Here is a 284,736-nt window from a genome sequence, read left to right on the forward strand (position 1 = left end):
AATGAAAGCTCAATGCTCACAATAAATATGAGTTTGCTCTGTGCGGTTTCTGACTCCAAAGTGTTTATTGATTCTTCAAGATGAAAGACACTATATAAAGTAAGATACTGTTATTGATCTCTGGTGGGGGATCACATTTTATTTTCAAAACACTAGCCTCCAGTAAATCCAATTATCCCCTCTTAAGACTCAGTAGCCTCAAGGCTTTCTTTAAAGCCTAATAGTGGATGATGCTTATCAGTAATGTTATTTTCAATTATTTCAGTTGTTCTATTTTTAAACAATGTATTCTCTTGTATTAATACACCTTAGATTGCTGTCATGCTCCTGTTCTAGTTTGTGATACAATATGTTTAGAACTTAACAGTTTGAAGATTATCTTATTCAGGGTGCTCTCTAATGTAAAGATCCTTGTGTCAAGATTTTTTACTCCTGATTTTCCTCTGTTGTTTGATGGCCAACAAAACCATTCACAGAGGCCTGTTCTTGTGTATCAACACCAAAATGAGAGAGACACTGGTGCCCTGAAGTGCCAGGTCTGTATGCATCTGTTACCTTCCTTTCTGTGCAAGCTTTCAGCCAATTGAAGAGGGTGCTCTAGGTCTGCCCCACAGAATATTGCTGAGTCTTTAGCAAAGGCCCTTTCTTATGTGTCCTCCTTATGTGTCTGCAGTATAGACATAAGTGCCCCAGGTCAAGAAAACACATAAGCATCTGCTTCAGCATCTTGCTGAATTTGGTCCGTATTCCCAAAGCACCCATGTTGAGAAAGGTTAAGGCACATTTCCCCAGGCTGCTGAGTTACTCTAGAGATCTACTGCACCCCTGCAGTTCCTAAATGTCTTCTGTCTGCCAGTGAGATGACAGAAGGATTCATATGAAAGTTCTGGTCTCATGTCCCATTCATGAGTGATGCTCCCAACCAGACAGTGGTCCTGCAGCATTCAGCGCTCACTCCTTGGCAGAAGTGCACCATCTCGGCAGCTTGAGGTCTTCCCCGCAGATGCAGTCATGAGGGCTGCATCTGCCATTAGCGTTGGGAACCTAAAAGCCAAAATACACTTTCTGGAAAATAAAATTATAGAGCTTGGGATGTAGATTGGTTCCTGATTCTTTATAGCACCATCTAGCATAAGCAATGTGCATTATGATCTGATTTCTCACACAGACTGAAACAGTTAAGTAGCATGACAACTGTAAGATTAAGATTGTGTCCATCACAGATTAACATAATACATTTGTTCATAATTTATCCATTAATTGATTCTTGGAACCAAAGTCCTGAAGTTACTATTGGTATCACAAATCTCTCTGGAGCCCCTAAAGAATTGCTACATTCAGATCCCTTAACTAGATTAAAGATATTTAAAATCTCATGCAGACAGACTTCTAGCTGCTGTTTATGGTTACACATTTTGAAGTTTAAATGTAAATTATTCCAACAAAACTCAATCATTTCAGCCAGGGAAGAACAGCTTAATTATTTTGCTGACTGTATCCACCCTTGGTTTTCACATAACCCATGAGAAATTTACCCGTGTAAATACAGACAATGTAAAAACACGGAGATTTGAAGCAGCTCGTTGGAAGACTGAAAAATAAAAAAGATGCATGGATGATGTTCTCAGCCACGAAAATTGTTATTTATTTCCTTGTTCCCGGGTTTGTTAGGCCAGATCTAAAAGTAGGATTTTCCCCAAAGGCTTCTATTGTCTTCCAACATATATTCGATGTACTATTGATGAAAGAGGATTATAGAATTCAAAGAAGCAGATCTGGATTCACACACAAGCTTCCCCAAAGTTTGCGAGTGTTCAGAAATGGAATTTTACCTCAGGCCCATGGTGTGGGCTATAAACCAATTTCTATTCACAAACTTGGCTCTAGTTAATGTCGATAATCAATCTGTATGCAGATGATACGGCTCTATAAGAGAGGTTCATTATGTGAATTTCTCTCTGGACAGTCTAACAAATACAGTATTGTATTCCATTTGTATGACTTGCTGCGGATACACCCTGTAGTATAATACAGTACATGGCTAACAAGCATACAAATTGTATGCAGTGCTGTTGTAGCTGTACTGGCCCCAGGATATGAGAGTGGAAAGGTGGGGGATGTAATAACTTCTGTTTGTAAAGCAGACACGCTTTCACATTCCACAGACCCTAAAGAAGAGCTCTGTGGAGACTGAGAGCTTTTTTTTTTCATCATCATACATTAATCCAGTAGTATATATTCCTTCACCCTGCATGTGTCAAGTATATAGTTACATTTATGCATTTCATTAATTACTCCCATATTTAGAGGAAAAAGCAGGGCGGGTTCTGTTTTTGTTTTTTTAAACATTAGCAGAAATCCACTCCTTAGTTCTTTTTCTTTCTTTTGGCCTGTCTTATATGCTTTTGGGGGTTTTTTTCTATATTCATGTGTTGTGGTCAGATTTTATTATATGCAGGTCATGAGGCAGCTTGATAAAACATTAAAAAATGGGAACTTTTGCAGGAAAAATCCATTCTGAACTCTTCTTAGGCAGCTCTGCAAAAATGTAATCAGACCATTAGTTTTGTTTTCATTAAAAGGGTCCACAGTACTCCATGGCTGCTTCTCTGTTATCAATGTGGTATTAGATTCCTCAGAAAAATGGTCTCCTTTTCGCTTCACAAAATGGCACTTTGCATTTTTTTATTCAGACTGAATCCTTGTTCATTTATTTTTTATATACAACTTGGTACTTTTATATAAACAAGGTCAAAACTCACCTCTGTTGCATAGCAAAGGGAGTAGCAGTAGGCATCCTTCGGTCTGCATAGACTATGGATCGCGCCCTTTAAAGTTTCAATTGAGGACTTCATTTACAGCGTCTATTGTGACTATGAAGACCCACACGAGAGTGACAGTCCTTGCTGCATCTCTTGCAGATGTAGTGGGTGTCTGGCAAGTCCTTAGTGTGCTTTCTGTGTGCTCGCTTCTCCTCTGCTAGCTGTCTGATCTTCAACTCGCCCTTCTGAAGGCCCTTTTGTAACCCCTGCCTCCATCTGCTGCAGTCGTCTGCTAGATCTTCCCAGTTGTCCAGCTCGATGTCTACCTCTCTGAGGTCTCTCTTGCAGACATCTTTGTAACGCAACTGGGGGCGTCCAGGAGGTCTTTTGCCAGAGGCTAGCTCACCATACAGGATGTCTTTTAGAATCCTTCCATCGTTCATCCTGTGGATGTGGCCAAGCCAGCGGAGTCGACGCTGCCTGAGGAGGGTGTGCATGGTTGGGATTCCAGCTTGCTCGAGGACAGCAGTGTTGGTCACTCTGTCCTTCCATGATATTCCAAGGATGCGCCTGAGGCAGCGCAAGTGGAAGACGTTCAGCCTCTTTTCCTGGCGGGCATACAGGGTCCAAGTCTCGCTGCCATAAAGGAGGGTGCTGAGGATGCAGGCTCTGTAGACTTGCATTTTGGTGTGAGCGTACAGCTTGTTGTTATTCCACACTCTCTTGCTGAGTCTGGACAGAGTTGTGGCCGCTTTTCCGATCCTCCTGTTTAGCTCAGTGTCCAACGACAGGGTGTCAGTGATGGTGGACCCTAGGTAAACGAACTCGTGGACAACCTCTAACATATAGTTGTCAATGCTGATTGATGGGGATTCAGCAACATCCTGACCGAGTACGTTCGTTGTCTTTAGGCTGATGGTAAGCCCAAAGTCCTTGCACGCTTTGGAGAACCGATCCAGCAGTTTTTGAAGCTGGTCTTCTGTGTGAGACACTACAGCAGCATTGTCTGCGAACAGCATGTCTCTGATGAGGACTTCTCGCACCTTAGACTTAGCTTTCAGCCTTGCAAGGTTAAACAGTTTCCCATCAGATCTTGTGTGCAGCAAGATGCCCTCTGTTGAAGATCCAAAGGCATGCTTCAGGAGGAGTGCGAAGAAGATCCCAAACAATGTCGGAGCAAGCACACATCCTTGTTTGATGCCGCTCCTGATTCTGAAAGCATCCGATAATGCGCCGTCATATTGGATGGTTCCTCTCATGTTTTCGTGGAATGACTGGATCATCTTGAGTAACTGTGGAGGACAGCCTATCTTGTGGAGTAGATTGAACAGACCATCCCTGCTGACCAAGTCAAAAGCCTTGGTCAAGTCGATGAAGGCTATGTAGAGTGGCTTTCTCTGCTCCCTGCACTTCTCCTGCAGCTGCCTTAGAGAGAAGACCATATCAACGGTAGACCTCTCTGTGCGGAATCCGCACTGCGATTCGGGATACACCCTCTCAGCAATCTTCTGGAGTCTGCCAAGGATGTCGCGAGCGAACAGTTTACCAGTGACGCTTAGGAGGGAGATTCCACGGTAGTTGTTGCAGTTGCCTCTGTCTCCTTTGTTCTTCTACAACATTACAATGTTAGCGTCACGCATATCCTGTGGAACCTCACCCTCTTTCCAGCACAGGCACAGTAGCTCATGCAGGGGTTCCAGGAGTGTGTCTGCGGCACATTTGATTACCTCTGGTGGTATACCATCCTGAGCAGGGGCTTTTCCAGCTGCAATGCTGTCGATGGCTGTGTTCAGTTCATCCACAGTCGGCTCTTGGTCCAGTTCGTCCATTACTGGTAGGAGCTTGATGGCATCGAGGGCTGTGTCAACCACAACATTCTCGCGTGAGTACAGCTCGGAGTAGTGCTCAACCCAGCGCTCCATCTGTTTGGCTTTGTCAGCGATGACTTCACCAGATTTGGATTTCAGAGGTGCCATCTTGTTCTGGGTGGGTCCTAATACCTTCTTCATACCCTCGTACATTCCTCTGAGATTACCAAAGTCGGCACAGGTCTGGATGCTGCTGCATAGCTGGAGCCAGTGGTTGTTGGCACAGCGCCTGGTTGTCTGCTGTGCAGTTCTTCTGGCCTCTCTAAGTGCTTGCTGGGTACTCTGGCTCGGTGAGCGTTTGTACTCCAGGAGTGCAGCGCGCTTCTTTTCAATGACTGGAATCATCTCATCAGAGTTAGCTTCGAACCAGTTGTTCGTGTTTCTAGCTCTTCTTCCAAACACCGACAAGGCTGCGTTGTAAACTCTGTCCCTCAGATGTTGCCATTTGGATGTCGCATCGACGCCCCCAGGGGGCGCAGATTTTCCTGGAGGGTGTCTCTGAACTTTTCAGCTTTCTCCAAGTTTGCAGTCTTTCTGGCGTCAATGCGGGACCTTCCAGCAGGTTTAGAGCGGTACAGCTTCTTGAGTCTCAGCTTGAGTTTGGAGCAAACTAGAGAGTGATCTGTATCACAGTCAGCACTATGATAGCTGCGTGTCAGAAGGACATTTTTTAGGTTATTACGCCTAGTGACGACCACGTCTAGTTGATGCCAGTGCTTCGAGCGTGGGTGTCTCCACGACACTCTGTGCTGTGGCTTTGTTCGGAAGAATGTGTTTGTGATGCACAGATTGTGGTACGTGCACAGTTCAAGGAGACGCTGTCCATTGTCATTCATTTTTCCCACACCGAAGTGTCCTAAGCAGGAAGGCCATGAGGCCCAATCAGCTCCAACTCTTGCATTGAAGTCACCCAAGATGTACAGTTGTTCACGAGCAGGTATTTGCGCTACAGCAGCACTAAGCACGTCGTAGAACTTGTCTTTTGCTTCTGGTGTGGCGTATAGGGTTGGGGCATAAGCACTGATCAGGTGGACAGGACCAGCGCAAGGGGAGTTCCCTGCCAGGTGAGCCTTCAAGGGCTGAATAGACTGGAGGCAAGGCTTTGAGCCAGGCCTGACCAGCCAGCAGCTCTCCCTATAAGAAGGGAGCTACCAGCGAACAAGGGGTGAGCAGCGAACAGGGAAGGGACTTTGCCTCTGGGAGTTCGCCGAGGGAGGAGCCCCGTGTTTGTTTGTCCTTTTCAGGTATGGTGTTCCACCTGTGCCCTACAAGGCAGCACTACCAGGAAAAGAAGTCTCTGAAGAAAAGAGCCTGAAGAGTGATGGGGGAAGGTGGACCTGGGAGCACTGAGAGCAGCTGGGGGGAGAGGGACCAGTGCAGTGAGGAGGGCGGACATGGGAGCAGATGGGGGGTAGTGGGTTGGGGAGGGTCCTATGGTGATAGTAGCTGGGGCGGGGCAAAAGGTAGGGAGGAGGGTCCCGGGGATATGAGGTCATGGCTCCGCAGGGAGCTATGGTGACGTGGTGACAGGGAGGTATGAAGTAGTAGGATCCTTAACCACATTCTCCACACCCCACTGCCTTGTGGGTTATCCTGGGAAGGAGAGAGTCTAAGGGAGTAAACCCTGACAGAAAATCCAGAGTGGAGTCCGAAGGCGGTTCGGTGTCAACTTCTGGCACTGTCCCGGCAACTCCTGCAGCTGAGCTGGTACCAGACGTAGAGGTTATCCTCTCCTTTGGACTATATCAGTAAAGCCGAGAGGGGGACACTGGTGTCTGGGCAGCCCAGAGTCTCCATAACAAATGCCCAGGCTCGCGCCTGGAGAGGTACTCCGGCATCGCTGAACAGCGTTGCATCAACACGGGAGGCAACAGTTACCGGTTATAAGTTCTTGCTCGATTGGCGTAGAGAACAAGCGCCAGGGGTTGCCTTCGACGGTGGGAGGGATCCTCGCATCTCACTGGACAGTCACTGCCCGCCTCAAGCTGGGCAGCCCCCAGCCAATAGGGTACTGTCCCGCCACAGTTCACCTGCCTCGCTGGGTGCGTGAGGCTTAAGGTTCCTGAACCTGACAAGTGACTGAAATTTGGACGCCAGGCAAACCAATAAGAAAATCAACAAGAAATGAGAAACATCAACAATTCAAGCTTGCTTGCTGGAATGTGCGGACCATGCTGACCGGCTTGACTGAAGATCTTCAGGCCATCAGTGATGCCCACAAGACCGCTGTCATCAACGAGGCACTGAAGAGGCTCAGAGTTGATATCGCTGCACTGCAAGAGACGCGACTTGCAGATTCGGGATCTCTAAAGGAAAAGGACTACACCTTTTTCTGGCAGGGTAAAGCCCAAGAAGAACCCAGAGAGCATGGTGTTGGCTTTGCTGTCAGAAACACCCTTCTACAAATGGTGGATTTAGTGATGGGCGGATCAGAAAGACTTCTTCGGATCACACTTCAAAGGGAGTAGCAAACATATGGAAATACAAGCCAAATGTGACAGACAAGTTCAGAAGTATGCAGCAGCCGTACCATATACTTGCCTTGCTCCCAAAGATTTCCTATGGGGCTTAGTATTGTAGTACCTAAGCATTTTAAACTCGTTAATAAGTATCTTCATGTCACCACTGTGAAGTGGGATAAGCATTATCCACATTATATAAAAAGGGAAGCCAAGGCATAGAAAGAAAAGTGACTTGCCACAGGAAGTCTGTGTTAAAACTCCAAATCAAAGTCAGACCTCTTGAGGCCCAATCCATTGCCTTAATCACAATACCATAATTTTGATATTAAAACGTTCAGCAGCAGAAAGGGACCATGAAAAAGGGGACGTGCTAAGAATGGCAATACCACACAATCTCAGTGGAAACTAGTTGTGTTCCTTAAGGCAACAGCTACGCTGCAGCTGGATCTCAAAATAAGTTGCACAATTTGTGTTGTGAAAATTGCGCAAGCTATTTTGACGTAATTTGAAATAAGTGCCTATTTTGAACTTCCTGCTAATGATCTTGCAATGAGGGGTAGTGGGAATGAAATACTGCACTTGAAATAGCCCTGCTATACAAATGTATCCCAAAATAGAAACCACACTGTAGCCATAGTGTTTGGGTATGTCTACACTATAGAGTTATTCTGGATCTATTCTTCCAAAATAAACTATTCTGAAATAACTTGTCCACACTACAGGAATGCCCCAAAATAAGCTAAACTTATTCCAAAATAGCATGTCCACACATAATAGAGCCTATTTCAGATTAGAGCCCCCAGAAAGACTCTACTGCTACATCTACACGGCAATGTTATTTTGGAATAAGCTATTACAGAATAGCTTATTTCAAAATAACCCCTACTCCCTACTTATATAGCCCCTATTCTGAAATATCTATTTCTCTTGAATGAGAAAGACTCTCAGCTAAAATCTAGAGTAACAGGGTCGGGGAAGGAAGCAATTTCCAGCCTCTTCATAACCCAAACCTGGAGGATCCACAGCAGCTCCCTAGGCAGAGGCTTAGAACCCTCTCTTCACCCATTCCTATCCCTCCCTGCCCTGGGTCCTACCCCAAGTAACCATGGGGCTGTCCCCTCAGCACTGCCCACTGCTGTGCCTCTACGCTGGCTGGATTCACTGAAAGCCCCTGCAGAGAAAATCTCTAGGCCTGGTGCACAATACATGCTGATGGTCTCAGAGGAGTAGCTGTGGTAGTCTGTATCTTTGCAACACAAATCAAGCAGTCCTGTGGCACCTTAATGATTAACAGTTTTATTTATTAGGTAATGAGCTTTCATGGGTAAGACCTACTTCATCAGATTTGGAGCAAAACTGATAATACAAGGCATACTGTTATCTCTTTTAATGGGTGCTCAATCAACTTGATGTTAATGTGAATATCTGTACTACATAGTTCAGATTTGTTGCCATTGAACTCACTTGAATATTGGTAATTTTATCAGGTATCCGGACAGGGAAATATAGTCACCCTAGATTTAACGTACCTGTGCTAGCTGGGATTGGTCGCCTTGTATATGTAGGAGGTCAGAGCAGATGACCTGGTGGAGTTTCCCTATGGCTTTAATCTCTATGACATGTCTTATGAAAACATCACAGGCCTGCACATATTACCTCCATGCTTGTCATTTCTAATATTTGCACAAGACCTTTTGATTCATATTTGAAGTGCGAGCCCAAAAGTCATCATTATGCTTAATTAGATTAATATAACATGACATGTAATTACCTTTTTTGTACTTGTTCATACATACATATATTCTCATCGGCAGAAAGTCCATTACTGGGCTTCTAAATGTGGAGTTTTCTAATTAGCAATTAAAATGCTTTATTCCACTTCTTTCTTGAGCATTTTACTATCCCTCTTTGACTTTGGCTTCTCATACCTCCGTCTTTTCTATTTTTGTAGGCCTGTGATTTGCATGGTGATTTTGTTAGAAAGGGTACTCATCAGAAAAAGGACAAAATCATGGAAACACAAGAGTAAAAATGTCCAAAAGTCAAGGAATTTATTTTGTATCTGAAATGACTTTTATCTTTTTCATGTTTAGTGTGAATAATAAAAAATTGCACATTTGTTACAATAACAGCAAGTAATCTAGAATACAGGAATCCCAGACCATAGCCTACCTTTTGCAAATTCAACCAAAGACCCCACATTTAAACAGAGGGGATTTATTCAACCCTTAGAATGTGTCTTGATTGCCAAGAAATGTTGGCAAAAGATATGCAATTTGCACAACGCTTTCCCATCTACATGGGGCGAAATGTGGGAAAAATGCCCTCTGCCAAGACATCCCTTCTTCCTCGTGGAACGAGAAAGATCAGGATGTTGAAAGAATGCTTCCAACACGGCAGACTTCTGTTGACAGACATCCAGTCTCCTGGCAGAAGCCTGCAGTTTAGACACAACCTTAGGGATGTAAAGTTTTCAGAAAGAGGTCTAATGCTATATGTTGTCCCCTGTTGTTACTGACCATTCTTGTAGCCTCCCAAAAAACCTAAGATTAAAATATGAAACCTTTGATGAAAGTTTATTGCCCTGTCATTCACCCACTCGACAATGTCAAGAGTTCAAAGAAGCATGGCAATCAATTGAATCCATGACCTTCTATGGCAGCTGTGAGAACATTTCAGATTATCCCTAAGATATTTAAAACAAGCCAGAAGATTTATTCATTACCTCCACTCCGTTCCCTGGCTAACTAGGGACTTAACCTGGATAACCTAGCCATGCAGGCCCACTGACAAGAGGGGGAGAGGCAGAGGTGGAGGGGGCAGTTGCTTCACGGCCTAGCAATTCAAGAGGGCCCAGGGCTCCCAGCCACTGCAACTTATACTGGGGCTGCAGCAGCACCTGGAGTCTTTGGGCCCTTTAAATTGTTGCCAGAGCACCACACTCCAGGCAGCTCTGAGGGTGGAGGGGCCATGGCATGGGCAGACACACCTCAGACAGCGCTGAGGGCTGGCTGCTCACAGCCCTGCCCCTTCTAACCAAGGCCACACTCTTTCCGGGAACACAGAGCCAAGTCCCCCAACACACACTTTGCCCAGGAGCCCAGCAAGTCAGACACATGACCTGATTTTGGCTCTATTTTCCAACATGGCATTTTAATCAGCATGAACCTGAGTGGAATCAAGGAAGAGACATGACTCTGATTTCTGGCTCTGTGGTATAGTCGTCTTCACCACTTGTGAGATTCACAACCCTGTATTTGTCTAGCCTGGTGTTATTTGTTCTGTTTTGTTACAGACTCTTCGTGGCTTGCAAATGACTTAATTTAACAATGTCTTTAACTTTTTTGTATTTGCTTTTCATTATGATGTGACTGGTCACCAAAATCAGCTTGTGGTATTTCTGTTAACTGAGTGGATAACAAACTTCATACACAGGCAAATGATGAATAGTGAATAATAAATAGCAAATAATGTATTTTCAGAGTATATTTTCAAGACTACCCATCATTGGCATGAATAAAATGACAATCATCTGAACAGTCCTGAACACCGAATGATATCAGCCCACAAATTAGAACATTCTTGCTGAATTATAGCCAAAAATATTCATGGTCCACATTTAGTTTACTATTTGAGAAGAGCTGCTTTCCACACTTCTACTTTCCCATTTCTATTTATATTCATGTTTTTCTCTCCATATGATGCATCCAGATTCCTCTGTGATGGATGCTGGCTTTCATCACATAACTATTTTTGTGATATGAGAATCTATCCATCTGATTAAGTCCCAGTTCACTCACTGGCCTTCTTTATAACTCTTTTCCAGGGGGAGTCCAATCTGCCAGTTAGTGAACCACTTTGTCTTGTAGTACAGATATCCCTCTTTCTCCAATAATATCAGTCACAGATGCTAGCCAGCTTTTCTGGCATGCCCCCTTTTTAATATATTGGTACCATCTCACATTAACTATGCATGCCATGCCTGTGTAGTTGAACATATCAAGGTATTTAATACAGAGAAATTTTGAATTATTTTCTCTTGGCAACTTCTAAGACATAGATCATCTGTATTATATGTCCAAAAGCATAAAATCTTCCCCTACCATTAATGCTTCATTGCCGTTAATTCACTCTCTATCTTAGTTTTCTTTGTATGTCAAACATTGCCTTATATCTCTTGGGATTCTGTAAAGTTTTATTTGTTTTGTGACAGTATACGAAGTCTATAGGACAAATTCTAGTTGATTATGTATAGGGATGTATATCTGCAAACTTATGGCTGATGGTAGAACTATGATCCAGAAAGTAGCTCTGCCAGTGTTGATTTGTTAAATATGGTGCTGACGATCTCCAGTTCTCTGAGACAGGAGTGAAGAAGGTTGTGATAGGGAATACCCAAGGGACCAGGGCATGATCCACATATTCATTTGCTCATATTTGCTGACCTACCAATGTCTGCTGTGCACATCCATCCATGTGAATAATTTCTGTTGTTTAAGAGCTGCACTGATGTAGGTGGTATCAAGTCTTTGGGAGCAGGGATTGGGTACTGGACTGCTCGTACAGATGGACATGTGTTAGGACTGAATGAATTGACAGAATTCATCTATAAGGTCCAAACAATAAAACAAAGGTTTTTTCATCAAGATTTCAACTTTCAAAATCTTTATTATCCAGCTCATAGCATTAAATTTAAAAACAAACATAAAGGGATTATAACAAGCAGAAAAACTAGAGTCCTTAGGCATGTTATAGATAAACCAACCACTTCTCCATCTCATGCAGTACTCAGCCTCCTCATATTGCCAACCCAAAAATTCTTTTCATGGTGCCTCCTGGATTACCCCGATTTCTTTAACTCCAAGGATGAAGGCCCCGCTATCGTTTCTCCTGCCAATACCGTAGCAGGGACACTGCACTCTATTGCACACTGCTTTTGCAGCATCCGTGTGTACTGGTTTGGGAGCACATTATACCACTTTCCCTCATGCTCATTAGAGTTTGACATTATGACCACTATATAGAGCAGGCTGAAAATATTCAGTTTCAATGGAATTTTTTTTAAATCAAATTGTTCACAAAGATGTCTTTCTAGAGAAAATTTCAGCCAAAACATGACTTCCCAAGGCTGAAAATATTTTTTTCCTCAAAGCCAAAATATTTCAATTACTATGCTGACACAGGATGTCACTTGAGAGCTGTAATCCAATTACCTTGTGTTCCCATTCTTCTCCAGGGGCTGGGCTTCCCAGCCAGACTACATCCCCCATGATCTGCTATGGCCAGGCATTCCACTTATGGATGCTGCCATTTCTCACCAATAAGGAAATGCTAGCATGTCATGGGAGATGTAGTTTTATTGGGGAATCCAGTCTTTAGAGGAAAATGGGAGCATGTGACACCACTGGGACATTTCCAAATCAAAATTACAAAATTATTTCAAAGTTTTCTGCCGAAATATGTTTGGGTTTGATATTTCTCCTGAAAGTCAAAATTTTCCCTATCATGGGAAGAGAATAATTCTGATCAGTTCTACAAAAGTGTTCAAATGTAGGGGGCTAATTTTAATCATTTAAATCATCATACAGGCACATAACTAATTGGCCTGAGTTTTGTTTCAGAAATGTTATCGAAAATGAAGTCTATGAAAGCTGCAGGTGCAGTATTTGGCCTCAACTTATTTGAAAATCAGGCCAAATACTTTGGTGTCTACATGTGGATTTAGCTGACCTAGCCACTAGCTAAAGGTTCATTCCCACCTCTACTTAAAAATCTGGAAAAGCTCCTAAGCTATGGCTGCACTGTTGCTGTAACTTGAAATAACTTACACAATTTGCGCAATGCAAATTGCATAATTTATTTCAAGTTAACTTATTTTGAGTTTGTTGCTGTCCACGTGGCACCGAAGTTTGAAGTCAGCAGCTATTTTGAAGTTTCCAGTACTCCTCACACAATGAGGGGTACCAGAACCAGAATACCATGCTCAAGATAGTGCTAGTATTTCAAGCATGTTGTTGCTGTTTTGGTATACACTTGTACCCTGAAATAGCAACTATAGTGTAGCCCTAGCCCTAATTAGGTCAGTAGGGCTTGCATGTGTGCGTATGTAACTACCCACAAGCAGACTTGAACCTGGTAACCTCTGGTGCTTAGGGTAAGTGCCTCTACAGCTTGAGCTAAAGGTCAGCTGGCTTTTATCTGAGGCTGCAGAGGACACTTATTCTTTCTCTGTGCGGTGGTCTAGGCACCACTACAAGGGACAGTTAGCCCCACATAGGTGTGTGGGTTACGTGTACATGGAATCAAATTTCTTTAGTTAAAAAAAAACAAAGCACATGAAGAATGACTGATGCAACTTATTCAAATTGTTTAAAAAAACTTACACAGAACAAAGGAAGACAACATTGAGTCTTTCAGTCACATTTTTATATCTAATAACTCAAAGCTTGGAAGAGCTACAAAATAATAATAATTAAAATAATACAAATCAACAAAAAGAATCCCTCAACAGGGAAGACATGAACATAGTCAGAAATATGAATAGTCACTTGCTGGGAAGTAAATGCTTGTAAGTAAAAACAAAATTATGGTAGAGAGCTGAATGAGCCATGCTGCAAAACATGTATATTGACAGCTCTGCCATGACAGAGGAATCCCACAGAGAAAATGGAAACACTTGTTTCTAAAAAGCAAAATTAGTTCTAGTACTTCCTAGTAGAAATGATAATATTCTGTTATAAGTATTAGGGTTACCATATCCGACCTTTCAAAAGAGAGGAAAGCCTTGAGAGTGTATCTGTACCGGTATCTACCAACTCATGTTGTATTAATGTACTATATATGCTATAACACATCAATATAATGTTAGTTGGTAGATACAGTTTACACTTGCTCCCAACATTGAAGGGGGCATGTCAATCAGGGCGATGGGAGATTACTAGTGAAGTGCTGTGGTGAATATGCAGCACTTCATTAGGCTAATTCTCCCCCACGACAACTCCGAAGTGTCAAATTTTGAGGAGTAAAAGCACTTTGAAATAGTGCGGGCACTTTGGCTACACGCATGCCAGCACTTTGAAGTATGACACCTCAAAGTTGCCGTGGGGGCGAATTAGCCTGATGAAGTGCTATGTATTCACTGCAGCACTTCATCAGCTATCTCCCACCGCCCTGATTACCAAACCCCCTTTGAAATTAGGGGCAAGTGTAGACCTATAAGCGAATGGAAAGGAGATTCTGAAATGTGTGGAGTCCCTTTGGAAACGACCTCGTGTAGATGAGCCACACGTGATCAAAAACAGTACTTTTGAAGTGCCGCAGCCGCCATTATGCTAATGGAGTGCTGCATATTCATTGCAGTGCCTCATTAGCATATCCCAAAGTGTCTCATTAGCTTCCCCGTTTTGAAAGGCGGGGGGTGTAGTGCAGACATAGCCCCATTGGGCTATAGCCAGCCCTATTTGTGCAAAGAGAAACAGATTACACCGGCCATCCCTGTTCTAGACTGCACCAGTTAGTAAGGGGCAGCTTTAATCTCTCCTGAGGGTTCAAGTGCCTCCTTGGGAGTTTGCTGAGGAGATGCATAATGCAACATTGCTTCCAGCTGCCCTGCACATGCCTCCAGCTTGACTGTCCAATTTCTGGGCTACACTGACTGGCTGCAAGACCTTGAGGGAAAAATACCATTTACAGGCAGCCTTCCAAAGCTGGCACAGACTCCGTGAATGTGGCCCATTGACTTCACTGGGAGCAAGGTCAGGGAAGAGGCGACTAGATCTTAAATATAAAGAAGAGTACTTTATTTTCACGCAAATAGTTGGTTATTACAAACCCAACATTTCTGCAAATTGCTGCATTCCTAAATTTTCTCAATAGAATAACATTTCATTATGTGCAGGAAATACTTTACAAATACAACATCCAAAGGGTTCTCTCCTTTTTATTTTCCTCCTCTTGCCAATTTAAATAGCTTTCCCATCCCAGCTGAATTCTTTCTAATTTCACTTTCTCTGTCTTCTTCGGGTTTGCTCTTGTCACATTTACTATTCTTACTTCTTTACATGCACACTGTCTCCTCAAAATTGTCTCATTTTCCAAAGCTTGTCACAAATATGTGAGGAAAACAACACAAGAAAAGAGTAAAATATATAATATCTGCTTTTGCATACAGTGTCATTTTTTAAATATTAAGATATGAAGAGTGATAATATAGGGAATAGGTATTTTTTAATTTGTTGACTTTATAATTAATTAAAAATAACACAAAACATCAGAAGAAACCCCTAACAGTTAATACTTTTTTCAGGGTTTATAATAAAAGTCTCAGAGGATTGTTAAGGACTTAATAATCTCCTATCTTTAGATCACTCCTAAACTTCGATCTTGATTAAAATGGCAATGGCCAAAAGTCATTACTAATAGACTACAGTGTTGTTGAAGCAGTGTTGGTCCCAGGATAGATGTGGGACAAGGGGGGTGAGCTATTATCTTTTACTGGACCAACTTCTGTTAATGAAAGAGATAAGCATACAAGCTACAGAGAACTCTTTTGAAGATGGCATGAGGGCATAGGCACAAAAGTGCTCTGAATGGTTGTGTAAGTCATGTGTAATTGCATATCAATAGTGGAAGTCTTGTCAGCTGTAACTTTTATCAGTTATTTCACTGAACCATTTCAAATGAATAAATAAATTTATCCCTCATGCAATCTACTGATGTCACCAGATAGAGACCGATGTGCAAATCCATTGACATCTGTCTCTCTCTAGTGAGGTCAATAGATTTACACCAGGGTTGAATTTGATCCCTTCTTTAAAATATTCAGTATGTGTCACTGTCCTATATCATGAATTTCCAAACTGTTCAATAAATTATTACATTTTTGAGAATTATGTAAATCTATCCCTGGTTATACACAAAGTGTAATGATTACATGATTGTCATGCCTTTATGTTCAGAGGGAAAAAGCAGTGACTATGCCATTCCTGAAAGCCAAAAAAGCTCTTGAGCTAATATTATAGTCTATATCAATAGCAGCTTTAGAAGACAGATGGTAATGTACAAAAGTAGCATAAAAATACAGATGCACAAAAAATATTGCAGGCCTGATCCTCCACTGCCTTAAACTGTGTGTAGGCTTTTATCTCTGCGTAAAGAGACTGTTAAATAAAGGTCATATCCATTCTGTCTGGTTACATTTTACACCCATGTAGCATCAACTCTACACGTGGTGCATGACTATGGGAGGCAAACAGGTGATGGGGAAGAAGGAGCCTAGTTTTACAGGTGTGGAAGCAGAAGAACTTAGTAGCACAATTGGTGACTTAGTTGTGTCCCTGTCAAGTGAGTAAGGACCTCAGTGCTGTTGAAACAGCTAACTGAGCAGGCACACTTTCAATCACACTCATGCACTGCCCACTTGAAGATGTCTAAGCTCAGATGACTCAAGAGATTTGGGTACAAGCAGTTCAGAAAATCACATGAAGCGATTTTGAAGTGTTTTCTTTTTTCTTTTTTTTTTTTCCTGGTGCAAGCATGTGCCATCTCCTGGGCATGATGGCCAACAGCAGTACGCCACGGGTGAAAGCATCTAGCAGGAAAGATGCCCTATGAGGCTCAGGAGTACACGCCCACACCTGATATTGACAACTAGTTCTCAGCTCATGTACCTCTGCCTACACAACACTCTTGACATTCACACTCGTTTTTTTGCCAGTGCATCTCCACTGACTTGTTATTTTTTGCATATACCAATGTGCACAAGATAAGCATCAGGCCCTCAGTAGTTGATCTTATTGCCACTGAAATCAACAGCAAACTTTTCATTCATTTCAATAGGAGCAGTATTTAAGTGGGCTTTAAATGACTTTAGTGGGTATTTTGCGTGAGTGTGTAATGCATGATCAATCCTAATATCTTCTATGTTTCATTATAGACAAGGGGTAAGGGCCCATCAGCAAAGGAACTTGGGTGTTGTGATGCTGAGCATCACAATACGATCTCTGAGTCACTTAGAAAATTGCTGGGACAACACTGAGATCACATAGGCACATAGGCTCCCTATACAATGAATGGGAAGAGATAGGCATCTAGGCATGGATCAACAAAACACAGCATGGTATTTGGGGAAAAGTTCCCTAAGGTGAGACAGTGGGAGAAAGTCATGGAGGTGTGTGTCTGTCCTTAGTCCCTCCCACTTCAGACAGAAGAATCTAAATTTGTACTCCAAGAGGGCACCTATCTCTGCTTGTCATCCACAGCCAGAACCTCTTCTGCTGGAGTCAAGCAGTTTAGGGTCCTAAACAGCTCCCCAAATAAAACACTAGCAGCGGAACACCAGCCTCCCTTACAATAATTAGTCTAGTGTTTAGAGACATTGCTTAGTACGTAGGAGACAGGAATTTAAAGTGCCTCATTTAAGCTCCGGCCTCTTCATGCCATATGAAAGGGCCAGAGTAGTATAAAGGATCGGTAAAATCTTTGTATGCATCTGAGGGACTCCTTCAGTGCAGGTTCTGCTGAAGATAATCATAAGGCTACCTTCTGAGGGCTTCCTCACAAGCTCTGCCAGAGATTCCAGGGAGCACTGTGTCCCTTAGACAGTTCAAGGAAGCTACTGTAATTTAGACAGGCTTCTGGGACTGCTTAAATGATTCTGGGGCCCTCTCCCAGTTCCAGAGCCCCTGGGAGGTCAGTTCTGTAATTAACTTCTTAGAAGCACACCGCGGGACCTCTATTAAGAGCCTTCAAAAACAACTAGAAGTTTTCTGGCACTTTATAGACTATCCAATATTTTGGAGCATAAGCTTTCATGGGCAAAAACCTGCTTTGTTCGAGGCTCTTTGCCCATGAAAGCTTATGCTCCAAAGTACCTTTTAGTTTATAAGGTGCCACAGGAGTTCTTGTTGTTTTTGAAGATGCAGACTAACTCGGCTACCCCTCTGTTATTAAGAGGCTCTAATTCTTGAGCTGAGTTCACCCTTTAGGCGAAGCTGATAAAACCCAAGCTGTGGGCTGTGTCAGCAGTAACTTCTATTTTATGCTACATGGGATAGAGGAAAAGCCTGTGGCTGGCTAGTATTGACCTAGAGTTAGGCAGAATCAGGATGATTGTAAGTTTTATTCATTCAGTACACCTCTGGGGCATGGCTTTATGAAGCCACCTCACCCATTAAAACCAAAACCGTAGCTGAAATCCTGGGCATGACAGACAACAGCAATTCATGGGATGAAAGCATCTGGCAACACAGATGTCCTATGGTGCTCAGAGGTTGCAATTTATACACCCATGCCATGGAGGGAGAGGTAAGGCAAGGATTCAGTTTGACTAATAACTGAGAGAAAAAATGACCTCTAAAAGTAAGCAGCAAAATAGACTGGCGGTGATTCATCTAAGGGCTGATCCTCTTGCTGAAGTCAATGGGAAATTTGCCATTGACTACATTGAGATCATGGTCATGCTCTACGGTTGTTGTATGCATAAACCTGCTGCAAAACACATTCCATAATCTGTCTTCCATTAGTGGGGTCACATAAACATTGGTTATGAGCCTGTTTACTAGAGTCCTTCTTTCCCCCAGTGCTTTAAAAGAGATTATTTATCTATGTCATAAATCTCAAAATGTCCAGCTCAAAGCCACAGACAGTTTTAGAATGTAGCAGAGTATTTGCTCACCCAAGAGCTGGTCAAAAGAACACAAAAATGAAAGGTAAGTATTATGCAGTCTTTTTAGGGCTTTGCAGAATTAGAGTTAGCTTGCTGGAGAAATATATTTTCTAATAATCAAAGTGTACATATACTTGCCAGCCGCAGGCTTCTTAAAATAAGTGTGGCAATGTGTGCCATTGCAGCCACTGTAAAAGCGATCATTGGCATAGTTGTGTTCTTTTATTTGAAGAACTGTAGGTCCAAAAGTAAATATCAACATTTAAAACAGATTGCCCGATAATAGTTGCTAGAACATAAGCCTGATTCAAAATACACTGCACAATCTGCCTTGCATTAGTGAGGTCATTAGCAGGCAGATGTTTTAAACCCCAATTCTAAGCTTATTTACTGAAATTATCCCCCCCCCCACCATTGCTAAAATAAACATATTATTATCTGTGCAAAGTTGTTTTTTAAAGTCTGTGAAACATGTCTTGTTCAAAAGAAAAGATGCAGCTTATAAATCTTTACTTATGTTAGGGTAAAATATAACTAATTTCCTTCCTTTTGATTAGAATTAAACTGTCTTTGGTCTTTCCCATTTCTAGCATTTTGTACTCTGCAAAATGGAGTGAGGAATATAAACCACCATAGATAAACTAGTATGCTGAACTTGCTAGCTTGTATATTTTATACATTTGTTTGAATTAACTGCTTTGAAATAGATGATGTGATTTATGTTGAATTGCTTTCTAGAAAATGGTCTTTGTGAAGTGATTCCAAAGTAGGAAGCATTTTTTCTTTGATAGATTCACCCCATTAGTTTATATTTCTCCCTTCTTAGCATTCTCTGGGGTTGAGGGTGTTTTGTATTTTTGAAATAGTAACAGAAGCATATAGAAACAGACCCTCTGAAGCCCAGAGTTTCCACAGAGTGTATATTGAATGAAAGAACTTTTACACTAACAGATATTATACATCCCTTATTGTTCTCCCTTTCTTCCTTCCTATCCATTTTATTTACTTCATTGTTTCCCTCTGAGATCCCTACATTAAGATACAAGGTCAAAATGAACTAATTGGTAGCCAATCCTCTCCTAACAGTTTTATATATGGAACAATCAGTTCTTATCCCTTGTTAATTCTGGAGCTTGGGCAGCTGGTCAGTCCCACATAAAGGGCCAGATCTTCAGTGTAATTTATTCTTACTCCACTGATGTCAGTGAACCAGTGCGGATTTTACATCAACTAAGGCTCTGTCTCAGTGCTCATTTTAAATTCCTGACGAAGCTAGCAAAGTACAAGCCTCAGTTCTGAAATCCCAAAGCAATTTAAGCAACCCATTAAGCTATTGGTTAGTTTTGATTTTTTTCTTTTTTTTTTATTAAAAAAATAAAGATAAATGTGTTAACATGTATCTTCTTGGTCTAAGAAAATGTTATATGCTTGTATAGACAATTTGATGCTGTTTTCAGAGGCAGTAATAAGAAAGTGTTGCCTGCAAGTTATATTTTATATTCTCAGTTTCATGGTTTTAGCATTTTTCTAATAGCTAGAGGAATTAAAATTGCGGGTATATCAAAATTAAAAATTCTCCACATTTTGCACAGTTTTTTATTATGCACGCTATAGGCAAGCTAATAAATTTAGATATGCCAATGATTAGGAATGAATACATTATTGCTGAATTACAATGCACAAACAGGTTTTATGTTCTTCTGCATAATATTAGAAGTTCAAATTTATTGAGTCACAGCATCTTTATCATCCAGCTTTTAAATTAAGGCAGCAATCCTTGATTTATATCAGACATAAAGAAGTTCACTTGTCAAGGTGCTTGCTGATCCATAGTGTTTAATTCTGATAAATTGTAGGTGTCTGTGACTGGGTCATTAAGAATTACTTGGATGTGTGCTTGACAGTAAAATGAACTTTTTTAAAAAAATCTCTTTAAAGTGGCATCATCCTATTACCTGGTATTATCTGCTATGAAATTGTAAACATTCACCAAATCCACATCAACAGTCCTTCACTTCATAGAGTTTAAAGATAAGATGTAACTGCGAGATAGACCATAAAAGGGAGATATATATCTGTGACAATGGTCTCTAATGCACTTTGAATGGGTAAATATTATGAGATAGATGATTTAGCTGTAGAGACTGTTCTGATAGCTAAATAAGCATTCACTCATCCAGTTAGCAATGATTAAGGACCTCATCCTGGCTGCTGTCTTTGAACTCAGCAGTAAAACTCCCACAGACTTCAATTGGATAAGCTAAAGAAATGGGTGGAAGTGGCTGTGACGCATCTTTTGATTTATTTTTTTTTCATGGGCCTGATCTTGGAACCTATACAAATGTAAGTTGTCCCTTTGCCTTAAATTGGACGATTTTCATGATCTGAGCCTGCAGAACTATGTCCCATGTTTATATGTGCATTTTTGACGTTGTTTACATACGTTTCTCTAAGAGAGTTTGTGATAGCCTCGCTCCCATGACTAGTGCCTGAAACCATCAGTAGTCCCACTGTATTCAATTGAATTATTACTACCTGCGGAATACTGTACTATTCGGTAGGAGTAAGATCTTGTCTGCATGGTGGGGTAATGCTCTCTATGCGGATGTGATTTCTCAAGCATAGTAACATGTAGGCTATGTCTACATATGCATCATAGCACTTCTTTAGGCAAATTATCCCACACAGCAACGTCAAAGTGTCAAACTTCAAAGTGCCGGCATGACGTGTAGCTGCAGGCACTTTGAAGTGCCCACACCAGCTCGAAGTGCCTTTTACTCCTCAAAATTTTGGGCAGTGAAGGCACTTTGAAGTGGCACGGGCACTTCGAGGTGCCTGCAGCTACATGGCATGCTGGCGCTTCGAAGTTTGACGCTTCGAAGTTGTGGCAGGGGAGAATTTGTCTAATGAAGTGCTGCATATGTATCACAGCACTTCATCAGTAAACTCCCATCACCCTGATTACCATGCCCCCTTCAAAGAAGGGGGCAAGTGTAGGCATAGCTATAGTGTATTTATTGAACCACATGAATTTTTCTGGTGCACACAAAAGATTCTCTGGTGTATCTTAATGCACTGTAAAAGCACACGAGCAAGGGCTAGCCAGACTAGGCTACACAACAGGTTAATGTACATCAGAAATCACACCCCATATTCTACCTTGCAGACGATCCCTCTGTGTATCACAGTGTGGTCTTCTAATGCGAAAAGAAGATCTAAGGAAGGCACTTCAAATGGGTGGCTTTGCCCAGCTTTGCCCATTTTGAACTAGATTCTGCCAACAAAACTGATCTACTCTTTGTTTTTATTTTAGATTCCTCGAAAATGATGGGCCAAGCTCTGCAAAACATTCCTAACATGAATAGTCTTGTTGGACTCAGGCAAAAAGACTGCGTATGCAGGTGTTGATATTGGAGTTATTTCAAATTTGAACAAATAGCTTCACTGAAAATAATCAAACTTCAATAGTGAAGGACAACCAAAACTTCATAAAAACTAAAGAGGGCTAATATATGCTATAAGATATGTGGCCAAATTACGCCTACTTGATTTACTCAAGTAGCCCCCCATTAATATATATGCAATAACTCATGGGAGTGAAGCGAGGAAGATTTGCCCCTAAATGTGAAGCTCATGAGAGTCAGCTGTTACAACTGAGGAGCAGATAAAAAAAGTAGAAGTATGGAATGAAAAAATTGAAAAGGGAAAAAAAAATATTTATATTGCCTTAAGCCATTTTCGGTGTGTAATGAGTACAGAAGATGATCGCAATACATGAAACGTTGTTGTGTTAACTTTTGCCTGTGCAAATGATCACTTGATTATACACTTTATAGAATATCAATTTCATGGTATTACAGTGTTTCCTAGAAAGGTGAAACAGAAAATCTATGCACTCCAGGTCATCAACAGAATATAATAACAAAATATATGGGGCTTTTAGACACTATAGTAACACAAATAAAATAATAACAGACTGACTAACTAAATAAATAAAACATAAAACAAGGAATAAAATAAGGGACTTTAATTACAAAACTCTGTTACGGAGACTTTATTGGTAGATTTCCTAATCTTCATTCTTTCTAAACTTTAACTTACACCTTTGCTTGCTTTTTTAATGTCTCAACAGTTAGTACAATGTCTCCACTATGCAAAAGACTAGCTATATGTGCGGCTCTAGGACCAGATTCTTTTCTCACTCACCCCAATGTATGCCAGAAATAACTGCTGAAGTCAGTGAAATGACACAATGTAAAATTATCAGAAGTGTGATGCGAATCAGTCCCAGTCTTATTCTCTTTTAAGGCCTACAAACAATGCAGCAGTACATGTTGACATGTGCTAGTCCAGCACTCTCTTGTCTGGAAACATCTGTAATGTGGCATGATTTTAGTTAGCCAAACAGCCACTTATCATGGGCATGGCCAAGTTTCCTGTGGTCTCATAAAGTTTCTTTACAGCCACCAGTCCTGGCTCTCAGGGTTCTGTGCTGTTATTTAGCTGTAATTTATCCCTAAATGTCTTCTAATAGCCAGTAAGCAGTGGAGGTGTTGGTAATGCTGCTAGACAATATTGACCTCCTGTCATCCAGCAAATTTTCTCATTTGCCACCGGTCAGGTCACTAGGGCACCAGACTGGAGAGGTTCAGCCTGCAGTATAATTTACGCCTTCTGAGCAGCAGACAAAAAGCAGCCAGGCCTGGTTAGCTGAAGATAAGTGGTCTTAAAGAGGAAATAAAGGATCTTTTGTGGAAGATCCTTTGAAAAATTAAAAACTGCCTCTACTGACATATCACAACTGCTGGCACAGAACTTAGCTGAGCAGTGAGTTTTATGTCTTTTGTTCCCCAGCGCCAGATTTTGCTACCTTCCCTTTGATAGTTCCAAAATGTTTCAGAGGAATTAACAATATTATGCCATAAAGTTTTAGGATCCTACATCCAATTCAAAATGAGATTATCTTCAGTATAATACAGGAGTTCCAATATGACACAAAAAATACCTTCACACAAAAAAATAACCAAACAAACAAATAAAGAAAGCTTTCACAAGGGGGATAAATCTAATGCTTGTAACCAATAACATGCCACTCATCTGCAACTGTGCACTTTAATTTATAGGGCTTGGAAAATGTAGGCTCCATCAGAGAAATTTGGGTATTGGGCCCGATTCAGTCTTCACTCACAGTGGGTTACCCAGGCATGAATCCTCTGAGTCCAGTGAAGTTATTGCTTCTGATTTATGATGATGTAAATCAATCTCCATTTTTAGTCAGATACCTGTCCATTCACTAACGCTTTTCTAATAACAGTTTCCATTACTTTCCATTTACAGCACATATATTTTAAGAACACTGACGGATAGGATGTCATTTGTGTCATTTGCACATTTCTGCTATTAAGAGAGAAATTACAGAACAAGAGAAAATGATTTACGCCATTAACTTGCCTAATGTAAATCAAGCACTTTCCTTGCTATTGAAAGCAATACCCTTCACAACAACATCCTTTATAAATTGTTATTGGAAGCTTTCACAATCATTCCTTAACATCCTATGGAAGCAAGAAGTTATATAGTCCTAAAAACTGAAGAAAACTAAAATGTGGAAGAGGTAGATGTTATGTGTCCAATTATGATTCTAATACAGTCTGAATGCATTTATACTGGAATAGCTGCAGAATCTCAGCCTCAGAAGTGATTTTTACCTGATCTAGACTTGCTTTCTACCAGTATGGATGAAATTCATAGCATTCAGAAATGTAAGTAAAATTCCTGGCTTAAAATCTAATTTAACTTTCTAAAATACATAGAATACTGATGTACAATTTCAAGAAATGATAGCAAATGTATAAAGTTTATGGTAAGCAGAGGTTAAGGGTGAGTTATTTTACTATACTTTGGATAGAGGTTATGAAAACCAAATTGGTATAAATATCTTTGTATTTTTGACAGGTTTTGTCATGGATGGTTAGGAAAATGTGTAGGAAGCATGCTGAAAGTGTAGAAAATAATTGCATAAATGACTCCAGTTTGCTGCAGTTCTGCTTAATGCAAATACTGAAAATTGTGGGTTATATTAATATGTAATAACCTGCAATCTAAGGTGTTTATGGTTACTGAAGAAGTCACTTGTAATTACCATTGATGTGGCACGTCCATGCTTCTGAGAGACTTGTTCCTTCAAGATTTGTATTTGATTGAACGCAAATAAGTAGTAGGAGATCATATAATATCTTAAGGTGATATTACATAGACCCATATCATACAATACGCATATTTGAAAAATGACAGCATTTAAAAGGACTGCCATGCTTTGCCCTTTCGAAAAACTTATTAGACATTTGCCTGAAATACAGAGGTTAATGAAGTATATTTTAATTACCTTCCATTGATTTCACTTTTGTGGATAATATAGTATATATGTTATAATGAAGCAAGAAATAACTCTAGCTATCTTCATGTACTTCATCTCACTTTAAATTTTGGGTCTAGAGCCATAAAAATATAACACCCTGCAGGTGAAAGATCCTCTGATGATGGATGTAGCTTCCTTAAAGAGTGGACAAGATGTAAAAACATGAATTATTGAGCCTGGCTTTTTTCACATTCCTAACAGGTTAGGTCAACAAAGAATATTTAGGAAAGAATGAACATTTTTCCCTTCCTTCCAGATATAATTCCAGCATATAGTGAACCATGGTTTCCTTTTAAAGCCAATCTTTCAACTGTGTTCGTCTGTGTCAATACACATAATGCCTAAAGCAATGAAGGAATTAAAAAAAATGAAACCCATTAACAAAATGAGTCTGGAAAGCTGTTATTTTTGGTTAAGGTTGTTATAGTTTATAAGAAAGCTACCAGAAAAGAACTAAATGTTTATATGCACAATCTTTGCAGATGAAAGTCATTTAACAATGGCTCAGTGGTAAAGCCCTATAAATGTGAATGTATTGAAGCTGATAATAAAGACAATTTTATATTATTATAATCCCTAGGAAACATTTATTTCAAATGTATTTGTTATACATGCATGGAAGAAGAAGTGACTTGAGCCTTATCTTGCTCCCACTGAGTTCAGTAAGAATTTTACCACTTACTTTAGCAGGAGCAAAATCATGGTCTATAATTCTATATTAAACAGAGTAGTCCGTTTATATCCCTCCAATCCAATATTAACATTTATGGCATGCACTCAGCAAGAACATATGTTTAAAAAAAAAACACCTCCTTCAGAAAATAGAAATTCCATTCATTTTAAAGATCTTATGTCATACATGTGGCAAAGAGATTTTGGTAAATGTGAGGTTATTTGGCCATTTTGCCACAGCGTAATAAACAACTTTAGTTGGCGTAGATAAAATCAGAAACATATGGTGTGTTAACTAATAATAACAATAATTGTCACTTAAATAGTAGATCTCATACCATTTTATAAAGCGCTATTATTCACTCCCATTTTGTAAATGGATTAAGTGAAGCATATAGAGTTGAAATGATGCAGTAGTTAAACAACAGAACCAGGAATAGATCCACCAATACCCTAGTTGCCTTTCTGACTATAGACACTTCTCACTACTGTGGTTATGATGACTAACATGGCATGGACATCGCAAATGACTATATGTTGTTAACGCACCTTTTTTCTTATGAGGCATCTGTTCAACCAGTTTCTATGGTTAATTATGATCGAGCAACTCATAAATCTATTACTGGCATCAAACTGCTTTTCCATGGTTGAAAATGAAGACAACCAATGTTGCATCTTGGGAAATCTTTATGTAATATATTATATATGATTGGACAATTAAATATGATAAAGGTTTGGATCTTTGCACTGAGGTGAAGAATCATTTCAAAACCAGATGCAGAAAGAGTTAATAGCCATTTAAGGAATAATTCTGTGAGAACAAATTTATTTTCCTTTGGCATTCCACTTCCAGTGCTGGCTGAAACTCAGAATGATACAATAAACAATTGCCTAAATTAACCTGAAAATTAAGATATGAAAATAAGAATTATAGGTAGGATGGAAAAATAGAAAAGCTTGTTAGCAGCCATGTCAAAACTCTGTGTGATATTAAACAAGTTATACATTGAAATTTAAGAAAAAAACACAAATTTGCAGTTAGATAAGAGAATAATGAAAGACTTTAACCACCAGTAGCAACTGACAAGATAGAAGAGTAGAAACACATCAGCCACAATATCACAATATTGAAGACAGTGACTAGTAGCAGGCCTTGCCATCACAGCTTCAGGGGCTTCCATAGGTCGTCAGCTTACAAATATGTAGCTAGCTGTGTACATTCTAAGTTTATATCTGTTTAAACTGAAATTAAGTTGTGTGAGATTTCTATTCTGATGTGTTGATAAAAATAGAATAAGAGAAAATGAAATAGGAAGAATTAAAATGAGTATTTTCAAATCTCTAAATGGGTTAATTTTGTTTTCAGTTCATGCAATGATTGCTTTCAGTTCAGTTCCCCTACAAACTCTGATTTTACTCCCCCGCACCACCACTCACTGCTAAATCTAACATCTTTCAGCCAAATTGAAGGAAAACCTGTCTGTAAATGGTGACCAAAGGAATCATCAATACAACACTCACAAATTACTGTTTGAGGACAAAATTCAGTTCTTCTATTGTACCAAATTGTATATCGACTTGTAGTTAGTGCAGTCTAATTGAAGAAAGTGGAGTTGCCCACAGTGTAAATCAGCGCAGAAACAGATATGGTCCATTGTCTCTAGTGAGATTGTGCACATAAATCCAAGAACAAAATTCATCTCTACATACAAATGTGCAAGCCTTGTTGCACTGAGTTCCAGTTTATGGTGGATTTTCTTTATAAATCATTTTTTTTTCACTCCTGGCTTCCGCAGGCTCCATATTATCCATAGGAATGCAGGCACTCTTCCAACAAAGAGTTAGTGGAATGTTTTAACAAGTTTTTTTATACTCATAGTTCATAATAAGAATTTTCTTCCCATCCTGTAAAATGAAATATTGTGGGCTTTTAGACATATTATATGGTATCAAATCTCTTACAGTCATAACTGTACAGATACAACCATAAAAGAGATGAAGATTAATATCACTTACTGTTTAATTAACCACAGTGCATTTTGTTTGGTTAGCTGATAGGTTTGTCATATTGTTCATTGTGTTTATTATTCTTGGTTGGAACAATGTTGCTGTACGAGAGTTTAGATTTATTACTTGGAGAAGGGCAGAAAGCTCTAGCATTCATTTTTCAAGCCTATTTCTTCAGTGTAGAAATCTCTGAGCTTCTTCTTCTAGAACAATATTATAAGTAGATGATGCCAAGCCTATGGTTTAATGAAATAATGATAGTATTTAATAATAATAAACAATAGGCATTTATCAGTAAACAATGCTTTACATTCATTAAGTAAGTAATCACCATGATGCACTTGTGTGGTAAGTATTACTATCCCCATTTTACAGATAGGGAAAAAACATAACTAGGTTAACTGATTTTTTTCAAGGTTACATTGTGAATCAGTGACACAACTGGGACTGCATGGTACTGCTTTGATGTTTCTTCTCCCCTCCCTATGCCCAAGTCTCTAATCTTGATTAAATGCTAATAGGCTTTAAAGGCAAAGAAGCAGATACATGAAGTTTAATCTCTTCTTATGCCTTAAGGACAATAAAGGCCAATTTTTTAAAAAGATATTTATATTAGGCATGTAAAAATGTAAGAGAAGAAGCAGTTAACTTCTCAATGAAAATAAGAAGTTCCACACTAAAAATCCATGACGTACACAAGTTAGCATTTGCAACCACTCTGTTGTGTTCCCAAAGCCACATATGTTTCAGGGACAACTTAGGAGTCCAGTTTTGAACACTTGGACTCAGTCACCCAGAACAGAGACACTCAAATGGCTTTAAGCAGAAATCACACACGTATCCAACTCTTGAAAGTCTGTTGTCCAGCACTGTCTCATCCAGCAACATCCATGGACTATGGTTGTTACTGGACCAGAGAGCCCGAGCTGCCCAAACCCTGGCCTGCAGCCCCACTGCTGGGAGCCCCACTGCAGGTAGGCAGGCTGGGCAGCCCAGCTGCTGGGAGCTCAGCCAGGGAGCTCAGCTACACTGAGGGGATCTCCACTGGAAGGAACCCAACTGGGGCCTGGGAGTCTGGAAACGGATCTCCGCTGCCAGCCCTGTGGTGGCAGGAAACTGGGCCAGGGTGAGGAGCTGGCTGGGGCTGAGGAATCCTACCGACAGGCCTGTCAGGGGAGCCTGGCAAGGGCTGGGGAGTCCAGAGGGAAGCCTGGCCTGGAATCTTCACTGGCAGCCCTGCAGTGGCAGCAGATTGGGCTAGAGGTGGGGTGCCAACTGACAGCCCGAGTGGAGCCCCCGGGCAGCATGGGGGAAGGGAGGTGGGTGGCCAGGAAGCATACCCTTCCCCCGGTGACTCAGAGCTCTTCCCTTAGCACATATTGAAGTATTGTAATATGTAAGGTAACATTTTAATTAGATTCATAAGAACAGTAGAGGTTAGGCACCTTACCTGTTCAGGCACTTTTGGAAACTGTACCAGGATCCTATTTCTCACATTAGTACCCAACTGCCTTTCAAAATCTGTCCCCTAGGCACTTGTGAAGATCCTTTGTGGTAACTATCTGAATCGTTAGGCATATCAACTCCTGGAAAAAGCTACCCTCAAAATTACACTTGAGCTAGCCCCGCTAGGAGACTTAGGCACCTAACAGCCACTTTAGGCATCAAACAAAGCTTAGATCTTCAGAATACCTGTTCAGTTGATGCATACATTTCCATCAGTAAAGTAAGTCCCTGGGTGCTGACACTTCTGTCAGTGCTCATACACAAAGGTGTGTAAGGCCTGATATCTCCAAACTACATAGCACCTAGCTCATGCCTAAACCCAGAAGGATTCTCACAGTAGATGCTTCCCTACTTATCTTGCCTGAGCTTGTGGGCATTCCCATAGCATACCTAAACCGCACAAAAGACAGGTCAGGAGAAGTTAGTGTACAATACCTACCTTTTACATTCAAAAGTCGGAGCATACGCCTTGAATGTAGCGGGGCCAGGTTCAAATCCCTCTCTTCCTGATTTTCAGTTGGGGCTTGAATCCAGGGAGAAGTAAGGTATTCAGAAATGGTATCAGATGCTTCTATTGAAGCTGTGCCACTTTTATTAAATACTTTAAATAGTCAGTAGGCCACAGACAGCGTGAAAATGCAGCTACAGCCTAGGGTTTAGTATATTCACTTGGGCGCCTAAGTTCCAGTTCCTGCTGCAAGGAATATTTGTACACAGCAGAATAGCTTTGACAAAGATGATTAAGAAAACCCATAGTAGGCAATGGCTAGATCATTCATCTAGGATGCCTGGGTTCAAGCTCTTGTTCTGAGTCAGACGTGTGGGAATGTGAACCCAGGTACATCCTACGTGAGAATATTAACCTCCACCATTAGTCATTGTGAAAAAGGTTTTAGACACCTAAATCTAGGAGCAGGTTTGAAGCTGTGACTCCTGAGTGGAAAGAGACATCTCCCACCAGCCTGGTCATGACAGGTCTAAGTTCCCATGTTAAACATAAAGGTGGACCTACCCCTCTCCTAAACATTTTCCACTGACTGTCTTTAGCAGTTCCCTGCTAGGCTTGCTGGCTTCTTTGAATCTTAGGTCTAGTCTACACTAGAAAAATTGCACAGCTAGAGTCAACCTACCTCTGGTCTAATTTCTAGAACAGCCCCACTGCCAGGGGTTGACAAGGGAAACTCTCCCACCACTTTCCCTTACTCCTCGCTGTCATGGTCAACAGGGGCACCCTCAGGGTTCAATTTAGTACAGTCCTACTAGGTGTACTAAAGCAAACTCTGGAAGTTTGACTGTGGCAGCATCGATGTTCACCTTAGTGTAGACATACCCTTATTCCAAGGCACCTCAGTCTGCCTATGTATTGCACAGGGAGTGTGGATACCTCACTCTAAGCTATGAATTCTACTCTGAGGCAGGGTGCCTAAGTTTAGGGTGGTGACTTGAGAAGAAGCCCCTTCATGGAGCTTGTCCTTAGGAGCTTTGGAAGATGATTCTCTCAATGTTTTGAACCATTACTAAAGAATGCCACCATACATTTTGTAACAGTGAGTACAATTATCTCATGGAAAAGATTAAAGTAGAATAAGTTAATTTAAGTTAATAGGTCATGCATTTTTAATCAAATACTACTAAAATGATGTTTAACTTTTCTGCAAACCATGTTAATTGTCACTGGGACAGATGCTCAGGTGGTGCAACTGGACTTCAGTGGCATTACCCTGATTTGTACAACCTATCTATCTATTAGTATCTATTCCGCAATTGTTATGGTCCTTTCCTGTTCTTTTTCCTTGATCTTTCTTGTTCAGACCATTTGTGTCTGTCCATCGGTCTAGCTAGTTGTTGACTGTTATATAACATTGCAACTGGGCAATTAAATTAAAAATTTAAATATCAGGAGATGAAAACTCCATTATATGAGACACTACTTAGGTCTCATCACGAATCATCAGGAGCTGATGTTAAATTGGAATAAAGACTTAACATTGCAAGGTGGCTTAATAAAGATATACAAGTATATGTGTGGGTGAGGTTTTGAGTAGAGGAAAGATATGAAGCAGAAATGCACTTGCTTCTACTGCAGTATTATAATAAAATTCAGGGAATAAACTAAAATGATAAAACAGATATTTAGCCTGGGTCATAAAAAAGAAACATTTCATCCAAAGTGGTGTTCAACTATAGAAGAGCCTGCCAAGAGATGTAGCTAAAGCTTAAAAGCATCAGAGAATTTTAAAATGATATAGATGAGTATTGAGGGCTCATCCCATTTTATGATTTATGAGCTGATAGCTAAGGTGAATTACTTATAGCCAAGAGACAGATCATGAAATCCAAGAGATTTTCCATAAATACAGGCAACATCCTTGAGCACTTGGCCCTAATTTCACAGGTGAACTTGATATGCAGCTGTATCAGTGTTGGATATGACCAGATATCCTCATTCACCTGTTGAAGTGCTGCATATTTTAGCACTAAATCAATTCTGGGGTTTTCTAAATCCTGTGTGATGCCTGACTGCATGACAGCAGGCCCTGTATACAGGTTGAAACTCTCTTGTCTGGCATTTTCTTGTCTGGCAACATCCCTCATCCATCAGAACCATGAATGTTGCTGAACCAGAGAACAACTGGGAGCCCCACAGCCTGTGGAGGGGAGCTGGCTCAGGTATAGCAGCCCCAGAGCCCCAGCAGCTGGGGGATTCTGGCAGCCCTGTGGATGGGAGCCAGCTGGGGCACAGAACCCCACCAACAGCTCAGCAGCAGCAGGGAACCTGGCCGGGGCAGGAAAGCCCAGCAGCCCCACATGGAAGCCTCGCAGGAAAGCCCCCAGCTTTGTGGGCCTGACCACTCAGGTCCCAAGGGTGCTAGACAAGGGAGGTACAGTCTGTGTCCCAGATTCTTGTGTGATCTGCGACACAGCAACACTTCAACCATGAAGTGGTTCCTCAGGGCCCTGTAGATATGCATGGTCCTCAAGATCACCTGTGTAGGTAATGAGGGACCACCGAAGATCACTACAAGGAAAAATGTAATGCACCTCATGAGGTTTGTTTGTAGAGGGTGTGATCCAGATCATTGCCTCCATCTCTATCATGTAAATGCTCTCAAAATTTTCAGTCAAATAAGTGCTATTTATCTTTAAAAGAACAGCTCACTAGAACTCCATTATTTTGCATCTGTTCAATATTATTCTTGTTTCTGACCTTTCAGATCATTAAATCACTCCCATACCACCACCCATTAAACAGCATTAATTTTTGGAGCTAAGATGAACCAGATACAAAATGCATGTTCAGGCCACAGTATCAAAAGCATCCCTTATTTACATGGTGCTGCTACTCCAAAAGCAGAGAAAATGTTTTCAGGCACTTTCCCAGCTTCTAAAGGCCTTTAACATTGTTATTGCCACCCGAGACCTTATGTTTTTTTCTTGCTAACTGGAAAATACAACTTTATAACTGCATTAAAAAGCTACTGTGAGACAATGATCCAGAGTTGTGCCTAGAAGCATTTGTCCAGTCATTATTTCAATGTGTGGCATTACATGCTTGGGGCGCCTTTCAAGACAGGGACAAATGAAAGATTGCATTTGGACGGTCAAGGATACCTACAAAAATAACAACAAGAAAACTTGAAGTGCCTTTTCTTTCAGGCTTTTGCTGTCATTAGGATAGGAAGAAAAGGGCTTTAAAGGAGGAGAGTAGAATTAGGTGGTATAGATCTGATGACCCAACCTTTTTTTGAATGAATTTCAAGTTTAGGTAGCAGGAGAAATAGGGAAACAGTAGGATCAAGTTAAAACAGGAGCATATAATCTTTCAGTCTCATGACAAGTAATTTGAAAACCTGAATTCAAAATTAACTAATTAAAATGAGGAAGTAGCTTTTTACCCTGTGGGCAAAATGCAGAACAAATACCATGTTTAACATTGGCATCTGATATGTTAAGGCCTGTGCAGACACCAGCTCTGAATCTTCACAGCACTGCGGACCCAATTCTTCATTCCATGCTTTCACTAAACTTCTTTTGAAGTTGGGGCATCATAATAATACAGGATCAGACCTTCTGATTGGTTGGTATCATTCTCGTGGTATATTTATGTTACGTTTAATAAAAGGCTAATACAAAAGCTTTGTGCTATCAGGTAATTTAAAAGAACAAGACTTACCTTTTTCTGGTTTGCTTTGTAGGTAAAAGGAATGTCGCTAATGTAATTCATTTCCTGTCGTGTACACCGCTGGCCTTCCCACATTAAACACTTCAGCTCACATCTTTAACAAAAAAAATTAAAGACATGTAGAAACACAACCGTCTCTTAACAATTGAACTTCAGTCAGGGGAAAGGGAGGCATGACCTAGCACAGCAGAGCAGATAGTATGCTGCTTCTTTCTTGATGAGAAATAAACTGGTTTGATTGTTACTGAATTAGATAGTGGAACTGTGGTGAAAGGTACGGAAGAGACTAGACAAAAGTATGACTGACCTCAGTGTTTTTAACATAGCAGGAGATTGTGCTCAGGCATCCAAACAGCTGTGTTATTGTGCTGCTTCTGAGAGATCCTGGGGCTGACAAGCAAGCCCCTTCAGGATCTTACAGGCTTTCACATGTGAATCAAGGGAGGAAAAACTTGAGAAAATCACACAAGACTAAATTGTGCTTCTCCTCCCCTATAAGGAGGAGCTGTTCTGTGTGGGCTGTCAGTGGGAGAGGTATGAAGAAAGGAGTTTCTTCTCATGTCGAAAAGAGGCCCAGAACTGTAACTCTAAGTATGACCAAATAGCACCTCTCTGGGAGAAAAGAGAGGCAAGGAGCCAGCAGAGTTATGGTGCGCCAGTGACCAAAGCCAGCCAGCTGAGGGCCAAGAGAAGAGATGGTTTAGAACAGGGGTCAGCAATCCCTGGCACAGATGCCAAGAGTGGCACATGAGCCAATTTTCACCAGTATGCGAGGCAGGAGCTCAGCTCCGCCACTTCTCCCGCATGCAGCTGGGAGCTTGCTCAAAGCCATGCCGTCCGTGGATTAACAAAAGACCAGCTAATGCTACCAACCACCACCTAAACAGTACATCTCTGCATCTATATTTATTAATGAAACTGTTGAAAGTAGGACTATTAGTGACTTGAAAAAGTATCATTGGCACTTGGACTATACATAGGGGTCAAAAGGTCAGATTTTGGCACTGCACCTCAGAAAGTTTGCTGATCCCTGGTGTAGACAGAATTCCCTCCCAAACTCCTGGTGCTGTCCCTGACTATAGTGCAGCTACAGGCCCCATGCTAGTATAATCCAACCCAGACTGTCACATGTGTGGCAACTTGAATAGATAAGATTGAGAGCATGCATTGGGCCTCTAAGGCTGGAGTTGTCTCTATATAAATTTTGAATAAAGTATCCATACAGAAAGGAAAATACAGGAGAAGTCATTCCCTGCATAAAGCAAGACTGTGCCTCCCTGTGTCCGAGCACCTGAGTTTAATGATAGAAGTCAAGGGAACTGAAACTAGAAAAAAGAGTCAAATGAACCCACTGCAAACTAAAACAAGCAAGTTTGGCATTGGCACTGCTCTGCTTCAGATGTATGTACTCAAATGATAGGGCCAAATTGTGACCCTTATATTGGTGATCTGCTACTCGCAGGATTATGAGAAAGAGGCGACCTAGTTTTAAATACTTAGGAAGAAATCCAGGCCCTGATGGGTGATTTTTTTCACCATTAACTTCAACAGGAAGCAGTTCATTTTTTGTTTTCAGTTTGCATAACATGATAGTGTGTTTAAATAACCCCTTGGGCCAAATTCATCTCTTGTAACTCCAGCAGTTCCATGAAATAAGATCATTTCCCTTTAGTGAACCAATCCTAGGAATTGTCTTGTAACATCTGAACTACGATATTTTAAGAACCAGAGAGGGCAATGCTGCTCCCTGCAGCTAAGGCTCCCCAAGTTTAAATAAAGGCATAACAAACAGACAATTTGGGATTCCTACATGCCATTTTTTAAAAAATGGAGTCATAGTTTGCTTGTATTTGAATAAATTAGATAGGCTACATCTACATGAGAGGCTTTTCCCAGCAAAACTAGGCTTTTACATCTCCACACAAAATGTGCTTTGTCAACAGCTTATCGACAAAACCTGGCACATCTTCCAGCAGCGTTGTACCTCTCCCCATTCAGGTATAATGCCTCTCTTGACAGTGTTCCATCAACAAAACAGCTGTGTAGACACTCTGGGGCCCTTTTGTTGACAGATAACACTTCAGGTTCACCAAGCAGCACAGTTTGCAGAGATTCCGGTCAGCTGTTCTGTCAAGAGAGGGCCGGGCAGTCTGGCTGCTTTCTGTCAACAGAGTGGATTGCTCTTTCTATCTGTTTTTATGTGTAGACTCAATCTGTTGACAGAAGTTTGGCTGGGAAATCCCTTCTGACAATGACTTCTGTTGACAGAAGCTTCTTGTGTAGACATAGCCATAATATGTAGCCCTTTTGTACCAAAAGGTATCCTTCAAATAAATAGAGAGGCTTAATATAAGGGGTGGTCAGAAGGCTTCTAAGACTATCAGAGATAAAAAAACCATCATAATTTGGGTTGAATTGTTTTATTTTCAGCATATACCTCCACCTTTGCAATCAGTGCATTTGGTCCTGAGCAGATGTAGTTTCACTATGCCAACCCTCTACAACACTTGTCCTCCATATCTGGGAATTTCTCAGCAGATAGAAGCACCTCATTATCATCTCTAAGACTCTTCCTTAAAATGTCCTCCTTCACTTTGGGGAACAGCTGGGCATCTGAGGGAGCCAAATCTGGTGAATACACTGGATGAGAAAGCAGCTGAAAGCCACTGTTAGTGCAACCTGGGACATGTGGGGTAATGCAAAGCACTAGGGAAGCAAAAAAATTGCAGAAGTCCCCTGAAAAGGTCAAGTAATGCCATTGCCAGCTCAGCCCTCACCATTCTGGGTGCCCATCTTGCTGAAATCTTTCTCATGCCCAGATCTTCACTGAGGAGGGCATGCACCGACCCAGTGCTGATACTCACTGTTTCATCTATTTACTTGACTTGTCGATCTTCTCTCATTTGTTCCCATCTGATGAACTGCATTAACTTTTTCAGACGTGACCGTCTTTCTGAGATGTCCTGATCTTGACTCTTTTCTCCATGCTTATTCTCCATCACGTAAATTGCCTAGTGAAACAGCCCAGTTTTTCACTGTGGCATGTGAGGGGACATTATCCCCCTGGGTTGCCACCATGTCTTCATGAATTTCCTGTGAGGAAACCTTTCTTACAGAGATGTTTAATTACCACTCTGATTTCATTCTCCATTTTTCAAATATTCAGTGACTGACTTGCTGGAATGCATCCAGGCACGATTTCTGAACAGATGGAAAATGTTATTTCTAACAAAGAAACATCAAAATATCAGTATTTTGACCTGTGAAAATGTGCTTGGCCCTAGGATATCATTAAATATATCAGATTAGGTGCTTTCTGAATGACCCTCGTACTAACCTCTGTATTAATTTTGTTAAGCTATTTTGCTTTCCTGTCTGGCTATAGTTTTTACTTTATAGGTATATGTCTCAGCTTCAGAATTAAAAAGCAATTAAAAGCACACTAAACAATTTAATGTCATCAGAGATGATGGTTACTCTGGATAGGCCCCGAAATGTATCCCTTTACTGGAACATAAGCCCTATGCTTCATTCGTGGAGGATAAGAATAGCAAGAATATAAGAGTAATATTTAGCAATTATATAGCATCCTTCTACATCTTGAAAGCACTGTGCGTACATTATTTAATTAATAGAGCTGGTCAAATTATCCATTGTAAATAAAATATACAGTTAGTTCACCCCTTTTTTTCTGCTTCTGTGGTGAAGGCAGTATTATGCATTTAATAGTTTATGTGAAAAAATGTCAGCCTATGGAGTGTCTGCAAACTATTTACTTTAACCATTTCCTGTTCATCATTCCTGGTGGTCACTTTAGTCACATGGTACTGATTTTGCTTCCTTATAGGAAGACTGAACTTTTTAAAAGAGAAGCATAATGAATAACAAATGGCTGGGGAATAATTAATAGCAAGTACTGTTGTCCGTGTGCCAACACCATTTTGTCTTCTGCATGTGAAAAAAATATATATATGTAGTATGTGTGTGAGTGTATACCTTTGAACTGACTAAATCTGAAGTAGCTTAGTAAATTAATAAGTCATGCACAGTATTTTTATAGGCTTTTGTCAGACCTTTGATTCAGCGCCTTGAGAGAACTTGTGGGATCTGATGAAGCGACTTGGCATCCCTTGCAGGGGAATTGTTAGTCCACTGAGCAATGTTGGGAGCGGGGGGCGGGGGGGGGTTGATTCCCTGCTCCCAGAAAGGGTGTGGCCTTGGGCACGAGGAATGGAGCTGGGGACAGCCAGCCCTCAGGGCTGCCCCAACCACACTGCATCTACCTTCTAACAGCCCTTAGCACCACCTGGGGCATGCTGCCCAGGGGCCTGGCAGGAATTTCAAGCATCCAGAGAGAGTGAAAGGGTCTGAGAGAGTGAAAACCTTGGGAGGCAGGCCTGTCCTCGCCTATAGACAGCCTGCCAACCTTAAAAGTATCTTCACCAACCACTACAAATCACAAATCGGTGACTCTAGGCCTGGAACCAGCCCCTGCAACAGTCCTCGCTGCCAGCTCTGCTCGCATATCTACACCAGTGACATCTTCACAGGACCTAACACCAACTATACCATCAGAGGCTCCCTTACCTGCACATCTACTAATATAATATATGCCATCATGTGCCAGCAATGCCCCACTGCAATTTACATTGGCCAAACTGGACAGTCTCTACATAAAAGAATAAATGGACATAAATCAGACATCAGGAACGGTAACGTACAGAAGCCTGTGGGGGAACACTTCAATCTCCCTGGACGCTCAGTGGCAGATCTAAGGGTGACAGTCCTGAAACAAAAGAATTTTAAAAATCAAATGGACAGAGAAATCTCTGAGCTGCAATTTATTTGCAAATTTGACTCCATTAACAGTGGATTAAACAGAGACTGGGAGTGGCTCACAGCTTACAAAGGCAGTTTCTCTGCTCTGGGTGCTAATATTTCCCCATTAGACTCTGACAAAGGCTCACATCACCCTGTCTGATCTGACTTGTTTTTTCCTCTTTTGATAAGTACTGTTGATACTGGGCCATTTCCACCTTGCTGAATAAACCTTGTCAGCTCTGGCCGTCCCTCTTACTGGGACCCCACTCTCTCTGAAACCACCCGCCACTCATGCATCTGACATATTGTTATCACTCTGTAACCTTTAGAATCCCTCAGTGCCAACTGGCAATGATGCTGCAAGAGTACCCTGTTCCTGATACGTGCATTCTGGTTTTCCAAAGAACATCATGTTGTAAATGAAAGTCAAGGTTACACTGGCTATTAATATTGTTACAAAATGTATGTGTATGGATACTATTGGAGGAGTTGTGTCAATACTGAAAATATGTTTCTAAAGTCTGTAACAAGGCAAAGTTGACAAACAGGTTTTTTGTAAGGCCAAGATATTCATTCCCCTTTATCTCTAGTGTAAAAATTATGCATTGTGAATTAAACCAATGGGACGTGTCTACACATGCCCCAAACTTCGAAATGGCCACACAAATGGCCATTTTGAAGTTTACAATGAAGCGCTGAAATGCATATTCAGCGCTTCATTAGCATGCGGGCGGCCGTGGCACTTCGAAATTGACGCGCCTTGCCGCCGCGCGTCTCGTCCAGGCGGGGCTCCTTTTCGAAAGGACCCCGCCTACTTTGAGTCCCCTTATGAGCTCATGGGAATAAGGGGACTTCGAAGTAGGCAGGGTCCTTTCGAAAAAGAGCCCCACCTGGACGAGACGCGCAGCGGCGAGGCACATCAATTTCAAAGTGCCGCGGCCGCCCGCATGCTAATGAAGCGCTGAATATGCATTTCAGCGCTTCATTAGTAAACTTCGAAATGGCCATTTGTGTGGTCATTTCGAAGTTTGGGGCACGTGGAGACGTAGCCATGGAGAGTTATCTACATGCATTCTTAACAGGGAGATGTGAAATCAACAAAGAAGCAGCACACTAGAGAATAAGTTATGGGAGTCATTCTGATTCTGAAGTATAGGAAAGGAATATGAGAAATTCTTGGGAATACAAGAAAAAGACAAGGAATCCTGAGCTGGATCACTAACACTGTTTCATTGTGGACAGCTCACCCAGTATAACTGTGAGTGTTTGGTAGAGAAAAAGCTGGACTTTACAGGTGAAATGTTTCCAAAGGGCTCCATGGTGGGGTACTCCTATTGTTAATATGCAAGACAAAGGAAGGACTGGCATATTCCAGTGGAGAGCTCTTGTATGGCTGACAAGCCAGAGCTGATATTCAAGGACAAGCAGGTCTCCTCTCACTGGAGGCTGCAGGTTAACAAGGTGACTCAAAGTCCTGGCTACTCAGCAGACATCACAAGCTCTCCTTTCTTTTGTGATGTGAACAATTGTAGGTAGTTCACAATTATTTACAAGTTCTTGTTTCAAGCTGTCGGAAGACTCAGACAAACTTCATTGAATTAGTTTACAGCTGGCTCACATTTTGAAGATTGTTTTTGAAAAGATACAGAGAAAAGACCACAAAGGGATTTAGGCACTTACAAATGTAGATAGAAATGTAATAAGATTTATAAACACAGAGTTAGGTCTGTAACTCCCATTAAATGCCTAGTGGAAATTTCAAAAGCATCTAAGAAGGCTAGGAACACATCTGCATCTTTAGGCACCTGAATAATGTTCATAATCTGTCCCAACACTTTTAGATTATGGAACATCAGATGGTAGCCCCCAAAACAAACAAACAGATAAAGTTTTGCTTGTTACACCAAAAATGAGCAGGCCCATTTCCCGCCCCTGCCATCAGACATCTGAATGGTTCTTTCCTTCTAAATTAAACAATAGCTTTCCATAGTCTGGGTTGCACCCCAGAACATGACATAATCCTTCACAGAGATGAAGAAACTTTTCTTCATCTTCTGGACATTCTGGCATATTATTTACAGACAAATCTTTGTTTGTTTCAGTCAGTCCTTAGATGTCTATCACTGGCACTCGAGCTGTCATATTTCATGAGTCAGCTCTGCACTGTGGTGACAGAGCCAGGGATGAAGGCATTTAGGGGCTGATGGCTCAGGACAAAAGATCACTCTGAAATTCTACCCAGGGTGTTATGGTTTTGGTTTTTTTAGATAAGCAGTATTTTTCTTCATTGCTATCTGGAAGTGTATAGCCCAACAGTTGGCAATATACTAAAAATTCTTTCTGGGGAATAATTTATCAAGTATGCTGGGTATGTGAGAACACAAAAGGCCACCATTGAAGTGTCTTGTGGACATTTTGATTAATTTCAACACTTATGTGCCAGTGTTTTATAATCCTAAACTAATTAGTCATCACAACAGCTCTGAAGGGTAGAAGTATTATCTCAGTTTTACATGTGAGGAAATAATAATATAAATGTTGAGTGATCTAAGTCCCAAAAGCCTGTGTTTAAAAAGAAAGAGAGGACTGCCCTGTGCCTATGCAGGAGTGCAAGGGGAGAAGACTCCTTTCACTCTCTCCAGAATGCCTATTGTTAAGGGGACCAGATACAACAAAGCCCATTGAGTACTGGTGTAAAAGAACATGTTAATGTATGTCTAACTCATATGTCTGAAACAGGATATATAGTAACTAGTGAGAAGGTTACCACTGTAAAACCTATTCATTCAATAACAGAGCAAATAGGAGCATCATTAAACTATGTCAGTTTATCTTAGACTAGGATAATTTACACGTGCTTGTTTCCAAACATATTTCAAGATTTTAAACCTAAATGGATGAAAAAGTTTAAACCATCATTTCTTGGATAATTGTATTCCTGTTTGATGACTACATACCCCACAAATGAAAAATTGAAAGGCGTCCACCTATAGAATAAATAATCACAACAATTTACATTGAGAATATTAATTTTTTTTCCTGAATTCACTTCCATCAAACAGATTGAGTTCATATACAATTTAAGACTTTGAACAATTTTCCTTTTAATCCAACTTTATTTCTTAGGAGCCCGATTCTGCAATCTTTATTTGCATTGGTAGCACTCTTGCAGGAAGTTCCATTCAGTGAGAATGACAGAACTGGGCCTTAATTCTTATTGGAACAACTTTTAAAATAAACCATTTAAAGTGAATTTATTGCCTGCATGAATTTACTGCATTAACTGACTTAGAAACTTAATCCCTCAAGCCACTGAACAAGTACACCCCAGAGACTGAGAGTGCAAGTTTCCCTGTATTGCCTACCAATCAATGTGTGCACCAAGCTGGACAGTTGTCTACACTGAAGTTGGAAGAAGTATACTCAAGCTTGAGCAGACACAGTCATGCACACTGTGATGACCCTGGCATGCTAATAAAAAAAATGTAGCATTTCTGTAAGGAGGAGCTAGCTGCTCTGAATACATACCTGTGATCCTGGATGGACCACACTAGAGGTACCTAATCCCTCGTGGTGCTTGAGCCACTGTAACTACACTTGACTGAAGTGAGGAAAATCAATACTTCATCTGATTTGGGATATAGACACATGAGTCCAGAAGGAAAGTTGATGCAATCCTTATTGATCTGAGAGCAGCCTTCAACACAGGGTAGCATACCAGGCTGACTGCCCAATTTTTGCCAGTTATTCTTTGTAGGCTGACAATGTGGTTCATGCAATGAAGTATTAGCAAGTGAAGCTTCACGCTGTAGGTTGGAGAGAAAATCAGTCACCTTGAATGTCCCCACAATGTCCTTATACAGGGTCAGTTTTGACTTTTGTTCAATATGTACACACCTGACCTTCCTGAAATGCAAGCCAAGAAATATATGCAATCTGCTAACACCTGTATTGCTGACAGTGGAAACAATTTCAGTGGATTGAAAGAAATCTCAGCCCAGACATGGATACTTTGACCATATACTTCCAGGAAAGGAGACTAAATTTCAATAAAATCAAGAACATGGCAACTACTTTCCATCTAAACAATTGTCTTGTAATTCTACTCATCAAAGGAGAGCTACTGCCATTCCATCCAGTTGCCACACATTTGGGAGTGACTCTTCCATATAGTGTGACTCACCCAGCTCACTTTGTATGTATAAAAGGAAAACTTCTTTCCATGCTGCCTCAGTATAAAAACTATTGGAAACCTTCTGGGAAGCGGAGCCTTCATGCATCTGTATTGGCTCTGGCATCTGCTCCAGCTGAATCTTTTATGTTGTCTTGGGATGCAGCCGTCACATAAGCTTGTCATCCTGGTGCTAAATTTGGTCACTTATATTGTTAGTGACAGTTTGAACCATATATCAGCCTCCAGTCTCTACATGCTAGAGTGCTTATAGCTTCACCAGAAATGCCATTACTGATAAGTTTGCGTGGAGAGGTGCCACAGATGAAACCAACCAATTACATCTCAGGTTGACTGATGCCCCTTCTTCAAACAGGGAACAACATATTACCAACTTAAAGGTCTCCCCTTATTTGGGATGGGTGCCATTCCTATGGACTGGCGTGTGACACCACAACTCATCTTGTCACCCCATTCATTAAGAAAGCTCACATACTCATGGATATGATTGGCACTGGCTCTTTGCCATGAAGGAACAATCAGAACCTCCAAGAAGCCAAAAAAATATGTCCTTACAGAGTGGATGAAGAGGAGGGAAACAGTCTAATACACTAATTACATTCAGGAGTGCATAGTTGCACCTGCCTTCTTGTCCACTTGATCATAGATCTTGGATCACGTTCGATAGGCTACTCACTGGCTCAACCAGAATTGCTGTAACCATGCAACAGATTGGACTGTACTTTTGGAGAAGCATCCCAGACATGAGGTGGAAGAGTGCCGTGTATGACCACCCAGGGGACAGCTTACAAGGGATCAGATTCAAACCAAGGACCTGGCAGTGAAAAGCCCATTGTTAGTCTTGATGATCCAGTCATCTTAGATGGCCTTTTATAAATAAAAAAATAAAGAATAAAAGTATAATTCTTGGTAGAACACAGGCTATTTGAATTTTTGTATTTGATATTCCATCAAAATGGGGAAGATTGTTTTATGACTCAAGTTTTTATTCTTCAGTACAGTGATCATTAATGAGAACACAGCTGGTGAATTAAAAAGAATAAGGAAGTCCAATTTGAGAGAAGACACCATGAAAAAGCATTCAATCAGCACTGATGATACAAGAAAATGTTGCTAAAGATCAGGGAAGGACAAAATTTTTTTTGATCTTTTAAAAGTACTAGACAGTAAATATTTGCGTAGTTTCATAATCTCTTGAGTAGTCATTACAGTTTCATCTTGTAGGACCTTTTGTGAATTTTTTTAATTTGAAATTGACTATTTTAAGAAAGAAAATAAATCAAGCTCAATCACAATAATTTCAGTTGCTAATTCTGTTTACTTTTCTAGGTGCTAGTAGAGTCCCTGCAATCATAGTTTCTGAGCTTCTAGTTCAGTAGCATCTTGGAACATCTAAATTTGCCGAAGGAGCAAAGATAAAGAAATTGGTATAAGAGAAGACATGGCGTGATCTGGGAAAGTTACACAGAATCTCTCAAAAAAAAAAAAAACACAACAACAAATAAGTTTAATTGGGGAAGGGAAGAACTGGACTTTATTTATTTGGTTTATTTATTCAAATTTTAACCTATAACTATAGTTGCCCATCCCGTACTCTTTGTACCTATCCTAAAGAGAAATGACAACCTAAGAGGAGGACTGTACATAGCTAAATTCACCTCAGGCCACTTCCTTCTCAACACCCTTATGGAAGAAAAACAGATGGTCTGGTAGCATGCTTGGAAAGTTAACAAAACTAGGGACTGATGCACCAATAGGAGACCATGTTTCAAAACTGAGGTCTGTCTCCTGTTTATATTGAAGGAGTTCCTGATCAAGTGTTTTTGCCAAGCTCAGCTGTGGCAATATGTCATAGAGGTGAAGGGGGTGAATATTCAGTAAAGGAATTTGGATGATACACAAAAGAAGACCTTGTTAAATATCCCGATCAGAGATCACTATAGTTTTACTTGCTGGACTCTCACAGCAGTTAGGATAATTAATAAAAATTAACTTCCGAATCCCACTGAAGTTAGGTGGGACTCTTACCATTGACTTAAATGGGAGTTGCATGATAGTAATCAACATTTATTGTTGTGTTTTTAAATTGTCAAAGTACTTTGTAAGCATTATCTTTGCCTTAGCAAGACTTTTACAATATATACATGATATCTGCTTTCCAGAGCTGGCTAAATAACTTGGATAAGAGACAACCCCAGAGAGGGTGTTAGTGTCAGGTTTAGAACTCAGGAGAGGCATTCCTGACTTATTTTGACCATAATGCCTATTGTAAGCACAAGACTACAGCTACTTGTCAGAAAGAAAGCTTTAGTGCTTATATTCTGGGGGCGGGGGGGATCACAAAGACAAATAAACCAAAGAAAATGTTGTTTAAAAATGAATGTTTTGCAAACTGACTTCTTACTGTTATAATTTCTTAGTAATGGCAAGTACAAAATATTAATTAACTATGCACACTATTTCTTGTTAGTTGGTTTTCTCCCTTCACAAATCACCTGCAATATTTTTTCCTTTGGATACCCTGTATTCAGAGCTTGGCAACAGCATGGCAAGAATTTTGTCTCAACACCCTGAAGCAATTTCTATGGAATTCCTTCTATAAACCCGCACAATTCCATATGTAAAAGACAGTATCAGAACAAATGTCTTTGAACATCAATAGTAAGGGCTCAATTGTAGTTTTAAGACACAGCCAGATCTAACGAAACTGGATCATTGAAAATCTGCATAGAATCTGCATAAATTTGTATGGTATGGAATTACAAGAAAACCCATAATATTACACATGTGCTCATCTTTAATAGGACAAATCGTAGGTCTGTTCTTCTGTGGCATCTTTATTCGAGGAGAAGATTCCTCCTTTCTTTCTTCATGCAACATTTCTCACCTTCTACCCACCCTAGTTCATCTTAATATTGATTCCTCTGCTAACTCTTTCAGATTTTACTGCAGATGTTTTTTAAGATACTAGCCACATAGGTACTGTTAATGTAAAAATAATATAACAGATTTTTATTTGTAGGGCACCTCATGCCTGAAGGTTTGTTGTATAAATAAAAATAGGTAAATATAAATGATGTTATAATGGCAATCAGAAAAGGACATATATGCTTTTGTTTTACAACCATTGACCTTTATGTAATCCCATTTAGGTGACGAAAATCTTCAGTACATGCACGTACTGCAATATTGGTTTAAATGAACAATTCTACAGTGTTCATTATCTAATTTACATAGTAATAGTCCTATCTGAGGCACCGTAATAGTACTAAGGGTAGTATAGAGACCAAACAAGACACATTATAGCTTTGTTATAGGGGAAGGTGCATTGATTTGACCTTAGACCTTCTAAGTGGCCTTTAGTGATTTAATGATTCATAATATAAAATGCTGCAAGGGAAAAAAAGATGTGGGGAGAAAATGTCTATAATATTAAAACAAAAGATTGATGGAGAAATTTGAATAGTCTGAAGCTGTTGGGAGGAAAGCTAGTTTTCAATGTAGATGTTTAAAATGAAGGCAGGAAAAATCAAGTTTACATGTTGTATATTAAATCCTTTAGCTCAATCTTCATTTTAACGTACATATTAGTTTTGTTGACAGAATCTCTTGAACATACTAAAAATGAGGAATTCGTTCCATTAATATATTACAACTTCATACATTTTCCTACCAAAAAGTGCTTTTCACTGTGCTGCTACAAGCTATGTAATAATAATGTATCCATCTTATAGTAAGGCAAAGTTTTTTCAAAGTTGGGCATCTGAATTAAAATATTTGAAACTAGATTTAGACACCTATATAAAACTGCTTGACTTTCAGAGGTAAAGAGCAGCCAGTACTCCCACTGAAGATACTAGGTTCTGCAGTGCTCAGCTGTTTTGAAAACCATAAGGGACTATTTTTAATAGTCTTAACATAGATTTGGATGCCCAAAATTGAGGTATCTGTGTTTGAAATATTTGGCTACAGCTCTGAAAAATTTAAATTAAATTTTCATTAACAGTGGTGAAGATATTTTACTTTGTATGGGTATTTATTTATGGACTAATTATGAAATCCCAACAACAGAGTGATCCTTGCTACCATCCTCTGTATTATTTCTACTCAAAGTTAGAGGATGCTGATTAATGGCATAGCAAATATATTCCTCCCAAGGAGGCTACATTGACTTTCTTGCACCAATTACTCCATTAGTTATTCCTTACCAACTCTCTCCCTACCCTTTTATGGGTCCTACTTCAGAGACCTCCAATCTTCCCCATTCCCTGCTTGCTGTACCAGAGGTCCCAGGTGAAGAGGGCTCCTTTCTACTCTAAACATCTATCTGATTGGCTATATAGTTAGGGCTTTTCTACATGGACAGTCGGTACATAAAAAACCCAGCTGTGAATCTGTGGCACACTAGCCTACCACAAACTGAGTCACTGTGCGGATCCTGCTATCACAAATTAAAAGTTCCATAGTGCACTTTGTGCCTAGCAAGGTCTTCACAGCCATTAATGAATAGCAAGCTGGCACCCTGTAGATTTACACTTTCATTTGCAACACACTGTCTCTCTGTGTGGATAGACCCTTGGACTATTACCATGAGGCCTGATTTCAAAGCCTGCAAAAGTCAATAGGACTCTTTCCATTTACTTTAGTGGGACTTGAATTAGGACCATATTGTAGAGCAGTAGGTAATGAAAGAGCCGGCTAGAATATTCTTAATGAGGAAGGGAAGCTAAATAGAGGAGCTTGCTGTGTAAGTCTATGCCTTCTGCCTGTGGCTCCGCTGAGTAGGGAGCTGCAAGAATACAGAAGGATGAAATAAAATAAAGTAAACCGTATTCATTGGCCAACAAAATCTAATCAGCCTGGATTTAAACACAATTTAATTACACTTAGATATATTTTTGTAAGGCTGGTTTTAACGTTTTGTATATATAGATATCCATGTACCTGTGGGCTGTACCTTGGTGTGAGGGAATCACTGTTTAAGATGTATGTGTAAAAACTCTACATTATATTAAAGAATGGTCAGTGTTGTTGGTTGCCAAATATTTTATGTCTTTCTCTACATTTATGAAACTAATATTTCAAAAGTGTTTAGTAAAACATTTGCCCGAAATGATGCAAATGTAAATCTTTGTTACGACAGAATGTTAAAAATTGATAAGAACTGTTTGAGACACTGACATGTAAAAAACTCCTAAATTAGATCATAAACATTTTAAGTTTACTACATGAAAACTATTCAGTGAATTGAAATACTCTTAACTGGATAATATAAACCCACATTGAAAGGAGCACTGTCAAGGAGTCTAGATGCAGCTTTTATTGTTGGAAGAAAATAAATAGACTTTTCCCTCCGTAATCTTAAAAATTGATTCCATGAAAATAGGTCTCTTTTATTTTAATTTACAAATTCCTTTTCAATATTGAAACTGAAGACACAGCAACATTGTGCTAGGGCATGAACACCTGGAAAATAAATGGCTATATCAAGCTCTGCTAGATCCATTACAGGAATTATCACCTAAATCACTTTGAGTGAAAGTATGCTAATTCAACTCCTGAACCACACAGTAGGTCCATTTTACCATTTCAGTCCCCTCTCTCTCATGCAGTTTCTGAGCCCATTGGCTCCACCTCTTATATACCTGTATCCCAAGGCAAGACTTTTTCTTCTGAACTGTCTTATGTACTACACCACTTTAGTTATAGGGCCCAGATCCTCCAAGGGTATTTAGGCACCTAATTCCCACTTATTTCAAATAAGTCAAAGGCTCAGTGTTGCAAGGCCCTCTCATTTTTATAAAGTCTAAATCTTAATGTTAAATGTCACTTAGACAGTTAGGGAAAGATCTACAAAGTTACTTTGTCAACTACCTGCCCCTTTAGGCACCTATAGCCAACATGTGACACTGACATTCTCAAAACTACTGCTGAGCTGCTATACAATCCTGTAGCCATTTGACATCTCCTAGGAGCCTATGTATCCCCAGGTAGGTATTCCCCAAGCTAGCTGGGTTTTTAGCAAGTATCATTGAAAATCTGTGCCTACATGTCAAGTGTTCACAATACAAAACTAGCTACAGTCCAATACAGATTGACTGAGATGTAGATAACCAACACTTGGTTATGTCACTGAAGCACACAAGGGATTGTGTAGTTTTGTTTACTGTTCTCTGAGCTCCTCAGATACAAACTAATGCTCACTGAAGAGCCGTTAGCTAGCTTCCCTGATGGCACTGATGCTGTCAAGTTTGCCTAACACTTACCAGCAGACTACTGTGAAGGATCACAGGCCTCCAAACTGGGCTGCTAAGTAATAGTTAGACCATGACTGCCGCCCAGCAGTTCACTGAATAACTAGGGAAGGGTCCAGGATAGGGCTAGCTTGCAGAGGGCCCACAGAGCTGCCAGTTGAAAGAAACATCCTGTGGATTGACTAAGGAGTGCTGTATAAACCAAGAAGTCACACCAGGAAGTTGTCTGAGCAAACAGAGGAATCTTTATCTGGCCCTCGTAATTCCAGCTAGCTCCCAGTTCCTGCTTCTCCACCCACTGCTGGTTCCCATTTTTGTATACCAGACTCCTCCTTACTCCCAGTCCTTCCCCTGACATGGTCTCTGGCTTTGGCATTGTACTTGGTAACTGATACTGTCTTTGCTTTCGTTCCTCTTTTCTGATCACTAGGTGGGAAAGCCCATGCCCCAGTCATTGCTGGTACACATTGGTTTGCCATCCCCAGAACACAATGAACAGTAAGATAAATGGGTTTATAAAGACCCAGTGGGTCTACCAGAATTTCAGTTTGTTCTCTCTATAATGAAGTTAGTTCTCTCTATAATGAACAGCACATCTGTGGGCCCAAGCTTATGTGTGAAGAAGGGTGGTGGGGATGAGTATTATGTTCTTAAGTGGATTCGTGTTTCCAAAGCGAAGAGCAGTTGTTCCCCAAAGGTTGGCTGATACCTCGGAACAATCTGTACCCTTGAAATACAGTGAATAAAAGGTTGTCTGGTTTGCTCCAGACCAGGTGGCATTTGAGTGGGAGATACATTGTAGACTTCCCCAACTGGCTGTTCTGGGAAATGAACAGCTGGCTTTTCAGATCAGTTAGCTGTCCCAGTTAATAAACCCAAAGATTTTGGTTGTCCTAAGTCATTTAGGTATTCAGAGTTCAACCAAAAAGAAAATATCAAATGGTTGGGAAATTATACCTTTTCTTGTAACCCTACCAAAGAGATCATTATCACTAAACATGGGTAGGCTTAGTAGGAAACAGCCAAGGGCTAGAGTTGAGTGGACCTAATGTTTGAGTTGCTTCCAGTACTTCTATGTGGGCTCCAAGTACGTATGACACACGAAACAGCCTTGAGGGCTTTTGCATTTCATATTCTTCATGGTAATATGATTAGTTGACAGTGTCTCCTTGAAAGGCCTTCATGAGCGCAATAAAATACTAACTATATCTAATGATCATGTTATTTTTACATTGTGTAAATTCCTTGTGTACAATTTCAGCAAAAAGGTACTTTATAAAAAATAAAATACTCCTACTTGCATGGTCAGCTAATGGAGTGTGTCCAGTGCCAGTCCTACAGATGTGTATTGGCTTTGCTCAAGGAGGGGAAGTGCCTATTTGTCCATGAATGTGTGGTTCTCCAAATCACACCTTTCTCAGAGCGGTGAGTGAAGGTGAAGGATTATTCCATTCTACTAGGTCTGTGGAGAATTGGACCCAAGAATCACAAAAGAACTGAAACCTTCTGCCTCCCTATCCTTAACCTGTAAGGAAAGGAAACCAGAAGCCAGAACACAGAAGCTGTGTCTACACTGGCCTGCTTCTTCGAAAGAGAAGGCACCATTTTGAAGTAGTGCACTTCGTGTCTACACACGCCCTGCAGTACTTTGAAGTTGAAATTGACGTTAGGCACCACAGACATCAAAACCACTATCCCAACCAGGAAATAGGAAGAGGGCACTACTCTGACGTTTAACATTGAAAAAGGATGTGTGTAGACTCTCTAGCTGCGTCTACACGTGCACGCTACTTCGAAGTAGCGGCACCAACTTCGACGTTAGGCGGCGAGACGTCGAAGTCGCTAACCTCATGAGGAGATAGGAATAGCGCCCTACTTCGACGTTCAACGTCGAAGTAGGGACCGTGTAGACGATCCGCGTCCCGCAACGTCGAAATTGCTGGGTCCTCCATGGCGGCCATCAGCTGGGGGGTTGAGAGATGCTCTCTCTCCAGCCCCTGCGGGGCTCTATGGTCACCGTGGGCAGCAGCCCTTAGCCCAGGGCTTCTGGCTGCTTCTGCGGCAGCTGGGGATCTATGCTGCAGGCACAGGGTCTGCAACCAGTTGTCAGCTCTGTGTATCTTGTGTTGTTTAGTGCAACTGTGTCTGGGAGGGGCCCTTTAAGGGAGCGGCTGGCTGTTGAGTCCGCCCTGTGACCCTGTCTGCAGCTGTGCCTGGCATCCCTATTTCGATGTGTGCTACTTTGACGTGTAGACGTTCCCTCGCTGCGCCTATTTCGATGTTGGGCTGAGCAACGTCGAAGTTGAACATCGACGTTGCCGGCCCTGGAGGACGTGTAGACATTATTCATCGAAATAGACTATTTTGATGTTGCAACATCGAAATAAGCTATTTCGATGTTGGCTGCATGTGTAGACGTAGCCTCTGTGTCCTGCTACATCAAAAGAGTGGGGTCTGCCATGGCGGCAATCAGCTGCGATGTGGAGACATGCTGCCCAGCCTCTGTGGGGCACTTTGATCTGTGCACGCATTGGCTCTTAAAGCCACACTGACCAGGAAACCCTGTGGCGGGAACATGAGAGATTTTGCAGGCAGCAGCCATCACATCTGGTGCCCCTTCATGCCTCAGAGCGACCCCCTGCAGCCCCTCAGTTGTGATGGAGAGCAGCCAGGCAACAGAGCGGTCCCAGGGCTCCCCCTCTTCCTGACCCCCAGGGCTCACAAGGGTCCAGTGAGGCAGGGAAGAAGTTTGGCCCCTCCTGGCATGAGGCCGAGCTACGGAACCTGCTGGGGCTCTGGAGTGAGGAGGAGGTGCTCCAGATTATGGGGAGCAAGTGGCAGAACATGGCTGTATTTGCCCAGCTGGCCAAGGGCCTGACTGCCCTGGGTCACCCTGCCCACACTCCTGACCATGTCAGGAATAACATCAAACAGCCAAGCATTGAGGCCACTGAGTGGTCCAGCAAAGAGGGGGAGCTGGTCATCGACCTCCCCTCCCACGCCTCCAGCTGGACAGCCACCCAACGGGCATCCCCTGACGTCGACAGTGGACCCTCAGGTACATACCACATAGGGTACACACACCCAGGTTCTGGGGTGGGGGCACCATAAATGACCAGGGTCTTCCACACCCCCAGCAGATCCTAGCCCACCCAGGCCCAGATGGATCATGGCCCCAGGATGGTACCATGGCCGCCAGTGCCCGTCAGCACCCTCTCCCACAGACAGCGCCATGCCCTGCCCCCTGGGGAAGAGTGGGGGAGCAGACCACACAAAGGGGTCACCCACGGGGCCACCGAACCCATGGATGGGGAACAGGGGATGGTGGCATGGGCCACGGAGCAGGGGTTGGTACTCATGACCTTTTTCTCCCTTCCCCAGTTTTCGCAGCCACACCATCCAAGGACCAGGAGAGTCTCACTGGGTCCATGGTCCTGAACAGCCCCACAGAGGCGAGGGACAGTTGTCACCTGGAGGCACCACCAGCACCAGGATGGGCCTGGTCTCATCAGAGCCAGTGGCAGCCAGCCGAGGACCCCCACATCACTGCCTCCATCCAGTGCCAGGTGGAACTGGCAGAGTGGTGTCTCTGTTTCAGGGAGGGGGAGGCCACCTGGCACCAGGCAGACTGGGCATCTTTATGGCCACCTTCCGGGACATTGCAGGCACATACTGGGAGCTCCTGGCCTGGCTGCCCCTGTCCATTACCCTGCTGCTGCCCTTCCTGCTGCCTCTCATGCTGCGGCCCCACCTGCCAGCTCTCCAGAAGTGGAGCCCACTTGGCCTGACCACTGGTCCAAGGCCAGTCCCTGACCATACCTCCTCATACTCCCCAGTGGGGACCATGGACAAGTGGGGGGCATGAGACCTGTAGCCAGCAGGGGTCATGGCCCTCGACCCCTGCCCTGGAGGGATGGCCCAACGCCCAGTCCACCTAGGTCCCCTTCGCTCTGTACATAGTTACCCCCCCTCCTGTATACAGTTATAGTTATCCCCCCCAGATAGTTATCCCCCCACACCTGTGTATCATTATCCCCACTGTTCCATTGACAAATACGTTCTAGTCACAGTTTTAGTAGTTTGTAATACACTGTTTTATTTTTCCCAGACCCCAGTGTGCCATGTGGGAGGTGGGGGAAGAGTGTGTGAGGCCTGCCAGGGATAGCTGGGGCGGTGCTAACTGGGGTCCCTGGTCAAAGTGCCAGTGCAGGGCCTCCTGGACGTGGATCCGGTCCCAGTGGGCCTGGTCAGTAGAGGCAGTGGCTGACTGAGGCTGACAAAGGTTTCAACACATTTACTCATCAGGTTTGTGATTACCTAGTGCAGAATATTTTTTGCTTCAAAAAGCACTGTGCTAAATGTCTTTTAAAGTAACGTCCAAGTATTCGCTCCCAAACTTATCAATGTTGTGTCCAGTAACAGTAGGTCCATTCACATGATTAAGTTTTATCTTTTTGGAGATACTCTTTCTTGTTTTGCAATGAAACAATATTCTCACCATGCATGGGTGTTTGTTTTCTTTTAGGACTTCTACTTTTAAATCTGTTCCAATGGTATGGTTGATGTTCAGTCCTGTGATGATATCACTGGTGTAGATATGTGAGCAGAGTTGGCAACGATGTTTGTTGCAGGGAGTGGTTCCAGGTTTAGAGTTACTATGTTCTGTTACATCAACCATACCATCAGGGGCTCCTTTACCTGCACATCTACTAATATAGTATATGCCATCTTGTGCCAGCAATACCCCACTGCAATTTACATTGGCCAAACTGGACAGTCTCTACCTAAAAGAATGGACGTAAATCAGATATCAGGAACAGTAATGTACAGAAACCTGTGGGAGAGCACTTCAATCTCCTTGGACACTCCGTAACAAATTTAAAAGTAGCAGTCCTAAAACAAAGAAATTTCAAAAATCAAATGGAGAGAGAAATCGCTGAGCTGCAATTTCTTTCCAAATTTGACTCCATCAACCAAGGATTAAACAGAGACTGGGAGTGGCTGGCCCCTTACAAAAACAGCTTCTCTGCCATGGGTGTTAACACCTCCACATTAGACTCTGACAATGGGCCACATCCGCATCTGTGATCTGACTTGTTTTTTCCTCTTTTGATACATACCACTGATAATGGGCCATTTCCACCTTGACTGAATAGACCTTGTCAGCTCTGGCCCTCTGTTTTACTGGGACCCCACTCTTTAAATACCCCTCTGAACTTCCCCCCACACACACACTCATGCATCTGATGAAGTTGGTCTTTGCCCACAAAAGCTTATACTCCAGAATATCTGTTTGTCTTTAAAGTGCCACAGGACTTGTTGTTCTCTTTCAAAAGACACTCTTTCAAAGTAGTGCTCTAGTGTGGATGTAGCCAGAGAGGAACTGCTAACCCCTTCCTGCTGTCCAAAGACCCGACCACTTTGGAGCATCTTTTCCCACACTGAGGGGAACAAAGTGATGGTTCAGCTACTGATGTTAAAACGAGGAGAAGAGCAAGTCAAGTGCACAGTTTGTACCAACTAGCATTCATGGTTTTTCTGCTCCCCTTTTGAGGGCATAAATGGGATTTATGTGATATGCAGGCTCCGTGCAGGAGTGAATTTCACCCTTATCATAACGCTTCATATATCACTGACAGAGAACTTGCTGGAAAGTGTGCCTGACCCCATTACTGAAAAGGTATATTAGCCCCTTGCCGTGGAGACTCACAGTTCCACAAATGGTTATTGATCCTTGATTACTGCTAGAGGCTCAAGCAGTTTTGATAATCAGAAGTACCTTTTATCATCTGCACTTCATGTGACAATCACTACTTTTTCTCTCTGAGACCTTACCACAATTATTCTTGTCTTTGTCACCTTCCAACTGGATGCAATTCAAAGTGCTGATTTTGATCTTTAAATCTTCATGTAGTTTAGGTCACTGTCACCTGAGAGACTGCAGCTCTCCCTGGATACAATCACAACAGTTGAAAGATGCATGAGAGCAGTACCTGGATGTAAATGTCTCGCGGAATGGTGACAAGGTAACTCTGCAGAGGACCCTTGACATTACTCTTTACTTTCACTTCTGTAGGCGATCCATCAGAACTCTAGTTTGTTAACTACAGAGTAAAAAGCTCATTTATGTGCCCAGGCTCTTGCCTGAGGTAGCTTGTCAAAGAAGAATGTTAGGACCTTAAAGGAGGTCTTTTGAATATTGTGTTTAGAGATATGACAAGTCCTTTTTTGTACAGGACCTGACCTGTGCCGAACCAGAGTATTTGCCAAACTACTGGAGGTCAACACTATCTAGCACATTTCCAATACTTCCCCTGCTTTCTGGGATCTTAGAAGATGTTTAGGGGTAAATTAGAGCTAACTCACAGCACAGAACACTGAGAGCCAGGACTAGTGGCTGTAAATAACTTTATGGGACTGCAGGAAAGTTGGCCACACCCATCATAAAAGAACGTCCTGCTAACCAAAATCATGCTGGACCACCGATGCTGTCAGACCAGAGAGTGCAGAACTACAGAGGTTCAACCTGGAGTCTGTTGCTCGCAATATGATGTTGAAAATGTTATTAGCTATATCTTAGCTGCTGTAAATAGGCCCAGAATTTTAGAAAACTGGTGTGTGTTTTCTTTAAAAAATGTGTGTCTAAAATGCTAAGTATTATTAGCAATAGACAGTAGAACTATATTTCAGAGCTAAATTTTAATCCATTCACAGCACCTTTACAAAGGTTTCAACACATTTACTCATCAGGTTTGTGATTACCTAGTGCAGAATATTTTTTGCTTCAAAAAGCACTGTGCTAAATGTCTTTTAAAGTAATGTCCAAGTATTCGCTCCCAAACTTATCAATGTTGTGTCCAGTAACAGTAGGTCCATTCACATAATTAAGTTTTATCTTTTTAGAGATACTCTTTCTTGTTTTGCATTGAAACAATATTCTCACCATGCATGGGTGTTTGTTTTTGAATATCCTCCTATCTGTGTTGCTAGCGGGTTAGGATACCATGTTAAGAAATCATCCTACAAAGAGTACGTCTTTAAGTATGATGCAGTCAAATATAAATGTTTTATATACATTATTTGTAAGATCAAAAAATCAAAGGGGAGAAAAAAACATAAAATGAAAATGGAATATTGAATAAGCACCTTGCAAAATTTCCCGGTCGGTATGCTTCATTATTTTAAAAACCTATTACAGAAGACAATAAAAATTATACACAATAAAACTCACAAACACCAATGACTCAAGATGTGAGCTTGACCTTTTTCTTTAGCTCACGAATACCAGCACCAGTGTGAAAGTGACAGTGTGTCCTTTCCTCTCTATTTTAATGCCCTGTGAATCACACAGCATAATGTGGAATTGGGAATGGAGTAGGATAGGTTGTTCTACGAGGAATAGTAGTAATGCTCACCTAAATCTCAATCTTCTAAGTTCTGAATTGCTAGACATATGTACACCTTTATAGCTTCCCCTAAGAGATATTCACTAGCCTACTTTGGATGGTCATTGTTTAATCAATCAGACATTAAATGATCCAGGAGTTGGGTGTTAGAGCCTGAAACCAAGCCTACAAGTCAGTATCATACTCATGAAAATGAGCTGACAAGGTATGTAATAGTTAGTTTTGAATTACTGGGCTACAAAAAGACTTGAAAAGATTAGATTTTTATTAATAATTCTTGGTAAACTTTCATTATATTGGACACACAAAAATTGATGGAACATTGTTTCCATCAATAAATCAAATCAGTTTCAGATAGACAAAATAAGAAAAATGCTGCTTAATAACTTATTAGCATTTGATTTAAGAATATTTACTGCATACACTGTAATTTGCAATGTTCACAGTTGGTGTTTTAAGAATTTACAAGGTTTTATCTTTTTGAATTCAATGTCTGTGGCTATTAAAATAATTTGTGTCTGACTCCCTCCATAAGTTCCTGTAACTGGGAAAATTTTGATAGATAAAAACATAAACACTTAAGACACATCATTTTGCCCAACTGTGAAAATTTAAATGGATAAAAATCAGAACAAAATGCTTAAAACTAAACATGGATATTATTCATTAAACTATAAAAAAAGCAAAAATAAAATTCTTCCAAGCCTAGCTATTATTCAGTTTTGACATTCCTGGTGACCACACAAACCACTCAAGTTGGAAAGGCCTATATAGAAGTCAGAGCCCCAAAATTGAATTATAGTCTTGTAATTCAAAATGTGGTTGTATTTATTCTGTATAATACATAAATGTGACAATTTAATCCAATTGAGGAAGTAAGCAATTTGTGTGAAGAAGAAACCAAGTGCTTAGTCTTGGAAAAATATTAAATGAGGAGTGAGGTGATGAATTATCTAGATTTGAAAAACCACTCCCACTTAATCACTGAGGAGTCTTCAGCTTTATTTCACCAGAGAGGCTTGTAGCTCTGTCCCAGTATTTCCTCCTTCAGTGCCCAGCTTTTCCTCAGGCCACTGAAGAAAGAATGATCACTGTCATTGAGGTTTATCTCAGGAACAGTCAGGTACAGTTGCAAGGTCTGACGTGGATTTATTTTTATATTCATCCAGTGAATTTGACCTACCGCGAGTGCATGATACTCTACTTCTTAGGCTCCAGTTAGGAGCTGTGCTGGGGGTCTACTGCAGAGACAACCCATAACTCTTGATGCTAAAGTAAAAGGTTTGGGGGTATGTGAACATCCCAAACATTGCCTCTTGCTCCTTTCTTACTTCCCTTGCACCTCGTGCACCCACTCCAAGCCAGCACCATCTTCTTGCCCTCTGCCACTCCATTTAAAGCTCTGTCCCCACTTCTCCATTGCCGTTCTGTTGCAGGCAAGGCACAGTCTGGAGCAAGCTCCAGACATCCCAAGTAACTGTGGTTGCAGATGAGGAAGGGATGAGACTCAGCAGGCTTCCCTGTGACCCCTCTAGTGGAACTGCATTGCTAGCCCTGTCTCTCTTCCCTGCTCCAGGCACCTCCTAGTGGGACTCAACAAGAATGCTAAGTGTTGATGCCTTTTCCAACCACTTCCCCAGAGCTGCACTCAGTCCAGTTCTCACCCTGGTAAAAATCTGAGGGGCATGTGATCTCACGTGCCCCTATTGCCTCTGGTCTGTTGGCACACTACCCAATAGCTTGAATGTACTCCGAGTGTCCTAGTCCCCATATAGTTTGTTATTGACAGGTAAATTGTGGGACACCTGGGGTGACTTACAGCATGGGGTAGCACTCCATTTTTACAGTAACCCAAGTGCCTTGAGTGTCTGACAAAAAAGAGGATAGATATAGTATCCTGGAACTCCCTCCATTGACTTCAACTGGCTTTGGATCGAGGCCATAGTTTGTAACATGACTGAAGATCCTTAGGGATGAAGGGTGCTACACAGTGCACTTTGCACTTCAGCACCATCATCCACCTGAGAATCTTAGAGCCCTTTACAAATTTAATCTCACAACACCCCTGTGAGGCTAATAAGTAAGCATGACCCAGCAGCCATGACTGCTCTTGTCAAAGTTTCGTAGGCAATGCCATTCTGTTTCTTAGGTCCTGCAATGGAGACCCTTCTTCACCCACCTGTTTACAGTGACTTGCAACTTTCAGAAACATTAACCTTTGGGGCTGACATTTTCCAGTCTGGTTTCTGCGGGACGGTGAGTTTTGACTGGGTGAGTAAACCAGTGTATGTATTTGATTCTGAACCGACTGGAAGAAAAGTGTTAGAAACAAAACCACCCCTCCTCCTTTTATTTGACGTGAACCCTCCATTTAATGAACTAATGGGGGGAAGGGTGTCTGTTAATGCCGAAAGTGCGTTATATCCTAATCGTTATACTATATGACGATGCGCTGACCTTCCGAGCCCATCACTCACTCCTGTTCTCTGCCTGCCTCTTCCCTTCCCCCCCCCTCCTGCCCCATTCTTCCCCTCACACCTCCATCTCCCTCTCCCGATTACCAGGAGAGGAGCTGAGTGTTGGCCTGGCTCCTTCCACTCCTGCAGCTCTCAGTGCTGCAGCTCCTCCAGTCCCTGGTTCCAAGCTGCCCTCCAGCCTGCCAGAGGGCAGCAGCCTCTGACACCATGGCTGCTGCTCAGTGCCATTGCATACAGAGGCAGCTAGGCACCGACATGCCCCATGCACACAGAGCTGGGGGAAGAAAGCTTCTGTGTCCTGCTGCAGCCTTCCTCTGGCCCTGGTGCCCCCAGTTGCTGGGGTGGCCCCTCCAGCCTTGGCAGCCGCAGCTGCTCAGGCAGCTCCTCCAGCCCCAGCTGTGGCTCTGGTGACTCTCTGGCATTTATTTGGTGGGGAATGGGGGGTTAGCAAACAGCGTCCATTATTTCTGAGGTCGGTTATATCAGGGTCCATTAAACCCAGGGTTTACTTTACGCAGCTCCAGCACCAAGCCAGCTGTGGGGGGCCGCGGAGGGAGCCGGAATTTATTTCTCCCGCTAGCCCTTTTTGACTGTCCTGTTGACAAACGTCCTGGCGTTGGTCCAGGTATGACCTGCTGGAAACTGCGCCCAGTGTCTGGGCAGTGGTTGGGGTGAGGGGGATGGGCGCGGGGTTGGGGAAGTTAAAGGGGAGAGCGGAGTCGCAGCTCAGCGGTTTATAAGGGGGAATCTGCTGCTCCCGCCCGTGCTGCTGTCGTGCCGAGGCTGCGGGAGGGGGCGACGCAGGCGGAAAAGGGAAGGGCAACAGCCCAAACTTCTCCAGCCGCCAGGGGCTCACGCGGACACAGCGGAGCCCGACTCCCAGGCCGGGCGCTGAGACCCGGGAAGCCTGGCTCCGGAGCGCTCCGGGCAAGGCAGCGGGGCGCAGCACCTTCGCTCAGCCACAGCCTCCGGAAGCCGCCGGGGGAGGGAGGCTCCGGCTCGGGTGCCGGAGAGCCTCTGCTGCGCCGAGCCAGCGGCCGGGATCCGCCCCCAGGGACCCGCTGGGGCCAGGGCTGGAGGCCGGGCTGCCGCCGCTGGAGAATCCCTTCAATCCAAGGCTGGGAAGCGGGAGGGGAGGGCGCTCCAGCGAGGGGGGGAGTCAGTGATCCGCGGCAGCTCGCTCGCTCTCCAGCTCCGCGGCTCTCCCCAGTCGTTGCCTGGACATGTCCTGAGAAACTTGGCTCCTTCCCCCCGCCTCTCCTTTCTCCCACCCCCTTGCCCGTAGAATCGTCGAATGGGCACCAGCCGAAAGGCGGCCGCCGGGCGATGGGCACGGGCGCCGGATTTGCTGCGCCGCGGGCACGTGTGAGGAACGGAAGGGAGGCAAAAGTTACCACCGCCGGAGCCTGACTTTGTGTTTTCATCCAGCGAGGAGCGCCGGGATCCCCTCCGCCGGAGCGGGCTCTGCAGAGGAGTTAGTTATCCCTCCCGCTGGGCCGGTGAGTTCTCGCGTGGTTGTGTCCCCGGCTCACAGACAGACAGGCAGACGGGTATTGCTGCTCTCCAGCAGCGGGCGTGGGGCTCTTCGGGCTGTCCGCCTTTAATGACCTCCAAAGGCCCCCGCCAGCCCTAGGGTTCTCTGGTAATGAAACAGACCCTGCAGCGTGTGCGCGGCTAGTGCGGGTGGGTAACCCCCTGCCCCCCAACGCATGCCCGGGTGTTGATCCCTCTGAACATACAGGTCTGTTTCCCCCCCCCCCCACCACCGCATGCTACAGACAGAGACAGCTCAGTCAAAACCTGTCCCGTGCAGCGCCCGGCGACGACGGCTGGTTGGTGTTCGCGTGGGGCTCGCCTAGAACTTGCTTTGGACACGGGGCTTTCGGAAGGAGAGGGCGGGCTCCGGGGCGATGTCTTGTGGCGCAGCGCCCTCTAATTTGCTTGCTGGGTACAGCGGCTCCTTTCCCCCTCCCCTGGCTGCCGAGTTCGGCATTGTCCGGAGCCACGAGGGACCGGGAGAAGCCCCCACTTGCCCTCTTCGCCGGCCCCAGAGGTGCCCCTGTTCTGTCCAGAACCAGCCAGGAGGCTGCGGGGGCTTTGTCAGGGCGACTCCTGCCCCTCCCTGTCCGGTCACGGCCGGCAGCCCCCGAAAAGGCGAGCGCGAGAGATTTCTAGGGGAGTCGGTTTCTTCCGATCGGCGCTGAGCGCGCAGAGATCGACTTCTCCGGGCTCCCAGGGGCGCCGCACCGGCTCGTTCATTCGGGCCGGAAAGCCCGTGTACGGCGAATGCGTAATAAATGTGCTGCACTAAGCGTCTTTCCCCCTTGGCTTGCGCCCTGTGGCGGTGAACGCCGGCTCCTTCCAGGCAATTAGGTCCCTCCTTAGTGAGGCTGCGGGCTCCGAAGTCCCCAGACAAGTGTTTGATCGGTCTTAAGCGTTTATTATTTATTAATGAATGGAGGGCGCTCCCAGGAACCCCTATTTCGCTGTATTACTCGTCAACGTTAGTTACATCATACCATACCATTGCGGGTCTGCCCCAAAGGGCCACTGCTTTAGTGGTAGACTCTCTCTCTCTCTCTGTCTGTGTGTGTGTGTGTGTTATTTTAACAACATTGCCCCGTATAGCTAATGTGCAGTACCATTTCGCGTACGTTGTAAAAGACAAGGGGGGCTCTCTCTCTGGCTCTCTCTCTCTCTCTGTGTTCTTTTTAACAACATTGCCCTGGATAGCTAATGTGCAATACCATTTCTTACACCTTGTAAAAGATAAGGGGGAGGTGTGTGTGTGTGTCCTTTTTACAACATTGTCCTGGATAGCAAATGTGCAGTACCATTTCGCACCCCTGGTAAAAGATAAGGGGGACTTTGTGTGGTGTGTGCGTGAGTTCTTTTTAACAACATTGCCCGGTGGAGCTGATATGCAGTCCCATTTCGCACAAGTTGTAAAAGGGAGACGTGTGTGTGTGTGTTCTTTTTAACCACAGTGGGCTGTATAACTACCGTGCTGTTCCATGTCGCACACGTTGTACAAGATAAGGGGGACTCCAGTATCCCACTCAGGTAGCTGTATTTTACACCGTTCATATAAATAATCTGGCCAGTCCCAGCCATAGCTGCGGTTAAAATTTTCCGTCTCAGAGAACGGGGATACGTCTGTGTGCATTGCACGCTGCTGTTGACCAAACCACAAACTGTACACAGTCACTCCAGTTCAAAGGACCGGCCAGCCCAGCTTACAATGCTGCAGCAGCCCGCTCTTTACGCGGAGATGCAGTATTTAGTCTCGATGTCCATCATTCCCCCACGCCACCCATTCCATAACCTGTTAGAGTCTTTCCAGTACACAGCTCCCGTGAATGATAACACTAGAATTCAGCTGGGATACAGCCCTGAAATACCCGGTCTCAGTTGTTCCTCCCTCCCTGTCCTGAGTGGAGAGCTCCATGTCGAGAACAATCTCGTCAATTAAGGCGCCCGGGATGCAGGTTTCCACTCCTGCTTTTAAACACGCGTCCTCATGGGGAGCAGAAAGCGAGGGGCTGAGAGATTCTTCGCGCTGTCTTCAACGGGATTGTCCTGGTGATTACTCGCGTGAGTCGGTGTCGCTTTGGACTCGCTACTCTTTCTGCGCGGGGCTTTGGGTTGGTTTTGGTGGTATCCTGTGACCTCCGCCTGGATGTTTACTGGTGCCTAGACCGCTGTCTGCAGCGTCCTGCTTCTCTCCAGTTTTAAACAGGCCGTCCAGTAAAATAGCTGCCTGTACACAATGGAATGCAAAGCTGTCCTTGGCTTCCCAGTTGGTATTTTGGTCTTCTCCGCCTTTCATTTCTGGCCGGATAATGAGGGGGTTAGTGGTATTTGGGCTCCTGGGCGTAGCATGCATCTTCCCAGAAGCGGAGTTTTGCAGAGCTTAGCTTTTCTTACCCAGCGGTGCATGCAAATCGGGGGAAACACTCCCACGCGTTGCGCTGGGCACTTTGGACTGCATGTTATCGCTGGGGTTGACTCAGTTCTAGCCGGCTTCCTTTTAAGGGCTCCTCCCAGCAGCAGGAAACTAAAAAGCAGTTATAGTCCTGCACATGAGAGGAGATCATTGAAGTGCCGATTTCAAGCCAGCCGGCATGATTGCAACAGCAAACTTCCAAAGTTCCCTTGCAGGAGGAGGAAGGATCAGGGAGCAGCAGATTTCCCATCTCATGCATTGGCCTAAACTTGCAAGCAGCCGCGAAGCACGTGTCCCAATCCGGCCAGACGTTGGCAGGCAGAGGTGGAAGTTTGCACGGCCCCCGCTTTGGTACAGAAAGCTTTAAACCCCCAAGCCAAAAGCAGCGGGCTTGGCCCGGCTCTCGAGCAGCGATAGTGGCTCGTTTGATGTGAAGGGTATAATAATTTAGGAGCCAGATGGTTGGGAGCCCGGGAGTCTCTGAAAGTGTGGTTTAGGTTTTCATGCCAGAGAAACGAGTTCCGGAGGGGGGTTGCGGTGCAGGCCGGGCCTGCGGAGGAATATTGCCGGGCCGAGTGCAGCGGCCGGGGAGAGGAGGGGGGGAGGCGGCCGGAGTCTGCCCGGCCAGCATGCGGCCCTGGGACCCCCCCCACCGAGCTCCGCCCGGCCGGCCGTGAGGTGAGGGGCGCGCGCGCCGGGCTGGGGCGGCCTCCTGGGGGAAACTTTGCTGCGAGGGGCAGAAGTTTGCAGCCAGGAGAAGGGAGCTCGGGCTGCTGCCCCCTACTGTGGGCTGCGCTCCCCCCCAGCCTAGGCTGCAGCCCCGCTGAGTGCGCTGCGGGGAGGGGGGAGGTGCCGCAGGACCTAGCCCCCCACACGCCGCCTCCGTGCTGCGGGGTTGTTTGCAGCCGCCGGCTCTCCTGCCTCCCGGGCGAGCGTGGTGGGGGCGGGGGAGGGCAGACGTGAGCGGAATGGTAAGTCTAGGAGGGAGCTTGGAAACGGGGGGCTAGCGCGGCGGGATTGTCCTGCAGCCATTTGCTACCCGGTCTAACCAAAGCCGGGCAGGGGGCGGGCGCAGATCTGGACAAGTTGAACCTGCGCTCACGCCTCTCCTTGTCCTGCCCGGCTCCAGCCGCCCTCTGAAGCACCGGCACGATCGGGCGAGGCTCACCCCTTCCGGCCCCCAGAGGGAGATCTTTTTTGGAGGCGGGGTGGCTACGTCCGGCCGGTGCGTTCAGCCGCCGCTTCTCTCGGTTGAATGCTTGGAAGAGGTTCTTGCTCTTACGAGTTTAGCGAGGGGACATCAGGGGTCAGAAACTTGGTCGGAATTTCGTCTGCGGGATTCTGTTGCCTTCCTCCTAAGAAGAGAGGAGGTACTTCTGCACCCTGGAGGAAAGGTGTCTGTACGCCTTGTGCATTTAATGGTTCATTGTAAACTTAATATCCATGATAATCCCGCGCAGATTTGCAATGAATAAACATCTCCGGCTTCTTTTCCCCTTTGTTTGCGCTTTTGCAGTGTATCTTTTATTATCAAAACAAAAAAAGCAGTCAAGTAGCACTTTAAAGACTCCAAAATAATTTATTAGGTGAGCTTTGGTGGGACGGACCCACTTCTTGAGACCATCTTTTATTGTTTGTCCCTTGGCTTCATTTGAAAGTTAAAGAGAGCAAAGCGTACACAGAGACCTCAAGGTTCCTGATTGTTTCACCCTCAATATTTCTGGTTCTAAAAAAGCTCTGTCTGAAATACTTCTCAAAGCGTTTACATGTTTTGTAGGAACCCTAATAAATTTTGAAGTTTCACTCCAGGAAGTGACCTTTTTAAAAAACAAAGAACCACAAATCCATCGTTTCACTTTCCATGTATTTATTGTAAATTTGACACAATAGTAAACAGAAATAATAACAATGCCATGTATTTTTAGGGGAATTTCTTAAAAGCTATTATTGTGTTCTTTATCTTTGAATATTTAACTTTATGTGCTTTATGGTTTAAAATTAGTTTATTAATATATGTATGGAATGGACACCTACATTCAATTTTTGCAGTTACTATATTTGAGAGCTTTATGCTTAATATACAGATAGATCTGGATATTTCTTGATTGAAACATCATCTGTGACTACTGTACTGTTCTTTAACTTCTCATCTGTTTGAGATTTTTAAAATCAAAGCAATAATGGGTGTCAGTTATCCATCCCGTTGTCTAATAACTTCACTTGAAGGAAAGCATTTTAGGGCTTGCTTCTGCTCCCATTGAGGGTCAGTGGCTAAACTCCCAGTGACTTCTGTGAAAGAACAAAGTGTAATAGTGCAAGAAAAATCTTTAAAAATAACAAACTTGCAATAACTTGCAATAACACCCTTTAGATGAGCTGCTTTGGTCACAAAAAGTTTCAGGATAATCACTTGCTCCCTTGAGATGTAATACTTTCACATACTGTTTGATACTTTTCTGTGCATTGTAATAAAAACATTGTGTATTGCACAAGAGATAATATGGTATCTCGTTGTAATTTTGCCTTGTGAAACTCATTGATGATAATTGCTGGTTAGTTTATCTTTAAAACATTCTTATCATTCGTTTTCCATGGTTACATATAAATATAAGAAAATTACAGAGCTGTTTTGGCAAAGTAAGCAGTTTGAGACACAAAGATTAAAGTCTCCTTTTACTGGAGTAAGTCCTTCATTCTTTACTCATGCAAATACCCACCACTCATGTAGAAGTTTTAAATTCTCATTCTAAGTTTTCTTTTTTCCTGTTGTGGGATTCAGACTATTTGTGCACTACATGGAGTAGTTAGGAAATAGATCTCTTTCAGGGACTTAGTAAACCAAAATGTTTATTGCATATAGGGCTTGCTTTTATCAATCAGTTCAAATTATTAGGTTAATCTTCCCAACAACATGCATTTTCCAAATATCTTTGTGGTTTAAATAAACTAATTGAACTATAAGCTTTCGTCATGTGTTGATTTTTCACTGAACCCATACTGACAAACTACCCCTAGTATTTTGACCTAAAATTTGACCCATCTTTAAAAAGTCAGTCTAATATGTGATTTTAAATATTTAATGCATAATTGCTGAGAAATGAAAGTATAAGAATCATTATATTGGTAGGACTTACAAACTCATTGTCTTTGTCTCCCTCTTCAGGATCTGCAGCTAAGGCCTGGTTATGCAAGTTAGGTAGCATCTTTTTTAATGAGGGACTGTTTTCTGGTTCATATCCCAGAAGTTTACCAATATTAGTCACTAGAGCTGTTCTGATGTTAATTTGTGATGTTGGTGCATGAAGTATATAAATTAACGAAGTTGTTTATTAGTGTGTGTTTAGGCAAGTATGTTTAAAGGTATGCACACACATATTCAAAATATTAATTTCCACTCTATTGAAAAGTTCTGGGGAAAATCTCAGAATAAAACTCTAGTAACTACTGTAAAGCCCAATTTTGCAATGGCAGAAGGATGTGCATGGAGTCATTCCTGGAGTACCCCTAACTTCTGTTGATGTTTCCCTGTAGCCATAGAACAAACTGTGCAAATAAGAAATGACCTAATCCTGGGGTTTTGTATGCATACTATACTTTTATCCTGTGTGTAATCCCACTGAACTCAGCTGGATAGTCTTGTGAGTACATGGTGGATAGTATTATTGTTAAGACACTGGATGAGTGCTAAGGAAATCTGTGTTTTAATTCCTGGTTCTTTCACAGTCTTTATGTGTGATTTTCAGGTATATCTCTCTGGCTTAATTCTTCCCAGAAATGGTGGGGAAGAGGGCATATAATCATAATAAATCGCATGCCTTTGTAAAGAGTTGGTGCCCAGTTTAATTCAGTGATTTGTAAATAAAAGTGGTGGAGCACACTAACTCTGACTTTTGGCCTAAGTTTAGAAATTCATTTTATCTACTGCTGTACTCATTCCACATAGTCTGTCAGTATTATTTCTTATTTTTTGTCTTTGCATTTGAGTCTGTTCTCCCACTGTGGGAGGCCACTTAAATCATAATTTAAAACTGAAAAGTTGAAGAAAAATATGAACTTAATCATTTGTTCCAAGTGTGAAACAAAACAATGTTTGCTTATGGCATTTGAGACGTGCATACTATGCACTTGTATTAACATGTGGCTATAATATTTAGGTAAATATACAGTTTTGCTGTATTTTGAAAATGCATAGAAATTCACAGATTTGATAATAAACACGTGTGTTTAAAATGTACCTTTGGCAAAAATATTTCTGAAATGTTGTCATTTTGGTTCACTAAGAATGAGCTAAAGGTGATAAAAGTCTTATTTTTTTAAAAGTATTGTATACATCATCGGACATCTTTACACGCTTAGCTTTCCCTCACCCCGTTATTCTTTTGTCTATAGGATTAACGTTATTTCATACCTTTGTCTCTTAATCATGCATATTACATAGTAGTCTTCAGATCATCACAGATCAGTTGTTATTTAAAATTTTCAATATGTGTTTAAATTAGTCATAAACTGACAGTACTACATTTAAAACTTCATGTTTTGAAGTACAGAAATATCAGTTAGTAGTTTTATCAAACTGGATTATTATTCTGTGTAATTGATGGACAAATTATTCTAAACTGCTGTTCAGGGCTAGATTCCTTACAGGCGCCCAGGCTACAATGATTCAGATATTTGTGTACTGATTGGAAGTGGCACATGATTTTTGTAGTTCTGGCAGAAAATAAGAAATAGGCATTTCAAAGTATGTGTTTACAGTTGAATGTTTAGCCCTTTATGAAGAGAGTATGATCTTTCAAATTTTGGTACCCTATTAACAGCTGCTCGCAAGCTTAAGGTTGGCAGGAGTTTTGAGTCAGCACTGTTAGTAATGGAGAAACAATTACCTTTCAAAAAAAATTCCATAATATTGAAGGAGGAAAAGATAAATTTGCATTGTGACACATAACGTAAGAGTGTTTTCTGAAAACTTGCTTTTAGATGTGTATATTAAAAAAAAAAAACCCTCAGAAACTGAAAATGTAATCTTAAATGCAAAGACAAAATCAAATGCAGGCTTGTTCTTCATCCTTTAATTTTCACAAATTGGCCAGTCTGTGTCTCAGTATGAAAAGGGCCACAGGAGGGCCCAAGAAATTCCATAAGGGTGAATGTGTTGAGTTTCCATTAGATCATACTGTCTATGGGGAAAGTTTAGGGAGGCTACAGAGGGTGGGAATTATCAGTGACATGCATAGATAAGGTGCCACTCTGTACTGCTGTTATATGGAGACTCTCTGCTTCATTGTTTAGATATTAAGATGATCAGTGCTCCATAAATACTTTTAGAGGGATGGAAAAGGCATATATATATTGGCTGGGTCTACACATGCCCCTTACTTTTGAAAGGAGCGTGGTAATGAGTGCGTTTGAAAGATGCTAATAAGGTGCTGCAATATGGTGATCAGAAGAAGGGCTTTCGAAACCTGGGGCAGGGGCGTTCCTTTGGGAAGGTCCCGTCTCCATGGGCGGCGCACGATTCGAAAAGCCGCACTTTTGAATCTCTGCGGCTGCCATCATGCTAATGAGGTGCTGCATATTCATTTCAGCGCCTCATTAGCATCTTTCGACCCCACTCCTTTTGAAAGGAAGGGCATGTGTAGACACATGGATGATGAATAACTGATACACTCCTGTCTCTGCCCAGGAAAAGAATAGCTTCAGTAACGGGTCCTTCACTGTAGGGGTGACAACCTTTGTGTTTTTCTGTACCACCAAAAGTAGTGTCTGCTAGAGCAGAGTTCTCTCTGGCTGTGTCAAGATTCAGGAGCTCCGTAGGCAAAAAATACGCAAACACTTTGCACAATTTGCATATCTCCTATCGATAAGTCTGTTGGGAGAGGCTTTTCCCACATTTGGCCCGTCTACAGAAGCCTGTAATCTAGACCTAGTGTCTATTTGCAAAACAGAGACAGGTGAGATCCTCATATAGGCAAAGATATTGAGATATGTTTGTCTCTTGTTTATTGTGTTTTTAAAATGGTTTAGTCATTTTGTAACATGCCCTTTAGCATAATCTAATGGCTTCATATAAGCTGTGTCTACACTTGCATTCCTCTTTCAAAAGAGGTATGCAAATAAGCGAAATTGAAAATGCAAATGAGGTGCAGTTTTGCATATCTGGCATCTCATTTGCATATACTTATTTCAAAATAGCTTCTTTGGAAAGAAGAAAACTAGTGTAGAAACAGGCTTTACTTTCGAAAAACAATCTTCGAAAGAATCCTTCTTCCCTTTTTTATGGAATCCTTCTTCCCTTTTTGAAAAAGCAGTGTCTGCACTGGTTTTCTTCTTTAGAAGCTCTTTCTAAATAAGAATATGCAAATTAGGGGTCAGATATGCAAATCTGCACCTCATTTGCATTTTCAATTTCCTTCATTTGCATATCTCTTTCGAAAGAGGATTGCAAGTGTAGACACAGCCATAGTGTTCTGAGTTTTAAAAATATTGACCTACTCACATATTTACTGGAATAATTTTAGAGTGAAGCAGTTCATTTATTTATGTTGTTTAAGAGAATTTATTGCTAATAAAGCCCTGGGGATCCAAGTCTCTCTTATTCCCAGAACAGGTGAAAAGCACAAGTAGCATGTGCAAGGTTCTGGACAAAGCTGTTAGTTGATGCCCACAAAATCATACCTCCCTACCAAATTTTAAGAGAGTTTAAGTACCAATCCTAACCTCAGATTTGATTTTTTTTTTTTTTTTTTTTTTTTTTGAAATAAGGTGTCTTGTCTCTTTTTCGTTGGGAAGATGGCTTTGCTCATGTAAATGTATTACTTGCTTTGGAAGATGATCACAGTAATTCTCTCCCCACCTCCTATCCCACACCCCCAGATGGTCAGGTCATTAGTAGTTTCCTCTGCGCCTTCATACGTCCATAGGCTACATGGACCCAAGCCTTAAATCCCCTGGTTTTCAGGGAGCCTTGACTAATTGATTCATGGTTGTGGGTGAGCCATTCTGGCTGCCTGAATGAGCTATTTCTCTGAGTTGTCAATGTGACATCTAGCCATGAAATGGACCAGCTTAGTTCTTGAACTAACTCAGGTCCTATAACAGGTAGGGGAAAGATATAATGGGGGTTTGTCGTTTTTCAGAAGCTTGCTTGAGGGAGTGTGAACTAAAGGAATGTGAATTCTCAAGAGGGGAGCAGGAGAAGGAAGGCACCATTGGGAGGGCTTTGGAAAGAGACGACAGGAGGGACATGAAATTGGGATAGAAGCGAGGGTGGAGCGAGTGAGGGAAGGAGAGGTGGGAGAAGAGAGAGATGGAGGGAAGATTCTGGAAAGACAGGGAGTAGAGGGTCATAGGAGGGAAAATAAAGGAAAATGGGTGAAAGGGGCAAAATATGGTAGGTCAGAGAATCATGAAGTGAGATAGAATAGTCATATAGGCGAGAAAAATGGGTTAAAGGAATGGAAGAAGGTTTGGATTAATGAATTTTTAATATATGTATTTCCATATTTTTGGTGTTTTCTTGGCAGATGCCCCGTGTAATAGGCTGGGTGTGAGCAAACTTTGTACACTGGGCATAACTTTTTGTCCCTGCGACTAGAAGGCCCCACTCCCGCCACCCCAAACCTGTCTAATGTAATCCAAACTGATATGTTGGTTATATTCATATGAAAACAAAACCTCTTTTTGCAAGTGTAAGAAAATAAGTGTGTAGAATGTAAAAACTTTATTAACTGATACATAAATGTGACTACACATACATAAAAACAGTACCATATTTCAGTGTTTTTAATGAGATGAGCTGAAGGGCCGGCCGCTGATTGTGCTGTGTCCCCCTTACGAAATTTCATGCTTCCCTCCCCCCATTTTGAGTATCCGTGTAATAGCCTATATATTAGGGGATGGAAATAGGAAGGCTATTTTGGGCATTTGCCAGACAAAAACAATCCTGTTTTCCTCTCCTTCACCCTCAGTTTTACCAGAATGTCCATCTTTGATTAGAAGGCAAGCGTAGCAGCCCCCAGAGCCTCAAGTTATCTGGAGCATTGTCTACTGCAAATGTCTCCAAACTACTTGTTGACGTTGTTTAAGGTATTCAGATGCTACAGTGCTGAATATGATATGTGTAATCTAACTTGCCACACAAGGATTTCTGTCCATGTCATCTCCTGTTAGAAGAAATTTGTTTATATTTGCTAGCAGCTGTTACTTAGGGTTATCGAAGTAGAGAGTTTTAACATTTTGATCTGATAGGTTTGAGTTTTGTGTTGATTCTGATGTGTTGGGAGTAAGTTTCATATTCATGGGCCAATTGCAGACAAGATTCTGTCCCCGAGCATAAGAGTCTTGCTGTTGTGGTTGATGGTCCTGTTCTTTCAGTGTAAACTTGTTTTAGAAGGTCATAACCATGTTATATGAGGAAGAATCTCTGTTAACTTGGGCCAGACCCTTAAATTTGACTCTGTGTTCAGTAGGGAGATGGAGTAGGGAACAGAGGGCAGGAGTGATGTGCTCTTAACATTCTTTTTTGCTAGTTAAACAGGGCTGTTACTTTTTGTAAGATTAGTGGTTTAATTCCTACCTACAGTGCGTTGCAGTGATGAAGGCATCAAGGCCATGAATGTGCAGATCACTGTGGTCAGCTTAGAATATATGGGGATGGTGTATTGTTTCTGGCCCTGCTGCAGGTGGCAGAGTAGATTCCTTAGATCTGTTGGTATTTGGGTACTGATACCATTATGGAGTTCAGAACACCTCCAGGAAGACTATCATAGTGGTCTGAAGGTAAACACCTCATAATGAAAGATCACACTATGGACAGTGCTCCTTGTAAGATGAACCTCTCCTGGGTGGCTGTGAAGTATACAAATGCTGTGCAGCTGATTGGCAGAGTACCCATAGCCAGCAGCATGTTTCTCTTGTGTCTTGGTGCACATAATAAAAAAAATATTCTTCACATAGATGGGGGAAAAAAAAGCTCAGGGAACATTGGTTGCAATGTCCTCAAATTCCTTCCCTCTCACCACAATTTATCCTGTATTGAAATGTTGGCAGCTGTGTATTGATGTGTGCAGAGAGGTGAGCTCTCCTACTGGTATAGAAAAGAAAACTAATGGTGACTTGGAGTTTGTATCCCTATCAGTTAAATGTTTTTTGTTTTTGTTTTTTTGTTTTTAATTAGAGAGACGTTTTGAGCAAGGTCATTTTAATGGCCTCCCAAATCTTTTTTGGGCCAGCACTTCTTTCTAACTTTCATAATAATTATTTGCCTCAATTCTATCCTGACAGGCATAGGTGAGAAAGTAGTCCATTCTCTCCCCATGTTGCATCCTTATCCTCCGTGCTGATAGGATGCCAAATTGTTGTTAATTGAGAAAGTATTTATTGTGATGTGCACTGCCACCTGCTGAAGATGCAATATACAGGCAGTCCTTATCCCAGACAGCTTATAAAATAACTAAAACAGACAGAATAGAGTGATTGCACAGAAGTCCAGGGGCATGAATGATTAAATTATTCATATATTCTAAGAATTGGAGTGAGACTTTTATCCATTGGACAGCCCTAAATTCAAAGGCATGAAAATGATTTTCTGTCACTATTGTTCTGGTGCCATACATGACTCACTAACTTCAAAGGAAAAGCTCAGTAGTTCATTATGAAGCACTGGAGTCAGCCAGACCCTACTGTTTTTTATTTATAAAATAAGTCAATAACAAATGCCCTGTAGTGGTGACATCTTGGGGGCCTATTTTTATTGTGGTGTAATCTTAGTAATGTTTTCAACAGCAAATCCTTATCTGCATTTTATTGGGCTTGAATGAGACATGTTTATTACATATGGAGGGAGTTTATTCATATGTAAAGAGAAAGTGTCCAACTGAAGCCATTAGTAGGCCCACTAGTTGTTAAGGTCAGGATGTGAGAAATACAGCATTAATAAGCTATAATAGCAGCAGTGCCTTTTTTGTATTTAAAAAGAAAAAGGTGCTCAGTCAGCTCCCTGCCTTCTCCCCTAGTCAGTCCCAAGGCTGGGGCTGTTCAGGTTGCAGTACTCAGTATTAGCAAGTACTGGCACAAAAAAGGCACTGAATGACAGAGTGTATTAATTTTGGCTAACTATGGGTATAGTTATATTCAATGAATGATGTCGAAATTTATTTGGAAATTAGAATAAGCCTTAAATTTTATGTAGTCAAACTGAATATTTGCAAGAAAATTCAAACTTGATGGCATTAGATTTCTTCACTAGTTGTTTTCAAACATTGCCCTCAGGACTGAGTAAAAAAAAAAAATGTAACAAACTTTGGCATTTAATTTATTAATACCTCTCTCCTTAGCAGTATTTCCTATTTTTTCCAGGGTAATAGACTTATGTAGTTATGTAGTTACATTTCATGATATTTTTATTTTATTTATTAACCACCTTTAATTAGTTTGAAATATATGAAAACTTTACGCACGACTCATACTCATGTTACTTTGACATATTAGAGATGTAAGATTTTAATGAAATCCTTTTTATATATGGAAACATATAATTGATCAAAATTAAAATAATAGTTAATGATTCTTTATTTCATTTCAGGGATTTTGATAATTGCCACCATGGGGAGAAAGTTGACCATGCTGCTTTTGCTGCTGGTGCAGCATTTTGGAAACTGTGAAGGAAATCAAAGACAACATCATATTTCACCATTGCAGTTTACAGACGTTCAGTACAATGCCACTGTGTATGAAAATTCTGCAGCCAAGACCTATGTTGAGCAGCCAGTAAAAATGGGCATTTACCTTGCAAATCCACTATGGGATGTAAGATACAAAATTATTTCTGGTGACAATGAAAACTTGTTTAAAGCTGAAGAGTATATTCTTGGCAATTTTTGCTTTTTGAGAATACGGACCAAGGGAGGAAATACAGCTATTCTTAACAGAGAGGTGAAAGACCATTACATGTTAACTATAAAAGCAGTTGAAAAGAATACTAATGTTGAAGCACGCACAAAGGTCTGGGTGCAGATACTGGATACAAATGACTTAAGGCCCTTGTTTTCTCCAACATCATACAGTGTTTCTTTGCCAGAAAATACAGCAATAAGGACCAGCATTGCTAAAGTAAGTGCAACAGATGCAGATATTGGAACCAACGGTGAGTTCTATTACAGTTTTAAAGAAAGAACTGATACGTTTGCTATCCACCCAACTAGTGGTGCAGTGGTTCTAACTGGAAGACTTGACTACACAGAAACTAAGCTTTATGAGATGGAGATCCTTGCAGTGGATCGAGGAATGAAATTGTACGGTAGCAGTGGTATAAGCAGCATGGCAAGACTAACTGTTCATGTAGAGCAAGCAAATGAATATGCTCCTGTGATTACAGCTGTTGTACTAACGCCTTCGGAATTGGACAAGGATCCAACATATGCAATTGTAACTGTTGAGGATGGTGATCAGGGTTCAAATGGAGAAATAGCATCATTAAGTATTGTGGCTGGTGACCCACTTCAGCAGTTCAAAACGGTGAGGTCTGTTCCAGGAGGCAAAGAGTATAAAATCAAAGCTGTCAGCCACATTGATTGGGAGAGCCAACCTTTTGGGTATAATCTTACTCTTCAGGCTAAAGACAAAGGAAATCCTTCACAATTTTCTTCTGTCAAAGTTATTCACATCATATCCCCACTCTTTAAGTCTGGACCAGTGCGGTTTGAAAAAGATATGTATAGAGCAGAGATAAGTGAATTTGCCCCTCCAGACACTCCTGTGATAATAGTAAAAGCTTTACCTAGTTATTCACAATTAAAATATGTTCTAAAAAATGCACCAGGCAAAGTCAGATTCAACTTAAACACACACACAGGTCTTATTTCCACTTTAGAACCAATAAAAGCACAATATGCACCCCATTTTGAACTTGAAGTCATGACGAGTGACAGAAAAGCCTCTGCAAAAGTGCTGATCAAAGTAAAAGCCATGAACAGTAATCCACCTGAATTTATTCAGACATCATATAAAGCTTCCTTCGATGAGAATATGCCAGTTGGTACTAGTGTCATCAGTGTGAGTGCAGTAGATCTTGATGAGGGTGAGAATGGTTATGTGACCTATAGCATTGCGAACTTAAATCCTTTGCCATTTGTGATTAATCACTTCAATGGCATTATCAGTACCTCAGAAGAAATGGATTATGAATTGATGCCAAGGGTTTACAATTTAAGGATTCGAGCATCTGATTGGGGCACACCATATCGCCGAGAAGTTGAAGTTCCTGTTACTATTATTTTAAATAATTTGAATGATAACATACCACTATTTGAGAAAATAAATTGTGAGGGAACAATCCCTAGGGATCTTGGCGTTGGAGAACAAATTACTACTGTATCTGCTATTGATGCTGATGAACTTCAGTTGGTGAGATACCAGATTGAAACTGGGAATGAATTAGAGTTATTTACCTTAAACCCAAACTCTGGAGTGCTTTCCCTGAAGCAACCTTTAGTAAGTGGTATAGGTGCTAAAGTATCTTTTCATAGTCTGAGAATTACAGCTACAGATGGTGAGAACTTTGCCGTACCATTATATATCAACTTAACCGTAGCTGCCAGTCGTAAACCAGTAAATTTGCAGTGTGAAGAGACTGGTGTAGCCAAAATGCTGGCAGAGACATTACTTCAGGCAAATAAGCTGCACAATCATGGTGAGGTTGAGGATGCTTTCTTTGACACTCACTCTATGAATCTGCATGCACCTCAGTTTAGAAGTACTCTTTCTACTAGTATTGAAGTAAAGGAGGACCTACCTGTGGGTTCCAGCATAATACTTATGAATGCCACAGACCTTGACTTTGGCTTCAATGGAAAACTAGTTTATGCTATTTCTGGAGGTAACAATGATAGTAGTTTTATGGTGGATTTGGAAACAGGAATGTTAAAGATTTTATCTCCCCTTGATCGAGAAGTAAAAGATAAATACACTCTGAATATTACTGTGTATGATTTGGGAATACCACAGAAGTCTGACTGGCACCTTTTAGATATCAACATTTTGGATGCTAATGATAACAGACCGGAATTTTTACAAGACAGCTATTTTGTTGAAGTGAGTGAAAACAAGGAGTTAAACAGTGAAATCATTCAGATTGAAGCCACAGATAAAGATTTGGGGCCCAATGGGGAAGTGAAATATTCTCTTCTTACTGATACAGACATGTTCACTATTGACAGTGAGACAGGTGTTGTGAAAGTTGTAGGGGTTTTGGATCGTGAAATCCAACACGTGCATTTCCTGAAAATAGAGGCCAGGGACCAGCCGAAAGAAGAACCTCAACTGTTTTCCACTGTACTTTTGAAAGTATCTTTAGAAGATGTCAATGACAATCCTCCTAAATTTATTCCATCAAATTATTATGTGAAAGTTCGAGAAGACCTTCCAGAAGGAACTATTGTCACATGGCTGGAAGCATATGACCCTGATGTAGGCCAGTCAAGTCAAGTGCGATATAGCCTTTTAGATACTGGAGATGGAACCTTTGATGTTGATAAATTGAGTGGAGCAGTACGTATTGTACAAAGACTGGATTTTGAAAGGAGACAAATTTATAATCTGACTGTGCGGGCAAAGGACAAAGGAAGGCCCATTTCATTATCTTCTACTTGTTATGTTGAAGTTGAGGTAGTAGATGTAAATGAAAATTTGCACCCGCCACGATTTTCCAGCTTTGTGGATAAAGGCTTTGTAAAAGAAGATGTCCCCATTGGTTCATCTGTGATGACCGTAACTGCCTACGATGAGGATAAGGGAAGAGATGGAGAGATTAGGTATTCCATCAGAGATGGCTCTGGTATTGGTATCTTCAGAATAGATGAAGAAAAAGGTAAGAATTTTGTAAGCATCTTAATTCATTTATTTTGTTTCCAGTATTTTAAAAAAAAATTCAAAGCACTAACATTGGTAAGAATAGATTTCTTTTTACATCATTTTCTTAAACATTTCTCACCTCTATTTCTCAAGTTTTCATGTATGCATACTCTTAAGTGAAACAAAGTGAAAATGCTTACTAAAGTTGTATTAAATTTGTGCAGTACATACACATTGGGCCTCTAAATCTCTCCTATATGGGATCCAGACTTTGGAGACATTACATTGGTGAGAATTTAGTCCTGTGAGTAATTTCATAAATAACGACTCACCAGGATGCCACAGTCTAGCCTTAGGTTAAGCATGGAATCTTCTAACTCTTAATTTTTTTCTTGCATTTTTAACTTCTTAGATCATTGTTTTCTTTTCAGTATAGCTTCTGTGTATGATTATATTTGCTGCTTTTGTTAAATTTATTGATAACTTTCTCTGTCCATCCTAAAAATAGCAATGATGTTGGCCAACAAACAGAAATAAACTCATTTAAAACAAAATATAAATACCTTTGAATACCTAAATAATAATGTATGGTGGTAAAAGATCCAGACATGCACTGGTATAACAGATTAAGAACTCAGTTTGTTGTGTTGGTGATTCATAAGTTAAGAACTGCTATAGGCATTTTATTCAACTGTAATTAATTCAAAAGTGCTATCATTATAACCACAGTAAAAGACTGAAATTCCATTAATTATTTCTTGAATAAGTGTCTCTGGCACAATTTAAATGAGAATTGCTATTCATTCAACCTCCCTCCATACAATTTTTCTTTCTTTACAAATAAAATATTTGTTAAATTTCACCAAAGTAAGGAAGCTGCCTTCTTGTACTTTCGTACTTTTATGCCATTGTATTTGGATACTTTGTCTGTCATAACTTTATGGATTTTCACAAACCTTTGATGCTAGATTACCTAAGCACAAACAACAAAGTTAAGAAGCAATCAAGGGCAAAGTTGTGTGCTATGTTACACCATTGGTAATCTGTCATAATTTAGATTCACTGGTATCTAAATATTTTGCCTAACAGGGTTTGTTTACCCTGCAATTAGACACCCGTGGCTACCCAGTTCCCCCGGCTCAAGCTCACATTTCTTAGGTCATGGGGTTGTTTATTTCCTTATACACTTCCGGGCTTAAGCTTCAGACAAAGGTCTGAGATGCTCATACCTCTCAGTCTTAGAGCCTGGACCCAGACCCAAGCCAGGAAGTCCAGTAGAGCAGTGTAACAAACTGTGTCCTTTGGACCTGTGTGAGCTGGTATGGGACGACTGTGGGTTTGATTTCGAGTGTAGACTTACCCACAGACAGGAGGTAATGCTTCTTACAAATTACCACTCATAGATATTTGTGCTTACGAAAAACATGTTAAGGACTTTTACCCTACAGTACAGAGTAAACATATACACAGTTACCCAAGTTTCTCAGACTGGGGGTGGGTTAACAACCCAAAAGGGGGGGCTCAAGCCTGTGGCAGGAGGGTGGGGGGTTTCAGTATTGCCACCCTTTTGCATTGCCTACAGATGTGAGTACCTGGAGAGTGGTAGCTGCTGAGCAGGCACTGAGTTCTAGAGGCAGCACCACTAGTTACCACAGAAGCTAAGGTGTCATGAAATATATGACTGAAAGTATCTGTGAAATTTTGTTATCTGTGCCCTAACCAGCTTGTGAAAACTGGTGACTTTGCTGCAGTTTAGGTAGTTCCTTACTCATGCATGTCTGGCAGTGTCCCATGAGTACTGATGAACTATGCCTATAAGATTGCTCAGCTGTTTGTGATTTAGAGTATCAAAATATGACCTGAAACATTTATTTAGAAAGTCCGCTATTAATCAGATAATATTGGGGTTTGTTTAAGTGCCAGTCTCACCTCCTTTACTTTATTTTTCTTACAAAGTAGGTTTAAAAATATTTAATGAAATAATTTCAAAGCTTTAATAATTTTGCATTTGGTTTAAGGAACACTTGAAAGTTTACTTAAGCTTTGCAGTATTCTGCAAATGTATTTTGCAGTATTCAGTGCAAATGTATTTAAATTTTGCTGTATTCTGAGTTTCAAAGTTACATAGAAAAGAGCTTTGCTAGTCACACGTGTGATCTGTAGAGTTAATTCAGTTTTGAAGTTTTCCTACCTAGGTATGATTCTTTCTTCTTCAGCACCAGTTCCTTCATGCGTGGGCTTTCAGTCTGTCACTAGTAAATACACAAATGACTCTGCCATCTAATGTTTCCTTTTGGTCCTTCATATACATAAGTGATTTTATTTTAAATGTAGGGCCTAATTTTATTTGTCTTGCTTTTTTGAATGTAATAGGACTGCTAATGTAAGGCAAGCAAGATTTTAGTCCCAAGGCTTCCATTTAATAATTTTGACATGGACAGTGTTGTAGTGGATGTCTGTAAACTCAATTTTAGAAGTTGTTAGGTAACATTTTCACAATTGATCATGCAGTGTTTTGAGTTTAACAGTGAAAGCCCTACTACCCGTATTGTTGAAGTTCAGCTTCTTTTTCAGTCCTTTTTGGGGAAAAGGGAAATTGCTCCCCGTGCCCCGCCAAAAAAAATCTGAAAAGAAACTGGGAAAAGAGGCTTAAAATTATTAACATTTTAATTATGCTTATTTGCAGTCCATATATGGACTCTGTTGCATTTATACGTATAAATATTAATGCTGCATTCATCACCATGGCATTCTGCCTGTGCTGTTGATAATGGGCTGATGGATCAGGAATTGGGAAGTAGAGTAGAGAAGCAACAGATCAGACTTCTGACAAACAGTTGGGTAACTGATTTTCTAGATTCACTGAGAAGGAGGGGAAGAACCTTTTATTCTTGAGCCAATTGTCTCTGGCAGCATCATACTCCTTTCATTCATGTTACTCCCAGTCCAAAGTTTCATGTTTTAGGAAGGTTTTTTGACTCATAGTGAAGATATATACAGTTTAGTATATAAAGATAACCATTTTTCTTATAGCTAAGAAAGCTGGGAAACTACCTTCCAAACCCACATTACAAGAACATCAAGTCTGCACACCAGCTTCAAAAGTTAGGTAGTAACACTTCAGTTTTTTAACAGCTCATCTCTTATGAATAATAGGGATGTAAAATTCCATTTAATTGGTTAACCAGCTGGGCAGAGCAGCCCTGGTCCTGGGCACATTGCAGGCTGGGGTGCTTCAGCCCAGACTGAGCCACTCCTGTCCCGGTCTGCTGCAAGTGGGGAGCTGTTCCAGCACCTACCAGTTAGCTGGTTAAACACTGACCTCCCTAATGAATAGTCACTTATATAAATCTCTATTTTCCTCAGTGGGGATGGAGAAAGGGAGGGAGGATAACGAAGCAGGCTGTGAAGTGTAAGTCCCCATTTTTTCATATTCCAGTGACTTCAGGAGATTGGAAATCACTTTGCAGGATTTGGCAGTATAAGAAGAAAGTGATGCAGTGGGCTTACTAATACTTATGTACCTTATCGACTGAAACTTTTGAAATGTTCAGTTTTGTGAACTCTTGATTTTTATGAACTACTTAGTTCTCAATTAGCTAATAAAATAGCATTCTAGTGTACTAGAATTAAGATTTGCTGTGTAACCACCTTCTGAGTCCTTGCACTGCCTTGTTAGCCATTTCCTGTGTTTTTAAATGCTTGATTTTTGCCACCTTGATATTCTTCTAATGCATTCAGGCCACTTGCCATCCTCTAGAACCTGATTTTTGTCAGCCGACTACAGGTTGACCCTCTCTAGTCCGGCACCCTTGGGATCTGACTGGTGCTGAATGAGAGAATTTGCCAAACCGTGGGTGGTCAATATTGTCTAATGGCATTGAAGACACTCCCATTGCTTACTGGCCTCTTAGACATTTGGGGTAAATTAGAGCTAGGTAACAGCACAGATCACCTCAGAGCCAGGACTAATGGGACCATGGGGAAACTTGGCCACACCCATGATAAGTCGTCATCCACCTAACTATGAACATGCCAGATTACGAATGTTGCTAGAGGAGAGAGTGCCAGATTAGAGAGGTTCAACCTGTAGTATGTGCTTTTTCATAGGATATACTTGTCCTTGTGCTCCCCAACTCTCCACCTCAGCAGCCATAGAACAGGGAAATGATTCTTCCCCACCCCCAGTGTGCTTCTGTTGCTTTAAATAGCCTTTTTGTTTTGAAGCTGGTGTACTCTAAAATGCCTGTGTTGAGACAGAAAGGAAGAAGTATTTCCTAGTCTTGCTGCTATAGAAGGGAGATGAGGAAGTTGAGCACCTCTTGCACTCCACTATCGATAGATATAACATTTATTTTTTTTGATCTGTATGTAGGGCAGGTTTGTAATCCCCTCGTGCATTTTAGAACAGGACTTTTGGCTGTTGTAAGGAGGGAGTAACACTGGGTAAAACATATTCATATCTTTATGAAACAGCTGTTTTATTGGGGTTGGCTCAAGATTTGCTAAGAAACCGAAACTTCAATCAAGCCTCAGGGGACACAACTGGGACCAACCAGTTTAGGTTCACCACAAACGTGTGTACCCAAATACATATTCATGCTACTCCAGGGGCTGATACCATAGCTAGTTCTATGGGTTGAGAATCTGCTCTGTACTAGTTCCTAGAGGTATATTATGAAATATTTAACATGTAGCAGGTACATGTGCTACAGACAAAAATATTGTCTAAATTGTACACATGCACATGGGGGAGCTGGAGCCACAATAGTTTATCCTTCAATGTCCAAAAAAATCATCTGTCATTTGTGACTAAGAGGAGTTTCCTGCATTAGAGAGAGAGACTCATGCAAATTGTTTCATTCAGTATTTACTCTAAACTCTGATAGGGTTTTAGAAATATTTGAAACTATACTAGTGCTGCCAGAACTTATATTTTGGATGCTTTGCAATTGTTTACTCCCCATAGTCTTACGAATCTGGAGTAGTTTTAGAAGCTTTCAGAAATAGCCAGCTACCAGTTGCTTAATAACATTGTCCTTGTGTTGTTATGGCAGTTAGGATTGTTATAATACGAAATGGTTTGTCAGACAAACATCAAGAATTCCAGCAGGATAGCTAACTCTGTCCACAACTTCAGCTGTTGTGATTTACTTATTAGGAACTCAAGATGCAGGGGATTAGTAATAATAGTAAAAAAGCTTTTGTAGTTTTTTGGTTAATCTGTTCTAAAGTGTTTCACATCATTTTTTGAGTGTGTCACTAATTACTTTTTATTTGAATATTGATTACAGACACCCACTAAACCAACTGAATAAACAGAAACAAATATTACAGAATATATATAGTGTTTAGATTTTTGTGGTCACTTGTCCTTTACTGTATGCATTGATTTTTATTTTTAATTAGCTGAAGCATATTGACAAATTTTGCATAATAGGTAATATATAAAGCTTAAAATGTATATTTTTCTTGGGGAGAACAAATACAGTATAACTTTGCTATTCCTTGCTTCGGTAACTGTGAATTTTCACAGATACAGATTGTTTTTACTTTACTGGATCCCAAAATGGGGAAACATTGCTGCCATGTCCAACAAAGGCTAAATGGACGAGTGTGTGAATGAACTTATCTGCTTCCCCTCACTCTGTTCGAGATGGTGATGCTCTTACAATAGGGCTATTGTATAAGGGAAGGTCAAGATCAGACTGCTCCCATAATAGCTTTTCTGTGATTTCTACTCAAACTAATGGCTGGTTTGCACAAGAAAAGTAATTTGACCTAACATACTCAACTCTAGCTACAAAAATTGTGTTGTTGAAGTTATGTGCCTTAGGATCAATTTCGGGCACAGCCCCACTGGGGAGGGTCGATGGGAGAAACTCTCTCCAACTTCCCTTACTCCTCAGAGTACCACAGTTGACAGGAGCACCCTCAGGGTTCCTACTAGATGCACTGAATCGAACCTGGAAGGCTGACCATGGCAGTGTTGATCTTCCCATTAGAGTAGGCATACCTGAAGAGTAACCTAAGATCATTATGTGGAGGGACTCCAGTGAGGCAGTTGCCCACCTCTGTTGCCCTTCCGCAGTGCTGTTGGCTGGTAAATACATCAACTCTGATCTCTGTGGGGTTGAGTGAAGCGGTGGAAAGAGACTGAAGATGGAACAGAAGCCACTAAAATCAATATTAACTGATCTGTTGTGTGACACAAATATTATATTTTTGTAACCCTAACCCAGGTTGCATGTCTGAGGGTAGGAAATAATGATCAGGCTTTTCCTAATGTTCCTCTTGTAACCCTGTTGCAAGTATGTCACTGCTAGCTCTACTTACAAATTAATACAGGCACAAAATATGCTAATGAACATACAACTGGGGAACAAAGGTATGGATAATGATGTGGAAAGAACCACAGCAGCCTGGAGTGTGACGTGAAGTAAGTAAACCGAAATTTGCATTTCAAAATGTGTGACGTGAAGTAAGTAAACCGAAATTTGCATTTCAAAATAAATAATGCAGCTGAATGCAGAATAGTTGAGCGTACTCAAGAGATTAGTGTGCACTCAGTGTTAAAATTAAAAACTAAGATTGTTTCATGAATCAAACTTATTCTGCAAAATCATGCTAGCGTGCCTGGAAAGAAAAGATACCATCCACTAAACCTTGAAAGAAAATAAAGTCCTACATATGTGGTTGTAGAGCAGTTTGCAAATTCAGGTGATCGGATGGATATCTACCTTGTTTACTAAACTAGAGATATATATGTTCTTAAAGAATTTGATGAAAAATTAAACAGAGTGGGATACATTAATGGCAGAGTACATCACATTGCTATAGAGTCTAGAGTGCTATTAAAATACATGTGCTAAGCAGTGACGCTGAGATAAATAATGTCATTTCTGTGCAGCTGCTGCCGTTTGAGAAGCTTTTAGGGAGATCAGAGGCAGACATGAGAAATAATCTTAGGTGAGCAGGGTGTGAAGCTGTACAGGCCCACAGAAACCGTGAAACCCTTTCCATCCCTGTCCCTATCTCCAGTCCCATCATGGCCCTATGATGATGCCCTGCAGAGGGAAGGGAATAAAAGGAAGAATGTTCTTTTCCCTTTTCCAGCAGACAGACACATGAGCCCAAGACAGAAATGAATGATGGAGCCCCCAAACACCTTTCAGTAGTAGTGTCTTGATTATCATACTAGCTCTCATTCCAGCTCTTGGTGGGAATCTGTATTTCTTAAGAAGGCCATCTGTGGTTTCTGTTAAACTCTGCGTCAAAGTTTGGTATTCTGGCTAGCAGGTGCCATGGATGTGTTCCTTAGCCAGAGCCAGGTAGGGTTATTAGTTAGCTGGCACCGTTTGAGTTGCTCACAATAACCTCACAAGCAATATTCAGTCTATATGCCGACTGTCTCTTCCTGTCCTCCCTTCTTATCCCCACAGACATATTAATGAAGTTCTAGCATCTTCATCTGAACAGTGCAAATTAAAGTGGTTTTTTTTGTGTATTACAGAACAAGAATAATTTTGTTCTGACACTAACAAGCTTTCAAGAGATTCAGTGCATCTTACGTTCCTGAGATGAGTTGAACTTTAGAATGTTAATATGCTTGCCAAACTCATAGGCTATGGTTACACTACAGCGCTCTGTCAACAGAAGTCAGTGTCAGGAGAGTTTTCCCAACAAAACTCATGCTGACAGAGTGCGGCCACACACAAAAGCCAATCAGGAGAGCACTCAGCTCTGTCGACAGAGCAGCTGGACTGCCCAGCTGCTCTCTCGACATAACAGGACTGGGAAGCACAGCAGACAGGGAGGGCTGCCCATTGTTGTGGATGCCCTGGCTGTTGAGAGAAGCCTCCCCACTCCCCTGCCCCCCGAGCAGCCACACAGCTTTTTTTGTCAACAGAAAGTGTTGACAACAATGTTGTGCCCCAAAGCTGGGTTTTGCCGGCAAAACTTGCCAGTGTAACTGTAGTCATAAGGTTAGGTAAGTTGAGAGAGAAGGTTTTTGCATGTTTACTGAAAAGTGTAAAATAAGTAAAGATTTATTGAAGAGTAACAATTCTGCTTTGCAGAGCTGTCTGTGTGCCATAGAATATCATCACTATGATTTTACTGGGCATCAGACGTTCTGTTACCATCACAATGCCAAATCTATTTCCAAGAAGGAAAGGAGGTAGTTGATTAGAATAGTGAATAAGATATATAGAATAAAATATTAAACTAGCATATAATTAACTGACCGTGTTAAAGTGCACTTACAACTCATTTGTAAACATATCCTTTTTAAAGGAATGTTATTTACGTTTATGGTTAAATACCTAATTATGTCAAGGTATGCCTTTTCATTGTCTTCCATTTGGCTTTTATATATCTTATTACATCATTCATTACTGTTGAGTTTTAATAATAAGTATGGATGTTTACAAAAATTAAAAATGTTGATCATGAAGTGAGCATGTTACCAAATTCACGTTACCATTTTGAGAGGCTTTTTCAATCCACATATGCGATACAGTATAGGGAACTGTACGACCTCTTGTTATTTCCTTCAAGCAAATATTTTGTAACTCAGCAATCCTGTAACAGATCTTTTCAGATTTTCCTCAGATTCATAGAGTTACACTAATTGGATTACTTTGCCCTAAAACTATATCTTGAGAGGATTTTTCAAAATTCATTGTAATAATAAGGAAATTTGAGAGCTTCTTAAGTTTAAAGAAGACCATAATTTCCAGAGTTTTCCCCTAAATTTTGTTAATGGCCAACTTTTACTACTTTGAGCTAAGTGGAGCATGCTTAGATCTTTCCTGTCACAGCCATCTGTTGTGTATTTTGTATGTATTTGTAATCATGCTAAATTTGCTAGCTGTTCTCAATATTTGAGTTCTATTTAAATGAGTCTCCATGTTTACACTTGCCGAAAATTGTAGTGGAAACAATGGTGACTAGACCATCTTTTTTTATAGAAGGCATGAAGTGTGAGATTTAGGCATTGTTGATTAGGAAAGTGTGTTTTATATATCACATTATTCGCATGTATGAGAGACTGGAAAACTTAGTGATACATTTTGCTTTACTGTGGGGAAGTGTGTGTGTGTGTGTGTGTGTGTGCGTTTCACGATTCAGACAGGCTAGATGCTATTCCCTAGTTCCCCAAGAATACAGTCCTGGTAAGTAACCGTAGATGAGCACATTTTCCCTGATTTCTTCTTCCATGTGATGATTTTAAGAAAGGCAGAAAAGGAGGCTGCTAGTGGAATCAAAATTGAATTAATGCACTGCCGTGTTGAGGGAATAGAGTTCAGCAGGCTAGTAATGATTAAATGATAGGTGGGGGTAAAAAGAAAGTGGCATATGAATGACTGTCGTCATCATCATCATCATCATCAATAACCGTGGGCTCAGCGCCCGTTGGTGTCTGATGCCTCTCTCACTATTTCCTTCCATCTTTCCCTATCTAGTGCAGAGTGGCTTAGTTTCTGTAGACTAGCTCCGCACCAATCTACTACATCATCTATCCATTCTCTGTGCGGTCTGCCTCTCCTATTCGAGCCATCCATTGTGCTGAATACTAGGGTCTTGATTTTACGTTTGTTGTTCGTTCTGCAAATATGTCCAAATAGTTGTAGCTTCCATTTTATAACCTTCTGCAGCAGGTTCTCTTTCAGCTGCTATCTTCCTACATAATTCCTCATTGGTGAACTTCTGCATCTGTCCTAGTCTCAGAATCTTTCTATAACAACTCCTTTTGAATGCCAATATTCTTCTTTTCGAATCTTTTGTTATCACCCACCTCTCACATCCGTACAACATGCTGCTGAATACACACGTTTTCGAGATGCCCAGCTTCATTCTTAAGCTAATTGCTTTGCTTTTCCAGATCTTATCCATCGACTTCAACTCGCTCTTGCTTTTGCTATTCTATTCTAGTATTTCCTTCTTACAGTCTAGATCATACATTATGTTGCTCCCCAGATATGTGAACTTCTCTACATTTTCTAGCTCAATACCATCCACACGGATCTTCCTTCCTATTTCCTTATCTCCAAATACCATTGTTTTTGTTTTATCGATGTTCATAATCAGTCCATACCGCTTCCCTTCTTCGTTTAACACCCTCACTGTTTTCACTAGTTTCTCCTCATCTTCCTCAATGATAACTGTATCATCCGTGAACCTCAAGTTGTTAGTTCTTTTCCCGTGCACAGGTATCCCTTCCACCTCTTCCTTGATCTTGTCCATCGCTCTCTCCAGATGTGCGATGAAGATACTTGGTGGTATTGGATCTCCTTGTCTCGTACCTCTACTTGTTTTAAACCAACTTCCCAACTCCCCGCATGTTCTCACCGCTGCCTTCACATTATCACTGATACCTTTTAACAACCGTATTAGTCTGCTATCCACTCTGTATGACTCCAACACCGCCCAAGTCACTTTCTGATCTATACTGTCAAATGCCTTTTGAAAATTGACAAAGCAAGCATATACATTTTGTTCTTTCGTCGAGCTTTCTCTGCTATCAGTCTTAGTGCCAATATCTGCTGTATGGTACTTCTTTCTTTTCTGAACCCTGCTTGCTTGTCTGCTATATGTTCTTCTATCTATGATCTTAATCTCTCAGTTAGTATCATTATCATCAGTACTTTATGTAGATTACTTGTTTGGGCAATCGTTCTGTAGTGTTAAGCCCCAAAGAAGAATAACGTGGGACTAGTGTGAGGGGAAAGAACTGTAGCTGGTCAGAAAGTTTGGTGGAATTCTGTCTGTTTTCCTGTCTCTCCCTCCTCTCAGCTACTTCTGTGGAATACTGTGCCAGGATCATACACACACTAACAGATCCCCACAGAAGGAAGGCAATGTCAAAGATCAGGACCAGTTGGAGAACTGAGCAACTACATCTAATAACTTCTCAAGAAGTCAACAACAGATATTAGAGCTTAGCCGGATAATGGGATCACTTGGAACCAAGTGGTAGCATTAATTAAATCCTAACACAACCAGTGATTCTGAATTGTCTGGTCAGATCAAGAATGGCAAAATACAGAGTGTGTGTATGTGTGTTGGTTCCTCATCTTGTGGAGAAGGTTTGTTGAGGAAAGTGGAGGCAGTGTGCATAATGACCAAAATTATTTTTTTAGTCATGCTGTTGCAGGGGTCTGCAGCCAGAATACAGAGAAGAACCATGTTTTCAAGTTCAGTTAGAAACTCAGTACTTCAAGAGCCACAATGCATGCGAATATGAGGCGGTCCTTAATAGATAACATCAAACCATCCTTTTTGTAGCTCCTATTTCAAGAACAGTGCACACAGAGTGATTTGTACCAGTTAGTTAAAAAGCTTAAGTTACTTTCACCCCTCGATTGGAGAGCAAGTTGAGGAGAAGAAAACTCTGTGCCTTGGAATAGGCTCTTAAGCAGGAGGGAGCAATGTTTGTCTTAACCCTCCATGTTTCCCCTCTGCCCCCAATCCCAGGCTCTACCCCCTCAGCCCACAAATACGCCCCTCCACCCATGCCCAGGTTTAACCCCTCTCAGCCCCAAACTGAGGAGTCACCATCAAGAGCTGCAAATGACTCCTTAAAAAGGTGCAGGTTGCTCCCCCCTGTGCTGGTGCAAATCCTGTGTAACTCCATTTGGACCAGGATAAATCTGGTTTAAATGGGATTAGAATCTGGATTAATGAAAGGGTTTTGTATTGGGGGAATAACATTTGCGGTTACCCAACATAGTCAGTAAATGTGTTAAATGCATTGAGGAAATTAATCCTTTGAATGGTTGTTAGGTAATCTCGACAGTTTGGCATCCATTAAGAGAACTATTTGTCTAAGCTGAATGTGTGATGAAGATGTACTTTTGGCGGAAGGCAAAAAAAAAAAAAGCTAGCAAGCAGAGAGACATTTTTACTAGCAGTATTGCTTATTAGAAGGATTCCTTGGAATGTGAACTGGATAACATGCTGACAGGTTGATATCTGAAAACAACTGATAGGAAATATTCAGATTTCATGTGTTGAATCAGTGGCATCTTTTATGTTCTCTCATTATGCAATGGTACCTAAGCTCTCTACGTGATTGAGTTTCCATAATTTCCTCTAAGTTTTGGTGATAGGAGTTATATGTACAAGAATGTAAAAGAAAATTTTTGCATTTGTGAGCAACTGTAAACAGTGCATGTAATGTTTGTTTCTGTTTGACAGTTTTTGTTACTAAAAGAAGAAAATAATTTCTCAAAATATTTTTTTATGCGTCCTTGTAGTTAGAGTATATTTCACTTCATTGTAGGAATGAGAGATTTTGTAAGGGGAAAGTTAGGCCACAGATGTGGAACTACATTATCTTACATGCATTCATAGTCCAAGAATTTATAATGATTACAATTAAACTTTTCCTTGCCAAAAAGTAAGCATAGTGATAATTCTGTGTAAATTGTGTGTTTGTAGTGTTCTGACAATAACAATGAACTTGAGTTTTTGTTGTGGTGTGGGTTTTTTTTTTTTTTTTGTGATTTTTTGCGGTATCTATATGCATTGGCCTCTTAGTTAAATTGGGGAAGCAGAACTGCATAAACTGCATTGAGGGTTGGAAAAGCAACTTGAATTGACTTGGGTATGTAGGGGCCAGGAAGTTTCTGTGCACTTCCCCACACTACGTACCAGCGCTACAGCTTCCACTGGTTGCAAACTGCAACCAGTGGGGAGTTGCCGGGGGGCCGGGGTGGTACATGCAGGCTTGGGTAGATAGTGTAGCCTCCCTGGCCCCTCTACCTATGATCTGGAAGCCATCTTAGGTAAGTGCTACCTGGACCAGTCACCCCCTCCCATGCTCCAACCCCTGTCCCAACTCTGAGCCCCTTTCTGCACCCCAAACCCTACATCCTCTTCCCCATCCCAGAGCCAACCAGGGTCCTCAGGCTGCCCTGCTTCACCCAACCTTCCCTAGACTGATGATGCTGAAGGGGGGATGGAATGAGAGAGCAGGGCCTCATGGAAGGGGTGGGGTAGATGACGGGACCAGGGTCATCTCTGGGGGGTGTCAGGCCCCCCCCCCACAGGCCGTGTCCCTACCCTGCTTTTGTTCCTCCCCTGTTCTGCCCCGCTCCCACGCCTTCCCCCAAGCCTTTGCCTCTGCTTGGTCCCTGCTCTTTCCTGCCCCCATTGCATCCCTTCCATCAAGTCCCTCCCTGTGCAACAAGAGCTGGGGATTACTGGGGGTGACAGCAAGGGTCCTCTCCCCTGCACTCACTAGGATGGCATAAGTAGGAGCTACCCAGTAGCCTGCTCTGCTGTGCTACCCTCCTCCAGCACTTTCTGCTCTGCTTCACTGTAGAAGTGTGAAGTGGAGCACCTCAGGACTGGCCCTATTATGGAAGCAGGGACAACTTTTAAGATTGCAGAGCCACAAAGACATTGTAATGTCCAGTGGTAGAAAGTAATACTCAAATAGTCCAGAAACTGTTTTCTGCTCTGTATGTAATGATCCCCTGTGGTGCATGTATAGGGCATGATATGAAAAAAAAACTAGGAGAAATGTGTGGCCAGGAAGCCATGGTTTTTTGCAGTCCTTGCAGTTCTTTGCACCTGCTAGTAGAGTTGGCAAGATTGCCTGTCCTTGCTGTTGCACAGGATGTTAGTTCAGGGCAGAGTTTGGCCTATAGTATGTAAAGTCAGCCATTGTTCAGAAGCTTTTATAGATGGTTGCCATACCTAGGTTAGGCAAAAAGTCAAGTTTAAAGCAGCTTAGCTTAAAATTTTCATAGCTTCTTAATTTGTTTCACCAAACTCTTGAACTTGTTTGAGTGAGGCATTCAGTGTGTGTTGGCATTCTTTGATCAGCTAGAACAATAACAGTTGGATGGCTGTGGTTATTGGACAACTTTCTAAATCCCTTTTAGCATTAGTGGAAATTATGAATTACTTTTAAAAACTCTTTCAGATACACAAAACAGGTAGTGTGATTGTATAACTTCTCCAGCCATGATGCCCTGCTTTAGCTTCCTGGCTAGTGCCTGTGTTAAATCAGAACTGTGGTCAAGGATTTGATCTTGTGTGCAGCAGAGCAAAAACTCAGCTTAGATATTTCTGAAAATAAAATTGATGCAGCGCATCAGTTTAAAAATAGTAGGATGGACAGAGCTCTAAATGTAGACTACAAAATGGAAGCCACTTTCAATTTTTGAGATTTAAGAATAATATGAAGGCAGATTGTTAGTTTGGATTTTGAAATTTATCACTTGGAAGAATCTGTATTAGTTTTAAGCAAACATGTTTATTTTATGTTTTGCTACTGGCAAAGGCAGATAGTAGGATAGTTTCTGCAATTTTTTAAATATCCTGCTGGGGGAATCATCACCATGACTGGTAAATGGAGGCTCCATACAAAGGCTTGGGCTTGCTTCATCCATCACTAATGCATAGCTGTCGAAAGGAAGGATTGTTTTTCTGTGAACCCTATTGATTAGGTCACAATCTGGTCTGATGAAAACAGGGCTGCCTAGGGGCTGTCTCACTGTAGGAGATTTACTGACACTGTGTGTGAAACAGCCACATGTGGTCTCAAGATTACCTTAAAAACAGGAATCAATTCAGGCAGCAAAGTACGCATTATGGGCCCATTAATTTGTTCAGTCCACTTTGACTTGAAAAGCACTTATGATCAAAATAATAATAAAAATAAAGGAATGATTGCCAAAAGCTGTGAAAGATGCGTCTTGCCATATCACTGCGGTACATCTGTTGTGTTGTGGCTTTATTTCCTAGTATTACATCTGCTTAGCTTTTTGAGTACATTTTAAGGTCAAGTGAGGAGAATTTGAAAATTATCATGTAATATTTACTCTTTGAAGATTTAAAACTTTAATCATACTCCATTTGCACAAGTTTAACAAAGGCAATCCTACGTAAGTATTTGGCAAGCTCCCATATTTTTACAGCAAGAAGCAGTTGTAACTTGGTAATTCTGAATTCTTGGTCCTCCTGAAACTCTGGTTTGCATGTCAGTTTCTTAATTTTTTATAATACTCATTGCATCCATAATTTAAACAAAGTTGTCTGAATATGACTGAAGATTAATTTTCAGCTGAGTGGGCTCCAAAATAATATGCTAAAATATTAGCTATTTTTAGGGGGCTTGTGGGAAATTCTAAAGTACCCTGAATTCAGAAAAAATGGTTGCAAAAATATTTCATCATTTAGAAAGGAATCATTTCTAATAGCACTTCATCTTGCATGCCACTTGATGAATTCACATTTAATAATTGCCCATTTTTCAGTTTCACTTAGTATATTTGGCCAACACTCAAATAGTGAATTATTTTTCTCTTACAGAACTGCATATTTTGGTTGGTATTAATGATGATGAAGGAGGTGTGGGCTTGGGAACCCTTGTGACGTAACTTTTGGATTTCTAGGGCCTGGAGGAAACACAGAGCTATCCATACCTCCTGAGTTGACAGTTTGTTTGCACACACTATGGCTATGGTCTGAAGAAGTGGGTCTGTCCAAGAAAGCTCACGTAATAATAAATTATTTTGCTAGTCTTTAAAGTGCTACTTGACTGCTTTTTGTATTGATTCAAGGGGAGCAGTGTTTCTTCACCAACGTTTTTTATGGGCCATCCGGAACTCAGACAGGGGAAGAAGTTCTCCTTCCCTGCTGTTGTTTTAGGTATCAGTTTCTTAGCTACCTGCTGTGTCAGCAGGTGAGTGTTTCCCACAGACACAGTGCTGTCTGCACTGGTATGTTTGTCTGTGTAGGTAATGGCAGGCAGACAGCTGTATTTTCACACTCCTGAGAGATATAAGTTACACCGAAAGACGTGCTAATGCAGACATAACCCTTATCTGCCTTTGGGGGTGAAAAAGCTGAATTTGATATGAAAGCCCCCAAATACCATGTCAAAAGTGACATTCCCACAGAGTTCCAGAACTTTCTATAGTGGCCCTATTAACTCAGGCTACAGGCAGAGCTCCCGAGAATTCATATCAAAATCCACCAGCTCTTGAGTAGGCATGCCCCCTTCCAACCGCCTGTATTTTCTCTGGATCCTCTGGGCATGACTTGACCTTCTTTTCTTTGAGCCAGTGATATTGTCATGAAGCTTCTGTCATTCCAGATCTATCGCCAGCTCCATCCAGCTGTCTTGGTCCAGGAGCCATTTTGGCTCCAGCCTCCATGTCTCCTCTTACTATTTCCACTACCTCTGCCGGACCATCTGTAGCACCATCTTCTTGTTCCCCAGCCTGCCCTATAGGAACAAAAGGGAGATCTCCAATCTGCCACCAATCCTGGGTGCATAGCTTGGCTAAAGTCACTTCCAGCCTCTTCAGATACGCAGCAAACAAATGTTACTGCTTATACAAGGTCAATACCTGCCGTTTTTTCACTGGTTCCTAATTTTCTGCTTTTTTTGGAGGGGGCGGCAGAAGGGCTGGCTATTCTTTTCTTGAAGAGATGGAGACCTCTTTTTTTTTTTTTTTTGCCCCCTGTGCTCTGGAGTTTTTTGTAATCCCCTACAGTTGTTAGCTCTCGGGAGAGCTGTTGTGACCCTTCCCATGGAGTGGAACTCAAGCACACATGAGCCATTCATAAATTAAATGCAACTGCTCCTAAAAATATTGCATGGAGATACAGTATATATCACAGTGTGCTTGTAGGTTTTACCATAGAAAGATACATTCCGTCCTCACGAAAGTTAGTTTCCTGAGCGATAGGAACTTAGTTTGTTATGTACCATGCATGTGAAAACTTCGTCTATAACATTTTTCTTTCATGCAAAAATAATGCCCTTGTTTTGCCCTTCTTGTAATGAAGACAGGGTACAGCGGTGAGTCAAAGTGATGCTAGATAAGGCTTGAATTTGTGTGCTGTTTCATGGCTATAATTTTTGGTGTTAAACTCTGTTCATATACTTTTTGTCCAAGAAATTAGCTGTAGTCATAGTTCATACCTTTTTTGTTTCTTTAAATATACCATTTTAGTCACGTGGTGAGCTTATTGTTAAATTCATGACTCAGATTAAGACCTAAAAAGAGTTGCTAAAATATTAGATATGGGCATTCACAGTAAGTAAAAACTGCACTTCAAGAGGAAGCTGGAACTGTTACTGCAGTATTTCTTTGGTGTAAATTTGTTGCCCTGTTATACTACTGAGTTCTTTATTTTAAAATTATTTCTCTGTACTTCCATTATGAGGTTGGGGCATAGCGATGTGTGGTTTCTCTCCCTCCTTTCTTTATTACCTGAACAGCTAATGATTAACAAATGTTCCTCTACTTGTGTGAGGAATGTTGATTGCTTTGGGGAAAAGTAAGGTAGTTATATGTAGTTTCTTAAAGAAGTTTGCGCTATGGTTCGTGCCTTGAAACTAGGGTGTTGATAAGTTATAAGCTAACTAATTCTCTGTTTAGGTGTGGAAAAGGGAACCTAATTGATATTTTTGAAAATCATTGTATATGCATGTGACTTTCTTATAACTTTTTAAGGAATATAGTTTGGACTTGTTGGTTTTATGTTTAAAACATTGAATGGTAAAAACTTGCTAAGAGAAAATATGTACTTGTCGGGAAGTGCTGATTTTTAGTAGGTATGTGAGGAGGCATGGGTGTTGTAAAAGACGTATGTCATACAGTTTATAGTCCTCACATTGTCAGCTGTCAGCTTCATACCACTTCGAATCAGTTTCATAATGAGGAGTCACATAGGCTAAAGGACAAAGGTTCACAAATTGGGAACTATGCTCATAAATATTTTCAACTGCATGTTTATTTGCCAGATATAGCCCTATGTTTTCTGAGATGCAAGTGCTAACACTGAATGGAATAGTCATCTGTAGTGTGGGCTAGTGGTGGAATTTCAAATGGAGTTAAATCTACCCAAAGGAAGGTAATAATGACAGACGGACTTAATCTAACGTGTTGACATTGAATAGTGCTTCATTGCAAAGAGGCACAGCTGCTTTAGATGTGGTAAGAGAAAGTCAGCTTAAGGAGTTTGGAAAAAGGATAATGGAAAAAATATGTTGTGAAGTAAGTGACAGTAGAGTCAATTTACAAATGTGTGCTGGCTAATGAGGAGCTGAAAGTTGAGAGAACATCATGGTAACGGTGAGGGCAAAATTACTGCAAATTATTAAAGGTGAGGTTTAAAGTGTGTATATTGATCCAACTTGTGACCTTTAGGCTGACCAAAAGTGGGAATGTATGCTGTACTATGTGTATAATTTAGGGAGTATGAAGTCCTTTGAAAATTCAGTTGCTTTTGCTATTCTAGTATGAAAATACAAAGCACTTGAGAATATACTGTTGGGAACAGTCCTGCACTGGCAGGATAGACAAGGTCACCTACTGACTTCCTCTTTATAAAAATTGGAGGCAAAGTGGAGTTTGGGGTGAAGGCTGACCACTAACAATCCACCAAGTCAGGGGTCAGCAACCAAAGTAGCAAGAGACTTTTCTTTTTTAAAATATTTGCTAAAAACTCAGTAATTCATGAGCTTCAGTGCATGTGAATATGAGACAGACTTTAATAAAAAAGTCAAACCATACTTTTTGTTACCCCTGTTTTAAGAACAGTGCACACACAGTGATTTGTAATGTGATACATGTTTACTGCAGGATGTTCGCAAACTTTTTACATATTCTATTTCCTCACACTTTGTGTGTGTGTTTGTACCACTATCTTCCTGACTTTCACTCAAGAACCCACTTTAGTTATGCCAATTTTACTTAATTTAATTTCAGTTTTCTTTCTGAAAACGCGTGTTGCCCTTCACAGCAGGAATGCTGCAAGCATCCTTTTCCTTTTGAAAATCAAGACTTTATTAGCAACACAGTCAAAACAGAGTTACAGTATCATATCCCACAATGCGCTGCTCATATTCAAGGGGGAGTAATCCAATGTTTTGCGATCACGTATCGTTTGGTGTTTAGATATGAGTTCATTATTAGGCTTTTAGATGTTCTCCCTTTATGGAAAAAATCAGATTTTTTTTTTTAACTTTGCAATGATAGTGTTGAGAGACACAAATAAGTCCTTAAAGAGATGCAGTTTGCAGACCCCTGCCCCAAAGAATATCCTTGCAAACCCCTGAGGATCATGACTCCCAGTTTGAGAAGCTCTGTTCCAAATGGTCTAATAGAAAACTCAGTTTTGTCAGTGGTTCACAGTCCTTCAGTAACTCAGTGGTTCTTCACTTGCAGTGTACAAAGAACCAGTATTTAGATTTAGCACAGCTTGGTGAAATGTAGGCTTGTTTACTGCTGGGCAGTAGTTGTCCCCTGATGGCATTGTTGTGGCAGGTACAGGCTTATCTGCAGTGAAAAGTGCTCTTGGAAGAAATAACAAAAGGGTAGTTCAGCAGAAAAATTTAAGAGGCTACAGTAATCTGCTTATCAGAATGTCTGCAAGTCCCATTTCAAGGAAGGTGAAGCAGTAAATTCTGAGAGAGTTTAGCTGTTGACAACCCAGGTATATGGATTTAGCCACTAAACACAGATAAAACTTGCTTTTTTTTTTTAAGGGAAAAATAATACATCTGCATTTTATCCAAATATACTGAAAAAACACTGAAAATGGCTATTTGTGTCTAAGGACTTGTCTATCCTGTACACTAGAGCAATATGGCCAACAGGTGTGATTTTTAAAGCTCATTAACATATTGCATATTATCAAAACAAAAAGCAGTCAAGTAGCACTTTAAAGACTAGCAAAATAGTTTATTAGGTGAGCTTTCGTGGGACAGACCCACTTCTTCAGACCATAGTCAGACCAAGTGGGTCTGTCCCACGAAAGCTCACCTAATAAACTATTTTGCTAGTCTTTAAAGTGCTACTTGACTGCTTTTTGTTTTGCTAGTGTATAGACTAGCACGGCTTACTCTCTGTTCATATTGCATATTAATTTTTCAATATAGATGCTGCTGGTGTGCACTAAATATGCCATGGTGTACTTTAGGATAGGGCTAATTAAAATAGTTCTACATTAACCTCATACATCACAGAGAGATTACTCATTACCATACATAGCAAGGCTGGCCAAACCCCTGTCTCGTGAGCCTTACACAGCTCTTTTAGTGTTAAAAGTTTAACTCATGAAGTGCCCCATGCTCCTTCTCCTGCAGTTCTCCACTGACCTTACTGTTTGGGAGAGGTCTGGGCTTCTGCCCTGAAGCAGAGTGATAAGGCTTGGGATTTTTGTCCAGCAGGGAGGGAGGTCTTGGGGATTCAGACCCCTAGGGAGTGCCTGCCAGAGCTTCAGGCTTCAGTGGGCATGAGCGTGAGCCCTAGGCCCCAGCAGGCGTGCGTTGCAGTACAGAAGCCCCTCGCCCCACTGAACCTTAAGTCTCAGCAGGCACACACCAGCTCTCGAACTTCTGTAGATCATTATATGCAGTGTAGAGGGTCAGTAGGTTTGGCCATCCCTGGTATACTGTACTATAATGAATATACATTTTTCAATAATGTACGCACAGAGACAAAACCCTGAGAAATACGGATCTTTGGCCCTCTACCTCAAACTTAATTTCATTTTGCTGAATTATTTTTAGCATTTTTAAGACACAAAAGCCTTAAGTGTATTGAACAACACACTGAAAACTTATCTGCTGTGTCTACTTTAAAAGCACTTGTAGAGAAGCAAATAATACAAATTAGGGTAATAGATATTAATTGAAGAGTAAAATGCACATTATAAAAATATGCCTATGCATAGCTTTTAAGTAAAAGCCAGAGTAAATAAATGGATTCCTTTCAAGTTTACTATATTTGGACTCTGTCAAAATATTAATGCAAGTGGCTCACAGGGTCACTGGACCCCATATGTTTCAATCTAGGACATTTAGCCCTTGGATACACAAAAGAAACTGACTGTACGAAAAACTACTTGATCCTCCTAGTTCCTGTGTCCGAAACCTTCCCATCCAGACACACTGGTGCCACAAATTCTGTTCTGTTCTGTTTTAGTGCCATTGTGAATGTAGGCATCATGTAATCGCTGCTGTTTCTGAGAGCCTGGCTAGGAACTGTGTGAAATTAGCTAAAGGATTCTGCAGCTAAAAATGTTGAAGGGGGCAGAACAGTAGTAGTCCAAAGTCAGTCTAGCTGATGTAAACACACTGAACATTTGATTTGCACCCGGAAACCATTATGAAGCCCAAGCAACCTAAGGATCATTGCTGTAACAGCCTTTGTGTTACCAGCTCCACTGTGCAGTTGGGCCACCACTTGCTGAATCAGCTGAATCTGCTGAATGGCCTTTGTGGAAGTTCCATGTAAAATATATTACAGTAATGCAGTCAGTAGCACTGACAGGAGTAACTATGGCAAGGCCCAGATGTGAGAGCAATCGCTGTGAACATTGTGGTAAGCTCGTATGGGAAAAAAGTAGTTTGGCCACTGAAATCACTTGAGACTTCCTTATCTAAAAGGACTACTAAATTCTGAGACATCTTGACATAAGTGAACATCGGGAATCCTAGAACTCCATCTGCCATCGGGGGGCGGAGGGGGGGACAACCCAGTTTGCGTTTTCACAGAGAATCCTTACTTTTCACATATTTGTGAAAAAATAAAAACATTTGCTCTGTGTGTGTGTGTGTGTGTGTGTGTGTGTGTGTGTGTGTGTGGAGACACACACACAAAGATCATAGCCTCCCCTATCTTGCTTCCCACTAACAAACCAGGGCAGAGAGTCATAGCCTGAGCCTTGCCATCCACAGCTACCAGTATTTGATACATGAGAAATACGAATGGCAATTTTATTAATTTTATTTTACAGCAATTGACCACATTGGTAGCCTTTGAATTTCCTTAAAAACAGCAAATATATCAATAAAACAGTATTCAATTTATAACTATGTATGTAGTGTCTGGGAAAAGTAAAGTTGAGTATTTAATTTTAATTGTGGAAAAATGCTGATTTCTCCCCCCCCAGTTTGAGAATTTGGGGGGTTTATCATGGAAATCTAAGGTCCCTGATGAGTGTCCGTCCTGAGCAATTGTCCTACCACGCACGCTCCAAGCTGGTTCTCTACAGGGTGAGGACTGAAAGCAGTGCATACCCACATGGATTCTTCAGTAGCTTTTGTTGCTCAGCCGGAGAGTGTTCACACAGATGAGATTTTGGTGTCCATTTCTTTTTTAGTTGGTTTCCCATTTGTTTCCTGCCTCTGGCTGAGCTAGCAGATGTCTCTAGCTTTTTCCTTGCATCTTAGTATACATCTCGCAATGTGTGCTGAGACTGCTGGAAAGCAAAGGCGTTGCTTTCCCATTTGTAACTCTGTAGCTGCTCATTGTGTAAAGAGAGGGTCTTTCTATAGAGTATTCTTTCTCTTTTCTTATTTGTCTATGACCAGACTTTTATAGGAGAGTCACAGTAATCTCCCTTCTCTGCAGCCGGTCATTATGGGTATCATCATCTCAGATGATAATGCTCCAAAAATTGTAGGATATGAGGCCAGTTCTAGATTTAAAATAGCTGAACCAGTTTGACAGATATTAAAAGCTCAAAATAGAATCCCCCTAAGTCACTATATCTGTGAGTAACAAAGAAAGCTTTCTGGCCTCAGTTGATTTCAAAAGTACGTAGTTTCCCCATCGGCTGTCTCCACTAGCCCAAATCTTCAAAATGGCCATGCAAATGAGGCACTGATAGGTATAAGGGAATTTCGAACTTGGCGGGGTCCTTTTGAAAAGGAGCCCTGTCTAGACGAGCCATGCGGCAGTGAGCCTTGGCAATTTCGAAGTGCCGTGGCCTCTGGCATGCTAACGAGACCCTGAATATGTATTTCAGCACCTCATTAGTAATTTGCATGGTAATTTCGAAGATTTGGGCTAGCATAGACCTGGCCATCCTGTAAATTCCTCAGATTTGCCACAGACCCATATATATATAATATATATTTATTGTAGGCTCCTGACCTTTAGTTTCTCTCTTGCAAGGACATTGATAAAAAAGATGGTGACAATTGCAGCATCTCTGGAAAGTCTGTATATCTAGATGTAGATACCAGTTTTGGTCTGTGTCTGAAGACAAGCATGTGTCCTGAATGCCAGTGAGGATAATTAGAGCAAATATTGTGCCAAATCATGAGAACATATGTTCAAAATAGCCCCATTAACGTTAGCTGGTCTTCTTTAGTAAGTCAGATGAGCAGTATTTGGCCCAGAGTCTTCTGTCAATGATTTTTCCCCCAATAATATTATCACTATAGTGATTCGTTGTTACAGTAGCATTACCATAGCTTTGAGTGCTCTCTTGCTCTCTGTTTTTTAGTCATGGCTGATTGACTATGACATAACAAAAGGGGTTGTTTTTCCTTTCCCTTCTGCAAAGAAATGAGAGAGCACATTTTTGTGCTTCACTACATTTTTCTAGCAATATAATAGTTAATATTTTACTTGCTTAATATACATTAATAAGTTTTTTATGCCTCTCTAGTTCATCAAGGTGTCAGCAGTGTATACTGTTTCTGGGTAAAGCAATTACATTGCTTGTCCAAAAATCTGACATGAGTAGCTTAGTTTACAGAAATAAGCTGGAGCTTTTAAAATAACCATAAACTAGAAAGACAATAGGAACTGTCTGCCTTTGTCCCAAAAGATTTCCTGAGCTGGAAGTAATAGGCTGAATTCTAAGGCAGCCGCATCAGAAATCTTCTGATTGACTGCATCAACTTTTTCCTCCATTCCACAGAATACATGCTCACTTTATACACTAACAACTTTTTTTCTTTTAACCCAGATATGGTTCCGATGAACCCTAATTTTTTTTGAACAACTTTAAAAGCTATTTAAAAAAACATAATTTTATAAGATTTTCTCGTTTTTCCCAATGTGCTATGCGTAAATTTTTTAATTTGACTTTTTGTATAAATATGAAAGTGACATAATCACACCTTTTCATTGAGGTTTAGTTTCACTTTTTATCGTCCTAACCACCATTTGTAACATCTCTCAATGTTTAGAAGTGTAGTTTTAGCTTAGTGTTCAGTTTTGACCAATGTTAGCCTTTAAAACTTTGTATCATCTTTGAGCTCAACAGAAGTATAGTTTTCATTGGCCTTTGCTGACTCCAGAATTGCTCATCCATAACACCGTGTCTGACTTTTTCTGGACTTTACTGCTGATCCATACTGACTGTTCTTTTCTCTCCTCCATTTTTGAACACAATTTATCTTGCTACCATCTGTTCGTAGCAGAAAAGTGACGTTGTCACAAACAATTCTGCTTCTTAGGTTTTATGTCAGGGTTTGGGTTCAGCCATACACTGGAGCATTCTGGGTTGGTTACTTTTGTTTGAAATAAACATATTACTGTTCATGCTTTACTGCGCATTTTTAATTTCTTTACTTTATGGTATTGAGGTTATTGTGCTTTGAAGCCGGTTGCTTTACCTAGGTTCTTTGAATATTAGCTGGATCCTGTACTAGTAATGTAAAATGTAATATTTTCATGTTTCATGGTATCTCCCTTAATAAAAAGTTTCAGAACACATTCTAATATACAGAAATCTTCTACTTGAGGGAGTCTTCTTTTTATTTTGTAACACTATCCAGAAATAGATTTTTTTCTTTCATGAAGTGTGAAGGAATGATGGAGAGAAGATGTGCCCCCCTCCATGCTCTCTTACCAGCAGCAGACAGCTCCCAGCCCCAGACTGGTTCTGCTCTTGGCTATGGCTCTAAACCACAGTTCTTGCTGGGAGAATGGGGGAGTAGGGGAAGAGGTGGTAGAGGTGGGTATGGTCAGATTCTGTTACTGGTAGAGGATTGTGTGAGATTAAAACAAACTGTTGCTGGGTGTAACAGTTTACAGCATTTAACAGCTTTGAAAAATTATATACTCACTTTGCAGTTACTTACTTTCAACTAAGTTCAGTGGAGGTCTTTTGAGGACTGAATGGGAAACATTTTATTTTATTAATATTGGGTTCTACTTTGTTCAATTAGTTTTAAAATCTAGCATTAGATATGATCATACTAATGCTGTTTATATTCTGTACAGGTCACAATTTTGTAGAGGAAATATGCAATAGTTAGCAAGAATTGGGTTACAGAAGAACCATTTTAAGAAATGAGTGTGCATGTGAGTGTACCCCACTCTGCCAACAGCTAAGGCATAATGTATATCCCAAGCACCTCATTCTCTTTGGGATAATGTTCTGCTACCTCAACATACAGACATGCACATGTTCCTGTTCCTATTTAGAAGAGAATGTCCAGTCATTTTGTGAAGTCCTTTCAGCTGCATAGTGGCTTTGTCATCTACATCTTAATGAATTTACAGTAGTACTCCATCAGATTACAGATCATTACTATCAGAGGGGTAGCCATTACTAGTGATTACTTACTAGAAAGTTTGGAACAAAAGTGATGCATATTAGACAATGAACAGTTTGGTATTCACAAGGACAATCAAAACAGTAGCTGGTTCCTCCTTTTGTATATTAAACCTTTCTAAGGATAGTTGAAGAATTAGCTTAGGTAGACTGTAGCATGAATATATACAGCTATATATTCTAGAGAACTGTAGCTAAAAGACTTTTTGACTTCATTTGATTTTCTTTATGTGTTTGTCTTTTTCAAGGCTGAAAATGAAATAAAATTATACTAAAATTACAATTTCTAAGTAAATTATTTACTTTGCCATTGCACTGATTGTTCCTAGCTGTACCACTGAGAATTTTTTGAAACAGAAATTGGAAAGTCTAGGAAAGAACTCTTGAACATCTGCACTCTTCTCTTGGCTAATTGAGGGAGGAATATTTAATCAGCAATTCTGCATAAGATTAGGTTATAAAAATCTTATTACATTAAATAGGGTATATTTTATGTATTTGTAACATTTAAACACAAATGTTACCTATCTGTATTAAAGTAAAAAAAAAAAAAAGATGCTGAAAGATGGTGAGGTAATGTCATATAAGCCTGCTGTGGTAGAGAAGAAATATGATGGACTCCACCCCATACTTTATGAAAAAATGAGTTATGAATATATATATATATGCATAACTCAGAAATGCTTTAGTAAGAGAGAGTAAGCCGTGCTAGTCTATACACTATCAAAACAAAAAGCAGTCAAGTAGCACTTTAAAGACTAGCAAAATAGTTTATTAGGTGAGCTTTCGTGGGACAGACCCACTTCTTCAGACCATAGCCAGACCAGAACAGACTCAATATTTAAGACACAGGTTCTCTGTGTCTTAAATATTGAGTCTGTTCTGGTCTGGCTATGGTCTGAAGAAGTGGGTCTGTCCCACGAAAGCTCACCTAATAAACTATTTTGCTAGTCTTTAAAGTGCTACTTGACTGCTTTTTGTTTTCAGAAATGCTTTGGATGAGATGTGACTTTTGAGTGTCATTTTTATGTTATAACCTGCTGGATCTGTAAATCCTATTTTTGTGCATGCATCATTTTTGTAGGTGTAAGCATTGTCTACCCATTTGTGTTCCTAATGTTTGTTTCTGTGAGGACCTGTGAGATGTGGCTATCCTACTGTGAGGGTGTGGCTTGTGAGGGGATAGCCCTACTTAGGCAACAAAGAGCCTTTAATGGGTAGCAATTCACATCTGAGGGTCTTGGCTGTTAACATGCAATCCAGCAGACTGGTAATAGCTGATTGGCTAAAAAGGACTTGGACAGGTGACCTGCTCATGTGAGAGTCTCCATTTTGGAGTATACTGTTACAGAAAAAGAACAATGGAATCTTGTCCACAGAGGAAAGATATAAAGAGGACCCTGGGGTTCCTCCATCTTTGGTCTTCAGCTTGCCTTGGAAATTGCCTAACACACCCTGAGAAAGACCCAGAACTTTACTGGAGACCTGAGTCAGGATAAGATCATTTCTGACCTGAAGATTTCACCTGATATATAGCTGTTTAGGATAAGAACTCACAAGTAACTAGATTTTTTTAGGAGAACAGAATTAGCTCTGTGGTTTTTCTCTTTCATTTGATATGCTAACTAATTAGATCTGTTTCTCCTTATCTATAACCCTTTAAATCCTATTGTACTGCTTAATAATTCTTTTGTTTATAAACCAAGTGTAAATTGTTGTTATCTTGAGAGAGGTACCACTGTGCACATCTCCCTTGCTTTTATAAAGGGGGCTCACCTAATGAGCCCTCCCTGTGAAAATCTTTTGCACACACAGAGATGAATTTATCTGGAGTTCTGATCCTTTCTGGGATTGATTCTCTAGGTGCTGTGCCCTGGAACTACATCCACTCAGAGCTGTGATTAAATAGTGTCTGTCCACAAGAGGGTGTTACTCCAACTCTGTACCTTGACTGGGGGAGACCAGGGGATCTGGCTCAGCAGGAGAGGTGGTTGGGGAGCCCCAGTGAGCAAGAAGGCAGGTGTCAGGGGCATGATCAGCACAGCAGAGAACATCCCTTTGGGTCTTCTGTGACCTTCCCCGCACCCACCATCACAAGAGAAGCCCTACATAAGCAGCTCATTGTGTTATTAGGCTGCATCCTTTTATGAGGCTTTTAAATTGATTTTGAAAGCATTACAATACAAACAACTTCAATGCATTTACAGTGATAAAGCAGTTGAGTTCTTTAACAAATTACCGATGTTTATATTATTTTAAGGTTCATCTTTGCTCAGACATAAAATAAATGAGCGATTGAAATGTCAAGAAGCAACAAATCAGTGAAAATATATTAAATTGATTTCTTAATTATGCACATTTATGCTTTACGTGTAAGTTTTGTAAACAAGTAATTTACATGAGTTATGCAGGATGCAGTACATTGGTTGGCTGTTGCTAAGTTACCAGGCTTCCTATTTATGACCAGTTAGAAGCTTCCAGATCAGAGGAAACCACATGTACAAATGTAATACAAAAAATGCATATAAATATTACGTTGAACATGGGCAATTTCAAATCAGATGTAAGAAATCAGATAGATAATTCAGCTTTATTCATGATAAACCTTAAACTGCATTCAAGAGCAAATATTTTGTGGATGGCTATCACTCCATATTTTTCAGGGAAGAAAATTCTTCCTAGTTGAAGTACATATGTGATATACGTTTTTTGGCTTGGTTATGCTGTAAAAACATTAGTTAGCTTATGTATCATTTTTAAAAACTCAGATTGCTCACCACAGATCTGTGGCATTTTAGGAGTTAGACTGTAGAGGCCTCTTTTGGGACTGTGTCTGTTTATACAATAGACCAGCTGACGTTTTACTTTAGAGAAAGGAATCACATTCCGTTCCTTCTTTGGCAGTTGATCACTTCAAGGAGTTCATAGGATGGAGATTTTGGTCTTTTTAACTAATATTTTAAGTGCTGAATAGTTCCTTGTCTCCGTGACAAGCCATTAAAGCTTAAGGGCTTAGGGGCAATAGTTTTGCCTAGTTTAGTGGTCCAGTAAGACCATGTAATGGTGTCCTTTATGTGTTTGGGCAAATAATACACAGTTTTGCTGACATTAGTGTTTGCTAATGTTTTAGAAAAACTGCAGCCGACGGTCTCAATTGTACCTTATAAAGAGTGTCTCACACTGGGGTGGTGGAATGTGGAGGGTTGCACCACACTAAGTTCAGAGCACAAAATAATTTTATCTTTGGGAATTCTGTAGGTTAAATGGGTTGATTACCATCCAAAGGTAGAACTCCTCCTGGCTTACAAGGCTGTGTCTATCCTTGGGTGTGGCTCAGGGGTATTGCCATTCTCTTACCCAGCTGTGGTGCCTTCAGGAAAACCTAGTCTAAAATAATCTCCTAAAGGATTTGTGCATTTTCAAAGGATCAGAGGCTTTGGATTGATTGTAACTTTATAGTGGCAATCATTTTACATTTTTACACACTGTAAAGAACAGAATGTACTGAACTAAAATGTTTTCTCTGAGTTAGATGTATAGATAAATAGATTAAGCATTTTGCTTTTCTCTTAATCCGTTTTGACTTCCTTTGCTTGTCGTGACTGGAAATGTGAGGCTCAAAGAACGCGCAATACATAGAGTGGCTCTGGCCAACTCTCCTGATTTTGCTTTTTATTCTTTAGGGCAGAGGTCAGGAACATTTTTTCAGTTAAGGGGCCGTTGAGCAGTGTTCCCTGTAAGCTGAGCACTTGGGCAGCCACCCAGGAGAGATTCAGATGCTATCCAGCTGATTAGCAGAGCACCTGCAGGTAGCAGCATATGTTTCTGTTGGTGGAGCACATCTTCACAAGCCTCTGTGCACAACAAAATGTATTCAACACAAAAGGATGAAAAAACTTAGATGGAACACTTCCACTGACCCACAGAAAAATCACTTGGGGTGGAAGGGGGACAGCACACAAGCGAGAAGCTAAAAAACCCCAAATCAACCCCTCACTGACCTAGCTTACAAGCGAGAAGCAAAACAAAACTAAAAACCTCTCACTGACCTGGCCCCTGGACTAAGAAGCAAAATGGGGAAAAAATGCAGACAAAAATACTCTCAAAACTTGGGGCACCACCAGAGCTCCCCTCACTCTCCAGTCCTGCAGGGGGATGTGTGCCAAGGCTTGCGGCTTCCTCCAGCAGCAGGGTGAGCCATGCACACACTCCAGCCTTTCGGCAAGTCTCTGTGAGATTTGGTATCAGATATATGTGTGGGAATCTGTCTCTAAGTGAGTCATACATTTAAAAGCAACAAAACAACTGTCCAAAAAAAAGGGGGATAGCTCAGTGGTTTCAGCATTGACTGTGTAAACCCAGGGTGGTGAGCACAGTCCTTGAGGAGGTCATTCAGGGGTCTGGGGCAAATAGATTAAAAAAAAAAATCTGTCAGGGAGGGTGCTTGGTCCTCCCAAGAAGTCAAGGGACTGGACAGGTATGCATATATTTGCATAGCAAGGAGGGACTGGATGAGAGAGTTAATTTAAATAAACATTAATTTAAAGCCTTCTCTGGATTTTTTTTCTTTTGCTATTTGAAAATGGTAGTATTGATCTTATGTTTTCTACTTTAAAGTCTCACTAAGGAGTTGAATTATTGGAAAAGATGGTAGAGAGGTTTTAAAATTGTTTTTTAATAGATTTAATCTGATTAATTTTTAATCTTTCATTTGGATTTACTGTCTCTGGAAGGTCATATTTGATCAAAATATGTTCACATAGTTTTCAGAACAGTTTCTGTTGTTACTCCACATAGCAGTGACAGCTTTAAAAGTGGCTGAGGAAGGTTTTGATTTACCAATCTTATTAAAACTTAGATTAATTAAGTTTGTAATCAGATTTCAAGCATCATGTCCAGACCAGGGATTTCTCTTGGTTTGTTTCAGATGTCATTCCCAGGGCAAGCTCTGCTAAACTGCATTTTCATGCTTTGCCAAGAAATGATTGCAGGTTTTGATTTTCATTGCAGAATCATTAATATTGTTAATGAGCATTCTCATGGATAAGCACACTTAAAGAGGATCATCCCTGCGAATTGGGAGTATTATAGTTTGAGCATTTGATAATTGGTTAAAATTGGTGTATGTAGGGCTGTTTGACTTTTTGGTTAGATTTATACATTTATTGGTGTTTTAATAGTGACTTCGGTCATAATGGTTTGTGTTACTTACATTAATGTAGACGTCCTAGTCAGACTCTGAAAAATTCATATTTTGGTCACTAGTTTTTGTTGTTGTTTGTTTTTAGAATGAGAAATGTACTAGATTTTAAATACATCCATTTTGGCTTTTTTATCTTGTATCATTCCTGATATTCCCCAAGGTGTGAAGTAGCTGAAACATGTGATACAGGGCAGGTAAAGGAGAGAGATGTTGTATCCCTCAGTTTGCAATCCTAAATGCTCAGAGATTGTACTCTGGTGGCAGTTTATTCTTCCAGATATGCTGCTATCCAATTGAACTCATTTAGGATCTTCTCTTGCTGAGTGCCTGTTACTGAAGTCATTGGCCCCAGTGGAAGGAAGATCTGACCCCAGATTTGCAACTGTGTTTAAATGGGGGAAGAATTTAACCTCATGCTCAACTCTAATCAAAAAACACTTCTGAAATTACTTAACTCTCTACATTAGTGATTTTTTTCCCGACCCCCAAAGTGTTGATACCATGTTACAAATTATATTCGAGAACAAGACCTATCACATAAAAATCTATTTTCTTCTCACTGGTCTAGAAGTAAAATCCTAACTTTTTGTCCTGATCTGTTCAAGAACTTCTACATCTACCTGAGTGTCAAAGGGGTTTGAAGAGGCAGATTTTACCCCCCCCCCCCATATTTGATGGACAACAGTTCTTCAACTTTAGCACATCCTGAAATCCTAAATAAACTTCTAATGGCAATTTTCCTTCTTTGGAGAATGCAAGTTAAGTATAGGGGCAAGGCAGGGAAGGGAGCATATCATAAGCAAAAAGCAAGGTTACCAGCCTACCTGGGCAAAAATGGATGAAGAATTCACTGACAGAAAGGAAATTTATGGAAGGAAGGTCACAAGAAGTAGTAGTGCCTATTCCCAAAGTGTTTAAAATGTTGGGGAGGCCACTCAGCCACCTTCCATAAAAATTGTGTAACACTGAAAAATATTACTCATGCTTATAAAGAGCCAGCTTCTTGTTTCCAATACATTTTCTTTACACCACTGTGGCAGTGTAAAAACACCCTTCAGCAGAGGTAAATGCAACTTGGGCCCACTTTTAAGACTTTTTTCCACTGCCAGATTGACGTAAAAGTGCTTTACGTAATATTCTCATTTATATTATTTTTGATATTCTGCCTTCCCTCTTCATTCACATAACATGCAGTTTGAATGACTGGCTGAAGTATGATAAGAAAAATCATCCTTCAGCATCTTCATGCTTTCTCGTGACAACATGTCAACTGGAGGGGCGTTAAGGGGAAAAATCAGAAATATATACCCAAAACTCTGTGTGTTGATGAATGTTTTATATTCATGTGAATTAAGCACTTGTTAAAGTGATGGATTTAGAGCATGGATTAGAGCCAAGATTGCACAATCAGGGACTGAAATTTACATTTGTATAAAGTGGAGCACTGGCTATATTGTTCTTGGACCCATTGCAAAAAAGCAATGGAGGATGGAAGAATAAATGTAGATCACATGTAGCTTAAGACTTGATACTTTTATAAACCACCAGAACTAGAAACTAATTTTTTTTTTCATACCGCTGAAAAGAGATGGAAACTCTACTCACAGCTATCCTAGTGGAAAGAATATTTATTTATTGGCATTGGTTGGTCACAAGGTTCCAGAAATTACACTTTTCTGATTCTTCTTTTTCTTCCTTCCTTTATTCTGCTTAGTATTTGAAGTCAAACATAATTTTTGAGGTTGCCTCTTGAAAACCATTAGAGCTATAATCCATTGATTTACTCTCTTGAAGCTTGGAATGCTAGCTTTCAAATGGCAACATTAGTCTACCTACCATAAAGTGTTTTTCTGCTGTGATTCTTGTGTAAGATGGGCTACTAGAATAATAGTGCAAAGAAGGTTAGTCAGCAGACCAACGCAAGGCCTTAAAGGACCAAGACTCTTTGGAGATCATGGGCCCTGGACCGGTGGTAAGGAAAAAAGTATTGTTATCCCTGTGGGGAAAAAAAAATCTTCCTTCTTGTTTAGCTGATCTGCTCTAGGCTTGTCACTTTTATGAGGAGAGCTTCCAAATTGCATTGACTTTTATTTGTTTTTGTGTGGTCCAGTATCCTCAAGATTTAAAATGGGACTGTTAGTCTCTTTTTTTTTTATTGATGACATAAGTATACATAAAGGTAAAGCTGAAGAAGATGAGCTGATGAGAGATTTTAAGGTGTGGTTTTGTTTATCGTGTCTAGTACAGACTGGACAGTGATTTTTGAAACTATTGAATGTGTTACAGGTATGTATTTGTGTGCGGGAAGGCCTAGAAAAATTCTACCTTCAGGATTCCTTCAGAGGAGTGAGTATTGGATTTGCAGCTCTGCCCCATTTTGAAAGAGGTATTCCTCAGAGCTGGCCTGCTGTGAAGGGAAACAGTGAGAGTCATGCCCACACACTCACCCCTCTCCTATCCCTTTCAGCAGTTTAGCTCTACTCATAGTAACCAGCAATGTGGTCTGTCTCCACAAGAAATTATTGCTGTACTGTATGCAAAAGGTGAGGGAAAGTTGCTTGTCTTCATGTCTTCCAGCCCTCTTTTGCATTTGCTGCATACTGAAGTAGTGGCTTTTTGTACCTTCATTTTAATAGTCAGACTTAGAATGTATGTTTCATTTTTAATAGGGTGTCTATCTTCTGTAAATTGCCTTTCACTGATACCTGTTCTAAAGTTAGGGAGGTGAAGAAATGTGTATTTCTACCACAGTTTGTTTGCAAATTTGAGGAGACTTTGCAAAAGGTAATGTTTTAATTTTTGACACTACATTCCAGTCACGATACAGATATCAATGTTACTGTTTCCTCAGCTGTTCCACGGAATACACTTCTTTCACACTTTGTTTAAGCTGATTCAGACTTTTAAGCAACAGCCCTACTGAAGAAATATTTGTTCAACAGTTTGGGATTTGTTCCAACAAGAGAAAAAATGGAAGAATGATTGATTCATTTCACTCTCACTGTCGTCTTAGGCAGCTCAGGTTTCTGGATGGTAATCACTAATGCAGATTTACAGTGCAGGTGACCCTGTAGCAGGTTAAAATTACAAGAGTTCTGAAAGTTCTGAAAGCCCGTGCCATCCTGTTGGGTTGACTTCTGTGCTAGACGAGTTGTTCAGTGTTTAAATAGTCAGTAGCGCTATAGATCTGTCACTGTAAATTTTTGCAAAAGTCACGAATTTGTTGTAATGAAGCATTTGTAGAAATCCTGTTATGGACCCAGATTTTATTTGGAATGAAACTAAAAATAAATTTACAAACATTTTCTGGTTGTTACCATGCTAATCCTTTTGTATTAGAGTTGTCAGGTGTCTGTTTTTTACTGGTGCACCCAGTCGAAGAGAGACACAGGTGACTCCAGTCAGCAACACTGACTGGGCTGTTAAAAGTCCACTTGGCAGCACTGTTGGCATGGTGAGGCTGGCAGGCTCCCTGTGCAGCTCCTGGCAGGCTTCTTATGTGAAGGGCCTGTCACCGGAGCACCACATGCTGTCTAAGCCCTGACAACTGACTCAGCAGCTTCCACTGGTGGGAACCACAGAATGCCGAACACCATGGTTGCTGCTTTGCATAGGAGACAGAGGGACGTATCTCTGTTCCCAGGGAGCTATCTGAAGTAACGCTACATCTACACTTACTGGGAATGTTGATGGCTGCTACTGAGTTTTAGGTAGGCTAAATCTATTTTGTAGCCATTGCCATTCGTCCCTGCCCTCGCTGCAGAATGTTAATGGGAGCACTGCTCCCACCAACATTCCATAATCCTTGCGGCTTGCAAGGAGTTAAGGGATCAACACTGACCCCAGAATATGCTGTTTCGTGCATGCATGAAATGGCATCCCAGAAGATCAAACCTAAGCATTCCATCTTCCCCAGTAAGTGTAGATGTAGCCTAAGTGCAGTCCAGAGTCCACACCCCAACTCACTCCTTTGTCCCACCCTAGACTGCCCTACCACATGTCAAACCCCTCTGCTCCAACCTGCAGCCTCCTCCTATGCTTTCCCCCGAGAACTGGTCCCACCACAGAACTCTGGCCTTCACCCCAATTCACTGCCCCACCCCAGTGAGGGTGGAGGAGGGCTAACAAAGGAGGGAGGGGAGTGGAGTGAGTGGGAGTGAGGCCTTAGGAAGGGGTGGGACCGAGGGAGTTTTAGTTTTGTGCGATCAGAAAACTGGTTCCTTTCTGAAACTGTTTTTGGTTTTGTGCATTAATGTTTTTCTTGTTTAAAAAGTCAATTTAAAGTGTTCAGGTGTTGGAAAGAAATATTAAGGGAGCAAGACTTTGACACCCTCTGTTTGTAGCTCCAGGAATCACTAAAACGAGGATGATGGACTTTGTAAAAGGGGGGGACGGGTGAGTGCCTTGGTCAGGGTTGGTTTAGACTTCATCTACCCTTCTGAGAGCTTCAGAAACAAACAGAGCCATTCTAAAATTATTTTGCCATTTATTTTGAGAGAGCCTGTGTTTAAGAATGCAGAGGAGGCATATTATGGTGATCGTTTCAGTGGCATGCGTGTGTATTAGGTTGATCATTCTACAAAAGCTTCAAGTGACGGAAGAGCCCTGTTGAAAGCCCAGCTAGGAGGGAATTAATGTAATCTAGCCTTATGGTCAATAGGGCATGGAGCCTTTGCAAAGATGCCATAGGATAAATAAGGGCACAGACTGTACAACTGAAATGCTTGCATGCCACATTCAACACATTGAGTTTCTATGGAAATGCTGTGGTTAAAAGTGAAGTCGGGATTCTTAACCTGGCTCATTAACTCTGAAATAAATCTTCTTAATAAATAAAAAAAAAAAGACTTCAAACTACAACAGAAGTAAATAATAGAGATAGAGCCTAGAAATTCAGGGGAATAGTGATTGGAGACAGATAAAGAGCCTGTTGGTTCCCTGCCATATTCAGAAATAATGTGCAGGATGAAGATCACAGCTAATTAGTAACAGCTTAATAGAGATACAGTGATTCTGTGTGATTATTATTTGTCATTTTTTGAAAGAAAATTCTTGAACAAATTCAAAGTTGAAAACATAAAATACCAACTTAAAGTAATACCTTGTTATTTTCATACTTTTCTGATATGAGTAATCCTCTTCAAACAAAAGCAAAACAAAACAAAAAGTAACTAGACAGCCACTATTATCTGTTATGTTTTGAAAAGCATCCTATGCAGAGTATCAGCTTCTGTTTTAATATACAGAACTCTTATTTGTTGTTGTCTTTATCTTCTGTCCTCCACTTTCTACATTTTACACAACCAGTTTCCATAGTGACATCTGGTGGTGATTCTGAAATGTTCAACACAGTATTTGAAATTGTGCATTTCTTGAAAGTAAAATGTTACTTGAATTTTATTTCTTAAATTAAAAACTAGCTTTTCTAGAAAATAACTATAATTTTGGATTCAGGGTTTGCATCATCAAATTCTCATGCCCTTTCTGTAATGACAAAGATATAATTGTTTGAGAAACTGTTAATCCTATCTCTTCTTCCTGGACCAAATTCTGCTCTGTGATCTATTCAGAATCATACTACTCCTAATGGGGCCTCAGTGACAGTTTAGTTTGAATCATAATTTGTCCTCCAATGCACACTATGAAGATATAAACATAATGTTTCAACCATTTACAGTAGTGTTCTTTGTTTTGGTGAGGGACAATATGCCTCGTCCCGTCTATGAAAAACAAACATGTATTACATTTAATTATGGGAGAGGGATTACCAGTCATCTAAAGCTAGGGAAATACAGCAGTATTATCTTTACCAATATCATGCTTCAGAAAGTACACTCATAAATGTGTATTCACCTAGATCTCTCTGCAGCTTGTTTGAGAAGAACAGATAGGCACAGGATAGAAGAAAATACTACACGTGTCATATAAATGTGTCCACAGGCCCAAATCTAGCTGGCATGTTAGTGGTTTGGCTCATTTAGGTGCCAGTCAAAATTAGGTCTCTATACATTACTGTAAGGCAAATAATGATAATCATTAATAGTGACCAGCCTTCACAATGGCCCTTTATGATTATCACATACTGTTGCTTTTTTGGTCCCTCTCTTTGTAGATATGAAGGTATTTCTGGTGTCAGGTACCCTTTGGGTCTGTCTAGAAAATAATGCTTGGGAGAGGAGAGTCTGAACAGTACAAGAGAGATTGCCTCAAAGGCAGGCCCATCTTTAGGGCAAGGCAAGCAGAACAGCTGCCTTGGGTCCCATGCCTTCAGTGTCCCACAATTCCAGTTAACAATAGCAGCCACTGCCCACTGGCTGGGCCCTGCTGTCAGCATGCAGCCTTGAGCTTGGACCACTGGTCATGCCCCTCTGGGCAGGTTCTGCTCAAAATGGAGTGGAATGATTTTATCACATCCTACTCTTTTTGAAATCTTTCGATGCTGTCCCACTTGTTAAATAAATTGCATCATATGCCACATTGTTGGCATAGAAACATATACATTATGATTTTGTCTTGAGCAGTAAGATGCTTGTACAATAACACTGTATTTATTTGCTCCTCATTGGGAAATAAGTTTGTATTAATAAAGTTTATGTACTTTGTCGCTGCTCCTCTGTTTTCTTAGAAATAATGAATTTTAGTTCATTTGAAGGGTGCATAATAAAGGTAAGAGGAGCTCCTGCATTTGCCACAGTACAAGGAGACACGTAACTAAGGGTGAGAAGGGCAACAACCCTCTTCATTTTCATTTTTTTTTCTCAACAAGGTTGTGTATGTGGATACAAGTATTTGTACACAGTGGCTACGTATACACTAGCCCAAAACTTAGAAATGGCCATGCAAGTGGCTGTTTCGAAGTTTACTAATGAAGTGCTGAAATATATATTCAGCGCCTCATTAGAATGCCAGCAGCTGTGGCACTTCGAAATTGCTGCGGCTCGTCCAGAAGGGGCTCCTTTTTGCGAGGACCCCAGGAACTTCAAAATCCTCTTATTCCTATCTGCTGTTAGAAATAAGGGTGTTTCGAAGTTGCCGGGATCCTTTCGAAAAGAAGCCCTGTCTGGATGAGCCGAGCTGCGGCAATTTCGAAGTGCCACAGCTACCAGCATTCTAATGAGGCGCTGAATATGTATTTCAGTGCTTCATTAGTAAACTTGGAAATGGCCATTTGCGTGTGGGCTAGTTTTGGGCTAGTGTAGACACGGCCATTAAGAAATATTCATTTACATAATTTAAACAGATACATAGGTACGTATGAATGTCTGTCACCAAATTTAAATAGGTTCTCGGCAATTTAAATGGTGCTAAATAGTTCCAAACCCTGGTACAAAATCATTTAGATAACTTAATACAGTTTTGAACTATTTTAAGGAGAGTGTAAATCAAGTCCCAAAGTATGCAAGTATCTCATAATTAATATTGTCTGGACAGAAATACTTTTAGGAATGATGTGAAATGATCAGATAAGTCTCAAGGCAGGTTAGGAAAAAAAACAGATTTACAAATAATGAAACAATGTATAAAAATTCATGCTCATTTAATACTATTGAGGCTTTGTCCTTGAAAACATTCAGGTTAGCCTATGCATGCATAGGTTGTAGATTGTCATTCATTTGTGAGTTTTGCAATGGGTTTGATGGTCTTGCTTTCTTTTTTTTTTTGTTTTTCTGACTTAATTCTTTATATTTATGGGGCATTTAATATTGTTGCTCTTTCCCTTCCTATTGAATAGGTGTAATAGAAACAGCTGATCGGCTGGACCGTGAGACTGCTTCCCATTATTGGTTAACTGTTTATGCAACGGACCAGGGTGTTGTGCCTCTATCTTCCTTCATTGAAATCTACATAGAAGTTGGAGATGTTAATGATAATGCTCCACAGACAACAGAACCTGTTTATTACCCAGAAATCATGGAGAATTCACCCAAGGATGTATCTGTCGTTCAGATTGAGGCATTTGATCCTGATTCCAGCTCCAGTGAAAAGTTGACCTACAAGATTACAAGTGGAAATCCACAGGGATTCTTTTCAATAAACATCAAAACTGGTATGTATCTATCCTCCATCACTTAATTTATGGTCATGTGTAAATCTAGCAGAATGGACGTAATTAATAAAGTATTTTTTAAGCTACTGATTATTTTTGATTTTAACATTATTGTCGTACTTTGACATAACACAGTTACAGAGAAAACCAATTACTTCAGTGATTTTTAAACTGATTTGGCATGACGTGAACCTCATGTAGTTTTCCTCCAAGCTGTTTTGTTAATATTTTTAACTTTTGCAATTTATGTTGATAGGCAGATAGCATAGGGCAATTATCAGCCGTTTGCTCATACAAGTAAGTAGTCCCACTGGAATCAGTATGGACTACTGTACTTTTGTAACTGTTCATTACTGCAAAGAGTTCATAATCAAGCACATGCTTTGAAAATGGTAAACTGGAGAATATTTTTTATTCTCAAAATATTCCAGATACAATTGTGTTGAAGTGTTATGCTTAAAATTTGTGGGAGACATAGAAATGTGGTTTAACCAAGAAGCATACGTAGACGGAATGATGCTGAAATTAGAAGTACTGAAATATATATAAGGATGGAGAGATGTAAAGCTAAATACTGAAACAGTACAATGAACTTAGAACAAAGTGAATGCAACTTACACGAGGTAAAGGTTATCCGCTAATATCTGGCTGTAAATGATTGTGGACAACATTCAAGACATATGTGCTTTTTTATTAGTCTTTATTACAGGTACAGGAAGTGGTGCAATGCCAAGACTTGTCAAGGAGTCTCAGTTTAATTGTATATCTGTGCTTAGGGCACAGCTCAGCTTTGCATGTGGGGGATATGTGCAGGTGCTGTATTACAGTGGGAGTCTCAGGAAACACTTCTGACTGAGTCAAGCAGAAGTGCCTCCTGGGGATTCAGGGAGGTATATGCAACAGCTGGACTTTGAATTTACCCACACGCTGCCAAACTCTCTGGGCAAGTTAGTATTTCTTGCTTTGCTAGTACAAGCAGTGGCTTTGTTCTCCAGTCACAGGAAGCCTAGGGAACAAAGGAAATAATTCTGCATTTCCTGTTCTTACACCTCTCCCCTCCCCACCAGGAATTCAAAGGACCAAAACTTAAAATTAAAATCTTATTTATAAATCTAAATAATATGATTGGAAAAATAGTGATTTTAGACTAACACTTTGCTCCTGCACTTGCATAAATGGATGACATCTGACAGGAAGTACAATAGCATAAAAATAATAAACTAAATGCCCTTACCAAAATTTGTGTGTCTTTTGTTGTTTATTCCCTGTTTCTATCTTATGGTAAGGGCAAAAGACGTAAGGATTTGTAGTGCAGTCAAAATCTCTTTTATATCTGGAAACAAGGTTCTCTGTTACTTTGAAAATGAGTCACAAAGATCCATTTTTTTCATGTAAGATATTGGCAGACACAATGTTCTAAACAAATTTGATTCATACCCTTATTCATGTTGCTTTATTGACCATTTACTACAGCTAAACGACAGATATTATGGTTTTGTCATAGTGCTGTCTCTTTAAGGGGGTCAGAAGTCTAGCTTACCTGTGCCAAAGAGATAGTTAACTGTGAAAGTTCCTAGAAGGCAGTTGATTTAATTAAAGAGCATATGTACCCAATAAAAGGCTGAGAACTCATCTGAAAAGATGTCCTGGTAAGAAAGGACGCTCCAGAGGAAGGGAGCTCCTGGGAAATCTGAATCAGGCAGAAGCTCTCCCTTGATGGGTGCATGAGGGAGACCCTGAACAACCAGGATACAGATGATGCATATAGAGGCAGTGGAGAATCTGGAGGCCATCCAGCTGCAGGAGTTTCTCCTGGAACATAGGGATATTTTGTTTTGAAAATTAAAGTTTTGTGCACACTCTGAGGTAAAAGCCTTTAAATCCTTGAAGAGAGGCTTCTTTTAGCAACTTTATTTACAGCTGTAGCATGTTTGATTTCTCCTTTGGTCTAGATGTTTGTGATCTCAGAGGTACCTTATTAAGGAGAGAAGCTGAGGCTGGCTACAGCAGTGCTAGATCTAGTAATAAGGGGGCGCTTGGAGGCAATATGACCCTGCTAGAGGTACAAATTGTTATACAGGAGAAATATACATTAAAAAAAACTTCACAAAATTATAAGTAGTGCTAATCTGTTACAAATGCTGCTAGTTCACAGAGAGCATTTAAACACAAGCATACTGCAACAGCTGAGTAGGGGGAAGATGGAATTTTTCCAGTGGTACATTTCAGCTGAGTAAGAAAATCTAAGAACAGGATGAGTCTTGATGTTTCCACATATTCATGCCTTCCTCAGTATACTGGAACTCTATTGGATTTGAGACTGTGTACTTGAGATTCAGAGAAAAATGTGTATTTGAGATGCTACAGTGCAGTGATCTCCAAACTTTTTATGCCCAAGATCACTTTTTAAATTTAAGAGCAACTCAAGATCTACCGCACTGCTTCTCCAATGGCTTGGACCGTTTACTCCATTCTGCTCCCCACCCTCATTTACTTTCATTGTGCTGGGGCAAGGTATTGGTTGCTGGCCCAGTGTATGTCAGGGCTGCAACAGGTGCTTGGGATACAGGATGGCGTTCTGGGTGCATGAACGGGTATGGGGTGCTAGCGCCGAGACAGGGTTCAAGAGTGAAGCAAGAGGTTGGTGTGTAGGAGCTGATTCACGGTGCAAGAAGGGGTGCATGTGCTTACCCTGGGAGGGGGTTCAGGGCTGGGGCTTACAGTACAGGATTGAGTGTAAGGTGCAGGCTCTGGGGCAGGGGTCAGGGCAGGGCCTTGGGCGTATGAGGTGCTGGTTCTGGGAGAGGATTTGGGGCTTGGATATGGAGTGCAGGACAGGGTGTAGGGTGCTGACTATGGGAGGGAGATAGGGGATGGTGTGACTGGTGGCACCAGCTCCTCTTTGGAGGCACAGTGAGGCTGAGGCAGGCTGCTTGCATGCCCCAACCCCACACTGCTCCCAGAAGAGGCCAGTGCCCTGTGGTCCTGGGTGGAGGTGCACCTGGCTCCATGTGCTTGCCCCTCTACTAGCCAAGCTCCCATTGGCCACAGTTCCCCATTCCTGGCAAATGGGAAGTGTGGGGGCAGTGCTTGCAGAGCACCAAGATTCCTTCCCTCTCACCCTCCCCATACACAGAAGGGCTGTGCTGGCCACTCCCAGGAATGTGGGGCCAGAGCAGCCAGTGAGCCTGCCATAGCAGCAGCCCTATTCCACCACCGGAAATTGTGATTGGTTGGGAGGCTCCCCAAGATCAATCAGTGGATTGTAATCAACTTGTGATCACTGCTATTAATTGTTTTGCTGCTGGGTGTTGTATTCTCTAATTGCGAACCTCCAGTTTACTGTAAGATAGCTAAATAAGAATATAGGATGGGGAGTCAGGACATGTGACTCACCATTTCACTTGATCTTTGACAAGTTGCTTAATCTTCATTTTTACTGAGACGTTACATTTACTTATTCTACAGGGGTTTGTTGAGTTGTGTTCATGAATTCTTTCCCAAAGCAGTGTGTATTTTGCTTGATTTATTTAAGTAATACAATTACTTTAAAATATATGTTTCCTTAAGTGAAATCCTTTGTGTCAGGATGCTATTTTTCTGTTATTAGTTCCTGTAATTTTGTACTGTTTCTACCATTGTGGTTAGCCTGAAAGGGTTGAGCTTTAACTGACAAAGTAATAATGGCTCAGCAAGTTAAAGGCTTGAATTCAAGTCGTTAAAAGGAGTTTTGTTGATTTACCTTTGGACTAGAGCCATTAAATTGTGGCCCACAAACAAAGGGGGCTGATTTACTTACAGCTGGTATTTCACATATATATGTTTGGTCTGCTCTAAGGTGAGTCTTTGTTAAAGACTTTAAGATGTTTCCTAACACAGGGTAGCTATGTCTACACTAGCCCCCACCTTTCGAAAGTGGGATACTAACGAGACGCTTTGGCAGATGCTAATGAGGTGCTGCCGTGAATATGCAGTGCCTCATTAGCATAATGCCAGCTATGGCAATTCGAAAGTGACACTTTCGAATCGTGCACCACCTGTGGGGACAGAGGCCTTTAGAAAGGACCCCCCAGTCTTCAAAAGCCCCTTATTCCTATTTGGCTTTTGAAAGGCCCCATCTACACCCATGCGGGTGGTGTGCGATTCGAAAGTGGCACTTTCGAATTGCCATGGCCAGTATTATGCTAATGAGACACTGCATATTCATGGAAGCACCTCATTAGCATTCTCGAAGCGTCTATTAGCATCCACCTTTTGGAAGGTGGGGGGCTGGTGTAGACATAGCTGCTGTGTCTATACTGTGAGTGCTACAAGGGCACAGCTGCAGTTGAGGCTGCCATAGGGAATGGGGGGAGGCGACAGCTGCCGCAGGGTCTGATGATTTAAAAGGGCTTGGGCCTCTCAGCTACCACAGCAGTGGCTAGAGCCTTGGGCTTTTTAGATTGCTGCCAAAGCCTAGGGTGGCACTGCCCAGGCAACACTAACGGGTTGCCTGGGGGACGCTAGCCCCAGCCCTGCCCCTTCCTGTGTTCCAGAACCACTCTCACACACACCTTGCCCAGCAGTTCATTCAGCAGCTCCGGCTGCAGTGCTCCAGCTATGGCATTGTAGTGTTTGTAGTATAGACTCTACAGTACCAGAAGGGGCTTTTCAGTCGCTTGTAGCTAGAGGGTCTGTCTAGTAGTGTCTCTATTGGGGCATGTGTCATCTTAACTGTTTCTCTCAGAGGGTGAATTTTTGCACCCGAGGTGAGGTTGACCTATGTTTTAGGTGTAAACCAGTTTTAAGAGTGAGATCTGAAAGGATGATGTTTTAAGGCACCTGTAAATTGGAGAGTATGCCTTGAGCAGGTGGGAACAACACTGATGATCAATCTCAGAGGTACCTCAGGGTAAGAGGGGTACCAGTTACCTTGGTGTCTGATTTTTTTCACCACGTCTGCCATTGATCATGAGGATAGAATCCAGTTCAGCTGCCAGAGAGAGGAAAAGGTTCCATATACTCTTCCTTCGTTGAGGTTTATGTATTTAGGCTGGAATTTGCACATTCGAATGTAGAAAAAAATGATTTCTTTGGCTAGTTGGGTGTGTCCAGTTTTTTCGCAAAGAACTCCTTCCTCGTATAATGCACAGAATGGCCTGCATTCTGAACGAATTGAGTAGGGATCCTTGCCACATTTTTCTGCAGAAATCAGGTGGTGAGTAGGGCATGAGGTGTGGGATTACAGGAAGAGGAAAAAATGGTCTTCTGTTTGAGGAAGTTGAATGCCACCCTGGAGAACTGGATTTCTTCTTCTGCCACTAAACTCACATGTGATTCTCGTCAGTTTACTTAAACTCATATTATCGCAGGTAGTTGCTAAGTATGTGTTACTTGCTTCCTGTGTGCCCAGTATGAGACATTTGGGATCAGATTTGCAAAGGTGTTGAGTGGTTCCAACTGCAACTGAAGTCAATTTGAGCTTTCTTTTGTGAACATATAAAATGTTATGAAAATGCCAAGAATGCTGGAAAATTGGGTTGTAGGTATCTTAAATGAGCAGCCAAAATTTAAGGACACTTTTGACAGTTTTTGCCTCAATCTCTGTACACTTTCATCCTGTATCTGTGAAATACTGTGGCGCTGTAATAAAAACACCATAGACATAACCATAAAGAAACTAGAAATTTTGAATTCCGTACCAGATTTGGATGGCCGGCAGCATATACGGGTGGGAGATGCGTATTAAATATGGAGGGCAAAGGGAGTACTGAATAGCTATCCACAACGCATAATCCATCCTGTACACCGAATGAGGCAGGGAGCCATGGAAAATTTACTATGTGATCATGTAATTGAAGATGACAGGGTGGACTGATTTAAATCAACAACCAGGAGATCTTGATTTAAATAATTTAAATTAATCATGTTTCACATTGATGTCTTTTAGCTAGTAGGTTTTATCCTCACATCTGTTTTTTATTCATAGGCTTGAAGAGCAAAATATTTTCTTCTGCTTTTTGAACTCCCGATTAGTTTCTTAACTTTGAGTGAACTAGTTATTGAACTGAACTATTTGATTATATTAAATTAATGAAGAAAACCTCTCAGTACGTCAGAAGAAGCTAGTGCAGTCAAAATCTGATTTAGCTCTTCATATTCTAGCTCTTGTTGCTCAGTCAACTCAGTCATTTAACTTTCTTTAAGACTTTGACAGCAAATATGTGCCACTTAATATATTTTGTTTAAAAATAATTTTAATTGGTTATAAATAGTTTAGGCCTTAAGGCAAGTTATAGTTTCAAATTTTACTTTTATATGGCTTTTGAAATAAATCTATATTTACTTTAATTTACTATTATATATACATTTTAAAAACCTGCTTCATTTATTTATTTGAAATAATCTATTTTCTTATTCTCCCTTTAAAGTTATACCATAACATGTACCCATGAGGGGAGCAAATTAGTGTTTCAGAGGCAGTGTTAATAATCCTGGTATTTCCTAACATGTGAGTGCTTGATTTTGCAAACTTAATGTTCTTTTAAGGTAACATTTTTGGTATAAAATTAATAGTTTTGCTGCACTTTTAAAAGAAGTTCTTAAATGCTTTAATAAAAAAAGTCTGATGGGAATTTTGCTCGTATGTGGCAGCTTCTGTAGTTCAAACCATAATCTTTGGGCCTTAAAATGTACATAATACCAGACCTTGATCACAGAATTTTTATTTATTTCTTTTAAAGAAAATGCCACCTTAATTTTCAAACATAAAGCCCTACTGTATAATGTGGATTTAAGTTTAACCGTAGACAATGATATTAACATTTTGGTCATGCTTAGGGCTGTCAATTTACAGGTCTTTGCTCAGCTTAGAGCATTGTGAAGTCCTAAAAAGTTAACAGTCACTAGGTATAATGGCCGTTTGTCCACATTGCATTCTCATATCCATTTGCAGCTGTCCCTAACCTTCAAATCAATGTCAGTTTGCTGAGCTGATCAGGAGACTGAGTAAGGTATAATAGGAAATAGTTACGGCTGCAAACAACTTCCAAGGGTTTCCGATATTGCAGAGTTAATTAATGAGGAAAAGAAAGACTCGTGACATGCTGCCTTTTAACAAAGGAAATCTCCATTGTTTAACATTTTGTGTGCGATTCTTCATCCTGGTTGAGCTAATGTTTTCAAAACTGTGATCAAACACACTTTAAGTCAAAGTCTGCTGATAAACCAAAATATCATTTAGCTAAGATTTTTAACTGTTCAAATTGTGCATATTTATTCTCTATCCATTTCTGCTACAGACTTTGGAAGGTATGTAGTAATTATATGATTAGCTGTTGCTTATTTGAGCTATTTTGAGGAGAGGAATAAATAAATGAAAATTTGTAGTCTTTCTGTGTTCAAGCCAGATTTTGGCTTTACTGAAATTAATAGGACTGGGAATTTGGTCCTGGCCTGCAAAAGAACAGTTGCAATCATTGCGGATTGCACGTAACAGACTGAGCTCAGAATAGAGCCCTACATTTGGAGACAGAATTTAGCACAAGACTACTATATTTTGTAAAAAATACTACATCAACAGCTTGAATATATGTCACTATACTATTAACAGATTTATTTCACATAAGCTGTTTCTACACATGCCACTTTCTCCGAAAGTGGCATGCTAATAAGCAGCCCAAAATATGCTAATGAGGTGCAGATGCAAATTCCCCGTGCCTCATTAGCATAAGGTCACGTGATTTTGGAGTCCAAAAGGAAGTCCTCCTTTCAGAGGCCCCTTCTTCCCGAGAACAAGAGCGTCTTACGGACTCCAAATCACGTCAACTTATGCTAATGAGACATGGGGAATTTGCATCCATGGCTTATTAGCATATTTCGGGCTGTTTATTAAAAACAGCCACATTGTCTGCAGTCTTTTAAATACATTTTTAATAATTTTTTTTCTTTTTAAGTGTAGTTCTACTATATTCTTTTTTAAAAAGATAGTGATATGAAGCCAGAAGAATAAAAGAAAAGAACTCCACTGACCCATAACTGTTCTCTCTCTAAATTTTAACAGTATAGGGTCATCTTGTGGCATGACTTAAATATCGCTGCAGAGGCATAAAGTAAAAGAAAGATTTCCTTTCCATGCTTCTGTGCCAACCACTTTACATCCCTGGTGCAGGCATAATACCGTGTGTCTGGTGCCCTCCGTGTATGGAGGGGGATTGTGTGCCATCACAGGTGAGTTCTGCCAGAATGTGTAAATTTTAAGTGTAAAACCTTGGAAAGGTAGAAAGCACATCACAGTCTCTCTAATCTGAGTACTGAGTTGGCAGCATAATTGGAAGTTTGGTTCCTTCCCTGTTGGATGCTAATGCTGTTACTTGCACAGAGCTGATTTTTGTAAGTGCTGTGTATAGGTCTGGATGGAAATCACTTCCCACTTAAAGTCCACTCAGTGTAAAGCGGTTGTCCAAAAATCAAACAGAATATTAGCGATCGTTAAGAAAGATATAGAGAATAACACATTATATCTTATTGCTGCTATGGAAACCCATGGTACACCTGTACCTTGAATATTACATGCAGGTGTGGTTGCCTCATCTTAAAAAAGACATTGGTATTGGAAACCGTTCAAAAAAGGGCAACAAAAATGATTAGGGTGTGAAACAGCTGTTTTGTGAGGAAAGATGAACAAGACTGGGACGTTCAGCTTGGAAAAGCAACGACTGAGGGAGTGGTATGATAGAGGTCTATAAAATGGTGACTGATGTGAAGAATAGAATGTTAGCGCCCGGTGGTTTCCCCCCGCAACAGATGGCCAATTAGAGTGCGGGCGAGCCAGGGCCAAAAACCCAGGGTCCTCAGAGGGGAAGTCCCACAGTGAGGGGAGGAACGCAGTCACCAGCGGGAAGCAATGTAATCACACCTAAGGTTACCCTTATGTCCCTGGCACGTGGAAGCCCGGTCAGAAAGGGAAAGAGCCAACACAGATTTAAAAGTGCAACTAACAGCTAATTTATTAACACAAATAACAACAAGCAAATATACAACAACAACAGTAAAACACACACATAAACCAGTTCATAATAACTATTAACTTAACTTAACTTACTAATGTACTTTTGTAGTCCATTCTAGAGTCCTGTAATAGTATTATTTTATTATTCCGCAAAGGAAAAATATGGTTATTAGGAAAAGGGAAAAAGGGAGAGGGTGTCTGGGCAGGGGTGCTAATCCCGGCCCAAATGGCTGGTGGTAGAGGCCACTGGGTTTCTGTCCACAGTCGACTTCCTTACCCCAGCCCTTTCCCGGGGCGTTTTGCCCACTCGGGTGAAAAATTAGGAGGGAGGAAAGGGGATATAGGAAGAGCTATTAGTGCCTATTTGGCACTAGATTACTTATTACTTACTTATACTAAACTTAAACACTATAATATTAAATCTACAATGAACAATTTTAACCAAGTGTGGCTTTTATATTATGTAGGCTATATAGGCCCGGCCGTGTGGGGTCAGGCCCCCAGGCGCTACCCTCCCCCTGTCAGAGGACGGCACAGCGAGAGCTACGATCTCCCACTCCCCTGTAAGGGGTCCTGGTGCCTGCTTAGATGTCCTTAAATAACATCTATACTTATCCTCTGTTCTAATGTACGAGGCCTGGGCTTTTGCCTCAGGCCTAGCAAAGTTTTACGTGTCAACGACGATGGCATTGTCCTGTCTGAGGTTAAGGTCCAATCCAGTTGAAGTGTCTAGTCCAATGAACAGCAGCCTTAGCACACACGCAGCTTGTGGGCGATGATATGGCCAGAGGAGCAAGGAGGGCTGGATGACGTTGGTGGGCCTCCGGTTTCCTCACCGGGTACGCAGTACCCGTGGCCGGAGCCATGGGCTAGTTCGCCACCCAGTGAGTACGCCTGGAGACCCACTTGCCGCTCCTCAATGCAAGCGCGGGGCTAGGGTACGGAGGGGTGCTTGAATGGTGGCGCCGCTTTACAGCTGCTTAAGCCTTTTCCCTGAGGGAAGCAGCAGCTGTAGTGTCGTCTGAAGACAGACACTGTAGTGATTCTTTCAGCTCACAAACAGCTCCCCCTGAGGGAGACTGCAGGTATAGTGATTTGCTCTGAAGCAGCTCCTTTTAAAGGAGGCTGCAGCTTTAGTGATTTGCTCTGAGATGGCGCCTCCCAAGGGAGGGACACCACAGTGATTTTCAGCCCAGCAATTGTCAGCTCTCTTCGCTTCGCTTCTTGAAGCTGGCCTCAGGGATTAGCGGACACTTGATAGCCATGCTACCCTGTGTAGGGTCAGCATGGTCCTTGCCTGCAGTACCCTAGGGCCCGGACTGAGCTGAGGGCTCAGAATTTATAGAGGGTTCTCATGATTATGTATGAGGTGATTTTAGTATTCATGATTCTGTGTTGCAGTTTTCAATTACGTCCTCCTTTCGGCTGAAGGTTCTAGAAACGCTCTCCCTTCGGCCAATCGGAGGACTCCACTTGAATCCTGGCTAAATGAGTTCAGGTTACTGGGGAAACCAACTGCCTCAAAATGGCCCTTGGTGCTGCAGCAAAATGGCAGCCTGTGACACTTTAGGTTCTCCATGTACCCGCATTGATTTTACCTCAGCCAGCGGCTTGTTTCCCCTGACACATGGGGGCAATTATGTCCTAAGGATCAAAAATCCCCGACATAGAGAAGAGTTATTTGCTCCTTCCCATGTCACAAGAACTAGAGGTCATCAAATGAAATTAATAGGCAAGAGGTTAAAAAGAAACAAAAGCAAGTACCTCTTTTCACAATGCACAGTCAACCTGTAGAACTCTTTGCCAGAAAGCCAGGACTATAAGAGGGTTCATAAAAGAGCTAGATAAATTCGTAGAGGATAGGTCCATCAATGGCTATTATCCAGGATGGGCAGGGAAGGTGTCCCTAGCCTCTGTCAGAAACTGGGAATGGGCAACAGGGGATGGTTCACTTGATGATTACCATTTTTATTCCTTCTGTCTGGAGCACTTGGCATTGGCCACTGTCAGATGACAAAAGGCTGGGCTTGATGGGACCTCTGCTGTGACCCCCATATGGCTGTTCTTATGTTGTTGTGCTTTTGAAAAATATGAGATAAAGGTCAAAACCATGTTTAGGTTTTGTTTTTGTTTTCATTCTTTCAGAAGTGTTTTGTTTTTTGTTTTTTTTTTAAAGGTTTCATTCTATTTTGGATCTTCACAAGTAAAGTTGACATGAATGTTCCAGCCTAGCCGCTGGAGAGTCAGGACTCACATTTCTAGGACTAGAAGTCTTGTGGCACCTTATAGACCAACAGATATTTTGGAGCATAAGCTTTCGTGGGCAAACACCCGGTTCATCAGATGCAGGTCTTTGCCCATGAAAGCTTATGCTCCAAAATATCTGTTAGTCTATAAGGTGCCACAAGACTTTTTGTAGTTCTCAAAGCTACAGACTAACACGGTTACCTCTCCAATTTCTAGGACTGGAGAGGGAGAGCAGCCAGGCTGCTTCTCCTGGAAGGCCGATTGCATTCCTATGCTCTCTGCTGCCCCAGTTCCATAGTTGGGGCTCGGCACAGTGGGGCAGTCCTCAAGGACAGCGTTTTTGTCGGTTTCACTGACGGAAAGTGAAAATGACAACAGTCCTCTAGCAGGGCAGCATCATTTTGGTTTTCCTGATAGAAAAATGAAAATTTTTAGATAAAACTGAAGTTGTCGCAAAAAGCTTTGGTGAGAAAATAATTATGACTATCTTCAAGAATGTGTCTGTGTTTTTAATATGGCAAAAATGGTTCCTACTCAGAAATAATTAGGTAACCAGCTAGTTAGCACTGGCTTGGCTGTTTAGTTTTTATTTGTGGAAATCCAAAGATAAACCTAGCAAGAAAGGGTGATCAGGACTTTTCAGTGTTAGATTAAGAAGATTTCCTTTAAGTCAGATCTTCTCTTATCATTTTACCTTTTTCAGTTTTTTGTCTTACTCACAAGTATTATATATTGGTCTGTATCATTGGTTCAAGTGGGGTTTTTACCTCTGAAATGTTGCAGGATCTAGCAATACTGCATATTGTCGGTAAGGGAACATCTCTTACATACAGGGAATAAAAAGGTAAATGAAACCTTTTTAATTCTGTAACCTTTAACAACAAAACATAAAACACACTTGAAAAAAAATAGGATAGATTTCTGTTAGTTGCACTTATTTATTGCGTGTTTGCATATAGATAAGAATGCAGCGCTTGTTTTGGATTGCCTTTATTTAAGTAAACACAGTCAAGTTGCAGGGCTTGCACTGAGAATTAAGGATTAACTGGAAGAAGCTAGTGGTCTCACATGTAGTCCTCCCCCTTGCTGCTTTTCAGAATGTGCTCACTAAAGCATACATGGAATACATCCTTGTCCTTGCTAATGGAGGGGAAGTGTTCTTTCTCTTGCTCCATTTAAGTTTTTTTCCTATTTCTCCCATGCCCCCCCCCGCACAATGGATAGTAGAGGAGGAAGCATCTGGGCCTGCTCAGGGGAGCACACAGTCCTTTAGTCTGAGCAGGAGACCCAGACTGTGGGTGTGGGTGGGAGGGTGAGTTGGCATCTGGTGTAGTGGTACAGGAGAGTTGGGTTATAATGTCGCAACTTCATAAGTAAAAGTTGTAGCAGATGTTCAGTGCAGGCTCTTGTAACAGAAGGGAAATGTTTGTCAGACAGTATGAATTTGAGAAGGTTTTGAAGTAAAGCATCCCTTAAGGAGCTGAGAAGGTAGCACGTGGGGCTCCTGCACTGGTACAGCAAAGAGCTTAACCTTTTCCTCAGAGAGAAGTGTGGCAAGGTCCCAGCCACAGCATACAGAAGCCAGGTTGGGGATTATGTGTGAATAGTTAAAGAAATGATAACCTGCACTGTACAATTTATTACTTAGTATTCCCAGATATTTTCGATGAATTAAAGTTGCAACCTCATTAAGGCGCACACTTTCCCTCTAGTGTTTCTTTTGGCATGGCTGGCCAAGTCATTTTGGTGAACGATTTCTACACCCAAATATTATTGTCTGGCATTATTCTTTGTCCTCCTTTCTCCTTTCTAGCAGCACAGGAGCACTATCTGGGGGACAGGATGTGTTTTAGGGCTGTACTGTTGGGAAATCGTTTAAGAATGGTTTGAAATTCCATTACTGAAATAGAGGAAGAGGAATTAATTAAATTTGTTCATGAAAAAGAAGTAGGAGGCTTGGGAGGAGAAGGGGGAAACTTCAAGTTCCATTTTAAAGTAGTGGCAGTGTGTTGTACTTATTTTTATTTGATTGAGCCCAATTACCAGCAGAAATGTAGGATGTTACATAACAACTGTTGGCTTTTTGAGTTTTAATTCTTAATATGAAATTTACTTTATTTATTTTAGCAACATGCGTAAGGAACTAGTAGCCAACAGCGATGCATGCACTCAAACCACATAAAGAAGTCTTAAATTAATCTGTAAAACTGTCAGGAGGGGTGTATTCCTGAAACCACTTTGAACGCCTACTTCCTCTGGATTTCTGTAAACCTGTGCCCAACCTAAGCCATTCATAATATCAAAGGACAAAAAGATAGTGGAGAAGAATCCAGTCCCAAGAGGAGTTGTACTTTCAGGTGAACTTTTCTTTCATGTTGAGAAGATTTAGAGATGTAGTCTAGGGAAATTCCAAATCTGTTTTTAAGCTCAGGGCAGCACAGCCAATAAAAAATCAAAATAGGAATCCCATGTTTTCCTTTCAAAGATAGGAGACTACAGCTGAGTATAACTAAATCCATTGTGAAGCTGGCTAATTAATACCCAAAAGAATAAAAAGAGAGATAAAAATTTGGTTACGTGCTGTTTCAGTTTTGTGAGAAATGTGCAGGCACAATCCCTTCCAAATCTGTTTGTTTGTTTGTTTTTTAATATGCATATTTTGAATCTGCTGAAAAGCTCTCCACTTTTTTCTTGGTAGAAAAGAGAGAGTTAGGTATATTACAAGTTTTCAGTGTGTGAAGCCATCGAGCATTTCTCAAATTGACAGCCTTCCTCTGCTGTAGGAGACCTGATTCTCAACTACTTAGCCTGAGGGAATTCTGCACCAAAAATAAATAAATAACTCTGCACACAATGCTTAAAAATTCATCAAAATTATATATTACTTGTCAAAATACACAATCACACCAATTTAATTATTTTAATAATTCATTTCAGAATACCTGTCAGGAAGTATGTCTTCAACAATACAGAAAACAAAAAAAGATTCAGGAAAGGTTTTTTTGATTAATAGATTCCTTACTAAGCATATGAATCTAGAACTCTGAGCAGGTAGATAAAAATCAATGATTTTAAAAAATAAAATTTTTTAAATTAGATTAGACTTTTTTAAAAAAATCAAAATACTAAATTTCTCATTTAAAAATAACAATTACAGTTAAATCTCATTATAAATATGATACAGGTACACTTCATCTAGTCTGTCCAGTCTAATTAATAGCTTTTGCTTTTTCAAAGTTGTGGGCTTACGATTTCTGATTCCCAGTGGACTAAAAAGTAACAGGCAAAAAAAGACACAACCTGGATAGGATTGTTTTTGTTCTTTGCTTGTGTGATAGTGGACCTTGTCCAAGTTCAACAGAGGAGTTACTTAAGACATAGTCTTAAGATAGAAAGACAGTATGTGGGAAAGAACAGAGGCAGCATAGAAAGGAACTGTGGAGTGAACAAGGAGAAGGAGGGAAGACACCACTCAGCAAACACACAGCTTCCTATGTCTCCCCAGGCTTTTTTCTACACAAAAACTGTCATGGCTTCTGGGCATAAGAGATGCTAGGTGGGAATATTTTGAAGAAATTCATTCCCTGGGTGAAAAAGGAAAATGTGTCAAGTGTAAGCAGTGCAAGAAGATGATGCAGGGCCTAGCTGAAAGAATGAAACATTGTAAGAAGAACGGCTAATTGGGAGAAAATTATGTAGATGAAGTTGTGGATATGTCTGAGTGGATGATCCGGTTAGTAACTTAAATAATTCACTTGCAATGCCTCGTTCTTCAAGACGCTCTATACCTTTTAGAGTAAGTGTGGTTTGACAAGTAAATTCCCAAGCTGTTTGCTGTGTTGGATGTTGTTAGAAAAAAAAAGTTTAGTTTAGCTAAACCATATGGATTGTTTAATTAGCTAACTAGATTTAGAATCTATCACCCAAGTACAGAATACAGGAAACAGCAGTAAGAGAAATCAAGAGTTGCTAGTTCCAAATGAGTTATTTTGTACATAATACTTGCCTCTTATTTTGGCTCATCAAGGCCACAGATCATAATGATGCTGCTGTAGGTCTATTCCTTATTTTGTTTAATATAACCCAGGTTTTCCAAGGGAACCCCATCCTATATTTGTTTTCTCAAGAAAACAGAAGTGCCAGTGAGTTCAATGGCGCTTACCCCAAAATTAAGCACACTTTAAGCACTTTTAGCCTTTTTGGTAACTTGATTTAAATTAATGATTTTATTTTTTGGTGAACTGACTTGGAATCAAGGCGATTTAAATCACGCGCTGCTCCTCCCTGCCTCCCCTTCCCCCCTAAATCTGAAGCCGTGATGTTCCAATGGAAGGGGAAAGCTTCTATGGCATCACTGGATTTGATGGGAGGACTACAACAGAATTATTGCCCTCATCTACATTCTTTGTGATTTGACATACAGTACAGTTTGTTTTGGTCTTGTTTAGGCCAGTGTGGCTCATACCAGTTGGCAAAGAATCCATTGGAGGGCCAATTTGAATATAGTACAGATTCTGGTATTGATCATTCTGTGTAAAGCTAGAGTGACTCCGTTGACTTCATTGGAGGGTATGCTGCGGTAATCGAGATGGAAAAAAAATCTGTCATTTAATGTAGCTCTCTTCTTGGAAAGCCAGCACTGTTATAAGACAGACTAACTTAACCTATCAAACCCACATGCTATTGCCTTATCTGACATGTATAGGGTATGCGGCATGTATAATCCTGTTTAATTGGTTAACCAATTAAACGGGTGTGGGGTAGATGCTGCAGACACAGTTTGCTGTGACTGGGCTGGAGTCCCCCTGCTCACAGCAAGCTGAGAACTGCGGCTGCTCCAGCTTGGCTGGAGCATCCCTGCCTGAAGCGCTGCTGTGGGTGAGGGGTCCAGTGCGGTTGGAACAATACCTGTTCTCTCCCGCTGGTGGTCCTGTGGGCAGAAGTGCGCCCCTCATTCTCAGCAGCCTTTTGTGCTCTGCAAAGCAGGGATGCTCCAGCCCCGCTGAAGCCACCTACATCCACAGTGGCCTCAGGTATGTCACAGGCAGGATGTAAGTACCACGATGTTGGAGAGCAAAATTTGGCCTCATCTGGATTTGTCAGACTTAATGAGAGAGTTTCTGTTCTACTTTTGTAGGTGGCAAAACATGGATTTTTTTCAAGAAATATATTTTTCTTATTGTGTTCCATGGTGTACAGAAAACCCTCAAGATGCACAACTTGATTGCATGTGTCTCTCAGGTTCATGCAACTGCCACTACTGACAGGAGCAGTAGCAGCTCCTGTCAAGGGTGACGGCTGCGTGTCATGCTGCCATCCCTGACAGGAGTAGGGAAAAACTGTGGCAGCAAGCAGCTGTGTGCCCCCCAGGTGGGAGAAGCTGCGGACTGCATGGCTGCCCCCCCCCCCACGTCCCCTAGCTGCCCATTCCCCCCTCCCAATTTACGGGAAATACGATTTACGCACAGGTTGCCCAGTATGCAACCTCCATGTAAATCGAGGAATTGCTGTACTTCAATGTCTGTAGAAATGTCGTGTCCAAAAAGAGTTTCAGTAGGTGAGATTTTTATTTTGTTGTTGTCTTCAAAATTTTCAACCATTATTTTTTTCCTGTGCTATAATTGAAAATAAAAAGACAGGGAAAAACTCCCATGATGTTTATTCATCTAGGTAAAAACAGTTTTAATTGAATAAAAACAAGTTTTCTGACGATTGTAACAGTTTGGAAAAACTGCTCACTGTATTTGAAAATGTTTGGGATGTCTCTCTCTGACGCTAAGATTGCTGATTACCAAATAACATTAAAATGGCAGAGTTAAATTCATAAATAGTTTGCACAGCAGAGTGAAGTCACCATAAATACCGAGCCCAAATTTCTGGTGGTTGATAGCTGGCTCCATTTGTGCAAATGTTTAGGGCTGAATGCATGTCTTTAATAAGTACAAGGTTTTAAGTTGAATATTCATGTTTGTTTACCTACAGTAAATGTCAGATCCAGTATCCACCAACCAAAGTTTACAATGACCAATAGAGCCAAAAGAGTTTCACATGGTCTTTTTTCTGATGCCGAAAAATTCATCACAAGCTTCTGCAGTTCATCCTAATGGTGCAGATATTTTATGGCAGAATAATTGTGATGTATAAAAACATTTGGCTCAGATGAAAACCTTAAAACTAACCTTACTCCTTTAATCATTACCCTTTTATGTTTCTGCTCTCAGCTGATCATGACTTTGTTATGCATTAAGGGGTAAAATATTATCTTCATTGAGATATTGCGATTTGAGTGGAGTAGTATCTATTTGCATTAACAGAAACAAACCTTAAGGTTTTTATAGCAGAGACACTTTTTGGTAGCTATTTAAACAATACAGTTATGACAGATTGAAACTGTCTTGCGAGGTTCCATGAGACTGGGCAAATAGCTGTGAACTTACTACTAAAGAGCTTGTGGCTCAGAGAAGAGAGAAAAATTGGAGAGCAATGAACATGAAGTAACCTCTCTCATATTGATTTCTGAATGGAAGTGGACTGTTCTTTTGGGAGATTTAATGAAACCAAGGTTTGTTCCAATGAAACAAAGGTTTGTTCCAAAGGGAATTGTGTATTGTTAGCAAAATAGCAGCACAAACAAAGATGAGTATTTAAAAGGAACTTGACTATGCGCAAGTGCATTTAATAAGCAAAGTGGGGAAAAAAATTAGACAATTTTTTTCTCACATCATCTAACATTTTGCTGGTGAAAATTACTTTGGTTTGTTGCGGAGAAAGGAGACCCCGTCCGTGGTTCCACCCCCCCTCCTTTTTTAACCAAAATAGTTACACCAGTTTAAAAGAAAAAGTAACATAAAATGGACAAACAGAGGAACTGCAGAGGCTATCTTTTTTTTAAAAAGGCACAAAAAGAATATTATGGGATGGAACAGGGAATTATAGGGAGTATCATCCTAAATGCCCACAATTCCCTGAGAGCCACACCAATATTGTACAAATGTACTGCAGACTTTTTCCATGACACAGTGCACCAGACTCTGGTGTGGAAGATACTGGGATACCCATCCACACTGCAGTGCACCTTCCTGATGTAAACTGTTACCATGAGGATGAGCTGCACCAGCAAAGATGGACAAGTAAAACTGCACTGTCATCAGCGTTACACCGGCACTAATGCTACCGGTCAGACTTTTAATGGAGACGTGGCCCTAACGTAGACGCGGTTGCACCACTTACATATGTAATAAACCAGTATGATTGTGTCCCTTCCTGTATGGGGGTAGCTTCATTAATGTAAAGCATTTTTATACGACTGCATAACTGCATCCACAGGGATGGGTGTCCTGCTTTAACTATACTAATGGCTTGCTTTAAAGTGGCACTGCTTTCTAGTGAAGACAAGGCCTTAGTGATGATAGTTTAAAACCAGAAGGAAGTATGATTTTTGTTTTTATTTTTTTTTAAGTCACTGAAGTAAAATCATTGATATGTAGGTCTGGAAGAGACTTGAAGAGATCATTTGGTTCAACCTTCTGCATTGTGGTGGGCTCAAGTGTATCTGCATCCCTGACAAGTGTTTGTCTAATATGTGCTTAAAAACCTCCAGTCACGGGGATTCCTGATGTTTCCCTTTGAGTCTTTTTCCAGTGGTTAGCTAACCTTATGGTTCCAAATATTTCTTTCTAATGTCTAACTTACATCTCACTTGCAAATGAAGCTGATTATTCCATTTACTTTCCTGAGCAGATGCTGAACAGTTGATGACAGTCCCCTTTATAAGAACCTTTAAAGAAAGTTAATTAATCCCTTGTAGGACTGTATATTGTGCACTCTTACTAAGATATGTTGCATTCTTGCCTCATGTGGAGGTGGTATGTGAACCAGCAGAAGAAATCAAGGCAGCTGAACAAAACATCTAAATGCCATTAAAAATTGCTGAGGCTTAGGCACTTCTGAAAATTTTAACCTCAGTCTGATGGTTGTGGGATCATCTTTCTGGGGGAAGTTTTTATTTATTTAAATAAATAGTCTTGGTGGAAACAAAATGATTGTGATGATATTTTGTTTTTCAGTAATCTCTGGATAAAGTAACACCAAATAATTATTGCTCCAGCTCCTACCAGTTAAATGTAAGTGTGAAGCCTCATTCGTTCAGGGTAAGGCTTACTGGTTGACTGGTTAGTTGTTAACATCCCTAGTAACCACCAGGCTAAAGATTATAAGGAGCAACTACTACTCCAGCATTGTGTTACGTGGGGCCTGATCCTGTTGGTAACTTCTGAGTATGCATAATGGATTTGAGAACAAGGCCAGTTTAGGTGGGAGAACATATTTTGCAGCTTCCGGTGAGACTTAGGATTGAGAGAAGTGCTCAGGCATGTAGACTGAGATGTGCCTTTGCTCACTTTCATACTATTAGCTGCTTTGGCGAATTTGCTAGTGGAAATTTAAGTCCCTAGAGAGTACTGTGGGTGTTTTGAGTACCTGAGTTTTGGATTTAGCCACACAAAATAGTTGAAACTAAACACCTTAAATCCCTCTGATTTGATCCCTAAAATAGGCCAGTGTGAAAATAGGTACTTTCTCATGGAGTTATGCCTTCATAAACAAAGTCTGTATGGCTTGAAAATAGCTGTGCTCAAATTTGGTATGGTTACTGCTTCTTGATTCATATAAGCAATTTACTGTAATAAAGTCACTAAACTAGTTGTCAGTGTTCTAATACACAAAGTTAAAGGCTCAAAAGGTTGGTTTGTTTGACTGACTTTCATATGTTTGTTCATATGACTGACTTTCATATGTTTTTTCCTCTGTCTAGCCCATATATTATTTATCTCTGGGAGAATGCAGGTCCTGTCTATACTCCCTGCATGAAATCACTAAAATGATTAATGCCTTCTGTGATCAGCAAATTCCAAATCTTTGTCGTTGACAACTGTAGAAATAGCATGGGGAGGAGAGAAACTTGTGGAGTTATGTACTAGACTGAGTAAAGTTCTTTGTCTACTGCTAACATGAGTGACTCTATGATACCAGATAAGAAATGAAGTAATGACCTTTGATCCAAGATATAAAGTCCTGGTGGCTGTCATGGCAACACATCCAACATTCATAAACATTGATATCATTGTACTTTTTGGAATTTCAACATTTAATATAAGCTGTTCAGTAAGGTTCTGGCTGCTGCCTTTTTATTCTCATTAGGTGAAATCCGGTTACTACTGAATTCAATAACAAATTCCTGTTAATTCAGTAGGACCAGGATTTCACAAGTTATTTTTACCTTCTTGTATAGGTCCATGGGACTGTTCGGAATAAGGGCAAATTTGAGAGAACTGAGTGTTGGAAACTATGTGTGTAAAAAACGAAAGCACGTCAGCAAGTACGGTAGAACCTCAGAGTTACAAACTGACCGGTTAACCATGTACCTTATTTGGAACAATTAGTATGCACTCAGATATCAGCGGAGAGGAAAATAAAATTAAAATGAAGTCAAATACAGCATGTTACTGTTTTAACTGTAAGCTAATAAAAAAAGGAGAGTTTTAAAAATTTTTGAGACAGTAAGGAAACTGTTTCTTTGGTTGTTTAGGAAGTAAATTAGGTGTAAATCTGGAATAACTTACTGAAATTAATTGAGTTACAGGAGAAGAAGAAGCGAGGTAGTATTCTTTTTCATATAACACTGGTGAGATGATTATGTTAACTAATGTGTTCAGTTAATGAGTCCACACTTTAAAAGTTTGCTGAAAAATTGTAGTGTTTTCAGAAAGGAGCAATAGGGAGCCTGTGTGATGCTGAAAAAGATAGGAAGCTCAGCGTATTTAGCTTACCAAAAGGTAGGTTAGGAAGAGGTGACCGCATCAGTATCTGAAGGTCAGCAGATGTGATATACTACGGGGCTCTTTAGTCTGGAAGACAAAAAGTATAACAAATTCCAATGGCTGGAAGTCAAAGCTAAACAAACTTGAACTGGAAATAAGGTACAAATTTTTATGTGAGGGTAAACAACTCTGGTTCTAATTTACCTAGGGATGTGATCGATTCTCTGTCACGTCAGGTCTTTAAATCAAGATTGGATGGCTTTGTAATTCAACCAGAATTATGGTCTGTGTTATGCAGGAGGACAGACTAGAATATCACAGTGGAACTTTCAGAACATTAAATCTGTGCCACTGTAAACTGATTTAAAGATTTAGGTCCTAGAACTATAAAACCAGGGTATCCATTTTCAACACTATGGCTACGTCTACACGTGCACGCTACATCGAAGTAGCTAATTTCGAAGTAGCGACATCGAAATAGCCTATTTCGATGAATAGCGTCTACACGTCCTCCAGGGCCGGCAACGTCGATGTTCAACTTCGACATTGCGCAGCCCAACATCGAAATAGGCGCAGCGAGGGAACGTCTACACACCAAAGTAGCACACATCGAAATAGGGATGCCAGGCACAGCTGCAGACAGGGTCACTGGGCGGACTAGCGCTTCCGGGGCAACAGCTAGCCACTCCCTTAAAGGGCCCCTCCCAGACACACTCAGCCTGCACAGCACATGGTCTGAGGAGCCATAGGCACACAGACCCTGGGCGCCGCAGTCATGGACCCCCAGCAGCAGCAGCAGCAGCAGCCAGAGGTCCACCCAGCCCTCCCGCCCTGCTCCATGCCATGCGGGAGGCAGCTGAGCACCTCCTTGCCACAGAGGAGGAGCTGCCCCCAGGGCAGCAGGGCTCAACCCCTAACCCTGCAGCACCCCGCCCCCGCCTCACACGCCGGCGGCTGTGGAGCTACCCCACCAGCACCGACTGGTGGGAGCGGCTAGTGCTTGGGGAGTGGGACGACAACCGCTGGCTCAGGAACTTCAGGGTGAGCTGGCAGACATTTCTGGAGCTGTGCCAGTGGCTCACCCCGCACTCAGGCACCAGGACACCGCCATGCGGCGTGCCCTCACAGTGCAGAAACAGGTCGGCATCGCTGTCTGGAAGCTGGCCACTCCCGACAGCTACCGATCCGTGGGCCAGCAGTTTGGTGTCGGCAAGGCCACCGTCGGGGCTGTCTTCATGGAGGTAAGAGAACCCACGGGGGGAGGGCAGGGCAGGGGAGGGGGGCCCGGGCAGAGGAGGGGAGGGGAGGGGAGGGGAGGCCAGGGGAGGGCAGAGGAGGGCAGGGCAGGGCCACGCACACCTTGCTCATCCCTCATTGGTGCTGTCCCATGTGCTTTCTCTGCAGGTTGTGCGTGCCATCAACGCCATGCTCCTGCACAGGCTCGTGAGGCTGGGGGACCCACATGCCACCATCGCGGCCTTTGGCACCCTGGGCTTCCCCAACTGCTTCGGGGCTCTGGATGGGACTCACATCCCCATCCGCGCCCCGCATCACAGTGGATGACGATACCTGAATCGAAAGGGCTACCATTCTGTCGTCCTCCAGGCCTTGGTGGACAGCCGGGGACGTTTCCAGGACATTTATGTGGGCTGGCCTGGCAGCACCCACGACGCCCAGGTTTTCCGGAACTCGGGCCTGTGCCGCCGGCTGGAGGCAGGGACCTACATCCCCCAGCGGGAGATCCCTCTGGGGGACACCACCATGCCCTTCTGCGTCATCACAGATGCGGCGTACCCCCTCCGGCCGTGGCTCATGCACCCCTACACGGGCCATCTCTCCGCTAGCCAGGAGCACTTCAACGAGCGCCTGAACCATGCGCGCCAGGTGGTGGAGCGCTCATTTGGCCGCCTGAAGGGACGCTGGAGATGTCTCTTGACCCGCCTGGATGCCGGCCCCAACAACATCCCCCAGACTGTGGGTGCCTGCTGCGCCCTGCACAATTTGGTAGAGAGCAAGGGGGGCACCTTTTTCCAGGGCTGGGCTGCAGAGTCTGGCAGGGTAGACGTCCAGCCACCTGCTGCCCCCAGTCGGCAGGTGGACCCCGAGGTGACCCGGGTCCGGGAGGCCCTGCAGGCCCACTTTGATGAAGAGGCCGCGGGGTGAACTCTGCCCAGGCCCCCTACTGCCCGCCCCTTCCTCCACCACACTCCTGCCCCAATGCCTACACCATGGAGCACCCCACCGCACCCCCCTCCCACTTTTCCTGGACAAATGACAGCACGCACTTGTGGCTGAACTTAAACTTCTTTTTGTTTCAGAACCTTTTTTTTGTAACTGTAAATATTTGAACCAAAAACAAACTATGTACAAACATGTGGAAAAAAACTAATATGTACAAAAATAAAACAATACAAAGAAACAAGTGTCCTCAATAATAAAAAGAAAACCAGGGAGGATAAAGGGGAGAACTATTTACATGGGGGGGACGGGGCAAACGGGGGGCAACAAATAATAACTTTAAACTATATACAAGGGGGGGGGCCACGTCCCGGGCCCCTTGCCCCTATAGCCCGGCACTGGGCATTGGCGGCTGGGAGCCCCGCCGCGGTCGCAGCCCTGTCCGGGGCTGGGTGGGGGCCAGCCGGACCGGAAGGTAGGATGGCCGGCGAGTCTCAGGTGGCTCCAGGGGTCCCTCGGCGCTCCAGCCCTCGGCAGTGGGTGGCGGGGCGACGGTGGACGGGACGGCAACGGGCGGAGCAGCTGGTGGTGGGGCTGGTGGAGCAGGCAGGGCGGGCGATGCGGCGGCCGGCGCAGCATGGGGGGCCAGGTAGTCCACCAAGCGGTTAAAAGTCTCCATGTAGGCCCCCCATGCCTCCTGGCGCCAGGCCAGTGCCCGCTCCTGCAGCTGCAGGTGCTGCTGCGCGACCTCCAGCTGCCGACGGTGGATGGCCAGCAGCTGGGGGTCCGTCGCCGTCAGCTGGTGGTGGCGCGGGGTCCACTGTCTAGCCCGCCGTGGGGCCGGTCGGTCTTCGGCCGAGGGGCTGGCCTGGAGCGATGGTCCCGGAGGGCTCTCCGGGATGACTGAGGCCTCGCCGGCGCTCTCTTCCGGTCCTTCTGATGGTGCAGGTGCGGGACACAGGAGAGGAGGGGGGGAAGAAGAATGGAGACAGGCGTTAGTATGGGCCCCGAGCCGTGGCCTTTGTCCCCCCCAGCCCTGTGCTGCAGGTTCCCCATCCCCGTCCCCAGGAGATGCTGCTGTGATGGATGGGGTTCAGGGGTCCCCCTGCCCTGCACCCCGTCCCCTGGTGGGAGCGACTCTCACTTCACCCCGCAGGGTCTGAGAGCAGGAGAGGTTTCTTAGGCCACAGATGCCCAGTTTCTGCCAGGAGTGACAGCACCAGCTGTCGGAAGAGACAGTCCTTCCAACCCGTCGTAGGGAGAAGACCCCAAGGGGTGCCCCTCTGGGATGCAGCTTTCCCCCTCCTCAGGCTGGCTGCCTTCCAGCTCTCCCTTCCCCTAGCCTCTACCTGTGGCCCCCGCCCTCGCCCCCCGATTCCAAGCCAGCTCAGCTCCTCCCTCCTCTTTGCTCAGGGCAGAGGTGTCACCTGCCAGCTGTAGCCCCAGGATCCTCCTTTGCCCCTGGGAGCTATTCGGCTCTTGTTGCTCCATATGTAGCCTGAGTCTCCCTTTTGCACTCCCCCCACTCCATCACATGCTGCTGCTGCGGGGTGTTCCACTCCCTCCTCCCGGGGGCCCCTCGAGGTTCCGCTCCCCCCTGCCCCGGGGATGGGGCATAGCACTCTCGTGCGTGGTGGGGGGCGGGGGGGGCAGGGGCTGATGCAGTGTTGTGAGGGCCATGGCCCTGGTGTCCTTGGGGCCATGGCCATGTGAGCATGTGGGGGGCCCTGGACACATATCTATTACCCCCCGCCCGTCAAGCCCAGGGGTGTACACCAGAGGGGGGTACCTACCTGTCGGTCCGCTCCCACGGTCCGGAGATCCCCGGGGGGCGGAGGCCCTGCTGCTGCTCCGGGATGGCAGGAGGAGGATCTGCAGCCCGGATTCTGCAGAGGAGGAGGAGGAGGAGCCCCCCTCCTCCTCCTCCTCCTCCTCCTCCTCCTGCCGCGATGTCCCGGGGGTGGCCTCCGGGGCGGGCCCCCGGGGTGCGGGGCTTGCCTCCGGGGCGGACTCCGGCTGCAGGGCCTGCTGGGGCTCGTCGGCCGAGGTGTCAAGGGTGGCCGGAGGGGAGGAGGTATGCCGGGGGCCCAGGATGTCCCTGAGCTCCCTGTAAAAGGGGCAAGTGACGGGGGCGGCCCCAGATCGGCCGGCCGCATCCCGGGCCCGGGAGTAACCCTGCCGCAGCTCCTTCACCTTACTCCTGACGTGGTGAGGAGTGCGGGCAGGGTGACCCCGGGCAGCCAGGCCATCGGCCAGCCGAGCGAACGCATCCGCGTTCCGCCTCTTGCTCCCCATTACCTGGAGCACCTCCTCCTCGCTCCAGAGCCCCAGCAGGTCCCGCAGCTCAGCCTCCGTCCCGGAGGGGCCCCACTGCTGCTTCCCAGCCTGGCTGCCCTTCTGGCTGGGCTGTGAGCCCTGGCTCCCCTTGGGGGGGGTCCCCTGGGGGTGCTGGGGGGGCTGCCGGGCAGCCATCGCAGCTGGGTGGGGGGCTGAGGGAGGTGCAGGCTGGCCGCGTGTGTAGGCTGCCGCCTGCACGATGCCTCAGCTTCCTGCACAGGAAGGGAGGGGGAGGGGACCTTTAAGGGCCGCTCCATGCGGCCACCAGTGAGCTGAGGGGCTGGAGAGAGCGTCTCTCAACCCCTCAGCTGATGGCCGCCATGGAGGACCCGGCAATTTCGACGTTGTGGGACGCGCAACGACTACACTGTCCCTACTTCGACGTTGAACGTCAAAGTAGGGCGCTATTCCTATCCCCTCATGGGGTTAGCGACTTCGACGTCTTGCCACCTAACGTCGAAGTTAACTTTGAAATAGCGCCCGACGCGTGTAGCCGCGACAGGCGCTATTTCGAAGTTAGTGCCGCTACTTCGAAGTAGCGTGCACATGTAGACGCGGCTTATGTAACAGTTTGGGGGTTTTTTTCCCCCATAAATGAGGTTGTAATTTTATTGTTTTTCTAATTTGTGTGTTAAAATAAAATTGTTCATGATAATTCAATAACATTTTTATGATGTTTACTGGAAGAATTTTAATTTGGAGACGGAACGTTTCTCTAAATAAGGATTTTGTCTTGAACACTGAACACAAATGCAACCCTTTCTTACATTCCATATTACAAGCTTGCCTGTATTAGAAAACTTGCATCAGTGCAATTATATCAATGTAAATGATCAAGTTAAGCTAAATCTGTTAAAAGGCCATTTAGGCTGATTTAAGTGTATTTACATTAAGAATTGGCACCAGTGTAATAAGATCAGTTCACTTATGCTTGTGGAATAACAACATGTGAAGGGCAGTCCTAAATTTATTGAGCTGTGATGTGCCTTTCTGAATGATCTGCGTAAAGGCAGATAGGCTATTCTGTGTTTTCTAGTCAAAAGATAAACTTATGTAATTACCAAAGAGGAGCGTGGCTTTTGCCTTGGTGGTTAGCCCTGGATTTATGTAACTGAGCTATGCAACATCTCGGTCCTTCCTTGTGTCCATGGAATGCCAGTGGTGGCATTACACCAAGGAAAACAAAACAAAAACACAACAAATATGAACTGTCATCTGATGCTCTATGCTTGGCTTTCACAGTCAACACCAACATATCTCACAGGTCCTGTGTGCTTAAGAAGAGTAGTCAGAATGCAAATAGCCATCCTTGATCTTCTATGGATGGGAGTAATAGAACCCCCTCCCTTCTCTACAGAGAAAACAAAAGTTTTGATCCATATTTTTCCCACCCCCACACTCTCTCTCACTCGCCGTTTTCCTATCTCACAAAGTAAATAGACGCTGTACTCTACAAGTTTCTTACTGCAGGAAAAACTGAAGCTGAACAATCTTATCCAGACACTTGCCTCTCAAGAGAAGTGGAAGAATTGTTCTACTTAATCATAATACTTAATTTTCCTTACTAGTGATTTTCTACTTTATGACAGTGTCACAAATGATGGTTTCTGAGAGGGGGATCCCTATCTCCCTTTTTACTAACAGGTTTAGTTTACCTCCAAACAGCAAAAATCCAGTGTCATGGGACAGTGGGCCTCATTATTCCACAAACAGAATTTTCCTAGCATGACCATAGTTGATACACTAACAGAGAGGAAGCCGTGCTAGTCTATACACTATCAAAACAAAAAGCAGTCAAGTAGCACTTTAAAGACTAGCAAAATAGTTTATTAGGTGAGCTTTCGTGGGACAGACCCACTTTTTCAGACCATAGCCAGACCAGAACAGACTCAATCATGAGTCTGTTCTGGTCTGGCTATGGTCTGAAGAGGTCAGTCTGTCCCACGAAAGCTCACCTAATAAACTATTTTGCTAGTCTTTAAAGTGCTACTTGAGTGCTTTTTGCTTTCACAGTTGATACAGTTTGAGACATTGGGGGCAAACTGTGGATAGTGTGAAGGACTTCTTTCTGAATCAGAGGGATAGCCATTTTAGTCTGTATCCTCCAAAACGATGTGGAATCCTGTGGCACCTTAAAGACCATCAGATTTACTTGAGCGCAAGCTTTCATGGGCTAAAACTTACTTTGTGAGATGCGATGTGATCTTCAATGAATTTTCTCTGTGAACATGAATTAAAATGTCTACATTTCAATGATAATGTATTAAAGGCGTTGATATTAAAAATAGACTTTTTTTGTTTGCTTCCCATAGTTTGTAATATAAAGGAAATAGGTTTTACATTTACATGTCTATCATTTTTGTCCCTTTTCTGGTTAATAATCATTTTTAAGACAAACTTTTTCTTCTTTTTCAGTATAGGGTAAACTGGTGGTAAATTATTTACTTGGTATGTGCAAAATCATCATCATTAATGCCTGCATAGTGCTAGGATGTTTTGATTATTGCATCCTCCTGCTTACTGGGTGGTTTGTTTCAGCAAACCAAAACAAAAAGTGGTGAGACATAAAATATCAACACTGGTTGCTTAGCTTTTATGTTTGAGCAAAACAAACAAAACAAGCAGATAAAGAAAAAAGTCCCTGTCCAATTAAAACAATTGTAAAGCGTGTTTCTGCATAAACAAGTGTCTTTAACAGTAGCACCTCACTAATCAGAGTTCTTCCCAGGATACCTGTTGACTTTAGTGACCAGAAGTGTATTTTTGGTTCTCTTGAATGAGCTGGTAGTTGTGCATTTGTTGTAAACAGAATTGTTTATTATGTTCCAATTATTTACACCACTGCAAAGCCATTAAAAACAAATGGTGTCATTAAATGCCTATTTTAGCCTGCAGAACCTTTTACTACAGGGGAGATTTTGTTGAGGGAAGAAGGAGGAATTTCCTTAATTCTCAGGTTCCAGGTTTAGTTTGCAAAGTTGACAGAGGACATGAAGAGGGGTTTTTACCTGTAAACTGTGCAAGTTTGATGCATAAAATTCAATAAATCACTGCATCTTAAAATCCTGCCTTCTTTTGTGCCATTTTTGTCAGTTGTACACCATAAATGAATTATTCAGCTTTTTTTATAATAAAATGTAAAATGTATAACCTTGAGTACATCCTCAAATTGTTAGAATAAATCTTAAAACATACTTTAAATGTACTTTCCCCTTAACGTACCTGCCAAGAGTGAAATTCAGGAGTTCTCCTTTCCAGTACAGAAATGAAATGACATTACAAAATGAACAGGAAGTGTTTTAATTGTTTTGCTTTGGGGTGTTGAATGAAGTCTTACCTTGGATCCAGTTACATGAATATCTCATTAATGTAATCTTAATATTCATATAATGATAAATTAAGAATTATGTAGCAATTTAAAAGAGTTAACTAATAGTCATTTAACGGCAAACGGGAGGGTGGTGATCCCTGTTATACTATTTTACACTGACAGAAACTGAGATAGCAGTTCACATTTGTTTTGCTCACACAGTGAGCTGGTAACTATCCTAAGATTTGAACACAAGTCTGCCAACAATGCTTTCTCTAGGGTGATGCTATTTACATAAGCAAGTCTTATTTATGCCATTTACATAAGTTCTAAATTATTAAATTTTTTGTATTTTACATGTTTCCACAAACATTTCAATGGTACTTAGGCCAGATGAAACTGAAGTGATTTTAATATGGAGATTAGAAACTAGAATAGAACTGTTCAGAAATTCAAGCAGACAGTATCACAAGAGTGTGAACTCAAAAGTGGAAGGAAGGAGAGCAATGAAAAGTTAGTCAGATTTTGTTCTGTGGTTTATAGGATGACTGGAATTTTTTTTGTTTTTTTGTTTTCTGTGGCGCACTAGCTGTGATCTGTTAAAAGACTCCAAGTAATTATGTTGGCTTGTGAAAATGTGTTGCTGATGTAGCAAGTTCTGAAATGTTTCCGACTGTAAAATCACAGTAATTTTCTCGAAATATCACTTGTTTCATCATTAGTTCAGTAATTGTTTTCATAAGGTTGTGTTTTCCCAAGGATGACTGAACTGTCTGTCTACTGTACAGATTGTCTCCTGTACACATTGGTTCACATACACAGTCATAATTAATTAATATTTTAATTTATTGGAATTATTTCTCTCTCTCTGCTTTTGGCTCACCAAGAACAGAGAGAATAAAAAACAGGAAAATCTGATTGTAAACTGATACTTTTTTTCTGAACACAAATTGACGTTTTCTCAGTCTTTTTCCTGTATTCAGAAGATAGTCCTCAACAGATAAGTAAGGGTTTCAGAACAAATCTAATTACAAGCCGAAACTATGTCCATGCTAAAATTTAAACTTCATCCTTTACTTTCTACCTTTGTATTCTGCAGTTATGACACAATGTCAGTTCAGGCAATGTTCTCAGAAACCCGACAGTAGGCTAAGCCAGCTACAGTTTCTCAACATGATGATGTTAGTTGAAGTGCAACACTTCAGAATTCATTCTCATTTCCTTCCTTTCTGACTTTAAGGTAAATACATAAAATAGTGAATTAGAATTTTTGAAATTATGTTCCACTTTTCTAATATGAATTGTTTCCTGATCTCAGCACCCATAGTAAATCATGGGTTGGGATTTGAAGACTGGCAGAGGGAGCAAAGTGTACTAGACTCCAGACAATATTGACAATGTATTCCAGTTACCAATGTATTTTGATAGACCATTGAGCCTGCTTGTTTAAGTACAGAAAGTAACTTTATTTAAAAACAACACAAAACCCTGATCAGCAAAAGTTGTATGCTTAGCCCTTCCTCTGGGCATGCAGGGTGCAATCCTGGCCCCATTGAAAAGTTACAGAGAATTTGGAGCCAGGGTTTCACCCACAATTTCTGTTGACGTTAACAGAAGTTTACTGCCTCACCTGCCTATCCATGGCAGCGTTGGGGCTTATTACTTTTTTCCTCACGCCAACTTATTTAAGCTCTTTATGCTAATACTAGAGCAGAGTAAACAGGTTGAAAATGATTGTGTGTTTCCTGGGGTGTGAAGGCTTGACCGCCCTGAAATTATTTGCAAATTTGACAAGAGTTTGACAGGTATTATGAGTGTTTATTTTTGTTAGAAGCTCCCTTCCTTTTAAGACATTTAGCCAAGAGATTAGGACATTCACTTGCAATGTGGAAAACATGTTAAGCTCCTCCCTCTGCCTGCTATGGGAAAGGGATTTGAACTTGGATCTTCCTTATATGAGCAGAGCCCTCTATCCATCAAACTATAAAATATTGCAATGTGGATTCATCTCTTAATCAGTCCTCTTGAAGCTGTTTCACGCTGCATAAATTGGAGCAAGAGATTGAACTTGACTCTCTGACAGCTTAGGTAGGTGCTCTCATCACCAGGCTATAGAGTCAATCTTACTCTCATTCTCAGGGCAAAGGATCTTAATTACAATTCAGAGGGCAATGAATTATTCAAAGTTCAAATCCATGCTCCAGAAACTTTAGTTATTTATAGACAGGACAGGCTGAGATGGGCCTACAGCAATATACCTTGTAGCCCAGTAACTAGGGTACTGTCCTGTAATGTGGGAGACCCAAGGTCAAATTCCTTCTCTACAGCTGGCGGAAGGAGGAATGGAACCCAAGTCTTCCATGTCCCAGGGAAGCACTCTAATCACAGTCCTAACAGTTTTGAGACTGTCACCTTCTCCTCCTTCACGTGGAAAAAGTATATTTTCAGTTGATTTTTTTTAAATCCTATGTGATATTTTTCAGTTTTTATATTTTGTGACCTGAATTGATTTTTTTTCTTCCAGTTTTTGGACTTGCCAATGAACTAAAATATAACTTTTTAACTGATGTCTATTCAGGGCAGCACGTAACATTGAAAACATTCAGAATTTTGCAGAGTCTGTAATAGTATGTAACAGGTTTGGTCTAAATTGTATCACAGCAACTCCAATATTCAAATACATCTGCGAGAACAACTTATTTCTTTATTAACATGGATGCCAGTAAAGAGTTAAATGCAAAGAATGCAGTGTTGGTATGAGATTCTAAATCCAGAGGTGTTACATTTCCTTCCTTGGCACTGGTTTCTGCTGAATTTACAGGATATATTGATGAAGACTAAACACTTCTGTTAATAGTCTGAAGTGTTTTAACAGAACTATGTGGCAGGTAGCATTTTAGAACTTAGTCAAAAGATTGTTAGAAAATGGTCTTATGCATCCTTGGCTTTATCTAATTCTTGACTCCCCCACCCACCCTTCTGCCCCTCTACTCTCTGATTTGCTCACCTTGATAATATTTTTCTGATTTGTTAACCTTGATTACTATTTTTGGTTCTGTGTGCCTCAAATATTGAGTCTGTTCTGGTATGGCTATGGTCCGAAGAAGTGGGTCCGTCCCACGAAAGCTCATCACCTAATAATTTATTTTGTTAGTCTTTAAAATGCTACTGGACTGCTTTTTTGTTTTTATTAATTTTAAGTACACTGTTTACCTATCTGTGACAGAGAGATAGCCCTGTTAGTCTATATTCTATCAAAACAAAAAAGCAGTCCTGTAGCACTTTAAAGACTAACAAAATGATTTATGAGGTGATGAGCTGGGTGAGTTTTTTCATGTTTACCTGTCTGTTTCCAGAATGTGTCAATCACCTTCCATTACAGAAAATGTAAATGATTAATTCGTTTCACAAATGGTAAGGTTATACTTTGGACTCCTAGTTTGGGATATGTTAGGGTATATTTGCACTATGATGTAAACTTTTCCTGAAGTAACAGAGAGAAAGCTGTGCTAGTCTATATGCTATCAAAACAAAAAAGCGGTCAAGTAGCACTTTACAGAGTAACAAAATAATTTATTAGGTGAGCTTTCGTGGGACAGACCCACTTCTTCGGACCATAGCCATGCCAGATTGAGTCTGTTCTGGTCTGGCTATGGTCTGAAGAAGTGGGTCTGTCCCATGAAAGCTCACCTGATAAATTATTTTGTTAGTCTTTAAAGTGCTACTTGACTGCTACTTTGTTTTTCCAGAAGTATTTGACATTCACTAGCGCCACTTTCAAACCTCTACTGTCCCTTTCCTTTCCTTGGCGCAGGGTGAGGGAGGGACTTTAAGAACCACACAGAAGATTCAGCTTCTGGAGTTAGGTCTGTAGGCTACTGTCGGAAGGGAGGGGTTTCCAACCTTGTGGTGTGGATGCAGTCTGAGAATCTTTAGGAACCACAGGGCATCACAAAGTATAAACACATAGATCTCTGGAAATATTTTACCTTCCCTCTCTGGTGGGCTCCTTCCTTTACATTTCCCGAGCTCCTCAGTAACAAGGCACTTCAGCAGCTGAGCTGGCACTCTCTATTCTGCCCTGCCTTCTTCTTGAGAGTGGCTGTATCTGCAGAAAGGCAATTAAGGTTTTAATCCCATCTCAGATTGTCAGTCAGTAATCTGTTGGGCTGAAGTCCCTAGTCTCCATAGAGCAGTTGTTTCCCCACTGCTTAGGTCGTGTTTCGTTAGAAGCACTTTATGGGCTCCCCAGAACAAGTCATGCAGCAGAGCTGCTGCTTCTCAAAACCCTACATACATTTTTTTTGCTTCTTTTGCCTACATAAGGGGAGGTGAGCATCTGGTCCGCCATTTGTTCATTCTAGTTAGCAAGTCCAAGGTGCTTCCCAGCGTGCAGATGACAAAAAAAGGGAATGGAATGGTCAGCCTCAGCCAAGAGGTTTGGTAAATGCTTTGTTGTCATTGAGTGCGTGAAATGTTTTTAAAGCTTGCCAGTGTTCACAGCTCTGTATTCTTTGTGGGAAGATGAAACCTCAAGGAGCTGAATTAAGTCTGTGCATGTGACTTTTTCCCCTTCTTTTCCCACAAAAATATATAGCCTTTCCATACTGCTAGATGGAGCCGCTTCATAAAGCTACAACTTAAGTCACAGAAGTGGCAGCACTCATGGATTCCATGACTTTATTGGACTTCTGTGTTGTCTTTGGCTTCAGCTGTCAGCAGCTGCAGCCAAGGTCATGCACCCCAACCCTATGGTTGCTTCTCTCAGGGGCTGCAAACAGGGCAGTGCGCTCCAGTTGCAAAGGCTTGTGTCTGGGCTGCATGTTCCGTTGCTGTGTGCCTTGCAATGAGGGCTGTAGCCTGCCATGTGCCCCTGCCCTGTGGCTTATTCACAGTATTGTTAGTAAGATGTGAACAGTTCAGGGACTTCGTGAATTTTTGTTTATTGCCCAGGACCTGTCAGAGTCTTTTATTAAAAATAACCATGAGAGAAATCTTACCCTTGACTGTAAGTAGCCATTGTATACATTACCAAAAGTTTTTATAATTTTTGGCAGGGAGTATACTACAAAATAGGAGGAATGGTCAGAAAATGTTAGTTAGTAAATAGTACTCAGTACAAAGAAAGAAGGAAATTCCTGGAAAACTGAGGACAGTTTTGGCATAATTGATAGGATTTTGATTTATGCTACCCATTTCTTGAATAATAATAATAATAACAGCTGTCTATATAGTTGACGGCTATTACGTTGTCAGATATAGGAGTTATTCATACTATTCAGAAATGTTTGTTCATTTTGTTGGTGTATGTAAGTTAGAATTCTTTTGCGGTAGAAGTGTTTGCTAACTATGCATGAAAGAAAATTCTGCTACTTTTGGAATTTCTTTGTAAGTAAAACTGGAATCTTACTGATAATTTGATACTTACTGATAACCCTGCATAGGTTGGCTGGTTGTTTTTTTCAGTGTAAAGCAATTCCATTTTCATTAGTTGATAAGTTTGTAATGTTTTTGTTATGAAGTTGTGTTTATTATCATAATGATAATTTTAAAAAAAAAAGGTAACATGCAACTATCTTCTCTATACTGCAGATATGCCATGTAAATTCAGAATAATAATACATACCCATAATTGCAGTGTACTTAGAGAGCCTCAGATAAGAGATGCTTTGGAAGCATGGGGTGGTGGTATTACTTTTTGATTTTCACATCCATATGTCTCAATGACTAATGTCATTAACTAAGTAGGATTAATTTGTGGAGTCCCTCTTCCAAATCAGATTATAGTGTCTCTGTTCCATCCTCCTCCTCCTTGACCTCACCGCTGCTTTGGATATCATTGATCAAACCTACTCAACATCTTATTCAAAATGTTCGTCACTTTTACCATCACTCACTCTCACAACCTAGTCTGTTTGTCTTTTGGCTTCTCACTCCCTATTGCAATACATGCCATGTGCAATTCCTATTACATCTTCTCCCATAACATCAACCCTTTTCTTTTTATCTCTACAGCTAAAAATATTTGGCTCCACCTCATCTCCTTCCTTGATTACTGTGACCCCTCATCTTGTTGGCTCTCTGCACCATAGATTTCCCTGTGATGGCCTATTAAACCAACTTTAAAGCTGTTTTGCACTGGTGGAGCAGCTTTAATTTAGCACAAGAGGATCAGTGGCTAATCTTCAGTCCTAGACTAACTGTATACTTCTGCTGAAATGATTTGCAGATATTAAAATTATATTTTTACCTTGAAATCAGTGATTGATAAGTGAATAGCCTCCTGCAATATCTCTTTGTGTTTTGAGATGTAGACATACAGTTCCAAATGGCTCAAAAGAGCTGTACAGATATATCTGAGAACAAAGTTAAATCTGCAGTCTAGATGCTAGAACAGCAATATGTTGGTTCACATTCAAAAGGATATCTTCACAATTATAAGGATGATTTTTTATGAAATCCTAAATTCTGAAGGAAAGGGTGAGACCACTAAAGAGGGTTGTGCACATCACTGATTTTGGCTCAGTCTCCATCAAAGTTACTTTTCTGAAAGGACTGATGAGTTGCTTTTGTATTTACAGGACTAATTACAACCACATCAAGAAAACTAGACCGAGAACAGCAAAGTGAACACATACTGGAGGTAAATGATTCTTTTTAGATCACTGAAATATAATGACTGCATAGAACATAGAATCCATTGATCTGTAAGCAGTAATGTTTACACAATTGCACTATATGTAATGAATCCAGGAAAAATGACTAGAAAAGGAAATTAGTCCTTATTTTTAGTGAATAATAACGGGTGAAACTCACCACATAATAGTAACATAACATGTCAGTATTATTATTTTTCGATTGTAAAACAGAACTAACATGTAGGCTAATTTTTCAATCCTAATCTGAGTTGGGTTGGCTCTTCAAAATATGGTTTGAGATTAGAAGCATTGCAGTAGAAATAGTTTTTTTTCCTGCCTATACATGTGAAAATAGCTATTTCATAGCTGCCTTTCGCTGAATGTGACTATGTATCTCCAGAAGATGGATGCAGACTTTTTAATGTTAGAGTATATGGATGACGTGTTAGAAGGATCATTCATTTTTCCACTTAATGTAACATAATTATCTGTCACATTCAAAACTTAAGGATAATTTTGCTTGGGAACCTACGTCTTGACTTGAACATATGTCTGGTAAGTTAATAGCTAAAATATTAAACAAGTATTTTGTGGTTTCAGAGTGCAATAAGCTAGGTATGAAACCCTGGTCCATTTCCCTTACTAGCTTCTGTGTCCTTTAATGGATGGGCTGGATTTTAGTGCTCAGGTAATAACACATATTCTGGAAAACATTAAAAAGGAAATTCAAAAGACTGTGCTATACGTAATCTCAATCTACTATATATTTTAGAGTTTTTCTATGTTTGATCAAGAGCTCCTCCTAAACTGTGCCACGAAATTCACTATACGGTTTCTAACAAGATGTGCCTAGAATGGGATGCTTCTCATAAAAGCAAACAGAAACAAAGCAGAATCACCAAATCAAGTACAGTCCTCACAACTGACATGAAAACTGAACCGAAACAAAATGAGCCAGAAAAATAGGATGAACCTGGAATAGGATTGCGTCTCAAAAAACCTTAGAGAAAAGAGAGAAATTTGGACAGTGCTCTGTTCTGGCACAGCTGAAACAATGCTTAATGTTTGAAAACTAAAAGAAAATGTTTTTGGAAACCAAACTGATTATAGCCCTTTTTTGTTAAAGCTATACAAATGATAAAACTTTATAGGGATGAAGGAAAAATATGCTTTATGGAATTCCCATTTTAATTTTTATTAAAAAAAAAAAAAAAAAGGAAAAAAAAATCCCTTTTTAAGAGGTCCAAAGTAAAAATTAACTTAATAGCACTTGATTTTTTAAAAATACAGTGTGCGTGTGTCTACACTTGCATTCCTCTTTCAAAAGAGATATGCAAATGAGGTAAATAAAACATGCACATGAGGTATAAATTTGCATATCAGGGTGTCCTTTGCATATTCTAATTTCGAAAGAGCTTCTTTGGAAAGAAGAAATCCAGTGTAGACGCTTATTTCCTTTTTTTAATGGGAATAAGTAAAGGGAAGGAGTCTTTCGAAGATGGCTTTACTTTCAGAAGAGTAGCATCCACACTGGCTTTCTTTCGAAAGAAGCTCTTTCAAAATTAGAATATGCAAATAAGATGCCATATATGCAAATCTACACCTCATTTGCATATATCTTTCAAAAGAGGAGTAAAGGGTAGACACACCCTGTCTGTTTATGTTATTTTCCCCACCCCCCACAAAAGCTGTGTTAGAGACCCAAGCAATGCCAGCTAATTTTTCTAGTATTCATTTTGTACAGTTACTGTATGTGTTGTTGTTTCCCTGACAATAGCAAATATACATTAGTACACAAATGTGTAAAAGCCTTTATTCAACTTCAGTAAATGTGATTTGCCGAGTAATGGATCTGTTCTCTCTTCCACAGCTGAAGTAGGGTGTCTGGGCAGATGTAAATACTTTTGATCAAGAAATACAATGGAAGCATGCTTGCTATTTACTTTTCCTAGTACGGGGTGAACCTCTCTAGTCTGGCAGCCTTGGGACCTGACCGGTGCTGGATGAGAGAATTTGCCGCACAACAGGAGGTCAATGTTATCTAGCAGCATTACCAACACTTCCACTGCTTACTGGCTCTTAGCAGACATTTAGGGGTAAATTACAGCTAAATAACAGCACAGAACATGGAGACCCAGAACTAATGGCTGGAAACAAACTTTATGGGACCCGGGGAGCATCCAAACTCCCAAGCACTTTCTGTTGGCAGCCATACCCTGCTCCCCACAAAGAAGAGCACTTTTGTTGACAGATTTCTGTCGACACAACGTGGGTCTGGACATTCTGGGGGACCTTCTGTCCACAGCAAGCAGCCCTCTATGGTGCCTGCCTCTGGCAATTCTTAATGCTGCAGGAAGCCCAGTAAACCTTGTGGCGTGAAGCTGAGAGCATGAATGCAGCAGGGCTACAGTCTGCAGTCCCCCACACCCTCACAGCTACACCATAGCTGAGAGTTCTGCAATGGCTGAGCAGCAGGCATCCCAAGACCACCCTGGCCCTCAAGGGGCCAACCAGAGGGTTCGCAGGAGCTGTCCCCCACCCCCAGGCTCAAAGAGGCGGGCCCCCTTCTGGACTAGGGCCAAAATATAGGGGACCTACGGGGGAGGAGGAGATCCTGCAAGACCCCAGACTGAAGCACTGCAATGCCCCCTATGTGTGTTCAGATGGCCACGACCCTGGCGCTATGGGACCACCCCCGAACCATGGAGCAGGTCTGGGAGAAAGTGAAGGGGGTACATCAGGTCCCAAGACACTGCTCAACGCTCTGGGGCAGGACCCAGATCCTGCCACTGTTACTGGGAGATGCATGACTTCTTGTGGGGGAGAGGAGGAGGCACATCACCTCTGTGATGCAGTGTTGGACACACAGCTAGAGGCTCGAGGTCCTCCAACGTCAGCCAGAGAACAATCAGCAGGAGGACGACACCTCTCAGCTCTAGCTGCCGCTGGAGCCAGAGCCAGACACAACGTTGGAGGATAGCAGCAGCCTCTTCATTGTGCTGGCGTCCGTCCCCGCCAGTCAGGCCACCTGCCGGGCCTTATCAGTGCTGGGCAAGGGTCTGTCTGGTAAGAAGTACCCTACACGTCAGACACCCCAAGGCATGGGAGGTGCTCACAGATGAGGCATTCTGCAAGACTTGGCCGGCTGGCTCAGGCCAGGACCTCACGCTGTGCTCCGGGCACCTTACCACCAGGATGAGCCAGCCCCACCACAGCACCAGGGTGAGCCCACAGCCAGAGGGTCCACTGGCACATCCAGGAGGACCTCCACCAGGATCACAATGCTGCCCTCTGGAAGATGACTGAGATCATGGGGCAGTGGCTGTGGGATGACATGGAATAGCAGTTACAGGCCTGGGACAAACTCATGTCCCTCTTTGATGCTGCCTCCAGCATCTGGAGAGACATGATGGCCCAGCTGCCCCCAGCCTCCCTGCCCCATTGGCCATCTCTCAGGGCATCCCGCTCCCCGGGATACCTCCTGTTCTCCTGCCCACCCAGACCTCACTGCAACCCCACCACCTCCATACCTCCCCCAGCCCCAGCTGAGCCTGATGGGGGTCCTGAACCCCCCTTGGTGGGGGGGGGGATCCCGAGGCTTATGCCACTTAGGGTCCCACTCGCCCTTGGGTTTGTGGTCCCCCAGCCAAGTTCTTATGCCCCGCACCTGTTAGCTGATGGTCTGGTGAGATAGCATGTGTGCCCTCACTTCATCTGAGTCTTTAACTGCTAGGACAGAAAAGTCCCTTCGCAGCGGGCAGCCAGGGAGGCTGACGGGTGCCCCAAAGGTTGTACTGAGAGCCTCCTTCACCCGAGTCTTTGACTGCTAGGACAGACAGTCCCTTCACAGCAGGCAGCCAGGGAGGCCGACGGGTGCCCCAAGAGTCTGCCCCATGGAGGCGGCACGACTCAGTGCTCAGCTGTCAGTACGCCTCACCAGTGACCATGCTAATGCAGCCAAACACTGGCTGGGTTCTTTTATTTGTGTTCCGTTTGCACAGTAACAGGAGGAGTCAGGTTAAAATTTAAACAGTTACTATTTATTTGATAAGAAAACTTAACTCTTATGGTTACAAGGCTTATATTTTCACTTCTTAGTTACAAGTAGCTAGCATATAACAAAAGTACTTTAATTCATAGATCTATTATTAAATGCACGCAAAAGCAAAACACATAGCAGGTCTTATTCTCACCCCGCGTTACCCGACTTGGCGTGGCCAGCATCTGTCACTCAGTCCCTCGGGAGGACGAGTATGAGGAGGGTGTCCCCTGGAACCTCCGGAGGCAAAGACCTTCCTGACCGGCAGGTATAGGTAGTTGGAGCTCACTTAGAGGGGGCTGCCATACCCTCCTTTATACTCCTTGGGTCACGTACACTCTTCCTTATCTTAAAGATGCCAATTGTGTTAGATCGTCTCGTGACACTAGTTCTCACAGGGAGTTTCAGGGACTTAATTCACACCTGGGAGGTGGAGATAATTTAGACATTCTTTTCTTATGGGCGTGAGATTCCTCTCCTGGGATAATGTGTAGGCGTATCAATCACCGGTACTAGCCAAGGGCAGCCTGAGGCCCTGGTCGTCTGCTAGCCCATTTTTCTTTTGTTGTCTGGTTTCAGCCCATTCAGGGTCATGATGAGGCAGTACATCTGTGCTCTGAGGCATCAAAAACTGTGCTTGAGATTAGCGCAACTGTGCTCTCAGGCATTCCAAGACTGGGCTGTTTCCTTTGGTCCTTTGTGCTCTGAAGCACCTAAGAGGGGCAAGATGGAGTAGAGCAAGGGGATTCTGTCTGGATACAGCACCCCCAACCTCCCCCCACTGTACGTAGTTCAAAGATTTTTGCACTTTGCTTTACTGTAAGTTGTTTATAATTACACCAGTTATTTTCAATTTGCTTTTCTTTGGTTTAGTAAAATAGTTTGTTGTTCACCACACCTCTTCATCGGGCAAGGTCTGAGGAGGGTTTGAGTGGGAGAAGGGGTCTTGGTGGGGATAGGGTAGGGCTGTGGGCCCAAGGCCCCCTGCTGTTGGGGGCCCTGGGAAAGGTTATTGAGGGCCATGGAAGAAGCTCTCCCTTGAGGCCTTGCGGATCTGCACCCTTTCCTGTGGGGCCTGGCGGATCGGAGCTGCAGACGGCAGCCATCCCCCACCCCAGGAGGAAGGCCTCCCCCTTCTTCTGCACTATGTTGTATAGGACACAACACACCACCACAACTTGGTGGTGGATGTTGTGCTCCCCCACATCCAGGCAGGTGAGCAGGCACCTAAAGAATGCCTTGAGGTGGCCAAAGGTGCACTTGGACTGCATCCTGTCCCAGTTGTGGCAGACATTGAAGAGTTCCTGGCTAGGGTCCAGCTGGCCAGTGTAAGGTTTCATGAGCCATGGCTTGAGGGGATAGGCCATGTCCCACATGATGCACAATGGCATCTGAACGTTCCCAACTGCCAGCTCACAGCAGGGGACAAATGTGCCCTCCTTCATCCTCCGGCACAGGCCGGAGTTACAGAACACATGGGTGCTGTGTGCTGGCATGACCCCCTGACATAAATGTCTGTGAACTGTCCATGGTGGTCAACCAAAGCCTGCAGCACCATCGAGAAGTATCCTTTCCAGTTGATAAACTTGACCACGCTGTACACCAGGGCATGGATCAGGGTGTGGGTCCCACTGATAGCCCCAATGAAGATCAGGAACGCCAGGGTGGATAATATGGCCATGATTGCATCCACATCTCCCATACGGATCACCCTCTGGAGCAGAATGGTGTTGGTGCTCCTCATGACCTGCAGGGGGAGATGACCAAGCACACATCTGAGGGACTGAAGGAGGGAGTTCCTGGGTGCTGAGGTCTCCAGGATCCCTCCCTTTGAGACTGCCACTCGAGCAGGACTTCCCCTTCATCCCTCGCACCCCAGCCCCACCCCTTGCATCCTTGACCCTGCTTCCAAGGGTCCCCATTGTGTGGGACCCTGCCCCCCCACCAATGCAGGGACTGCAGCCTAAGAGTGCCTTACCTCGGTGAGGAGGGCCCCAATGGTGGACTTTCCCCAAACTCTTCTTTTCACACTTGCGAGTTCCTTAAAGTCATCTGTGATATGTCCTGCCACACAGACTGTAAGCTGTTTGGGTCAAGGATCATCTTTCTATTATACGTGTAAACAGTGTCTGGCCCAATGGGGCCTTGATCCAAATAGTAGATAATAAGAATTTGTAAACAGAGTAAATTTGATCAGAAGCAATTTCAAGGCAATAAGATGCTCTTTTTAGAGTGTGACTTCACCTTACATTATTATAACAATGCAAACAATAACGATAAATGTATTGATTCCTCTTTGGTTTTGGTTAGTAGGTGTCTCCTGGTATTGGTATAAATTCTCTTTTTAGTTCTCCTTTCCCCTTTCCAGGCCCTTGTGACCTAATCAATAAGGCTTTGTCAGATTCTGCAACATAACAAAGTGAACATTATTAACCATTACACTATAATGAAAGCCAAAATGTGTGAAGTACATATTTCCCCATTTGTTAATTTTATGCTGATAACTTTGAAAATAGGTTGGAAAGAAACCCAGAAATTCACAGAATGGTGGCAATATTGTATGCAGATGAAGCCAAGTTTTGTGCATCTGGCTTATTAATTGAGCGTTGAAAAGTTGTCCAGATGGGCTATTTCTTGTGTGGTATGAAAATTGATCCTTGATTGCACTCTTGCTTGTACAGTAATAAATTATGTATTTCATTCTGTTTTGTTTCTAACATTTCTCTGTTTCACAAATGTGTGTTAAATGGTGTTTTTCTTTTAAATACAGCTAATTTATTTTGGACTGTTTTCATGTTGTCCTTTACTCCTTGTTTTCTGTTTTACCTCTCTTATCAGTAAAAGTGATACTGTCATATCAAAATTCCATTTAGATAATTGGTTTACTTAGTTATTAGTAATACCTAAGAAACCTACAATTGATAGAATTTTCAAATCATATATAAATTCCTTCATATTTTTTTGCAGACAAATCAGGTGTTCTGTACAACGTGCCATTTCCTATGCTCTTGTTTTCAGTGTGATTTCCTCATGCTTCATCTGTGCTCTACGGCCATATCTACACGTCCCTGGTCTTCAGCCCCACTGCTGGCAGAGCTATGCTAAGCAGGTTCCTGGAAACTGCAAATGGCTTCACTTTTGTATTGTCATATGGCTAATTAGCATAGGCATGTGAGATTTTGCTCTCTGCTGAGGGTAGTGTTGGCAGTAAACATGCCGTGTGGATGTGCCTCTGGGATAAGGGACTGGCAATGGGGCGCGGTTAGCCAGCAGAAGCATGTCCATGCAGCATGTTTGCTGCTGGTACCACCCTTTGCAGAGAGTGAAATCTCACAGGGCTGTGCTAATTAGCGGCTTGAGTATGCAAATGGAGCCATTTGCAGTTTCCAGAAACCTGCTTAGCATAGCTCTGCCGGCAGTGGAGCTGTAGGCCAGGACTGTGGAGACGTGGCTAGAAGTCTGTGTATGTTTTTTTTTTAACTTTTGCTTCCTAAATAGGAATAATATTTAATAGTTCAGGAAAGCTTCTATGTATTTGGGTTTCAGAATGAGTAATGGTAATATATTTTGTTTAACATATTTATCAGTAATAGGGCTGCAATGTGTAAATGCTTAGATTTATTATTTATGCATGAAGATAGTATCGATACTACATTTTCAATCCCATTCTTTTCCAGAAGCCAAACAATCCTTACCTCTCCATATACAGACAGTGTAAAATCATGCCCCCAGCAAAGCCAGTGGTCCGGCTCCCATTTCCTTTTGAGATTCCTATATTAAGTTTCCCTCCTCCCACAGTACTGTCTTATGTTCATTATATCCTTGCCTGCTGAATCACTTTCATACGCAGACTTCTGAGGTCATCCAACTAATCTGGAAGCAAACCCTGTTCTGTCCTGCATGAACCCCACATACATTCTCCATGATGTCATCTGTTGACAGAACTCGGCACTTGCGCTGACGGCATTCTGCCTGTCCATGAAGAGGAGTAATGCCCTTTTGTCAACAAAAAAGCCATGTAGATGCTCTTGCGGGGGGCGGGAAGGGGGGGCTCTGTAAACAGACAGGGCTTCCGGTTCACCAGGCAGCCCTGTTTGCTGAGCTTCTGGTTGGCTCTTTGTTGGGAGAGTGCTTGGGCAGTCTGGCCACTCTCTGTCCATGGTGCAGATTGCTCTTTCGATCTGCTTTTGTGTGTGGACGTGATCTTCCAACAGCAACTTCCGTTGAAAGATTTCTGTAGTGTAGACGTAAGCTTTAAGAAAATATTATGCTAAAATATATATTAAGTTGTTACTACACAAAGCCATTAACTGATACTGTGTCTCATATTTATGAATTTAGTATTTTAACTACAATGCTGGAAAGTAATGCAGTTGCTTTAATGTGTAACTACTACCTCCTACATGACACACTTCAGCAGTCAAAATGCTCAGATAAATTGAGTGTTTTGGTTTTTTTTAATCATCAGTATAGTTAAGGAATTGTTCTATTGTTAAAATAGAAATCTATGTATTTGAAGAGTATTGGATTAGAAAATGCTTTAGCACAATCCTGAAAAGACCATGCTGGAGCTGAAGACTAACCCTGGTTTTTTTTCGAATAAAAATAGGTAACCATTACGGACAATGGTATTCCTGCAAAATCAACTATTACCCGGGTGGTTGTGAAAGTCTTAGATGAAAATGACAACAAACCTCTATTTCTGCAAAAGTTCTACAAAATCAGGCTTCCAGAGCGCGAGAAGCCAGAACGTGAGAGATCTGCCAAAAGAGAACCTATTTATCGTGTTATAGCTGCAGATAAAGATGAAGGCCCCAATGCAGAAATCTCTTACAGCATTGAAGATGGTGATGAGCATGGCAAATTCTTTATTGAACCTAAAACTGGAGTGGTATCATCAAAGAAGTTTTCTGGAGCGGGAGAATATGATATTCTTTCAGTGAGTCAAGCTTCCATATGCTGTGAAACTATTCAACTGTTCTTTTATCTGTGCTTTCATCACTTGTATTACAGTGTTTGCAATTCAACATCTGTCAGACAATGCTCAATACTGTCCCAGAAGTACTTTCTAAGCTATGAATTCATCTTTGTCATTTGTGTTGAGATCATGAATGTAAGAAGCACTGGTCTTTTCAGCAGCTAAGTTTATAGTAACATGTTGGATAAATGAAAACAACTTTCTTCAAAGAAGCTAGAGAAATAAGTGTGAAACTTGTGATAATCAAAGGTACAAACCTGTGAGGAGCGGCGTGCCCTCAAGTCCTACCTTATTTGTGGATGTTGGATGGCACATAGCACCTTTCAAGAGGCACTCAGGCTTTTTCACATGCATTTGCTAGTGATTATCATATTTGGGCTTAAAGTGCTACTTGACTGATTTTTTGTTTTGTGAAGTTACAGACTAACATGGCTACCACTCTATAACCATTTGGGCTTTTTTGTTATATTTGATGTGCTGTAAGGATTACATGGTTGCTTTAGCAAAAGAGTTATCTTTTTTGTATATATATATTTCACAGATTAAGGCTGTGGATAATGGTCGCCCACAAAGGTCCTCCACGATTCGGCTTCACGTGGAATGGATTTCAAAACCCACCCCATCTGCGGACCCCATCTCTTTTGAGGAAACATTTTTTTCCTTTACGGTCATGGAAAGTGATCCAGTAGCACACATGATTGGTGTAATAACTGTTGAACCTCTTGGCACACCACTCTGGTTTGACATTACTGGTAAGCAGACCTTCAAAGTATTTGTTATTAGTATAGAGGGCTGAATGTTGTGCTAGCTGAGATCTTGGCTTATTTCTTGCAACCGTTTTTGTTGTTGTACCCCAGTTCACCACTTTATATGGGGTTGAAATTCTCTCTTTGGGAGCATGAAATATAATATTGTAATATTCTGTTTTAAAAGAGCTTTGACAATGACTTGCAAATATTCTGTGTACAAACTAAGTGGGGCTGAATTATTCCTGAAATTGGAAGGGGAATGGGGCAATAAAAATGTCTCTTTTCTGTGCTATGCTGCACCCAAGAAAGGATTTGCTTGTGAGTGAAAAGAGGCAGTGTTCATGTTTCTTTCTTGCACCGAACAATGGATTTACCCAGGAGAGGGAAATTTTAAAGTGCTGCCACCTCTTGGAGCAAAAGTAGTGACTTCTGATAGGCATTTTTTATTACTGTGGCTGACCTTTATACCTGATTTTGGGTTGGATTTCTGCACCTGGGGCCAGACACTATGTTGTTAGGGTAAACTGGGCCCATAGGTGCTGTAACTTGTGGTTCTCAGAGCGCTTCTGCAGTCCCTGACTTGATGTAGTTTCCATTATGTATAGGGTTTATGGTTTGGTTCAATGGCTCTCTACACCCCTACTACAAAAATTGTTCCAGCACCATGGGCAGCAGCTATCAGAGGCTGACCATCCCCAAACTGCCCTGCTTGGCTCCACCCACACTCTTCCCCTTAGCGCCCCACCCCCACTCCTACTTCCCTGCACTCTGCTGCAGGTCTTTTGCAGGGAAGGAAAGGGGTGCTGGCTGCAATTGGGGTGCTTGAGAGGTCCCCTTTAGACTCTGTCAGGGGAAGTAGGACAGGAAGGGAGGGGTCTTGAGGTCATAAGCGGCCGTCAAGACTGGGGGGCTAGCCTCCCTGAGCCCAGGTTCCTCTGTCGCCTGTGTCCACCACCCCTGATTAGGCAACTGCAGGATTATTTGTTGGATGCCCCAAAAAGCAACTGTGCTGGGAAAATTCAGCATGAAACCAATATTAAAAATAACTTATTTTGCTACTTACTTCTTTTCAAAATTGGAGATTGCCAGCACTTGCTTCTGGAAATATCCCATGATGCACTGTTGCTGGTCTCGTCACAACCTATCTGATGCCTACGTATTTTAGGACTGGGATTTTCAAAGGCATCTGTGGGAAAGAGGCACCAAACCCAGTGTAAAAATCGGTGCATGAAAATAAACAAAGGGAAAGGACATAGAGGTCATCTGTCCTACGTGCTCATATAGGGGAGAGAGGGAACATAGGTGTTCCCTTGCATACCTCTCAGGGTTGTTTGCATTGCTGGTAACTGCATAGAGGAGAGAAAAAGCATGGGGCTGCTCTTCCCATCTCCATGCATACGAGTGGAGGGTGGAGAGGAACGGGGTAGTGAAGAAGTGGACAGGGGTAGGAGATAAGCAGAGATTTGAGGCTGCTCCCATCAGTCTGCAAGGTAGGGTCAGCCAAGCTAGTGTAGGTGGTAAAAGAAATCTCCTGCTGGTCACGGGCAGGCAGAAGAGACAGACGGGAACTATAAAAGGAAAGAGTTGTAGAGGCTTAAGTGGTAAATAGCATTGGAAGGGTTAACAGAGAGCAAGAAGAAGAAGTCCGAAGAAGAGACCTTAGACTTGAAAACAAAGAGGAAATGAGTGACTTTTATAGGGCAGCTTCAAAGGAGTAAAACAACAGTATTTGCTGGGATGTCTCATGAAGCAGGATCTTGTGATGGTTAGTTTTGGAACACACTATACTATTAAACCAGGGTTCTCAAACTTCATTGCACCATGACCCCTTCCTATACAGACCCAGGAGGGAAGAGTGAAGCCCAAGCCCTGCTGCCTCAGATGTGTGTGCGCATGATGGGGAGAGGATAAAGCCCAAGTTCTTTAACTTCGATTTGGGGTCTGAGTCCCATTGCACAGGGCTGAAGCTTTGGCCCTGAGTGATGAAGCTCAGGCTTTGACTTCTCCCTGAGCCCAGGCAGGTCTAATGCCAGCTCTGGTGAACCTGTTTAAAATGGTTGTGACCCACTTTGGTGTACCAGCGTTCAGTTGGAGAACCACTGTATAGGACACTTTTCAAACATTTGTTTCAGTGCTGTATACTACATATGATGTGTTTAAAAATACCCAGTATATAATCTTTCTTCTCACCATGCTGTGTGGTTTAGACCAGTGTTTCTTCAGCTTTTTGAGACCATGAAACACCAGACAATAATATTAAAAAACCCCAGAACAAACACCAAACAACAACATACACGGCAAAAACAAAATGAAGTAATTTGATCAGGTATCATAGCAATGAAGTAGTAAGATTGCATCTGGTTTTAATAACAGAAAGCATGTCCCATCAGTGTGTGATATCAGAAAGTGTCAGATGCTCACAGCAAACCTGAGGAACATAGTTTAAGAAACACTGGTTTAAACATTTAATGTGCATATTTATGTCCTTAATCATTTTGTGAACTTACTGAAGACAGCTACCCTTGTCCTGCCATTATTCCATAGACACAGCTCCTGTTGGAGTTTTGTGCATGGATTGATGGTAGAATGTGGTCCAGGGAGTGCAACTTGTTACTTGTACGGTAAAATGTATTTGTTTAATAAAATAAGGTATTTTGTATAGTTTGGTAGCCTTGTGACTACATTGCACTATCAAATTATCAGCTGTTCTTACAAATTCTTACTGCAACTCTTATTTTTTTCTAATAGCATGAAATAGTTTGATTGACAACTTTCTTTTATGTTCTGTGCTTGCTTTCCATGCTTTCTTTCTTTTTGGCTGTGCCAGGAGACAAGCTTACTAGTGAAGCTTTTTACATCTTTCAGATGGCTTGTGACCTGAGCTGTACAGCAGAAGGTATCTGCTGAGATCACATAATTTATTATCTGATTATGAGATCTGAAATAAAACATACAATTTTAGAATATCTTATTCAGTCTTCAAGAATGAAAATTTTCTCAGATGCTTTTGTGACAGTGTTTTGATTTGTTTTGATTTATCTCTAAGTACACACAGCACCACTTCAGAGTTCTAGGTTTGGATTTTGGCTAAAACTGATGCTTCTGTAACTGTTAATTTGCTAGATGGGGAGTGTTAGAGTGGATGCTGATTCAAGAGATTGACTGTTATCAGCACTAATAGAGTCGTAATAATTAGGTAAAACATCTGTGATTTCTTTTTAAAAACCCTACAAGAGCTGTCGACTTTCCAGTCCAGAAGCTAAAAGTCTGCTGCTGAAGTTGTCCTTGTTTCGAAAGTGCAGCTTATCTGTTCATCCTTCTTGTTTCCTGTAGTTGTGAATGTGACTAGACCGAGACATGTACCAGCAGTAAAATATAATTTTATTGGCACAATTTTGAAGCTTGACATCTGGCCCAAAACCAAACCTAAACTTTACACATAAAACACATATATACAAAAATGCTGAATTTCACATTGCTCAGTTTGTCTGTGTTCCTGCTAGGGAAAATTCCTCTGAGACAAGAGATGGGCTGTAGTGAGACACTCCCAAATCTCCAGTACACTTATCATTCATTCATAGTTATTCTCAGGCAATCAGTGAGGTAGACTGCAGGCCATCTGTCCTAGTCTGATAGATCTGTCAGCTACAATCTCTGAAGGCAAAACGTTTTCAGGAAACAAATGGCAATAATTCCAGTATTGCTCTTAATTCAGTTTTATCATCACTGATATTTCACTCTATATTTCTGTGTATGTCTGTTTGTAATTGAAATGAAGTGATTTCGTAGGATATGCAGTTGGCATCTTCAAGAAAAAGAAATCACTCTGCTTGTGTCTGAATAGCATGCTTCTAAAAGCATAAGTAGAAAAATGTATGCCCAGTGTAATTATGACATATATTTTAGCCACAACAAATATTGCATTGGCAACAATAGAAACTAATTTCTTCATTTTAAATAGTTTATCTAAAAGTCTAAATCAATTGATTGTTAACAGCCAGTATTTGTCATTGGTAATAACATTTGCTCTTAATTGCTAGTATGTTGTCAGGGCAGTCTGCTTAAAGTATTATGATGATGATGATGATCAAATGAACATTTAAATGATTGGCCGTTCCTGACTGAGCTACATTTCAACATGGTTATTGTACTTGGTTTCTTAAGGCAATATGAAGTTTTGTAAGCAGCCCTTCCCCAACCCCTCCCCAATCAGGAAAGGAATTTAGTGACTTTCAAGGAGCTATGTTTTTGTGCTTTCCCCCTAACTTTCCCATCTTTTAGTGTTGCTTCTAGTTTGACCTCAAAGACCACAGTAGTGACAACCCTCCTTTTTTTAGGAGAGCTTGCCTACTCATCATAAACTTTAAGGCCAGAAAGGACCACCTTCACAACACAGATCATATAATTTCAACCAGCAGTTCTTACAACAAGCTTGGTACTGAGTGTTGGGGCTGGAGCATATCTTTAAAAAGGCATCTAATTATTAAATCAGGATGTCAAAAGGTGGTGAATCTTCCTCAGGATGCAATCAGTGTCATCCCATGAGTCAGCAAAGAGCCTCCATCCAAAACCATATGAAAGATTAACTCAGATCCAAGGTTAAATGTCCCAGTGGCAACATATTGTGCTGTTACTGTATTTCCAGTCCAACAATGATTTTAAAATACTTTCAAAATGATTTTCCCATCTCCAGTTAAGCATCATAGACAACCAATTATAAGTACATGAATAAGTATACTACTGCAGGGTTTTATGAACTTCCATCTCTTTCGATTTTTTTTAACTAGGTGGCAACTATGACAGCCGGTTTGATGTAGACAAGGGCACAGGAACAGTCATTGTAGCTAGACCTCTCGATGCAGAACAGAAATCGAATTACAACTTGACAGTAGAGGCGACGGATGGAACCAGGTCTATCAGCACCCAGGTAATGGATTTCTGATAGTGTTTATTAGCAGAACTTATGAAGGAAGAACTTGTTTCCCTTCTTTTTCTGGACATACATAAGGTATGCATAATTTAGGAACTAGATCTGAAAAAGAAGTGGCTTACTTTATTGATACTGCTTTAGTTTTAGTTTTTAGTGGAACCATTGAGTGTAAATAGATAAGTACAATTTGAATTAACAGCTTTGAAATTGTTCCAGTATTGTCAAAGAAAATGGAAGCCAGGAGCTCAGCCTGATTTATGTGATTCACTTACAAAAACAGGATTAATAATTTTTAAAAATCAGCAACCTCCATGAATGTTTCAGCAAGGGTTAGATAAATCATTGTAAATCACTCTGAGAGCTGGGGATTGAAAACTTTCAGAAAAAAATCAATACCATTGTTCTGAAGCACAAAGTAAACTGCAACATGCTCTAAGCCAGCTCTTCTCCCTACTGCACTAAAAGCCATGCAAGGAAGTTCTGCATGGTGACGTTTCAGTGAACATATCCCATTGTAGGGATTCCTTTGAATTATCTTTCAGGAGAGATGAGGTTTGCCTCTCACGGAAAGATAAATGGCTGAAGCAGTGTTTCTCAACCTTTTTTTTTTTTAATAATGTACCATTTAAAAAAAATAACCCCAAATACCCACAATTTTCAGAGCACAATTTTCAGAATTAAGTTGTTTAAACAAATGTGTTGCAGTTTTTTTCTACCATTGCAACACATTTGTTTAAACAACTTAATTGTGACTTGGTGGAGGAAATTGCCTACAGGCAGTAAACTTGCAGTCGTACTTACGATTGTGCAAAGAGGTTAAGTAAAAAAAAATTAGATGAACAAAAAATAAGTCCAGTTTTTTAATTCATACATATGTATATATTTTTATGCAAACATCAATGAACAGTCATCAGTGAAATTACAAGAAAAATTATAATTAATGTGAGCTTTGAGCTTGTTAAGATGAAATCAAATGTTCAAACCTAGGTTTCAAACTGCTGAGGGCCACAATAAAATCATTTTCTGGGGACCTATGATTATATCATTTCTTTTAATTTCATCGATCACTGTTCATTGATGTATGCATAAAAATATATACACGCATGAATAAAAAATTGGACTTACTTTATGTTCATCTAATATTTTAACGATGGCAAGTTTATTGCTTATAGTCAATTTCTTCCCACCAACCAGTTACAATTAAGTTTTTTTAAACAAATGTGTTGCAAAGGTAGAAAAAAATGTGTGTCTGAAAATTGTGGGTATTTAGGGGGTACTTGGATATTTTTAAAGTGGTTCTTTATTTAAAAAAAAAAGTTGGGAAACACTGCACTAGGGGGAGAGTGTAGGAGTTGCTCCTGCCACAGGGGAAAGTGCAGCCAATATTTGGTCCAGATCTTGGGCTGCATCTAGAATGTCCTTGGCATAGTTCAAGAGGGGGGGCAGATGGCAAGGTGGCTGAAGGGCATCTCAATCTTCCTGTGCATAGGAAAAGAAGAATGGGATGGAAATCACCACATCCAGAATACTGCTTTAAGTTAGTGGCTGCCAGTTGCCCCGCAAAGGCCATTCCATCCACTGTGGATTGAATGATTGTGTCCTGTGCTTTGTAATTGCACAGAGATTCTCAACCACTATGTTTAAATGAGCTTGTTATTCTACATTTTGTAAAACCAGGCAGACCTTATCAATACTTTGCAATCTTTCCAAGGAAAATTAAAGGATGTAATTAACTTGTCCTCTTTTTCCCTCTAAATTGGCTGATTGGTTTTCCTATGGTTTTCCTCTCTCTCTCTCTCTCTCTCTGGCCTTACCTTTCTTACCTATAGTTGCAGAAGCATAAGCTGTGGTTTCTGTTTCAGGAGGCCACAGTGTCTTGCATTTCATTATCTTACACTTTCTTTGATGGTGATGTAAGCATGGGTTGTGCTGTTAGACTGTCACATGCGTCCATTATTAGAAACTGTAAACTTGGTGATGCGTAAACAGAATGTTCTTCTTCGAGTGTCCCCGTGGGTGCTCCACATTAGGTGTCGGGCTCGCCCGGCGCCGCAGATCGGATCTTCCAAGCAGTTTCTGCCGGACCGCGCATGCGCCGGTGCGCGCCGCTCCCCCGCGCGCTCCCGGCCATGTGCGCGATCCGGTCCCCGCCAGTTCCTCTTAACCGCCGTCGGCTGCAGACGGAATCCAACTAGGCTAAGGCCAAGTAGTGTATTCAACGACTTTATCTGTTTTTTCTTAAAGTTTTTTTCAGGCACTTAGGCTACTATAAGCTAGCCGGTTGTTATTTTGTAAAAAAAAAAAAAAAAAAACAACGAACAAGCTAGGAGAGGGACAGCTCAGCCAGTCCCAGTAACAAGCGCCGGAGGCCAGGAGCTAGGGCTATCAGCCCTCCTGCTAAGGCAGGCCATCGGACGGGGAAAACGGCACAAAGAAGGTGCTAAGTACCCACTTAAAAACTCAAAGACTCACCAACAATGTCCTCTTCAGGCTTTAAAACAAGAGAAAAAAAAAAAAAAAAAAAAATGCTGCTTCTTGATAAGGCCCTCCAGCCAGAAGCGCCGGAGCGGCCGCAGCAGGAGGGACCCTCCGGGGCCCTTAAAAGGAAAGCTGCCTCCCTCACTCCATCAGCGCAGAAACGGAGGAAAGTATCTCCAGCCCGATCCCTGCCGGCAGCAACAGCGAGCGGGACGGGAGGAGCAAGCAGCCCCCAGCCGCAGCAACAGCTGATCGGCGGCGGCACGGAGAGCCACGTGGAAACGGCTCAGCCTCCAATACTCAGCCAGCTGCCCAGCACCGCAGGCAGGGCGGCGGCTAAGCAAACGCCGGTACCGGCGGCACCGCAGGCAGCGGCACCGACCCCCGGGGAACCGGCGGTGCAGAGCGCGCAGGCACGCAGCCTGCCGGCACCGGAGGACACCGCACATGCGGCATCGCCCTCGAGCGTGCCGAGCTCGGTGCGGACGGGGCCGGAATCCCCTGTATGCTCCCCAGCCCGATCCCTGCCGGCAGCAACAGCGAGCGGGACGGGAGGAGCGAGCAGCCCCCAGCCGCAGCAACAGCTGATCGGCGGCGGCACGGAGAGCCACGTGGAAGCAGCTCGGCCTCCGATAATCAGCCAGCCGCCCCGCACCGCAGGCAGGGCGGCGGCTAAACAAGCGCTGGTACCAGCGGCACCGCGGGCAGCGGCACCGACCCCTGGGGAACCGGCGGTGCAGAGCGCGCAGGCACGTAGCCTGCCGGCACTGGAGGACACCGCACGTGCAGCACCGCCCTTGAGCGTGCCGAGCTTGGTGTGGACGCCGGAATGCCCTGTATGCCCCCCAGCCCGATCCCTGCCGGCAGCAACAACGAGCGGGACGGGAGGAGCGAGCAGCCCCCAGCCGCAGCAACAGCTGATCGGCGGCGGCACGGAGAGCCACGTGCAAGCGGCTCACCCTTCGATAATCAGCCAGCCGCCCCGCACCGTAGGCAGGGCGGCGGCTAAACAAGCGCCGGTACCACCGACCCCCGGAAAACCGGCGGTGCAGAGCGCGCAGGCACGCAGCCTGCCGGCACCGAAGGACACCGCACATGCGGCACCGACTTCGAGTGTGCCGAACTCGGTGCGGACGGGGCCGGGATCCCCTGTATGTCAGGGGCGGAGTTACCTCCTCAAGGGAGGGGGAAGACTGCACACAAGAGGAGGCATTGCAGCCCCTCTCCGCACAGGGCTGTGTAGTTGCTTTCTCACAGCCCTCCGCTATGTTGCAGACTCCAACTAGAAGGCAGGGGTCCCCCCCCCCTTGGCCTACCCGGAGCCCCCTTCTCCATTTCTGCAACCAGCCTCACCCTGGCTGGGACCACCTCTCCAGGGTCTCGACGGTCTCCCTCCCCCAGACGCAAAGGGTATGCACCATGGGAGTGGTCTAGGTCACCTTCCCAAGACCAGTGCTTATACTGCCGTGGTCGCCCCTACCACGCAGGGCATAGACACCATCGGCAATCTACTAGGGAAAGATCCCTACGAACGATCTCGTACCCCCGAGGGCAATTGTGACTGGGGACAGAGACTTAAGCATCTCAGGGGGGACTGGTTATGGAACCCCGAGATTTTTCCTCGCACACCTCTAGTGAGAGGGTGTACCATCATCAGCAGGAACCGGAAAGGTCCAGAAAGACGTACCCCAGCGGTTCCTCGCTTTCCTCCCCGGATGAGGCTACGGCCCCGGGGGGCGTCCATCCTCCGGACGATCTCAAACAGTTCCAAGAGCTGTTTTACGAGGGTGGCCTTCACGCAAGGCTTCCAGACAGCAAAGGTGCAAGAGCAACACCATAAGCTCCTCAAAAATCTGAGACCTCCGGCCTCCTCCAAAATAGCAATACCGCTGATGACGCAATCTTGGAGTCTGCCACTATGATATGGCAGACTCCTGCGACTATTCCGCCTGTCCACAAAAGAGCGAAAATAAATAAATAAATACTTCGTGCCCACGAAGGGCATGGAGTTCCTGTTCAGCCACCCACAACCAAATTCTTTGGTGGTGGAGTCGTCGCAACGTGGGGGAATAAACAAACATGCCAAAAAGCTAGAGCTGTTGGGCAGAAAGGTCTACTCCTCCTCCACGCTACTGTTGCCAATGGCAAATTACGCAGCGCATCTAGCGAACCATAATTTCAACAACCACATTAGGTTGACCTCCCTCATGGACTCGCTTCCAGAGGGCACGAAACCAGTGCTCAAGGCCATCATCCGACCATTTTATAACCAGTGGCAAAGGATCACCACAGACACATGGGTGCTGGAGATCATAGCCACGGGGTACGCCATCCCCTCCCAGTTGCTCCCACCGCCATGACCTCCACCCGGGGCCCCACCTCCAGGAGACCTCCCATGTAGCGAGGCTCAAGCAGGAGGTAGACCATCTCATGCTCGTAGGGGCAGTGGAAAGAGTGCCGGAGCAACTGCAAGGGAGAGGGTTCTACTCGAGGTACTTCCTCACGGGGAGGTCCATCTTAGATTTTCGAGGCCTCACCGGTACCTGCGCAAGCAACGTTTTCGGATGATCACAAACGCCTCCATCCTTACGGCACTAGACGATGGAGATTGGTTCGTAGCCCTTGACTTACAAGGTCCTACCGTTTGGGCTCTCCTCAGCCCCCAGAGTCTTCACCAAGACCTTGGCAGTGGTGTCAGCCTACCTGCACAGACAGGGGGTATTTATATTCCAGTATCTGAATGACTGCCTACTCAAAGGGGCCTCAAAGGAGGAGGTACTACGCATAATATGTGTCACAGCAGGCACGTTCTCTTCGCTCGGCCTGCTTATCAATCTGACAAAATCAAAGACAGACCCCGCACAGGACATAGAGTTCGTAGGGGCACGCATAAATTCTATTACAGCGAGGGCGTATCTACCAGAGACTCGCTTTCGGGCCATCGGCTCCCTCGCGCAAGGCTTCACCTTCAGCCCTATGGTGCCGGTTCTGACGTGCTTACAGCCGCTGGGCCACATGGCAGCAGCAACGTTTCGTAGAACAGAACGCCAGGTTACACATGCGCAGCATGCAGCATTGGCTGGCGAGCGTATACAAACCGGCAGCACACACTGTTCACAGGATGGCGTCGCCCACAACGGAGGTGCGCAAATCCCTGCAATGGTGGGTAAACCCCGAGAACCTGCTTACAAGGGTACCCTTCCACCAACCACACGTATTGGTTTTTCTTACTACAGATGCCCCCCTCATAGGGTGGGGAGCACACATGGGCGAAGAGGTGACGCAAGGGCTGTGGTCCTCTATGGAGCAGTCACTGCACACAAATATACTGGAGCTCAAAGCAGTGTTCAACGCCTGCAGACACTTTCGAGACCAACTGAAAGGCAAGGTAGTCGGGATCAGTACAGACGATACCTCCACCATGTTTTATATAAATCGGCAAGGAGGAGCTCGGTCCCGTGCCTTATGTGTAGAAGCAGTCCGGTTGTGGAACTGCTGCATCGCCAACAATGTAACCTTGAAAGCCTCGTACTTACCAGGCGCTCGCAATGTGAAGGCAGACCAGCTGAGCAGGCGTTTCGCACTCACGCACGAGTGGCAGATCCGTCCCGATCTGCTGCAACCGATTTTTCCACGCATGGGGTTTTTCCCCAGATAGACCCTGTTTGCTACTCAGCACAACAAGAAGTGCCCACGATTCTGCTCCAGGGCAGGACTGGGACGGGGGTCCCTGAGGGATGCCTTCGCGATCTCATGGAGGGGCCCCCTGCTTTACGCTTTCCCTCCCACAGTGCTCATCCACAAAGTGTTGCAGAAAGCCAGGAGGGAAGGAACCTGAATGATCCCGATAGTCCCAACGTGGGATCGACAGCAATGGTTCCCCCTATTCCTGCGCATGTCGGACCGGCCACCGATGTCCCCTCCGGTGGCGCGGGATCTGCTCGCGCAAGCCCAGGGGTCCATAGTGCATCCGCACCCCCAAAGCCTGCGACTACAAACGTGGTTAATCCATGGCTCAGCTCCCTAGAGAGCACATGTACGGAGGAAGTGCAGCAAGTCCTAGAAAGTAGCAGGAGGACTTCCACCAGGAAGACCTTCAAGCAGAAATGGACTCGCTTTACGGCATGGTGTTCTACCAAACAGCTAGCCCCCTTTCGGTGCCTATGGCTGTGATATTAGAGTATTTACTGGACCTCAAGAGAGGAGGACTCTCGCTATCCTCGTTTCAGGTCCACCTGGCCGCCATTTTGGTGTTCAGACACGAAGAGGAAGGGCACACGGTGTTCGCCCATCCCATGGTTACCAGGTTCTTCAAAGGGCTGGTAAGCCTATACCCCCCTCAGAAACCGCTTCCACCTCTGTGGAACTCGGACCTGGTGCTTAATGCGAATAGGGGACCACCGTTTGAGCCTTTGGCCACGGTTTCCCTCCGCCTCCTTATGATGAAGACGACCTTTCTTCTCGCAATCACGTCGGCTCGCAGGGTGAGCGAGCTTGAGGCAGTTATGGCAACGCCGCCCTGCGCTGTTTTTCCAAGGAGGCGGTAACCATACGGCTGCATCCAGCCTTTGTTCCTAAAGTTTCTTTCTGAGTTTCATACTAACGAACCTATTGTTTACCCTTGTTTATCCAAAGCCTCATAACTCTAACAAAGAGGTGCGCCTACACCTCCTGGATGTGAGCAGGCGCTAGCTTTCTATATGGACAGGACCAAGTCCTTCCGGAGAACGGATAGGCTCCTAGTCTCTATCGCTCCCAAATCAAAAGGAGAATGTCTCTCTTCGCAGAAAATCTCTAAGCACATCGTATCTTGCATAAAAATGTGCTACAAACTCAAAAAGACTCCTTTACTGGCCACGCCCAGGGCTCATTCCACTAGGGCGGTGGCAGCATCAACAGCCTTTTTTCAAGGGCGTTGCGCTAAAAGACATTTGCAGAGTGGCGACCTGGTCATCCTGTGACACCTTCGCCAAACATTACGCCCTTCACAGGGTATTCCAAGAGGATACCCGTCTCTTGGCAGCGGTCCTCTCGGGGACAAGCTGCACATAATCCGATTACCCACCTCCTATCTTGGGTTACTGCTGGGTAGTCACCTAATGTGGAGCACCCACGGGGACACTCGAAGAAGAAAGAAAGGTTACTCACCGTAGTAACGGTGGTTCTTCGAGATGTGTCCCCGTGGGTGCTCCACTACCCGCCCATCCTCCCCGCTCCGGATCTCTGTTTAGTGTTTTGCAGGAGCATCCGAGGCGGTTGGTCAAGGAACTGGCGGGGACCGGATCGCGCACATGGCCGGGAGCGCGCGGGGGAGCGGCGCGCACCGGCGCATGCGCGGTCCGGCAGAAACTGCTTGGAAGATCCGATCTGCGGCGCCGGGCGAGCCCGACACCTAATGTGGAGCACCCACGGGGACACATCTCGAAGAACCACCGTTACTACGGTGAGTAACCTTTCTTTCATTGGCTTTACTCTGAACATATCACCTCTGAAAGCTCATTCATCTTCCTTCTCTCTCTCTAATCCCTGTCTAAACCAAATGCACCAGTCTCTTAAAGAAAGTCCATAGGACTAAATTTAAGCGGGTATGTTTCAGGAATGCATCCTCACATTTGCTTTCACTGAATAAGAGCTCCTGCGTAGCTCAGAAGCTAGTCTCTTTCACCAACAAAAGTTGATCCAATAAAAAAGAATACCTCGCCCACCTTATCTCGTATTTGATTTCACAGTCATGTTGATTTATTTCTCCTGAAATTGAAAGTTATTTATGACCAACGACCAATGTGAAAATTGAATTTCGCTTAAATTTTGGCATCTTTAGTCAACAGTAATTCTAGTCCAAATGCTGAAGTCATGCTGGATCTTTGTAATAACTAATGAGTAGTAAGCAAACTGTGATAAACACTAATAAATTAACATGTAAATCTGAATAATGTGTGTGTTCATAAATGTTAAGTGTAAGAATCCTCCAGGGACCCATTTTAACATGCTAAATACTTTTGAGTAAGCACTTGAGTACAAGGATCAATTTAACAAAGCTTGATTAAGAGTAGTTGTTTCTAAAGTAGTATTACGTTTAACATGACTTTATCAAATATTTTTCTGTCAACAATCAGCAAATTAAATGTACAGCCCCGTTATGTAAAAATAACCCATTGTATCTGATTTCTAAGCCTTCTGGCTTTGGCTGGCTGCAAGCCGTGAACATCTGTGGAACATTTGACTCTTTCATGACTTTATTCAGATTGCTTGTTTGAAAAATATCCAGACAGTAGGCGTGAAGCTGTTAGTTTCATATGCTACAAAATGTTGAAAGCACAGTGCACGAAGCAAATAAACAAGTTCCAGGCCTCCTGTAATGATGTTTGACAGTGTTGAAGATGACTGGGAGGAACAGCATTGAAAAAAAATCAAATGTATTCAAAGTACTAACCCTTTTGGATTGCACTGTTTTGGCCACAAATGGGAAATATTGGGTTTGGGAAATAAGAGCAAATGCATGAAATACACAGTTGATTTTAGTGAAAAATATTGTTTACTGCCATTGGCTCTTGCAGTTATTAGTATTGCTGTACATTTTTCAGTAAGTAGAAATTTATGGACAAGGTAGCTTGAAACTAATTACAGCAATGTAGGTGTTGTATTTTATAGAAGCAGAATATTTGAATTTTGCTTTATTTAAAATTTCCGTATATGTTATTCTTTGGCATCGATTTGGAAAGGAATATAGAATGTTGTTTATTGGTTAAATCTGCATTTTTCTTACAGCACTCTGCTTCTAAAGAACACTTCTCTAGTAGTATAATGAAGTTACTTTATCTTACCTTTCAAAACAGAAACTCATGAGCAAGAATATAACTGTAGATAGATTTAGGTATGAATAAGGAGGATGAAAAATATTTTTTAAACTACAAAAGGAAACAAGGGTGAACTAATAAAAATACAAGATAAGAGTGAATGTGTTCAAAATGTGATTTTTAAGAGGTATATTGTTGTTTTGGAGTTTTAGTTTTTGTGGCAATGATGTGTATTTTCTTTCTTCCTTAGTATATTCCTATCACTATTTAGATGTCACTTTTGATACCATTAATAGGTCTTCATCCTTATTTTCCAGCTCTGTTCTCTACATCTGCATGCATGGATGTCATTGATGTCAGTGAGAGAATATGTGTTTGGATCAGTGGTGTCATAAAACCATTTTTGTACCTCTGTATAATCATTAGAAGAGCTGTTGTTCGAGGTTGCTTTATTTCAGAGATCTCGTTCTGATCTGTTAGCATCTAACATTTCTGTGGGATGCTCCTGCAGTCTGCAGCTTCTCCTTCCAAGCCACTAACTCACTGTATTGAAAGCAATTTTGTAGTATTTTATTTTAAATGTAATCTGCAGCCTACTCTCTGCTTTACATACCTATTGTATTATGGAATTAATTTGAAGATGGTATTATACAGATTTGTTTGTGGTTTTATTGTGCTTACCCAGAAGCGTATCTTTTCTAGAGTGGCCTCTAAAATTACATCTATATTTTTTTAATGCAGGTTTTGTTTGTGTAAATATTAGGGTCTGAAAATTTTATGTGGAAAGAAACTTGTTTGTGGAAACTTGTCAGTGCCACACAGAGACTGATTTGAAAGAGCTTTGAAAATTTGATCCATATAAATTTTTATTCTGTTTTATATTTTTTACACTTCCAGAGACAATGTACATTGTCATGATGGGAGTAGGTAGACACAAAATGATAACCTTTATGACTGACAGGTTAATCCTAAAAAGTTCAATTTTGTTTTTACAACTCTAAGACGAGGCCAGATGCAAAGTGTGAGTCTAAGGTTTAGGGTCTTGATTGTGACTTGACTGATGTTTTGGGCCAAAGAAAGAACAAGTGAGAATGACAGGCTCAGTGGGGAGAGCATGCTCTTGGGAGACCCAAGTTCAATTCTTATTTATGTATGGTGGAATATCTTTAACAGGAGAGCTTAGGGTACCTTGTATAGCCTAGTGGGTAAGATACTCACCTGGGTGGCAGGAAATCTAGATTAAAAACATCGTTGCACGTTAGATAGGTTGTTGGTATGATCCTTTGCCTTCCATGGACAGAATGAGTTGTCTCACCACAAGGGCATTCAGTAAAAGAAAGGGCATTCTCTTCGCCTTGTGTGTGTGTGTTTTTTTTTAAAATGGGGGTGAGTGGGAGAGGACCGGCGAGAAGTCTTGCATACATAGCTCCAGGCGGGGTGCAACTGTGAATCCTGAGCAGACAGAGGTGCCTTTGCCTGGCCAAGACCTAGATTTGCATCACTATAACTACATCATTTGTGGGCGTGAAACATCCACATGCCTAAGTAACGTAGATAAATTGACCTAACCTCTGGAGTAGGCAATGCTGCGTAGGAGAGACAGCATCTCCTGTCCCTTTAGTCACACCTCTCAGGGAGATGAATTAATTATGCCAAAGGCAGAGCGCATTTCACCAAAGTGCTACAGCAGCACCTAAATCCTTCTGTGATGTGTGATTTAGAGTTCACACCCCCACCTTTTTCTTTCCTGTTGTCTGGTTTTTGGCAGCTCCCCACTCGGCTTACTGGTATTGTTCCCTAACTCTTCCTATGAATTATATGAGGATCCTGGGTAAATAACTTGGAGCTTTGGATTCCATTAGGTGGCTGAGTGTTAAACATTAGGGGCTTGTCTACACTAGCCCTCTCCTTTGAAGGGGGCATGTAAATGAGCCCTATTGGTGAATAGCAACGAGGTGCTGTGCTACAGATGCAGCATCTCTTAGCATAATTGTCACCACTCAAACTTCAAAGTTGCTAAACTATGAAGCGCCGGCAAGCTGTGGAGCCACGTTTTGGGAGTAAGGGAACTTGCGCGGGTACTTTAAGGTGCCCGTGGCTACGCTGCTTGCTGGTGAGAATTATGCTAATGAAGCACTTCATATGCAGTGCAGCATCTTATTGCTCTTCACCGATCAGGCTCATTTACATGCCCCCTTCGAAGGAAGGGGCTAGTGCAGACAAGCCTTAGATGTTGAAACTCTGTGTCTAAGTCCAGTCTGAAGAGCTAGCCTTAATATGTTTTGTTGGTAGCACTTTTTGTGTCTGGAATTAAAGCTGATGTGTTACACCGCACAGTAAGACTCATTCATATTCAACATTCATATTCAACATATTTAGTACACTAAAAGGGAATTCTCTTCATTGAAGTGTTAATCAAGCGTTCCTTCTGTTTGTGTCATTTGGTAGTAATGGGGAAGTTATAGTTAATAATCCTGGTGTTGTGCTCAGCATTCCCCTTCTCAGTGAAACCACTTGTTCTTTGAGTGCTTGCTCATTCCAATTCCATTCTAGGTCGCCACATGGCCACATTTGTGTTCATCAGAGATTTTTGCTTTAGCAGTATCTGTAGGGTGGGCTGTGATGCCCCCTGGAGTGCTACGCTTATGCATTGTATATGAGACAGTCAGTCCTCCACCCTCAATTCCTTCTTACTACCCATGGTGGTTGATTGGAGTGCTTTGCTAGCATAGCAAAGGCTTGTGTCTCTTCTGATGCAAGCCTTTGAGCCTAATAAATAGTTTGCTTATAGTTCTTAGTGTTAAGTAGCTGTTAAGTGGAGTTAGAAGTTAGTCTCCTCCAGCACTTTACCCAAGATGGGATATGCCCCAGTCTCCTTCATGGAAACCCTGCTCAGATGGCAATAGGTCTCTATGCCTATTAGTGACACCCACAGCAGTTGCCTCAAGTGGTTGAGAGACTCACAAGTGAAGGACAAGTGTCACATCTGCAAACACTTTTGACTTGCGGCCCAGAAAGAACGAAAGAGATGTTTTGTGGGCTCTCTTCGTGGCGGCTGCTCTACAACTGGCTTCTGAGCAGTCACAAATGGACTCTGTCCTGAGTACCTCAGCCTCTGTGCCTAGTGCACCCCCAATACCAGGGTCTGCCTAGCACCACTCTTTCCCTGGCACTGCTTTTCATCACTGGTTCTCTGAAAGAAAGCCAAGAATTATGACTCCCATGCACCTAGCAAAAAGTCCCTGGAGTTTTGGGCCAAGGACCCTGCTCGGGCTGCCTGACCACACTGGAGCCATATGGATGTATCATAGAATTCAAGGGATGGACGGGACCTCAGGAGGTCATTGAGTCCAGCCCCCTGCCTAAAGCAGAATCCAACCTAACTAAATCTTCCCAGCCAGGACTTTGTCAAACTGGGACTTAAAAAGCTATAGGGATGTAGATTCCACCACTTCTCTAGGTGTCTCTCAAGTTGAGTTCTTTAATTCTCCCCTTTCCCCCGCCACTGCCCGGGGATCTGCTGCTTGTTCCCAGGAGCTGTAGGGGACCCAGACTGGTGGCAGGGTGACAACCAATAAAAACTGCAAGCAGGGGCATGCTAGCTCAGCTCCCAAGAATAGAGGTCAAAAAAACCTGGATCTTTTGAGGAAAGGAGAATTTACTTGGCAACCAGCCTGCAATTCCAGGTGGCAAACCACTAGCTTGTCTTGAGCAGGTACCGTTTTAATTTATGAGATTCACTTCATAAGTTTAAGGAGTCCCTTCCCAAGATTTGTCCCAGGAGTTCAGAACTCTGGTGGAGGAAAGTACTGCAGTAGCAAGGTACTTCCTTCAAATGACCTAAGACTCAACTGACTTGGTAGCTAGGATGGTTGCTTCAATAGTGGCATGAAGCAGAGCTCCTCAGACCACTGCCCTCTCCCAAAAAATGTAGACCTCATTCCAAAACCTCCCATTTGATGGGAATGAACTCTTGGCAAAGCAAATGGATGCATGGGACTGCATGGGTTGAAGGCCACACAGGCTACCCTTCACTCACTGCATGTTCATACACCAGAGTCTGCAAGGAAGTAGTTCCAGCCATCTGTGCTGCCAGGTCTTGGACAGCCTCAATGGGAGTGTGCAAGGAGAAGGGATAGAGACACCAGCTTTAGTAGTTGCTATGCTTCTGCCTCAACTGCACAACTGGGTCTTGCAAAGCATCTAGGGGGGCCAGAAGTGCTCCTTTTGAGGGTGCCCTCGAGTGATTCCCCAGTCATCTCTGCATTCACCTGATTCTTTCCTCAGCTGTCTCTGTCTTTACCATTTGGCCTGGTTGTGAATCATCTGACCACTGTGTACTAGATATAGTATCTAGATATAGTATCTCAAGGCTATACTCTTCAATTCTCAGCCACCTCTCATCCCCATCTTTTTTCAGGGACCCTTCTCAGAAGCAATTTCTCATTCAGGAGAATCTGTTATAGAGTGGTAGAGGGAGGAGGTCACTCAGGAAATGGAGGCAAAGGGGTTCTATTCCCATGAATTTCTGATCCTGAAAGCAGAAAGTGTCCTCAGACATAATCTAGGCCTACTACTGCTCAACAAGTCTCAGCAGTTGGTTTACCAAGGGCCAGTCTCTGGAACAAGTGCAGCGGAGCCTCGATCTGGTTTGCTCCACATGCTGCAATCTTGGCCTGTTGATAAACAATAAAAAAATCCCCCTTAAAGTAGACTTCATATTTCTTGACTCCATGCAGACCAGAGCCTTCCTTGCAGAGGCACGGTTTTAGGCCATGTTGGACTTAATGTCCTATGTGAAAAAAAATCACCACAGTTCGCAACTGCCGACAGTTGTTGGGCCATATTAGGGAGCTCAGTGTGGTTTGCCTGGGCTGCCAGTCTGTCTTGCTTCACCTGAAGGGCAAGGTGGTGCAGGTCCTGATGGACAATACCATTGTGATGCATTATATCAACAGGCAGGGTCAAGCCAGGTCACTGGCCCTTTGCCAAAAAGGTTCTCCACTTTTGTGTGGCCACTCTTTGCTATTTGGTAACCACGCATCTGCCCAGGACCAGGAATATATTAGCAGATCACCTCCACAAGACCTCATCTGTCCACGAGTTGTCACATCATGCCAGCTGGTCAGTGCAGTCCTTCAGAGCTTTGAGGATTACCCAGGTAGAACTCATCACATTCAGGCAGAACAGGAAGTGCCATGTGTTCTGTGCTCTGTTCTATGTGGGGATGGACAGGGGTTCTCTGCCTTACCATCAGTGCCTGATTTCACAGAGTATTTGTGAAGATCGAACAGCACAGTGTGAAGGTTGTCCTCATATCCCACATGTCCTTATTACTCATTCAGCATGCTGCTGGACCTTTTGGAAGCCACCCTGCTGCAGCTGTCTTTCTGGCCAGATCTACTGCCCCTGGACCACAGCAGCCTTCTGCACCCAAATCTGGTGACCTTACACTTTATGCCATGGCTATTGCATGACTAAATGTGAACAAATGGGCATGCTCAGCCTGGTTTCACTGAGTCATGTTGGGTAGCAGGAAACCCTCCAGCAGAGCACCTTTCCTGGCCAAGTGGAGAAAGTTCAGGTGCTGGATTTTGGAATGGTCTACGCTAGTTGAGCAGGGCTCACTGCAGGAGCAACTAAATCATATTCTGAACCTCAGACTCCAAGGTTTGGTCAGGTCATTAATTGGGCTCTACCTGGCTGTTATTTTGGCTTTTCATACTGCTTTCAAAGAAAGGTCAATCTTCACTTACGACAGCTCAATTTCAAAAGGCCTGGAACATGTCTACCCACATGTTGTCATCTCTCCCTAGGACCTGAATTTCATCCTGTTGAGGCTCATGGGGCCTCTGGCTTCCTGCTCTCTCCTGCTTCTCTCCTGGAAGGTTTTGTTACTGGCTGTGATAATGTCAGACCTCAGGGTGTCTTTGTGAGGATGCTTACTTCAAAATTGCCCTGTAGAGTCTTCTGGAGGGATAAGTCCAGCTGTGACTGCACCCACATTTCTGCCCAGGATAGTTTCCTACTTTCATCCAGGCTGGGACACAAACTTACATAGCTTTTCACCAAAGCCCCATGCTTCAGATGAGGAATGAAGGCTGCATGCCCTTGATGTCCGTAGGATGTTGTCCCTCTGCATAGATAGGACAAAACAATTTCATAAGTCAACAGAGATTTTCGTTGTGTTGGCAAACAACATGAAGGGTTGTACAGTCTGTGCTCAAAATACTTCATTCTGGATGAGTGCCTGCATCTGATACGGTAATAAGCTAGCAAATGTGCCTCTGCTGGCAAAGTGTGTGACTGAATTGTAAGACCACCTCTGTGGATTCTGCTTAGGAATCACTTAGTATGGCATTGACATAACCACCCAAAGATGGAGAAACCTTTATCTACACTTTTGTAATGAAAGTTCTTTGAAATGTTGCTTGTGCCCATTACGTTACCCACCTTGCTATCCCTCTGGAATTGCCAGCAAGAAGGAAATGAGAGGGTATAGGGTCAGCAGTGCCTGATGTACCAATATGTGAGCGGGGCACTCCAGGGGGTACCATAGCTGACTCCTCAGATACCATTGAGGCATAAATCTTTGACCACACATGGGGGCGATCACATACCTAAAATGAAATGGATGTGAGCAGCATGTCTTAAAGACAAGTTACCCAAATGTAGATAATACTTTTTCATTTTTTTATGTTAATGACTGTGAGAATGAAATGCTGAGCTACTGTATTTGCTTACATAGTCACATCACTGCAGATACTTAGCTCATTACTTTGCCCAGTATTCTGTGATATCTTGACCAGATACTGTGCTCTGCTTTGTTCCCTTTGAACTGTACTAAATTACATTGCTGTGGCTGTGCAAAAAGGGTGGAATCCCTGCTGGGAGTCTCCCAGTAAATCAGGTGTACACCTATAGCATGATCCACAATGATTACAATATATCAAAGAATCACACTTATTATAGAGTACCGTATACATGAATGTTTACTATTGAACAGATATCTTCTTCTTAAAGCTTTTTTCAATATCTAGACTTCTGGCTTTATTCTGTGCATCTTTTGCCCCCTCCTTATTTATGAATGTCCTGTTTTCTTCTCTTTTTATCAATATTTATCAACATAATCTTTTTCCCTGTTGTGTCCTTTCAGGTTTACATCAAAGTGATTGACACAAATGACCACAGGCCTCAGTTTTCCACCTCAAAATATGAAGTCATAATACCTGAGGACATAATGCCAGAGACAGAAATTTTGCAAGTTAGTGCCACAGACAGGGATGAGAAGAATAAACTAATTTATACAATGCAGAGTAGCATTGATCCCATCAGTCTCAAGAAATTTCGTTTGGATCCTGGAACTGGCTCTCTTTATACTTCTGAAACATTGGATCACGAAGCCATCCATCAGCATATACTTACAGTAATGGTAAACACGCATATCTTTTATTCTTCAGTATACGTCATGCTTACCTATTTCCACAGTACAGTTAGAATGCTTTTGATGTACATTTAGGTCCTCATGTTGGAGAAGTTTACACACATTAAATGGGACTACACAGAGTGTAAAATTAATTTGAAAAATGAGGATTAAGACCTAAATTATTAATAGTTCTACTGTTTGTAATGAAGTCTCAGAAGTTGGATTGGTAGTAGCATTAATAAAGCTTGGTGCTAATTATTAATAAAGTGTTCATTGTTTTAGGTACGAGATCAAGATGTTCCTGTTAAGCGCAACTTTGCTAGAATTGTCATTAATGTTAGTGATACAAATGATCATGCACCGTGGTTCACCAGTTCTTCCTATGAAGGACGCGTATATGAGTCAGCTGCTGTTGGATCAGCGGTACTCCAAGTAACAGCATTAGACAAGGACAAAGGGAAAAATGCAGAAATCGTGTACTCTATTGAATCAGGTATATCCAGTCTCCTAAGTTTTCTATTTGCAGGTTGAACCTCTCTTATCTGGCAACATCTATAATCTGGCATGATTGTACTTAGTCAGACAACCACTTATTGTTGTGGCCAAGTTTCACTTGGTCCCATAAACTTTGTTTACAGCCACCACATCTGGCTTTCAGTGTTATTTAGCTGTAATTTAATCTTAAATGTATTTTAAAGAGCAAAGTAAGTAGACAAAATGTTGGTAATGCATTAGAAAACATTGATCTCCTGTGGTCCAGCGAAATCTCTTGTTCGGCGTTGGTCAGGTCCCGAGGGTGCCAGACGAGCGGTTCAACCTGTGGTTTAAAATGTACTTGACTCTTAGTAGAATTTAAAAATAGGCCATTATACAAGGACCAAAATAAATGTTTTTGTGATGTTTTAAAAAAAATCATGTGGACTTATTATTACATTGTAAACGTTATTTAATTGGCTACTGCTTGAGAACCTCAAAGTGAAAACATCTAGGAATCAAATAGAAATAAATCTGAAACTGTCTCATCTGTTTTTTGTTGTTCAAGTGGAAAAATTTTTAACAAGTTACTCTTATAGCACATAGATTTTAATTAGTGAAAAATAGATTAGATAAATTTTTTGGATTGTGTAAAACAGATAAGTAAATGCTTTAACTTAAAAAATGAATCTAGACTCTTGGAACTAGCTTATGGTATGTATTATGGCATAGAGTAGGGGTACAGAAAGACCACTTTAAATCGTCTTTGTGTTCCTGTAAACCACGAGGCACTGACTGGTTTCTAAGCGTAGTGACTCATTACCTTGACCCATGAATAGGTGGTTTGGAATTGGGTGGGCATTTGCTCTCCTAGTTCCACACCACCTGAGGGTTGTCCTTGATGGAAGGGAGTCCTTAGGCACTCAGTTTACTTGGTTTTGAAACAGCTTTGTGCTGGCAAACCAGAGCAAAGCAGCCACAATGGAATCAAGGATTTAGCCACTTATTTTTAACCTCACAGTCTCTCCTTAACGTATTATCTTGTCCATTCTGTTAATTTATTAATTACACTTGATTTCTTAGCATTAGAAAATGAAGTCATCCACTTCTCCACAAAGGAGCAACAGTATGGACAGCAGGCTTCCCCTGTCCCTGACTTGCCAGTGTTTCTCTTCTCTTACATGGAGGATTATTGGTGACAGATGACTTTTCATGCGTCTTCTTTTCAATGCTTAGCTCATTAGCTTCTCTCCTGAGAAGCCCACAAGGGGTAACTAGAGGATCGTTAAGAAGTTAATGCCACAGGAGCTAGACTTACATCACTAACTCATCTCACCTGGAATAGGCGGCCTCCACTAGTTCATAAAGACTTTTGGTCACACCAATGAGTGAGATATGAACGGTTCCATATCCTCTTACCGGGCACGTGAACAACATTCTGTACAGCCAGACGTGCTGCAAAATGAACATGCTTTGAACTAGTGATTTTAAAACAGTTCTAAATAGAGTTAAATTCTCTCCTAGCTTTACAAAGTGTTGTAACATAGAAGTCTGTATCAAGCAACTGAAAGTTGATGTGAAGGGACAAAAATAAATCAAAATATGTGATTGTCATATGCAAAATTATCTCTTATGTTTTGTCCCAGTCATAAAAGGCCTTTTTAAACCATGCATATTAATTATTATAATTATAAAGAGGTTTTTATGAAATTCTGTTCAAATAGGAAAATCCATTGTAGCTATGTTATATATATGATGTACTTTCATAATTTTAAAAATATTTTGAATGTGCTCCTCTAAGGAGGAACACTAGTAAACGTCTGATAAATTCCTTCAAAAGTGTCAGTTTTCTATTATTTTTATAAATATTATGTATTTCCTAAGATAATACATAAGTATTTATGTAACTCTGTTCTTGGCTTACCTGGATCAACAGTACATTCAATATAATGAATATCAAAGTGCTTCAAGAAAAGAGTTTGAGCATTTGCCCTTGTTCTCTTTTTTTCCTCTCTTTCTCCCCTACCCCAATCTCTGCAGATTGTTGTGGGAATAAATGCTAAAATTATCATTCTTAGCTTAGCTTTGTATGGAATTGTCGACTACTGGGAGGTTAAAGAATTATGGTTGATGTCCTAAGCATATGGAATGAACATTCCTTAAATGCTTGTAATGGCTGATGGGATTTGTAATGGGATATTCTAAGAATGCCACTGTACTTAGGGACGTAACTAACAGAAAAGAAAATATCAACTGCCCACTCATCTGCATAATTTAAAGATTTTAAATAAAATACTTTCCTGTTGAGAACATGGTTTTATTAATATGTGCTGTATTTGTTGTTCTCCGTAATTGAGCTTTTGAGGAACCACACATTCTAATCTTAGTTTAGTGCTTGTGTTGGAGTCCTATAGGCGTAAAATCCATTACGTTTGCTTGGGAAGGACTTAATCATAACTGCTTGTTTTCAGCTGTTATATATGTAATTGCAGCTGGTAATGTTCAGAAAGTTGTCATTTTCAGCATAGGGTGTAACCTAATGGTAGCACTGTAGAGGGAAAAATCTTTGTGTTAGTTCTCTTTCTGTTGCCTTTCTGTTCCATGCCTTCATCTTTGCATTTTATCTTTGCCAGTCTTCTATTGCAGTCTTGGATTATTCCCAGGTCATTTGGATAGCTTTCAATTCTGCTTCTGTTGTGTGTTTCCCTGTTCTGCTTCTACTGTGTGTTCCTTGGCCTAGCTCATTACTCTTGGTCCAGGGGGGTTCCAATGCAATATCTGTCTTGTTATATTGTTTGGGTAAGTCCTACCATATCCATTTTGTTCCATTATTAGTGGCCCATAGATTGCTGTTTTATTCTCCTCCAGAGTTCATTTGTGGTGATTATGTTTCTGGCCACCTGATACTGAGGCTTGGTGTAAGGCAGTTGTTTATGAAAACTTAGAATTTAGACAGTAAGGTCTTAAGACTCTAGGTTTCAGTGCCCTATAATATGACCAAATTTACAGTATTGTTAAACCTTCAAAATAGTTTGGAAGGCACTTTTCTATTCTTTTAGTTGAGCTTTAGAGTTCCAAAGCCTTGACTTGCTCTTGGTATTTTGCTTTAATGTCATCATCTGTTTTACCTACTGCACTTCCAAAATATGTGAAATGTCAGACCTCTTCTTTGTGAGTTTCAGAAAATGTTATTAGTGTTTCTTGTTTGGTGTTGATTCTGATTGTCTTAGTTTCTCTTTCCTTTTTCAACCTTGGAGATCATTTGTTTTGGCTTGCAAGCAAATTTCTGTGAGTGTAGGAAAATCAGAGTCCTTTAAATTCTGTGTGAAATTCTCTTGGATGCCCGCTACAAATATAGAATTTGAGTGACAAAAGGCATCCTTGTTTTGACACTCACAATAGCTTCAAATAGTTTTAGTCCATTCTTATGTACTATTTGGCACATCATATATTCATAGCTGCTGTGATTGATGTTAATAAATTACTGAGGGATTTCTTAGTGTCTAATTCACTAAGGAATCATTAATTTGTAAATAAGGATTTAAAGGATGTTTGTGTTAACAGTTAATTGAGATGCACTTGAGACACATTAAAAGCACTCTTTTCCCACAAGCACTGCAATTAATTTTACTTCCTGAAATATAACTATACTGCTACTAACCTCAGTTCCTAAACACATTTTTATGTTTAATGGCTGCTTTGATTTGATTGACCATAAACTCACTTAGAAGACTGATTTAAAGAAGAAATATCCCCTGTGATTTTGTAAGGTTATAGAAAACTTGTCATGTTTTAAGACAGTCTGTATTTCTGCATTTTATCTTAGACCTTGACAACTCGTCTAGTTATGTTGAGACAAAGTATTTTTGAGTGAAACAAACGTTAATGCTAACAATATAGGAAAATTTTAGATGACTAGAAATTGTTTTAGAACAAAATACAGAAAAATGTGTACCTCCCTTGCTTTTCACCTTGTACTTTTTTCAGTTTATGGCTAGTTGGGCACAGGCTCTTAATTTTTGTACATTTATCTTTGCCTCTTTCATTGTTAACATTTTTTTTAATTTCTCTCCAGGGAATATTGGAAAGTCTTTTACTGTTGACCCTATCTTGGGCACTGTTAGAATTGCAAAAGAACTAGATTCTAGCAACCAAGGAGAGTACAATTTGATGGTGAAAGCTACAGATAAAGGAAATCCTCCAATGAGCGAAGTAACTTCTGTGCTTATCTTGGTCACAATTGCTGACAATGCCTTGCCAAAATTCACACTGAAGGAATATTCTGTGGAAATCACTGAAGGTGCCAGCATTGGTAGTTTTGTTGGAATGGTTACTGCATATAGTCAGTCTTCTGTAGTTTATCAGATAAAAGATGGTAATGTAGATGATACCTTTGATATCAATCCAAACTCAGGTGTCATTACCTCTAGGAAGATACTTGATTTTGAAACTTTGTCATTCTACACACTGACTGTTCAGGGAACCAACATGGCTGGGTTGTCTACTAACACAACCGTTTTGGTACATCTTCGGGATGAGAATGACAACTCACCAGTTTTTATGCAGGCAGAATACAAAGGACTCATCAGTGAATCAGCTTCAATTAACAGTGTAGTTCTAACTGACAAGAATATCCCATTAGTAATTCAAGCTACAGATGCTGATAAAGAATCAAATGCTGTGCTGGTTTATGAAATTGTTGAACCATCTGTCCACAAATATTTTGCCATTGATTCTAGCACTGGCGCCATTCGTACCATAATGAGTTTGGATTACGAAGAGACAAACATTTTCCAGTTTTCAGTACAAGTACATGATATGGGAACACCACGTTTATTTGCAGAATATGCAGCTAATGTTACTATTTATGTGATAGATATCAATGATTGTCCTCCTGTGTTTTCAAAAGATTTGTATGAGGCATCTCTTTTGGTGCCCACATATAAAAAAGTGAAAGTCATCACTGTAAATGCTACAGATGCTGATTCAGGACCTTTTTCGCAACTAATTTATTCCATCACTGAAGGTAACATTGGAGACAAATTTTCAATAGATCCTAAGACTGGAATTGTAACTGTACAAAATACTACTCAGTTAAGAAGCCGATATGAATTAACAGTCAGAGCATCTGATGGGAGATTTGCAAGCACTGCAGCTGTAAAAATTAATGTGAAGGAAAGCAAGGCAAGTCAACTCAAGTTCACTCAGAGTTCCTACTCTGCAGTAGTGCGAGAGAATTCTACTGAGGCGAAAACAATAGCTGTCATTACTGCAGTGGGGAATCAAATAAACAAGCCTTTGTTTTATCATATTCTAAATCCAGATAGTAGATTTAAAATCAGCTACACTTCAGGAGTACTTTCAACCACAGGAATACCATTTGATCGTGAACAGCAAGAATCTTTTGATATAGTGGTAGAGGTGACAGAAGAGCATAAACCATCAGTAACTGCACATGTTGTGGTGAAGGTCACTATAGAAGACATAAATGATAATGCTCCAGTTTTTGTCAATCTTCCTTATTATGCTGCTGTTAAAGTAGACACTGAAGTAGGTCACATTATTCGACGTGTTACAGCAGTAGATCGAGATATAGGGAGTAATGGAGAAGTACGCTATTACCTCAAAGACCATCATGAACACTTCCAAATTGGGCCCACTGGTGAAATATCACTCAAGAAACAGTTTGAACTGGACACACTAAATAAGGAATACCTTGTCACCGTGGTGGCAAAAGATGGAGGAGAACCGAGTTTTTCTGCTGAAGTTACAGTCCCAATCACAGTTATGAATAAAGCCATGCCAGTTTTTGAAAAACCTTTCTACAGTGCAGAGATACCTGAAAACATACAGCTGCACAGCCCTGTTGTCCATGTACAAGCAAACAGCCCAGAAGGACTGAAGGTGTTTTATAGTATCACAGATGGAGATCCTTTCAATCAGTTTACCATCAACTTCAATACCGGAGTAATAATTGTTGTTGCCACTCTAGATTTTGAGTCTCATCCTGCCTATAAACTGAGCATACGAGCAACTGATTCACTGACTGGGGCTCATGCTGAGGTGTTTGTAGATATAATAGTGGAAGATATAAATGATAATCCTCCTCTGTTTACAAAGCCATCTTATACTGCAGTCCTCTCTGAAGCATCTGTAATTGGAACATCTGTTGTACAAGTTAGTGCTACCGATGCTGATTCTGGAACGAACAGGAGGATTTCCTATCATTTGGTTGAGAATAATAGCAAAAGTCACGAGTATTTCCACATGGATAGCAGCAGTGGGCTCATTCTGACAGCGAGAACTTTGGATTATGAACACACGCAGCAACACCAATTACAAGTAAGAGCAATTGATGCTGGAATGCCCTCACTGAGCACTGACCTCATTGTAACGGTCAATATAACGGACCTCAATGATAACCCACCGTTGTTTAGCCAACTGCTTTATGAAGCTAAAATTAGTGAACTGGCTCCCCGTGGACACTTTGTAACCTGCGTAAAAGCCTCAGATGCAGATAGTTCAGATATAAACAAACTGGAATATTCAATTCTGACAGGCAACGATCACATGAATTTTGTAATTAATAGCAAAACCGGCATCATCTCCATCTCAAACCTACGCAAACAGACCCTGAAGCCTCTTTACAATCTTGATGTGTCAGTGTCTGATGGGGTCTTTAGAAGTTCAGCTCAGGTACAGATAACTGTGACTGGAGCCAATTTACATAGCCCTGTTTTCAGTCAGAATGAGTACGAAGTGGAACTAGCTGAAAATGCTCCATTGCATACCCTGGTGACTGAAGTTAAAGTGACAGATGAAGATTCTGGGTCTTACGGCCAAATCACTTATCATATTGTAAATGACTTTGCCAAAGATAGATTTTACACTAATGAGAGAGGGCAAATATTTACCTCTGAAATACTTGACCGTGAAACACAAGCAGAAAAAGTAATTTCTATTAGTTTAATGGCCAAGGATGCTGGAGGAAAAGTTGCTTTTTGCCATGTTAACGTGATACTTACAGATGATAATGATAACACCCCCCAGTTCCGAGCAACGGAGTATGAAGTAAATATCGCATCTAATGTTCCAAGAGGAACATTTATCACTAAAGTTTTGGCGTCAGATGCTGATGAGGGTACAAATGCAGATATTACATATGCCATTGAAGCAGAGTCTGAAAGTGTCAATGAGAATTTGGAAATTGATCCTTTGTCTGGTGTAATTACTACAAAAGAAAGCTTAATAGGTTTGGAAAATGAATTTCTAACGTTCTTTGTTAAAGCGCGGGATGGTGGATCTCCTCCCAAACAATCAGTTGTTCCTATCTATATTAGAATACTCCCACCAGAAGTGACTCTCCCCAGATTTGCAGAGCCGTTTTATTCTTATGCTGTTTCTGAGGACATTCCTATTGGAACTGAGATTGATGTGATACATGCAGAGCATAATCAAACATTGGTATACACCCTAATTAAAGGGAACACTCCTGAAAGTAATAGGGATGAATACTTTGTGATTGATCGACAAAATGGAAGATTGAAACTTGAGAAGAGTCTTGATCATGAGACAACTAAGTGGTACCAGTTTGCTATATTAGCACAGTATATGAATGAAGGTTATAATGTTGTTTCCTTAGTAGATGTCAGCATTCAGATAAAAGATGCAAATGACAATAAACCAGTTTTGGAATCCAGTCCATATGAGGCATTCATTGTGGAAAACATGCCAAGTGGAACACGAGTCATCCAAGTGAGAGCTACGGATTTGGATTCAGGACTCAATGGGCAGGTTACATATAGTTTAGATCCATCACAAGAATTGGAAATCACAGAGTCCTTTGCCATAAACATGGAAACAGGTTGGATTACCACTCTTAAAGAGCTTGACCATGAGAAACAGGAAAAGCACAAAATTACAGTGATTGCATCCGATCGTGGTGAAAAAATCCAGTTGTCTTCTATGACAGTGGTTGACGTTACTGTAACAGATGCGAATGACAATCCTCCTCGCTTCACTGCTGAGATATACAAAGGGACAGTTAGTGAAGATGATCCACCTGGTGGTGTAGTTGCTATCTTAAGTACCACTGATGCTGATACAGAAGAATGTAACAGACAAGTCACATATTATATTACAGGTAAGCATTTTAAATATATTTAATATTAGTTTGAGTTATAAAACTAGAAGGAACTGAGATGTTGCTTAAGCTTTAAAAAGGTTACAGAATATTTGAAATGAGACCTCATTGACAGAAGACATTTTGAATTTATAAAATATTTTAAAAGCCATCAGGATGTACAAGATTTTCTATTCCTTACTTAAACATTGTCTTATTAGCATTCATTTTGTCTTTGTGGAGTATTTACATTACAGGAAAAGATACTTATGCCAAAACAAATAATGCAGTGAAAACCAAAGCAAAAAAAATCCATAAGATAATAGATGAAGCATAGATTTTTAAAAATTATTGGCAATTAATTTAATGCTGTCCTGCTTAGTGTAACTGTTTAAATATGTTGTCCTCCGTAATGGTACATTAATCACCATGACAACCTTAAGAGCAAATAGTGAATGCATTTAAATTCTTTGTATGTGTAGCTCTTTGAAACTTGTAATTTCTTGTGAGCCAAAATATCATTTTTTTTAAATAGATGAGGGGGCAGGGGAAGTGTAGATGTTTCTTTTCTCCTAAATGGTAGCATTATCTCTTTTTGCTTGAATGACTTATTTTTGACTATTTAGGAGGTGATCTCTTTGGACAGTTTGCAATTGAAAACATACAAAATGAATGGAAAGTCTATGTCAGAAAACCTCTGGACAGGGAAGAAAAGGACCATTACCTTTTAAACATTACAGCCACTGATGGGACCTTTGCAACAAAAGCTGTGGTTGAGGTTAAAGTCCTAGATGCTAATGACAACAGTCCTGTTTGTGAAAAGGTAGGCTTAAATTTTACATAGGCAGCCATTTTCAGGATAAATAATCTTTATTTTAGGTGACCATTCAGAAGTCTGATGGCAACTTGTTGCTTTGTGGAAATGGCTTTCTAATAAATGTGGGGAAAGAAAAGCATTTTCTGCTACTAATGCAAGAAGGTGCTGAATAAGGGAAGTGGATTGCTGAGATTTCACTATAATTTCAAGACTCCTGAGGCTAACCCAGAGACCTTGTAGCTCACTGTGCCATTGTGCAGAGGATTGGAAGCCTGTGAACTGAATTTCAGTTCTTGATATCCCAGGTTAAGACAAGCCTTGCTAAGATAAAGCAAGGAGCTTTATGCTGTGCTATCATGGCCATGCGTATCTACTGATTTCCCTAGGGAGAACAGCTCCAAATAAGTCCAGGTACCTGCACTTGGTGAGATGATACTGCTGTGCACATGCCAATAGAGGTGGAGTGAAACAGTGCTGTGCTCAGTGGTAGTGGAGCTATCCTTGATAGGAGTGGTAGGGTTGTATGGCGAGGGAAATCACACTGTCAGAGTCCTAGAATTCTGTAATTCATATATGTCCTCAAGCCTGCTGACAAAGTCAACTCCCTTTCCATTTTTGATTCCCTGGTAAGTTTACTTCTGCCATTTCACTGATGTGATCGCACCTACGTCTTTAAAGCCTGTTTATGTTTTGTTTTGTTTATAACTGGAGACTTAGAGGTCATGTACTGTTGTATAAAAAGGGTGAATCAGTTTCTTTTAGGTCAGACGAGATTCAGACAATACAACCTGTGGGTAGCTTAGTCTAGGAAGTTGAATGAAATGCACAACAGAAGAGGGGGGACGTCAGGAAATAATTAATCAGGTGTTCAGAGCTCTTGGCTGCGTCTTGGCACTCAGAATCCTCATATTGGTGAATATGAGTAATAAATAGTTTTGTAGCACCTGAAAGACTAGCAGATTTCTTTATTAGGTGATGAGCTTTGGTGGTGGGTAAGATCCACTTCCTCTGATTTTCAGATCCGAAGTTATTTGAAACTCCTGAAAATTTGAAGAAGTGGCTGTTAACCTGCGAAAGCTCATTACCTAATAAATAACATGTTAGTCTTTCAGGTGCCACAAGACTGCTGTTTTTTTGTGAAGCTGCAGGCTAACACGGCTCCCCCTCTGAGTCAGTAATAAATAGACCCATCCCTCGTTTAAAGAGTGCTTTACTTATAAGTACTCACTAAAATGAGGGACACATATACCCACTTATGTTCACTAAATGAGTGAACTTCCCCCACTAATATGAGCAAGCTGCGGGGTCCCTGGCCGGGAAGTGGGGATACCTGCACCTCCCTCCACAGAAGCCCCAAACTGCCCCCAGCCTTAGAACCCCCCTGCAGCCCCAAAGTTCTCCCAGTCTTAGACCCCCACATCCCTAAACTGCCCCCAGCCTTAGATCTCCTCCCAGCCCACCCCACCACAGCCCTAAATGGCCCCAGCCATAGACACTCCTCCTCCTCCTCCCTCAGCCTCTTCACTGGGGCTGTTAGACTGGGTGGTTCCCCCAGCCCTCCTGCTTCCAGCAGGTAACAGTTGTTAAAACCAATTAACTCAAGTGTTAAGCTTTCAGCACCTAGGCAGAAGGTAATTGCTATCTCTAGTGATAGATATTTGCCTGAGGCAGCAGTGTTAAGAAACTGCAGATGGCTTCTTTAACAGCCCCATGCAGCTTGGAACTGCCCAGCTGGTGACCCTTAACAAATCTAATCTTGCCCATGTTTGGGTCCCAACCCATAGGCTGGGAATCCCTGCTCTACATACATGCACTACATCCTATTTCTGGTGCCAAACTATTCAAATACATCAGAAAAGTACCTAAACTCGACTGGTTTTGTCAAGTTACAAACACTTGAAACAAATGGGAGACTTTTACATGTATTTTAATGGAAATTTAGTGTCACTCTTACGAGTTTTGGCCTATGAGCAGAAATTTGGGAACCAGTTGTGCTCATATAGCAAGGGATGAGCGTTATTACCTTTACTAAATAATGTATTATAATGTATTAAAAGTGAGGCAGTTAATTGGAAAATCACACCTTTATCATTTTTTGATATTTTGATCTCTTGTTCCCTTCACATGTTCCAGAATTCTCTAACATCAAGCAGATAATTTCATCTGTCCTTTTCCTCTTTCCCCTTACCCCATTAAGGATTGTTTCTCTAATAATCTTTCCATGTTACTTTAAAACCTTTTAGACTGTATACACTGATACTGTTCCAGAGGATGCCTCTCCTGGCAAACTGATCATGCAGGTCTCTGCTACAGACAGAGATATTCGCTCCAATGCAGAAATTACTTACACACTGCATGGCACTGGAGCAGAAAAATTCAAGCTCAATCCAGACACAGGTAAAATTTGTAATGTATAGTATTACATATAATACCGTTGCCTTTTAAAATATTTACAACAAAGTAAAATGTATGTAAATGTTGATACATCTATAAATCAACTTATAGGCACAGAAAAGAATGTTATTAATTCTTAAAATGTAAATTTAATATTAAAGTGTTTTAGAGGAAAATGGTAAATGTTAGTTGATGGAGAAGAAATAAAGAAATGGACACACAGTTAACTTGCAAACTTATAACCAGGCAATTTTGTGAAGGACAAGGATGTAAATGAGTTTTTAAAACCGATAATATCATAGAGTATAGATTCGTCAAAATGGTCAGGGCACAATCCCACGTGTTTGGCATCCCTAAACCTCTGGTTGCCAGAAGATGGTATTGATCCAGAGATGGATCAATGGATAATTTCCTGTTCTGTTCATTCCCTCTAAAGCACTTGGCACTGGCCAATATTGAAACACAGGGTAGTTGGCCTAGTGAACTGTTGGTCTGACATATTATGATCAGTCTGGTGCTCTTGGAAAAGAGTCAAAATGTCTTAAAGTCAGGTTACTTTAACTGCTGTAAAATTTCTATGGCAAAGTAGTTTGCAGTAAAAGGATGCCTTAAATATTACACTTTTTCATTTTTAATGTATTAGTTACTAGCAAGTCATTAGCAAGTTTCATTTCAATTAGATTCTGGTGGCTCACCGTCTGGATGGATCTAAACTTGCTGTCCACATAGGCTATGTCTACACTTAAAGGGTTTTGTTGACAAAACTCCAGGGAGCATCCAGATTGCCAAGGCATTATGTTAACAGTGAATTGACAGAATGCAGCACTTTCATTGACAGTCTTATCCTACTTCCCACAAGGCATAACGACTCTGTTGGCAGAGATCTGTTGACAGAAAGGCGGTCTGGACATTCCAGGGGCCCTCTGTGGAGAGACAGGGCTTTCGGGACACCGGGCAGTCCTGTCTGCTATGCTTCTAGTGCGCTGTTCTGTTGAGAGAGTAGCCTGGTAATCTGGCTGCTCTCTGTTGACAGAGCAAATTGTTGTTGCCATCTGCTTGGCAATTTGGCCGTGATCTGTTGACAGAAGTTTTGTTGGAAGATAGATTCTGACAAAAATTTCTGGTGACAGATTGCTGTAATCTAGATGTAGCCATAGAGACTAAAGCAAGATAAGTATTTTCAAAGCATTGCAGCTTAGATGAAGGGAATGAAACTGAATGAGTGAGCCAGAATCATCCCAGGCTTGTTTGTATGCATTAAGAAAGTAGTCTTGACTCCACCACACTCTGTTTGGTTTTTATGCCACTCAGAACTATTTAAGCAAGAGTTAGGTCAAGCTGGAGGACTCTTAAGGGCCTAAGCACCCCACTTTTCAGTCCAATACAATGCAAGGTGCAGAAGCCAAGGGTGACAAAAATCAAGCAAAGGAGATAGTGGGGCCACGGAGTTGGAGCCTAGGGATAGTGGGAGCACAGCAGTCATGGCAGCATTAAAGAGGCAGCATCAGGATTTCCAGGATGGTAAAACAGATTGTGCTTTTCATGTTTTCTGTCTTTAGTTTGCCTTACTGGTATTCTGGTTACATAAGTTCAGAGCTGGTGTAGCAAAGAATCCTTGCAAACAACCATAATTTTAGACTTTTGAGAGAGAAGGGTTTGTGGGGTGACCAGTATCTCTATAGATGTGGAGAGCCTCTCTGAGACATCACTGTGTGTTAGAGGGTGAGCATCAGCTTGATACCCCATGCATGGTTTTTGAGTAAATGGCCTCGGAGTGTATCTTGTGGATTTCCTAGGTGTTTGTAGAAAGGAGGTAGGGGGGCTGTTCCCTACTAAATCACTGTAAAATGTCTCTCTCCTATAAGTTTTAGTAGATAACGAAGCTGCCTTCCTTCACCCCAAACCATTTTTCAACTTCCAGGACCATCTTTTCCTTTCATCACTCCAAGAATAATATGTCATATGTCTTCTTTTAACTTTGCATTTCATTAAAGCAAAGGTTCTTTATTTAAAAAAATAAAGTCGTTCTCTGTTTTGTGTGTGTGCATGCATAGCTGTTTTTGTTCTGTGTATTGGGAGTGGTACATTCGAGCAATTGAAATTTCAGAGGGATATTTCAGAAAGCAAAAGGTTTTACCTTTAGAAGCTGAAAAGACAGCCGTTCGACATGTTTTTCCCAATGTGATACTTATTAATGGGCTACAGGTGCTGTCTCAGCCATTGACAAAATTATCCTCAAAAGGAAAATTGTTGTTTAGCTATTGTGAGTAAAAACAAAGAAATATTTTATAAAAATATAAAAATATTATGAGATACTTAATTCTGGTGATTAGGGCAAGTCCATTTGTTTTACAGCTATTGTTCTGTTTTATAGGTGAATTGAAAACATTAGCACCGCTTGATCGTGAGCAGCAAGCAGTTTATAATCTTTTAGTCAAGGCCACAGATGGAGGAGGAAGATTCTGCAAGGCTAATGTTATTCTCGCTCTAGAAGACGTGAATGATAATGCCCCCGAGTTTACATCTGATCCTTACTCCATTACAGTGTTTGAAAACACTGAGCCCAAAACACTGTTAACAAGAGTGCAGGCTGCAGATGCAGATGCAGGTATATGCTACTTTGCTATATATTTGCTATAGCCCCAAAAATTCTAACAATCCATAGACAGTGAAAACTTAGATGTTTTTCGGTAGGACTTACAAGCACTCAGTGTCTCTTAGGATCAGGTCCCTAAATGATATGTTTAGGTCTAGTACATTCAATCCAATTTTCATGTTAGTAGCTTCGAAAATATGTATTTGGGTCTATATCTAGTGCTGGGTAGGACACAGTTTTCATACTGCAAAAAAATTTAAATTGTCGTACGTTTTTCCCATTTCACACTGTGATGAAACTAAAATTTTCTGGATTTCTGTGAAAAAAAACAGGAAGTTGGGGGACCCAGCCACTTGTAGAATAGCAGATAGATCAGTGGTTAGGATAACCATTTGGCAAGTAGGAGACCCTTTTTGAAGTCCTTGCTATGCCTGATTTTGAAGGGCCTTGAATCTGGATCTCCAGCACTCAAGAGGTACCCTATGCACTAGGGTTGGTCGTCCTTTGGTGGGTTATTCCCTCTCTCTGGTTTTGATGAGAATTTCTGTCCTAGTTGGAGTGAGTTCAGGTTTCAACGAGTCTCTATTTTCTGTGAAACTGTGTCAGCAAAAGAGTCCCAGCTAGCTCTGTCCCACTGTACAGAATAGGGAGAAGTGGGGTGGGAGGGCTGTGAAGAATTAGATAAAGCAAAGTATGTAAAAGAGTCCTTATAATGAGCTAGAAAATTGCCATCCCAGTTCAAACCATGTGTTAAAGTGTTGAATTTGAATATAAAAGAGAGTTCAACAGCCTCTCTTTCCAAACGGCTGTTAAAGTTCCTTTGCAGTAAAACACAGACTTTCAGGTTATTAACAGAATGGCCTACTCCATTAAAGTGCTGGCTGACAGGTTTGTGAATCAGGAGTGTTTTTGTGTCTGTTTTATGCCCATTAATTCTTTGTCTAAGAGAGTTTGAAGTGTCCAATATACAAAGCATGTGGGCACTTGACTCCCCCCTCCCCCGCCTTCTGCCCCACTGCTCTCTGATTTGCTCACCTTGATAATAATGTTTCTGATTCGTCAACCTTAATTACTATTTTGGATTCTCTGTGCCTTAAATATTGAGTCTCTTCTGGTATGGCTATGGTCTGAAGAAGTGGGTTGTCCCATGAACGCTCATCACCTAATAAATTATTTTGTTAGTCTTTAAAGTGCTACTGGACTGCTTTTTTGTTTTCATCCCTGAAAGGTGTCTGTCTAACCCCTGCTGGAGATTCCAGGGCCTCCCTAGGTAATTTATTCCAGTGTTTAACCACCCTGACAATTAGGAAGTTCCTCCTAATGTCTGACCTAAACCTCTCTTGCTGCAGTTTAAGCCCGTTGCTCCTTGTCCTATCTTCAGAGGCCAAGAACAGTTTTTCTCCCTTCTGCTTGTAACACTCTTAAGTCCTTGAAATCCAACTGTCATGTTCCCTCTCGGTCTTCTCTTCCATAAACCATTATGTGTTATGATAAAGTTAAATTCTATAACAGAAGGTAGCAACAGTGAACCAGTTTCACAGTCTGCTCGTCTCTGGGACTCATAAGCAAATTGAAAGGCACAAATGCTATGTTTTTGTTTTAATACAGAACTCTTGCCAGAGAGGATGCTCCTGTTCAGCGTGTGTACCTGATTCTTAAAAAAAAAAAAAAAAGAAAAATACTGGATTTAGGGCCTAGTTATTTGATGCAGTCTGACTCCATAGATGTAAAAAATATTCTGGAAGGATTTAACCTTATCAAGTAGAAATTATAATTACTTTGCAGTTATAAATAGATTGTATTACTAATCGGTATTTAGATGGTGACAGAGACTGTACATAAAACAGAATTTTTTCTGTAGTAGAACTCACGAATCCATAGTCTGTGGTGTAGATTATACCAAGTCAGTATCTTTTACTCTTTACAGTAGCCTCTACAGTTTCTTATGTTTGCTTTTAATATGGATGTCAGTGTTTCATTTACACTTTTACCACGTGTACTGTTACATAAATTAATTATTGTAGTAATGTGTTCCGTTAAAAGCTCTTCTTTTTTCTAAATGCAGGGATGAACCGGAAAATTCACTACTCATTGGTGAACTCTGCTGATGGACAGTTCTCTATTGATGAATTCTCTGGAATTGTTCAACTGGAGAAGCCTTTGGACCGGGAGTTGCAGGCAGTGTACACTCTGACTTTAAAAGCTTTAGATCAGGGTTTACCTAGAAGACTGTCTTCTATTGGTACTCTTGTTGTTTCTGTTTTGGACATAAATGACAATCCACCTGTGTTTGAATATAGAGAGTACAGTGCCACTGTATCAGAGGACACTTTAATTGGAACAGAAGTTCTTCAGGTTTATGCTGCCAGCAGGGACATTGAAGCCAATGCTGAGATCACCTATACGATAGTCAGTGGAAATGAACATGGAAAATTCAGTATTAATTCAGCAACAGGTAACAGAGCATGGGGTAAATTAACAGAAATACATATTAATGTGAGTTTTGCTACATCATTTTCGCTAAGCAGACAGACTTAAAACATATGACCTGTAAAGTAAATTATACCCATAAACACACCTGTTTTGTTACTATCTGCAGAAGATGTGCATTCATTTAAAAATAGTTTTGGAAAGGAGCGTACTAAACTATAAAAAATTAACTATATGTAACAGTTTTGATATTTGCTATTTAGGATGTCCTTGCATAATCTAAAAGTGGAAAAGAATTTTCCTAACAAGTGCGTTCTTCCCTCTGCCAAAAATAAAAAACAGACGAGTACACAAACAAAAACTTCTATAATTACAGGTACTAGTCTGTTCATGAATGCCATTACGTATAAGCTGAATGAGTTGTTAGGTTTGGTAAAAGAGAAACACAAGATTAAGCCAATGAGGAAGAATAATCTTTGGTCCACAACGATGATGATTGTCAAAGAGTTGATATGGAATTGAGCAAAGGTAGAACTATGTTACCCATCAGTGTGACCAGTCTAAAGGTGAAGGTTTTTAGGACTGGAAGTCAATTGGAGTGCAGAGATTTAAGTCACTTAAGTGCTTTGGAAATTTTTACTTTAGTAAATAGTAATTTATAGCTCAATGCTCCTTCTGTCATAATTCCTATATATTCGATAGCTTCTTTGCAACGGGTGTGATGGTTCAACTCCTTACCCACTCTCCATGTGTAATTATATTGGTGCAAAAGTAGTTGTACCATTATAGCTTGTTCTCATTTGGGAAAGGAAACAAACATTACTGGCATTAGGTACCCTCATATAAGTACCTAATGGTTTCAGGTGGGGTGACACTTTCATCAGCTTGGGGGAAAAAAAACATAACCAAATCCTTCTACCAGTTCAAAACTATTGTATAGCCCAAGCGGTTCTACTGCTTGTGGTGTTTGTTTCTATGCCATTGACATAATACTCTTCCATTTGTGACATCAGAGCTGGTTTCTCTGTAAATGAAATTAAAGGTTATTTTACTTATTGTATTTATTTTGACGGAAAATGAAAATGGGACATATTTTCCTAAACCACCTTAGTAATGAAAGAACAAAGGAAATAAGAGTTCAGAAACACAACTTGGATATGAGACCGTTTTTAATGGCAGCAACTGCTTCTGAATGTTTTGGGTTTTATCTCATTGCTGTGCATCTCCCATTTTACACCGTTATAACAGGGATTAATCAAATCATTGAGCAACTTGGAAATTAATTAAAACTAACTGAATGGTGATAATATCTTGTACTACAATAATATCAAGGTATTAAAATGTGTGATTTTTCTGTTGCAGGAGCCATTTTTATTATTGAAAGCCTGGATTATGAAAGTTCCCATGAATATTACTTGACAGTGGAAGCCACCGATGGGGGCACACCTTCATTAAGTGATGTTGTAACAGTGAATATTAATGTAACAGATATCAATGATAACACTCCAGTGTTTAACCAAAACACCTACACAGCAGTAATCAGTGAGGATGCTGTGCTCGAACAATCAGTTATTACTGTACGTATTACGTGCTTCTGTTTGTTTGCCACAAATGTATAAAATAAAGAAAAAAACAATCTTAGTTTCTCTTGTGTAAAATTAAATATTAATTTGAAGGTGGCCATAAATGAATGGTAGTAAATGTATACTATGTAGTAAATTGTTAACTTTTTAAGAAATCTTTCAGACCTGGGAATATAAATCTTATAGAGAAAACAGACAATATTTTGTGCTGGTTCTAGTTCATTTATATGAATTGTGATTTCATTTACAGAGAGATTCAATGGAAATTAATTTAGCTGGCTTTGGTATATTCCAAATATTGTAGTTGTTATCTTGAGAATGCTGCTAGACTTGAGACAGCTGTGCCTTCCATTAGGATGACTTTATTGAAAGCACACTAATGTCTACCTATACCAATATTAAATGAAAATATCATGTCCTCTAGGTTATGGCAGATGATGCTGATGGACCTTCAAACAATCACATTCACTACTCGATTATAGATGGTAACCAAGGGGGTCCTTTTACAATTGATCCTGTCAAGGGTGAAGTTAAAGTGACTAAACTTCTAGACAGAGAGGAGGTAAGAGTTGTACCTTTTTTTAATATTCATTTAGTTAGATTAAAATACTCCCTATGTTTTAGCCTGACATGCCCATTATTGAGTTGATATGTATGTACAGTCTGTTAATTTAAAATGTTTTTAAAATTCAAGTAAATGTTTTTCAATGAGGACACTTTAAGTAAAGTGACACCATGTATTTGTGGCATTAGTTTGGGGTCAGGGAGGTTCTGATTGTAAGAATATTGTGTATTAATTATAATATGTGATGTATATTAGAGATTTGTTGTTGGTTAGAAGTACCAGTGTATTATATAAGTTCAAATATTTTTTCTCCATTAACTTGTGTTTGTTACGCTTTTGCTTTCCTTAATTTGCTTGTGGAATTATTTTTTTTTAAAGATTTCAGGATACACACTGACAGTTCAAGCTTCAGATAATGGAAGTCCATCCAAAGTCAATACAACTACTGTAAACATTGATGTATCAGATGTAAATGACAATCCTCCAGTATTCTCAAAGGGGAACTATAGTGTTATTATCCAGGTAATCTAAACATAGCACTATAGATCTTACAATAAAATTGAACAGAGCTTTTGGATTTTAAGCTGTGTATTGAAAAACCTTACAGCAAAAAGAAAGTTCCTCTTTTTATTAAAGTCAGAATTAATATAAATGGGACTGTTTATACTGATAAAACACTCAGATAAACAAGAAACATATATATAGGTGTGCCGATCAGGTGTATGTCAGTGGCATGATGCATCTGAACTGGGCAGGGCATAATGGCACTAGAAAAGAGATTACTTAAGCAAGTATGCCTGATTTAGGGAAACCCTGAATCATATTTCACTCATGTTGATGAATAATCACCGCTAATTTACCTCTTTGCCTCTTGTGGTTTATGCATTTGTTTTTGCTTATGAAAATAAAAATAGGAGTTCGGAGTTCTCCATATGCACAAAAACATATCTGTCAGAGCGCCTTCAACTGAGGGTAACAGGGTTAAGTTTAATTGCAGGGGGAAATGGGGAAAGAAAGAGAATGCAAAATTAAGCGTAATGCTTTAATTCTTAGTCTTTGATTTAGGGCATGGTAAGTGATAACACAGGGAGTATGATGAAAAATTAGAGGTAATTGTTAGACATTCCCTTGAACTAATCAACAAGTAACTGAGCATTACCCTGAGGTATAATTCATCTGTAACAACATATAAACTTTAATTTTCCATTATAAGGTGTTAACAATGGTTTATATTCAAAAATGGCCAGCAGGTAATTTACTTGGTGCAGGGCACTTCTTGCTAGCAGAGGCAGCTTCTGCACCAGCTGTTCCTCTACCCTTGATGTGGCGATTGTGTGAAGTAGGTAGTCTTTGGACTAGTTGCATTAGGCTGGTGTGGTAAATTAGAGCATCGGATGTTTTATCACTTGCTGGAAAAGGTCAGCACTGACCAGCAGTCAGAATGAGGGAGTCATAACTCATCCCATGAGTCATCCTAACACAGCACAGTTTATAGATGGAGAGATAAAAGCACATGAACTTGAATCTAGACCCAACAGCTGTAGTGGGGTTGGATCTAAAAGTAGGACTTAGATACATAAACATCTTTAAAAACCCACATCTGTGGTGCTCTGCAGTAAGCCCATTCTCATGCCCAAAATATGTGCATTTTTTTGTAGCCATGATTTTGCCCAGGATCGCTCAGTAGATATCTGTGAAACCAAGAAGGGAAACTGGCCTCCTGACTATCACTGGTTCCCATCATCTAGTACCTCAAAGTTAATGAGGAATTTCCCTGCAGTATCCACCTGCCTACAATGTAAAGGAGCTGGGTTGTATTCAGATAAAGTGGGAGCCATAAGTGCTCATCAATTATGAAAATCTTGCCACTCAGGTTTCTAAATTTAGGCATCCATGGCTGCATCTATACGTCTATATGTCAATTGTAGGTAAAATCGACATCAGCTGACAACTTCAGTGGCTGGCTACACGGAGGAAGGTTGACGGAAGCGTTTCTCCCATTGACCTTCCTTAATCCTCACCTCTTGCGAGGAGTTCTAGGGTCAACTTTGACCCCAGAAAATGCCATTTCACACGTGATGAGGCAAGACCCCAGAAGATCAATCCTGAGCAGATTGATCTTCTGTGATGAAATAGACCTAGCCCATGTTTAAGAAATATGGCCCTGGTCTGTTTATGGACTTGCTGGCATGAAGAGTATCAGCTGCAAGATCAGACCTCAGAGAATCTCACCTGTGTATTTAAGTCTCATCTCTCCAAGAACCTTTACAAAGAACAATAGCAGAAGGAGAGGGTGACTTGTGAGGGTGGGTATTTTTTTAATGGACAACTTTTTATTGGTGTCCTTCATTGGAATAATGCATCATTCTTCCAATGTATTAAAGTGAAAAGGGCTTTGTGCAATGCAGATGTCACTTTTAAATATTTTGGGGGACATGACATATATTCTTTGTTCTGGAAGGAAATGGAGATTTTCATTGTACAATAGCTGACAAATCTGACCAGTTTGTTTATAAGAATATATAAAAGCTGCTGCATCCCAGTGATTTAAATACTTAGAGGTCATTTCAATGTCAAAAAGTCCATTTGGTAACTATTTGACAGGGCTGAAGAGTGGCATTTACCAACTGCCCCAGTAGGAGCTCCAGAACAGGCTGTGACCCAAGGACTCAACTCCCTTTCTCTCACCTTGTGGTTATTTTACAGGAGAAAAGCAGTCCATATGCTCATCTGTGTGCAAGGACTGTAATTATCCTTAGCAGGTGCCATTAGATATGTTTGAAGGATTTGATGAGTTAATAATTAACCAAAAAGCACTAGTCTGTATTATGTGCAAAGGTTTTAAAAAAAAAAAAGTTCAAGGCCAAACCACTTTTAAACACAATAAGCCAAAAGAGATAGAAACTTTCACAGTAAAAGGGGAAGAATTAAAAAAAAAGCTAACTTTTTTGTTGTGGAAAGGAAATCCAAATAATGATGTATCATTATTGAGGTTGTTTTAATTAAACTGTCTGATGCAATGTTCCTATATATTTATAGGAAAATAAGCCTGTTGGATTTAGTGTGCTCCAGCTTGTAGTGACAGACAAGGATTCTTCCCATAATGGTCCGCCTTTCATATTCGCCATCCTGAGTGGAAATGAAGAGAACACTTTTGAGATTAACCAGCATGGCGTGCTTACCACATCTGCTGCACTGAAACGCAAAGTGAAGGATCATTACTTTCTCCATGTTAAGGTATGAAAGGTTTCTCTCTAGCTACCTGGCGTGTTTAACCAGTTTATTTACCAAGTTCACTTTTTGCCTGAAGTGGGAGGATGATAATTGGCATTTGTGTGATGTGATGTGATTGTATGTCCTGGCTAGTGATTTAAGGCTCCAGCTTGTGCACTGAAATCACCCCAAGCAAACCCTATTGTGGATTTCATTGAAGGGGTAAGGCACAAGTGAAGAGTAAATTGGGAAGACATTTGTCCTGAGGTTTTTGTTCTTCCCCTTCATTTTGTTTTTGTTTTTCAGAATTCTGCCCCTCTCTCCTTTGTTTATCAGGCATTTTACTACACATGAACCATCCACCTGGGAAAACAGCCAGACTCTAAATCAGTGGTTCACAACCAGGGTCCCCTGTTGGACAATGAGCAGGTTGTAGGGAATCTGTGAAGTAGGGCCATTGTTAGATTTGCTGGGGCCCAGGGCAGAAAGCCTAAAATTTCGAGCCAGGACTGAAGCCGAAGACTGAGCAATTTAGCTTTGTGGTGGAGGGCCCTTTGATATGGGCCCTCTGGCCCTTGCCCTGGCTGCTAACCCCTAATGCCAGCCCTGGCTTTTATATTCAGAAAATCAGCTGTTGTGGTACAGGTGGGCTGCCGAGTGTTCATAGTATGTTGGAGGGCCACCAAAAGAGAGAGTTTGAGAATCCTTACTCTAGATCTGTAGTGCTGTAGTCCTGAGACCCTGGCTGTGTCTACACGTGCCCCAAACTTCGAAATGGCCATGCAAATGGCCATTTCGAAGTTTACTAATGAAGCGCTGAAATGCATATTCAGCGCTTCATCAGCATGCGGCGGCAGCAGCGCTTCGAAATTGACGCGCCTTGCCACCGCGCGGCGCGTCCAGACGGGGCTCCTTTTCGAAAGCACGCCACCTACTTCGAAGTCCCCTTATTCCCGTGAGCTCATGGGAATAAGGGGACTTCGAAGAAGGTGGCGTCCTTTCGAAAAGGAGCCCCGTCTGGACGCGCCGCGCGGCGGCAAGGCTCGTCAATTTCGAAGCGCCTCTGCCGCCCGCATGCTAATGAAGCGCTGAATATGTATTTCAGCGCTTCATTAGTAAACTTCGAAATGGCCATTTGCATGGCCATTTCGAAGTTTGGGGCACATGTAGACGTAGCCCCTATACCGGTGGTAGCAGAGAGGGAAGTGCATTGTTGCATCCTTCTGGTTATGGCTGCAACTGAATTTTGGAGGATTAATCTATAGAATGCTCATGTATCCTTAAAAGTAGTTAGTAAAGGCTGCAGAGCCTTTCAGTGCTGAAATATTATCCATTGATTAAAAATACCTTTATATGAAATATGGACATACACCCATCTTTTCACATGGCTCTGTCTAAGAACAATAGCGATAGAGTTTTGGTTTATATAGTACACATTGGATAATAATTTACATGTTACATTGTAAGTGTTTCCGCCCTGTGGATTAGATTCTCACCTACTGTAAATCAGCATATTCGATTGTTTTTATTAAAATCAGTAGAACTTCATGGATTTTATGCCAGCAGAAGAGCTGTGTCTGATATTGTAATTTTTCAAGTGCCAGGTGGTTTTTATACTAATGTCTAAACCAACAAACGGCTATCAAAGCAATCTGCAATAATGGCAAGATGGTCTAATTTAATAAATCTGACTTTTTTTGACAGCTTAATTTTCCCAGGCTCATTTTTATATCTGTTAGATGATTGTGCCATATGAAAAGATCAGACCACTCTTCATTGTTTTACCAGATATTATTTCATTTACCTATAGGCAAATAGGTACTTGTGAACAAAGGAACCAAGAGCCTAAGGGTAAAAAAATTACAAAAATATTACACATTTTCAGGTCTTACACGTCATTTGTAGATTTCCTGCTGTAGGACAAACCTACTACTCTTCACTAAAATGATCTGCAGAACCTGTTTTCCCAACCTGCACAAGATGTTGAGATTTTCAATATTTTCCTTTCCCATTTTTCCATGAGCAGAGATAGACCCCCAAGAATAGGCATTAGCCCAAGGGGTTAGGGAAGTTTCCTGAGATGTGGGTGATGTGAACCAATCAAGAGAGGGGTTTGGGTCCCCCACTTCCCTCACCACACTGCTAACTACCAGGCTATGGTGGAATGAGTGTGTTTCCCTTTGGTTTTGAACAGGAATTCCATTCTCAGAAATTTTGTTGAAAGCAGCTTTTCTCCACAAAATATTTGACGAATTGGTGTCCTTCTTCGAGTGTCCCCATGGGTGCTCCACATTAGGTGTCGGGCTCGCCCGGCGCCGCAGATCGGATCTTCCAAGCAGTTTCTGCCGGACCGCGCATGCACCGGTGCGCGCTGCTCCCTTGCGCGCTCCTGGCCACGTGCGCGATCCGGTCCCCGCCAGTTCCTCTTAACCGCCGTCGGCTGCAGACGGAATCTGACTATGCTATGGCCAAGTTAGCGTATTCAATGGTTTTAACTGTTTTTCTTTAAAGTTTTCAAGTTCTTAGGCTACTGTTAAGTTAGCCAGTTGTTATTTTCAAAAAAAAAAAAAAAACAACAAGCGGGACGGCATTCAGTCCAGTCCTAGTAACAAGCGGAGCACCGGAGGCCAGGAGCCTAGGGCCATTAGCCCTCCTGCCGCGGCAGGCTATCGGAGAGGGGGAAAACAGCACAGAGAAGGTGCTAAGTACCCCATTAAGAACTGAAAGACTCACCAACAATGTCCTATTCAGGATTCAAGGAATGTGAGTCTTGCCGAGAGGCAATGCCAGCGTCTGATGGGCACAGTCACTGCATAAGGTGCCCTGGGGGAGTCCCATCTCAGGGGCAACTGGTTATGGAACCCTGAGATTTTTCCCTTGCAAGCTTCCAGAGAGCGGATGTACCATCACCAACAGGAACCGGAAGGGTCCAGAGAGGCGTACCCTAGTGGTTCCTCGCTCTCCTCCCCGGACGAGGCTACGGCCCCGGGTGACGTCCATCCTCCGGACGATCTCAAACAGTTCCAAGAGCTGTTTAAGAGGGTGGCCTTCACGCAAGGCATCCAGACAGCAAAGGTGCAAGAGAAACACCATAAGCTCCTCAAAAATCTGAGACCTCCAGCCTCCTCCAAAATAGTAATACCGCTTGATAACGCAATCTTGGAGTCCGCCACTATGATATGGCAGACCCCTGCGACTATTCCGCCTGTCCACAAGAGAGCGGATAAAAAAAAAAAAAAATACTTCGTGCCGGCGAAGGGCATGGAGTTCCTGTTCAGCCACCCACAACCAAATTCCTTGGTGGTGGAGTCGTCGCAACAAAGATCAAAGACATCTCAATTCAAGACGGGGAACAGACAAATATGCCAAGAAGCTAGAGCTGTTCGGCAGAAAGGTCTACTCCTCCTCCACTCTACTGTTGCGAATGGCAAATTACGCAGCGCGTCTAGCGAACCATAATTTCGACAACTACACTAGGTTAACCTCCCTCATGGACTCGCTTCCAGAGGGCAAGAATCCGGTGCTCAAGGCCATCGTGCAAGAAGGCTACGCGGCCTCGAGGACGGGAGTTCAGATCGCCCTGGATATTGCGGACACAGCAGCACGCTCCACAGCTATGGCAGTGGTGTTGCGAAGGGAGTTCTGGCTCCAGACTTCAGGTATACCGAGGGACCTGCAGGCAAAGATAGTCGATCTTCCCTTCGACTCGCAGAAGCTGTTTGCTGAATCAACTGACTCGGTCCTTCATTCCAGTAAAGATTCAACAGCCGCACTTAGGACCCTGGGGATTTACACCCCTCCATACAGAAAGAAAAAGTACTACCCTCAACAAAGATGGTACCAGTACCAGCAACAGCGTCCCCAGTACCACAGGGGTTACGAGCAAGGGCAACATCAACAGCACCAGCAGTACAGAACTCCCAGGCGACGTTCCCAACAGAGCTGTGCGTCCTCGGGGCAGGGCCAAAGGCCACAAGTTTGACACACAGATCCAGGGCTGCACCATCACTACCATCGCACAAGGTCATCCGAAGCGGTTATTCCACCATCGCCTCCGACCATTCTATGACCAGTGGCAAAGGATCACCACAGACAAATGGGTGTTGGAGATCATAGCTACGGGGTACGCCATCCCCTTCCAGTCGCTCCCACCGCCTCGACCTCCACCCAGGCCCCACCTCCAGGAGGCCCCCCCACGTAGCGAGGCTCAAACAGGAGGTAGACCATCTCATGCTCATAGGGGCAGTGGAAAGAGTGCCGGAGCAACTGCAAGGGAGAGGGTCCTACTCGAGGTACTTCCTCACGGAGAAAAAGACAGGAGGCTGGAGGCCCATCTTAGATCTTCGAGGCCTCAACCGGTACCTGCACAAGCAACGCTTTCGGATGATCACAATCGCCTCCATCCTTACGGCACAAGACGATGGAGATTGGTTCGCAGCCCTCGACTTACAAGACGCGTATTTTCACATAACTATCCATCCGGCTCACCGATGATTCCTCCGGTTCATGGTAGGCAAAGAACATTTTTAATACAAGGTCCTACCGTTTGGCCTCTCCTTGGCCCCCAGAGTCTTCACCAAGACCTTGGCAGTGGTGTCAGCCTACCTGCACAGACAGGGGGTATTTATATTCCAGTATCTGGACGACTGCCTACTCAAAGGGGCCTCGAAGGAGGAGGTACTACGCATGATACGCGTCACAGCAGGCACGTTCTCTTCGCTCGGCCTGGTTATCAATCTGGCAAAATCAAAGATAGACCCCACACAGGACATAGAGTTCATGGGGCACACATAAATTCTATTACAGCGAGAGTGTATCTACCAGAGACTCACTTTCGGGCCATTGGCTCCCTCGTGCAAGTCATCACCTTCAGCCCTACGGTGCCGGTTCTGACGTGCTTACAGCTGCTGGGCCACATGGCAGCAGCGACATTTGTAGTACAGAACGCCAGGTTACACATGCGCAGCATGCAGCACTGGCTGGCAAGCGTATACAAACCGGGAGCACACACCGTTCACAGGGTGGTGTCGCCCACAACAGAGGTGCGCAAATCCCTGCAATGATGGGTAAACCCCAAGAACCTGCTAACAGGGGTAGCCTTCTACCAACCACAAATATCAGTTTTTCTTACTACAGATGCCTCCCTCATAGGGTGGGGAGCACACATGGGCAAAGAGGTGACGCAAGGGCTGTGGTCCTCCACGGAGCGATCACTGCACATAAATATACTGGAGCTCAGAGCAGTGTTCAACGCCTGCAGACGCTTTCGAGACCATATACAAGGCAAAGTAGTCGGGATCAGTACAGACAATACCTCCACCATGTTTTATATAAATCAGCAAGGAGGAGCTCGGTCCCGTGCCTTATGTGCGGAAGCAGTCCGGTTATGGAACTGGTGCATCGCCAACAATATAATCTTGAAAGCCTCGTACTTACCAGGCGCTCACAATGTGAAGGCAGGCGTTTCGCACTCACGCACGAGTGGCAGATCTGTCCCGATCTGCTACGACCGATTTTTCACGCATGGGGTTTTTCCCCAGATAGACCTGTTTGCTACTCAACACAACAAGAAGTGCCCACGATTCTGCTCCAGGGCAGGACTGGGACGGGGGTCCCTGGGGGACGCATTCGCAATCTCCTGGAGGGGCCCCCTGCGTTACGCTTTCCCTCCCACAGTGCTCATCCACAAAGTCTTGAAGAAAGCTAGGAGGGAAGGAGCCCGAATGATCCTAGTAGTCCCAACGTGGGATCGACAGCAATGGTTCCCCCTACTCCTGCGCATGTCAGACCGGCCACCGATGCCCCTTCTAGTGGCACCGGATCTGCTTACGCAAGCCCAGGGGCCCATAGTGCATCCGCACCCCCAAGGCCTGCGACTACAAGCGTGGTTAATCCACGGCTCAGCTCCCTAGAGAGCACATGTACGGAGGAAGTGCAGCAAGTCCTAGAAAGTAGCAGGAGGACTTCCACCAGGAAGACCTACAAGCAGAAATGGACTCGCTTCACAGCATGGTGTTCTACCAAACAGCTAGCCCCCCTTTCGGTGCCTATGCCTGTGATATTAGAGTATGTACTGGACCTCAAGAGAGGAGGACTCTCACTATCCTCGTTAAAGGTCCACCTTGCCGCCTCTTCGGCGTTCAGACACGAAGAGGAAGGGCACACGGTGTTCGCCCATCCCATGGTTACCAGGTTCCTCAAAGGGTTGGTAAACCTATACCCCCCTCGGACACCGCTTCCACCTTCGTGGAACTTGGACCTGGTGCTTAATGCGATAACGGGACCACCGTTCGAGCCTTTGGCCACGGTTTCCCTCCGCTTCCTTACGATAAAGATGACCTTTCTTCTCACAGTCACGTCAGCTCGCAGGGTGAGCGAGCTTGCGGCAGTTATGGCAACGCCACCCTGCACTGTTTTTTCCAAGGAGGCGGTAACCATACGGCTGCGTCCAGCCTTTGTTCCTAAAGTTTCTTCTGAGTTCATATTAACGAACCTATCGTTTTACCCTCGTTTTATCCAAAGCCTCACAACTCTAACAAAGAGGCGCGCCTACACCTCCTGGACGTGAGGGGGGCGCTAGCCTTCTATATAGACTGGACCAAGTCCTTCCGGAAAATGGGTAGACTCCTAGTCTCTATCGCTCCCAAATCGAAAGGAGAAGGTCTCTCTTCGCAGAGAATCTCGAAGCACATCGTATCCTGCATAAAAATGTGCTACGAACTCAAAAGACTCCTTTACTGGCCACGCCCAGGGCTTATTCCATTAGGGCGGTGGCGGCTTCAACAGCCTTTTTCAAGGGCGTTGCGCTAAAAGACATTTGCAGACCGGCGACCTGGTCATCCTATGACACCTTCGCCAAACATTACGCCCTTCACAGGGTATTCCAAGAGGATACCCATCTCTCGACAGCGGTCCTCTCGGGGACAAGCTGCACATAATCCGATTACCCACCTCCTATCTTGGGTTACTGCTGGGTAGTCACCTAATGTGGAGCACCCACAGGGACACTCGAAGAAGAAAGAAAGGTTACTCACCATAGTAACGGTGGTTCTTCGAGATGTGTTCCCGTGGGTGCTCCACTACCCGCCCATCCTCCCCGCTTCGGATCTCTGTTTAGTGTTTTGCAGGAGCATCCGAGGCGGTTGGTCAAGGAACTGGCGGGGACTGGATCGCGCACGTGGCCAGGAGCGTGCAAGAGAGTGGCGCGCACTGGCGCATGCGTGGTCCGGCAGAAACTGCTTGGAAGATCCGATCTGCGGCGCCGGGCGAGCCCGACACCTAATGTGGAGCACCCACGGGGACACATCTCGAAGAACCACCGTTACTACGGTGAGTAACCTTTCTTTTTCAGACCAAAAAATGGGGGCCATCTCTAAAAAAAAATTAGATAAGCACTATTCCTGCCTGTTAATTCAAGAGCCTTAAGAAGTCTTTTCCACTATTCTGCCTATGCCGATTCAGTCTGTATGAAGATAATAATCATCATGCTTACCCTAAGCATCTCTCTGGCCACAAGGAGGAGAAAAGAGAGAGCTGTGGCTTACTTCTGAGCATCATAGACTGATGCTAGCAGCGGTATAAGAACCAAGATAAATTGAATCTTCATTTGAATGCAGCCCAGCACATGGGATGTAGGCAAGCGGTGGCTAGGGTGAGAAATGTATCTGAGGAAAACAGATCTTATAATCACCAGTCTATGTATTTTTCTTGTATTACCTAAGGCTTACAAATTCCCAGGATCTAAAGAGAGACTGAGCTCCCCAGACTCCTTTGCACAGCTTTTGTTTGTGTCTGTGATTCCTCAACCCCTACCCCACCCTCCATCCTTCCAAATTAAATGGCTATAAAGAGTTAAAAAGCTTCATGTGTTTCGTTCCTAGCCTGGCTCACTTCCATATGGATTCTGGAAGTACTACATTGTCCTACAGTTGTTCCCCCCACCCACCAATGTTTGTTGTTCATTCTTCCCCTGGGGGAACAATTGTTTGTGCAGTTTGGGGTCTTGTTTTGTGGTGCTTTTGTTTCACTGGGTCACTTGCTGTCTGTCAGCCTTTCCTTGAATATAATTCTCCTTTTTTAATTGAAATAAGAAGTCCTTCCCAATAGCTACTTTGTAGTAAATTCTGCGCAGTTATTTTTTTTCTTCCTTTACAGTGGAAATAATAATCTGAGACGTCTGTTAATGGGTTAAATGTTAAGGAGTTCCAGTGTTAGTGTCTGACACCTTCAGCAATGAGTCAGTCTTCATGCTGCTCTCCTAGGTTTGTAGTTTAAAATTAGTACTAGCAGGGAAACGAGAAATTTTGTTTTTCTATAAATGTTGTAGGTTTGGCATGTTAACGATGAAACTAAGACCGTTCACATTTTTTCACAAAAATTGAGGCAAGACACCTTGTCAATAGCCAGATAGCTAAGGTACTCCCTGCGGATGTGGGACACCCAGATATACTAGTCTCTCTGAAAGTAAGACTAGTGGAGAGCTTGTTCTATACTATCTATAGCTTGCTGGCTGGAGCACCAAGTGATACAGAGCAGAGTTCTGAACCTGTGTCCTGTCCTCTCCTGACCTAAGGAGTTCCCTAATCACTAGTGTCTCTGGTTTTAACACAAATTTCCACCCTGGAACTGAGATTGCTTCCTGACTTAAGCGCTATCTGAACTGACATACTTCCACAAAATGTTTCTGGCAAAAACAGCATGTTAGAAAATTCCTAACCAGCTCCATTTAAAATACTGTCTACATGCCCCTTTGTTCTCTTCTCTTTTAATCTCTCTCCCAAATTCAAACTCTGCCCTTTATGTTTAGTGTAAAAGCTAAGCTAAACCAATCACATTATGCACTTGAGCACTGTTCCTTTATTTAAACATTTTGGTTACTTAAAGCTTTCAAGACATAAACCCATCTTTCTAAAATGATTACACAGTGTTAAAATGGTAAATATCGAGCATACCTAATACATGTTTAAAATCTTAAGTTTAGATTTTCATGCGTTTAGAATTGTATATGAAAATATACATTTTTCCATGTGTATCCCCAAGAGTACTAACCATCTCCAGTGATAATAGAATAAATGTTGAGGGTGAAGCTTAAACATAACAGGACTTTTCCTGTTCAAGTTGCAGTTTTTACTTTTGCTCTCTGTGACAGAACTCTACTCTAGAGAGGTAGTACAAAAAAAGAAGAACTGATAAGGAGGAGGAGGAAAATGGAAGGGAGAGAGGATGGGAAGGTATTAGCTCATTCTCCTACTGTGTTTTTCTTCCCTTTGTACCACAATATGTGTCCTTGTGCCAGAGTGGGTTGAAAAAGTCATTTAATTTTGTTGGAGTCAAACAGTCTGATACGGTTGAAGACAGTGAGTATGTGAGACAGTTATTTTGAAGTTAATACCATCACAGGATATTTTTCTTCATTACAATGGCAAATCTGGAAACACAGTATAATTAAACCTAATGTTCTGCATTTTCAGTTTAATATAATGTTTGGCATTTCACAAAATGGATAAGTTTTAATTGAGCTTCTCCCAGTGACTGCATGGAAAAGTGTGGGTTAGATGTTTATTGCATGAGTCACTGCGAGTTTGTAAGATATTTTCATGTTTGAAATTAAAAACAAAAAAAAAACAGAAAAAAGACAAAACCTTCAAGTGCCATCTTCTGTGTGAAACCAGCTACTGAGAGTTCTTTTTTGTTAATGCCTGAAAATACGAAGAAATCTACTGCTATAAATAGCATATCTGTTTAATCATTGAAGATCAAAAAAATTTTAGGTACTTAGTGAATTACTAAGACGTCAAACTTTATTTCTGATTCTTAGTTTTTCATATTTGCCATGAAATTATTGCCTGAAAACAGTCAGTGGATTGTAACGTATAATAGGGTGTCTGGAGCTCCAAAGTGGCAACTTTTTTTCTCTGTTTTAATAAATAGCCATGACCATGTTAAAAGGTGAGCTTGTTGCTTTCTTTCATTTTTATGCACAGATACTATTTATGTTGTCACTGCTGGGTTTTCTGTCAAGCCCTATGTTTTATATCTGAAATTTTATTAGGCATCTTCTTATAAAAAAAAAAAAATCCTGAAAGCGGTGTCTTGCACGGGTGTTTTACTCTAGATGGTACAGTAAATGTTTTTGATAAAAGCTGATGAGACAAAGCAGAAATTCATTCTTTATCTTTCTATTTTCCAATAGGTGGCAGACAATGGAAAACCACAGTTGTCATCTTTGACCTACATTGACATTAGAATTATTGAAGAGAGCATCTATGCTCCAGCAATTTTGCCACTAGAAATCTTTATTACAGCCTTTGGAGAAGAATATTCAGGTGGTGTCATTGGAAAAATCCATGCAACTGATCAAGATGTTTATGACACTTTAACATACAGTTTGGAGCCCAAGATGGAGTCCTTATTCTCTGTGTCTAGCACAGGTGGTAAACTGATAGCACACAAAAGGCTAGATGTAGGACAATACCTGCTCAATGTCACTGTTACAGATGGAAAATTTACTACTGCAGCTGACATTATAGTGCATATCAGACAAATCACGCAAGAATTGCTAAACCACAGCATTGCTATACGCTTTGCAAACCTTGCTCCTGAAGAATTCATTGGTGACTATTGGCGCAATTTCCAGAGAGCTTTAAGAAATATTTTGGGTGTGAGAAGAAGTGATATACAGATTGTTAGTTTGCAACCCTCTGATCCTCCTTCCAACCTTGATGTACTACTGCTTGTTGAGAAATCTGGTAGTTCTCAACATCCAACCAGAGTTCTACTCCAGAAGATAAACTCCTCTGTAGCTGACCTTGAGGAAATGTTAGGTGTCCAGATACTTGAAGTTTTCCACAAGCTTTGTGTAGGCCTGGATTGTCCTTGGAAATACTGTGAAGAAAAAGTTACAGTAGATGAGAATGCCATGTCAACCCACAGCACAGCCAGGCTGAGTTTTGTCACTCCACGTCATCACAGAACGGCTGTTTGCCTTTGCAAAGGTACCCTGAAAAAAATTTTACAATTTCAAATAATTAGACACATTAACGGTATATTCATTTCATAGTCCAAATGCTAAAAATAGTCTGTCTCCACCATTTGCACAACTGTATCATTGCATGCTAAATAAGAAAATAACAAGGACATTATTTCAGTGGTAGTTCTTGTCCCATATAAAGCTATCCACATTTTATTGGTCATCTAGTGTAAACCCATAAAAGGGTTTTATGGTTTCTGAAGTGTTCTGTTTGCTTGTTTTTATAAGCATGAACATCCATTTTGTAGCTCTTCCTTACTTCTATAATTGAATGCTGGATTAGTTGCCTACCTTTTGACAGGCAAGTCTTCACAAAGCATTGGTCTGTCCTGGGTGCTGCTTAGAACAGTGGCATCCAATAGAAGGGTAAGGATTGCCCCAGTGCTGCCCCTCCCTCCCCAGCCAGACAGCATTCTTCCTTCTCACCAGTCTCCCTTTCTGCGCAAACTGCTGGTGACCACCAGGGCCGCAAGAGGAGCCACCGCTGCCGCCATGCATTTCTCCCACCGAGTGGTAGGGCACATGCGTGGAGAAGGCGGAGGGCACTCCATGTTTGCGACTCTAAGGAGCTGCGTTTTGCCCCACTGCGGTGTCCAGTTCGCCACAGGTGGAGAATGGAAAGCATATTGGACACCACGGGCTTAAATGTTGCCCTACGCAACATGTGGGCAGTGCTAGAAGCCTTACCTTAAACTGGGGTAGTAAAATGTGGATACAGAACAGGAGATACCAATTAGCTCTTCCAAGGAAATAAATGATGCTATACTGAGTTACGCCAGGTAAGAATCTGGCCTATAAATCTTTTTTTTAAAAATAGACAGTATTATTTTCTAAAATAAGGGAAGTTTTATAGTGGGTGAGGATCACATCTTTTGATGGTCTTCAAATAAAAATAACCTCCACACTTTGGGGATTAAAAAACCCACTGACATATTTACCTTGGAACATTTTTACTTTAAACAATCTGCAGGTAGGAACTGAAATGATGACTGCTTAGGAATTCTATAGCTTTTCAATATACTTTCTGTCTAGCCTATTTTCTTGTCAGTCAGCTAACATAGCCACTTTACTCTTCTGTTGTCTAAAATTAAGAATTGTGTTTTGTATTTTAAGTTCAAGGTGGTTTTGCTTTACGTTACCATGCCTGAAAAAATAAACTACTTGCTCTGTTTTGCAGAAGGGAAGTGCCCCCTTGTGAATAATGCTTGTGAAGGAAACCCATGCCCTGAAGGTACTGAATGTATAGCAGATCTTAAGGAAGGAAAGTACACCTGTGTTTGCCATAGCAATAACCCTGGCCAGTGTCCTGGTGAGATTTTAATTCTGAAATGCTTTGAATAAGGTGGCAGTACTTTGGCTTTGGGTCTAATCATGTTAAATCATGTTGTGTTTTGTCTATTTTTTTTAAGCATCAGTTGGTTCATCAGTGACATTTTCGGGGAGCAGCTATGTAAAATATCGTCTCTTGGAAAATGAAAACAAAGAGGAAATGAAGCTCACAATGCGGCTTAGAACATATTCAACTCATGCGGTTGTCATGTATGCCCGAGGAACAGACTATAGTATCTTAGAGGTATATTATAATCTGTCATTTCACAGAGCTCTACCTCAGACTTGGCTTTTACATCAGCCTAATTAAAGGATATTTTTATTACTAAAGTTTATAGATTTAATGATTCCACCATTGAGCAATTCTCATAATGCATATTACCGTCAAAGTAAAACACTTAGGCTGTGTCTCACTAAAAAATAACCTGGAAGTTGCTTACTTTGAAGTAAGCAACTTTGAAATTGAGCGTCTACACATACCCTACTTCAAAGTTAAACTTCGAAGTAGGCTACTACTTCGAATGGAGTAAGGACTTCGAATTTGGGCACCCTAACTTGGAAGTGAGGGGAAAATGTGTATAGATTCTCTGATGGCTACTTGGAAGTTAATTTTTAGTGTAAACATACCCTTACTGTTGTTTATCCAGATGACAGCAAACGTTTATCAGAAGGGATTTTTTTGTGTATAATAATTGCTATTCTTTAATACAAACTGATCCTTCGTTCTTGTTACCACAGATGGTATTTGTCTAAAAAGGTCAAATTTAAAATAAGGATCAGTATTTCTTCAACACCCTTTCTGTATGATATATGTTCTTTAAGCATCTCCCAGAACACTGAAGAGGCAGACCCTGGTTCTTCAAACATTCTCTAATTAATCTGTTTAGCAATCTGTCACTTACTTTGCCACAGGAAAAAATAAAGACAAAGTAAAGTGCACATACTTTAATTAAGCCAAACAAAGTGCCATACGCATAATGATTCATCATCATCGTGAATGTGTTTGTTTGAAATATCACATCAATAAACCTCCTGTAAGAACAACCTCTAATAGTGCTTTGCTATTTCTTTAGCATAATTGGAAACCTCTATTGGCATAAATATTTAGCATATTTGCTAGGGGTGATAATGTTGGTTGATTGTCGCAGAGTAACATAAAAGCCAATGATGTGTGGGTGTTTGTTCTTTTTTTGTTTTTCCCCTACATAGATTCACCATGGGAGATTACAGTATAAATTTGACTGTGGCAGTGGTCCTGGCATTGTATCAGTTCAGAGTATTCAGATTAATGATGGTCATTGGCATTCAGTGTCTCTTGAAGTGGATGGAAACTATGCCCGGCTGGTTCTGGACAGAGTGCACACTGCATCTGGTACTGCACCTGGCACACTTAGAACACTAAACCTAGATAACCACGTGTTTTTTGGTGGGCATGTTAGGCAACAAGGTACAAGGCATGGGAAGAGTCCACAGGTCAGCAATGGTTTCAGAGGATGTATGGATTCCATTGTGCTCAATGGGCAAGAACTACCATTAAACAGCAAACCACGAAATTATGCACACATGGAAGAATCTGTAGATGTATCTCCTGGATGTTTACTGACCGGTACTGAAGGCTGTTTTAGTAGTCCTTGCCAGAATGGAGGCATATGTAATCCACTGACCAATGGAGGTAAGCTTTATATATTGTTTTCCTGGTTGTTTTAAGTCACACTGATCCTGGGCCAGCTGGAAAACAAAAATGCCCCAGGAGGAAATTTCTGATTTTAGTTTTTTGTTTTGTTTTGTTTTTCTCAAAGGACTGTTGAGTGGGTGGGAATTCTGGAATTATTTATATTGCTGTTAACAAAGATTCTCTGCATCCAAAAAGCCATTTTGTAGTGGGGTTGGTTTTTTTTCTAATTTATTTTTCTAATTAAAACTTAAGAATTTACAATTTCTTGCCTTTCAGGGCAAATACTGTCTGCTGTCTCTTCCCGCCCCCCCGCCGCCCCCCCAGTTGGTTTGAAAGCAATAGATCCTTTGGATGAACCAAAGGTGCACCTTTCATACAGTGTTTGCTTGACTTTTAGGTTATTATTGCAAGTGTCCTGCTTTATTTATGGGAACCCATTGTGAAGTGAGTGTCAATCCATGTGCCTCCAATCCTTGCCTTTATGGTGGCACGTGTATTTCTGTCAGTGATGATTTTGTCTGTCAGTGCAGAGGACAATACACTGGTCAGAGGTAAGTCTTCATTGTTTGTTATAAAAATATAGTCATTACATGTAGTGTCTGTACTCTTTTTTTAAATGCTTTACTCCAGGGGTTCTCAAACTGCAGGTTGGAACCTCAAAGTGGGTTGTGACCAATGTTCTCTCTAAGTTTCTCCATCCATGGGTGGAATAAATTTAGTTATGTGCACTGAGGAATGTGCAGTGTGCACCATCAGTAGAAACACTTGCTGCTGACTGTGGGAGACTGTGGGCATTCTGCTGATCACCTGGGTGGTACCTGAATCTCTCCTGGGCAGCAGCCTAAGCACTTACAGGGAATGCTGGCTGGGACCCTGTTTTAAAGCGGTCACCAGGGCTGGCTTTAGGCTTGCTGAAGCCCAAACCATACCACTCGAGGTCAAAGCCTGGATGGGAGGGTTCAGTTTACAGGCCTGTGGCTGAAGTGCTTGGGATTTGTCCCTCCCCCTTTGATCCCCAGGGCAATGCATTCTGAGAGTCTCTGTCTTCAGTCCCTTATCCTGAGGTCAGGTCATAATTTTTGTCGTCAGAAGGGAGTTGTGGTGCAATGAAGTTTGAGAATCCTTGTGTTACTCTAACAAGATTGCCTCTGGAGTCTTACCGTATAAAATAGTGTCTCTGTATATTTTTCCATTTGCTTTATTTAGTGCTTGACCCTCTGAGGTCGTGGACACCCTTGTGTCCAGTGAAGTCAGGTGAAATGTATCTCATTCAAAACCTTGTGCACCCCTGGTGGGTGGAAGATCATTTATACATTTTTCCCCCCTTTTCAGGTGTCAGTTGGGTCCATATTGCAAAGACAACCCTTGTAAGAACAGTGGCAAGTGTATTGATAGTTTGGATGGGCCTGTTTGTGAGTGTGAGGCTGGTTTTCATGGAGAAAGGTTAGTAGCTTGGTACATATTTACAGTTTTAGAAGCATTTTTATTAGTACATATCTGAATTAATATAAACATAAGAACATTTAGCCTGAGCCAGATTTTAATTTTTTATCCATGAAAGCTCAAATGTGCAGGAGGATTCTGTCACTCTGATTGATTGCGCTCAGTATGTCCCATTCTTGCACAATGTTTACATGTTACTCAAATACACATTAGAGATGTTTCTGGCTTCCTTCATAACAAATACCATCCAGAAAGTTAAAACTTCCAACTTTTCAAAAACAAGAAGTCCTGTGGCACCTTATAGACAAACAGATTTTTTGGAGCATAAGCTTTCGAGGGCAAAGACCCACTTCATATTGTTGTTCTTTTTACGGATATAGACTGATGTGGCTACCCCTCTCATGCATACCATGTTTTCAAAGTAAGACAGGACAATGCAAACCATATAAATTTGGAATCTGTATTCCTTGCACATTTGATAGTTGGAACCACACTATCTTAAGAAAAAAGAGTTTATGTTGGAGATCTCTTTTCATGGCTCTAATTTCCCTTTCTGTTGGAATGAGGAAAGCCTCATTAGCATATTAATATTTTCAGTTTGTAAATTTGTAAATAAAGAACCACTAACATTCAGATCAAAAGAGGCAGTTTTGTACTAATCTGTTTTTAATCAATGTTGTAATGGAAAACTGAAAATCTCATTAGCAGTTCACTTTGTAAACTCCTGCAATTTGTGTTTCCTTATTCGTACTACTACTCAATTATTTCAGAGCAAATTGCTCAAGAACATACAGTAATTCTGCAGCATACAGCGCCACTTAACATAACTAAGGATGGTCAAATTTTCCCTTAGTAAAATTATTCTTCACGTCAAGATGAAAAAGTTATTAAAGTGACATGCTTAGCTCACATAACAAGGCATCTGATGAAGTGAGTCTGTGCTCACGAAGGCTCATGCTCAGAACTTTTCTGTTAGTCTATAAGGTGCCACAGGACCCTTCGTTGCTATAACAAGGCGTGATGACTCTTAGAAATTAAGATCCAGCGCCTCTAGTGGTTATCACTTATAGACCGTGTCTACACGAGCCCCAAACTTCGAAATGGCCACGCAAATGGCCATTTTGAAGTTTACTAATGAAGCGCTGAAATGCATATTCAACGCTTCATTAGCATGCGGGCGGCCGCAGCACTTCAAAATTGATGCGCCTCACCTCGGCACGTCTCGTCCCGACGGGGCTCCTTTTCGACAGGACCCCGCCTACTTTGAAGTCCCCTTATTCCCATGAGCTCGTGGGAATAAGGGGACTTCGAAGTAGGCGGGGTCCTGTCGAAAAGGAGCCCCGTTGAGGACGAGCCGCGCGGCGGTGAGGCGCGTCAATTTCGAAGTGCCGTGGCCACCCTCATGCTAATGAAGCGCTGAATATGCATTTCAGCGCTTCATTAGTAAACTTCAAAATGGCCATTTGCGTGGCCATTTCGAAGTTTGGGGCTCGTGTAGACGTAGCCATACAGAAATCTGAATGCTTTAGGGGGGTTCACATAAGTAATCCCATTATGAGATCTGGACTGAGAGACTCAAAATCTAGTTTGGACACATAATAGTTCAGATAATATTGCTGATGATACAAGGTGAAAATGGTAAAGAAAATTCAGGGTCTCAGCCTTGTCATCTTTGAAATATCTGTGTTTTAGGAAAGTGTAAAATCAAATGTCTCTTAGCAATGAGAAATTTTGTGTTTGACCCGCTAGATGCTTGGCCATACTTGTATGTGTGCCTTCCATAGAATATATGACAGTTTGGAAAGCCAGGCACTTGATGAGTGAACAGCACTCCCCACTCTGTTTTTTATGTTTTGTTTATGGGATTTTTTGTTTGTTTTTTGGTTTGTTTTGTTTAATTTTGGAGGAGACAGCAATGGAAAAAAAGCAGATAATGATGGTATCCATAATCTCCAGTATACAGATTCACATGAGAAAACAAGTTATTAAAACAAGTAGGGTGACGACGTTCGCGAATGTTCGATGTTGAGAACCCTCATGAATGCTGAATTCTGCGAATATCATTTTATTCTCTGCCCACGGCCCAGAGATGGAAGCTGAAGGCCGCCCCGCCCCCAGCCAGCCCACCTGCACGCAGAGCTGGCAGCATGTGAAAAGCTGCACACTAAAGCCCTGTGAACACCTGCCCCATGCTGTTCATGCTGGAGCTGCAGGCCCAGGACACAAGCGCGCCTTGCTCCATTCCCACTGCTCACTCGCAAGGGCGACATTCCCAGCAGCCGTACACTATTTCCTTGGAATGCCAGCAAGCACAGCGCGTTGACACACATCTGCCCAGCTGAGCCCCGAGATCCAGCAGGGTTTGTGTTGAGGGAGGGGAAATGAAATCAATGTGGGCCCTGCGCTTCAGCCACTACACTGAGGGTGCAGCCTCGGGAGGAGCCTCACGTCGGGGGTGGCCTTTTCTAAGGAAGCCGCTTCATGCAGGCTCCTTCAGGAGGGAGTGATGGCTGGCAGGGGGCTTCAGCAGAGCCACAATGGAGGGGCCGGACTGGGTGAGACACCTTCCTCTCCCAGTACCATGCAGGGGAGGCCGGCATTAGCGAATAATTGAATTTGCAAATGTTGGAACCTTGCTTTATGATAAAATAGTAAATTATAGAGTAAAATGCAAATGTGATGTACAAAAAAGTCAAATCAAATCTGCAGCTGCTGAGTTCTAAGAGTTCTTCATGTATTATTAGTTAAGACGAATCAACACTCACTATTTTTTCTCTGCTCTGGCAGGTGCCTGACTGATGTTGATGAATGCACAGAAAACCCATGTCTCAATGGTGCCCTTTGTGAGAACACCTATGGCTCGTATCACTGTAATTGTAGCCATGGATATGGAGGGAAATATTGTGCAGAGATTGTGCTCAATAAATACGTTTCAACATCTTGGAACATAAGCTTAGCAGAAGTCATTGGAATTACTGTTTTCATCGCAGGAATCTTCTTATTAGTTGGAATTTTTGTTTTCTGCCGCAAATTGATGAGTAGGAAGAAGAAACGCCAGCCAGAGTCTGAAGATAAACACCTGGGAACAACCACAGCTTTTTTGCAAAGACCATATTTTGACTCGAAATTAAATAAGAACATTTACTCAGACATCCCACCCCAGGTGCCTGTTCGTCCCATTTCCTATACTCCAAGCATTCCAAGTGACTCCAGGAACAATCTGGATAGGAATTCTTTTGAGGGGTCTGCAATCCCAGAGCACCCGGAGTTTAGTACCTTTAACCCAGACTCTGTACATGGCCACCGAAAGGCAGTGGCTGTCTGCAGTGTGGCACCTAACTTGCCTCCACCACCCCCATCTAACTCTCCTTCAGACAGCGACTCAATTCAGAAGCCTAGCTGGGATTTTGACTATGACAGTAAGCAAACTTCCTTTGTTAAAATGTGTTTGTGGTACAACTACATTTAGAAGTCAGAGTTTGAGATTGTAGTAGTAATTGTTACAGAGCTGTAAGTTTATAGATGCATTGTACACAAAGATCAAATATTGAGTCCATTAGATTTTACTGTAAACAGCAGAACACAAGATGCATCACGTATGAGGAGCAGTCTACATGGATGCATTTTACTGGCTGTGGGAGTTGCCTCTTGCTCTTAGGTTTTGTCGTGAATGCTCTCAGGCTCCTGAGGGCATTAATTTTTTGAAGAATGTTCTATCCGGATTATATTAATTTTTTTAACTTTTTTTTGCTTTCAGCTAAAGTAGTGGATCTTGATCCTTGTCTTTCAAAGAAGCCCCTGGAGGAAAAGGCGTCTCATCCTTACAGTGCTAGAGAAAGTATGTCTGAGGTCCAGTCCCTTAGCTCATTCCAGTCAGAGTCATGCGATGACAATGGTATGTAGTGCCTAATTTTTCTTTTCAGTTGCTCATGCTCGTTTTTCCCTTCCTGCCCATCACCACATATAGTTATATAGAGGCATATAGGTTATCTGTATCTATAGATAGATAATATATATATATGATATTTTATTTACATACTTGAGTAGCCTTCGAGAACTAAGCTATTAAACCTGTAAAATTAAATAAGTGTTTCAACTATATTTCATTTCATGTTAAATACTGTATCTTTACAAAATATTTATCCATTGTAAAATACTAACAATAAGAAAATCAGTATTAGGTTTCTTGCGTTAGAAGGTATAAAAGTTTCTTGATATATCTAACGAGTGGTTATAAATTTATCCATAACCTCTGTCAAAAAAAAATTAGCCTCTGCACAAGTATAGTTTTAGCTTTGACGTTCAGCTTTTAGTAAAGCTTTTTGGTGTTACAGTTTCATTTGTTTCCCTTTTTTTTTCTTGCTGCGGCCTCAGCTCCCATATGGATCAGATCAGTTCTGAGTGAAAGCAGAGTTTAAGGGACTGCTTGTAAGTTGGATTATATTAGTAATGAAGGAAGTTATGCAAAAGAAATTTTATTGTAGAATTAATTATCTGGCTTTTAGCATGATGAGATATGAATAGATATAAAACCTTCAATTATCAAAAATGTGCTATTGTACAAAACAAGATTATTCTATCATCAGTGTAAATAATATTTTGACAATGACTCTGGGCAACCAAAAATTAGTCAGTGAGCTTAATTGTCAGTCTTTACTTTTTTTTACTAATTGGGAAGCTTTCACTCAATTTTATTTTCATTCTAATTACAGGCACTTATTGCCTTTATATGAACACATCGTTTATTTACAAAGTTGTCAAGGTTAAGGAAAATGGTTGAACTGAGTTTTCTAAATGGATAGTAGATTTATCTGTTGATAAATCCAAAATGATTGAATTAAGATCCGTGTTTAGGTATCAACCTGAGCTTCCTTAATTACTTAGGAACAAAGTAAGTTCTATTTCTCACCAAAGTAGAATGATGTCTTTTTATCAGTGTGATGTTACATGTCTATTAGTGGTGTGTGTGTATATATTATATATATATATATAGTGTTATAAGAGCTGGTCAAAATAAAATGATACAAAGTTTGTTGGTGAAATGCTGAGGCATACATTAGCAAGTATGTTTTATTTATTTATTTATTTTAAATTTGGTTTTCATTAAAATCAAGCTGTTGCTGAATTAATAGCACTTCTTCACCTCATAATCTCCAGATAATCTTTGCCCAGTATTTCAGTAACATTAATAGGAAAGTGAATGGATAAGTTGGATGTGAAAGGTACCAGACATCGAGTAATACCCTACATGGAGCAATGAAGACAGCAAAAATGTAGTTATGGGGTAGTGCTAACCTTTGATCCGACTGCTGAGGAACACAAAACTCCCCTTGGCTTCAGGGGGCATTCTAGTCTTGAAGCAGTGGCAAGTTTAGAACCTCATTTAGAACAGTAGTCAGCCAATTTTCCTTTCCCATCCCTTTTAAAAATGGCTGGATAACAGTTTCAACTTCCGTACAACAGATTACTTTTAATACCTTATCCCAAAAGGTGCAGATTTAGTATCACGGCAGTGCTTCTTTCATGACACTTGGGGAGCCAGAGAATGTCACTCAGCTCTTCTGCAGGATATTGCATCAGAAAAGGGGTTCATGAAACCAAATGTGCTTTCAGATACATAAAAGTGCTAGTCATTTCCATAGAAGTATGTGAGGGTAGAATTTGACTTTGCAGAAATAATCCCCTTTCCCCCTGTTCCTTTCCCCTCCCTAGACAGAGAGAGCACACACACAAGGTGTCTAGTAAGTCTTTTGTTTTCATTTGTATTCCTTTTTATGTCGTTTTTAAGTAGAATGGTACTGTGACACTGATTTGGCCTTGCAAGTGATAAGGCCTTTGAAATCCAGCTATTCACAAGACCACTTATATTAGGTCAGCTTGCTAGTATAAAACACATTTCTGAGGTAACTATTTGGATATTTGGTATCTTCCTTATTTCATTCACTTTCATATCATTTTCAGTCCCATTTCTTGGGTAGATTCCCCAACCATTTTTAGTTTTAAAAAGGAATTAATACAATTAATATATATATTCATACATATTATGGGAGCCCTAGTTTACTATCTTTAACCTTACCCATTGGTGTCCTTTAGACAAGTCTTTTTTGTAATCTTTTCTAGAGTAATACTGCAGCTAAAGTAATTTGGTAACAAAACATTCAGGAATTCCTACCTGACCAAATAAAGCTTGTGCATAAATTATCGGGGTTTCGGCACTGGTTATGGTATCAAATTGCCATTATACAGAAAAGAATAAATTGAAGACTGCATATGTTATTGAATAATATATTGTTAAAGTAGTAAAGGACGAGAAACTTGTTTTTATTGTTGTGTCTTTATATACATATGTGCTGTTTAAATTGATACTAACTATAGGTTTGTTTTAATTTGCTCCTTCCATACCATTTACAAGCTTCCATAGTGACTGTAATACACCTTGTCAATGCTGTTGTTGACTCGGTAGAAAAAGAAGGTATATATGTGTTTTCACTTTTTTATTTACTGCTTTGGCAGAATAATGCATGTTTTTGTCTTGTTGTGATGTGGTAGTAAAGTAGACAGGCAACTATGGTATGTTGCTTACTGATCAGAAAGTGGCCGTATTTTCAGTAGTGTCTGTTTTTCTGTGTGTTGTATGTATTTTCTGTACAGATGTATAAAATGTGTGGACAGTCTTTCAAATGTGAGTGCCTAAATTTGGGCACTTAGCAGAATTTTGGAGGTGCCTCTTCTCCACAAATAACCATGCAGCAGATCACGTGCAGTCCTAGTCCTTTAGTTGTCTACTTGCCCCAAGCCTATGAGGCCAGTTGCTGAAGTAGCTTGTTAGATAGTGGGGACAGAGTGCTGCCATAGGCTAGTTGTCCTTCAAAACCATGTAGCAGAGCTGGTCCAGTAGTGAGGGGAGCAGGAGCACACTGCCCCAAGTAAAGGGGAGCAGTGGGTCTCATGCATTACCCTTAGCATTTTGCCTGCCATAGGCCCCATGGGCATTACTCAAATCTCCTTTATGTCCTTGAGAATTAGTCCACTGACATCAGTGGTCTTTGGATCGGCAGCAGTTAACAGCTCCTCCTCCTCACCCTCTCACACAAGCACCAACTTTTTGAATAAATTTTACAAAAATCAAATTGCTTTGGAGATGCCACAAGACGTTTTTGGTGTGTGAGCTGGACAGTTGAGGTTAAGGCTGGCTAATTGAGTCCATGAAGGAGTCCTGTTCCACACTTGTTCCCTTCAGCAGGCCAGAGTTGATGAGAGGCCACAGGAGCCAGAGAAGTGCAAATAATCAATTTCTTCCCATCTCCTTCGGAGACTGAGCTAGGTGTTAGGCTGAAGTAGACTCCAGGATCAGCAATTGAGAAGGTATATTCCCGCCCCGCTGAATATTCCATATTCCTTACAGTAAAAGCCCAGTTATCTAGCATTCAGATAACCGGCACGATTGGTTAACTGGTATGTCCAGCGGGGGCCACCGGCCATGGGCCAGCGTTCTGGCTGGAGTGGGGTGCGGATATGGGGATAGAGCACAGCTGGATGCTGTCCCCAGCTCTACTAACCAACACATTTTATTATCCAAAATCCTTGATTCCCCCAGGGATGCAGGATAATAAAACTTTTACTGTATTACATTTTCCTGGAAAGGATTTATCAATTAAAGCCCTGTTCAGAGAGAAGCCACCTCAGCCTACAACTGTTTATTGTATCTGGGGCAGCCGTTTTAGTTATTGCTGTATAAAAGCTAAGTAGCGTGTAGATTAAATACATAAACAGGAGGACAAGTAGATTAAAACAAAGACTTTCTTTTCTAAGCACAAGTTCCAAGAAAACATCTCTAGTATATTTTTCTAGTGCTTGATTAAAGGTTTTCAAGATTACAGTGCATTCCACATACAGTTGAATGGGTTTGTGAGAGTGGATAGGGAGAAATCTTTGAAAAACATTGCCTATTCAAAGTTCTGTGCTTCTAATTATTAGAAACAAGAAAAATATTTTGGGGATTTATTATTAGGCGTTACAAGTGATCTGAGTAGTAGTGAAGTATCAAGATAAGTTGGAGTGATGCAGACATTTAGCGTCCTTTAAAATTAATTCTTCAGAGACTCACGTTTTTATAATTAATTGTTTGATAGCTTACTTGGGTTGGTTTTTAAACTACCCTGAAGGCTTCACCAAACACCCTGCAAATTTACATATGCTCTCTTTGTTTAATGGTAGATTTATGCTTACAAAGAAAACTTAGAGCTCTATTTATAACAAGCAAAATTATATATACACAATGTAGAACAAAGCAGCAATTATCATACTAAATCCTGCCACTCCTATTCAGTCAAAACTTACTTTTAATAGGAGTTTGGCCTAAACGATGATGTGGGGGTTATTTTTTGTTTGTTTTTTTGCCTTTTCTCAGTAGCGTACTGAGAAGTCTCTAAATTTGCATTCACTCCATCTTTCCCCATGTTCTCATCATCCTTTTTTCTAAAGTAAGCTCCAGCCCATCTAGATTCAACAGAACCAGAAGCAGACTTTGCCCTCTGTTACCCAACCACACTCCATTACATTAGTTGCATAGGTATAACACAGTCTCCAGCTCAAGGTGATATTTTATTGCCATGTAGACAAGTGGGATCTAGCTAGAGCCTTGGTTCTAGGACCCTAAAATGAGTTCCAGAGCTTGGGCTGCACTCAGAGTCTCAAGTACCAGTAATGCAGAGCAATTAAATAACCACTTTGTGTGAGCCTCACAAGTCCAAATGAACTGACGCAGGCCAGCCACAGGTGTTTTTGCAGTGTAGGCGTACCTTCAATGGAAGATTTGCACTTACCTAGTAATATAATAGAGAAAAGTAAGGGAGCATAGCATGTCCACCAGAAGCAGCACGCGCTGCGCACTTGTTATTTGTATGCCTTCATATTAGTTCACCTATTTGATTCCTAATTCAAATGTTTTCTCCTTTTTCTTCTCATTTTGCCATCTAAAGAGTCTTTTGCTGCTCCTGACCTCAGCAATTCAAGAGGTGACTTCTGCATGCAGTTGTTCATTGATATTTACTTAACTATGTGTTAATGTGTGATTTTAATACAGACTTACCTTCAGTTTTTTGCTGTGTATTTGTTTGTAGCAATTGCTATTTATTTGCTAGACTGCACATCTGATTTCGTTCCTGTAACATTTTTCCTTTCTAGTGCCTGTCTGAAAATTAGAAAGGCTTTAAGCTGGGTGGTGTGTTCCACCACTGATACTAGTTTGGCTTCCAGTCTCCAAAAAGGCATTTTATATTTACTCAGAAACAAAAGCTTACCAACCGTTCTGTTGTTTGTGCATGATAAATTTAATCTTGTGATGTTGCTTTTATGTGTGAATGCAAATGTGTTTACTAATAGCGCTAAAAAAGGTTTTACAAATATGTTTAATAATTATATGTTTCAGGGCTCCATTATTGAAATAGGCATAGAATTGAAGTATAATAATGAAATAAGTATGTTAATCTTTAGTAAAATTGTAAAGTTACTTTCAGTAGTCTGTATACTTTACCAAACATAGATTGCTGTAGTAGGAAACACAAGGTTTATATATTCTAAATATCTTTTCATAGGAAGAAATATTAAATGCTGATCTGTAGGAATTTAGGTACACCAGGGAGGTTATTTTGGTTGTGTTTGTTTTTTTTTTTAACTAAAAGAATGATTGTATACCATTGTTTATGCCAGCACATCCCATAGGTGAACTGCAGCTGCTCCCACTTTTGTTGACATGTGTCCAAAATATTAAAAGTCTAAATTTGGACAACATAAATATTTAACTAATGTACTGCGTACTATAAATCTGTTTTGCGTTAAATGTCTTTGTGAAACTGGCAGCAGATTGCTCCAGAAATAATTAACATAAGTTATATCCTAGTTACTAGTGGTCATATTGTCTTCAGTACTATGTGTTGATTTTCAAGTACAACTATAAGGGCAAAATACTAATACTCCTTTTTTAAAAAAACAAAAAAACTCTTCACGCTGCAGGTTATCACTGGGATACGTCAGATTGGATGCCAAGTGTTCAACTTCCCGGTATCCAGGAGTACCCGAATTATGAAGTGGTTGAAGAACCAGCTCCTCTTTATACTGATCCAAATGCCATTGATACAGATTACTATCCTGGAGGCTATGACATAGAAAGCGATTTCCCACCTCCACCTGATGACTTCCCTGCACCTGATGAGCTCCCACCATTACCACCAGAATACAGTGACCAGTTTGAATCAATACAGCCACCCAGAGACATGCCAGCCGTGGGCAGCTTGGGTTCTTCTACTAGAAGCAGGCAGAGGTTCAACCTTAATCAATACCTTCCCCATCACTACCCAGCAGATATGTCAGAACCTCAGAATACAACCAGCGGAGTCAACAGTAATTACAGAGAACCTTATGCTCCTTACACTTTAGGGTACAGTAGAGACTTCGAAGCACCCACTGTAGACAACATGTCCTTGTCTGTGTATGCTTCCACGGCTTCATGCTCCGACATGTCAGCATGCTGTGAAATGGGGTCTGAGGTAATGATGAGTGACTATGAGAGTGGAGATGACAGCCACTTCGAAGACGTGACAATTCCGCCACTTGATTCCCAACAACATACGGAAGTCTGACATACTCACTCGGCAAAAGTGCCTAGGCTTTAATGAATTTTCAGGATTCTTGAAGAGCTTTTTATTCTTGGTGGCAGTGATTGAATGCTTTTGTTTAGTGAGCTAAAACCAGCATGGCTGCCCTGGATCATGCAGCTCATTTCAACATATTAGCCTATTTCCATTTCCTGACCTACTGTAATTGGACAGATCAAAGATTTCCATTGGCTGTGCCATTTCTGAAAGTGTATTTTGTTAAAGAAATTTACAAAGAAAAAAAACCACATACCACTTCACCATGTTAGCATGATACATGTATTTATATAGTTCTGAGGCAAATTAATTTTCTCCAGTCTTTTTATGTAAATTTTATGTACAGTTTTGATTTGAATAGTTTTAATTAGATTTTGTAGATATTTTGTGAATTTGTTTTCCACTGAATCTAATGGTGTTAGTGTACCATTAAACTAGCACCCTGACTTTGATTATAATCAGGGCTTCACTGTATGTACTTTTTCCCCCCACTGAGGTTTGGCATTTCATTATAAAAATTTCAGCATATTCATGCAATTGCAGCTGTACATAGGTTAGACGAGATCTGATATTTTCTGGGTCAGATATATGGGAATGTCTTGAATGGGTTGCTGTATTTTAGAATTGTAAACATTTTCCCCTCTTGGAAAGTGTGTTGGGACCCTCTGCATACCTGTTTAGAACCAACACCACCACGACACAGTTTTTATAGTGTCTGTATATTTGTGATGCAATGGTCTTGTAAAGGTTTTTACTGAAAACTACCATTAGCCAGTCTTTCTTACTGACAATAAATTATTAATAAAATACTTTAGCTTTCCTCTGTGCATCTGTTATGTATTATGCAAAAAAGGACAAAGCATTCAGTGTAGCTTTTTAAAAATCTCTGTTTTGTATTGTACACTGATGGCTTCAAGCAACCCCCGCTTCCCTCTTCAGAAATCAAACTGTAATTATGTTAGATACCCATGAGATGGCAGTGTGTGACCACTTACTGGTTCATTTGAAAGAAATCTGGCTAGTATGAATAAAGATAGGTACAAAACTTAAGTAGCCTTCTCACTATTTCACATTTTCTTTTAAAAGTTGATTTGAAATAATTGAATTAGTAACTATCTAAATTGTGAAGCATTTAAAACAGCAGCAAAAACACATATAAAAAGATTTGGAAGATTGATAAGTATTTTTCACAAGAAATGTTTTTTCCCCTGTATCATACATACAATTCCATACACGTGTTGCCCAAAGAGTACATCAACTCTTTTGTTGTCTTGCTTTCCTGCTCTTCCACTTCCATGTTTTGAAATTCCAGCATTGTTCCCATAGACTCTGAAGTGTTGGGCAGTGTGTCACTTGGGGGAAAACAATCTACTACTGCGGTATTCATTATTGCATTGTAGTTGATTCAATAGCTGATAAATATTATCAAATGTGTGCCAGAAAACAAATGTGTCATGTTGGAACCAGCCAACTTGTTTGTACTTATTGTTGTGTGTGTGTTTATACGACTAGAAAGAGATATGGAAAACAGAGGGGCCCAGTAGTTTCTGGGTACAGAATAGGTACTCAGGTAGGAAAAGGAACCAAGATGCTTTTCTCTTCCCTCCCCTCGCCACCCCAATCCGCCCAAGGAAACCTGCCTCCATATACCCTAAAGGGCTCATTCCACACTTAAGAAGGTGAGCAAGGGGCTGGTCCAAAGTTTCCCACTCTGCTTCTGGACTGGTGCACAGAGGGAAGTTGGCTTGCACAGTCCTCACAGATAATGTGTACACGCTCTTCTGTGTTCTGATGGGCATTTCCCCCATGAAAATGCATCTCCACACCTTTATCAGCAAGAGGTGGTGGATAAAGGTTGCAGTCTGGCCTAGGGAACCACACTGAGAGAGAGAGATACACATTTGACAGTGAGTGGTACCAAGGTTTGCAAATGAAAGGGGAATGTAAAAACACAGGCCAATGCTGTGCTGTAATAAAAAAAAAAAAAAAAAAAAAAAGCAATGCAAAACCAGAAAGCATAATGCTATCATTGTACAAAGCAGTTCAGTGGTGTGTTGGTCACTGTACACAGGATGTTGAATTCTTATGGAAGTAAATGGGAGTCTTTCCATTGATTACATGAGTGTTGGACTGGGTCCGAACACAAGGTGCAATTTACGGTCATAAAGATAATGTTGGAAAAGAAGAGACTTGATGTTTACCTTACAGAGGCTTTACGAATTATACATGTAAATTATGGAGGTAAATTGTGTCACTGGGCGAGGCTTTCAAAATAGAATGTACATCTTCTGAAAATGTAGGAACTCCATAGTAAATATGGAATACAGGAATGTTGTATGTAAAGGTTATTCATCATGGAATAACAGTGTAATACAATGGAATTGCAGCTGAAAGTAAATATGGGCTTGTCTACACTGGCCTCCAACTTTGAAGGGGGCATGTTAATGAGGGCAAGGGTAGATTACTAATGAAGTGCTTTGGAGAATAGGCAGCACTTCATTAGGCTAATTCTTCCCCACAGCAACTTCGAAGCGTCAAAATTGGAAGTGCCGGCTTGCGTGTACCTGTGGATATTTTGAAATTTTGGAGAGTAAAGTCACTTACAAGTAGTGCGGGCACTTTGAAGTGCCCATGGCTACACGCATGCTGGCACTTTGAAGTTGCTGTGGGAGAGAATTAGCCTAATGAAGTGCTGCACAGTCACTGCAGCACTTCATTAGTAATCTCCCATCACCCTGATTAACATGCCCTCTTTAAAGTTGGGGGCAAGTGTAAACCCAGCCTACATGCGACATAATAGGGTTTGTTTTTTTTAATAATACAGTATATTTTGGGTAATTTCCTGTGTGCCCTATTAATGGTAAATGGTCACCCCTGCTTAGTGATTGGCTCTCTGTAGGAGTCAATTAGTTAACCAGCATGGTTAACCAGTTAGTGTGGGGAAAACATGACTTATGCACCTTGATCATGGAAGATCGGCCACTCAGGTTCAATCTTCTGGTGTGCCATTTCACGCTTCTGAGGTCAGCGTCTACCCTGGAACTCATTGCAAGACAAGGACGAAAGTCGATGGCTGAAAAGTCTATTTTAGGTGTGTCGATCTTCCAGGTGAGTGTAGACATAGCCTTAAGGTGTTTCCTAATTGGTGAGACCCAATAGAAGAGAGAGATAAGAGCCTATCATACCAGACTTCCACTTTCTCAAGCAACTGGAAGAGAACTAAGTGTGAGCAAGATCAAAGGGTTGATCTAAATATGAGCATGTTTTTATTCAAAGAGATTGTCCTTTAACAGAAATTAAATTTACGTCTAAAATGGACCAAGTGGTAAGTCAGTCAAGGTTTTTGGTCTGCAAAGAAAACTGTTGAAAAATGTTGTGAGATAATATTCTTTTAGCCGTAGAAAATGAATGGAACCAGGCAAAGTGTTCTGCCCACTGATTGTCTTTTGTACTGGTCATTAATTTTAAGCTAACTGTAGGTGGAGGGCCCCACACTGGATCACAACCCTGTTTTAACGAAGTTGACAGGGATGGTGTTAAGACTAGCTGGGCCCAGGGCTAAAGCAAACCCTTAAGATCAGGCTTGGGTGGCAGCACACAGGTTAAAGGCTCTTCATTTGGGGCTGAAGCCCTTCGGCATAGGTTTTGGACACTCCTGTCCTGCACAGGGTGGTGGGGCCCAGGCAGGCTCAGGCTTCGGTCCCCTCTTCTAGGGTCTTGTAATCAGAAAGAGGTCTTGATGCAAAAAAGTTTGAGAGCCCCTGGTTTAAACGAAGGGAAGGATCAAGGGCAAAACAAATGATGTGCTGTAGAGTTATCAGAGTTGGGGGAAGAGCAGCGCTCACTGGTTTTCCATTCATGGGTGGAATAAATTTTGTTATTTGCACCAAGGCATGTGCAGCAGTGCACCACCAATAGAAACACATGCTGCTGATTGCGGGAGGCTGTGGGCACTCTTTTAAACAGATGGATGGCACCTGAATCTCTCCTGGGCAGCTGCCCAAGCACTCAGCTTACAGGGAATGCTGGTGAAGAGTTAACCTGACCTCTAACCATAGAGAAGAAATGCAGTACATGCTGCCTTGTGTTGAATGCAAGAACCTATTGCCTGCTTTGGAGCGTGGTGATTATGATCAAATTTATCATTGTTAAAAATATGGTGCGTATAATGAAGTATGCAAAATAACCTGGTGAAATTTTTAACCCTTTTAAAACACTGACTTGACACTTGCTTTCTGGCAGAATCTTGGTCTGTCAACACTCAAACAGCAATGGTAGGGAGTCCAAATGCTGCCATGGAACCACACCATTCAGGGGTGGGGGAGGAGACGGGGAAGGTTTAAGGGACTGCACCATGGCTCTGTAGTTGCGGCAGTGGTTTTTAAATGTTGCACCAAAGAGCTCTTCCTTCTCCTGACTGGCCTTGGTTGCCCTCAACATAATGTTAGTTGTGTGCACTTACCTGATGAGGGATGTGTGACAGGGTTGACTGAGCTGCATAACTGAAAATATTAATCTTGTTGCGTTAGGCTGTGCCTTTACTTGGTGCCTTGATTAAGGGGAGGTGTACAGTGTCCTCCCCACTTCAGCACTGGAGGGAGAGAATTATTTCAGTGCTTACCAAGCCCAAAGAACAGTGGGTGTAACAGACTAAGTTCTAGTGAGTGTGGAGAATAGTAGAGTTGTACAAATTGCTCTCTTCCCGCTTCCAGAGCATCTGCCTTGAGATGCTCCAGAGCGGGATGTGGGTTTTACTTGGGCCCTCCACCAAGCATTATGACTGCTCCATACAGGGGAAGTCAGTTTGAGAGAAATTGACTAATTAGGATACTTTATAGCAAGCAATACTGTAAGTTCCTGAATGCCTTTCTCACAAGTAGTTTGTTAGCAAAGCAAGCCCTAAATCTTTGCTATTTTCTGTTTAATACAACAAATCTTCCCGAGACAATATGTTGCATGGGCTTTTCTTACAATGGGGTCTACTGGATGGCAGCCTTTTTTAACCTAACAAAATGAATAAAAATTGTTGTACAATCAGATACCAATCATTACTACAAAAATTACTAATCAGAGCAAGTTGGGTTTTTTAAAGTGTTCTCCAAGATGAGCTTTGTTTCATGAATTTCTCTTGTAAACCCCCTACTAATGATGATCAACTTTAGCAATAGTGGAGTATATATTAGAGGAGGTTTTTACAGTGCATATGAGGAATTTCATTCATGCCTCTCAGTTAGTGACAGCATAACTTATTCACATAAGCCCTGGTACAAGGATTTGAAATTAAGCAGTAAGAACAACATTCAGAACTGGGCTAACTTTGAAGTGGTATATACTGGAACGAATTAAATTGTATCAAACTTTTCTATGCTTTATATAGATGTTTAGAGCTTGGTGGTTCAGACATAGCTGCTTGCCTACCTCAGCTGACATTGACAGGTGCACAGTGGGTAGTCTAATGACACTGTTCTCATGGGGAAAGGACAAATTTAAAAGATGCTTTTGAAGACTGGTCAGAGCTATGAAACAGGCAGAGCAATGACTTTTTTTAAAACACATTCATTTTAGCTGAAAGAACTTTTGAATGTGAGCCATGTGGTTTGAGGCAGACTAGATTGACTGTAGATGGATAATAGATAATAGTAGGTAATATGTAGCTTGGTCAGGACAGGCAGATGAAGGCCCTGGAACAGCTGTGACAGTGCCAGCTACAAAGTTAAAAATGTGACAAACCATCACTTTGCTGGTTTACTAATTGATAATGCTAAAAACATTGGAATTGTGTGTTCTAGGTGCAGTTTGTTTTCATTCAGAGGGCACGGTCGGTAGATGTGAGGTCTTTGTCCATGAGTCTGCAGAGAGTAAAACAAGGGCAATGAGATTTGCAAATACTTTGCAGCTGGAATAGTAATTAGAAAGAAGGATCTGGCTCCATTTTTTGCCTGTCTGTTTTGCTCTATCAAGGCAGAGGGAGATCACAGGTATTGAATAAAAGATGGGTAACCTCAATCAGGGTTGAAAACGAGAGACGGGTTGAGCACAAGCTCTGTTCAATTACAGAAGGCTAATATGGAATGAGCTCTTGTGGAGAAGGATGAAAGTTACCTCAAAAATTATAGGAAACACATAAGTGTTTATTCGAATGGCCCCCTGGGGGCTTTGTGGTGCCATTATAAATTTCATTCCAGGCTTGGGTCCCTGCTGTATTTACCTGCTTAAAGCCACACACAGCAGAGTTTATTACCCAAAGTCTATTGTTGTGTAATTAATTCCACTCTAAGAGGTCTCTGCTGCTCTGGGTAGCCGTTCATTGAGTTCATGGGAGGCATAGATACACATGCCCCAGAAATGACATACAAAAGACTTTGGGGCTGAAAAGTTAGCCTTTTTTTCTCCCATTGGTGTAAGCACTAGCTTACCAATTAGTGGGGAAGTATTACAATTATATTTTTTCCCAGCCCATAGTAAAGTACATTTGCTGGCAACATTATAATAATTCTATTTTTCGGATGATGTATTTTCCATAAGTGGCTTCCATAGAAGATAGGCTAGCCAGTCTAATAAGGAAGCTGGTTTCCTTAAACTGAAAAATAGCAGATATTTGCTAAGGTTCCTCAACTGGCATGCATTTTAAATATGATTGCATGAAATATAGATTCTAATTCTGAAAGAAAAATAAATTAACTGACTCAGTCCACCTGGTTACACATAATTAGAAGCTTTGGAGGTAGGCGGGCTTCTTAATGACTCCTGGTGGAAGGGCCTGAAAGGTGAAGGACAATAGTGTTAATACCTCACTGTCAACCCTAAATTCCCAAAAAAGAAAAAACGAGGTCAGGCCCTAAAAATCATGATGGCTTAAAATAAATATAACTTTAAAAATAAATCTTGGGCTCTCTTTATTCTTCTAGGTTTCTGAAACTTTAGGGGTCATGTTTTCTTTGAGCTGTCAAACCTCTTTCTTTGCAAGTTTTTCTCTGCAATCATAACAGTTGGAAGCTGTTCCAAAAAATGAAAGCTGAGATTCTCATGAATTCACATACGTTTGGGCAGTGGGACTCTTGGAAAACCATGAAATATTCTGATGGATTTGGCAAGCACATATTGCCAATTTTTTTCAAAATTAGGGTTCTAAAGTGAGGCTTTTAAAACCCTTATTAGTCTAAATAAATGACCTGAATCACAAAAACACTCAAGCTCAACAGCTCACTTTGGTTTTAGTGGGAGCTGCTGCGTGTCCAGCATTGTTTTAAAGCAGAGAAAATATTTCTGATGTCTAGGTGGGGATATAAGAGCTAACTTTTAGTCACCAATTTCTGACAATCTTGGGCTTATTCTCCCCACAAAGAAGTCCCCTTTGTGGCTAGAGTCCATTCTGAAGGCTCCCATTATCTTTCCTAGGAGAGGAAATTATTTTCCTTCCAAGGAATGCAAATATTTCTTCAGCCACCCCTTTAACACAGGGGTGGGCAATTCTGATGGGGGACCACTCCAAGATTTTGGAAAGTGCTCAAGGGCTGCCACTTTCTATAGAGGGTATGTAGGGTCTGAGATGGAGGTTGGATACAGAAGAGAGCTCTGGCTGGGGGTACAGGAGAAGGTTTGGAGTCTGGGAGGGAGTTTAGGTGAGGGAGGGGGTTGTGACCTGGGTCAAGAGTTAGGGGTCCAGGGTCCAGGAGAGGGTATGGATGCAGAGCACAGAGCTTACAGGAAGCAGCCAGCTGTTTGAGCAGGGCTACTCCCTGCCACAGGAGCAGCCATGGGCCAAATTAAAAGGGTTGGTGGGCTGTATGTTGCCAACTGCTGCTCTAACTTCTACATAAGACATGCTAGACTCTCAAGCAAAGGAATTTCTATTCAGCCGTGCTAAAAATTCACTATTTTTTATTCTTTCTTAATGAGCAGCTATAGATATAGGATTTTATCCTTAAGGTATTTGCTGAAGAATCTAAGGAACATTTCCTTCATCAGCAGAACCTTTGCTGTAGTGCCCAGCTCTTTCTCTCTCTCAAAAAATCATACTAAGGGTCAGACTTACACTGATAGAAGCCAAGATATTAAAAGTGAACTGAGGTTTTGTTTTTTGTATATAACATGTGTTACTATAGCCACAATTATAGTAGTGCTATAATCCAGAACTATAGCAAATCATGTTACAGAAAGAGATTTAGTAGTGTTGTGTCTTAAATGAGAGATGATTACATATAAATAGGGTCACATACTATGGGGTATTCTGTGCATTTATTTTCTCGCTATTTTCTAACTGATCCCTAATCTCTCTACAAAAACTAGGTGTGGTTGAGGGTAGGTTTAATATTTGTCCTCTAATTGTAAGGCTCCAAATTCCTTCAAAAAGGGGAGAAAAAAGAAGACCCTTAGGTGTATTTGGTTGAGGTTTGATCTGCTCAGTAAGAACCTATGTTTAGTGATAAAGAAATACTTTTGAACATCCCAGATGGGGGGGAAAATGTGGTTTAGGTGAAAACTAGCAGCATCTTGAGTGGCTGATCTCTAATAACTGGCCTATGTACACTGACCCAGTGAGATAGGAATGGGTTAATTTCTAAACTTTATTGAGCTACACAAATACGAAGCTCAGTGGCACCTTAAAGATTGAGACATGTAATGGGTCATGAGCTTTTGTGGGTAAAACCCATATCTGTAGACAAAGGTGGAATGGAAAACCAGAATCCAAGGTTTATATAGCAGAGGGAAACTAGTCACTAGTAGGACCAGTTAATGGCATAAATTAAGTTGGATGTGTCCCATTCCTGCTTACCCCTATACCCCCTCACACTAGTGCTGGCTGCACAGTTCAGGCGGGGATAGTGATGTCTACACTTTGCCCAATCACAAGGGCTGGGTCTACACTTGTGTCATGATTTTATAACATCTAAGGACATTATCGTCCCCGTGGGCCAGGGAATACACGCCTTTGGCTATGAAAAATCAGTGCAGGCACATGAAAAAACCAGTTTCACAGGCTGCCATTTAGCAGCATTCCCAATGGTCACTTTTTGTCAGTTGGTTTCCCCGGTAACCTGAACTCATGACAAGGTGTTTGAATTCTAGGCCTCTGATTGGGCGGAGGTGAGAGCTTCTAGCACCTTCTGCACCCCAAAGGACCTAATTGAAAACTGCAGGTACAATCATGAATATTCATTTAAAATCATGAATCATGCATGAACTCCCTGCATATAAGCAGGTGTCTCAGGCCATTCTGTGGCCCAGGAGGACACAGGCTAGACCCTGTTACTCCGCATAGGGAGGCGTGGCCACACCCGCGGCATCCACCAAGCTCTTAGGTCAGCCCAAGCGGCGAGCAGAGCTGAAATCACTGAGGGCTGAGAGCTGATTAAAGAATCACTGAGCTGTATAATCACTGAAGCGCCGCTGTAACACCTGTGGCGCCAACGGGCCCAGGTCTGTTGCCAATGCACTCAAGCAGCGGCATCTCCCTCAAGTGGCGGCAAGCGGTCTCTGCAGGGCGGCAGCTAGATGTCGAACTGGCCCGCCATCAGGCGGGTACTGCGCTCCTGGCTGCCAAACCCAGAGGCCACCATCTTTAACACCTCCATGCCCACCTCACCGGCGCCGCCATCTTGACTACCGGCTTTTCATTCTACCTGGACATGACTCATTCTACCGGATTGGACCACAAACATCGAGACACGTAAACTTACCTGGACTGACACTCCACATACACACCTGGGACATCGGGGCCCCCAAAGGGGGAGTAGGGGTCACTCCCCTACGGTGTGCCGGCCCGACGGGGTCAGTGCAGTACCCGAGGGCCTGACCCTCAGGGCTGGGCCTGAGAGCCCAGGGTATTTAAATACAGCACATTTAATTATTAATTGTTAATTATTTATATTATGAGTGTTGTTGTTATAGCACATATTGAAATATTTATTAATACTTTTATTAGGAAGGTATTAGTCCTCACCCTGTTTTACCTATATAGCCCTCCGTTTATATATATAATTGTGAGTGAAGGCTCAGCCTCCTCACCTCCCACATGCTGCCAACACAGTGCTTCCTGAAGGAGAGCTAAGGCCTCCCAGGAGCAACTCATAAATAAAGCCCACAGAGGGAAACGGAAGGCCTCCCACAAATAGAGGAGATAACCTTGACCGCCCCCCCGGGTTTATATTTCGGGGCAGGTGTAGCACCCTGCCCCCGGTCAGGAGCGGGGGTTAGCACCCCTCACTCCGCCTGTATAAGTTGGCAGCAGGGATCTTAAACTCCTAACCCTTTATACCTTTCCCTCCTTAATAACGAATTAATTTTGCCTTCTGGAGAAATAAAAAATTATAACTACACCAAGGAATCTACAATCCAACAAACAATGTTCATCGTAAGTTTATAACTATAGTTATTGTTTAGTTCAGTATAGTTAGTTTGTTGTTTAACAATGTGCTTTAATAAAATAGTTAATTTGTTTCACTTATTTCTGCCTTGTCCTTGGTCTTGCCCTTCCGTGCCAGCCACTTCCCGCTAGGAGGCTTGGGCGGGGTCTAGTGGGAACGGGGATGGAGCTCTCCTGCCTGGGATTGCAGCAGGGGACTGTCTGGGTCCTGGGATCTGTGCTTAGGAGACTTGTGACCTCCTTCTAAGGGCTTATTTTAAATTACCACTTGTCCAGAAAAAAAGCCCAGCAACTTGCCCCCAACATTGAAGCGGGTATGGTGATCAGGCTGCTGGGAGATTACTAATGAAGTGCTGTGGTGAATATGTAGCACTTCATTCAGCTAATTCTCCCCCATGGTGACTTCAAAGTGTCAAAACTTCAAAGTGCTGGCATGAGTGTAGCCGCGGGCACTTCAAAGTGCCTTTAATCCCCAAAATTTTGAGGAGTAAAGGCACTTGGAAGTTGCCAAGGGGGAGAATTTGCCTAATGAAGTGCTGCATATTCATTGCAGCACTTCATTAGTAATCTCCTGTCACCCTGATTCCCATGACTCCTCCGAAGTTGGGGGCAAGTGTAGACAAGCCCCAGGTGAAGCAGCAGTCTCACATTGCCTTTGGATCAGAACTTCAAACACCTTGAAAGATGAAGGCCACTGTATGTTCTTGTGAAGTCCTGATGTTACCAACATAGCTTGGCCAGTTTCTCTCAATCCCTTGGGAAGAAGTCCTTTTTCCCTTTTTCTCCAGGAGTCGGGCGTCCCTGGGGAGACCACACTCTCCTGTCCGGCAGGAAAGATGATTGGAGCTTAAATAGGGGGTCTGCCGGACCCCTCTTTTATACCCTTTGGGTCACATAGGCTTCTTCCTTGTTTCAATTGAATTAAACTGTCTGATGCTGGTTCTCACAGGGAGTTCAAGGGCTTAGTTCACACCTGTGAGGTAGACAATTGAGGTCATTTGTTTCTTAATGGGCCAGAGATTTTCCTCGTGTCTGGGACCAAGTGTGCAGGCGAATCAACTGATGGTAATCAGCCAAGGGCAGTCCGAGGCCTGGCTGTTGTTTTTATCAGCTTTGCTCCAGAGCTTCAAAGACCGTGGATCTGCGCTCTTGGGCATTTCAGGGATGGGCTACTCCTTTTAACCCTTTCGTACTCTGAAGCACCTAGGAAAGGCAAGATGGAGTAGAGCAAAACGGGGGTTCTGTCTGGCTACAAAATATTCCTATCAAACCTCGAACTGACCCTGGTAGCCGCTCAAGAAAGCTTTTAACTTCACTCTGCTTATAGTCTCATCACAGGTATGGAGAGGCTACCTCACCCCTCTCAAGAGCAATGGAACATAACATTCAGGAAATGTTTATTCTGCAAGCACATTCAACTGTGCTGTAATAAAGCTGAAAACACCCCATCAGTTGGCAAATACTTTATATCTAGGAATATTTGACCTGCTGTTGGCAGCAGTCTAGTTTTGCATGTTTGCTTATAATCAGCATTTTATGGGAACAAAAGCACATCCCTATAAGAGCCATTTAAATAATTCATTTGAACATACAACACAATTAACAAGACAACAATAGACAACTCCAGAAGATTGTCACACTGCATCCTTATGGATATACTGTTGTCATTCCCTACTTGCTGATATCATAAGATTTGGATTACTTTGTGATGACCATGCTGTATTTTATGCCTCCTTACTGAAATATGCATTGTGGTGGTCATTTTGGGGAACTGTGAAACTAGCAGTCCCCAGACGAGTGGCGTATAATTAGCAGTGTGTTTGAAATTTCTCTTAGGAGCTCTGGGTTTAAGCCATTTTTGTTTTAATGAACATTAGACTTGAAATGGCATGACAGCTTTAATGGCTTTATGAACATTTCCCACCCATTAGTTTGCATTTTAATCTGCTGGACTATTCTTCAGCTAAAAGGGGAAAAGAAACAAGATTTTTTTAAAGCGATTTGAAAATCTCAGTTTGGGCTATTTTTATCCTATACTACTGTGGGGCCAATCACCTATTTTACATGTAACATGAGTGATAGGAACAATGTACAAAGTCCAGTCTTACACACCAAAGTTGAGAAATGTTTATCCAGGACTTAATTTTAAAACTTGGCAATAGTAATTCAATATTTTTAAAGAATGCCTAAAGGTGAAGAATGAGCTGTAACCAGGCTGTGCTAAGAGTTAGAGTCTTTAAAAAAGTAGAGTATCGAATTAAAGGTGGACCTCGTGGTAAGGCACTGGGTGGGGACTTTGGGATCACTTCTTAAATGTGTCACAGACTTTGTGTTTGAACTTGGACAAATCAGTCTCCCTGTTAATTTGCCCACTTCCAAGTGGGAACGCTAATTTCCTATGTCACAGAGGTGAGAAGAAAACTTTTGGAAGGTGCTCAGGTTAAGATAATCTTGCCATGAGGATCATATAAGGCATATCTGTCTTTACTCATAGTTGATATGCGTCTGGTGGATTCCTAAATGTCATGCCTCTGCATAAGGATCCTTGTCTATGATGAAACAGCAAAATCTACCTGCACTAATCATTAGCTAAGCTTCCTATCACCACGATGCCTAACCACAAACTGCAGGATGATTTTTGCCCCCCCTCTTGAATATTTTGGAACATGAATTTGGTCAAACCCAAAGACAGGAAAGCTGGAGTGCGTTTATCAATATGACTAGAACAAATATATCTGAGCAATAAAAAGGTTGATTGCAAAATGTTTCCTAGTAATGAAAGCAGACCACCTTAATCAAACAACTTAGTCTGATCAAAGCACTTTTATCAATGTACATAAAAAAAACTTAATATTGAAAAATACTAGGAGAAAAATACTATAAGAAGGTGAAAGACAGGTCAACATACATCATTCGAGGCTATTTAATAAAGAACATAATTAAAACCGGCAACTGAACTTGCACAATAATATGAAAGTACACCTTGAAGTACCAGCTGTAAAATCTCTACCTACAGATTGTTTTTGCTTATTAACAGCCAGTCTGTGTGACACAGGCAGAGCTTTCCTTGCCTGTACGTTCAAATGGTTGTTGTGTTTTGAACCCATTTTGCTGGGCCCCATGTGCTTTAAGTCTCCTGAGTCTGAACAGTCTAAGCTCTGTCCAGAGCTGAGATTTCTAGGCACACTCGGGTAAAATTACTCTATCAGACACACCCTTCTGAGATCTCTGATGCTGCTGTTCAGTTGCCTAGCCCAAACAGCTACAGCTGCCCCTGCCCCACCCCCAGTTCTCTTAAATACGACTTGTCCATAACTATCTTGTGGCTACTCTGGATTTACAGCTGAATTCTTTGGGTGTATGATACAGCAAAAGCAAACAGGCACATAGGCATTTATGCACTCTTGTTAACATTGTTACTCTCTCCTTAACTAGCACAAAAATACAAAGATCTAGTCAAAACAATAAACATATCTGTACCCATTTTCCTGTTTCACTCACCACTTCTGAGAGTTTTTTAGTTTCAGGGCAGAGTTTTCTGAGTAGTCCAGGTTGCTCTTTCTTCATGCAACTTCTCACGAAATTCCTGGAGTCTATTTGTCTGGTATCTGCAATTAATGATGCCCTTCTACTCTCCTAACCATGATTCTTCTGCTTCTGATTTCTTCTTAGAATGGCTCATAAGAGATCCTCTATTTTATAACCTCCAAGTTCCTTTGTCAGGTGATCTTCTGCTCAGCTTCATCAAACGATCTGTTTTCCACCTGGCCAGACTAGTTGCTCTGAGTGGCAGTCAACTTTCTCTGCAAGGATGCCTTTATTCAAACAGAGGACAATTGAGGTTTAATGTTCTTCTGTTAGCTGTGTGCCACCATTGCTTGATATTTCAGTGAAATGTAAATAAGACAACAAGGACAGCAAACCCCACATTCAAAACAGAACCCCCCCACCCCTCTTCTCTCTGATTTGCTCACCTTGATAACTTTTTTTCTGATTTGTCCACCTTGATTACTGTTTTTGGCTCTCTGTGCCTTAAATATTGAGTCTGTTCTGGGCTGGCTATGGTCTGAAGAAGTGGGTCTGTCCCACAAAAGCTCACCTAATAAATTATTTTGTTAGTCTTTAAAGTGCTACTTGACTGCTTTTTTGTTTTTATTCAAAACAGAGTTTGCAGTCTGATAAAGATTTCCCTCCCCGCAGTAATCACAGATGATTCATAAGCTGTAGATAGCGTCCCCAAATCATCATATCATTCCTGCTTTCACTGAATGCTACCATATTTTCAGTGTCTCCCCTCTCCACCTCATTATAACACTACTTAATGACCGTGTCTACACTAGCCCCAACCTTACATGCCCATTTTGAAGTTTACTAATGAAGCGCTGAAATACATATTCAGCGCCTCATTAGCATGCGGGCAGCCGCGGCACTTCGAAATTGACGCTGCTCGTACAAACAGGGCTCCTTTTCAAAAGGACCCCGCCTACTTCGAAGTCCCCTTATTCCCATCTGCTCACAGGAATAAGGGGACTTCAAAGTAGGCAGGGTCCTTTCGAAAAGGAGCCCCGTCCGGACGAGCCACGCGGCGGCGAGGCGCATCAATTTCGAAGTGCCGCAGCCTCCCGCATGCTAATGAGGCGCTGAATATGTATTTCAGCGCTTCATTAGTAAACTTTGAAATGGCCATTTACGTGGCTATTTCGAAGTTTGGGGCTAGTGTAGACACGGCCTTGTTTAGCTAGTCAGACTATACATTTGTGATTGTAGGGGAAGGCAGAGCCAACACTTCTGACTAGTGGTTGAGAGTTACAAACATTTTACGGTGTGGGGTGGTAAGGGAATCTATGAAATTTACTTCCCCCTTCGTGCCAATTTTTAAAGATGAACATTTTTGATCTCTTCAAGGACCAATCTAATCTTTTACTATCACCATTGGAAATCCCAGAGGCTTGTAACCTCCTTGTAGCTGTAACACCAGTTGGCTTGGTCTGGAGCTAGGGTCCTTAAATTAATCTGCCTGACTATTCAATTCATGTCCATCACTGATGAACCTTTCCGTCACTGAAGCTTTTGGTGACCAAGTGATCATCAGCAGTGTAGGGGCGTTCTTTGATAAGCAAGCGTTGTAGTTCATTGATCTTCCATTCTAATATCATGTCTGTACTAAGAAAGTTGCCAAAACTAAAGCAGTGCTAAGGGCAACATTTTCTGCATTTTTCTGGTTGATCTCGTCCCATTACTTACTGTGAGCATCTGAGGAAGAGGAGAATGAAAAACATAAGCAACATTCTTCAGGCTTCCTTAGTGCCCCACCTTGTGCTGTCATCTAATAGAGGTGGCATAATTGTGTTTCTATAGCTCTGCAACTTCATGACAAGCCTGATGTCACAATGTCCCCATGGAGCCCATTGAAGGCCCCAGACTTGGCAGCAGCTTCTCCAATGTGAGCACCCACATCATTAGAGTAGCCTCCAGCATTTTCTAATGACTTCACAGATACAGCATGTCTCTCTTTCTTCCCTACCCTACAGGAGCTCAAAATTGATCTTGTGAAGCTAAGAACTGCAAAATGTGAGTGTTAAGTCCTTTAATTTTTGCAGTATGGTTGTATGCCTGTTGAGAAATGACTTTAATAGCTGCTGGCTCCAATTAAATTACAACTAATGTGCTACTGAAATAATTTGTGTCTATAATGAACAATCTGTCATTAATACTAGGAAAACCAACCTTCAGCAGGATTTGAAAAGTGATTTCACAACCCTTTTGGTGATCCCATTCAAAAATTGTTTCTCACTGCAGGATTTGGAAGATTAGGGCTCCAAACAATAACAGAGATTTGCCTGCTGCTAAGCTTAGCCTTCATGTTCTTTGCTGTAGCAATTACTCACAGGGGTTGGAGAGATCAAATAAAATGTGAACAGTCTTTTCAGTATGCTAGAAGTAACCTATATTACAGAGATGCACTCTGACCCGTTCTTACCACAGTATGCACACAAATCTAGGTTCCCCCCCACCCCCACACCACTCTATAAATATCTAAAAATTAATCATGAATGTCAGGTCAGGCTACCTCCTGAACATAGGACCCTCATCAGAAATAGTTCCTTCTAGGCTCCCCTGCTTTTGAAGCCAGCCTTTTAGGTGATGTCAATGAGACCTGCTTGGCCTGACACAGTGAACTAGAGTCAGCAGGATGACTAGAGCTGCACGTGTATGTATGAGCCTATGTCTATAATGTCACCAAATGAAAAAAAAAAACAAAACTCTTGAAGGTATCCCAGCTGTCAGTGTTTCAGTAATGTATTAGACTCAACAGATCACGCTATATTGTAATACAATATAGTGTATTACAAGAGGGCCAGTCTAAAACCAAAAATATCTACCAGTGGTAACAGATTAACATTTACTCCCTCCCATCCTAGAAAGCTGACTCTCCTGATTTAAAACACACCTTTTAGACAAAGCATTTTATTCATTTCCTGATTCAGCTGAGTGCTGTTAACAAATAGTGAACTCTGCTGGTAGCACAGCACTGGTAGGTAATCATGTTTATTTGTATAGGAAAACAAATTGGGTGAGTTGCTTCGTCTGAATCTTGACTTGGTGTCATGGTTTAATTCTTGCCTCCTGCAAGATTTTTGTGATTTGGTGTGGAAAAAATCTGTATTGGTAACCTGAACATGAAATGGCACAGGTTTTATTCACAAGTCAGCTGTGCTAATTAAGGCCGTGTCTACACGTGCCCCAAACTTCGAAATGGCCACGCAAATGGCCATTTCGAAGTTTACTAATGAAGCGCTGAAATGCATATTCAGCGCTTCATTAGCATGCGGGCTGCCGCGGCGCTTCGAAATTGACACGCCTCGCCGCTGCGCGGCGCGTCCAGACGGGGCTCCTTTTCGAAAGGACCCTGCCTACTTCGAAGTCCTCAAGGGGACTGAATATGCATTTCAGCGCTTCATTAGTAAACTTCGAAATGGCCATTTGCGTGGCCATTTCGAAGTTTGGGGCACGTGTAGACATAGCCTAAAAGTTACATACCAGCCAGCAATTTCTAGCACTGTCAGTTTGAGTTATGCTGATCAGACCTAAAGTCTCTTTGTTGACATGGTTGATGTAGTTCAATGGTTTCTCAGCTGAGAGCCAGGTGAAGGTATACTTTGTTTCCTCAAAATCCAAATTCCCTGCTGTGGATTCCTTTTAAATGTCAGTGTAATTTCCAACATCTTTATCAACGGGTACGTCTCTGATTAATGGAATTTACATGGCTAAAAATAGTAAGCCATGGCATAACACTTGAATTGTAAGATGTTTATGTTGTCCATGACACAATCATTGCTGCAATAACATTGCACATACAAAACACTTACTTTACAGTAGAACCCCTAGGGTTAATGCGACTGAGTGGTGGGGAGCTGGCGCCTGACTCTGGGCTGCCAGGTGCCAGCTCCCCGCCACTCAGAGGAGTGGGGAAAACCTACCAGTTGTGCTGGTCAGCTTCCCAGCTCCTGTCAAAGGTGGCAGCTGAGAGCCTGACTGCCTCCACTTACAGGAGCAGGGAAATTAACCAACACAGCAGCACTGGTCAGTTTCCCCTTTCCAGAGCCAGGTTCTCAACTGCCCACCTCTCACGGGAGACAAAACTGACCAGCACTGTTGCACTGGTCAGTTTCCTGGTCGCCACTAGTGGCAGGGAACTGAAAGCTTGATGGCAGCCTGTCTCCCAGGTCTCCTCCACTGGCAGGAGCTGGGAGACTGACCAGCGATGTGCTGGTCAGTTTCCTGGCTCTCACAAGTGCAGGGGAGCTGGGAGACATGCTTCTGCCTGGTTCCCAGCTCCTCCTGACTTGCACAAAGTTTGAGTTATGCGAGGTTCCTCAGGAATGCAACCTTCACATAACTCGGGGTTCTACTGTACTGTTGCTATTTACTGTTTTACAGTGGAAGGTCCCCAGAAGAGGAGCCTGCCTTTTATTTTGGTCTTTAAAACTCATAGATAATGATTAAACTGAAGGTTGAACCTCTCTAATCTGGAACTCTCTCACATGGCAAAACCTGTAATCAGGCATGATTTTAGCTAGCTGGATGACTTCTTACCATGGGTGTGGCCAAGTTTCCTGTGGTCCCATAGTTTGCTTACAGCCACCAGTCCTGGCTCTCAGCGTTCTGTGCTGTGATTTACCCTGTAATGTCTTCTTAGAGCCCAGTAAGCATCAGACAACATTGACCTTCCATGGACCAGCAAATTCTGTCATTCAGCACTGATCAGATCCTGAGGGTGCTGGACAAGAGAGCATCAACCTGTATTTAAATAATTATTTACCAATACGTGTTACTGCAATGTGTTAATTTCACACATTGTTGGATTCAAATTTTCATTTTCACTGTAGAAAATGTGATGTTCCCTCAGTTGATAAAAATCAGTCTAGCTCTACTGACTTCATTGCAGCCATGTCTGTTTACCCCATCTAAAATCTAAACTTGTCAATTCCTTAGATCTATTCACAATCAAGGAGCTACACAAAATAGGATTGTGAATACTTTGCAGAGGGATGGGGAAATAAATTATAAACAGTCATCTACTAAACTAAGCATTGGGGAAAATTCTAGTTTAGAGCAGTGATAACCTATGATCTGAGCACTTTATCTCCTATGAAGAATCCCTCGTTTTGCTTAATTTTATTCAGGTGGTGCTAGCCATTTGTTACTGTCAATATTGGCAGAGGACTGGGAAGATTCCCAGCTACAAAGGTTCTCTCTTCTACTGAGTTCACAAAAAAACTTTTGCTGTGACGCAACTCAGTACTGACAGGGTCTTATATTTCTTTGTCCATTTCTTCAGCATCAACTAGAGTGCTTCCTAAATTATTTTGCTCTTCAACAGTAGTTGGTGTAAGATGTTCTTGTTAGGTTTTTGTAGACTCTCTCTTAATACACCACAATATTTTGATGCATGTGCTTTAGCCAGACAATAACCTATTGGGCAATTTATTCTTGTGAACCACACTGTGGCAGTATCCTCTTAAATAAGCAGATTTGGCTCGCTTTTAACTTATTTATTCTGAACTATTACTGGTCTATTTGTCTCAACTACTGTTGGCTCAGGAATAAGTATGTGAGAAATATACAGGAAATGGGATGATAAACTTTAGCGGGTCACCATCTCAGGCTAATTGGACTATAGCTGTTTTTAGAATAGGTGAATGCATATTACACCACCACAGAATAAGGAATAACCTCCTTTAACACTTCTCTCTAACACCGGCATATCTGGAGTTGCAAAAAAATCAAATGCAATATTCATGTCACAATTTTGATGCCTGTTTCAAATATTTGTCCTTTGTAAAATGATTGCTTCATTTTAAAAAAGTTTATTCAAATTTTCTACTGGTTGTTCAGGGATTATTTGATTCATTTTCAAATGTGACTCTCCCATTTGTCATGCCTGTATTCTCAGAAGGATGAGATTGGTTGGCGGAAAATAACATTTTTCTAAATCTATGTAAATGTTCTGGCATCTGGAAGACTGATTTAAAAGTATTTTCTTAGTATATGTCCAAACTAGTGAAGGTTGTAGCAAACGGACAAATAAATACAATCAAATCAATGATTATATCATATATATTCAGTGCCACAATGTGTCTGGCTTTTGTGGGAAAGGGGCATGAAGCAATGAAAAAGGTGCAAATGCGTAATCACATGGCTGTCAAGCCATTAAAAAATTGTGATTGTGTAATTGAAAATATTAATTGCAGGGGTTCCCCTTGCCCCATCCAGGATCCCCTCTGTTCTGGGGCTGCCAGTGGGATCAGGCACCCCAGCCAGAAAGGGACTGCCCTCGGCTGCCAGTCGCGTCCCTGCACATTGCCAGTGGGGCTGCCCACACCAGCTTGCTCCCAGCTGCAGGGCTTCCCCCAGCCATGGTTCCTGCAGCTACTGATGGGACTCCTACAATATTGTTGCAGCTGTGTTGGGTCCACAATATTAGAAAGAGAAAGTAAGTGTAATATCTTTAATTGCACCAAGTTGTCCCTCTCCTTAACAGAAACATTTTATTTCTCCCACCTTATCTCTGCAGCTATTCACTAAGATTCTAATTTGAATTATATCCCTTGTTCCCTTTACCTTTAACAGGAGTCTTTAGAATGAAACACTCCACCTCCTTCCACTCCCATTTAACGGTGTCCTAGATGGTACTAAAGATTGGTCATTAAATGTCCCACAAAAGTAGTTAGATGAGAGGAGCTGGAGGAATTGCTAAAGTGAAATCCTGTTTCTTCCTAGGTAGTGGATAGGATTCATCTGGAGCTGAGAAATTTCAGCTAGTCCATTTTTTGCCCAATATGGATAGGACATCTCTAACAACTACATTGATGAAGGCCCAGGGTCCCAAGACGTGGTAGAGGTGGCAGCCAGGAAGGTGAAGCTTTCTTCAGTAGACTCCTTCTGTTCTTATTTTCCTCTCTGAAGTCTCTTAAGGATCCAAAAACAGAGTGGAACTTTTGCTTCTTACAGGTGAGTCACAATTACAGTAGGCCCAATTACATCTGCATGCAGTATTTAAAGTATGGGCATGCCATGGATTTACATATGGAAGCACTATGGTATCTTCTGTCTTATCTAGCCTGTTCGTAGTGATTCCTAAAGTTCTATTCACCTTTTTGACCGCCAGTGGACATTAAATGGCTGGTTTAAAAAGCGACCACAGCCTTCATAGTATCAAGGCAAATTACACCCAGATCTCTTTCTTGAGAGCTCACAGCTGATTTAGACACTTTCATTTTGTATGTATAGCTGAGATTGTTTTCCAATGTGCGTTAGTTTGTATGAACAGTGATTTCATCTGCCCTTTTGTTGCCAAGTCTCCCTCAATTTTTTGAGATCAGTTTGCAACTTTTCCCAGTGAAGTTTGGGCTTAACTGTCTTGGGTAATTTTATATCCTCTAAACATTTTGCCACCTTATTGATTTACTGCTTGTCCAGATCATTTATGATTACGTTGACCAGACTGGTCCCCTCAGAGATCCCTGGAGTACCCTTGCCTTTCTGGAAACTGACCATTTATTCCATACCTTTGTTTTGTATTTTTTAAACCAGTTACTGATCCATGAGAGACTTTCCTCTTATCCCCATGACTTCTGACTTTGCTTAAGAGCTTTTGGTGAGGAACCTTGTCAAAGGCTTTGTGAAAGTATAAATATATTATATCCACTGGATCATCCTGGTCCACATTTGTTGTCCCCCCACCCCCATATAAAGAATTCCAATAGAAGGGGGAAGCATAATTTCTCTCATGACAGAACTGGCCAGAATTCCAATTCTGAACTCAGATGAGCTGAGACTTAATGAGGTGTAGTCTGCATTCTTTGCATTGCACAGCAAAGGAATTACAGAAATATTTTGTCTGTCTGAAACACATTGTCTCTGGATGATGTCATTCCCCTCCTACCTTCTCCAGGTGTGCCTCCACGCCATTCCTTACCACATGCTGTGCATATAAAACACAATTTAGCCCTTAAGAATATACCAGCACTTCAAAGTATAGAATACACAAGCACCTGTGCTGCCAAAATAACACTTTGGTAAAACAAGTACTGTAACAGCCTTTTCCCCATAAATAGTTTTAGCAAACAGTTGTATTACCTTTATAGCTGCTAGAAGGAGTCTGCATTTCAGGGGTGTCTTGCAGCATCTTGTAGCACATTGAACCTCACTCTACTTGTATGTGAGAAGAAAGTCAGTGTTGTTAAAACCAATGAACTGTATATTTTATAAAGCTGAATCAGTCACAGGGGAATTCTGGGTGCTAAGATCTCTGAGCTTCGTCTTGTTAGTCAAGAAATTGGAATATATTGAACTTTCAACATGGTTTTAAAAGCCCAATCTATGCGGTGATGAGTTAACAAGCAGGGCAAAGGTGAGCAATTTAAGGAAGTGACTTGTAACCAAGAAGAACAAACTGGAAGATTTCTATATTGACACGACTAAATCTGAAAAAACAGAGAAAAACCTCTCTAACAAGCTTGTCAGGCAAGAGGTTTAATGAGGGCGAGAAAGACATACTCTCACGGATAATGTGCTCTTGCTATCAGCTTTTATTATGAGGGCACCAAAATAGTCAAGCAAAACAAAAGCAAACAAATGTAAAGACATTATCTCAGTCCAAAAGAGCATACAGTCTAAATTCAGCATGGCAAAAAAAGGAGAGGCATAGCTAGACACATTTTATAGTCAGGTTAATAAGGAGAAAAGAGATGGCAGCATTATTCTCTAGCTATTGTGTGAGATGAATACACAACTTGATAGTTCCATTAACATTTTTTTAAAATAAAATCAATTTTAATATTCCTTTCCTCCCTCATTTTACAGAAGTGAGAGGGCAGAAGTGAATATTTAAGGAAGGATTTGAAAGTGCAAAGGAAGTGGCTTGGTCAATAGATTTAGGGAACACATTTCCAGTACAAGGACCAGTAAGAAAGAAAGCATGGACGTGTTATTGAGAGGAGATGAAAGATGCATCGTGGCTGTCATTACTGGTAGAGAAGATAAGAGGCAGGATTGGAGAATGGGACAAGACCAGTGCTGTAGGCAGGGTTATGGGGTACAGGACAAGGCCAAGAAAAGGCAAGATGTTTTAAATTGATATACAGTGCCACAGAGTTCTAAAAAAGGTCTCAAGAGATGGAGGACATGGCCAATCTATGAATGAGAGAGATTATGACGACAGAAGCATTTTAAATAGACTACAGAAGCAAGTTTAGTATAAAATACAAGAAGAGAGATTTTAACTTCCCTTAATAGAGTGTGGCTAGAGAGGGTGTTAAATGTATTATGCTTTAACATGTTCTAAATAGCACTTGTTTAAGATGGTGACAAGGATAGCGTGAAGGCTCTGAGAGATTGTGGAGGCATAGTCACTGTTTGTCTCTAATGAGGATTGTATTGCAATTTAATATTAAGAGGTAGAAAGAAAAAATGAAAGTTTAATTCCTTGTGATTCTCTGAAGTGTCTGCTAAATCATACAAACATTTCACTCTGAGTATTGCTAAGTAATAAATATTGTATTAGTTCAGTCCTTCTGCTTCCTTCTCTGCTAACACTGATGTCAAGCTCTGTTAGTTTTTTCTTCCTGTAATCTCCAAAAATCCACCTGTTCCTCCTCATTCTTACTGCACAAACCCTTATCTAAGTCATGGCCATCTCTTTCTTATATTATTACAATCTTTTCATCTCTGGCCTCCCTGATTCCTACCTTGTTCTATTCCATTCCTACCAAAATGCTATTGCAAAACAGTCCACCCTGCCCACTACTCTCATCCTGCATAGCCTGGTGCTCCTTGGAAGAAGGCATGAGTAGAAAGAAAACACTCAGTGCCCTGAACCCGGAGCTCTTTCTGTCACAAAATCTCGCCTTCTGATCACTGATCAACATCCACAGATTCTCTATGGCTTGTGAATTCTAACCTAGTTTTCTAATACAGTGGTGTGCTGAAGGGGGCATACATAAAACAAGACTGTGGAACTGCTAGAGCTACAGGTTTCATGCCAGCTCTCTCCTCCCTTCTCCTTGTGCCCTTTTGGGTGCTATAGGAGTAAAAAGTCACCATCTTAATTATTTGTATTTCATTTGATCATTTAAAGTCATGAATCCTTTAGCTTGACCATGACTGATATTTTTTTAAATGCCTGAGTCTAACCATCCTTCATGGAGAAAGATTCCATGTAATAATAACATGACTGTGTTACACAATTCTGCTTCTGCTCTAATGTCTCATCCAAATGAAGAACTACCCAGCCATGCTGCCACACAGGCTAAGGACTTTTTGTTTTAATGGAAATAACCACACATATTGCCACAATTAGTAAAGCTTATCCCTGAATATAATTCCATTTTATTCCATGCAGTTTTCATGGAGGTCCATTTCATTGTCTCGACTTCATAAGAACAATGTAGAACTCAAAGAAAACGCTGCCCACTAATCCTATTATGGGGTAGACTTTTTTTAAATACCTGTAAAATACCAGGCATCAAGTAAGAAGTAGGAAATAAGAAAAAAAATGTAGTTCCTTCAGTTCCACTTTTAACCTCTGTTTTGGACACCACTGCTGCATCCACTCCCAGATTACCTCATAGCAGTAACATTGTTATTTCTCTTTGAGTTAACACTTCAAGCGTAGCTTGCAACTTTTCTGGTTCCAATAGCCTGTTTTTCCTGTTAATCCTGTACTGCCCTAGAGTCTATATGTTTGTAATAGCTGTATTTTTCCCTTATGAAAATACTTGTAGCCTCTTGCTTTTTCATGCATTTATCTCTCCCTCATGGGGCAGAGGGAAGATTTCCTCCCTACTTGGTGTGCCGTATCAGGCTTCTTGTATTATCTTGCTATATCACTTGCGGTTTCACTCAGATTGGCATGCCATCTGCACCACCTATTTAAGGGTCAGCTCAAGCATTACTAGTAATTCTACAACTTTCAAGAGTGCTGCTTGTACCTGTATATAACAATCCCTGTGTGCTCTGTTGTCGAGTCCAATTAAAAGCATCTAGATCTCTGCAGTTTGAGGTGATAGCATGTGTGTCAATGAATTTGATGGGTATATCGCAAAACTTGAGGTACTTATCTGAAGCTCACCTCTTTTTCTTTGGTCCTGGTATTGCATTGAAAGTCTCATGAGTGGAAACGGTTTCACAGCATTTTTGCTATGCTGTGCTATGGTATGTCCTGGTCAGAGAATTCACTGTGTTCCATTACTTCTGCTTCCAGCACTGAGCCAAACCAGAGAGGGTAGCGGCATGTAAAAATGAGCAAACATTAGTAGGACTTATTCAAACAGCAGTAAAGGCTTGATCTGAATTCTTACTGCACCCAGACTAATTTGCCTATATCTCTCTTTCATATACAATAAACTCCTGTGTAGCTGGTATTTGAGTAACGGCACACTCAAAGAACCAGCATGACACAGCCGAGTAGCTCTGAGCAGGGACACTGGGCCAGAGTGCAGAAAGAACAGGGGAGCCTGCTGGTTGCACTTACATGCGGCACAGAGGGACGCAGGGCACCGCTGAGTGAGCTGGACTCCCCCAAAGGACAGGGTGTTGCTCTCATGGTCTGTACACAAACCCCAGTCCTGTTGCTGCTTCTCCATGCTCCTGGCTGATGCCTGCTGTGCAGAGGAGAAATGGCATCAGGGGTGGGGGTAGTGTACAGAGCATGAGAGCAATATCCTGTTCCTTGGAGACGCCATCCCGCTCAGCACTGCCCTGCATCCCTCTGTGCTGCGTGAGTGTGCAGCCGGGAGGCTTCTCTGCTCTCCCACCCAGCATGAGCTACTCTCTATTATCCAGAATATTTGATAATCTGACAGCCCCCTGGTGCAGTGGACGCCAGATGAAGAGTTTACTGTAGCACAATTCTTACCACAGAGTTTAAATGCAGAATTGGTGCTCCTTCATAGCACAGTTAACCAGTGTAAAACTTCCTACACTGTCATTGCCTATTGCACAGTTATGATATACAGTGCACTGTGCCTCCAGCTTCTAGAGGCAACATCCCTGGCTGGGATGAGTTAGTTAGTGTTGGTCCTACTTGGGGCAGGGAGCTGGACTTGATCTCCTGCAGTCTCTTCAGCCCTATAATTCTATGATCCTCAGCAGCTGCCAACTGCTGTTGCTCCACTGACTTCAAATACAGACCATCAGTTTCCACCAGCTGAGGATCAGGCCTTAAGTGTGGTTAAACACTGTTTCTATACAATCTAGTCTGTTGCTGATGATTTAAACGGCATTTTCATTATCTAAAGATTATTATTTGCTCTACTACGTGTGATGATTCAACATTGCAAAACTTGCCAGAGCTACGGAACGAACACTACACTGTAAACGCTCCCCTTTTAAATGAGTATTAACAGTATCAAGGAAAAAAGAATGAATCATCAGCTGAGAGAACATGTTTTTCCCCCCTCTCTAAGGCTATGTCTGTGCTACAGACCTTACTCAGTGACATAGCTGCGCAATTGCTCCTGTAAGGTTTCCCATTTAGCCATTTTGTGAATGGAGGAAAGCTCTCTTGCTGGTATAATTAAACTACCCCAATGAGCAGCAGTGGCTATGACAGTGAGGGAGTGTTTCCCATCGACACAGCACTGTCCACACCAGTGCTTTTGTTGGTGTAACTTATGGCGGCCAGGTTTGCGGGTGTTTTCACATTCTGGGCCGACAGAAGTGCTATGGTAGACAAAATCTTGGATGTGTTCAACCTTTTCTTGCTCTCTTCTGCTTCATTTGCTGAATAGGGCCAAGGGAAAATTCTCAGTGCAAAGAAACCAATGGAATAAAAGGGCGATGTTTTGTTTTCTTCTCCCCAGAACACATGCATCTCTTTATTGCTTCTGAGCACAGATGTTCTGAGTATCATTCCAGATTCAAACTCCAGCTCTTCAGTTTCAAATATGCAGCCCTTTTTCAGTAGGTAGAGTAGTGGCTTCCGTATGTACCACACAAGCTAGTACATCAAGTATGACTTCAGTGTTGAAAACTTGCAGTTTTTCCTAAATCTAGGAGAATGAGGAATCAGGTTTGTGTAGAATCTTAGTCCCCATTCATTAAAGTACATGACAACAAAAGTTCCAAAAAGCAAAAGTCTAAAAATCCAGAAGGGAAATGTAAACAATCCCTAAGTTATTATTTTTTAAAGAGCTCATTGTTTTCAACCCAACGTGCGGAGGCAATTATGGGTTCCATGAGCACACAGTTTCTGCTGTGCCTCCCCCAGAACACCCTAGTCATGACCAGGGCACTTCAGCCAGCTGCACTGGATCGGGTGCTAGACTGACACAATTCACGTGGGCAGCCACTTTCCAGGAACCAGGGCTTAACATGTATTTGCAGTGGGGAGGAGCATGTTTCAGAGCAGGGAAGTAAAGCATGGGAACTCTCAGAAAAGGCCTGGAGTGAAATGGCAGAGCCCAGAATAGGGGTTGACAACCAAAATACCAAGAACCACCATTTTACTTTTTTTCAAATTTGGTAAAAAAGTTCAATAAAAATCAAGAGCCACAATGCGTGTGCATATGAGATGTTCCTCAATAAATAGTGTCAAACCACACTTTTTGTAACCCCTGTTGTAAGAACTGCTCACACCGTGATTTGTGATGCAATACATGTCTACTGCAGGATGTTCAAAACCTTCTAACACATTCTATTTCCTTACACTTAACATGTACTTGTAGCCGTCTGGGCTTTCCAGAGGGGTTCCTCCTGCTCTGGGTCTGTGGGTGGCCACTCTGCCCCACTGCCATGGGTCCCATGACAAACCCACAAGTCAGTAGTTCTAGGATTCCCACCTTGCCTCAGGTGGGTGAGAGGTGACAGTTCAGAAGCCTGGTCCTAGCTCAGGGTGGGCAGCAAATCAGTTCACCACGAGGACCACAAGTTTTCAGGCAGGCGCTGAGGAAACTAACTCAAGTCTCAGCCCAGCCCTAGGTCAGGGCAGCGCCTACATGCTCGCAATGTGCCCAGGCCCTAGCTCAGGGTATCTGGGGACGTTAGCTCAAGACTCGCAGAAGACAGACTATGCCCTGGTGTGGGGCAGGGCAACAAAGCAACAGTCTCAGAAGGCACAGGCCCTAGCTCAGGGTGGAACAGCAAATTCACCAGAGAGCCCAGGCCCTAGCTCAGGGTGGGGCAGCAAACATGGTTCACCAGAGAGTCCAGGCCCCATTGTAGGGTGGGGCACTGCACAAGCCAACTGTCTCCAGAGAGCCCAGGCCCTGGTGCAGGGTAGGGCTACTGACCAACACCCACAGGTTGTGTCTCCTTGTTCAGGAGAGTGCAGGCGCTTCACCTGCCTTGACAGAGCAGGGGGCAACTGCCACCTGGTGTGGGGGTGGCAGAGGCCCACACACTCTACCACATCACAGCCCAGGAGCTCTGGGTGCAGCAGCATAGTGAGCTGTGAAGGGTCAGCAGGGAATCCACACTGCAACACACTGACCCAAGGCCCTTTAACAGTCCTCTTATCCCCTGGGCCACACTTGGTCTCCCCCTCAGCCCAGACCTGGCATCCAGTCAATCTCTCAAGGTTCATGGAGTTCCAGGTCCAGCTGGGATGTGAGTGACCCAATCCAGGCTTCAAAAGCCAGTAGGTCCCACCACCTCAGCCTCACTCAGGGTGTTCAGGTCAGTTCCTAGGGGGTACAAGGGGCACCAGGACTAGCAGAGGTCCAGGTGCTTCAACCCAGGCTGTAGCCCTCTGCAGGTTGTCAGTCTCTCCAGCAGGGAGCACAAAACAACTCTCTTATTTCCTGTGAATGTCGGGCACCAACTGAGTTCTCAGGGTGGGATTTTATAGCCCTGGCCCCACCTCCTGACTTCCAGTCAGGTGACTGGTAGTGGCCAGGCTCAGTCAAAAATGGCTCCCAGAGGGCTTCCTCCCTCTCCAGGTAGTAGGGCAGCCACTCTACCACACTACAATACCACTATCTGCCTGACTTTCACTCCTGAGCTTATCTTAGGTATGCCAATTTTACTTCATGTTTAATTTCAGTTTTCTTTCTGGAAATATACGTTGCCTTTCACAGCAGAAATGCCACAAGTTTCTCTTTCCTTGCCTTTTCAAAATCAAGACTTTACTAGCAACATGATCAAAACACAGATACAGTATCATATCCCACAATGCACTGCACATATTACACAGAATGTTAACCAATGTTTTGAGATCCCATCTCATTCGCTTTTTAGATATCGTTTGTTCATTGTTGGGCTTTTATACATTCACCATTTATCAAATAATGAGGGTTGGGGGGGTTGTTTGTTTTTTTTTTACTTTGCGATTATAGCATTGGGAGCCACAAAGAAGTCTTTAAAGAGCCACAAGTGGCTCCACAGATGCAGGTTGCAGACCCTTGACCCAGAAGAACCCCAGCGAGGGCTTGGCTCATCCTGGTACTGTTGTGGTCATCATACGTGCATAAGAAGGGACTGCTCATGCATGCAGTGTTGCTGAGCTGAGCTGAGTTACGTGGTTGCACTGGGACCATCAGGAAGGGAAAGGAAACAACTGCTAACCACACCTGTGATAGAGGGGAAGAGGAGCCCTTGGTAACTGAAGTCAAGTGGTCTTCAGGACCTCCCCTTCCCACCCCCACCATGGCAGAACACCAAAAAGACAGAGCCAGGCTGTATGGAGGGTTGGGAGAAACAGTGATCCAACAAGACCAGGTTGGGAAGGAGGGTCCACAAGCCCCACAACAAAGCCAAGGAGTCAAGAGCAGGGAGGGGGGTCCCTTGGGTTAACCCTACAGACCTGTTGGCAGAAATAGAAGTGGGGGGGTGACCTCCACCCACCACATGTAATTTCTGTGGGTGGTGAATGGTTAAAGCCCCAGGAGGGTAGGCCAGATGACCATATTGGGTGTCAGAAGAGCTTCAGGTGGAGCAACACCTCTGGGAAGGGAGGAAGATCACAAAGAAAATAAAAAATAAGGTCAATGGGTAAGACAGGACAGTGCATTATAGGGCAAGTCTAAATGGAGCTGTACTGCTCACAGCTCCATGCTAGTGAGCAGTCTCGCAATTACAAATGGCTGATCAGTAGCATAATCATGGGGCTAATTAGCATAGCCACTCAAGATCTCACTGCTGGCAGAGGGTGCTGCCGACAGTAAACAAGCCGTATGGCTGTGCCTCTGCCGGCTAAACCCACTTCTGTCTCCAGCCCCTTATGGTGACAGAAGGGGGTTTGCCAGCAGAGGCACATCCACATGGCTTGTTTACTGCTGGCAGTACCCTCTGCCAACAGCAAGCTCTCGAGTGGCTATGCTACTGATCAGCCATTCGCAACTGTGAGACTACTCATTAGCATGGAACTGCCGTCAGTACAGCTCCATTTAGACATGCCCACAGAGCACTGGGAACTAAAAGCTGAGCCAGCATTCTGAGCACTTAAACACCAATTAAGTCCACCTAGGGTGGGCTTGTTGGGTCCTAATTAATGAATAGAATAGGCTGTGGAAGGACTAACGAGCAAATTAGTCCATTAACATACAAGGTATAAGATGGCCCAGGAAGGCATTAATCTCCCACCGCTAAACTATGGAGGATGCCTGGGAAGAGAAGTCTCTTCTCTCTCCTTGGAAGAGACTTAAGGAAAAAGTGGAGATAACTATGGTGCAATAGCAAATGTAAGTCAACTTCACTGGACTGTTTAACAATTGAAGGTCTCTGAGTCTGCAAAGACAGAAGCAGGAAGTTGCTCTGTTGCAAGCTCCTTGATTTTTCAGCGACAATATTGGCTTCTTGTGCTTTCACAAGAAGCTCCTGGTAGCTGAGGATTTCTGTGTCAGCTGTAAGAGATGCTGCAGTTCTGGTTGCAGCTACTAGAGGGTGCTGTTGGGAGCAAGAGGGTAGGCATTGGGTGGTAGTTGTGGCTGCTCCCTGCAAAGGATACTGCTGCATTTGCTGCCTCCTGGGGAAAGCATGAGCGCAGCAACCTCTGGTGACAGAGACAGCTCTGATGTGTCAGTGAATAGGAGCAGGGGCAGATGAGCAAATAAGTGGAGATGCAGAATCCCTGGAGCATCTGTCCCCTTCCTCTCTGGCCTTCAAGGACTCAGCTCTAGCCCACCTGCACTCTCTCCTGTGTATCTGCTTGTGATTGAGCTGCTATATGGAAGGGGCATATCCAAAAGATGATAACTAGGGCGACAGCTGGTCAGAGCAGTATCTAACAGCAAGGAGAGAAAGCTGGCTGAGGGGCAGTCATTGTGCCTGGAGAAGGTGCAGAGGTAACGGGAGGAGGTGGTAGGCAGAACCTGTGTCTAGATTTGGTGTCATGCGTGGAAGGATGTTGGCTGGCAGGAAAGTATATCTGTGAATAGGACCTAGATGGAGAACTAACCATGTAAGAAGTGAGTGCGGGGGGAGGGAGTAGGTGGGAGCAGGGGACGGAGAGTCATTCCAAAGCTGAAGTTTGGAAGTTTTCAACAAAAAAGGATTTTTTTGATAAAAGGTTAAATAAAAGATGCTTATTTTCCTCAGCCCTGCTAGTGCCCAGTGGAGGGGAGGTGCTGCAGGGCTCTGGCTTAGTTGAGAGAGGAGAAGGGAATCGAGGGATGATATTGGGGAAGTAAATGGGAATCCTTTCACTGCATTTAAGTGTGTGTTGTTCTGCGCATTTTTAGATTTGGTTTTCTGAAATACCGGGCAAAACAGAAAACAGACCAAAAAAAGTGAATTTAACACTTTAAAAGAAATCATTATTTGTAAGTTAATTTCATGATGGGACTATGATTTTTTTTCATCTTGCAGGGTTGGTGACATTGCTTTTGTCAACTGTCCTGAAATTCCTAATCCTTCACTTTCCTTTGGGCCCTTAAGAGGTGCATAATTGAAATGCAAATGTAAGAAAAATGAGAGGGGCCCAAATTCTGCCCAGCTGTAATTCCCCTGGCAGTCAAAGGAGTTGCAACTGGGCTGGGTTTGGCTTTGTGCCACTAGACAGAGTGGGAAATTTCAGTGAGTGTTAAATAAGCATCTCCAAATAAAATCTCACACTTAATGGCATTAGGAATTCACACTTTTGAGCCCTGTTTAGAAGTAGGCAACTTCAGACCTTAGTTCTCCTATAATATGTTCCTGCCTTGGTAGAATAAATAACTGTAAAATTAGTTTTTTGGGCCATATTTAGCTGCAAGACCTGTGGCTCTGGATAATGAGTTTCAGAGTGCAGAGTTGGGTGCTCTCTTTAGTTATGCTGTCAGTCTGTGCCATATGGTTGTATGTAATATACTTGAGAGGATCGTGTGTGGGGGGGGAAAGGCTAGTTGGCTACTGGAGCTGGTATTTCATGCAGAGTAAATAGGCTTGAAACTACAACTAAAGCTTGGCTACAAATGGCTACACTATAAAACAAAAACAAACAAAAACCCCATATACTTAACAGGTGCCAAACATGCAAAAAGCCATTGTTTCAGTGACATCCTCCCCTCCATTGCCTTTATTATTTCTAATTTAGACGCTAAACATCTTGGGAGGGGGCTCTGCTATTGAAAAGTCTTGCTGGGTTTGAGAATCAGGAAAGTGAGGGCAGCCTTATGTTATGGGACCCAACCAGAGCTGGTCAGAGAAAGGTTGTTATAATGTTGACAGGTGGAACTGAATCCAGGACCTCTACCACTTGAGCTAGAAGCCAGCTGCCTCTCAGCGAAGGCTGTAGAGGAGGATCATTCTCTCTCCGTATAAGTGGTCTAAGTGCCACTACATGGGATGGTGAACCACACCCAGTAGGCATCTTGGTTACATACTTCCCCTAGCTGTGAAAGCAGGTCCCAAGCTTCAGAGACCCAGGTGAAATCCCGGCTGATCCCCCAACTTGTAACACTGACAGGCTGACCTGAACCTCAGAAGCTTAGTGAATGAACTTCTACCACTTGAGCTAAAAGCCAGCAGAGTCTTCATTAAGACTGGATAGGAGACTCATTCTTTCTCTCTGTAAGCGGTCTCAATGCCATTACAGGGAACTGTGGACCACACCCAGAAGGTCTGTGGGTTACATTGTCACTGAGCGAGCAACAGCAAGGCCATTTTGGCAAATGTGAAGGTGCTAGTGTTACAGGCCAAAAGGGATCACCAGGTAATCTAGTCTGACCTCCTATGTATCACAGAGCACCCAAACCACCTGCCATCTGCACAGGTTGTAGGATGGAATTTGGCAGTAAGGGTGCGTGAGAATTTGGCAGCTAGAATGGAGGTCATATCAGATCATGGGACAAATTTGGGAGCTACCAGAGAGGCTGGTCTGAGTGATTCACACCTTAAGTAGCAGGAGAGTTTTGGCATTTGGTTAAGCATATTTGTCATAAGGTAGAGGTCTCAGGGCTTAGAGGCTATGAATGCTATATGTGGCTCCTCCTGAATCATAGACTGTAAGGTTGGAAGAGACCTTAGGAGGTGAACAAGTCCAACCCCCTGCTCCAAGGTAGGACTAATCCCAATTAAGTTATCACAGAAAGGCTTTGCCAAGTTGATCAGTGGAAGGTTTACTAATGTGATGAATTGGCTGAGCAGGGTTGGATCAAGCAAATGGCAGATTGATGACTCTGCTAATAGTAATTTTGTGGCAGTTCTCTTCCTTGTATTGGGGGTGGGGAAGGATAGGTCTATGACAGTTAGGAGTAGTGGATCGTGCAGCAGGATGTTTGAGGCCCTGGAAGGTCTATGATGTTGAAGAATGCTGGGACCTGGTATGGGGCTATACAAAGTAATAGAGTTAAAAAGAAGAAGTTAGCACTTCAACCATCTACAATACTTGCTTCCTCTGTGGAGCATCTGACAGCGGGTTGTTAGTAACTGAGGTCTGAAAGCCTGTTAGCTGGGCACTGCACAAGAGACCTACAATTATTCTAGGTGTTGGGAAAGCTGGGTGGTCTGAAATTGCTGCTGGACAATGGGAGAAGCAATTGATGTGCAGGTTGATGGCCGGGCTCTTTGTCTCTGTGTTCAGTTGTGGTGGCAGTAACAAGAACTGCAAATGCCAAGGTTGGCACTTTGTGAAAGTCCCACTGACACTGATCCCAAATGATGGAACCTATTTCCTGCTTTAGTTATCCTGGAGAATTTATTCCCATTGCGCCTTTAATGTATCATATTTGGAACATAATGGCTGCGTCTACACGTGCACGCTACTTCGAAGTAGCGGCGCCAACTTCGAAATAGCGCCCGTCACGGCTACATGTGTTGGGCGCTATTTTGAAGTTGAAATCGACGTTAGGCGGCGAGACGTCGAAGTCGCTAACCCCATGAGGGGATGGGAATAGCGCCCTACTTCGAAGTTGAACGTCGAAGTAGGGCACGTGTAGACGATCCACATCCCACAACATTGAAATAGCGGGGTCCGCCATGGCGGCCATCAGCTGAGGGGTTGAGAGACGCTCTCTCTCCAGCCCCTGCGGGGCTCTATGGTCACCGTGTGCAGCAGCCCTTAGCCCAGGGCTTCTGGCTGCTGCTGCTGCAGCTGGGGATCCATGCTGCATGCACAGGGTCTGCAACCAGTTGTCGGCTATGTGGATCTTGTGTTATTTAGTGCAAGTGTGTCTGGGAGGGGCCCTTTAAGGGAGCAGCTTGTTGAGTCCGCCCTGTGACCCTGTCTGCAGCTGTTCCTGGCACCCTTATTTCGATGTGTGCTACTTTGGCGTGTAGACATTCCCTCGCAGCGCCTATTTCGATGTGGTGCTGCCCAACGTCGAAGTTGAACATCGACGTTGCCAGCCCTGGAGGACGTGTAGACGTTATTCATCGAAATAGCTTATTTCGATGTTGCTACATCGAAATAAGCTATTTCGATGTAGCGTGCACGTGTAGACATAGCCAATTATTCCCAGAAAAAATCAGACACCATGAGAAACACTGTGCAAATTCAAGCATCTGCAAACAGCTGAGTAGGTCTTCACAGCGCAGAAGTATTTACCAGTGTGTGCTTGAATACTTGACTGCAAAGCTGTTAACATGCCCCTTGGCTTTTCCCTCTCTTGTTGAAAAGTTTCTAGGAATGATCACAGAGCTAGTTGTCAAGTACTGTAAGCAGAGGATGTGTTATGTCATGTAATTTCTCTAGATGGAGGAATAAAAATATTCAGTCAAGTCACTGGAAACCTACATTCCTCCTGGAGTGGCTGTGAAGCTCACCCACGCAGTGTGAGATGAGGAGGGAAAGATCTGAATGCAGCAATACCTGCTTATAATAACACAGAAAGGAACTACAGAGAAGATGCTGTGGGAATCCCTTGTACTCAGACACCACATGGCAGCTCAAGAATGATTTTCTTTTATTTCCTTTCTTTGGGGGGTGGGGGGAGGAGTGGGGAGGAATCCGTAAGATGGTTGAGTACTTAATGACATTAAATTGCCATATGGCATCAGACCCAGAATCCCTAAGGTGCAGTAGCCTGGCTGTGGACAGTGCCAGATCTTTCAAAGGGAATTTCCAGCAGAGGGCAACTTTGGGTGATCTATCCTCTCTTTGTCCAGTCCCAGCATCTGGCAGCTGAGACTAGGAGGTTGACTGGGAAGTCTAGGGACTCACAGAGTATGGGATTGTTTCTCTGACCATCCACAGATAGACCTGTCCTCCAGGAACACATTTAGTTCTTTTTTTTTTTAAAACCCAGCTATATTTTTTGCTTTCCTTTTGTATTTTTACAACTGTAATCCTGTCTTTAAAAATACATCGTCAGTTATTTCAGAGTTAAAACATTTTATTTTTTTTTACTTTAAAATACATTTTCTGATAGGGATTGATAACAATTATAGATACTCAGACCTCGAGCTTGTGTAAATCAAAACAGCTCCACTAAAATAGATTTACACCAGTGAGGATTTAGCCCAGGGTAGATATATACCTGTGATTAAGGGACTAACTTTAACTTGTCCATATGCTGCTTCTCAAGGGGCTAACGGAGGCATAATCTACTATGTATTTGAGAGTGTGTCTGTCTGTCAGGCTGTTCAAGAACTCCTCTTAAATGGTCAGAGCTAAAACCATCAAATTTGGTATACAGCCTCCTCTTATCATAACCTACGGGTTTGGTTGAGCCAGGAAAATGGGATGTGACTGGAATGGGATTGCTTCTCAGTAAACAATACAGAAAAGAGACATCCCCAGGCAGGCAAAAGGGGCTGGCTGGGCACATCCCCTCCTCAGGACAGCTCCAGCCCTGAGTCACCCATTCCCTGGGTGCCCTTTAAGGAGGGAGGGGCAGGGGCTGAAGTTCCCCTCCCCCTACTCCAATTCTTATGATGCCATTGCTGCTCATTCCTGTTCATCAGGGAGTGAGGGAAAAGTGCACAGTTTGCAGCATTTCTCACTTTGGCTGGGGAGTGCAGAGGGCAGATGAACCTGGATGTGCCCCAGCTGGCAAATATGCACCCCTCCCCCCAGCTGAACCCACTGGAGCTGCAGTGGCCATGGAGAGGCTCTTTTGAGCTGTCCACACACTGCAATGGGGAGAGAAGGCCAGGGTCCTTTCCCCCTGGGGCTGCCTGCATAGTGAACCCTTCATCCTTGGCCCCACCCCGGATCAATGATTTAAATGAAGGAAAGCAAATATGAAGGACCGAAACAACTCTGGGTAAATCTAGTAATTTATAAGAATAAACACTGAACTTCTAGGGGAAGCACGCTTCTTTGCCAAAACAGAATATCAAGTTCTAAGCAGAATTTAGATTTCTGTAGCTCCATCTGGGTTAAATTCCATTGAAACTGTGTGGGTTACCACTCTCAATTATTCTCCAAGGCCTTTGCTCTCTTGCTTAAGGTTTTACTGTCTTTCACTAATTCTAATGATTTAGAAGTGGAGTTTTAAACAGATTCTCTCATCTGGTACTCACTATAGTGACTGTCAGAGCCTGACACATTGACTATGCCTTTGACTTCAAAGAGATCGAGATTAAGCAAGTGCTTCATTGGCCCCTCCTTCTGTTCCTAGTCTCCACAGTTTACAGGTAAGAGTGTCTGTCAAATTCTCTGATATTTGTGCCCACGCAACTGCTAAATCAGTAGGAATAAACAATGTAAATCAGTAAGGAATTTGCCCTGCCTACAAATTCTACTTAATTTCAGTGCTTTGGACTCTACATAAAGGCTGCTGGTGGGAAGTTGCAGGAAGAGCTCAGGCTCCAAATGGACTCTGTTCTCACAGCGTCCCTCATCTCATTTAATGGTAGTGACTGACCTCGAAGGAGTTCTACCTGGTGGACTCTCCTTCCCCAGCACTGACATGTTAACTCGAGGTATCAGTTTTTGCCCTCTTGGAAATTACTTCCCACTTTGCTCTCTTTTTAAGGGTCACAGCTCCTTGCAGAAACAACCAAGTTGTGCGAAATACAGCCTCATCCAGTGCAGACAGGGAAAGAAAACCAGGAGAGGCTGGAAAGAGCCTCAAGAAAGAACATGAGCTAAGAAATAAGCTAAGCAGATAGTGGAGTAACCATGCAATTCAAATGGTGGCAGCCATCTTAAATCTCCATGCACCTAATATTGTCTTAGTAAAATTAAGCTTAGAATAAGAGAAGCAGAACAAAACAAGTAACGAAAGTGCAAATTCGAGCATTTGTTACTTTCTTAAACTCTATTGTACCACTTGCATATCCTGCCCACTGGAAAGGAAAAACAGGAATAAAAAAGGAAACCTACAGTAAAAGATGCTGATTGTGTATTATGTGGGATTTGGATGTAAATGTCTCTTTTGGATGAGTGACAGCCTGGTACATAGCCAGAAACATCCGTGTATGGGTGTTTTTGTTCAAAATTTTTACTGCAACTAAAAAAGTTTTTGAAATTTTGAAAAAGCCAGAAGTGGTATCTGTTTACATGTTAGTTTGGTGTAATTCTTTTTTTAATGAAGTGAACCTTTCTTGCTCTGTGTAATTTCAGCGTGGCATCCTTCATGCAGTACACAAGTGCATTGTGTCAAGAGTGTTAAAAATATTTGAGCTTTGTAAAGAAAAGCATTCTGCCCTATTAAGCTAAGAGGCCCTATTAAAGATCTGTAAATGGATTGATTTAAACAATAGCATGAGAACTCCCTCCTGCAAACACATAAGCTGTGTTTACACTACAGAGTTTTGTGAACAAAATTGGTGTTTGGTTGACAAAACCTGTGGAGTCTCCACATACCCAAGATATTCTGTCGACAGTAAATCGACAGAACGTGGCACTTCTGTTGACAGCGTTTTGCCACTCCCCCATGAGGCAAAACTCCTCTGTCAACAGAAAACCAATCTGGAAGTTCTGGGGGGCCCTCTGTTGACAGACAGGGCTTCTGAGACACCAGGCAGTCCTGTCTGCTATGCTTCCAGTTGGCCGCTCTGTTGAGAGAGTGGCTGGGCAGTCTGGCCACTCTATGTTGACAAAGCTGTTGCCCACCAGCTCTGTGTTTTTGGGGAACCAGCGCATGACCACCTGTCAGCTTGTGCTCTTGGGGAGCCAGGGAGTGATGCTCATAGAAAACAAATCCCCTTCCCCCAGGCCTCTGCTTGAGTCAAAGACAAAGCACTGAAACTGGCCAGGATAGACACACCTAAATCCCACCAGCAAGGGTGACTGGATTAATGAAACACCCCTAGCCTCATCTGCATTGAAGATAGAACAGAAAGACATCTCCATTAGCATACTGAATGGTGAACAGCTCTTCTAAAGCAGGAACCGCACTGAACTATGGGTTACTGAAAACAGAGAAGCACTGCCTGATGGGAAACCTCTGTGTTAGCCGGTGGCCAGGTAATGTGCAGTGAGGTACTCCCCTGGGTCCTAAGCAACCCAGTTTTTTACTGTCAGAGCAGGCAGCTCCTAGCACTCTCACCCACGGCCAGGCTGTAGTAACCAAATGGTTAAAGTTCTTTTTGTTGTGCCGGCTGTGTTGTAGTGACAAAAGGATAACCGGGTCAGGCTCAGAGCTTAACTAGTTACAAGTTTATTAAGCTACAGTTATAAGCGTGTGGTTAGAAAAGGCTATTGTTTACTTCTTATATGCTAGCAAAGTACAGGTGTTAACAAGTTACGTTACAATCCAATACAAAGATATCTGTTACCATCTAACACGATATCTTGATACAATGACATCTAGTTACAGAGCTCTAATTTCTTTAGCTGTGCACAAAAAGTCGGAGACCTAGCATGGGTGTAGCTTACCTTCTCTGCGTCTCTCGATACCAGTGTAGCCAAGCCGGATCGGTCACTCAATTCCGCGGAAAGACGAATACGAGGTTGGGCGTCCCCAGTTGTGGACCTCGGGAGGCAATCACCTGACCCGACCAGCAGGTAGTTGGTGGAATGCACTCAGAGTTAGAGTTCTGCTGGGCCCATCTTTTATACCCCTCTGGGTTACGTATTCTCTTTCTTATCTATGGTGCCAGATCATACTGGTCTGTCTTTGTGACGCCAGTTTGTTACAAGGGCATTTCTTACTTAATTTGCACTTGCAAGACAGGAGATAAGCAATTTAGGAGTAGAGGACATTCTTTTTGTGTGGGTGGGGGACTTCCCCTTCTGGGATGGTTGTGTGTGTGCATCATATCCATCAATGCCAGCTGGGGTGATTTCTTGAGGGTCCCCTCCCTCTCTTGTTGATAGTTTGGCCTGTTAGCCTTCTATCTGTACTTTCTGCTTCTCAGGGTCATGATAAGCTAGCACATCTGGGCCTCAATGAGGGCATCAAAGACTGTGCTGTCAGCAGCCATTTCCGTGCCCTGTGTGCTCCTCAGTGGGGGGGGCCAGCGAGCAAGCTGGCTTGTAAGGGGGAGACTTTGTCTGGCTACACTCTGCTCCAGATGCTAATGAACCCAGGCCTGCTCACACCCAAATTAGTCATTATCAGACCAATTCTAGTAACGGATCCTATTGATATCCAAAATACTGAAACTGCCTAGTTACATTGTGAGCTTGTTTAAAGAACACCACCCAGAGCCTGGCATGACCAGTCTCCCCGCCCTTCCCTGCCCCCCGTAACCCCAAATAAATGAGCACACCCCAGAGTAATGGGCAAATCTGGTAACAGAGTGGATTGCTCTTTCAATCTGCTTGGCAGTTGACAGATCATTCTCATGTAGGCATAGCCTTACACACGTAAGTAATCTTCCTCATGTGAGTAGTTCCAAGTGTTTTCAGGACCAGTATACTTTAAATAGCTGGGAATTAATATTCAGGAAAACAATATCTGGAGCTAATAGAGTCAAGTCATTCAAAATTAATGTGGAATCATTGGGGTTTTTATTAGGTAAGCTGTTTTCACTGTTTCATTTTCATAAATGCATTTAATTCCCTTTGTTTTAAAAAGTAAAGTAGTTATAAAAATACAGAAATGTATTACTTTGGGCATGTCCTTGTAAAGCCTCTAATTTACTAAATGTAATTAGCATACCCTTAATGATGGTTGTATTCACTGAGTGGTAGTTAGTGAGTCATTAGTTGTCTTTATACATTTGTGCTGGTTTTAATGTATTGTCTTTTGCTATTACTTTGTGTACAGATGTGAGCGGACTGTTTGTTGGCTGACAGGCTGGGAAAATTAAATGAAAAAAAACCTTATGGAGGACAAGAGACCCCAAATAATAGCACTTTATATCTTCAGTGTATTGCCAGTCTAAGTGTTTTTTCCCATCCCTAGCATCACTGACTCTGATCACCAAATCCTCACAAAATTATGTAGTAGGTAAGAAATTATTTTATTACCACTGTACACATAAGATTCATCAAACTGAGATTGTGGTTTGGTTAAAGCTACTCTGCAAATCATTGACATCGCTAGAACTAAAACTCAGGAATCATAATTCTCAGTCTCATGTGAAGAATTTCACCTCTAATTCACCTTTTCAAATTTAGCGTAGATCAGTACCCTCCACAATCTTGGTAGCTGATTGATGACTAGTGTGAACTGAGAGAAGTAGGTACTGTGATCTCAGGTTATCAGCATGAATGCAATAAAATAGACTTATCCTAACATAGCACTATTCATTTGAATGTAACAACTGTCACAGCTGGCAGTTTCTTCAGAGATGCCAGGGGCCTAATCAGCATGGAGACAGAACTACCCTCTCATCCTTATAAACTGTTCCTTTAGTAAAAGTTCTGGCACATTGACAAAGGAATCTGTACTATTACGCACTGCGTGTACTGTATCTTTTCTATTTATAGAAGACTTCACTCTCTAGAACAGTCAGGGAAGTACCTTTAAAGAGCACTGAATGCCCTTTAAAAAGAAAAGTATCCTTTGATTACTGAACATCACAAGATGTGGTCCTTCCTTCCTGGAGTGCTATTTGTATGGCCAGTTGATGAATGAAACACAGATGAAGATTTTTGATGTTGAACCACTAAAAGGTTTAATAACCATTCCAGTGTTTTGCTCAGTTGATGAGCATAGCTTTCTTTGTGGTGATGCCTTAGATTACCCCATTGACTGGTAACTAGCAGAAGGCGTAACACACGAGAATGATAAACACTGAGGCATTACATTGGGAAGGAGGTAATCAGTAGGCTACTGTAGGAATTGTCATGAAGCCTGGTTTTGTTTTAACAGCTTCATTAGTAGTCTGGAAATAGTGGTGATGATTATGAAAATGAAATGTGTTAGCATGGAAATGAAAGTCTGTGGAATAAATTCCCAAAAGCAGCAAAACAGTTGACAAGGGATGGTCAAGTGCTCAGAAATAAAAAGAGCACAATTGTTGTCTCTGAAAAATAAAACTGACCTACTTGGTTTCCAAGCTTCCAACTGTTCTTGCAGATTTTTTGTTCTCATAGGATAAAAGTTTAAAAAATGCTTTGCTCACAATAGTACACCACCTCTCTGACACTGGAGAAATCATGTGCTGTTCACCTGGTTATATTCACATCACAGGTACAGGCTGAAAAGGCAAATCCAGCCGTGCAAAGCTTTATGCCCATTTTCAAAACTGATCCTAGCCTCGTCATTGACAATTATGATTTATATTTGTGTTAAAGCCAGTAGTGTCTATTGTCATAGGTTCTGTCTGCGCTAAAAATCTAAATAACTCTGTAGACAAGAAAGATATCCTTTTAGTGATGGTGATGTTTTAAATCGTACATATAGCTCAGCATATATTTGGATTTAAAAAGCAACCACGATGCTGTTTCCTTTTTTGCTGGGTTCTGTCAAAGACTGGAGAACACACAATACAGCCTGAGATTACTTTAATTCATATTTGCAAATCCTTCCACTGATTTTTTTCCCCACTAATGTATTTGTTTACCTATTTCTTGTCTCATCGGTGTCTGATGCGACATATGCCATAGCTTTGCCTCCAAATAAACAACATGGGCCTGATTCACCACAGTTTTACTCCAATTTTATACCAATGTAATTCCACTGGTTTCAATGGTGTATCACAGACATAAAAGTAAAATAATGTGGTGGCAATTTAAGCCCTTCGTAAATCATCCAATCTTAATTAATACTTCCTTCTCTTTTCCTGCTGACCAATGTTCTCATCAAACTTGACTTGAGTCTTATCCTCACGTCTTCCTGTTCTCCCCATTCCTTCCCCATTCACTTTACTCTGAGTCAATATATAATTTGTGTGATCTTGCCACCAAAAAGATGCCAAATCATCTGAAAGCCCTTCACCAGTCAATAGGAAAGTGAACTATCTGAATTTTGATAGCTATTACAATACTCCCACAGTTGTGGTAGTAATTTATTTTTGCACTTCCTTAACCTTCTACTCTAAACATGGTCCCCTGGCTCCTTTGTGAAAGCACAAAACTAGAGCTGAGTAACTTGACTGAGTAAACAGCTGCCATGGAAACGAATTCAAAGAAAATCAAGATGGTGATGTGTTGGGATAGAAACAAGAAGTTTTCATGGCTTCCATTTTATTTTACATTTGGGTTCCATTTTGTTTTTCATTCTCAAGATGGCAGCCAATTCTTGGCCATCTTCTTCTTCTTTCAGGGGTAGAAAAAAAGGGAAAAGGGTGGAAGAAAAAATGGGTCGCCTGACCCTAATCAGCCTGGCAACTAGAGGTTACTTAAAGGGTGGAGTCCCGCTCCTTGGGGCGCTGGCTCTCTGGTGCTCTTTGCTTTGAAGTGGTGGCTAGGGCAACAGCTGCAGGCTGACAGGCTTTGTAGGCCACTCGGGCAGAGAAATCAGAGCAGCCAGTTGGTGGCTAGTGCAGCAGTTGCAGCACTCTTAGGCCACGTAGACCAACCTAAAATCATTTTTGCTTTAGTCTGAGAGTTGCGGTGGGACCTGTCTTACACTCATGCATAGTTACCATCTCATCCAGTGTTCGCACACTGCACCCACAATGGCCTGATCAAGAGTGTAAGAACTGAAGAAAAGAAGACAGTATTTACCCGGGGCCTTCTGCTGCTCCATTCCATCTCTTACGTTGGTGGGGTGTCCCCATCTTCCCCCTTGACATTGGGACTGGTAGGACAATTCTCACCTCCGTTATTCAATTCGGGTTTTTCCTGACCTTGTCAGGGTAGTGTTAAGACAACCAGAGTTTTAAACTCTGCATTACAATTCATGTTATGTTAATAAAACAGTTGCAGTTTCTCAATTATTTTGTGTAGTGTCACGGTTAGTGCATGGTGATACAGATACAACAGGTGTAGAACCTGTGTCTTAAAGCAGGATTTAGTCCTGGCTCTATCTGGCTCAAACAAATGCAGTTTCTGAGGAGAAGAAAGAAAACTGCTTAGAGGACAGCAGGTAAGTGAAGTGTTAAGAGAAGACAGCTGTCTTTGAATTCAATACAATTACTTACCCTGTATCTCCTATTATGAAGGAATTATTCTGGCCCTAAGAACATTGTGATGTAACCATGCACAGACCTGGGATCTCTGGAGCTTAGTGCAGGAACCTCTACACTTTGAGCTAAAAGCCTCTTAGCAATGGCTATAGAGGAGACCCAGTTGTTCTCTGTGTAAGTGGTCTAGGTGCCACTACGTGGGATAGTGAACCACACACTGTAGGTTACAATAGGACATAGCAGTGTCGAAGCAAAACATTCAGCTTTATTGAATTCAATAAGACAACAGATGAGCCAAGCTGGACACCAGTAAAACCAGGTCCAGCAAGGCTGCTTGATGCAGCTAACTCTAGTATTTTATACCCTTACACAAACAAGTCCAGAGCCAGAAGCAATTAGTTAGAGAAAACTATTATCAGCAAGGAGGAACAGTATTAGGGAGTAAGAGCCCCAGATCCAAACAGTTAATTAAAGCATTCCACTTAGCTCATCCTCCCTGCCACTCCCAAATAGGTGAGGAAAAGTTCAAGCTCTTGTGTACCTGCAGAAATAAGAAACAAAAAATGGCTTCTATATAAGAGGGCTTCCACAGCAGCCTCTTTTCCCAAATCATTTACTCCTCCCCAGGAGTGGTAAGCACACTGGATCTGGTCAGATACAGGGAGGAAACTAGACAATGAGTGTGAAAGTAGGATGCAGTATGCACTCCAGCGTTTGTAAGGCAGCAAAGCAAGATACTCATAGGCAAGCTACAAACCAGCATGGTAGGTGGATGGATGAGCTAATAACCTGGACATGTTGGGACAGATATGCTGTCAGTTAGACTTGGCAGACGGTTAAGTTGTTGAATCAGTAACTTAGCTTCCACAATTAATGAAAGTGGGTGCTATGGGTTAAAGCGCCCAGAACAGCCACTACAAAGATCATATCTGGATACCAAAGAAGGCCTTGTCATGACGTCAAGAAGATGCCAAGTCCACTGAAATCCTTGCAGGATGTAAAACTGGAGAATGCAGGAGATGTCCAGAAGATCACAGAAATATTACTGTAAGATTTCAATGTCTATTTCTGCCCGTAAGCACTACAGCATAGAGTGATAGATGCTACCCAGTATCATGAACCCTGGATTCCTCTGGACTGTACCATAAACTTACAAATCCCAGCAAACTGTAATGCTAAGCATGGACAACAAGCAACAGTAACTTGGAACCCAGTTCTACCCAGGGTGAGTTTGTAACTCTAGTTATCACACATTTATTTGTATGTATAATGATGCTCTCATTGAAATAAATGCACTCTGTTTATTTAAATCTCATGTCCAAGAGAAACACATAAGCCAGTGGCATAGCTGGGACAGGGAAGTGGGTGAGCCCCAGCTTTCAAGTGGGCAGGAAATGATGAGAGAAGAGATGAAGGGGCTCCCAGGAAAGGAACGATTGGTGACAGGAAGCATTATATATGTGCAGGAGGCATCTGGTGCCCTGTGGAGATGGTGCGGTGGGGGCGGGGGCAGGTGGGGTCCAGAGCTCAGCAGAGGGGCAGAAAGGGGAAGGGGGTGCAGGAGGGATCCAGTGCCCTGGCAGTAGGGGGAAAAAAGGACGGGAGACCTGTCTCCCCTCTACCCCCATTACTTCTCAGCAGGCACCTGAGGTGCACAGATTGCAGGTCGTATCTATGGGCAGATGGGTCTTGAGTTCTGCCCTCCCCTCCCAACCACAGCATGGTGTCTGCCAGCCCAGCTATATCACTCTACTGTTTGTGCCATGCAGTACTGTGCGAGTTCTGGGCCCAGTCCTAGCCCCACCTAGACCTCCCCAAGGGGGCATGCCCCGCACAAGGCTAGCACTGGGGTCAGAGACCAGGGCAGCAGCACACAGCACTAAGAGGCGAGCAACGTGGCCAGGCAGATGACACCCTGCTGAACACAGTAAAATAGAATACTAGACTACTGAAATAGCTACGGTGTAGCTAACACAGCAGCAAAAGAAAAGCATTATAAAAGGAAAGCTTTATTTATTTTTCAGAATGCCACCAAAGTCAATGGAAATGACAAATGCTCACTATTTCTAAAAAAAAAAAATCAGGCACACTTCGCCCTCACAATTAGTTCTTTCAGAGTATGCAATTTGACCAGGACAGAGTCTGGAGACATCCAGATGAAATGAAAGATCAGCTCTCAGAGAAAAAACATCCTGCTGTAACTCTAGAACTGGGCAGATTTATTTCAATGAAAATACTGATGCAGCAACACCACGTCATGAATTTGTGTAGGTTTTGCTGAATTGTTTCAGTCAACAGAAGCTTTAAAAAAAAGTCAAAAGATCTTGTTTTGACAACTTAAAAAACACACAGGTACTTTCAAACAAAAACATTATTTAAAAATTTTCTTTAATTTTATGTAAAACACCAAATACTAAAATTGCTCAAAATTAAACACTTTCTTTGACCTGAAACAGAGTTTTTTGTAATTACTAGATCCTAAAATCCATCATTCACACAAATTAGGTAACAACTTCATCCAGGCATCACATTCTCCTCTCCCTGCCCCGTCCCCCCCGTCACTGTCAGGATGGATCAATACTTTGGTGTGATGTATGACCAATTTTTAGCTTAAAAATATTCCAACTGCTATACCACTTCCATGTTGATTATGTTCTACTGTAATCATTTTGTCATAAGATGATTGAGTGGTGGGGAGGGAGTCCCAAGGATCGTATATGTGCAGGAGGTATCTGGTGCCCTGTGGAGGGCTAGAATACTTCCTCTTTCACTTTAAGTGAAATTACGTATGGTCCAGCCCTTAGGAGGAACTATGGTTTAAAAATGTGCTCTTCAATTCAGAGAATTGGTTTTAGAAAAGACAAATTTTGTTTGAAGACAAAACTTTCATTTCAAAACATTTTACGTTTATTCATTTTTATACTGAACGTTATCTCATGACGTTTCAGGACTTGTGATTGATGTTATGCTGCTACTGATGTGATGTGATGTGATGATGTAATCAAAATATTTTAAATTAATTAAGGGCAACTGCAACATCGTATGGATTGAAATGTCTTAACTTACTTCCCAGATCAAAGTTTGCGTCATAATGAAACAGTCTGATACTTTGATCTAAGAAATAAGTTAAACACCGCATTGTAGTTACAGGAGACACTGGGTTCAATATCCTTAGTAGCCTGGACTCGTTTGTCATGTTACTTTCGTTCTACAATTGCACAGTAACTGGAAATGTATTTGGTTTTGTTTTCCTTGAAATTAAAACAAATTTCCTGCAAAATGAACATGGAATTTCCGATCAGGATCTCTGAAAGTAGGCCCAAAAGAGCTCAGTCTTGCAGGGTGCTAACACTTGTGGGAATTGCTGAAGGCCCTTAGTGTCACAGGATGTGTTCAGTAGCCTCTAGGAAAGAGTATTTATCAACAGACACTATGCTTTTCAAAAAACAGACACAGAATCACTTCTTTGCTACACAATAGGCAGGACTGCCCAAAACAGCTACTGTATGGACCTCAGCATGATCCTTTGCCCTCTTTCTGTGCCCTAGCATTACTTGCATTTGACATGGTGCTCATAAACTAGAACAAAATAAAATTTAAAGGGTTAAAAATGAGCTAACTGAGGGGTCTCAGAATGCAACTATAACCAGGGAACCTACATTAAAAGATCAGAGGGGTAGCCGTGTTAGTCTGGATCTGTAGCAGCAACGAAGGGTCCTGTGGCACCTTATAGACTAACAGAAAAGTTTAGAGCATGAGCTTTCGTGAGCACAGACTCACTTCATCAGATGCTGGATCTGAAGAAGTGAGTTAACTCACGAAAGCTCATGCTCTAAACTTTTCTTTTAGTCTCTAAGGTGCCACAGGACCCTTTGTTGCTGCTACATTAAAAGAGTGTACCAATAAGGATCTGCAAGGAGCAGCTCTTGGCTTTTTATAAGTGTGTTGGAAGAAGACCTCAAATCATCACTGATGAAATTTACAGAAGACACCAAAAATTGGGGCAGGGCAAATAATGAAGAGGAAAGGTCATTGATTCAGAGCAAACTAGACTGCTTAGTAAAAGGGATACAAGCAAACAATATGTTTTAATGTTTACTTGTACGTATTCAGGATGACACATATAGGCCCAACTCAGGGGCCTCTACCCTGGGAAGCAATGAGTCTGAAAATAATTTAGGGTTTATGGTAGATAATGAGCTGAACATGAGATCGGCTCTGTGCCTTGGAAGGGGTGTGGCCTTGGGCAGAAGGGGCGGGGCTGGGGCTAGGCAGCTCTCAGAGCTGCCCAAACCATGGTGTGCCCCGCGTGATGCTCTGACAGCGATTCAATGGGCCCAGAGCTGCTGGCTGCCACTGCTGCTACTGCCACAGTGGCTTGGAGCTCTGGACCCCTTTGTATCGCCAGACCCCAGACAGTTGTCCCCCTTCTCTTTCCACCATCAGTGGGCTTGAATTAGTCACATGACTAATCCTTTATCAGACAGCTGTAGTTACGTCAACAGGCTAGTGATGTTAGGCTGGCAGAATCAGGCCCTATAGTAGTACTGCAGTGCATCAGAATCATGTGCTATCTGTCAACCTACAGTGAGAACATGGGCTCACGCCTTCATCTTTTACCCATATGTTTCATCATTCACATGCATGTGCAGTGTGGGATCAGGAAGTGACTCAAATTTAGACAGAACAGCATCCTCCCAAAAACACCTGTTCAAAAGCCTGTCTGTATTTTTGATGAAATACAGCACACTTTCTCAAACTTCCAGAGAAGGCCAGTTAATAGAAACAGATGTTTTATGTGAGTATTGCTTTGTTGTCAATTATCTCTAAGTGTTATGTATTTCCAAATAATACAGTTTTGGTCTGACTGAACTATACCTATTTTAACAAAAAAAAAAAAAAAAAAAAAAGACAGTGAAAATAACAAAAAGGAAAAAAAAAAAAAAACCAGACAATTGAAATAAGACATTTTCTCTCTCCTACAGCTGAAGCCTTGCCAGTTATAGCCAAAAACATTCCGCCAGTTCCAGCCCTCCACAGTAGTTGTCCAGGTTTAAGAATTCTTGGGTACAAAGGAACAGTGGAGTGCTCAGAAGACTAAATTGTGGTGTAGACTATGCACCAGCACAAAGGAATGAGCAGAAGAGACCACGACTCTTTTATTCAGAGTAAGGTTGAAGGATTGTGAATTGCAGGTATCCCTGAGGTATGTCACTGCCAGGTCAACTTGGAGGGGAGACGTGATGCAGCTTCACTGACCTACTTTTCGTACACAAACAAGTTAAATCAGTGAAGTTTATGACATTGTGTTTTAATGCATTAAAAAAATTGGCCAGAGGCCTGGCTCTGACCTCACACCTATTAAGTGCATGGAGTTAGTCCTGATTTACACAAAATATACATGGGAGTGAATCAAGCCATAAGTAAAAAAATGTCAAACCTGATTTTCTCAGTTATCTGCTTTCAGTTACCATTCCTATGTCACTTGTTTTCAGTATGGCTCTATTTCATTAGGCTACATTTGCTAAATCACATATCCAAAAGGCACAATTGATTTGAGGGTGGTAAAGCAAAAAGTTCCCAGGACACCAACTAGAATGGTTATAAAAGTTTGAGAATGGTACACATGATGTGGTTTGTGTGACAAGCAAAAATGATAACACACACTCTGTCTGTGATACAGACAACCTCCCAACCTCATGAGGATCCTTACTAACAGCCACAGCCTATACCCCAGGAACACCAGTCCTGGAACCTTTCCCCGCAACAAAGCCCGCTGCCAGCTTTGTCCACATATCTTCTCTGGAAATACCATCACTGGACCTAACCAGGTTACTCACAGAATCACGGGCACTTTCTCATGCTCCTCTACTAACATCATATATGCCATCATGTGCCAACAATGCCCAGATGCTTTGTATATTGTACAGACTTCTAACTCCCTTAGACAAAGGGTCAACGGGCACAAAACAGACATCAACACACTCCAGATCCACAAACCAGTTAGTCAACATTTTAATGGAATGGGGCATTCTGTCAATGACCTCAAGGTATGTGTGTTACTGAAGAGACATTATCGCTCCTTTTTAGAAAGAGAAGTGGACGAACTGACATTTATATTCAAATTCGGCACATTAACACATGGTTTAAATCGTGATGGGAACTTTCTGAGTCACTATAGGGGATCGTCTGCATACTTGACTCAATCTAATTCTTGATCTTCCCCCCCACCCCTCCACTCTCTGATTTGCTCACCTTGATTATCTTTTTCTGATTTGTCCTCCTTGCTTACTGTTTTTGGTTCTCTGTGTCTTAAAATATTGAGTCTGTTCTGGTCTGGCTATGGTCTGAAGAAGTGGGTCTGTCCCACGAAAGCTCACCTAAGCTGTGTCTACACGTGCACGCTACTTCAAAGTAGTGGCACCAACTTCGAAATAGCGCCCGTCGCGGCTACACGCGTCGGGCGCTATTTCGAAGTTAACTTCGACGTTAGGCGGCGAGACGTTGAAGTCGCTAACCTCATGAGGGGATCGGAATAGCGCCCTACTTCGACGTTCAACGTCGAAGTAGGGACTGTGTAGACGATCCGCGTCCCGGAACATCGAAATTGCTGGGTCCTCCATGGCGGCCATCAGCTGGGGGGTTGAGAGATGCTCTCTCTCCAGCCCCTGCGGGGCTCTATGGTCACCGTGGGCAGCAGCCCTTAGCCCAGGGCTTCTGGCTGCTTCTGCGGCAGCTGGGGATCTATGCTGCAGGCACAGGGTCTGCAACCAGTTGTCAGCTCTGTGTATCTTGTGTTGTTTAGTGCAACTGTGTCTGGGAGGGGCCCTTTAAGGGAGCGGCTTGCTGTTGAGTCCGCCCTGTGACCCTGTCTGCAGCTGTGCCTGGCACCCTTATTTCGATGTGTGCTACTTTGGCATGTAGACATACCCTTGCAGCGCCTATTTCGATGTGGTGCCGCGCAACGTCGAAGTTGAACATCGACGTTGCCAGCCCTGGAGGACGTGTAGACGTTATTCATCGAAATAGCTTATTTCGATGTTGCTACATCGAAATAAGCTATTTCGATGTTGGCTTCATGTGTAGACGTAGCCCTAATGAACTATTTTGCTAGTCTTTAAAGTGCTACTTGACTGCTTTTTGTTCTGCCTGTGATACTGTCTGATTTGCATTTTCCAATCATTCCTATGAATTAGTAAGATTTTATTTTATTCCTGACATTTTCATACATAGTTTATCAGGTGGCAGCAAAATGGTTTTTCTGTCAACAACCCTCCAAGTGTAGCAGTAACAACTCCTGAAGGGTGAGAGGTCCTCCTCAGAAACTGCCACTTCGCTGCAACAGGGCAAATTCACATGTGTGAATAGCAATTTCTGAAAGGAGCAAGAGACACCTTAGAAACTGCTCCCTATTGGGGTCAAATGGTGGCTGGGGGGGCAGGAGCTGCTGAAGATATTACATCCAGTGACTTTACACTGCAAACGGTGAAATATTGAGTTCAAAGCCCCCCGAGAAGTTGAAACTGGCACTAACTACAACTCCACCCAGGCCAGGAGGTCAGCACACAGCAGCCTCTTGTAAGGAGCTGCAGCTACTGGTATCTGTAGTTGTCCCACTGAATCTACCTACTGGCTGCGGCAGAGTCGGCAGGCACATGCCATTTCAGTAGCTCTATCCAGTGCATCTTTGCAGTGTCTACTGGCCAAGGTCTGCAGATCCTTAAGTGCTGAAGCATAGAATGACAGGGACATCTTTAGTTCTTCTTTTGGAGCTTAATCGTCTGAGCAACTATTGGATTTCAGACTTCACTCGCATGTGGTCAGCAGGAGTGGAATGTTCCCTTCTCTTTTTTCAGTGCATACATTTGGCCTGGTCTAAAGTGCCATCACCTGTGTTGCATCAAGAAACACAACAACCCAGTCATTCTTATGGTTCTCACGGTATGGAACCCACTTTTTTCTCTAGTTATAGACTAGGCTAGCCTTAGTGTCCAGTCAAACATTCTCAAGTCTAGTCTTCAGGCCAGACTTAGCCCAGGCTCGCCTGCCACTTTTTTCTCCTTAACATCTTCCGTGGTCACACATCCACGTGCCTCTATCATTGCTCCCCATTCCAGCTATTTTTTCCCATCCACAGGCACAATACATTTTGTTATATGCACCGAGGCATGTGTGGATGTGCACCACAAATAGAAACACATGCTGCTGGCTGTGGGTGCTCTACCAATCAGCTGGGCTGCTCCTGAATCTCTCCTGGGCAGCTGCCCAGCACTCAGCTTACAAGGAATGCTGGCCTCCATATGATGTAGCCACCACTGCCTAGGCTATGGGGCAAAGCCTCAGGTAGCTACAATGAAGAAGTTCAATTAAGGGCTATCACACCAGAGACATGATTGCCCTCCAATCCCTTCTCATAAGCCCTCTGACCGGAAGTGGACTATAACTGGCTACTGGCAAGCCAGGATCACTTAATAGGCTCTCCTTGATGTGTTCATCTCTCCTTTCCTTTCCCACCATGCCTGGAGTGTGGGAAAAGAGAATGGGGAAGGGACAGTAACAGCGGATGGAATTATTGACTGGCTATTGACTGGATGCTAAGCAGACAAGCCACCCTAGTGGTACCCTGAAGGCCATAGATAGGCTTGGGCAGTCACAAACTGAGTGCAGGTCTCTCCTAAGGCAGAACGTTACCCATCAGATAGATTTGATCGAACCTGGAGAAGAAATGCAGGGTTAACAGCCACAGACAGTGTAGGCTCCAGCACGGGAGAGGTGGGCTGAGTGCCCCTGCAGGCTGCCATCTCAGTCTTCAGAATGGCTTTAAAAAGGAGCAGTGCTTCACGTAGATGATATGGGGAGGAGAGGGAGGCATGAAAAAGTCAATCCACATACCAGTAGAAGTAAGCCTTCCTTCCCCAAGGAAAATGAGGGTACGTCTACACTCATGGTAAGATTGACGCACTGGCAGTGGATCTTCCCAAATTCGATTTAGCACACCTGGTGGGGATGCACTAAATTGAATGATCAAGGTTATCTGACACCATCAGCCATGGTTCTTCTAGAAGTCATAAGGAGTAAGGGAAGTCAATGTGAGAGTTTCTCCCATCGACCTCCTGCTGTGTGGAGGGTGGCAAACGTTGATTTTAGGTAACTTGACTCCAGCTATGCAATTCTTGTAACAGGATTTGTGTATCTAAAATACATATTTACCTCCTAGTGGAGACCTGGCCTGAGGCATAGCTAAATGGTTCTATGAAAGACCTCCAGGCAAAATGCGGGAAGCTGACGCAGATAAGGACTATTGCAAAACACGCAGTATCTATTGTTGTGCATTCTGGGTCATGTCCTCAGGTTGGGTATTTTGCACTTGACAGCCATGGCCAGACCCAATACGTTAAGAGCAAATTAAGAGATGGAGGATTTGACGAATGCTGGACAGTCCCTTCATCAGTGCACTAAGAGCTGTCCATGGATGATTAGCTGCCAGAGTGACACTTAACACTTGATTGGAATGCAGTGGAAGGCATCAGGTCTGGTGGGAAATTAACAAGAGTTGCTTTTGCATAAAGCCAACAGGCATTTAGCTTTAAATGCAATCCATTCTGGAGCTGTCTCTAAGGTCGCGCTGTCCAAAATGCTGTCTGTTAGCCACATGTGGTGAACTGGAAACAGCGGTGTGGCAAAGTGGCACATCAGAACCGCACATGTGAAACGCCCACCACCCCTCTGCGCACGTGCCCCACCACTAGGTTGGGACAAGTGTGTGATGGCAGTGGCAGAGGTGGCTCCTCTTGTGGCTTGCTCGGGGGCATGGGACAGCTTGCACGGCACAGCTTCAGGCAGCGGGGCGGCTTCAGTGAGTCACTGGTTGTTTGTGTGGGGGTGTGTGCCTGGCTGGGAGGGAGGGTGCCAGGCTTGGGAGGGTTGCCTGGGTGGGGCGTGGAGCTGTGGCAATAGTTACATTTCTTTTGGACACCACTGCCCTAGGGCTTTCTTCTCTTTGGTGTTCCGTACCCAGAGCTCAGAGGGAGACCAAGGTTCTCTGTCTGCTTTGGAGCTCTGGGAGCTTTTGCCGCTCAGGCATAAATGAGCCCCATCTTAACTCCCATGGAAATTTTGCTATCAGACTTCAGTGGGAGCAGCATAAGGCGTTTGTAAGTTTAGTGGGGAGGTTTTTAATGCAAATATCTGTCAATAGTTTCAATAGATTTTGGAAAACGAACTTGCCCTAGGGCATGGAGTGAATTTTCTATCTTAGGATTCCATCCCTATTTTCAGTTCTTTGTAAATGGTAAATCACAATATGGCAAAAACGATCTGCATTTCCTAAACTTGCTTATTTTAATGTTACTCGGTTTATTAGTAAAATGTATGCCTTCTGTGACTGAACTGGCATATGGCTCCATAATTCATAATAAGCCTGTTCCCGCTCACCATTATGGTTTTAATTATTCACAATCAAGGATTTGAAAATGCGTAAATTCCATTATAATCATATAAAATAACCAGCAGATTATTTCATGCAGAACATTTTATGCACTTTGAAAGCTGCATGTTCCCCACGTACACAAACTGAATTAATCTCAGTTTTCATCCTTCACAACGTCACTCATTTCTTCTTTGGGCAGAAGACATTAAGCCTCCATCATTGCTTTCCCCACTAGATTGCAGTTCAGGAACGAAACAGTACCGTGCTGAAGGTCTCAAGCCTAATTCCAGGGGCTGGCTCTTGTTCGTGGCTGTTTGAATAGAGCAAGTACTTTCTCTGGATTTGATCCACTGCTGTGGC

At 42.1% G+C, this 284,736-nt stretch overlaps 1 protein-coding gene across 7 annotated transcripts; it reads left to right on the forward strand.

The window, feature by feature from the left end:
* The first annotated feature begins 56,190 nt into the window (after positions 1-56,190).
* On the forward strand, positions 56,191-231,128 carry FAT1 (FAT atypical cadherin 1). Of its 7 annotated transcripts, none has more exons than XM_074992881.1 (29): positions 56,191-60,192; positions 73,222-76,503; positions 114,758-115,072; positions 150,533-150,594; positions 159,238-159,567; positions 160,148-160,358; positions 165,143-165,282; positions 181,717-181,992; positions 182,269-182,479; positions 186,536-190,603; positions 191,209-191,405; positions 193,643-193,796; positions 196,168-196,401; positions 198,455-198,844; positions 200,182-200,396; positions 200,827-200,964; positions 201,346-201,489; positions 204,007-204,204; positions 214,373-215,174; positions 216,387-216,518; positions 216,619-216,782; positions 217,748-218,210; positions 218,611-218,764; positions 219,546-219,656; positions 222,444-223,075; positions 223,414-223,551; positions 226,069-226,128; positions 228,638-228,673; positions 229,671-231,128. In XM_074992881.1, the coding sequence occupies exons 2-29, from the start codon at positions 73,242-73,244 to the stop codon at positions 230,294-230,296; spliced, it is 13,863 nt and encodes a 4,620-aa protein (XP_074848982.1). In that variant the 5' UTR covers positions 56,191-60,192; positions 73,222-73,241; the 3' UTR covers positions 230,297-231,128. The 7 variants fall into 7 exon arrangements, 6 of the variants coding, with proteins under 6 accessions (XP_074848982.1, XP_074848980.1, XP_074848983.1 ...); XR_012645381.1 differs by lacking the exons at positions 56,191-60,192; positions 229,671-231,128 and adding exons at positions 63,241-63,317; positions 224,031-224,084 and having other exon boundaries at positions 228,638-228,660; XM_074992879.1 differs by lacking the exon at positions 56,191-60,192 and adding an exon at positions 63,241-63,317.
* Positions 231,129-284,736: the final 53,608 nt, after the last annotated feature.

Source organism: Carettochelys insculpta, chromosome 4 (assembly GCF_033958435.1).
Source record: "Carettochelys insculpta isolate YL-2023 chromosome 4, ASM3395843v1, whole genome shotgun sequence".
In the NCBI taxonomy this organism is placed as follows: domain Eukaryota; kingdom Metazoa; phylum Chordata; order Testudines; family Carettochelyidae; genus Carettochelys; species Carettochelys insculpta.

Coding starts and splice junctions, on each gene's coding strand:
- FAT1 (XM_074992881.1), top strand. CDS start 73,242: ATGGGGAGAAAGTTGACCATGCTGCTTTTGCTGCTGGTGCAGCATTTT. Junction 165,283..181,716: donor CCAGGTCTATCAGCACCCAG/GTAATGGATTTC, acceptor GTGTCCTTTCAG/GTTTACATCAAAGTGATTGA. Junction 200,397..200,826: donor TCGAACAATCAGTTATTACT/GTACGTATTACG, acceptor CATGTCCTCTAG/GTTATGGCAGATGATGCTGA.